We start from the raw sequence: 288358 nt of genomic DNA, 5'->3' as shown, positions 1-288358 counted from the left end.
ACAACAGGTCTGTCCCTTTCTTAGCGCTTGGAAATGTATGAAGTTTCCCTCTGGGGAGATGAAGCCCACTATCACTTTGTCATATCAGCTTAGCAATAGAGAGCTAAAGTCCTGATGCCACTTCCATGCTAGCCTCTATTTTTCACTCGAAGAGTAAAATGTATCGTTTTGGTTGATTGTCAGTTGCAGTGTTTCCTACACACTGATAACATTGTTTTTTGTTTTACTAATAAAAATGAGTAATATTTTGTAGGAGTCTTAGAGACTGTCTAGGAGTGTAAGCTTTTAGCCAGGGACAGTTGGTGAGAGTCACACAGCAAACATTACCAAATGGTTATTGGGGGTTAAACAACAGAGTTGGGCCTATTCAGTGTCAGTGTGACTTTGTTGGGACGTTTGAAAGCTGCTGCTGTGTTAGCTTGAGCTAACCAGGCAGATATTAAATGACCATTTGCTGGAAGGAGAGCAGCTCCGGAGACAATCCTTTAGCATTGTGTCGCCCACACGCATCAAACCAAACCATCACTAAAGAACTAGTGGTGATGAAGGCCGGCTGTTGTGTTGGCCGAAAAGTTGCACTTCCTACTCTCCATTTCTCTTCTCGTGCACAAAGCTGAACTGCCAATCAGAGCATTTTCTCTTAACAACAGACTCCACTGGCTCAGACGCCGATTCAACAGATGACGATTCAACAGATGACGATTCAACAAAGGTCGTCTAGTGCCAGTGGTGCAAGACACCGCCAAAACTAGGGCTACAGTTGCTCACCGACAGTCAGATATCGACAGCCAACTGTCTCCTCCGTGTGTCAGGGCCCTAACTTGTGTAACAGCAGCAACAGAAAGTTTTCTTATCCGTCAAGGGGGAGTACAATGAGCAAGAACATCAGCTGAGCAGGCGGTACTAATGTGGCCCTGGTGTGCCGAAAAATGTGGCTGTGTGCAGCCCAGACCACCTGCAGATGAGGTCTAGGCGATGAGGTCTCAAGATGCATTGGGTTCTTTTACTTGGAGCTGTCCACTTGTGATCCAATCGCCCAAGACACATGTCCATATCAGGTGTAAACAGGGACAAATTGTTCAGCAAGGTCAAGCTATTACAAACGTTGTGCTTTTAGTTTTCCTAATTCTGCACACAACTTACAACTTACAAGTTCCATTTTCAGTTCAGCTCTTAATAGTGGGGGAAAACCCTCTGTAGAAGAGGTGAAACCCTACTAGTCCCCCATGTGATGTAAAAAACTAAAAGAGGTGGCAAAGGGGGGGGGGTTACAGTACATAAAAGGTTAGCTATAAGGGTGAGCTGAGGGGAAACCCTACGCTTCAAATGCCGATCTTTTTGTTTAGCAGCTGCCCACCCCCTCACCCCTTACACTGTCCCGCATATCTTCATCCCCCAACGGATGGGTATTTTAAGCTTGTGTGGGTGACCCCACTGCTGCTGTGAAAAAAAAAAGAAAAAGAAAAGAAATCACATGTTGAGTTGTGTAACGATTTCACCTTTTGGGTGCAGCCAAAAGCGCAGACTCTTTATTCACACAGTTTCAACTAGGTACACACACAGACGTATTCCATTCTTCACTGCGAAGATGTTGATAAATACATCTGACAGCACGGTAAACAACCAAACTGTCAAACTATCAATTGCCATACTTGGTTGGCTCTGCTGTTGACTGCTTCCATATTTCTCCCCACTTTACTCTCCGTGTTGCCAGAAAAGAGGTCCATTTCTATGGCTCCCTGGAAATATGTCAGCCATGGTTATTTGTGGGGGGATTTTGTGTGCTTCTTTTTGTGCTGTGTGTACCAACAGTCAGAAGAGAGAGAAGGAAAGAGAGACAGAGAGCTTGAAAGGCTTTTGTGAGCACCCTCATATGAATGACTTTCTCTGAGCCCTCAACAGTCACATATGTTCACAAATATCGCAACAAACAGGCAGACGTGTGGTGGATGAAAGGTCAGTGTGTTGGTGTGCTCATAAGGGAGAGGCTTGTAGAAATTGGTAAGCACAGGTGTTTCTTAAATCTAACTAGAATTACAACCTGGCAATTGTATGCAACTCTGTGCACCACTCAAGTTGCACATTTACATCCAGGTTTGTAAAAATGTGGACGCTTCACACACATCTTCAGAGGAATGGGACGGTCTGACAAACCAAAAACATAATTTTCCATTATTTCCATCAAAATTAATATCAAAGCAATGTGAAATGTGTTTTAATTGCATTTGGTGGTCAGAATGAGATCGGTCTCAGTCCAGCAAGTTGTTCATTTGTCCAAGCCGGTGTAATAGGGGTCTCTGTTGGTATCAGAGTAAATGAGAGAACTGTCATCTATTGTACAGCCTAATTGAAATGAAGTCTGTCTCAAGCAAATCCTAAGTGAAACTGGACTGGTTTTCCAAGGCTGGCAGCCAACACAATTCCTGCTTCATGGTGCACACTCACAGTTCTAAGCTGAATAACAATGACACCATTCACAAGACAGTCATGTGTGCTACTGCAATGAAAAATTCATTATTTGCTTTCATGCTTCAAGGATTTATCAAATATTTGAGTTTTTAAGCTTTATGGAGGAATCTATTCATGAGTGCATCACAGCTGACACGCCTATGCCATATTATCAAACACCATTGTTGAATCCCAGTTCCATATGTACTAATTCTCAGCAGGTTTTGAAAAATGTGTTGTGTAGTGGTTCCCAAATATCTTTAGACCACAGCACCCATTAAAATTCCTTTAAAGGGGTGTTGTGGTAAAAAAATCATGCATGCATGTACACAGATGTTTATTGGTTTGAACAATTTAAGTGTGATGATTTTTTTGGTATGCAATTGCAAAACCATACTATAGGCATAGTGTATGGTAAATACTGTGGTAGGGAATTGGGACGCACTTCAAGTATTACTAAAATTAATATGTTGCAAGAACAAGTGGCATACTCAGAGACTGAAAAATGAAGCCAACACCAAAGTGTCAAAACTGCAGTTCGATGAACCGCCACTCGAAGCTGGTTCCTAAAGCAAGCAGTCACCATAGACCACTATGCTAAAATGCCCATCCTAACAGGAGAAATAGATGTGTTTACAACCTGTTACAAAAAAAACACAACAAAAAAAAGTTGTTGTTTTAAGCTAGATTTTTTGTCTTTTTTGCTAATTTTCCTGGTCATGACAATTGTAGGGAGTGAATTTTTTTTATAACTCGATCGTTTGAATTGGGTTAAGGTGTAAAGTTATGCATAATTAAGGGCACTAAGTAGCCGCAGATGTTACTATTTCAGTGTGTTTTAAATTTTTGTTTTAATGGTTTTAAGCCTGTTTTTCATGAGCAAATATTAGCATTACCATAATCACAGACAAAGACAGTAAATGCACTGTACTTACCGAGTTTGCAGCCAGCATTAAGGTTAGCTCCACCCTCTGGTAAAAGTATGGTCACTTCTTGTTACAAAAATCCAAGATGGCGATGGCCAAAATGCCCATCTTCAAGCCTAAAATGGGAGACCACAAACCAATGAGTGAGGTCACAGTGGCCACATCAATGTTTTGGGGGTGTTTGTGGTTTTTAGACCTTTTTGAGATCAGTTTTAAACAGATTTAAGACAGAAAATCATTATTGTCTTATTTAAGCAATACAGGAAAGTAAAAAGGTATGCAATATATACGTGGTCCTATGCAGTGGTAGGTTTAATGTATTTTTTGTGTCAACAGGTAGGTGCAAGTACAATGTAAAAAGAAAGTATTAGGTACAGTGGTAGGTTTACAGATTTGTTACATCAGAAATGAGGACTTACACACAGAGATTCATTCTCACAAGAGGAAATAAAAAGCTGAATAAATGAAATTAGATCAAATGTTTGTAGCAATTTAGACCTCACCAATTCAAACTGAAGATTATTAACTGACTTCTAAGGCCTAATATCGCTAGAAATTTAAATTAAGACATGTTAAGGACCTGCAGACACCTTGTACACAGTCTTTGGCAAGACCACAATTTGTGCCATTGTAAAAAATATTTTATATCCTGTCTTGAGATCCAACCCAATGCATGGGTGATTATTATGATCTATGCTGACTAACTCTACTGTCCTAATACATGTTATTTGGGTTAAAGATCATCCCTGTCATTTCACAAATCCCCCCTCCCCCATCCTCTTCCAAACTCCTAAACTCTTAATAACCACTGTTGTGCATTTTTTAAGTCTTTCAGGAGGTAAAGAGAAGCTCAAACTGGGTCCAACAGGGTGCGAAATGACTCCTTAGTAAAAAACTGATGAATGTTTAGGTGGCAGGAGTTCACATATTAATACTTCAAAAGAAGATTGCTGTGAATAGACTGAAGAGTTCTTAAGGGAGTAAGTGGCCAGAGGTGTGAATGACTGAAGAGGTCATAGATCCTTTAACGCTCCAGATCAGTTTCTACACACGCACAGGCACAGGCACACACACACAAACTTTTGCATTGCTATTAGTGTGTGTACCAAAATATTATTCTGCACTGCCCTGCTAAAAAGAAACTCGACGAATACACTCTCCATACATATGCAAATCTGCAACGCTATAAATATCTACGCACTGATCACAGAAAAAGCATAGAGAATGAATATGCAGAATGCACACACACATAACAATGCTTTATTTATTCATGTGATCGCAGAGGAACCTACACTGAGTGCTTTTCACATATAATCTAAATGAAATAAATTGGGGCTCAGACTGGGTAGATCATATAGGAGATTCCCCAAAAGGCAATTTCACCATCCAATTTACAAGCCACAATAGCTCAAGTGAAAGCTGGGTAGGTAATGTCTTGCTGGTGTTAGCGCTGCAAGCAATTATTCCAGAGGCTACAGGGTATGATTGCATAGGCTTGAAGAATGAGAGATGCTGCAGAGTGACTAGATTCTGATGCAGTGGAGGTAAAAGTGTGTGTTTGCTCAGTGATTGCTAAACTTAATGGCTTGTGTTTGGTAAAACTAATGGAGTGTGTGCATGCCTACAACAGAGGGGTCGCTCTGTCTCCCCGCTCTCCCGTTGTCCAACTCCTCAGCCATGACTCAAGCAGTTCAAGCTTGCTAAAAAAAGCACCACACAACTTCTTCTCAACGCCGTCTTGCTCAAACGGGGTTTATATTCAGCCGGCAGGAATCCAGGGAACTCACACAGGAGATAAACCTGCTCCTAACCTTTGACCCTCACACTCCTTCGCCTCCTCTCTGACCTACATTAAAACTCTGCAGTCGCTTATCTCTCTGAAATGGCCGCCACCATAGTGAGGCATGAGTGTGTGCAGACCGACAGCATTTAGGAAATGATAAAAGAAGTCAGCAGGCATAAATCAAAAAGACTGATAACCCTATTTATGGGTTTATTATGTACAGAGTACGATCTAAGTTTGGCAGCCAGTCTGTTGTGTTGTAAGTTGGAGACAGAATTTTCTATCAAGCGCAGTTCATGACCCATATCCCACCTGCGCATTAGTCATCTTTTCACAGGACACTGTGGATAAAAGAAAGAAAACAAAGATGCATGGGGACAAAAAGACAAAGCTTAGTCACTGCCTGCTCACACGGACTCAGTAAATCACTGTTTCTGGGAATCAGCACTGTGACCTTTTGCATGTCTAACGTTTATATGAAAAGGCTACTTTCAGTATATTAAAGGCGGTAGTACATGCTCTGGGAGGTGACGAGTGACAGTGGCATGTCTTTGTGGTAAAATTTACCTTTGGTTTATCATTCACTGCACTGTATTACTCCATCCAGAAGGACATTTCAGTAGCTGTGTCAATAAAGCTGTTCTTGTCTCAGTTCTCAGTCCTGATAATTGTGCCATTATAGTACATAAAGTTAGTGGTTTGCAGGTCAGATTCGGGTGGTTGATTAATGCATATGTTGGCAGGTCATGCTGTGTGGTTTTGCTCTCATAACAGACTGGGTTTTTGCGGGTTTTTAAAAAAAAAAACCCTGACCTGCGCACCACTACCACTTATTTATTATAACCACATGGCTAGTGATTATTTATCAAAAATATTGTTGTGTTGATACCTTTCGAAAACAAAATAGTCAATGACAATATTGTCACAATATAGATATAAAGGTATTTGGTCAAAGATATCAGATTAGATTTTTTTTTTCATATCGCCCTTACTGGGTATCATCCAAAGTTACAGTCAAGCAAAAATCAAACTCTTAAACTTTGAAGAGCACTTACAGAGAATACAAGAGAAAAGTCTTTTCATCATGTATTCAGTTCAGATGAAAAATAATAAAATGTTCTCAAAGTTAAACAACACAATTTAACTTATAAGTGCTTGCAAAAGAGGTCAGCACAGACTGAGCCTCTTCTCAACATTTACCCATCAATGAAACAACCATTAATTAATTCTACCTTTGCGCCTGAGGTATCTGAATGCAGACATTAGTTGTCAAGTAGAACACATTCTGCTTTGATATTCAAAATGATGCCAAATATGAAGGGGCCCTATTTTCGATAATTTTATACTTAAGAGGGAAAAGTCAGCAGAAAATTATTAAAGATGCTTTTGAAGTATTTTTGGTACCATGTTGTTAGGCAAAACTAAATGAAAATAAAACCTCACATTATCTCAAGAGAGAAGCCAACATCTTGTACAAACAAGAACCCATGAATAAAAAATGGAAATTGATTAACTTGCTGTAAATGGATATTTCAGACAGTGAATATAATAATAGTGAATTGTGGGTTTTTTTATGTATCTGCCTTTACTTTCCCCATCACTGATGCACATACAGTATTAACAAGGATGCCTTAATGATAGTACCATATTTTTTACTCTACTAGAAATTGACTTGGAATCCTCCTACTGTATTTGTTATAATATACTGATAAATATTACACAAGATAATATGTGTATTGGAAAATGCATCTCAAATTCCAGACTTTTCATTGATAATCTGACAATAATGTTATCTACAAAAAGTTGTGTGTTCAAGGTCTTAATGAAGATAAAAGGAATACCAAGATTTACTTCCGATTTATGTTAATGTATGTTTTATGGTGTTAATAATATAGGTCAAAATATACTGGGAAAATTGGAATATTGTACGCGCACACGCACGCGCACACACACACACACACAAATACCTCTTTAAACGTGTGTGTTTGCGTATGTGTCTGGCAGAGCGGGGGAAATAACAAATCATCTGGGTTTAAGAGAGATTAAACTGCATTAGGAACAATGGGATAGAAGAGGACACACGCACAGGCGTACACATTCATTCATACACGCAGCCTACTGAGGTAGCTACTCTCACTTCACACTCAGAGACTATTAAAGTCACATAGTGTGCTCACACGTCAACACACACACACGTCCGTTTCCTAGACTGAGACCATTTCTCGGCTGGCGACAGCTCAGCACCGGCCTTTTGGTCATTGTGGCATCTCGCTCTGATTGGTCGGCACTGCAGCAGCCTCTGGGGACCCGCGGGGTTGTGAAGATGAGGTGGCTGCTAAGAGACTGAGTCACAACATGCAATGCTCTCCGCTCACAACATCACCCATGCACACTGGTGACAGTTACATTAAGACAAGCAGACAGACTCAAGACAAACACTTTGCTCTCATTTCCAATCGAGTTCAGTCTTTTTATCTTTCTGCTGCATTGCTCTAAAACATCACGCTCTATATGTGTTTCACTTTTGTAAGCCCTTGCAGCTCTTTTGCTCTGCAATTAACTGTTTTTGCACAATTTAACCGTTCGGCTAAAACATTATACTGAAGCATGAAATGAGCAGTAGCAAATCCATTCAAAATCGACAGCGCTGGATCAATCATCTCTTAGCTAAACACATATCATTACTGCAACTGTGTGCAATAATCAGCTGTGGAGACTGACGGTTCATGCTTGACCTTGGAAACAATAGATGTCAAAACAATCTCACCATGAGGTTTAGTTGCTGTTTTAAGGTTTTCGTATCACACGACCTTCCTCAGTAGATATATTGTAGATATTAAAATTTCCTTTTTTTTGAGCACTTGAAAGCATTTGAAGAGAATCTCTCACACCTGAATGTGTCACAGGTGAGAGAAACTCCTACACACTGTCCCGTTTACTGTTGATATATCTATTGAATGAATCACACTACGTTTTGGTCTAGCAGACCTTCATCGTGTATGAAGGCAGCATCAGAACATTTCTACATATATACAGTTAGAGACTGCCTCAAGTTTTAAACATCCAATCAGAGGACTGCTGAGACTAATAATCACCTGAAACTGCTTTGCACAATAAGCCAGTCAAAACATAATAAATATCATCATTCATCATCATGAACATCATCCTACAATAAATACCTGAAAGTTCCTTAAGTGGTCACAAAACATAAGAATCTGAATAAATGGCGCACTGAAAACAAATCTTTATTGACCTATATCACAATGTTGTTTTAATTTAAAGGCACAAGTATATTTAAGTCATCCTATTAATTTTCATAGTTTTTTATTATTTTACTTTTTTCTGTATTTGTTTAATTATTTTTTCCTTTCTTTTTTGTTAGTGATATTACATTGTTGTCATCTGTGTTATTATTCACCTGAAATATAATTAAAAAAAAAAAGAGACCTGTGTGACACCTGGCCATCTTGGCTTTCAGAGACTCTAACAGGCTTAGTTTTAAAGCTAGAGTGAAGATACTGGTGTCATATGAAACCAATAAAATATATGAGATATGAGATATTTGAATGAAAATGGGTTGTATGGTTACCCAGGAGTCTTTCTTTTATAGAAATACCAACTTTGTACTGGTGCCATGCAGTTTTGGGCAAAATACATAAAGTTCTTTGTATGCACTAGAGATCTGTTATTTTAACCTATTGTATTTGACTTTTTCTGCTTATGGGGTCCCTAAACAGTCTTGAAATAGCATAAATTGGGTCTGACTGGAAAGCTGAGACTCTAGTGGATTCAATGAGCCCAGTTTTATTTATGTGCGATGATGTTAAGCCCCATAGGAGCCATTATGTTGGACCACTTTTTGAAAATGACCTCACAGTATAAAATGAGCTATTGTGATCTCTCGGGTAATCACAGCATCATGAAACTTTACAAGAATGAACTAAAGACCTCCAGAGCAGAAGTCGCTGTAAATGCAATTCTTACACAAATCTCTAAATATCCAACATTTTTTATACTAAATCACGGCATTGTGACCATTTTTATTAAATCATCAAGTGGTCGAAAAAAGCTCAAATTTAGCAGAAAATCAGTGTATCAAATGGTATTAAACACAAAAATAACTGACACAATTTCACTGAGCGTGGGAATGGCCATTGTATACTTCCGTCATAATTCTCTCAGCCCCTATAAACTCCAAACATTCAACGTTTGAATAGGCACCTAAGCAAAACAATGTTTATTACATAGATATGACTAGAATTAATTAATCTTCAGATTTCCAGCTTTCAGATGATGATTCATCCCTCAACTCAAAAGAACTAGCAGGATCACAAATGGACAAATTATAATTTACCTTGTACCTTATGTATGCCACTTCTATGCAGCATTTAGCTGCTGTCTCCCCATAAAGTTCCCCTGTCCCCTTTAAAAAAAACGACAAAAATGGGTCTGTAGTGGGTCTTAGAAGGTTAAGGACATCTTATCAATAAAGTTTTATGAGTTATATTTTTAATAAATACATAAGAGAAAATGTTCCTCATACCTGACTTGACATATGTGACTCCCCTCAGTTATTATTTGAACCACAAAGTGTAGATCTCAGTAACTGTGCAACCACACTACCAAGGCCATGGAAAAAAGTGGTAGGGACAGACTTTTTAATTTCTTGGCTCAGTGCTCTTATTCATGTGGATGTGAAGTGAGACGACCAGACTGTCAACTTCACTTAGAGGGTATGTTCATCCACTTTGGCGGAATAGGTAAAGGGACAGTCGCTTTGTGTTTGGGCATCAGTTTTGACAACACACAGATAAATCACTGCTGTCATTCATATAATCTCTACCTGCCCAAATAAGTTTGGCTTCCTGAAGATAGTGTCGTTTCCAAAAAGACTGCTTTCAGACTTCTCAAACGCTGGTTTAAGGGATATGGGTATATTGGTTAGAGAATACTGACATTTCTCTCATGTCTGTACAGAAAATATGACATCATCACCACCAGATGGTTATCTCAGCTTAGTATGAACGTAGAAAAGAGGGAGAAACAGCTAGCCTGGCACCGTCCAAAAGTCATAAAAAGTCTAACTAGAGCTGCAAAGATTACTGGCCTACTGATTAGCTTATGGACAGAAAAATAACTGACAACTATTTTAATGACTGATCAAGCATTAAGGTCATTTTTCATGCAAAAATGGCAGACAATGCCTCTCGAATATAGTGATTTTCCTGCTTTCTTCGGAGGACATCACATTGGGGAAACTGGGATGGACATTTTTCATTATTTCCTAACATTTTAATAGACTAGACTATTAATCAAATAATCTAAAAAAATAATGGGCAGATTAATTGCTGATGAAAATAACCATCAGTTTCAGCCCTAAAATGTCGTTTACCAAAAGAAACTTTTAAAAAAAATGTATTGAAGCATTTTCTTCAGTAAAAAAGTGCAATCTAGTACATCAAAATCATTGATATTCATGAAATTTTGAATATTTCTCTTGAATAGTTGAATTTTTGTCCGCCACTGCATGATGAGGCACTCTTTCTGGTGACAAAATGTGCTTGAATCTTGACCACAGAATTCAGAAAAATTAAAATGAAAAAAGAAATTTGAAAAATTAAATTGAAAAATCTGGAAAAAAAAAAAACATATTTTATAAGGCCCTACAACAGTGACCAAGGAGGGAAGGGCTTAGCAAAGGATCAATTCCCAATATTTAAGTTAGAGCAGCCAGTCAGTATGTATGCTTCTTGACAGGAAGAGCACTGTACTAAAACTTAACCAGTTTAGAGTCTAAATTACAAACCCATGGTCATGTTATTATTAAACTAATTATAGCATAGAGACAAAGCATCAAACTCTGTTGCCACTGACCAAGACACAGCTCAACTTATAAGGGCTATAGAAACTCAGCTTATAAAAAACAGCTTGTTCATGCTTTTGTGAGAGAGACACTTCACTTGAACAGTATTCAAGTGTTGAATACCGTCAGAATACTCTGTTTTTATACAAGGTCACTTTATAGTTTGTCCAAAATGAGATTATCTTTAATTGGCCTTTAATGTGAAATGAGGGGAATAAACAGGCACACACACATGCACACACACACACACACACACACACACACACACTGTGGCACAGACAAAAAAGAAGGCACACTCTTTCTTTCTCTCTGGCATTTCCTATTTCTCCTTCCATCCAAACAAGCCTGTCGGAGCTGCAATTATGGGAAGGAAACTATGTATTTATAGCCAGGCGAGGATCAACGGCAGAACAACTAGTTGTGTGGCACGGGAGACAGTTATATTTAACATGCTGTGATGTCAACACGTGGCTGGTACGTTTCCATGGTTTCTCCTCCGAGACAGGGCGGGCACTTTCTTATCAGCGCAGCACAGAGACAGATGAGGCGGCGAAGGAGAGAGAGACGGAGACACACAGACAGATGCGTAGACAGATAGATCGACAGCCAGACTGAAAGGGCACGAGTAAGAGAAAATAAAGACAGGAACGTGAGGGTTTAAAAAAGGAAACACAAACAACATTTCTACGTCATGGACAGGCTGTATAGGACATTGTTCGGCTCACACTATACACTATATGCTATTCAGTCACCTTGAACTGAGTACATATGCAAGCTTTCCATCACCTTAAGGCCATAACAACCCCCCACTGAATGGCGTGTCAAAACAGCCACCCCTATTATTTTCTTTGCACAAACCCACACTGTGTCATGGCTACGCCGCCCTACACCTTCACGCAAATGTCCTGTTTCCAGCCCGAAAAAAATGCATTTTCCCCCCTACTTGCTTCCTGCATTTACATCCTTACTACCATTGCAGCTCTTTTTCTCTGCTTGCATCCAGTGTTGCTTGATGTCTGAGCTGACACTGGACAAGGACCGGTATGTAGTGAGGTGACATTTGCGTCATTTTCTTCTTGCCCTTCATGCAATAATCGTACTGCTTTTTTAGTGTTTTTTTCAAGTGGCTGAACAAGTTAGTCGTGCTGCTTTGCAGCGCAGACACAGAATTCGAAATACTTCCAAACAACGGACGATTATTTTCATAGAGGGACACACTTTTCATCTTGTGCTCCAGATATTTGATTTTTGTGTTGCCATTCTGCTGCCTGTTATATATTACTCCTCTACTCTGCACTGCAAACAGAACAATGAGGAAAGTTTTTAACAGGCTGTCACTCCAAGGTGCACGTACAGTAGCATTATAGCTGTTTAGGAAGCACTTGATATGTTGCAGAGTTTTTTATCAAATTTTAATTGTCCACATTGCAGTCGATCACATTCACCGCACTGTGGGAAGCCAAAACTGGGGTCAAGATTAATATTCAAGTAACAGAACAGCCCTAGTAATGTTGGGAAATTGATGCAAAAGTGTTTCTTAAGCTTAAGAGAGAAAAAAATGTCCTTTTTATATAGAGATGGCTCTATAGGGTTACCACAAAGTCCAAAGTTCTTTACGCCGCCTTTGCATTTTTACACAGACCCAAACAACGGCAGCATCATGCCACCCAATGTCTGCATCACGTAAACAAAAGAGGCATGACAGGCAGGATATTTAAAACAACAACGTCTACCTCTAGTGTGACAATTAACATGTATGGTATGTTGTGCTTGTTGTTGGGGTGTGTGAGCTGTATACACACTGATTTTTTACAATTTAAATTACTAATGGATAAATAAAGTTATTTGAATTTGAACAAACCCATTGGCAGTGTTCTCTAAACAATAATAAAAACGGCATAACAAAGCATTAACAATAGCTGACCCTCCCTGTTATGTGCAGCCATTCTCATCCTCTGTTCGAAGCGCAGGGTTCCCCGAACCTTATTGTGTCCCAATTTGTGGACATTTATGACCACTGTTGTTCTTCTTTGAATTAGCTGCTAACTAGCTGCTATTTAAATATCCTGCGGTGGGTCACACACACATAACTCATCAAAACGTTACAAACACTGGTGCTGTTATTACCTCCAATGTTGGATCAAAGTTGAGAAAATTCTGTCCCTCTATTCTGCAGATGTACCTTTTGTACAGAACAGTGTAATATTCCCGACGTGAACAGAATGTGTAAAAGGGGCTATTGTGTAACAAACTCCTTCCTACTGTCTTTCCTTTCTTTCTCACTCCTGCTTAGTCCTCTTTCCTTCCCTCCCACTTGCTTCTACTCTTTCCCTCCCTCTATCATTTAAGGTTATTTGCGATGCTATCTGCAGCCTGATAAAGGTTAAAGAGGCTTCTGGCTGGCAGCACCTTCAGTCTCCAGCTTGCTCGGCATCTCACAGTCTCCGCTGTGATAATCCCTTGCCTCGCCGCTGCACTGTGGATAAGTCATGGAAACGCTCGAAAACTTGACTCATGGTGCCTGCTGCTGCTTCTCCTGCCTCTCCTCAAAAAGCTAAAACACACACCATCTCTGCAAAGTAAATATGATGATGGGAGCAGGCAGTGTTGATACACACCACAAAGCTGACTACAGTAATGAACCTGAGCCATTAGCTCCTTTTATCAACACACAGCTAACAAACTATTTTATATTTGCCTCGGGTGAAATGACTGTGTGTGTAACTTGCACTTTTAATAGGCCTACAGTAGGTGTCAGGGCTCATGTCATGCCAGCACATTATGTATTCTATAAGGCTGCAGTGACAGATCCCCGAGACTCCAAGGCAAGGCTGTGTTATCTACAATAGCACAGAGGGTTGTGTGGATTTAGCTGGAATGGGCAATAAACTGAGCATGGGAATCGGAGTGAGAGCTAGGGAGAGAGAGCTCCGGGGAGACGGAGAGAGGACTAAAACCTAAAAAATGCAGCGATTAGCTAAAGCTCCTTAACCTAACTGGTTTCATTAGCAAGACGCTACAGAGGATGAGAGGTGTCATGGCTGAGGATGCTCGGGCTGGAGGAGGTGCTACAGTTGCTAGCAGACAAGAGGCAACAGTTAAAGAAGCAGGGGGAGGCTCGGGCTAGAAAAAGAGGAGGCAGACACATATGGAGCATCACAATATCGATTTCTGATATTTTATCCATCTCTATTTACATAAATGGGGTAATAACATTGTGAAAGCATTTTTAATTCATCCCACACACTGTGTTATTGATTAGAAAAGTACTGTAGGTATGAGTCAAACCCTCTCAGTCTCAAACCTGGATAACTTTCACAAAGTGGGTCTTTATTGCACCACTTTTATGCTGGATTGCATTACATGTAACACTGCCTGTTTTGTAATTCAGAGTGTATATTTTATTCACTCTGAGCAGACAGGTGCACGAACAGGCACTTTCATAAAGCGCTGCATGAAAATCAGAGAGTGTGGCAGCTTTGCAGAATTTTGTTGTTTTATATAATATATAGATATATATAGATTTTATTGTTTTCAATTGTCTGCATGTTTTTTATTGTTTGTTTTGTATGTTTTTAAATTAGCTTTATAGCTAACTCTGGCTCAACAGCTGTGTTGTGCACGGTCCCTGTCAAATAAATGAACAAAATAAAAGGCAGCAAAAGACACGGTGCAACCATGATCTTCTTTTATTATTATTATTATTAATATTTATGATATGATTATAATAATGTAATCATATAATAAATCAAAAGGTATGTCAGATAGCACTCTTTTCTCTGTACTAGGGATGTTAATTTAGAATATTTTGGTGATCGATAGCTGACCCATGTTAACCAGCCGTTAACTAACTGTTAACTGTGTTAAATTGACTCCATGCTCCGCTGTCTGTCCCTCTCTCTCTCTCTCTCTCTCTCTCTCTCTCTCTCTCTCTCTCTCACACACACTGTTCGTCCTGACAATAGGCTACTGCTCTGGGAGTGTATGCTTCACACTGGGGACGTTCAGAGTCTGCTGCACACACACACACACACACTTACTGTTAGCATCACATGACGAAAGTTACCTACTGGGTTTAATGATTTTTGACATTTATGACATTTATTTTGACCGTACTGCGTGATTAATAAAATCTTATCTTATCTTATGATAGAGCTGAGTTGTTTTGGTGTCAGTGTGAATTTTGTTGGGACCATTAAACAGCTTGGTTTTGGATGCTTTCTACAAGCAGATGTTTAACTGACTGTTCTGAGTTAACAGTCAACAGTTAATTAATAACATTCTTTGTACGCGACCTATGAAGCTGCAGCCAGAAGCTGAATAGCTTAGTTTAGCATAAAGACTGGAAACATGAGGAACATGGCTCTGTCCAAAACCAACTTAATCCAACTACCAGCATCTCAAAAGCTCACTTTTGGATTAGCACTGAAGTGAACATTCTGTATTTGCAACTGGTTGTGCATTTCCCAAAATGTCAAACTACTTCTTTATAAGGGCTCACTATCATAGTGGTGTGACCTGGATCAAATGCAGCCTTTTGTGACACAAGTCCTGCAGTGACAGCGCACATACAGGTTTCACAGATACTCATGATTTATAATGACAACCAGATTTGAGAAGTGATGTAAAGGGGATGACAACAAATTCTAAAAACATTAGAGGAGATAGTGAGAACCCTTTGCCTTGCCCACACTTTCCTGTCGACACTGCGCTCCATTTCTATCTATAATCTCCTGCTCAGCCCCGGTGACATGACTCTCATACACAATTACATCACACAGGCTACTCAGGGTGCCCTCGAGGAGGAGAGGACAGTGAGGGCGGGAGGAAAGGTATTTGGAAGCATGTGAAGTTATACACAGAGTTGAATAACGCTCGGAATCAAAAAGTACACCGATGGTACACGGCAAGTTTTGTTGTAAGAGTAGTGAGGAAAAAGGGTGAGGTTTGAAAGAAATCAAAAGGTGAAATAAGGAGATGAAAAGATGCAGCAAAGGAGGAGAGTCACAATGACTGAATGACAGAGTGACAGAGTAAATCAGGACAGAAGAACAGAGAGTGTAGAGTGAATGGATGCTGGAGAGCAGCCATGGTGAGTGATTCACATCTATTTTCCACCAGCAGGCAAATGAATCGCACAGTCAAAAAGAGAGAAAAAAAGTCATCTCAAAATAGTTTCCCTCTCGATTATGTATGTATGTGTGGCTTTTTCTCCCTCTGTAAGACAAAGGGCACACATCAAGGGCGTTTTATTACCAGGCACGTGAGTCCCATGTGCTGCTGCTGCTGCACAAAAATAGATCACAAGTCTCCTCCAGCGGAGCTTTGCCTCATCAAAGTAAAGCTATTCTCCGTAAATGCTGATCCATAAATAAACCACTTGGTGGAGAAGTGGAAATAAAGAGAGTCGGGAAAATCTGAATGAAAATGGTTGAGTGACAGGACCCTGAAGCATCTATTTGAGGAAGTTCATGAATAAGCCAATTATGTATTCACAGGAATGATTCAGTTATTGATTGACCTTTGGATTGACAATGCGTGCACACAAAGAGGCTCTAAGTAAACAAATACAAACAGGCTCAATAAAAGTAGATCCCCTAGAGCAGCAATGCTTAGGGGCCACCCATACATGTTTCTAGGATTTAAGGACATTTCTAGGATTTAGTGCGTTTCTAGGATTTTAGGACCTTTCACGGATTTTATGATGTCTCTCGGATTTTAGCACATTTCTAGGAAATTAGGATATTTGTAAGATTTCAGGATGTTTCTAGGACTTTAAAAACTTACTTGGATTTTTGGATGTTTGTAGGATTTTAGAATATTTTTAGGATTTTAGGACATTACAGGCTCTGCTAGTATCTCTGCCAGGGGGTGCAGGGGATCTTCCACTGACACTAATTTTTGTTAAACAATCTGAATTTTGATGCTGTTTTATGAACTCTGTTGGCTTTTGTATATTAAAAGTACAAAAGTAATTCCCAGTTCACTTTATTCTTTTTGTGAAATACAGAATGGTTGGGGGCCAGCCAGCACCGTATCAAGGGCCAGAATTGGCCCGCAGGCTGTAAGTTAAGTATCACTGCTCTAATTCATCTTTAAGAGGAGGTTATGATGCACATCTTAAGCAGAGTGGAAGTAGATAAGCCCATGGCTAAAGTGTATGTATTTAATGTAACACCGTCTGGTTATAATGGCCCTTCCTCGCAGGTGAGTAAAGGTAGAAACAATAATTTAGCAGTGGAAGTTTGTCATCTGCAAGCTGTCAGACAGCACAGCACTAAATGGGTTATGTAAGGATGTTGTTAAAGTCAGTGGATAATTGAGCTGATGAGGCTGACATTTGGAGCCTGGAGACGAGGGTATGGTGTGTGCGAGGGAGGGGTGTGTAGTGGAAAGAGATGTAATTACTTTGTATGTTACAGAGGAGAAGGAGCCAGGCTGAGGGACTCAGATTCTGATGTTCACATTGGCGACATCTAACTCTGGCTGGTGTTGGAGTATATATATACAAAATAGAGACACTCACACTTTATTTGTAGCTCAAAGTATCCTGCATATTTTGGAAAATTTTGTATTTCTGTCAAGCATAAAAATGGATAATAGCAGGTCTGCATATAATGAGTATTTTCATTTTAGTATTCAATCTTACTGGTTACAATGGTACCGAATGTCCACCACAAGTCTTCTTATAACTTGCTTATCCAATATTGGGTTAACTTGAGTAACCGCGTCATGATTTCTAGAGAGAGATATTGCTGTTGAGGTTTTTGAATGTTTTTTTTTTTTTGGTGCTTCGAGCAAACATCTCTATAGCTGATATCTCACTCTGCAACTCACACCAAAACAACCTAGACTGATAGATAGCACTTCAGGTAAGGGGAAAAATATGTGTTTTTGATTTGGGGGTAAACGGTCCCTTTAAGCATTTTTAGTCATGCTAGCAGTGTGGCTCTTGGGATTGCAATGCCTGTTGGCTCTGCTTTCTCTACTCTCCTTTTACTCATTCTTTTTCAATGGTCTTTAGATAATTCATCAGTAGCTTTTGTCAATGACAGCACTGAAAATCAAAACAACACACAAATTTGGGCAACAGATTTCCTGCTGACTTCAAGTCTTATGTTGCCTGCAGTTGTGCAGCACTGCTGCCTGAACAGCCTGACTGCACTGAATTTCATCGTGATACTGAGGATTTAATGAAATTAAAGCCATGCAGACTGTCAATTTGTGCAGCAATGAGGATGTGCACACATGTGCACACATTCAAAATGTAATGACAGCTCTGCAGGGGATAAGGTGTGACAGGTGTCCTTTATGGGAGCAAAGATGACCCATTACAGCCTCTTCTCACTCAGCTAACCGTGCACGTGAAGGAGGCTGCATGTCTGATATGGCGGCAGATATATAAATGTGAAATATGCAAATTAATCTGCATATGCACACACAGGCTCACATTTGCACACATGATATGCATTTATCAATTATGCATGCAGTGTGGTATGTGCATTATAACACAAAGCAACTGAGGCACGTGAATATGCTTGTGCAGCTTTGTTTGCATAACCCCAACACACACACAGACACACACACGCATGGATACGTACACTGTTACAAAACACACATTTATTTTCCTGCAAGCCTTCAAACTGATTCATCCATTTGATGCTCTGTGAAGTGTGAACTCTTGAGCCCTCACTGCTCTTGGCCAAACATGCACACGCATCCCATCTCACGCACAAGAACACACTTATAACAGAGTATTAATTAAAATATAGCCAGGAGGAGACATATTGTATAGCTTTTGGTCAAACTGGTCTCATCAGTGAACAAAACATGCTTATGCTAAGCCTCAATATGAACACAGAATAGACAACTGAATTTATACACTCTTAGCCACTAGAAAAGATGGTGACTGCAACAGCCTGTAGTGTTTTAAATGTAATGGAGCAATCAAAGACACAAAAGGAACAGATTTTTTCAGTCTGTTCAAATTCAATAGTTCATTAATTACTGCTCGAGTTTTGGCTTTTAAGCATAGCACTTACAGTACAGTAACTGTTTGAATAGACTATTATTATTAGCACAGAAATAAGGAATGGCAGCATTTACCTGGCTGTGTGAGTATAGCCACAGAGAGAAATACAGAGTGAGAGAATAAGAGGAAGAGGAATCCTCCATCACAAAACATTCCTCAGCTACATCCTTTAGTCAGACTTCCTACATGAGTTATCATACAGATGACAGCGGAAAAAGGGTTTTGGGATAAATGGGAGTTTTTTTTCATTAGGCGTATTTTATATTTGCAATTTCAGTTTGCGCAATTTGAGGGTTAATGGAAAGCGGCCTACTATTGCTGCTCTAGAAACAACATTTAGCTATAAAATATTAAATTCCAATCCTGTTCTGAATATATTATTTTTTAAAATAATTGTACAGTTTACAGCATTAGTTATCTGAGAATCTCTTTCAAATTCAAGCAAAACTGATAAATTATACTAGCAGATGTACCAGAACAGTAAGTGATATTAGCATCTTTTTTTGTTTGTATTGTTTGTTAACTTGTAGGCTAGCTGGCAGTGGTTAACATGATTTTGTACCAGAGGTCTCAAAGTTTTCATAAAGATAGTTCACTCCAAGCTGAGTTGTTCATATTACATGTAATTAGTTCACTCCATGCTGGAGGTTTCAGATTTCTTTGTCGATGCTGTTTTAAAGTCTGTTCCCATGTTGATGTGTGGATCCCATATTAGACAGTTAATGGTTTTTATATTAGTGACATAGCTAATCTAGCTTTGCCGAGGTGTATTTGAACCTCAGATTTTAGGGAAGTGCATACACATCACCCCAATCAGTCGAGGAAGGTGAAAATACCTCTCTAGTGACAAATTTTGCAGATACAAGTCAGGATAGTAAGTTAGACATTTTAGGGGACATAAACATACAAAACAGAGAAGGGGGTTGGTGTCTTTGATGAACTTACACTACCTCTGTTAGCGTGTGTTTGTGTGTGCGTGACTGTCAGCATGTGTGTATGAACAAAAGAGGGGGAGATGCAGAGCAAGTATTACCCTTGAAGGGGCAGTATGACGTGACTGTAATCAAATGTGAAAACCGCATTAAGTCACAAACCGCCCACAATCTTTGCAAACCTGCATTAACATCACGAAAGAAGACCATAGAAACAACACTCGTGTATACATGCGTGGACAAACTTACAAATGCATTCAGACATGCGGCCCAATCTGCCTTCTGCGGCGATATTTCTGAGGTAGCAACCTTTCATGAACTATGCGTGTTCACTGAAATTAATGACAGAGTGGCAGAATGCTGTCTGCAAAATAACTGCATGAAATACTTCTTTTCCTGCATGTTAACTGATGTTCTTATTCTTCCCTGAGGGTGCACATACTGTACTGCTTCTTCCTCTTAATTTGCATCCATCAATGTGCAGTTACAGTCAATTTAAAGTGGTAGGCAGTGGGGCCTCATTTTCTCATTTGTCACTGAGGAAAGGATTATTTCTACTGAGCCATTTGGTGACACAGCTGCAGAAAACTGTCATATTAGAAAATGGATGAGACGCAAAAATCGTCCACGTAGGGACGATGGTGCACACTGTCAGACAGTCTCTCAAAGGCATTCATGACGTTGCACTCATTTGTACATCCAAAAAAAAGGAAAAAAGACAGAAATAGTTTTGTGTCCTGCAGACTCTCTCTCAGCTAAACACCTGGCCGATTGCTGCAAAAAGTGATTCTCAAATTGTTGGTTTCATAAAGGTACAAAAATTGTTGTTGCAACTGCCCCTCCAACTGCAAAGCTGGAAAGAAATGGAGGCAGGGGCTTTACTAACCAGTTGGTGATTGGACAATTCAAAGCCTACTGACAAAAATGTTTTAGCTTTCCAATCACTTTTTTTTGTGTTAATAGTTTTCCCCTCTTTTTGTGAAAAAAATCTTTGTGATATGTAACTGTGAGCATCAGATGCAGCCTGGCAACCACATTTAAAAGTTAGTGTTAAGCCCGGCTCTGTGTTAACTTAACTGTAGATAAAATATGTATGTTTGGGTTTTAAACTGTTGATAAAAAAACAAGCTATTTAAAGTCCTTGAGTTCTGAAAAGTGACTGACTTGTGGTGCTTTTTACTTACTATTTCATAACATTTTATCAAAAATAAGCTGATTTATCGCTAATAAAAAACTTTTGCCCCATGCGAGATGATTCACTGTTAATGTTGGTTTGTCCTCAAAACAGAGAGCGTTTCTTTTTAACATCCACCTAAATATTCTCCTTACAATAAATGTAAAGATAGAGCTTAAATCACCATTTATTATGCTTTACTAAAAGGCTTCAAACTCTTGATTTTTTGTCTTTCTCACACCCAGTTTGTCTCCATCGCTCACTCTGCTCTGCTCTGGCTGTGTCCTACCTGCACACTCATCATGATCAAGTAGCTGCAGACACTGGGCAGGAGGTGGATGTGAGAACTGAGCGCAGTCAGAAACAATTTTTATCATGCAGTCCCACTGACATGGCTCTCATTTCCAAACCGTTTCCAATCTCCACCACACATCCACCCGCGCATGGTACAGGCTCCTTTTAAAATGTAATCTGTTACGGATTACTGAGCACCCGCTCGAGATTTGACCCAGCAATATAATCCTTTGTGTTGATCTAACATAATCTGATTTCACTCAATTACTTTGTCTCCAAAATACATGGAATATGACGCTAAATGAACAATATACTCTGGTTATAGACTCATTTGAATAGCATAGTTACCATCTAAAATTATCACAGAATATAACATGATAATCTTCCAGTCAAATGTGTCTCTGTAAACCAATTTTTTTACGTTTTCATACAAATACTGACATATTAAAGTGACCAATTCAATATACTCAGATTACTGTAATCCTGGTACATGCTTTGTGTTATTCATCTGAACACAGACACACACTCACACCATAGCCACCTACTGTCTCTCCTCTGCAGTGACGTTTTATCATACCTCCTGCACACCAGGAGTTGCCTTGAATTCGTTCTCCACCACGGTTCCTATCTGGCAGCCTGATGATTTGAATCGCTGCTCTTTATCTCCCCGGCTTCGAGCTGAATCAGAGAAAGACAGAGCACTTCAATGTTATCGCGATAACTTTGGAGACCTGTACAAAAACTCAAGGACATTTAAGATATTTTCTCCAGATAGATTCAAGGGAGTAAATGTCATTTGGTCTTATCTGAGACAATGATATAAATGAGAGTTGGTATGATGCTCCATATGTGTGCCAGACTTAAAAATACTCACATCCCACACTGCAACAAGTTTGTATCTCAAGTTATTCCACATCAACTGACTCACGCAGATGTTATTGTGGTAAAACATCAAGTCCGTTTTATATTATCACAAAGCCTGAAGGCAACACAGCATGTGTTTTTACTGATTGTGTCACTTTACCTTCCTCAAAGGAAAATGAATTATGACAGCTGTGCAACCATCACAGAAACCACTTCAGATTATAAACTGGAGTTACTCGACAAACCATGATCCTTTTGGTTATATATTGGCATAGAAAAGCAAGCAGGTTATTTCATGGTGGATTTCTGAGTTCTGAATTCAAGATGTGGTGCAGATGCTGCTGCAAGCTGCTCTGATGGTGACACTAATAAGGGTCAAAGCACACAGACACAGTTTCAGATTGCAGATACAGACAGTGACGCCTAATAGTTTTTCATTTTCAAAGCCTTCACAAACATCAACTATATTTGTCATTCACTATGTACATGCGTGCAATAACTATTTATACAGTGTGCTAACTGCAGTAATTGGTGCAATAATTCAGCTACAGCAATCCTCTGTGCAATTATTCAAATGTGCAATATTCTTTTAACCACTGAATGTAGACTATATTCAACATGTTAAATAAATCGTGTATATTGTATGTATTCCTTTTGTTCTCCTTACTCATTTATCTGTTGTTGCATTGTAGCATTACACACATATTTTATTTTTTTGACTTTACATGCTAGTTTTATTCATTGCATTGTAACGTAAGGCACATAGTTTTACATTTTTACACACTGCATACACTCGGCACATGGTACATTATTGTAATTTTAAATATTCACATACTAGTGCAAATTCTTTCTTATTATTACTGTGTTTCTATTTCACATTTTTAGACACTTTAGACACTATGCACATTATATTTATATATTTTGTTAATATTCAAATATGAGTGCTAATTGTTTCTTAATATTATTGTATTTCTATTTTAAATTTTTCCATACTTTGTACTCTGTACTACACTGAATTCAAATATGATTGCTTATAGGGATGCCGTGATGGTAATTTTTTGGTTTGTTTTTGTTTGCTGTATGGTTTATTGTTGTTGATTTCTCCAGATTTTTAATAACAATTACCATTAATCATAATTTTTTTTCTCCTGATTTTTAATGAAATTTCATGTCTCCACACCAAAACTGTGTGTCATGCTGGTCAAGGCAGTGATCGCTGACAATATTTTAAATCCAATAATCACTAAGATTTTTGAGTCATTGATGTTTTTTTACCCAACTTTAACCAAACTCATGCATCTATGCTGATGGAAAATTACAACAAGAAGAAATAGTGGCGGAGACAAAAAAATGGTCAGAAGCGTGGAAGCACAAACATGCTAAACATCTTTCTCCGCGAAAGTGCCACTGCTTCCCAAATAAACTGCAGCACATCTGCTGCCCAGGGTAAATATCCTGTTATAATAACATTAGTGCAACACACATTGGCTTTACAGATTTTTTTCTGTGACTCAGAAAAGCTAAATGAACCTGTATAAATATTATTTATATTTAAATATTTTACTTGCAATTAAGTTTTTTACATTTTGGTACATGCACAACGCACTATGTTAACACAAAATATGTTTTGATTGTCTTGCACAACTCTACGAACACAAAACACTTCACCGGAGCAGCATTCATTCACCGTCCTGAGGTTGGAGAGGAATATAAGCAGAATATCTTTAGCTTGTCCAACAGTGGAAATAATATTTCACACACACATACTAAATACACACACACTATTTGACTGCAACGTGTGTCTCGTCGCCGGAGGCACATCATTTAGCAGTGACTGTGAATAAGCTGACCTAAATATGGCATCAAAGCATGTTTTAAACATATTTTGAAGAATTTATATTTTTTACCTTGGTATTCTGAAGTGTGGCGCCTTTCACATGTAATGAAGTGAATTACAGTGGCCCATAAGAAGCATAGATATTGCGTCAGCAGACATGAGGCGGACAAATCCTATTGGGCACTAAAGCTACAGCTAACATCCAAGAATGACTAATGCACCAGAGCTTTATAGGATCATCATTGTTTGATTGTAATGATATTGATGACCTTCCCAGGTCCACAATCTATTGATCTGATCTTCAAACCAATTTCAGGCCAGAGAGGAGTCTATAACAGTGCCCTCGTAATGCAATATGGGATGCATGTCCCTCATTTGTCATGGTAACCAGACTTAGATGAGTTAAATATAGAGGCTTCCGGTTTAGCAGAGGAGGGTTTTAAGGTCTATTCTTAGACTTTAGAGCTGGTTTATGTACAGCAGCATGCAAGCTGCCCTCTGTATCACAGCAGATGATGACATTTCTGGAAATCACAATACATTTTTTTTCTTTGAAATGGAAAACACAGAAAATTAAACTATCATGCTGCATCAATCTAAAGAGACAGTTTCAAAATCCACACTCTAATTATTGATAAGTATATGAAATTATCATGTCATGTCACAGTTACTATCATACCATCAAATGTGATTTGAAATATTCTGTATGAGGGTTATATTAAATATTGCAACTAATAGTTTATGAATTCTTGTGTTAATTACACTCAGGATAATTTATGCTGCATATGAACTTGGTAAACATGAAATGAGCCTAAACAATGAACCCTTTATGAATAAGATAATATTAGAATAATAAATAGATAAAAAAAAAAAAGCTTTTTCATTAGGATGCCACAACGAACCACTAGGATGTAAACTTATGTATACATACATTTACCGTGTCCAGGGTTTCCTTCATATTTGTTTATTTGTGGTGGCCCGCCATGATTTAAACATCTGCCATCACAAATAGATTTTCTATTTTTGGAGCTGGACCGTTTCATTAGGAGCACTGTTGGAATATATATGCCGTTCACAGCAGCTGACAAGAAAAAAAGGAAAACGAAAAGAAAGTTTGCTGTCATTAAACCTGTAACACTTTTAATTTAATGGATGATGATGGATAATGAATGGACGATTCTTGTTTTGCTTGTCTGCAGTTGCAACACTCTGGCAAATATTTCAAAGGCTGCAGTTGCAGCTGTGGCATGACAGCTCTTCAAAAATGGGGGCTGGCTGTTAGTTTAGAAAGCGCTTGATTTGACACGCAGCAGAATTTTCTATGTGTGGAGCACGCATTTTAAATGTTACTATCCCAGTCGATCATGTTCATTAAACTGTGGGTAGCCAAAATCGCGATCGTGATTAAAATGCGACTAATGTTTTAGCCCTTCTGCATAGACCAAACAATTAATTAACTTTTGGACAAAATAATCAGCATGGAAATCAATAATAAAAACAGCTGTTAGTTGCAGCTATAATATATCCTGTGCTAGGTGATTTCATTCACATTGCCCACGCTCAATAGCCATTAACTTCCATGCCATGAATGGATTACCATTCAGCTGGGATAAAGCCCCTGTGTTTTTACAGCTGTAGGAAACTAGGTAATTACGTAAGAAGATCAAACTTAATGGATGCTGGACCAAATTATAACAAACCGCAGAACTGGAGCAGAAAGAAACAGATGTACAAGAGTTGTGTGATGACCAGCAAAACCAGCAAACAGAGAGATTTCTATGGAGGATTTCCTATAGAATCAACTGACAGTATACTAATGACCAATTAGAGTGAAGCTGGTAAGAATAGCAGGATCGACCATCAACGCCCAGTGACAGGTGCTGCAGCGAGGAGCTCATCCTTCAACAAGGGAACCCACCTACACACGCACTCATACACACACGCAAACACGGGCTCAGGTGTTTCTGGGACTTGCTTACACACTTGCCATGTGCCATGTGTCTGGCTGTCTCCCCTGCCAACAGCACACAACACACACATACACACTCATGCAGCCTGGAGGCAGCTTTAGAGTGCACACGAACCCATACGCACGCATGCAAACCTTACACACAGTGACACTATTATCCCCTGGCCTTGGATGCCAAAATGAGTACAGAGAAGCGGTACGTGTACGTGTGTGTGTGTGTGTGTGTGTGTGTGTGTGTGTGTGTGTGTGTGTGTGTGTCTGCAGCATGTGCATGTTGACAGATGATATGCTTAAAACTGACACCACCCACACTCTCCCACTGACAGCAGGTTTCATCACACGGCCCAGACCTTTGTGAACTTGGATGGTACACAGTAGATTGGGAACAAAACAATTTGTCATGGTCACCTTTTCACACATAAAGCCATAGAGCAGCATCTGTAATGGAAATTTACTTTTTTTTCCATGTCGTAAATAATTCATCAACTGGAAAATTACAAACAGGCGGGATGTGATGTTACTCTCTCAATGATTACATTTGCAAATCCTCCTTGTTTGTATAAAAATAGAAGAATTCTTGATTTAAAACAACAGAAAAACTACACTGTGTTTAGCACCAATGTGCAGACACGCTTGGTTTCATGTATGATCATCAAGTACATAAAGAGAAAACTACTTCTAATTCAGTTATGTAGCCACAGAAATACAGCTGTCAAAAGCAATGATGAACTGATGAACAAATAATCTATGTATAACATGTTCAACAGCTCACCTTGCAAATATAACTAAGTATTTCCAATCCATACAATTCTTGTAATTCCAGCAGACATGCCATATCACGTTTCAGGAGCTAATAAAAACACACACCTCGTCTACTTTTGATGGCGCTGTGACATAACTGAACTTTGAATGGTATTAACTTTGTCCGTACGCCACAGCACAATGAAGTAGGAAACGACAACAATAAACACAAAATAGACCAAAACAGAAACCATTTAACTGGCTATTTACTTATGGTAAAATGAACAAATATTGAGACCAAATATCATGACCAAATCTACAAACTCAGGAAGGCAAAATGTTCCACTTCTGAAGCCTTCCTGGTGTGGTATAACACTTTGATGTGGACGAAACAAAACCAGGATGCAGCCGCATCTCAGAGCTTCGCCCAGTGGAGTTGTCCCTCCCAGCTCCTTTACAATGAAGATGAAGTCGAAGATAACAAAAATGGGAATAATTCATGTCGTATCGTATCTTACTTTAGGGGCTCATAACGTATCTGGCATGGCATTAATCTGCAGACGCTCCAGTTCAAACCAAGTTGAAACTTTTCTATGGATGTCAGTTTTTTGAGCCATGACAAAGGCAAAAATTTGGCATGATAAGTCTGTTGTTATTAGCCAAATCGATTTCTGGGAAACTTGTGGCCCCTACTGGCTGGTTAAGAGGAGTGAGGAGTCAGCAGTCAATGACAGTACAAAACAATAACACAGGTTTTTCAGCAATTATGAATTACTGCAACCACAAGTGGTACTTGAGCATACAGGCATAAATGTGCACACAAAATATTAGGCTGATTGGTACAGTACTTTGCAAGATGAGCAACGGGTGGACAGATACGCAAAGTCACTCACACACTCAGCTTATGCCTGGCGAAGACAATAAAGTTTAGAAAAGACATTTTAAACAATCTGTCAAGCCACTGACATCAATAAAAGGAAAACTACTGCATGAAAGAATAACTAAAATGAAGCCAAACAGGGGCATTTCAATCTCTAGGTTTGTGGCTCAATATTACTGAGGCACCTAGATGTATTGTATGTGCGTGCGTGTATGGCCTTTGTGGTGTGTGTGTGTGTGTGTGTGTGTGTGTGTGTGTGTGTGTGTGTGTACACAATGGCCTTTGCTGTGGATTAAATAATTTAGTGAATCAAAACAGCATTATGAGTGTCCCCTGTTTCATTTGATGAAATTGCATTTCATAATCACAGGTGGCGAGATAGTAAATTTAACCTCAAAGCAGCAACGTGAGTCAGCGACCCCTTTTACCTTGGCATTTTATCTCTCACAGAGAGAGAGAGGGAAAGAGAGAGAGACTGTTACTTGTTTCATACACATCCGTTTCAGTATTACATAATAAAACAATCTCTTCACTCTCTTCTTTCAGGATGTCAGTCAGGAATGGTGGCGAACAAAGGGCTGAAAGCACAAGTTTGACTGAATAAAATGTCACACTGTTAAACTGAAATTTCCCTCCAAGCTGTGTCTGAATGAGCACGATAGGAAATGCTTTCCTTTCACACGTGTGTTCTGCCAGGATGTGACATGTCTCCTGCATTGTTGTGCAGCGAAGGCAGGGTGTTACATTAGCCAAGGCAGTGGCTGTTTCTGGGCTGGAGATCTGACGTGCTGGTAATTAGTTTTCCTTGGCATAGTGGAGGCAGGTGGGGAAGGGTGTCTCCAAGTTGACAATACCAGCTGTCAGAGTGCCAAGCACTTCAGCTTCAACTCTGTCCCCATCCTCTCGCTTTTCATGCCTCTCTATTGAGACACTTTTCTCTTTCATTCTCTTGTCTCTCTACTTCTCCTTGAGAAGGATATTAAACACATTTCAAAACCTCACATGGGTTTAATATTGAAGCGCCTTGGTGGACCAGTGGTCTAAGACGTATACCATGTAATCAGTGTCCTTGATGACTTTGGCCAGGGTTCTTTTTTGCTAAATAGCCAGAGAAAAAAAAAATTAAAATGTGTTTTTCTAAAAGAGCAAATCAAACTTCCATCAACAGCATGTGGCTTGTTAGCTTTTAGGTTGCCTAGTTTGAAATTAACAAAAGGTTTGGTTTATAACTGATCTATGAAGCACCCTTAAGTTTCTGTTTCATTATAAAGATAAAAAAATACATTAAAGGCTCATATCTCTAAAAACACTTTATTTAACATGCTGTATCTATGCACTATAAGAGGCATAACTAGTGTGGAGTATCTGTGGATCGGATATAATGGGCCAGTCGGGGTCAAATTTACAGTGCTGTTCCTTTCATCCCTCTCAGTCTTGTCCCCACAGACTAGCAATATTTAATCCTTAGAAGACATAAGACGGTTGTGACCTTTGATACAAATCCATAATTCCACACAATCTTACCCAGGATTGGTGTAATCCATCTTATTTGATAGCAAAAACACTGAGTGAGAGACAGTAAGACAGTGAGACAGATACAGCAGATAAATGGGAATGATGAAGGGGTGATGGGGGAGAGAAATACAAAAAGGTTGATCTATTTCAGGACTGGTAATCTGTCTAGAACACACAACGTCAGCTACGCCGCATGTGTCTTTACATGTCACCATGACACTGTGAAGGAAATAGCGGTGCACTCAGTGGTGGGGATGAGCTAGAAAGGAAAATAGATCGGAGCAATCAATGGATGTAGGAGCTTTTCTTAGCATGGACTCACTTCACAGACCTGCAGCGCATATCATGGGGCGGCCTCAAGTGTGTGTGTGTTATTTGTATGAGGAAAGCAGAGCGGGGACTGATGATGTAGTCACTTGGTTTCTGTCCATGCCTAGCTATACTGTAGAACATGTACAGCCAACATGCGTCTGTACATTGGGGTATTTGGAGTCCAATGACATTAAAAAGAGCGGTAGGGGATACGCGGTGGGTGGTTGGAGGTCGATGTGTGTGACAGATGAACCGTGAACCTTTGGTATTCTCACATCAAGAACATCATCGGTGGGGCCTGGAGAGAATAAATGCTAAGAATAAAATGTGGAGCAACTCCTCTGGTGGATGGTCTGTGTAGAAAATGGAGCAAATGAACACAGACGGTGACATTCAACTGAGTGTGACTTTGACAGGGTTATGATCGCCATAACTCAGCCACTCTCTCTCGATTTAGACGATTTAACTGTTGAAAGTGATGAGAATGTCTATAAGTATCATTTGTACTACTTATCCAGTTGTATGCTCAGTATTTCCCAAACTGACAGCCCTTTCTGACAGGGAACTAAAGGGTTAGGACTAAGACTCCACTGACAAAAACAGTGATTTTTTTTTTATCTCATTGGAAATAGGAACTGCTGGTTTACCGCTGCTGTGATCGGTATTTTCTATGTTTTATTTTGTGACATTGGTAAATCCAAGCTAACCCTTTAAAACACCAAAGTCACACAACAACACAAAAAAAACTAACTGACTGATCCAGCAATAGACCAGCAGCTTCTGTGTTCAGCAAGGTTTAATTACTATTTTGGCCAATGGAGTCTAGTTTAGAAGGGAGCATATGCAAAGTTTCACTTCTGGTTCAGTTCCACATCAAAAAAGGGCTGTCTGTTTGAGAAGGACTTGGCATACAACTGGATAAATGAGACTTGCGAGATTAAGAACAAGATTTTTCTCAGTTTTTGGATTCTTCACTCATCAGTGGCAGTGGTCAAGTTTTCCTCATGAATTCAATCAAATACAGGATGTGTAATTTATATACAAATGGTCATTTGGGGAGTGAAGTTTTCCTTTGAGTCTTTGCTTCTAACAGGAAAGAAAATATATAAAGATTGGTCAGAGTTTTCTGAAGTTATTGTAAAAAATGCAGGCAAACAAATGTTACAGGTCAAGCTCCTCTCATTCATAACAGACAGTAGCTTAAAAGAAGATTTCGAGGATGAGAAGCAGCTTTGGGAAGACTTTTTATACACCGCAGGCTCCATTGGGCTGAGTAGACTCATCCGTATTGGCTGAGCTCAGACATGCAAATTTCTGTGCTTAGATTCACAAAAATGAATGCCGAAAGCTGCTTACAATTATCTGCCAGAAATGCAAGGTACGTCAACAATAGATGTTTTGAATGGTCTTCAAGTGCTGAGTCTTGTCATTTAAAGGACTGAAATGCCACATTAGACTCAGTTGCCCTGCAAACCTTTCTGCCCTGAATAAAAGAAATCAATTCTGAGCCAAAGTATAGCTCATACTTTATTACGATTCTCTCATTGGTAAAATGAGGAATAAATACACCAGCGTTGAAGGTTTTAGCTGATCCATGCATTAATTGAGAAATCTTATGCCATAAAATTACTAGACGATTACACAATCGTTTATGTCATTAATCAGGCAGATATATCAAAATGCTGCTCATTCCAGCTTCCCAAATGTGAGTACTTTTTGATTCTCTCTGTTACATTGTCATAAACTGTAATGTGTGACATTTGCTGCTTGGACCGTACCAACAGCATAGGCTCTGGGGAATGGTTTCGGGCATTTGTTACTATTACCTGAACATTTTATAGCTTAAACAAAACAAAAATAATGAAAATATAAACTCAATAATAATTAATCAAAACAAAAAGGGTTCATCCATGCCAGCGGCCAACTAGCTAAGCACAAAGCAGAGCTAAGGCTGATGGTAAATGGCAGCTTTTATCCAAATCATTTGAATAGACAAATTCTAAGGATAAAGCTTCGTATTTAAACAGCTTGTCATATTTCACACTCTAGTACCGTTTCTATAACAGTAAAAAAATAAATAAATAAATAAAAGTATTATCTGCTGTGATATCTGCACCATCTTAAATGTATGTTAGCAGAGATTCGGTTATATGTTTAAAGAAAATAGTGTTCCAAATAGAGCATCATGTCCTTTGTATGCCATATTTTAGGAATCGCAATCAATTATTTCTTCATATATTCAATCAATTTGATATCCAAAAGCAACAATGGTATCAACCATTGTGAACATTGTACTGTTGACAAAGATGTACAAAAATGCCCAGTAACCCTTTGAAACCTGAGCAAATTGGATTGATTTCTATTAAAATCATAGGAAGGAAGCAAAGAGCAATGGAAGAAGAAATTACCCCAAAATTAAAGAAAATAAGACACTTTGTGTCAAGAAAAAAAGCCAAGCCATTATATCAGAGGAATTTAAAAAATCCACAATAATATTGTGGCGAGGCATAGATCAGGGAATAGTATAAACAAAGTAACACTTCTAGGCTGTGACTAATTCTGATAAATGAATGACAACAAATAATAATCTTCATGCAGCATTTTTTTTTTGTTTGTTTTTCGTAAAGTCGCTGCCATAGATTGTGGATACAGCTAATCCAGTTAATGCAGTAATAGCATCCCCCAGCTTAGCCAATCAATCTATTGGCTATGGTGCCGAGACAGTTTACTAGCGAGAACAACAGTGTAAGAGAGATGATAGCATGAAGCATGAAGGAATTGACCCAGCTACCTTTTAGCTACACACTGTGTCTCAGACTCTTTTCACAGGTCAAACTAAAGAAGCGAAACACATCTTGACCATGTTTGCTACCCATTGCAGCTGTGAGTCAGCTTTCTCTGTCACAAGCATGACTAAAACCAAGTATCAATAAGCATCTATACAAGTGTATAAGTATGGCACTAACTCCATTCAACTCATACTAAAGTTATCCTTCTTATGCATCAATTATGACCCACTCGAAGAGTGCATTTTTCTGCCTGTATCTCTTTATTTTCTGTGCTCGGAGCATTCAGGTGAGGTTGGGGCTTTAGAATAAGGTAGCGACCAGGTGCCAGTCCAAGCAGCAGGCATCTAAAAGACAGCACGGAAAAAAATATGCAAGTATAGCAAGGAGAAATGCCTTGGAATCTGGGATTGACTTATGCGTATACCAACAGTAAACGACAATCCTGCATGTTATACCTTTAACAAATGTTCACTTTTAGGACAAAAAGAAGTCATTCCGACCGCAGACAGTATTCGTCTATTTGTCAGAGCCCTCAATAAGACTGCTATAAAAAAAGAGACATGCTGCTTAACACCAAGGACTGATTCCGATACCCAAATCTGTTTAAGCTGATCCAATCCTGACTGGCTTTCATTGCGGATGAGTGCAATATGATTAAGTCATTCACTACACCCCATTTCTCTGCTGGGTGTTGCAAAAAGTAGTACGAGAAAATTATCATGCTCATCCAGAACTGAAATCCATCTTTTCCGACAATACTCCTCCTGGACTAGACTGACTGTCCCAGAGAACCACGAGCAAATGAAACACAGTGAACTCAATCCAAACCAATCATCCCAAACAGCCCAGTCATTAGCCACCCCAGATGTTAATACAGGGTTGTCATTTGCATATGGAAATTAGGAAGATTATTCAAAAGTGAAATAAGGGGTAAATGCTTGTTGCTGAGTGAATATTCATGTCAGGAGTGAGATTTTCTCCCTCCGAGCTGAAACTACTGTATTGTCTTTTGTGTTCTTTAATAAGAGTGGATCTCCCTCAGGAGGCGAGCCTCCAGACTACACATGCAATCTCAAAAGATTAATGCCACTGTGTGTGTGTGTGTGTTTCTAGTATATGCACTGTATTTGCACACATGATAATGCCTTGAGAGACAAATCGGGTTGTTTCCTGAGAGAGGCATTTTGTTTCCCACAGATAACGTGGAAAATTCAACGAAGCCAACATTGAATCACATGGTAGACAGCATTAAATTGATTTGGGAACTGGCTGATGAACAGAAAGCTGTTTTTGTTTTAGCTGCATTATGCCATCAAGCACAATGTCCATTGATTTTACCCTTCCATGTCACAGTTACGCCATATCAGCGCGGAGACAGAAAGCAGCAGAAAAGTGATGCTGTTTTTGTGTGCGAGTGGCCTTCTGCGGGGTTACATGAGTTTAACATAATTCCTAAAAGAGGCCAAAAACTTCCTGCAGCAAAAAATAATGCCAAAATGGGCTGATGAGCAGAAGGCGTTTTGTGCTTTTTCAAAAGTACCATATGCCTGAATATGGGACAGTAAATCAAGCTTGTTGAACTTATTCAAACAGCTCTTTATCGTGACCCAGGCATTCAGAGAATGAATGAAAGCCATCTTCCTAATAAAGACAGAGCAGTGCATTGTTCCCGACTCTCTGGAGGGCATGTTGCTCCTCCTGCCTTGATGAAAAGATGCTACCTTGGCAAATAACGAAGTGAGCTTCTTTTTTAGACTCTGCTGCCGTCACTCAATTATGCACTACCTTTTCAATAGAGGTCTTTGTAAGCTCCAGCCCTGATGCAACACATTCATCCTGCTTTGCTTTGAAGGGAACACAGTAATTTCTGTGTGTTCGTTGTGTTTTTTTATTTTATTTTAAATAATCTGTCATGGTGGATCCAGGTAATTGTTGACTTCTATCTCTTTCAAGGACATACAGTCAGCTATCATTGTTGAGCTTCAGCAATCACGTCTCCCCAGGGAATTATTTTTTCAAAGTGGTTGTCCTCCATATAGGAAATTCATAAGTGGATATGCTGAAGGACGTGACATGTTATACAAACATGGCAGTTTAGAGAAAAAAAGCCCGCCACTTTGAGTCAACATTTATTGAAAGAGTCAGCTGTTGTGTTGTGTGATCCATTTTTATTGATGTTTTATACTGATACACTGGCTTGTTTACTTGCAGATGAAGACAAAGTAAACTGTCCTTCCTGACAAACAGGATTGTCATTGGTTAATATGTATAGTCATGTTATGTTTGATTTAACTACTGCTGACACCCTGTTTTTCCACATGATTTGTAATAATAAATGCAATCAAATACATTTTGTGAGCAGAGCAAAGGAAGGTCACTCACAAGGACTGCAATCTTTTAAAAGTATTTCTTTCTCATTGAGTTCAAAGTCAGGTCAGGTTAATCTTTGAATTCTCTGTGATTATAATTGAAAATGACTGGGAGTCAATTTGGTGACATCAGAACCCTGACGCCACTGAAAAATCACGGATACCAAGCAACAAAATAAAAATAGAAATATTGCATTACAAGAAATTGCTGGAGTGGGCCGTTCAAGTACGTGTACTGTTACCATGGTGAAAGCACAGCTCTCTGCTGCGTGGCATTGACTGACAGCTGCACACGCCCGCGACGTGATGAAGTATCATTTAAGAAGCTGTATTTTCTGCCTTCGTCCTACTTTCTAGTAAACACAAATTGATCTGCGATTATATGCTGCCATTATTGTTTCTCATCGTGCAAACAATGAATCAGACAAGCACCCACACAACAGCCTCGTACGGCAGTTTGTTGTGCTCCTGCATCTAAGTGTGCTGGTGGTTTTATCTATAGCAAAGTGTGCGATGATTACAGCTCTAAACACTCATTTAGACACTCAGTCAGGAGACTGAGCCTCACATGGGGCACTCAGATGGACCATCAGCCCCCTACTGATGACCACATGGTGACTTCAGACTCTGAGGAAGGCTCACATTCAAAACATCAGCCTCTCTGTTGTAGCAATAAATACTAACTTGAAGTGCAGGCTTCAAGGATTTCTTCAAACACAAAATGACCACTGCATATTAATGACTTTGTGAAAAAAAACTTTGTTTTTCTTGTATGCCCCCACAGGGAATGAAGAATCCAAAAATGGGGAAAATTCTTAACAAATTGAAGTCACAGGCGATCACAATTAACAACAGCAAAACTATATCCAAACATCAATTTAAAAACTCACACAACTCCTACAGTATAACACAAGTCTCATTTATATACAGTCATATGCTCAGTACTTCCCGAACACGTGCATTTTTGCTAAAACCTTACAATTCAAAACACTTCAGCATATCAGTAGTTGGGCTGGACTGAAATATTCAGCCAGCCAAGTATTCATTAATTGGGTAGGTATCCAGTTTTCAATTTTGGCATTCAAATATTCTTCTTTTTTTTTTCAGCGGCAAATGCCATTTCAGTGTTTGTGATCCTACTGCTGCACACAGTGACAGGAATTATCATTTTACCCAAGAGTTATTAACAGGTTTATTGACTGAGTCAAGCCATTTCTTTGTCGTGTGTGCAGCACCAGAATGCAATCATGTGAGCCCCCCCTCAGCTCACCCCGAGTGCAGCTCTGTCCTGCAGCACAGAGGAGGAGCATTTCAACATCTTCCACAAAATAAGGACACTTACCATTTCAGACACACAACGAAATTTAACAGAGTGATTTGGAACACTGAACACATATTCTGGTACCGATAACTATCAGTGTTTTTAACTTTACAAACAATTAAGTGTCACAAAGCTCTCAAGCAGTCAGAGGCACACCAGGCTCTCTCTCACATAACACTGAAGCTCCGTGGAGCACGGTCTCTCTCTCTCTGACGGTGAAGCTCTGGTCCGCAAGGTGTTGGCACAGTGTCTATCACCCCCCCCCCCAACAACCAAAGCCCCATTTATTCGCTGTTAATTAATGTCGAACCTCCGCAGCCCAGAAAATGGTATTCGGGACAGCCCTAATGAGTAGGCACATGGGCAAGCACTTGCTTTTGAGCACTTGCTTTTGAACTCTGCTCATGTTCCTGTGACTCATCTGCGTGGCAGACTGTTTATGCAGAGGAGTTTCAAATATTAAGGCTTTTAGCGAAAATGCATGTGTTTGGGATGTACTGAGCAAACGACTAGATAAATGAAACTTAGTTTATACTGCTGAGTTGTGTGAGAGTTTGTAACTGGATGTTTTGATATAATTTTCCTGTTGCAGTCTCTAATCATTCAATTCATCAATAATTTTCTCTGGTTTTGGATTCTTCATCCACCATGGAGCCATTAAGGTTTCTACACAAATTCACATTAACACAGAATGAAAAACTGATATACAAATACTCATTTTCGGGGGGAGTGGGGGGAGTATCATCAGCAGAAAGTAAATACCAAAATGTCTTTGCATTCATAATTTGACCTGCCTTATTTTAAGGTTGTCATGTCATTTCTGAAACAGCAAGTCTTCAGTCTGGAGGTGAAAACATGATATACTTTTGCTGTGGTTATTTTACTTTAATTCATCAAGAATGAACTGATAAACTATCAAATGCAGCAGTGGGCCTAAAAGTGCATGTATTAGGGCTTTTCTCAATTGCAAAAAACTTTAAGTTTGATGGTCTTTCCATGATCTTAACCAAGCCCTGTGACTGCATTTAGCAAATATTTTCAGTATTAATAAGGCTGCAACTTATTGTTACTTTTATAGTTAATTAATCTGCCATTTTTTCCCTGATTATGCTATTAACATTCCCAATCTGTCAACAAAATCTTTAGATGTTTAACTTACTGTCCATGTCCTTCACTATTTTTTGCTGTTTTGCTTCAACTTTCAAAAAATATTTACACAGTGAGATTTTTTTAAATAAATAATAATGAGGATAAAATGACTAAGTTTAAGCAGTCTGGCAAGTTCAGAAAATTAAAACACTTTACTGTAATGCACCCTGTAACACCAGGAAAAGACAACACTTAAGATATCTGAAATTTTAGACTATATCTAGTCTCATATCATGAAATTGATATAATTGGCCAGCCCTAGTTTGGTATTTATTTCAATAAATGTAATTAGCAATTATTTGCTGACTTGCTCCTTATTTATTCCTTAAATCCATAGGAGTTTGCAATATTGTTGTAAAGTCTTACCATTAAAACTGTAGCTGACTCCCTCAGATTAACTTTATGTACTTCTGTGGTGTTTTACACATCTATTGCACATATAAAGCAAATAAGTACTCTGTGTATGCATGTTTTCAGTGCAGTAATGAATCATTCAGTGAGCGTAACACATAAATAACACACTGATTACAACTAAGCCTACATCACAAGCATAAGTCTGTCAGGTGAGCTCTTTTTAATAGTACTTTTTACTCTCCAGGCTTAATCACAGATGCATAATACCTGCTATTTATAATGCATCTATTTCTGTCAATTAGCGATAATCACACACTATGAGGTAAAATTATGTGGAGCCAACAGAGCGTAATGTTTATCTCACGACTGAGATAAGGGAGAAGCATTTCTGTGGAAAACGTGACAAGTCAAAGACGAAACAGTGATGGGAAAGAGTCATGGTTGGAATAACACTTGTGAGAAAAGTTTAGCTGGCTTTGCTGACTGCAGACAGAGCGCTGATCCAGTGGGCAACATTGCTTCTCTGTTGTAACAGAATTCTCATGTTTATTCATTTTGGCATCATGGCCAAGAGGTCAACAGAGGTGTGTTTACAGAAATTCCCCAATTCCCATAATGGTATGCGGGCAAAAGACACTATCATAACACAAGGAGACAGCCAAGTTCAAGCCCTTAGAGGTCTCCTAATCTAAAAGCTAATTTGCCAGAATGAGCATAAAAACATATCATCTGCAGTGCCTTTGAAACACTGTGTTTGCGTGGCTGAGATGCTCCATTAAAATGCATTGTTTAAACCAGTGATACTCAACTTACAGCCTGCATGACAAATCTGGCCAGGTAGGGTGCCAGGTGCCCCCCCCCCCAAACACTTTCTAATTTACAATAAAAATCTCTTTCACTCTGGGATTTTTTTTTTTTAAATGCCAGTGGAGAATCCTGCACACCCCGACAGAGGTCCTAGCTAAGCCCCTAACATCCTAAAATCCTAGAAACGTCCTGAAATCCTGGAAATGTGCTAAAATACAAAAGAAAAAAGCCTAAAATCTGAGAATTGTCCTAAAATCCTAGAAACATGCTAAAATCCTAGAAATGTCCTAAAATCCTAGAAACATGCTAAAATCCTAGAAATGTCCTAAAGTCCAAGAAACATCCTAAAATCTTAGAAATGTCCTAAAATCTGAGAAAAGTCCCAAACTTTCAAGAAATGTCCTTAAATCCTAGAAACATGTATGGGGCTGCTACAACGGGCTCCTGCCATTTTGCAAAAGTGGCCCCCGAGCCAAGCAGTTGTTGAGTATCCCTGGTTTAAACACTCACAGGACCTTTGGCTGACCTCAAACATTCAGCCTCTAACAACTGCTGATGTGACCTTTGAGCTTTTAGTTGACAAGGGTAGATCTGAAGCGGCTTCACCTGGCTACACCCCCCTCAGCACAGTCGGAGCACAATAGCCATTGGTTATTTTGGACAAAATGTCACCCTCCCTGCAGCCAACCGTGTCAACCTTCCCCCAGACAGTCGGAAAACGCGAGTTCACCGTGAGGTACCCGCATCTCTCTGATTCTCTTCCTGAACCCTGCAGCATCCACCACCTCACACCTTGCTGCATGTTTAGCTTCACACTTAGTAAATACAGTAATTAGCACACACGCAGTCAACCCTTTAAGCCACACATCCCTCTAAAAACAACATAGGAGCATACACACACACACACACACACACACACACACACACACACACACACACACACACACACACACACACACACACACAAAACAGCATCTCTGATATCTACACCGACACAGGCCGCCCTCATGCGACACCATCTTTCTTCAAATGTCATATGTGAAGTTCTCGCGTCCCGGGGACAATGAGGGGTATAGAGTTTCCTGGCAAGACTTAGCAGCACCCAAACTTAGAATTGACTCCCTAAGGATGCTGGTATGTGTGCGTGCGTGTGTGTGTGTGTTGATAGGTGGGAGATATACACACAACAGTAAAATTAGCTTCCTGCCAACAGCCTTTGACAGTATGTTCCAGTTATATCCTTCATGTGTCATGGAGGTTAGGATACCAGACCACAACACCCACAGACACTACATTTGATGTCAAGATATACGTTCTGTATGATATGCTGTTGAGTAACAAATTTTTGCAATGAGTGAATAAGGATATTTTTAGTTCTGCTGATGGCAATTCCATTTCAAAGTCCAGGTAAAGTAAAATTAGAATTTTTTGTCTAAATACATTATACACATTAGAAAATAATTGTTGCAAACACGTGAAAAGAATGTGAACTATACAGTTCTGCATTGTTGAGTAAGACTGTTGTTTTTCCACTGTTTTTGTGTTGAGGATTTTCGGGGCAGGCCTTGAATCATAGCTTTATGAAGCACCGGAGCCATCTGTATCATAACCTCTCCCTCATAATATAAATGCTAACGTCAGAGCGCATAGCCTCAGTTTTGTGTCATCCCCTGTGTGTGAGCATCAATTTTGCTACATTCAACAAGCTCTCTTCACTCTTTCAGTCAATAAAAACAAAAATATACAACGCTGTTAAATGTCACAATCACATAACCACAAGCAGAATATTTGTCAGTAATATACTTTATCTGTTGGTGTTTCTGGCAGAATCAGTTACCAAGCCACCGACCATTGCTGCTCACTGCTGCGGGTGTGTGCTCTTTGCTAACATCAAGTCGCTTTTCGATTTGGGATATATTTGTGCTTTGTGCTATCGAGTTAGCTGCTAGAGAGGGGAAAGCACTGCTAATTTTTTCACAATTTTGAAACCTCATTTCAATATATGTCATTTTTTTTCTTCTCTTAGGGCTCTACTGTGAACTACGACTCAACCATTTGTCGCCATTTTTCGATTTGTCGTTCACCGTGGAGGCACGCAAAAAACAATCTGCTCGCAAATTCAGCAACCAATAACTTTATCTGAATGAAGCTCAGCAAAAGTTCAATCAGGAAAACCTTCTCTGTTCTTCTTTCACTCACAATCCTCTCCCACCATTTCACTCCTCACGCTTCTTCCAATCAGCTGAGCGTTCCCTCTTCCAATTAAACCAATCAAAATTCTGCCACGATATCTATCAGCTCATCATGTTGCTGCTGTCAACCCTGAAGTCTGTTATCCTCTCTGCTGCTGTCAGCTGTCATTTTATGTGGAACTATTGCGCCCCCCTCTACCCCATTCACCTGCAGTTATCACATCCTGTGCCGAGATCGAGCTCATCAAAGGTCCACTCCTCGTCACATACGCGTCTTTGGCACCTTCTTGATCACCATCATCATCATCTTAACTCTATAGGGGAGGTTCCCTCATCTACTACAGCTTCACCACTCACCTTAACATACATGACATCCCTATGGGGTTGAATCACCAAAGACTATTCACATTCACCATACTTTTGTGCACTTGTAAATAAATATTATTTTATTCAGAATGAGTATCTCCTGATTGAAATGGTATACAAACACCTTATTTAGATTAGATTAGAACACCCTTAAAATCCAAATCAAATCTTTTATTTGGAATAAATCAAGACTCTTATTATAGTTTAATCACACAAGTTAGGCTCAGTCAATTCAATTTGGGAAAGATTTCAAATACATAAAAAAACATGCAGAGGCAAAGCAGAAAAAGAAGCATAAATAAAAGACCGGGTTTCCAAGTGCGTTTATTCTCACCACAGATAAATACTTTACACCTAAGATTATTTGAGACCAAAACATTCATTCATGTGGTGATAATAATGACCTCTGGGGGAATCATGACAGTGTGTGGTATAAGCTTTAAGTAGCAAACTCAACTATCCGTTACATGACAGCCAAGGTTTTTTGGGCAATAACACCATCTTCCTCTCAAATACACTCATTTACTTAATCTTTAAATCACACTCATCTATCAGTCTCACTCTGATGCTGGTTAAGCACCACGACACCAAGAGCTTACCACATGAACCCTGCAAAAACACAAACTCTAAAAGGCTTCAGTGTTAATGGCAACACAACAACTGAGGTGATGCTATCGTGTCTCGCTGAAGTCCCTGCTGTTTACAGTGGCACTAATGACAAATGAAAGGAAATGACAAGTTCTACTCATCCTCACGCAGCGCCATCAATCACATCAACCTTCGCTGGAGAATACCTTGGCTATAATACAACAGCGAAGAGTGTGGAGAATATCAAGAGTGGGAAAAACAAAGAACTGTTCGGCAGATGGAATAAAAATATACATAGTGACTTGTATTAGTTCTGGTCCAGTTCATGTTCACACTGGCTTTTTGCAAACAAACCAAGGCCTCCTGTATCATTTGGTCAACATGGGGAAATTTTTCGATGCCAAAAAGATGTAGCAGAATTTAGGGTCAACTTAAATTTCATTTCTTCTTAAACAATGTTTAAGAAAAATGACAAATAAATCTGTCTTGTACCTTGTACCTTATACACACTGATACACACAGCTTGGGGACAAAGGATGTACACTGTCAGTGACCTCAAAATGAGCCAGACTGTAAGACATTATTGACAACATGAGCAGGTGTTTGCAGTTTGCAGCCACACCAAAGTAAAACAGACACATAGTCCGGCAGAGTAGATCAGGTTACCGCACCGCAACATGACAGAATTTAAACATTGTCACTACCACTTAAAGTACAGCCTAAAATGATTCTTTACTGATTTTCAACCAGATTTGTATCATACCAACAGGGGTAGTATGTAAACTGCAGTAAACTTCTCTCCCTCTCACCAGCACCCATATCTCACTGCTTTTCTCTCAACTCAACCCTGGAGCTGTTGCTCAAAGTACAGTTTGTACTTTGCATTTCCTATGCCCGCTACCACAAACACCAAGAGTACAGTGGCTGATCGAAGAGGACCCTCTTCTCTCTCTTTCTCTCTCAAACTCAGACCAAACTCAGATCAAGCTGTAAAACTAGGAAGTGCTGATAAAATATAAACAAAGATTCTGTTACTTTAAGACTAAAATGTCTTTAGAAACACATCTTAGTGCACTGTAATCTTAGTGCAATATGAGAATTTGTGAACCTGAAGAGGACACCATGCATTATTATTATTGTAAAAATGGAGGCTGAAAAAACAAAGACTCTGTTGCTGCGTTGCCTATTTCTGTCCTCATTCTGGTAGTTGTAGGACTTCTACCTTTTAAACAAAAGCAAATGCAACAGCCCTTTTCCTCTATTTTCTTTGATCATGTAGCACCATTTTAAAAAGTAGTTGTGTCTTTCTCCTGCATAGACAGACAAGTTTTATGAAAAGACCATCTTTCCAGCAGTGAAATACTTATTTTAGCAAATTAAAGCACAAAGAATAGTAACAGCTTTGCTCATACGAATGCCAAAGTCAGTTTTGCCAATTTTGTGAGCTTGTCAAGCAAATTAATTGCAACATTGTGTTCCCTAAGGTTATAAACATGAAGCAGAATTCTTAACAAAACAAAGATATGCATTTAAAGCTTTTCCCTCTTTAAGCTGGTGAGCTCTGAAAACTACCATTTCAGAAACAGTACAGCCCGCAACACACATTTTACAGCCTAATGCAGCCCTGCAGGTAAAGTGGCACTCATGTGATAAAAGCTACTCTTCAAAGTGATGTGGTATTCCATAAGAAGATGTTAAAAACATATCAGCTTAAATATAGCACACTTATAATCGCTAAAATTGAAACCCAGTGGCACTCACCTGAGACCCTGTTGCCGCTGTGCTCTTGTCTCTGCCCTGCTACTGGTATGTGGTTTTCTGCACCTAATAGATTAATATAATGTATAAATAACCCAAAAACAGCAGAAGGGCTAAAACTCTTCTTATTATCTTTATGCAGCCATAGGCTATTACAGTACATACAGTGCAGTAACATAACAATTAGGCTCCTATAATAAAAAAAAACACATTTAAAACTGCTGTTAAATATGTGAACTTAATGAAAACTATATACCAATTTGGGGGGAAAACGACACTAAAGTTAGCCTCTGATTCTTGGCTTCCAATTCCATTAAGGTAACCTACATTGCTCAAAACAGATTCCCAGCTTTTTACGTTTAATAAGCATTTAAGGCTACTTTTTAATAGGCGAACGTCTTGGAAAATTGCATTAAAAAAATTCGGGGAGAAAATCCACCTAATAGTCTCACCTGAAAGTCTGCAGCTCCACCTGTCGCCTCCGCTGCTGGTTTCTGGAATCTGCTAACATGTAGCACAAAAGTATGCTAACGAGCTAGCGTCAACTAGCTCCTGTTAGCATGTCGAGTCGTTATCCTTTACAGTTCCTGCTAACACGACTTTCTCCGTGGACAAGAAAATAAAGTTTCGCTCCATCCATTTGAGTATCTTCGTTGTGACTATTACTGCGACTATACGTTCAAGGCTGAAGCGGTAGCTTACTAAGTATCAGAACATGGACAGCTAACTTAATGTGCACAGCTAACTGGCTAAATAGAAGCTAAGCTAATTAAATATTGGCACACCTATTGTTACCTAGGCAACTGATGCCAGTTCACCTGGAGGCTAATGTTTCCAGAGTCCAGACAGATCATTTTAACACACACACCTACGCAGGTGGAGAAGGAGGGTGGGGGGGCAATTACCTGAGTTATAAATCCACCAGGAGGCAGAGTGAGAGTTTTCCAGTTAACCCTTTGTGGAGCTCATAAAATTAAACTTACGAGAAACAACATTTGAGATGCAAAAATGATGTGTGCAGGTTGGGACATTGACTAGGCATTGAAGGTGTTTTTAATTATTTTTGTTTTTTTATTATTATTATTAGCCTAAGTAATTTCTTAATTTACTTTGATCCCCATTGGCTACCAGGAAAGCATCTAGGTTACTCTTCCTAGGGTCCACACAGGTAAAGATTACATCATAAAATAAAACAAATGTATAAGGAATGGAAAACAACAGGAAAACTACATAAAACCAACAATTAACAAAAGAAAAACAAAAGGATAGAATAATAACAATAGAAAATGTTATTAAATTAAATATCAGTCACATTTTGTTTTTGTTGGTTTGTGCATTGGTTCAGTTAATATGATATGGACAACTGAGTCACATTACACTTGTACATCTATGCATGAGTGCCCTGATTTTAGTGTTTGTAGCAAAATTTTAATTTGCAATAGGCAGTAAGCTTTTTAAAAATCAATCAAAATAGTATCCTAAAAAGAAAAGAAAATGCATCCGCAAGTAGCTTGCACACAAATATACATCCACAAATAGCTCAAATTTATGCACAAGGATAAGGTGTATCCACAAATAAACACACATTACATGCTCAAATACATACACAAAAATACATCCACACAAGTATAAATAGGTATAAATGAATGTCTCCTGTGGTAATACGTTTGAGGACAATGGTTCCCTCATCCCACCCTCCCCAAAGGCAGCATGAAAAAAAGTGTTTCACATTGGAAATTGTTTTCATACTTTTAGTATACATAAGGTGCCAGAGTGCATTTAATGGCATCAATATAGAGCTTGTTTATCAAATACTTGCCAGTGGAGACCCCCCACAACCCCTGACAGAGGTCCTAGCTAAGCCACAAATGTCCTAAAATCCTGGAAACGTCCTAAAATCCAAAGTCCAACCCAAGTCATACAACATAGTGCTACTGTTAAATTCATAACAATCTGTTGTATAAGTACTAATGTGATTCAGAGCAGAGTGGCTCCTCAAAGTAATTTCTAATTAATGTTATATAATTTTAATGATTTAATTGCTCTCACACTGTTATTAACTCAATGTCCTGTCCCTTTATTATAAGTCTTATATCCTCTAACCATATTATCTCACAATTTTATACCTCGTTCCTGTATTATTTGCATTTTGCTGAATTAAACATGGTTTAGTTGTGTTTTAAAGCAGGGCTGTAGTAGGACGGAGTGGCAGTATATATCAGCACTGCAGTGTGACTGTGACAAATGGTTTATATAAGTCAGACAGAATGGATGACGGTTTCTTTGTGCCCCAGGGAAGCTGTCCCTGGCACTACATACACTTACCCTACATGTATATTTGCATGTGCTGGACCACGTGACGAGTGAGATGTAAGATGAAGTCGTCGATAAAGCTGCGGTACCAGTTAATTTTAGCAATACTGAGGCATAAATCAATGGGGGCACAAAAACATATTGATCGCAGCGACATGTCGGGATGAAATTCTTATCGATAATGTACATCATGTTACATGAGGAAAGTGAGGGTATGACCGAAATAGAAATTGCCTCATTTACTGCACAAACAGGATCACCCTCCAGGGGATTTTCAGTGAGGTCGATCAATACTGTGCAAGGTAAAATTATTGAGATATTATGTGTGAATAACAGAATGACAACTGAGTGCCAAAATCTGTAAAACTAAGGGAAGAATGTCACAGAGAGTGATATATATCTGCTGGCTGTGCTGTGAGAAAACAGGTCTGTGATTGATTATACTGGGACATTAATGGTCACTGTTCAATAACCATGTTCACAACAATGAGCGGCGCTTTGGAAGACACACACATATCAATATCTTAGAGTGTCAGAGTCAGTACAGAGGAGGGATAATGGGACCAAGAGAAGGGTACATGTCAGAGTGAAATGATTGATTTTCATCTCCTCCATCTCACTCCATTTCCTAATCTTTATGAACTTGCCTCCCTGTTCCCCTGTTGTCTCTTTCGAACACCTCACTCCTGCGGTGATTTAAAAAAGCAGCAGAAAGAAGACATTTGTCCAAAAATCCTGATGAATTGCTGTCCTTCTCATCACTGTGCAGAGAAAGGAAAGGGGGGTCTGTGCCGAGAGAGACAGAGCACAGGGGTTGGGTGAAGAGTGCGACAGTGGCTAAAAATAACCCAGTGTGTAGGCTATGTGTGTGTGTGTGTGTGTGTTTGCAATGCAGAGTCTAATCAGAGCCAATCTACATTCCTTCTCTTCTAACTGCACACACACACATCCAAATCACATACACAAACACAAGCAAACACATTTGAATACCCTTATTAAAATCCCCCGCCCCTGACATGGGCATGTGAGCGCTGATCACACCAACTTTCCTTTGGTTGCTGCCCATGCGTCTCCTCCACAGGGCATTTCACTGCGCTCTCTGGAACTAGAAGAGACAAGCCCCCATGTTCTGACTGGGGGCCGAGGCTTCCAGCTCAGACAGAATTAACTGACTCTTGCTCTCGTTTTCTTTTTCTCTCTCTCCACCCCCGTCCTCTTCCCTCCATCAGCTTGGCAAAATGCAAATCATTCTCTGCTCAGAGTTCAAATTAGAAGATTCACCCAACTCATAGGTGTGTGTAGCCCTGAGGGTCAAAAACATGACATTTCAGTAAGCACGATATTTCACAAAACACAAAAACATTTCACAAAACATAATATTTTACTTAACACGACATTTCCAAAGCACAAGAAAATTTTAATGTAATGTGACACTAAACAAAACACGTCAGATTAACAAAGATTTCAGAAAACGTTAAAAAAAAAACATTTCAGAAAATGCAATTTTACAAACAACAGTTCACAAGCATGACTTGTTAGAAAACAAAACACAACAAAGCATGACAACATTTCACAAAACCAGCAACATTTCACAAAATACCACACTACACAAAAGACAAAATTTCATACACAAACAAAAAAAAAATCTGAAAAAAATACATTTCAGAAAACCTTTCAAAAAACACAACATTTCAGGAAACAACATTTTAGGAAACACAACATTTATCAAAACATGACATTTCAGACAATATGACGCCATTTCACAAAATACAGTATTTCACAAAACACTACATTTTCCTCACACATTAAAGTTTCTACGTTTTGTAAAATGTTGTGTTTTGACCCCCATGACCACCATACATATGCTCCTATACCCTGTTTTTTGTTGGGGGTTTTTTCATACGTGTGCAAGCACAGTCAAACCAGGCCAGGCCGCAATCTATGCCAGGAGCAGCGCTGATAAAAACATTCCCCCCTCACAGACTCTAACACAGAAACATGGCATGGCAGATGGTGTGACATTCAGCCTTTGTCAACAGAAAACAAGAGAGAAGCACAAGTGGACATAAGTGATGAAGGCAGTGATGGACAGAGAAGTGGAAGACAATCAGGTGAGAACAGGAGCAAGTGTCAGGGACATTAAAGAGACATTTGACATTGACTCAGAGCGCCACCATGTGGACCGCCTCTGGGCCCCAGCAAAGCAAGACACATGTCACAGATTTTCCACACAGTCAACAAAACGATTTTTCTGCCATGCAGGGTAAATACACAGCCTCCCATAGTAATTTCTCCAAAATACACACATACATACACACTCACACACTCATAACCAAATCCCTCCAGAGCTCTACCTGGCAACGGCATACAAACATGATTTTTTCCCCCCTCTGTCTCACACAAAACAACATGCATGCCTGACTCTGATTGGCTGTGTGTTTATTTGTTTGCAAAATTAAAAAAACAAATGCCTAAAAATGGAATTTGATATGTGCCGTTAACGATCCTGCTGTTTAGCAAAGCAGTGAGCACTGGGAGGAATGTGTTTATGAGCCGCACAGATTAATCAGCATAAATTAAGTCAGCCACACAACCCCAGCCATGTTGAACTACATTTTTGGTGTCTCCACATCTAACATTTTTTTTCAAGAATAATCCCTGTGTGGGTGGCTCGGCTGGCTAAAGGCGTCCATCATGTGGCTGTGACGTCCTTGGTTTGGTTCCAGACTGGGACCTTTGTCACATGTAATTTGCCTTCCTCTGTATGCGTGTCGCTAAACTACCTAAAATGCAAGAACTTAAAAAAAGGGGGGGCTATGATAACAAGCTTTACATGGTGTCAGGAGAGTTGGAACTGTAGTTAGAAGTAGCAAAATTACTCTTTTTTTCCAGTGGTGGAATGTAACTTGACTTGAGTCCCAATTCACTTGTACTTTGAGTATTTTATTTTCATGCAACCTTATACATTTACCACAATACATGTCTGAGGGAAATAGTGCATTTTTTTATTCCACCATATTTATCTGAATGTTTTAGTTACTTCACAAATTAAGAGTTCATAAGATATGTTTCGTAATAAATAAAATTAAAGTTATACAAGTACAGCTGCAACAATTAGTTGATTAATCAGTCAGTTGATATACAGAAAATTAATTGCCAGCTACTTTGATAAAAAGAAATTATTGTTGTTTTTGTTGTCAATTGGTTGATTGACAATTGATTGAAAAATGTTTTTCCTTTTTTTAGAATAATTTTGAGGTTGCTCTGGTGTTTTTTCTATTTTATTTTTAAATAATTCTGAGGTTTTATTTCTTAATTTTTTAATCATTTTGAAGGTTTTGGGCATTTTCCTTTTTTTTTTAATTTAATATAATCTGTTATGGAGTTTGTGTATTTTTCTGTCTTTTTTTTATAAATTAAAATAAAATGTAAAGTTTATTGGTTGTTATGTTTGTTTCCAAAATGTTTCTGCATTGGGTACTTTTAATTTTAATACTTTTACTTGTAACATAGTATTTTCACAGTGTGGTATTAGTACTTCTACTTACAAGGACCTGAATACTTCTTCCACCCAGCTTTTTCCAGAGGCTGAAGGTACTTTGCAGTTTGGGATCGATTGGTCTGGGTTTGTTAAAAAATAAAATACAAATGAATGCAAAGATAGTCAGAAAAAGAAAAGGCCACAAAGTGAAATAGAGCATTGCATTTGCATAAAGAGAGTTGAATCACTTTCAAGTCTTTCTTCTCAGCAGTACAATGTATGAGCCAGCTGCCTCAGTTCATCTCATAATGCACCATAGATAAGAAATGCCACTATATTTCACTGGAGTTTTTTAATTGGGCCCAAAAGAGATGTACTTTTTCAGCTTTTCTCTTCTTTGTCATAAAACAAGACCTGAGTCGACAACCATGCTAGCTACTCTGGGGTCATTCCTCAGTTATATTACCAAGATTTTTATGGCACATAAGGGATCATTCTAAAAATGTAATGAATGAATGAAGAAAAGAAATTTGTAAAAAAAAAAAAAATGAAAATAAATATATATATATATATATATATATATATATATATATATATATATATATATATATATATATATATATATATATATATATATATATATATATATATATATATATATATATATATATATAATTACCTGAAAATACATAGGAAAAAAATTGAAGTAGCAATCAAACAAGGGAATTACCTGAAAAAAGTACTTAAGATTATATTTTTTGATATAATAATACACTTTTTTTCTCATCGTTTTTAGAGAGATTGCCCTAATTTGATTCAAAAGTTTACATACTTCTGAAGGGTGCCTGAATGCAGCACAAGAAAAGTAATGTTGCTGCAGGTTTTCAGGGGTTAAAGGAGTTGGTCTTTTCCTCCATATGGTTCCCTTGACACTATTGAACAGCTGACCAAATGCTCTTAGTTGTATAGAATTGGACTAAAAAGATATCCTAGATTAATATACACCAAAACTGAGGTCTGTTCATCAGTTTAAGTCAGACACAGCACGGGTTTGTTATAGGCCCCCTATCGGGTGGCAGAGAGAGAGAGAGGTGTGTGTTTTTGCGTTTGTGTGTTTTCTGTAATTACAGTGCACGGGTCTCATTAGCATTTTAGCAGCAAGCCTGGCGGGGAGGCAGAGTCACAAGATTGGCTAATGACAGAGATGAGATAATTTACAGAGAGGGTGAGGATGAAGGCTTCTTTCCTTCACACACACAGGCTTACGCAATGTGTGTGATCTTCATGTCACTACCCGCTGCCCTCCAAACACACACACTGTACACTGAAATTTAATAGGGACATTGCAGGTGAATGCCAACCCGAGGCAATTAGTGTAAACAGCAGAGATTGACTCTGACTGGTGCCAAATTGGACCATATTATCCATCCAATATTTTTACATCACTTAGTGTTAAAAAGTTTTTGGGCTGTGAGAGAAATGCTGCATTGCCTCAAGTGCAGTGGCTGTAAAGCTCACTGAAAGACCAAATATATGCCAATATATTCACCTAAATCCTACACACTAGACCTTTAAGTGAAGCTTTTCAGCAAAACACACATATCTCCCTCTCTCTTTCGACCTTTTGAAAAACATGGGATGGATGAGTGACATTACAGACAACAGTGAAGGAAAATGAGAAAGAAAGTGAACAATAGGGTCCAGGCATTGAATGAGGACAAAGCAAGCAGAGAGAAGCAACAGACTGAAAAACACTTTCAAGGCTGCTTCTACTGTCGAGTGAGGTGTCCTTGTTGCAGCTTAAAAAACGCTTTTAGAAGATACATTAAAGCAACTGAATTTCAGAACAAAAGCTGAGCGAGAGAAAAGAAACAACTGCTCGGACGTAATTAGAGTGAGTCAGAGCTGTCTACACGTCAGAGAGGACGAAACAAACCACTTATTTTCCCACTTGAGCAAGCTGGTTAAGTTTACAGTATTATATACCAAACAGGGACTGAGCTTGCACAGTTTTTAGTGTTCAGTCTGTTTATCAACCTTGATTGTTTTGTTGTGAGTTAATGAGTTTGGAGATGTCAGTCATAATGATGCCTTTAATGGCAGCTGCAATTTCTCTGTCCAGAAATCAGAATTTGCTTACTCAAGATAATCCAGAGACCTTGTTGGAGGCAGTTTCATGTAGGAACTATTCTTCTTCTCAATACTGAACTACAACTGCAAACCGTATCACCCAATATGAGGAAGTGTGCATCTACTCATGGACGAGAAGCTCCTGACCAGATATAAACCAAAATAGCATCCTCCTTGACTGAGCTATAACTAGTTCAGAGGTGAGCTGGCAGTTGATGCACGCTTCCTTGTGCACAGAGATACAGTTGATTAGTGTAGTTCAGTAGACAGAAAATAGTTTCTAAATGAAATGGCTCACAACAAGGTCTGTGGGTTATTTTGCATCCCCTCATCAGTGCAGCAGTGTGATCACACAAACAGTGCTGTCACAGTGTTATATTGTGATGCCGTACATTTTATTTCCTCTGGGTTTTTACAGCTTGCTCATAAAAAGACAACCAATCACATCTGTTAAAAGAATGTGTCATACCTAGCAATGGTGCCAAACACACTTCCTCACTGAGATAAAAGTATATGTCCATACCTTGCTCAGAGCTGCTCTAGAAATTTCCCTAATCACTCCTGAAGTAGGACTCTTTGCTCGATTTTTCAGGCTAAGTTAAGAGCTTTTTGGGAGTATTCCCAAAATGTTTGTGAATTCCGCCCCAGACGTTCACAAGGTTTTTACCAGAAGCCAAATTATTTGCACAGGTCTTCCTCTTCAGAACAAAAAGACCAATCAAGATCAAGACCCGCTCCCTATCTAGATATGAACGCAACAATTCTTATTTTCAGGTGGTCAAAAAGAAAGAAAGCATACTTATACTATTATATTCCATTTCTGACAATTTATCCCCTAAAATCCTACACGCTGGACCTTTAGTACATGTCAAATCATATAACTATTAAATATATATATATATATATATATATATATATATATATATATATATATATAGATATGTGTGTGTGTGTGTGTGTGTGCGTGTGTGTGTGTGTAAAATAAACTATATTCAAGTCCCAATAAAACATACTAAAATGGAAAAAATCATCTCTTATTTGTGCAGGAAAATATGTTGTGTAATTTGACATGAATAATTCAGCTGCTGATTCATAAAAACTAGCTCCTCATGGTGAGTTCAAGTCTAGAAAAAGAAACTGAGGTGACTCAACCGAGGTGTGAGCAACTTCACAAACTGTTCATGAACAACCTGAAACTCTGGAGTGTTTGAATAGTCTCCTGGCGGATGCTTAAAACACCGGCTCCTTGACAGGACTGTGGCAGCTCCTTTCTATTCCTGGAAAGAGTGCAATTACACTGATGGACGAATGAGGGAAAAAATGGAAGGAAAGAAAGGACTGTTTGTTCTGCCTGGAAATGGAAGCGGGAGTGGAAAAAGAACCGGTTTGGGTGGTTGGTTGATATAAAGTATTAGCACTGACTGAGCAGAAATGACTTCACTGACCGTAGACGTGACAGAAATAGACGCGACGGGAGTCCAAATGTGTGGTAAAGGAAAGTACCAAAATGTCAATCTTTGTCCATTTCTTGAGCAGTAGGAGGCTTGAATCTAAAAGAGGAATTATGTACCCACGTGTCCTTGTGTCCGGTTGTGTTCATTTTAAAACTGACCTTTTGCAAATATGGAAAAAGAAATGACTTGTGACATTCAATTAAACTCACGCCTCCGCCTCCAACGGTAATCATAGCCACTTAAGATACACAAACAGAGGGATGGTTGAAGGGGTTGGTTGTTTATGAGCATCTATTTGGCTCACAGATCCATATCATTTGCATAATTATGAACAGTAGATATGGTTGTCAAGGGAAACAGACTGGTGGGATGTGAAAGCAGAGAGTGCTGCAATGCTGAGCATTATCTGAACAATGTTTTCTAAAAGAGGTGGGAAAACCCTCTTGTCAAATCATGTATAAATGATCCAAATAAATTGTAGATTAAACCCAAACATCAAGTTGTGAGTCTGTTAACTATCATCACATTTCTTAATGTGTTTAGACGTCAGTCGTGTAGCTGATTAAAGCTGCGCGGTGCTGAACGTGAGGACATTATAAGTAAATGAATAAGCTGTCTCTCACTGACATAACATTCCGGCGCTCACAACAATGAACACTGTCTGAACCTAACTGGACCAAATGGGAGAGGAAACACAAAATGTAAACAGCTGAAATCTACTCAACGTAACTCCCTGAGCCAGAAAACCTGCTCCTGATTACAGCAGGCAGCACGCCAAGTCATAAAAATAAGTACTGAAGCCTGCCACAAAACTTCATGACTTTATTGCACAAGCTGTGAATTTTCATCGTTTAATGTGTTAGAGCACCACAAACTACATGACATGCTTAAAACCGTAAAGCAGAACAATCACTACCTGCTCTTATGCGTCCATCTAATGGACATACGTACATAAAAGTAAATTATACAGAAGCCCTGAGAAGCAAGTGAAAAAAAAAGGTCACTCATTGTCCAGATCTGATCTAATTTGTGATCTCTCCTTTGTTTGTGACTTTAGAACAGGTGAAAAGGTCTTTTGCAAGGATACTTTAAATTACTTAATTTTTCAAGTTTATAAGTGGGAAAAAAGTTTTGCCTGGTGAATTTTCTTGTGTGTTTATTTGTTGTTTTTTTTTTTTTATTTTTAATTATTATTATTTTAGGATGCCTCTTAACATCAGGCAAGGGACTGCCAATGAAAATTAGCTTCCCAGCTAACTCAGGTGCATTTAGATTTGTTTGTTTGTAGATGTGAATTGATGTACACTGTCCCTTTTTAACTAAATAAATTCAAAATTACAAATAATAGTCATTTCGGGCAACATGGGGCTAAAGTGCACCACTAACCAAGCAACTACAAGAGTAACTCACAAGAGAGAGAAATACTCAAATCAAACTTGGAAATGGAATATTGTTTTTCTCTCACTTGCCTCTCAGGGCTTCCATAGAATCATGACTTAAGACTAATTAAAATGTTTCCAGGGTATCCTCCTGTGACACTGCTTCTTCAATAGCTGGCTGCTAGAAAATTAATTACTGGCCAAATCAAAGGAATCACACACGTTAACACGAGGGCAGCGCAGCCAAAAAGACATGAAATGCTTCCCAGTGCTTTAAAACCCACTTGTTGTGTCATTAATTGGGGGCAAGTTTAGTCTGACAGCCTACGCAGATAATGTGACTCGTGGGTCTCCTTACATAGAATCAGCGAAATGTGATTGCTGTACATGTTAAAGGTCCAAAACACAATGTATTAAACCACAAACAAATAGTATTAAAGATAAAAAATAACCTAATTAAACCATATTTTCTGTTTATCTCAGCTTCCTTGACTCACATCTCTTCCCTCTCCAACAACCAAAGCTCAGATTTCCCTTTAACCAAACTTTTTCACTTACCTTCACTGTCCGTCCCTCAATCACTCCAAAAAAGATTTAAAATCTGCTGCCACTTTTACCTATATTAGCCTAAATGTTTAGTGTTATGCACCTTTCTCTCCTTCTTTGTTTCAGGAAACTACAAATCAACCAACTCCTATCTAATCAATAGCACCTGATCTACTACAAAAGGCCCCTCCTCCACCCCATGCCCGGATTATGAGATTCTGGCCTCCTGGGCACAGATATGCAAAGGGCCCCACCACCTCTCCTACAGAGGAGCAAGACACGGCGACTTTGCGGTGGTTTTGCATCTTTTCTGAGTCTTTATGCATCTTTTGGTAGTCATTCTGTGTGTCCTTGTGGCTGATTGTATGTCTCTCTGAGGTAATTTTGTGTCTTTTTTGGTCATTTTATATCTCCTTTTTGGCCATTTTGTGTCGACTTGTGATTGTTTTATGTCTTTTTGTCATTGTTAGGGTCTTTTGAAGTAATTTAGTGTCTTTGTCAGTTGTTTTATGTCTCTTTTTATGGTTGTTTTCTGTCTTTTTGTATACTTTTGGCTCTCTTTGAGATCATTTTGGTTCTTTTTGTGTCACTTTTTATGTCTCCCTGTTGTTGTTCTGTGACTTTTTCCACTGTATTATTGTGTTGTAACTCTGGATGACCCTGTCTCTCTGAATCATGGGCTATTTCTCTCACAGTTGCTGACAATGCTCCAATATATCTTCCTGCCTGTGTGGACTGACAATTTGTTACATACATACTGTAAAGTTGCATTTGTGGTGACAGAGTATCTGGACTTTGGAGGCATTTATGACTGACTTTGATTCAGATCCAGAACGACAAGTTGACACATTTCTTCTGGGAGAGCTCACACAGAACCACAAAAGTCTCAGGATAGAACAGAACAAATTTAGATCCGGCCGTCCAGACGGAGTGTGGACAGTTTTTGACAGGAGACAGGAACGGCACCGAGGGCGAAAGTACCACCGAGGGTTAAGATGTACAGCGTCTAATAAACAGCTGCAGGCCTGCTGATGGACACAGCACGAATAAATGAACCCTTTTCTCATATAATGGCTTTAAATCAAAAGGTGATGATGGTCTGTCTTCATCCACAACGTGCAGGAGGATCGTTTGTGTGCTGCTCTTCTGTCACTTTTTCATTTTTTCTTACACATCATCTTAAGATGGCGAGACGGTGTGAGTCATCCTTCACCACAGAGAATTCAGCAAAAATCAATTTTCTTCTTTTATTTCCAGCACTGGCGAGGCAGAGTAAGTGTGATCGATTCCACAGCTTTTGTCTTCAGCTTCTTCAATACATGTGATGTGTTTGTCAATCTGTTTGGATAATTAGGATGTTTATGGTTGCATTTATGATCATATGTGGCCCATATATATAAGTGGCCCCACACATTTTATGCAGGGACATTTCCATGTACCATATGCATGTGCACGCCTGTTCACTGTATGTGCTTTGAAACAAAAGTAAGCTGTGTAGACTGACTGTATGTGTGTGTGTGTGTGTGTGTGAGACATTGTGTCTATGTGATTGCAACTCTCTGCATGTGTGCCTCGGGTGACAAATAGCTGACAGGCAGCGTGTCCAGCAGCAGGCGATGAGGTGGGGTGGAGCAGGCTCATATCGTCCTCGCCTCCCTCATCATATCGATCCCCCTCCATCTTATTTAGCTCCTGCCAAAACTCACAGCTCTGTATTGACTCAAGCTTATTACACCTCATTTTTACCCAGACGCACAACAAAGTCAGAGCAAAGCGGCCACTGGCAGGTGGAGTCGACTCAAATGCCTCCAAAACAAATGTTTTCATCATAAGTTACTCAGTGATCTCTTGAGAATAGTGATCTTTTTTTTTTAAGTGGCTTTAAGCTTTTAGGCCAAACTCTCAAGGTAATTCATTCACTGAGAAAAAACACATTAGTTTTAGTGACAGCTACTGTGGCTTTTGTTAAATTTGAGGATTAAACCTATATAAAAAAAATATCTGAACCTCAGCATGCATTAAAAACAAGAAAGCTTTTGTTACTTTTTTAAGTAAAGTTAGACTTCACATAACTAATTGCTAATGTGAGAATTTGCAATTGCCCATTATCAAGTAATATTTTGAATGCTGCCTTATAGCAGCCAAGTTGACAGAATAAACATCGCCTGCTGTGTTTGTAGTGACCCAAACTGGTACTTTTTAAAAGAGAGTTTGGCACATGTAAAGTAGTATTTGTCGTAACCAAATCAGGTACTTATTTGCAAAGTTTTGGACATTTCCAGTTGTATCTGTAGTGACCAAACCACATATTTTGTAACAAGAGTTTGGGATTGTTTTAGGCATATTTGTAATGAAAAAAAATAGTTTTTTTGAACTAGTGTGTGGGACATGTCTGGCAGTGTTTGTGGCAACAAAAGTGAGTATATTTTGATAGTTTGGGACATTTCATGCTGTGTTTGTAGTGACCAAATGGGGTATTTTGCAACCAGAGTTCAGGACTTTTTAGGCATATTTGAAGTGACCACATTGGATAGTTTTTAGGGAGAGTGACCAAACCAGATATTTTTACTGTAAGGACTGACTCATTTGAGTTTTTTGTAGAACTGTAAAGTATTCAATAAATACTGCCAAACCTTTGCTTTGCTCGCTTTGAGGGTCAAACGTTAGTTGGCGATTTATATATTGTGTCAAAATTTAAATTTGAATCATTTGTTTCACTTCCAATAGCTCTTGTAAAACGTTATTTAGGGATATGACAGAGCCAACATATAGTCTTCATATGTCACAGCACCGTAAGTGTGTCATTTTCTGCAAATAGGTGACTCCAGTCGGAATAACTTCTTGCTCTTCCAGAATTGTCACCAATCTGTAACTACTGAGCTCCACAGATGTGCCATTTGAAGCCCACTGGGATGTCAGTGTTGCTCTATAAAGGAAGATATTTGTGCCATAAAGGCTGTCTTTACGTTACTGAAGATGATGTTAGAAGGCATTTCTTCCTTATTGGATGTCACAGTGAAGGTTGGAGCAGCACAGAGGTCTAACACAAACCATAATCCATACACCAACCCATAAAATCATGAGCCCACCGAGAAGCAGAGGTTATTTCATACTTGGCTTCTCAGACGCAGACAGTACCTACAGGCTGAGCTGAGCGTTGAATGGTTTGACTTGACATGCTGTTCAGGTAGTAACTCAACCATCTGTTGTTTACACTCTGCTGCCCTCAACAATATCTGACAATGACACAGTTGCCCCTGCCTCTGCAGTGACAGGGACACCGAGACTCACAGAACGTTGTCACTGATATCTCCTACACTTTTTCTCAGCTGCATTGGACAAAAAAGCCAACATCTAGAAATGTGCTGAAATGATGATGGTATTGCTGTTAAAGATTGATTTGTTATTTTTATAAACAAATGAACACAGCTGCAAGAAATTATATTTTCATTATTACCCTTAAATTTGTATTTCTTAATGCAATATTACCTCTACACTACATGTTTTCTTGCTCTTGACTACTTTACCTTTCCATATCACAGGGTTGTGTAGTAACATATTACAGGTAATCAGAATTACATTTGAAGCTCCACAAAAATAAATAGCTGTTATCAGCACAGCTTACAGTAAAAAGTGTAATTAAATTTAAGTTATGATGCCATGGACTGCTTTATCAAAATTCTAGATTCACCTATGTGCATATTCTTTTTGTGAGGTTCCTCAAGGCTCCATTTTAGGCCCTATGCTCTTCTCATTGTAGCTATATGATGCTCTTGGAGTCTATTTTGAGTAAACATTACTTTTCATTGCTTTGCTGATGATGCACAAATCAATTTATCTCTAAAAACAAGTACCAAAGAGAGTGTTTATATGTCTGTCTGTGAACAGATTTTGTCAACACAATATAGTCACAAACATGCAAGATGCATTCCCAAAACATTACAGGTGTGTGGCTGAGATCAAAATAAAACAGAATTGGCACCATAGAGATGTTACATAGTCCCCTTTTTATGTTGTCTTTGCATGTTTTACACAAAACCAAAACAACATCGGCATCATCATTCATTGTGTACAGGTCTATTCTAGTCGTCCTTCCTGTTCAAAAGCCTTGGGATACCCGAGCATCTGCATCGTTGTTTTTTAGAACTGGATTTTTAAAAAACGTTTCTTTGTCAAGGGTAGGTGTTTGCTTGGCACTAATGCACCTTGAGGCATACTCGCACACTAACACACTTCACACCTTGAAAGTACCTAGTACAACCATTGTGTGGTCAGTTAACCATTGAGTGGAGCAGTTGAAGGTTAAAGGTCATGCTCAAAGGCACCAGAGTGGTGGTAATGAAGAAGGGGAAAGTATTGCTCTTTTTGTTTGCCTCCCAGATTCATCCATGTTTCCAGTTTCCTGTCTCTACTGTGATATTGAAGGTTATTAATACAAGACAGAGTGCTGGTCCAAGACCCACTTTAGCCTCCATTAGAGGTTTCTATTGTGACCCAAATAGAAAAAGCCAGCCGTGCCCAGCCCAGGGTGAGCGCTTCATGTCAACCGCACACATTAAAACATGCTCCGACACACTTGCTCCAAAAGAAAAAATAGGGCAAGGAGAAGGGGGCATTGACGCTACCCTGTGCACCCTTTGGGAATTAACCCCTATGCTATACTGGCTCATTAGTCAAAACAGTCTGAGGCAAGGAACTGAGGGATGTTTGTGCTACATCTATTTCCGTCCTCATCTCCCCATTTGCTCCTCTGCAGAGACCGAGCAGGGGATGTTAATGGCCGTTGACCCAGCAGTTTCAGGGAAATGGGCAGGTAGAGAAGTGTGTGTGTGTGATACTAACACTCTGTCCAGGGGAGGAATGTGCAGCGTGCGGTGACAGTAACTATGTCAAGGACATGAGCAGACGAAAATGGCAAATCCAGAGAGTGAGAGAGGAGACCTGATTCAGTCATACACACCAGAGTGCAAACATTACTCTCAAAAAGTAAATAATCTTTTTGCTGTTCCGCAGAGCACCAGCAGACGTCTGGCCTCCTTAATTTGCCCTCCTTTCAGAGCTTCTTCACAGCGTTTTAGTGTATATTAAGTTGCACTGTAGACAGAGAGTAGACAAGATTAACAAAAGCTCTTACATTACCATTTAAATCACGTTTTCTTGCTACGACATGACAGTACGTACAAATACACACAAATCTTCCCTCAATTCGATCAGTCCTGTGTTAATTTGTTAGCACAGCACAAATGGCAAGTGTGACTCATCCACTCTCACACCCCCGCACACACACACATACACACACACCCTGGACTGTCAATCTTACTCGAAAGTTTTACGACTGCATTGTAGCCTGAGTGCCGGATTCTCGTGTCAGACCTCCTTTCATAACAGTTCGGCGGGGGGTCAGAGGCACAGACTGTCGGTCACAGCTGCTGATTGGTGGATGAAGGTGAGGAGGAGCAGAGTTCAGACACGCCATTGTCCATGTCAGCCTTCATCATTTTTCGGTTTCTACACCTGAGTGTGGAGAAACACATTTAAAAAGTGTGATTTCCTTCTCAGGAAAACAAGCATGTTTTCTGAAAACTCATTTCCTGACACAGTGAGTGTCAAATAACTATGGGCCCCCACACAATGCTGACAGTTGTTACTTTTATGCTTTAAAAGTAATTCTAAGTTTGATTTTCAATGTGACATGCTGTCAAAATACACAACGTTTTGAAACCCAGTCTCACACTGTAAAAATAGTTGGTTGAGTCTGCACTCTGAAACTTTTAGGTCTGTAATGACTTCATTTCTTTTCACTTCCCACTTCTGACATAGAAATGAATGTAGCATAGGTTAACTATGATGTTTATTAACCTTTATCAGCACATGATAAAATGTAAGAACTGCAACAGGTGACTGGCACAACCTTTGTGCTCTGAAACAAAGGATAAAGTTGTGTATTGGGTCAAATTACTTTGACAAGCAGTGAGTTACTGAATACAAATTACACCAAATTATTAGTAACATAAGCCATTAGATAAAAAAATCTAATCTGAATGCTTTTGGATTACTTCAAAAGCAAACATCAAAAATGCACTTTAAGGTATGTCGCCTATGTTTTGGCCAAAAAGTTGCACATGAACATGCTGCAATATCTACCAACACCTATGTTCAGCGTTTGCGTGAGAGGAAATAACTCTCTATACCAACAGGCGCCGGTAATCTGAATTCGTCATCAAAAAAAAAAAAAAAAGCTGGGACACTGTCTTGACACTAGTTAGCCAGTTAGCACTTTAACAACACAATCCAATGTTGGAAGAACAAACCATATCTACTGTGTGGCAGTGAATGATAACACAAACCATCGGGAAATGTTTCTGCTAAGCAGCGATTCAACACTGCCGATAAATATGTGGAAAAAAGGCCAACGAGGGCCAACGGTACAGGACACAGAGCGACTGGGGCAACAGACGGTCGCTGACAGTCCAACACTGACCGATGGCTGACCATCAGCTTGGTGTGTCAGAGCTTTTACACACACAAAAAATGGATGCAGGTAGAAAAATTTTAACCAAACAAATGTCATTTTCTTCTCTTCGAAGGTCCAATGTTCAGGATTTAGTGGCATCTAGCACTGAGGTTGCAAAACTGCAACTTCTATGGTGTGCTAAGCTTGTGGGAAAACTATGGTCGCCTATGCAGAGCCGGTGTTTGGTTTGTCCATTCTGGGCTACTGTAGAACAACATGGCAGACTCAGTGGAAGAAGACCCACTCTGTATGTAGATATAAACGGCTTCTTCTACAGGCTCATTTTCACTGCACCATGTGAACAACCAGCATGCACACCCAGGTAAAATGACTTCCACTGTTTACCTGTTTGCCAGTCCGCGTGTGATGTTAAATGACACACCAAAAAAAAAAAAGAAAAAGAAAAGAAAAACACCTACAGAGAAGCATACGCATCTGCTGCAGAGCCATGTACACAGCTCTTCTCTACTAGCATTGGGAAAGCAGTCAACAGGCTATTTTTAGCAGGTATACTCGTGGTTAAAAAGGGGTATTTGGTAAAGGAAACACAACTATTCGTATTTTCAGGTGATTTTACACTAAAGAAAACATAGTTAAGAATATTATACACCATTTCTACCATTAAATGCCTCCAGTTTGTATAAGCTGGACTTGAACATTTTCAACATTTTCAAAGCATTAAAATTAATTTTGCACATTCAGCTTTATTACAGTTCAAATCAAATACACACAGTACTCACACAAACTAAAGCTGTGCTGTGTGTACTCGACAACATGTGGGATGCTGTTTCTTTTGTGTTAGTTTTGTCTTTGCTGCTGATTTTTAATTGAAGGCCACATGGATTATTTTTCTCTTGTTACGCAAGATCAAAATGTTCATCTTCCACGTTCAATGTTAAAATGGTGGGAGGACCGTGTGTGAGATGATGACAACTCAACCAGAAAGATTCAGACACACATCATTCAGATCCTGTCTGCCTGTTAACCACAAGATGGCTGCTATGATAATCTTTCTGCTGCCACCTGCTGTACAGGAAAATGTCCAAACACACAATTTTAGTTTCACCCAAGGGAGCTTTTCAAGGGATTAAAATTCTTCCACTACAGGTAAATCTGTAATTTTAAATTATAAATAGTTTTAATAGTGTTTAGATAGTCATCTTATTTCCCTCAGTGTCCCAGGATATTGTGGAAAGCATCTCTTCCAAAGCCAAAGATATTTAAATTGGGTTGCTTAAAGCCAGGGTTTTAAGCCTATTGACGCCCATTTTAACATGACAAGGATATGCTCTTAATGCTAATCATTCAGCATAGTGATTACTCACCTACATCCCACCCTCCAACAACTCCCCATTTTCCAGTCAGAAATCACTTTGAAGTTCCACCCATGAGTGGAAAAATGCTGAAATATTTACACTTTAGTTAGTCACTTCTCTCAACAAAGGATCTCTGCCAGAACTCCTTCTCGTGGGAGCTTAAATTGCCGCTGCTTCCTCTGTTTTGATTCATGTGAAGAACTCTTCTAATCTGATTTCTCCCGGGTGCGTCCTGAAGTTCACACCGAAAACACGCGTCAGCACAGACAGATAGTCATCGGTTATTGTCGGTTCGTTTTTTTTGCCTTCATGTGGGGTGTAGAGAAGGACTTGAGGACGAAGATTACCCCTTAATTCCCTCCACACATAACTGCAGCCTGACATTTATCCTTGATGTGTTTTCACACTCTAAGTAGGCCTCGAACTCACACCAACACAAACACATTCACTCGCACACCAGATTCTTTTAACAGCTCCAATTAAAAGGAGGCTGTGTCCAAAAGTCCCGTCACAGCCAAATCCCAACTCTTGGCCGTTCGCCCTCTCTCCTCATGTGGAGCCAAGTGCCCAAACTTCCTCCCATGACTAACTGTACTGAGGTGGGGAAAGACAACCGCTGAAAATGACTCTTTCTGGGAAGAAAATAAGACGTATAATAATCTCTGTGGAGAAGTTTCTTTTTCAGTCAAAGGTCAGTGTGCACTGGAGATGGTAGAGATTACAAAACAACAATCTGTATTAATTATTGGGAGAATACTGTGTGTAAAATATTAGATCATCTGATCTTTTTGGGACTCAAACAGCTATGGAAATGAAAACAAGGGCGTTATTATTTTGTGTCTCTTTGAGGTAATTTTGTGTTTTTTTGTGAGTTGTTATTTGTAGTCGTTTTTGTATCTCTGTATCTCTTTGAGGTAAATTTGCGCCTTTTTGGTCATTTTATGTCTCTTTGTGTTCATTTTGTGTCTTTGCAGTGTATGTCTTTTTGCGGTCATTTTGTTCGTAGATAGCCATTTTTGTGTCGCTTAGTTTTGTGTATTTTTTGGTTGTTTTGCATGTCTTTGTGTCTCTTTGGTTATATGTCTCTTTGAGGTTACTTTGTGGGTTTGTTGGGTAGTTTTGTGGTTGTCTTGTGTCTCTGAGATTGTTGTGTCTCTTTGAGTTCATTTTTATGTATATATATTTTTTAAGTAGTCTTGTGTTGGTTTTCTTTGGTAGTTTGTGTCTTTAAGTTAATTTTGTGTGCAGACTCACAGTTCTGTGATAATGATCTCAATAATTAAAAAAAATACTTGAAACTTTCCCCCATAATTCTGAGATAACAATCTCCTTAATTCAGAAAAAAAACACAGGATTTTTTCAATGAAAACTTTTCCTCGTATTCTAAGATAATAATATCATTAATTCAGAAAAAGAGCAGATTTCTTCATGGAAACTTGTCTAATAATTGAGATGAGAATGTAATTAATTCAGAAAGAAAGGACAATTTTTTTCTCAATGAATGCATAACACTTTCTGAGATTGAGAGACAATAATCTATTGTTTCGAATGTCCACATGGACATGGCAGTGAGACGAACTGATCCCTGGACCTGTACAAAGCACTGCACCAATCACAGGTGGATCGATGCCGTGGCAGGCCACAGGAGTATCCATTAATCAGCCAGCAGCAGTCCTGTCCTGTCTCTGCCCACACACACAAACACAGCGCACCCTCAGGTGTAATTGCTGACCATCACACTTGGCAGCTGGACCACAGGGTGAGCTTTTTAGATTGACAGGCGCTGAATCCAGGCAGCAAATGGTGGACCTGGGCCCAACAGCAATAAGAGAAGGTGAAGCTGATACGTCACTCGGCAGCAACAACTGTGGCCATTTCTCAGAGGAATAAGCCTCTGAATGAGACAGGCTGGGAAAGGGAATCAAGATAACTGCACTGCGGACGTTTCCTCGCAGAGTTTTCTCCTTTAAAAAACATGCAACTTTTAGTGTAACCCTTTGAAACCTGAGCAAATGGGCTTGATTTCCTTCAAAAACATAGAAAAAGGGTAATTAGCAAGCCCCACCCTCCAACAAATTACTTGAAAGATACAAGAAAATCACCTAAAATTAGAAAAAAAGAAGAAAAAAACCCTGAATGGTAGAACAAAACAGGGGGAAAAAGTGTTAAAAAAACATAAATATGAATCGCAATGCCATTATTCTGTAACCTACTTTTAAATATATTATTATAATAATTATGAATCTAGTTTTCTTGATAGTTTTCCTAAGTTATTTGATACTTTTCCAATGATTCCCTCTCTCTTTTTTAAAGCTATCATTTTCTCGTGCCCTTCTACTATTTTTTTTAAGCTGTTTTTGGGACATTTCATGCCAAGTCGCTGATTGCTTTTTTCCTGTGTTTGTATTTTTTTTTTAAGAAACCAAACCAATTTGCTCCAATTTCAAATGTTTAAATGCTTGTGAAAGACTTCTGAGTGCAGCACAAGAAAACTAACAAAGATGCAGATTTACAAGGCTTAAAAGCCACTGAAAGACGCCACAACAATTTCTCTATTAACCCCCCCGTATCAGATTAACCCAGCTTCATACTGTAAATCACAACCATGTAAGCAGGGCTCGTCTTTGAACCATGGAAGGTTTTAATCCTGTTCAGTTGTCACACTGGTAACCTGAGACGTTTGTCCTGGCCGGCCTGCTGCCACAAGACTTCATCTAAAAAGTGCCGCAGCGTGCCCCTCGCTGAAACAAATGCCACACAACACGATCTAAATGTGGACCACCAATAATCAACACCTCTCCCTCTGGCAGCATCTCCGCGTGACCTGCAGGAGCTCTGCGGGTTTGTTTTACACTACTGCCACCATGTGGTAGCTTTACTCTGACAGTATGGCTGAACACCGAAAAAGAGCATGCAACTCTCTAAAGCAGAGATACTCAACTTACTTTGCATGGGGGGGCCACTTTTGGAAAATGACAGGCCAGGGGCCAGCTGCAGCAGCCCCATACATGTGTCTAGGACTTAAGGACATTTCTAGGATATATGGATATTTCTTAGAATTTCAGGATGTTTCTAGGGTTTTAGGATGTTTCTAGGGTTTTAGGATATTTCTAGGATTTTAGACAGTGTCTGGGATTTTAGGACGTCTCAGATTTTAAGAGGTTTCTAGGATTTAAGGATGTTTCCAGGATTTTAACACTCCTTGGATTTTAGGATATTTCTGTTATGGAATGTTTCTAAAATTTTAAGAGTGTTTGCGGGATTTTTTGACCTTTCTGTTATTTAGGACATTCCTATGGTTTTAGGATATTTCTTGGATTTTAAGATGTTTCTAGGATTTTAGGGGCATTGGGGGTTTAGCTGGGACCTCTGTCTGGGGTCGGGTGGCATCCTCCACTCGTACTTTAGAAAAAAACAAAAGGAAAAATAAGGTCTTTTGATTTCTATTTTATTTTTTAAACTGTTTTATGCTGTTGGCACCATATGTATACTGAAAGAACAAAAACAATTGCCAGTGTAAATCACTTATTTTTTTTTTTTATTGTGAAAGAGAAATTGGTTAGGGGACCAACCAGCACCCTATTAGGAGCCAGATTTGGCTGGGGGAGGAGGAAGCTGAGTAACGCTGCTGTAACTTCCTTTAAATTGTGTCACTCATAGCTTAATGGTTCTCACCCGCCACTCATTGTTATTGAATAAATAAAACTTTGGCAGTAATGAAATGGCCACCAACTATTTCTGAGGAATAAGAGGTACGTAACCACTTTTTGCTCTGTGGAAATTCACATGAAGCTGCACGTAGTTTCTTTCGAAAGCCCCGGTCGATTACATTTCAGAGTAATTTCAGGAAATACCTTTAGTGTTTCCAAATGCCCAAGAACACGTCCTCAAATGTCGTTCTACAAGCCAAAGATAATCAGTAGGCTTTCATAGAGGAGCAAAGAAACCAGACAACATCGACATTTGAGAGGCTGTTTTTTTTTTTGCTCCTTCAAAAACATGGCAAAAAGGGCAATGAGCAACATGCTTAATATGTTACACAAATTACAAAAAAATTTTGTAGATTTAGAACATTTTTTTAAAAAAAACAAAAAACTGGGGAAAACTTAAAAAAAAACAGCTTGGGAAAAACTATAGTTATCAAAATAACATATTTTATTTAAGTATTATAGATTTTAAAGCACTTTTCTCCAAGTCTTGTTTGCTTTATTTTTCTCTTTGAACTAATTCTCTGGTAATTTTCTTGTACTTTTTACTAGTTTCTTGCTGAATAATTGGGTCATTTTTCTTTTGTTGCTCATTGCCTTCTTTGTATGTTTTTGAGAGAAACCAAGACATGTTTCGCATGTCTTAAGTCTTAAATTACTTAAGCCTAGTAGCTGGTTGGCGAATTAGATTAGATTATTAGATTAAATTTTACACTTGGCAACTAAATGACTGTCGTTGCAGCTCTAGAGATCATATGTGCAGATTTATGCCTGGTCTCAGCTTCCTTGACATGAGCCTTGGAAACGTTGGTCTACTATACTACAAATACTTAAACACATAGCCGATAATAGTCATAAGCACCTTAGATCAATTAAAAATAAAAAAACAAGTCAATTATTTCTCATAACAAAGCACATTTATTGAACACTGTTATCCTTTAAACTCAACACTCAGGATCAAACATTTTTCATATTTTTTGAAATACAATTTCACACTACATTTAGTAGTCAATAGAACAAATTTTGCCGGCATTATCACACACTACAACATCTGAACTTTAATCTTCTTGGAAACAGTCAAAGACAACCAGTGGGCAATAAATGTCACCTTGTGCCAGTCACGTGAAGACCGACCTCCGTTGTCTCGTGCTCCCCTCTCCGCAGCAGCAGAGCCGCGTGTCCCAGCAGAGGTGACCTGGAAAACGCTCAGACAACAGTAACTGTGGAAAGCACTTTCCGCCCCAACATCGCATCACACTGTACAACTGTTGTCATCAATGACAATGCAGTGCAACACAATACCTGCCCGGGTTTACCTGGATTTCACAATCCCGAGGTGTGTTTGATGCGTTCCTCTGGGTGGCGTCAGGCAGGGTGTTCAGGAGCGCTCCCTTACTGGGCGGGCACCATCCAAGTGCGCCGCTGTGGGAATAATAAAGCCCAACCATGAATCATGCGACATGGAAATCACAACATGGGCTACAAATATCAACATTTACAACAGGGATGTCCCGGTTGCACCAAAGGTAAAAAAAAAAAAAAAAAAAAAGTCTTATGGAGCTATTTGGTTTCAGAATTTTTTCTTGAATTTCACTGAAGAAATATTAAACTATCAAGCATATACACTAATTTGATTTTAATAACGTTAACTTACTTTAAGGTTAATACAAGTATCGCATCGGGAATCGATATCGGCAGATACTCGGTATCAAATGAATCAGAGGCCAAAAACCTAATCGGGACATCCCTACATTACAGGAAAATACAACTCTGTTAAACATTTACGATGCAATGTCACACCTTTTCATTTGACCTTGTCGGACAGTCACTTATGGATATGGGTCCAGACCAGTTTCACAAGTTCATTCCAGTCTCCACCACTGGTCGTACATTTCCTCAAAGTCCCTCTGCTGAAAGTCGAGACAGTTCTCATCAGAGTCCAGAGCAGCGGACACGCTCCTGGGTGAGAGACACTCACTGTACAGATGTGCATTTGTTGCATGTGCAGCTGGAAGTGTCTCACGTGTCTTCATGTCTTCGTAAGCGTTTCCCATCAGGTACTGGGTGGTGTTTTCCGGCGCCATTGCTCCCGGTGGCTGACGGTACAAACAGGCCGCAGCGGGGCTTTCCTCACACACGGTGTCTCTCTGGTCTGTCTCTCGGATGTCTCCCAGCACTTTGGACAGTTTAACCAGCTGTAGCCGTCTCTTTTCCCGGCGGAGGTGTCTGCGGATGGTCGCCTTCACCGAAACGGCTCCACACCGCTTCAGGGCCTCGGTGTCCTCCGGAGAGACCCGGAACAGATTCAGACTTGATCCAAACTTCATGGTTTTACGAAGATAGTCGGTTTTAACGTGCATCTTTTTGGCATCCATTGCTTCTAAACACATTTCCGACCAAAAAACAACAGAAGTATAAAAAAAAAAAAAAAAGTCGGATGAGTGACTTTGCAGTTTTTGCTTCTTGACAGCGGAGATCAAATTTAAATGTCTTCTTCTCAGTTTAAGAGGTAAAAACTGGCAGATAAAACCGTCTCTGACAAACTGTCTGTCTGGATCTAAAAAAACCCAAGAAAATACAACAATTATCGACTAAATATTCGGAGCTCGGGCAGCAGATCCTCTTCGATGCTAATCCTTGTTAGATGTCCGGTAAAAACGGAGGACCGACGTTAAAATGTGTTACAAAATACACCCACAATCCTTTGTGTTCCGGAACTAACGGTGGTGCAGCATGGCGGTGCTGCCACCTACCGGAGCGGAGGGAAACTCCCACTGATACTGTAAACAAAGACACGAAGAGTGCTGGAAAGTAATGAATAAACAAGACATAACGAAATATAAAATATGGAAACAAAATACATCATAGATTAAGATGGGAGAAGATATCTCCCGAGTAGGCTATTATTTATTTAGGATATGTATACACACACACACACACACACACACACACACACACACATTGAATAAAATATTTAAAGAAACGGCCCGCATATACCACTTTGAAAAAAGTCAGGTCTAGATACTTATTCTTAAAATATTCTTAAAAACAACAACTCATAATCACCACAAACCCATCACGATAAGCTGCCTGGGGTAAACGGTAAAACTACTAAAATATTGCAATCAAATTAGGAAGAAAATGCCATTTAGGGAACCATATAATCTTATATTACAATGATATAATTGAGGATACAGCCTAATTAGATCACAGTAAGTGCGGTTATGTTTTACAGGAATATTAAAGTCATTTTCTGCTGTTGACAGGATCTCTGGGGAAATTTAAAGGTTGTGTCGCACTGGTTCCACTGGAGGGCAGACTCCAACATGAAATGCATTTTTTACACACTATGCAGGTATTTTTAAGTACCACCAGATGGCAGTATTTAATTTACAGAATGACCACACACATCCTGGAGAGAAATTGATAGGCACTGAGTGGTGATTTTTTTTTTCTTTATTCATTTTGCACTTCAAGGATTTTTTTTTTTAGACATCTGAAGATTCATATTTTATTATTATTATTATTATTATTATTATTAGGATCAGGATCAGGATGATAATTGAATGCTTGTGTCGCACTGGTTCCACTGGAGGGCAGACTCCAACATGAAATGCATTTTTTACACACTATGCAGGTATTTTTAAGTACCACCAGATGGCAGTATTTAATTTACAGAATGACCACACACATCCTGGAGAGAAATTGATAGGCACTGAGTGGTGATTTTTTTTTTTCTTTATTCATTTTGCACTTCAAGGATTTTTTTAGACATCTGAAGATTCATATTTTATTATTATTATTATTATTATTATTATTATTATTATTATTATTATTATTAGGATCAGGATCAGGATCAGGATGATAATTGAATGCTTGTGTCGCACTGGTTCCACTGGAGGGCAGACTCCAACATGAAATGCATCTTTTACACACTATGCAGGTATTTTTAAGTACCACCAGATGGCAGTATTTAATTTACAGAATGATCACACACATCCTGGAGAGAAACTGATAGGCACTGAGTGGTGATTTTTTTTTTTGTCTTTATTCATTTTGCACTTCAAGGATTTTTTTAGACATCTGAAGATTCATATTTTATTATTATTATTATTATTATTATTATTATTATTATTATTATTATTATTATTATTATTATTATTAGGATCAGGATCAGGATGATAATTGAATGCTTGTGTCGCACTGGTTCCACTGGAGGGCAGACTCCAACATGAAATGCATTTTTACACACTATGCGGGTATTTTTAAGTACCACCAGATGGCAGTATTTAATTTACAGAATGACCACACACATCCTGGAGAGAAACTGATAGGCACTGAGTGGTGATTTTTTTTGTCTTTATTCATTTTGCACTTCAAGGATTTTTTAGACATCTGAAGATTCATATTTTATTATTATTATTATTATTATTATTATTATTAGGATCAGGATGATAATTGAATGCTTGTGTCGCACTGGTTCCACTGGAGGGCAGACTCCAACATGAAATGCATTTTTACACACTATGCAGGTATTTTTAAGTACCACCAGATGGCAGTATTTAATTTACAGAATGACCACACACATCCTGGAGAGAAATTGATAGGCACTGAGTGGTGATTTTTTTGTCTTTATTCATTTTGCACTTCAAGGATTTTTTAGACATCTGAAGATTCATATTTTATTATTATTATTATTATTATTATTATTATTATTATTATTATTAGGATCAGGATCAGGATGATAATTGAATGCTTGTGTCGCACTGGTTCCACTGGAGGGCAGACTCCAACATGAAATGCATTTTTTACACACTATGCAGGTATTTTTAAGTACCACCAGATGGCAGTATTTGATTTACAGAATGACCACACACATCCTGGAGAGAAACTGATAGGCACTGAGTGGTGATTTTTTTTTTCTTTATTCATTTTGCACTTCAAGGATTTTTTTAGACATCTGTAGATTCTTATTTTATTATTATTATTATTATTATTATTATTATTATTATTATTATTATTATTATTATTATTATTATTATTAGGATCAGGATCAGGATGATAATTGAATGCTTGTGTCGCACTGGTTCCACTGGAGGGCAGACTCAACTTGAAATGCATTTTTACACACTATGCAGGTATTTTTAAGTACCACCAGATGGCAGTATTTAATTTACAGAATGACCACACACATCCTGGAGAGAAATTGATAGGCACTGAGTGGTGATTTTTTTTTGTCTTTATTCATTTTGCACTTCAAGGATTTTTTAGACATCTGAAGATTCATATTTTATTATTATTATTATTATTATTATTATTATTATTATTATTATTATTAGGATCAGGATCAGGATGATAATTGAATGCTTGTATCGCACTGGTTCCACTGGAGGGCAGACTCCAACATGAAATGCATTTTTACACACTATGCAGGTATTTTTAAGTACCACCATATGGCAGTATTTAATTTACAGAATGACCACACACATCCTGGAGAGAAACTGATAGGCACTGAGTGGTGATTTTTTTTTGTCTTTATTCATTTTGCACTTCAAGGATTTTTTTTAGACATCTGAAGATTCATATTTTATTATTATTATTATTATTATTATTATTATTATTATTATTATTATTATTATTATTATTATTATTATTATTATTATTATAATTGTTGTTGTTTTTCTTTCTTTTAGTTTTTTTAAACTTTATTTTGTTTAACTTCTATACTATACTTTAAGTACACTTCCGACTGATAATGCTTACTGAGTACTTTCACAGTGTGGTATTAGTACTTTTACTTTATTCAATAGACTTTAGTAAAGGATCTGCATACCTCTTCCAACACTGAATATAACTTAATGTATTTCAGCTGTCCGTGACATTTTAAGGCCACATACTCCATGGGGTTTCTGTGTTTAATAACTCTACTATAATATTGCAATCAAATTAGGAAAAAAAGGCATTAGGAGAACCATATTATCTTACATTACAATGATATAATTGAGGATACAGCCTAATTAGATCACAGTAAGTGTAGGTATGTTTTACAGGAATATTAAAGTAATTTTCCACTGTTCACAGGATCAGGATCAGGATGATAATTGAATGCTTGTGTCGCACTGGTTCCACTGGAGGGCAGACTCCAACAAGAAATGCATCTTTTACACCCTATGCAGGTATTTTTAAGTACCACCAGATGGCAGTATTTGATTTACAGAATGATCACTGTGTTTTAAGTAGTACAGATACTCTTTTATTCTCTTATGCATGTCTGTTTCCCTCATGCTCCCCTCATGGCTTCGAGTGTCTTTGAACAGATGATACCCTCATCCTGCATGTGTGTGTGTGTGTGTGTGTGTGTGTGTGTGTGTGGCTTTCTGTGTATGGACTGTAATTGTAATTTTTCAGTGTGTACATGTGACTGGTGACTACTGATTTCCAGGAATGAACAGTATATAATTAATTTGCTATCTATCTGTCTATCTATCTATCTATCTATCTATCTATCTATCTATTTTTTTAAATGCCCTGATATACCAATCTCAGATCTAGATACATATCTTAGAACAATATCAACATTTTGATGCGTTTTTATTTCCCGATGTATTTATTTAGATATATTTTATTTTGAAACCTTTTGTTTTGTTTTTTTTAATGAGTTTTTGGTTAGATACCTGAAATACAGCAAACTGCAAAACATTAGTATAAAGTGACACAGAAATGATCTTAAAATCAGAAAGAGGGATTATTAGATATGATCGAAACATGCTTGAAAAATATGTGGAAAACTACATTTATAAGTCTCTTAATTATTTATTTAAAATCTTTTTGTAGTAGTTTCTTGAAATTATTTTATTTTATTTTATTTTTTGTGCATATTTTTAGGTAATTTTCTCATAACTTCTAACTAATTTCATGCTACTTTTTTGTCCATTTCTTGTTAAGTTACTTGTCGCCTTTCCGTGTTTTTGAAAGAAATCAAGCCAACTTGCTCCAGTTTTAAAGGGTTAGCACTTGGAAGTTGAAGAAGTTGCTAAAGCTATTATTTAACCACTGCTTTTCATGGTAGGGGTTTACCGAAGGTTCAACTGCTGATCATATCTTGAGCAAGATGCTGAATACTTATCACTTAAACTGACCCTGTTTTCAGTGGTGGGCAAACAGCCAAAAGATGAATATCTCTTGTGGGATTTACAGAGGATCAGAGTATACCGTTTCTCTGAGCACCCCCAACACAACACTGCCTGCTGCACACTCACTCCTATTTCTGCTCTGGACATACTTTGGTGTTTTTCTCAGTACATCACATATTTCAGCCAAGACAGCTTTTCTTCCGATCTTAAGTTTCACACATCTCCTGACCTCAAACTGCGCCGCAAGGTTCAACTGTTTTGTTGTCAAGTTTTGTCTTTGAGTAAAAAAAACATCTTTCTAGTAACTTTCAAAGAAATCTATTCTACTTCTTGCCCCACTTCCACCTCCTCACCTGCTTTCATTTCTCAGCTCCTCCCTTTGGCCAGTGGTGGAATGTGGCTAAGTACATTTACTCAAATACTGTATTTAAGTATGAATTGAGGTACTTTTTCTTTACTTGAGTGTTTTCTTGTCATGTTACATTATAGTTTTACTCAACTACACTTCAGAGGGAGATATTGTACTTTTCACTTCACTACGCTGGTCTCTCAGCTTTGGTTACTTTACAAATTGCATAAAAACATAAGAAGAGTTAATACAATATTATGTTTTGTTGCTAATTAAATGACCAAAAGTTTATACAAGTACAACTTTGACAAACATTTAATTGGGTATTTTTAGGATTTAAAAAAAAGCTTTCTTCATTTTTCAAAATAATCTGGAGTTTTGGGGTGTTTTTTATATTTCTTTTAAATCTTTTTTTAAACATTAAAAAAATAATTTAGAGTTTTGGAAGTGTGCTTTTTCTATTTCAAAAAAAAATATTCCTAGTTTTTGGGAGCATTTTCTTTTTCTATTTAATACATAATTTAATAATTTGAGTTTTGGGGTTTGAATTTATTTTTATTTGGAAGTTTTACTGTACTGGGTACTTTTGCTTTTAATACTTTAAGTATATTTTCCTGAAATACTTACTTTTACTGAAGTACTTTTACTTGTCACAGAGTATTTTCACAGTGTGGTATTAGTACTTTTACTATAGTAAAGGATCTGAATATTTCTTCCACCACTGATTGTGGCTTTGAAGATTCTCTGCCACAGATTTCATCGTAATCCAAACAGTGTTGCATAAGAATCTGGAAGCATGCTGAATAATACATCCAGTGAAACTTGCCCTCATAAACAGCCTCAGTTTCATAGAGATATAATGACAGCTCCAGTTTCTCTGGACTTTGTGTGAACCATTTGTACGCTGAATTAGCACCTCTGTTGTTGGCAAGAATTAGCTGAATTAATAAAGATAATAATAATATATTAAATGATTTCAAATAGAATATGAAAACCTGGAGCCTTGATAAAATGATGCAGTTAAGTTAGCCTACTTCAACCTGCATATTGTCGTTTTTGACCACAGGGGATTGAAAATTATTTAATGCAGCAATATTCTTACAAAATATATTCCTGATATACTGTCTGCATATCAACTTAATACAGCTAATTGTCAGATTTAAATAAATCTACCTTGTACCTTGTACCTGACATATTTGTTGGTCTTTTAGCTCTGGTCCATGATGGTCCATAACATGTTTTAACCCTTTGAAACCTGAGCACCTGAGCGTTTTCTTTTGTAGAAAAGGACATGTTAACACAAAATATGACAGAGAAATGCATTTATAGGAATTTAAAAATGCTTCTGCTAAAACATGCCATAACTTGTTATAGAGCTCTGATTTCTTTTTAATGAAGCAATTTTTTTGATGTGCGTCTTTGCAAGAATGAAATCAGATAGCGTGCTGTTTTTGGACAGTGTTTGCATGATGCATGCAGGTCTGTGTGTGTCTGTGGTGTGCATTGGCTGGTTAATGTGCGGTTAATAGGCTACAGAGCTATGTGTACCATATTCAAAGGTGCTGGGCACAGCTCAAGTTTCAACTGCAGTGCAGTGGCTCTGTAGAGACAGAGGGAGAGAGAGAAGGAAGGACATGCAGGCCGAGAGAAAGAGGGAGGATGCTTAGTTAAATCACCCATCCACATGCCCTAAAAACACATCTCTCACTGTACATACACACACACACACACACACACATGCAAACCACCAGCTGCTTTATCATGTATCATTTGATGTGACTTTGCATATGTGTGCTCCAGATATGGGGCTGACTGTTGATGCCCTTAATTAAACTGGACGTTTTGCATCTTACTTGATGTACATGCAATGTGACCCAGACCCACATGATAAAAAATGCCAAAAAATAATCTGATCTCCCAGTTTCTTGTGTACAAGCAGCCTCATTTTGTTAATTTCTCTGTTTGCAAGCCTGCTTCATGCAAATGTCACTTTCTCCCCACAGGACAGATCCCCTCACTTGTCTCAGATAGCCCACAGCTGTCCTGCTTATCTACAGACTATAGAAAGGTCATCTGAATATCAAAATGAATGATTTATAAGATATGCTAGACTCAAAGTCTGGACCAGCAATTTTCATCTCTGGTGGTGGCAACTGACTGAATGATATGTGGTGACTTTTCTGTTCCGGCACAAACACTTCTAATGGAATTACACAGAGACAGAGAGTGAGAGTTGACTTGGCTTTATGTCTGTGTTTATGGATCAGGCAGAAGAATTATTGTAAAAAGCTTTATCATTAAAATGATCGTGCAGGAAGGTCCCATGAACAAGCACCAAGTTCAATTCATAGTCACTATCTGATTGGCATCAATCCCCACATTTTGGTTTGTAATAAGGATTTGGAAGGCAGTTGTGAAATTGTAAAAAAAAAAAAAAACAAACAAACAATAAAACCCCTCCAAATATCTGGCTATGAACCCACCTCTGTAGGCACATTTTACTCTACACTTATGAAGAATAGCTGTTTTTCTTTGTCTTGTGAAATGATCATTTGAATACATTTGGGATTTTTGATTGTTGGTTGGAAAAAACAATGAATATGAAGCCATTTTAGGGTTTGATAGACTAAATACTTGAAGAGAAGAGATAAGTGTCTGATTAATCTTTGATTTGATTACAGTTTATTGTGCCAGAATGAACAAGTATCCAATAAAAAAGCAGTTCTGCAGGAGTCGGTATCTGTTGCCATGCCAACAGAATAATCAGCACAGCAAAATATCTCCATCCGTCAGTGTGGACGCAGAGGGACATCATCAGCACCCTTTGTGTTTGATTTACTCCAACGCCTCACGTGTGGGTGTGTATGTGTGCACAATGCAGTTTTGTTTCATTCACTCCACCATGTCTCTTTTTGGCTGCAACAGACTCCCCAACTCCCTACACCCACTGACCACCTGCTGCACCAAATGCATGCTGGGATCTCTCAACCAGACAGATTGAACAGATGATCAGCTCAGACAGTGCGTTCATGTGTGCATCTGCTTGTGCGCCAAAATGGGCTTAAAATATGGGTTGGGAGGAAGCTTCAGGTTCTGCGAATTGGAATTCTGGGTAAAAGTGTCGTATTGTACATTCTGTTCCTGTGCCATGTACAAATGTGTGTGTGTGTGTGTGTGTGTGTGCGTGTGCGTGTGTGTGTGTTTTGCTGGTGTGAGACGAATGTAGCCTCTCTCACTGTTCAGCTCGCTCTGTTGTGACCCTGGCTCTAGCGGGATGTGTCTAATGAGAGCTATAAATATCTTGGAACAGACCTGGCTGGCGTTCACAAGACTGCAACCTCTGCACACACACACACACACACACACGCATACAACGCATACACTCCCATCGTTCTTCCCACTGAGGACGACAAGAAAGAGAAGGGGGGAAGAAAGAGTGAGAAACAAATAAATTATGAACAAAGCTCCTCCGCTCAGTCAGACGCAGGCCCCCGCCTGCTCTCCCACCTACCCGTCTTTCCACCCACTTGCCATTATTCTCAAAACTCTGACCGCATGCCCTCCAGCTCCGACATGAGTCATGGCAAAATGTGTGGGAGTCTAACTACCCGTCAAAAACTGTGATCAAGAGAGGGAGGAGGTAGCTTCCAGAAAATGATGGTGTGTTGAAGAATTAATCAATCAAAACTGTTTATATACATAGTTTGCACCCAAACACATGCATGCACGCCCTCTGTCTCCTCTAAAATGGTACTTTGACTTTAGTGCACTATAGCAAAGGCTACAGAGGAATAGCAAGGGGAAAGTAACTGCAAGAGGTCTTTACTGACTGCTAATACATATGAAAATGGCAGTTTAACCATGATGATAAGTTCAAAGACCAGGGAAATGTCACAGCTTCGAAAGGTGTGTCAAAATAATTCAGCAAGGTTGAATTTTCCGATGATGACAGACACAGAACTCATCATTAAAAAAATCATTCATCAGACTGGTTGTGTTGAGTTGTCCTTGTGGGTTCTTGAATCAGGGTGAGTTTCAAAGTCCAACAAAACTAATTCTGGTAAACAGACAAGATCAAAACCAAGTAATCGATCAGGGACGGCAAATTTACCACCAAGGATTATTGAGGGAATCAGAGTCAATTAAATGAAAGGTAAGTGAAAACAAAAATAATGCTGGGAAACTGATATAATGCAATCTGGCATCTGACTCCCGGAAGTGCACCAATATATAAACTACTGAGGTAATCAGCATAACTGGAAACAGGTGAGCTAAGGGGAGGAGCAGGTCAGGTGGTGTGGTTGGTAGGAAAGGGATTATCAGATGACAAATAGGTGTGGTCAGGTCTGAACTGAGAAGACAGTTAGACCTTGCTCATCGTAGTAAATGATTACTGCATGACACAGAGAGGACTCACAACACATGCATAACTATGACTGCATGTCCAGCCTCTAAGTCACAAGATAGCACGTGATGGGATCATTCCTGTGGTGGCGAATTTGGATTCACCTCACACTCCTACACATTGAAAAGAAACTTAATTGATTGCATGGGACTATGCTTCAAAGACAGATTAAAACCAAGTATAATGTGTTTAAATGCTGATTACATAGCACATTCCATTCTCAGATGGTTCATTAGATGCACTTTTAGCCCAGTCAGGCCTTTACTTGCACTGATGATATTTGAAGAAAGAACTTTTGGTACGTGTCAAATTATGTCAGAGAGAATATCACGGTCTCACGTGAGGCGAACACGCAGGGCAGACTTCCACTTGACACAACCTAATTTATTTCATAATATACTTAAAGTAATTTTATATTATCATGAAAAGCATCTGCCACAGTTTTTTCCCCTAACACCAAATTTGAGCAGTAAAGTGCTTTGTTGTGGTTTTTTTTTATGGACATGTCGTAGGTTGCATAAACTTGCCTAAAAACAGGTCTAATTTAATGTATTGCTTTAATAAGAGCAATAGTCTCTATCTACAGTGTTTGGAGGGTGTTGTCTTATTGTATCACCTTTCCAAAACCAAAAGCACAACACCAGTATGGGAATTTATACTTTATACTATACTGTACTTTTTATGCTGTAGCGCAACATGCACATCTCCAGAAATGTAACTATACATCACATCAGTGCTAACCTCCTGTGTATTTGAAGCAGACCTCAGTGAACTTCATGGAGCCATAATTGAGCTGAATTTTGTAACATTACCTTCGTTAAATGTTGCTGTCATTTCTGGCTTCATATGAGTAGAGAAAATTTGTTGCCGCTAGGCTAATTTAGACAATGTAAAATGCAATAGGCTTGTGCTAATCATGTTAGCATGTTCTATTTGTCATCTGTAAAAGTAAATTACACTGATTGAAAACACAAACATTAAAGCGAAAATCTAATCAGCGTGTTGCTTGTCGCAGTTTTTTCTTTTTGTATAGAGGGCACATAAACCATCCAACATATGAAAAAAAAGCACAATAAACCACGAGCATTATATTATGAATATAACTACCCTGGGCAAATTTAAGACCCTTTTACATACTTTAGAGAATTAGCTGGAAACACTGAAAAAATAATAGTGTTGATCATTAACTGATTACCCTGCAAATGAAAGGAAACCCGTAGCCAATTTCCTTTCTCCCTCTCTCTGACTTATATTACTGCTGCTCATTGATTTGCCAGTTAGGATCTAAGACAGATGGTTGGATTTGTATCAGCAGCTGCATTTTGTCATCTTCCTTCCAATCACCAATGCTTTTAACCACATTGATTTTTTTCTCTGTTCGCCTCGAGGAAGTTCATACAGTACCTCAATTGAATTAACAAATTCATTCCCAATGTCTAATGTCTGCCAACAGCTGGCGTCAGGGGCGTAAATATAGACTTTGCAGGCAATATGACTGCAGTGGGGCCCTTGATGGTTTTTCAGATTACACTTGTGCTCAAGAAGAACACTAAAAATGCACTCAAAAATGCACTCATCTACATCCTAGTTTTCTTTTTTCTTCTTTGTAATAATATCTAGAAATTGTAAAGCTATAATAAAACCTTATCATGATCCCACAGGAGGAGTTAGAAAGTGTTTCTGGGGAGAGGGATGTCTGGAGTACTTTGCTCAGCCTCTGGATGAAAATGGATGGATAAAAATGGATGGATAAAACAATATGTGTTTTATGGCGTGCAGTGGGGCCTGTTGAAACTTCCTTACGTCACCGGCTGGAGCCAAACCACAATGTTTACTCAGACACAGGGAGTACTGGAATCAGAGAGTCTCACTGGTCCAGAGAGCAGGACAACTTGATTGGTCCAGACGACAACCTCACAGCTGCCACTTTGTTATCTCCAACTCCTCAATTTGCTTCTGCCTGTTTGACTCATCTCGCTCTTTTGCCAGCTGGCTTGTACTTGCTGAGGCAGCGGTAAGAGGACAAACTGTCCAGACATTTTGATCTCCTTAGACAGATTGTAGACGGAGATAATTGTTCAACTGACGCTTAGCAGAGTAACAGAAACCGTTGAAAAGGAATATAAAAAAAAAGAGGAACATTAGAAAGTTTTGAGTTTACTATTTTGAGACTTTTTGAGGCATGTATAGAATCAAACTAATTTTGTTGTCATGAATGAACATAAAAATAACTGAGCTGCTGTGAAGTTTGCCCAGATGACCATTAAAGATAACATCAATAACTAAGGTATGGATTTCACTGATTACGCAAATGAATTTAATCCATTATCAACATAAAGATATTGATTATAGCAGCTTTAACTGACTTATTATTGTGTTTTCTGTGTGCATAGGTCACTTATTAGCCCACTCATGGTTTGAATGATTACCCGAGAACCATTTGCTAAATCAGCTCCTTTCCAAAGTGACCAAAGTCGTACTGCAGCCCCCAAATCTCATCTCCTTCCAGTTAATTCAAATGGACCACATGGGCCGTCTCCAAATTACCCTCCATTCTTTGGAAATCATCCCAGAGGCTTTCTGCTCCCCCCCTGTTGGCTATGTGATACATTATGGATTGGATGGAGGGGAACATGGCAAACCACCAGAGAGAGAGCTTGGCGACAGAGCTCTTCCCATTCTCTCTAATCACACTCTTTTTTTTGTTGAGAGGAAACAGCATAAATTCATTTCACCGAAAGCTCCTCGTCTGTCATGCAGAGACACAGAAGACATTAGCCTGTGACCCATCCGCAATTAAACGCACACTGGGAAGAGACAAGTATAATGAAGTGAGTCTGTTGTTGTTTGCTTCACAATTGTGTAACCCCAGCACGAACCATACATGTATTTGTTTGTCAGTATTTATACAACACGTAGATCCGACCAGCCAATGTGATTGGTCAATAGGACATTTAGAACGTGATCACATCAGCTCAACAGCACACCGTGCTCATCATTTGCCGTTTCCCTGGCAACACTGTAACATTCAGAGCTGACTGGAAAATCAGTGGGCAGCAATATCACTACAAAATGGATTGTTGTGTGTCATATCTCTTAATGAATACAATTTATGATGCTGTCAGATTACTGCGAGACCACCCTGTTAACCAGAGGAATTACAGCTGCCAGGCCCCTAAATACTTTTTTTTCCTACACTAACACTGGGAAAGAAATGTCTATAAATCAGAGGGCATGCACTTTTTGAGCATCGCAGACCCTGCGAAATGACTCATTTTACTAAAGGAATTTGAATAATTTGATCCGATAACATTTCAAAAGTCTAGGAGAGCTGCATAATTGAATCACTTTATCCCCATTCAAGTTAGCAGAGTGCTAAACCAGAAGTTAGCAAAAGTCTGTAGCATGCTTGCTCTGTGGGCCAGTGATGTGGATAGTTTTATACCCTAGTAGTTTTTTGGCTTTATACGCAACTGAGCAACTTCCATAGGAATGAATTTGCTGCCAATGTTGTATCCAGTTCTCTTCATACATCCATGGGCTGGCCCTGCATACTGCGGTTCAGCCAAATTGAGGCACTCCCTCTGTCCGATTTCTTCAACACGCCTCAACTGTTTCTGCCCTGTGCCCCACTTTACGCCTGCATGGAGGCAAAAATTCAAAATATGAGCTCAGTGATGCTAGTGAAAAGTGCACATGGATGAACAGAGTTGCTCTAGATGCCCGTTTCAGTACCTTTAACTCTCTACTGTTCACTAATTGAAACATTCCTGCGCACTGCCGACCTCCCACAAGTCTCCCTGATTATTCCTCCATAATGTCAACATTAGGGAGGAGGTTACCAGTGACAGGCCAATCCCATAGCTTTAAGCAGAGCAGCCCTGCACCCTAATTGGCCCAGTAGGCCTGCTGCTGAATGTAATGAGAGCCGACATCGGGCACCAGTGGGGAAACATGTTTGCGTTTGCGTGTCCCTGTAGCCTCTCCTTGGGTTTGTGTCTCCCCCTCTGCCTCCCCCTGTGCGTTTAGAGAGCTCTGGCAAGGCCGTGGTGCATGTGTGTGAGGGTACATGTGTGCGCACACGAAGAGCGCGAAAGCATTGCCCCAGGTCAACAGAGAAAATTAAATATAGATGAAGGAGCATGAAAAATGGAAAGACAGAGAAGTCATTTAAAAGAAAGTATTTATATGATTCCTTACAGTATATTCTGACAATACAACAGACAATCTTTCTCTCATCAACTCCGTAAAATGAGTTTCTGTTTCACAAATGAAGCATACAACAGGAGATTATTTGTGTCAAATGCGTTCTCACCTACTAGAAATCTAGTTTTAGCGAATGGTGGCGCCTGAGTAAAGTGTACAGGAGTCAGGACATGATGCAGATACCATTGTTATGATGGTTTGGAATTTGGCCATAAACAACCAAGTCTCCTGCCGTTTCTTGAATTTGTCTGATGATTTCGGCTTCAGTTCTTAACAGCTAAAGTTCCTGAATCTTGTCATCTCTCAGTTTTGACATTTTTGTTGCCGTTTTTGTATAAACGCCCTACCTTCTTTGTTCTTTTATGTTTGTTTTCTTACAGTTTACAGTTTGCGCTCTTACACACGGCTCCCCGAGTTATGTCTAGAAATTTCAGGTGTGAAGAGCATGTTTGAGATTGGCTAGGGAATCTACCAAAACATACAACAGCAACATGTGTTTGTATGCCTCTGTCTCTGTTTTTGGGTTGTCTGTCTCTTGTGAATGCAATTTCTTAAGAAAGCCATGAAGGATTGATTTTCCAAATTTGGAACAAACATCCAGTGTGAGTCACTGATAAACTTATTAGAATTTGGTGGTCAAAGGCCACTGAGACCTTACAAGGCAAGTTTTTGGCCATAACTAGCAAATACACACGCTAATCATGACAAAAATTCAAACATGTGAATGAAATGATAAAGGGATGACATTTTATAACCAAAAGGTCAAAGGTCAACCTTACTGTGACATAAAGTTTTACAAAATAACTTTTCTAGCCGCTACTAAACCTCATAACTCAGAAAACAGAAGGGGAGACATCTGGTCAGATTCTGAATTGGTTAAGTTTATCTTGAGTGCCCATCTTAAAACTGAACTGATTGTATAAATCTGTGCTCGTGTGATGAAGATGTGTGTGAAGCGTTCATGTTTTCACAGACTTGGATGTAAACTTGGAAAGTGCAACTTGATGGGTTTGCGGAGGCATACAACTACGAGGCGGTAATTTGAGTTTACAGTGTTTCTAAATATGCTCATGTACTGTGACATGGTCTTTCATGTCACATCATGAATAAACAAAATGTGTTGAGTGATAGTTGAATAGCCATTTGTATGTTATGCCCCTTTGGAAAACCATTTGTCACACTTCTGGTTTAAATAGTAAGCTGTCAGCTGTACTGCGTTGCTGCTGCCAAATGTATGCACATTTCAGGACGAACCTAATAAAACATGCCATGTAGACGCTTTTTTGCTGGCAGGCTCAAGGAACAACCTTAGAAAATTACAATGAGGGTTATACTGAAGAACCCAGTTGTTTTTTTTTTTTTTTTTTTTTAGAAATCTACATTTTCAAAGGCACAAAAAGCTTTTGGCACCCTATTGCAAATCTTGACAAAGCTGGTTTGCTTGTGAGATTGGTTCCCATTGGGTGATGAATTTACATAAGCTGAGAACACTGAGGTGGCACAGAAGAGATGCTGCTTTCATTTGTTTTCCGTGTGCCAACCCTATCATCTTCTCTAAATATTGCTTGCATTCAAAAGGCAGGAAGGACATCGGGGGAGGGAAACCATTGTCAGTTGTACAGCGTGTGCTGATGTGTAAATGCATACAGTATAAATATAGAATGAATGTATTCTGCAGTACATCTATATTTATGAACATAGATGATGACTTGGAGCTGATTGATAAAGTGTTTACCATCAATCAGAAACATCCAGCAGCTGAATGGCATAGATATCATAAATGCATACAGACCTCTTCCTTTTCATCTGCTGATGTATGTTAAAGACCATGCACCTCAGCCACATACTTGAGACATCTGTTGGTCAAAGCAGGTTAGAGACACACACCAATGTCAGTGCAGCAGGGAAAAGAGGAGAAACTGCAGGATGTTGAGTTTGAGAGTCTGGAGTGGATTAGAAGGAAGTGGAGAAGTGGAATTTAGGGGAAATCCACAGGCTCACATCCAAACCCCAATGTTTTAATAGTGAAATCTCTGTGTGGGCAGTTGGAGAAATGGGGTATGTGTGTCTCTGTGCGCTTGCAACAGAATACTATGCAGCACCATGTGAGTGGGCACTTTAAAGTGGCATTATATTATTGATCCAGAGATGTCCTTCAGCCCGTGCTGAGCTGCTGATACCTAATAGCACTGCAGCACATCTGACCATAAGGCCCAGTCCATATTCGGCTTTATAATATACTGATTTGGTGACAATGGAGAGTATCAAATCAAAGCATTTACTAGTTTGGTGTACTCGTCAGTACATTTCTGTATCTTAAATGTAATGAATTTTTATGACTTTTAGCCAGCTGTGGCAATGACGTCGGTTCCGGGTCAGATATCGCCAACATTTGTGTGGATTGCCATGAAATTTGGCACAGATATTCATGTCCCCTCAAGATGAATGGTGATAACTTCTGTAAAACCATAGTCTTTCCTCTAGCAGCATCATCAGACTGAAATATCTCCAAAAACTTGGAACCAAATACTTGCAAAACTTATGACATTCAGCCACCGTGGTGCTTTGGGTATTGCTTATTAGTAAAAATGGTGTGTTTATTCAGCCAATGAAATAGATCTCTCATAATTAATATATGTATCATGTGAAACAACTTGCCTTAAATGAGGAAATTTTTCTTTAACTCTTTAAACATCCCATGACTTCATATTTATCTGTTTTTCCTGTGTTCTGCTCTTTATCTGCTTTTGTTTTTCTGCTTAGCGTCCCTATAATGTAAAAAAAAATGTCCATTGATAAAAAAATGTAAAAAAAAAAAAAGTAAAACATTTCATAATATAATTCTTTATGACTCTCAAATTCAAATAATCAATTTAAGGAAACCTCCACCTGCTGCCCACTAAGAGCACCAGTGATGCTCTGGTAAGCGGATAAAAACAAGTCTAAGCCAGACAGCTGGTTAGTCTTTCATTATAGACTTAACGGAGGTGATCTGGACATCCAAAATAGTGTTTAGGCTTGGTTCACTGTCCAGTCACCTCACACAGAAGAGCATGAGTCTCCTTTAGACTTGAGCTCTATATTTGTGATGTTCCATATAAAATATAAACAAGAATCTGTGACAATAATAAGCAAGAAAATTCAAATCTCAGCGAGTGGAATAAAATGAGATTCTTAGATTTATGGCTGAAATAGCTATTCAGGATTTGAGTGTAACTATTACACACATTCATTCTAGATTATAAAATGTAAATATGAGTGAGTTTTCATTCAGTGAGTTTTGGTTGCACACTGAGGAAAGCTAAAAACACTCATTCATGTACAGAGTTGCTATTATAAGCTTTAATCATGCAGGCAGTGTGCAGGCGAGAGAGATGGGGAGATTCTTAATCCTACTCAAGTTTTAACATTTGCTACTTTCTATGGGCAGCTTGCTTCAGTGCCAGAAATAGAAATAAGATTTGGCAAGTGGAGAAAATGTGAGGCACGTCTGCTCATAGACTGCTACACTTATTTGCCTTGCATTTAAAATAAGTGAGAAATGACTTTACAGAAAATTATTAGCTGTTGTTGGAAAAAAAGCACCCATTTGACAAATCTCAAGGTTTTATTCCAGTTGAAGAAGTATGTGTAAAAATGTCTTTTGGCAACAGGTAAACTGGTTTCTTTACCTTCTGGCATGGCCTCCAAATACTTGACAAGTTTTCATCCAAAGTAACATCTGAAATAAATGAACCATGTACAATTCATTAACATGAATGTCATGAAACATTAAAGTGGATTTACAGCCCAACATTTCCATCTGTAGAAACCATGTTAATATTTCTTTAATGGAACATAGTTTAGTTGAGATTTTACTTTTTCTACAGATAATGTTACACAAGTTCATCTCACCTCTCATCACGCTATCAAACTGCATACCATTAAGGTCTGCACTTGTGCTCGTCTAACTCAAATCTCATGGCCCAACTTGTTTGTTACACAGTACCAGATTTTTATGTGTTTTGGCAAGAACCCAGCTGCCAGGTGAGGTAAGTCTTATGCTGCATTCATATGCAGACAGTAGCCTGCAGACAGAAAACACATTACGGATGGCAGTAAAACAAAACAGGAAATAAAAGAATGACAAAACGAAACACACTACAACAGGGCTTCCCCCTGAAAGTTGGAGATTTGAATTGAGCAAGTTGAGCAGTGGTTCAGATTTTGCCTGTCAGTGTGCTGCGCAGTGTATTTTTAGGGACGTTTTGGTCCTCAGATTTTGGAGCGGAGCGATCGCTGTTGAATTCTTTGGCACAGGATGCTGTGTAGACACAGGCAGCACACAAAAGAAGAGAGAAGAGAGCAAGGTGTGGAGACTGTCAAGGAGTGAGATTGGAGGAGGACCCAAATGCAGAACAAAACAGGCAGACAAGTGTGCGAACAAAAAGTGATCTTAGGAAGATAAAAGATTAGATTAAAAAAACAGGTGACCAAAAACATAAAGAGACAGGAGCAAGACACAGTGGAAAACACAAAGAGGATTACCAGGCAGGATCACAGCAAGGGTAACAGCTGTGTGAACAGACAAACTGATACTGGACAAAGGGAAGCACACAGGTACATACACATGGGGAACGAATCAAGACAATGACACACAGCCGAGGTAGGGGAACACAGGACACACAGGGATTGGCTAACTAATGAAGGTGTGGCTTGGAACACTTGGGTGGAAAAAAACGAGAATAAAACAGACACAGATTTGCAGGGAAGACTAACAAGGAGGGACAAACAGAACTAATACAAGACAGCTAAAATAAAATAGGGAAACACACAAAAACAGGCGGTAAAACCAGACATGACACAGGAGGAGTGAAAATACAAAATAAAAGAGGAAACAGAACAAAAGTAGCAAGAAACAAGGAAAGGAAGAAACATGAAACACAACAGGAAACCCCCAGACAGTCCATAATATTCTCAAAACCTCAAATCAGCAAAGTTATCTTGTTTCTTCTGCTGAGAAGAAGTGGATTTGCAGCTTGCAGCAACTTAATACGAAAGACTCTCTGGCTTTCGCTTGATGTGTGTTATCAAAAAATTACTCTGAATGTCCCGTTGAGCCTGTTCAAACTTTAAATATTTTTATTAAAAAAAAAAACCCAAACAAACCTGAAACATCAAAGAATCATATTGAACAGTCAAATCGGATTCATCTGGCAAATTTGAGTCCAGTACAGCCCTGCATGACAATATGTTACTATGGTGATGTTTTTTTTTTTTTGTTTACAAAGAATGGAATATTAAATTAAATTAATATTAATGTCCAGTAATTGTCCAGATCATTCATGTTTTTCTTTGATGTATAAAGAGAACTGGATACAGTGTTGCAGACAGGGCCCCATTCATTCCCATGAAAGTTTGACTTCCTGTGAGTAAAGTTAACCAGATGTTCTGCATCGTTGGGTCCAAACAGCAGCCCACTGCAGATGTTAACAAGCTGGAGTACCGACTTGGATTTAGTGCTCTGCAAACATGAATACGGATAAAATAATTCAGCTGCACGGCTCCTCTAGACTTCACCTCTAGACACTCAAAGAAATGTATCTGCTGATTTGCAGATGTCTCTTTCACAAAGCAAGTCCATAGGAAAAAGTCTAAATTCAAATGTCCATCATCTGGACTTGCATGCTGAGACATTGTGGACTTGTCAAATGTACTATGACGTGTTCTCTGTCATCACGTAAAGTTTGCAGAAACCGCAGGCTGCTGATAAACAGGCTTTGAGTCTGTTTCACTCGTTGCCGTGGAAACGTGTGATTAACGACATTCATGTCCATGGTGATTGCTACTATCCATCTGATTATTTTGATTCTGTGCGTCATTTCATGCTGCATTTCTGTTGGGTGGTTTATAGACGCAGGGCGTAACAGCAGTTGCACAGTGAGATGGTTGTTCCAAATTTCTGAAACTGTCAGAATTTTATCCCAATAATTTTTGATTGCAAGACTGTGACAACAGCTGTCCTTGAACCTCTGTTACTGTGCGACTCCATAGAGCTGCGACCAAAAATATCACCACGTGTCTTTCACGTTGGTCATCTTTCTTCTGACCAACAGCCCAAAATCACACAGTGTATACCACGCTCACCTGAGCTTTAACTTTAGCTCAACTTCACCGTGCATGTAAACGTACTGAGTGTAACCCTGAGTTAAACTAAAAATATATATTCGTTCCCCAAAGGTGGATCTGTCCCTTTACTGCACACACACACACACACACACACACTCTCTCATCCATTTCCCCCAAACCTTTATCATTAAATCTCTTTTATCGTTAATATGCTCCATCCTCTTAGCCATCTCACCGCACCAGATATACAAATTAGGGCCTTGATGCTGAACGGTCCAGCGGGGGCCGGCGGGCCTGGGAGACAGCTGTGTAGCTTCTGCTGACACATCTTTAAAAATTCATGGCCCAGAAAACAGGCCATGCAGACAGGGCTGTGGCAAGCAGAGGGTTTCACTGAAACCATTCTCCGGGAGCAGACATATTCATAACCACTAAACAAACTATGTGGGCTGCAAAATTCCTGTGCGCCCACACAAAGGGAAAGCACAGGAATGCAGTGATTTCCAGTAAAACAAGCAACGCACATATTCACGAGAGCTTAGATGGTGACAGAAGCTGAGTGTTTTTTTCTTAAATTGAAGCACATCTACTGTACATTGTCTTCTGTTTACATTAAAATGTGGTTAAAAAATCTGCAGAACAATGACAACATGTAACATCTGACACTGCAGCAGGAAACACACAACTGAAAGCATTTTTTTCCCCAGTTTTCCTTTTTTATTGGATACCAGTGTTCGCCTTGTATATGGATATGGTTGTTTTCATTTTTTTTAATCCTTCACAGTTTAATCCAGGTGGTACATACAATTGGTTTAGTCCATTTTGAACTGCAGTTCCGGTTTATTTTTAACATGCTCAGGCAGGGTTGTTCACGTCGGATGACATGAAAGAGCAAAGGAAGTGACAGTCGGGGTGGCACAAAGAGCAATGCCTCCAAAAAGGTTTTTTTTTGTAACAATTCAGTCAGTCATGGCAAATAAAGCACGTATACTACATCTGTTGTTTAAAATAACAAAGCTTGGCATAAATATCAAATATTTAAAGGTATACTATGCAGGAATTGTAGGTTCCTCACTGCAAATAAATACACCACCACACACTTCAAGTGCATCATAACAGATGACTGAGAGGGATTATTTTTGCCCACTTTTGCCTTGTTTTTTTTTTTTTTTTTTTAACATTTTTTTTTTTAAAATCCAGCAAAGTACACCTTTAAATATCTAAGAAAGTCGCGCCCTCTGGTCGGGTATTGATAATAAAATAAAATAAATTAATAAATTAATTTTTAAAAAAATGTAAAATTCTTAATTAGTGAGTCAAAGTACATTGTAACTTAAATATACTTAAAGCAATACTTCACTGCCCAAATGATGATTTTTATATCAGTTACTTACATGGTGTTATGTTGAATTTTATGTTTTCTCCATAAAAACTGAATGGTTTTCTCCTTGTTTTAGGGAGCTACGTAACATCTAATTGTACAGGTTTCTTTTTGAATTTAAGGTAACATTGGTTGATTTCAGGAGTGAAATGTTTCTTTAATTTTTAACTTAAATTTTGGATTTAATTAAGGTTTTTTTAAAGCCACCATGTGTAGAATTAGAAAATTCCTGACTTTGGTGCCCCAGGTGGGGTCGAATTAAAAGACACCAATGTGCACCAGTGATGATGGTCTGCAAGCAACACATAGGCTGAACTAATCACAATTTCATCAATATAATAAAAACAATAAAATTAAAATTCCTCCCAGCGTCCTTAACCCTATAACCCCTTACTCAACATCTGTTTTGTTGTGCTGCATTCAGGTGTCTTTCGCAAGCATTAAAACCTCTCAAACACAAGAAAACTGGTTTGATTTTTTCCAAAAACACAGGAAAACGTAAAACAAACATGATGAGCAACTTGGCAAGAAATGTCCTGCAAACTGCAAAAAATAAATAGTAAAAGGTGAACTAAAAAATTAGCTGAGGAGATTATAAGATATTATGAAAAGAAAACGAGAGAAAATGTCTATTTAGAATTCTCTTACTTATATATTTATTATAAACTAAAATTATATTACAGAAAAACTAATAAAATAAAAAAAATATTTTTGACACTTCCTTGTGGTCATTTTTTCTTTTCTTTTCTTTACTAGTTTTTTGCAAATTATTTGGTCCATTTCTTATGAAGTTGCTCCTCATCTTCTTCCCAAGTGTTATGAAAGAAAACAAACCATTTCTCACTATAAAGCTCACTATTTGATCCACTTTATATTAAGGTTGTCACTTTATTTGTGCCACGACACGTCTTCACTCTGTCGTTGAAGACATGACAAAAAAGCTCTGTTAAACCATCAGCATGGATGACTTTTTCCCACCAAACAGTAGAAAACCTTCTCATCGTGAGGTGAAAGACAGCTGCAGAACTAATCGTTTGACACAAACACAGCGGCAGCTTTCATACTGATCATTACGCAACAGCATCTTACTTAAGGGACACTGCAGCCGTTAATATGTCTGCTACGGGGATCAAACATGTGACCTTTTCGTGTCTCTAACCAATTAGTCACCCTGTGGCCTCACATACTTCAGCTTGATAAATGGGACCAGTTTGCTTAAGACAGAATAGAAAAATGGACAACAGTGCTGCACATTGTGTTGCTGCCATGCTCTGTTTCGTTCTGTCCTCTCACACATTTTTTTTCACAGTCTCATTTTAACACCGTAAGATTTAAAGAAATAGTTTGACATTAAGGTTTCCATATCAGTGTGTGAAATATGAAAAGAAAAGGAAGCCGCCAGTGAGGGGTAAGGATTGATCAAGGTTCCCAGTGTGGCTGTGAGCTTACTGGTTTTACTCCACGTAGATTACACAGCTGAAATTAAACCAGTAAAATAAATAAATCAATAAAAAATGATTTTTTTTTCCCATGGAGCCTACATAAAAAGTATTTTTATTCAGTAACTTTCTACTGTAATCTCGCTTTGAATATGAATTCCATAGAAAACTACTGATTTAACACAAGAAATATGACTTTATTAACAGTAGGTTTTGAAGGCTTGCTGTTCCCGTTTCCAACCACACAGACGTAAGTGTGGTATTAATCTTCACATTTAAGGCCCCGATCACACCTAAATGCAACGCTAGAAACATGTCGCAAGCAAAATCATTGTTTTTTTCTATGGTACCGTGTACATGGCATGTGCTCCTCTCTTGCACTGTGCATCTCTAGCAGTTTTTAGCAGCTTCTCAACTTTCAGCGCAAGGTGCGGAGTTGCACCACATGTCAGTGACACAGTTGGCCAGGCAGCCAAGCAAATCAAACAAAAGGCGGCTTTACTTTTGTTCTGATGATGGCAGAAGTCATAGGAACAGTGGATTAATGGCAAATACAGACAAAAGCGGTATTTAATTACGATGAAGGTCATTGCATCATTGAGATACAAATTGGAGACTAGTTTAAGGTTTTCTGTTGGTCACATTTGATCGCCCTCCTTTACACGTGCACCACACTGTTTTGCAGACATGTTTTGCAATGGTGATTTTGACTGTAATGACACGCATCAGTTAGGGGTGTCGTGATACATTGATCGATATCAATTCAATGAACGACGATGCAATAGCGTTCATGCCAAAGTGAAAATACGGACACATAGCCTCATCTTTAGGATTTGCTCTTATTTTGAAATTCCAAAAGCATGTCCATACATGCACATATCCTTCCTAAATATTGCATATTTACCGATAACGATTGCAGGCCCCTGAATTTAATCGAAATTGTTTTGTGGCAGACTTTGTGATATCGGCAAATAAAGCATTATTGTCTGTAAAGAAACTTGTGATTTACATCCCTAGTTTTGGTGTGATCTATGCCTAACTTCCAGCAAGAAAGCATACAAGGGCATTTCCCAAAATGTCAAACTATTGCTATAAATCTTCAGAAATTAAATGCTTACAATATGTGATAAAACACAAGCATGATTATGAAACTGCAGAGCACACCTTGTCCAAACACTTGATATGAAACCTGTGACTGGAATGTAAAATAATTATCGATGGGATGTTGCCCTAACTGGTGATGATATTGCTCTGACATGTTCTTCCACGCTAGATTGATCCGAGAAACTGTTAACAACAGACGACGATAGACTGTATATAAGAAGTGGAAGAAGCCACGGTGATGTCACTTGTTGTTTCGTGGACTGCTGATTTGCATTTTGGCTAATGCCATGGTGGTTTTTAGGCGTGACAATATTTGGACATGAGGGTGCAGCTGGGCACGATACGCAGCACCACGCCCTGAAGCAGACGCTGCTTTATTGTCTATTTTACTCAAATTGGGATCATAATTTTTTAAAAAAGAACATCATGCTGTGTTGAAGAAGACTTGAAAGTAGCCACTGAGACTGTTAACTCATTAGGAAAATGTTAACTGAGGTATTAAAACAAGTGAGAAGTCATTTTCTCATAGAATTTGATACAATAGGACTTCTTTAACCAGTGTAGTCGTCCCAGTTTAAGGCACTTCCACATTTGCTTCACTTTTCAAGCCTGGAGGCTTCGTCTACTTGTTTTATACAGTCTATGATATCGACTTACGAGTTGCACACAACGTGCAACCTGTGTAGGTTGGTAGCAGGAAGAGCTAGGGGTCAAAGATTCAGATGTTTTCTGTTGGCAACAACTGCACTTTATTTGGAACAGAAGTAGCTTTTGAACAACTACACTTATGACGAATGCTTGTAGATCTACAACTATTTGGCCAAGGCAGCAAAAGACCAATATTTACATGATTCATCTCCCTTTTGATAAGAAATCTCAGCTTCTTTAATCGCTCAGATAGGATGGAATGAGGGCATGAATCTGAAATGAATGGAAAGAGATTCAAAACAAAATCAAATCTGTGCACCAAAAAGCACATACACATTTTTAAAAAATCCCCATGCTTACTCAAAATTCACACTATGTCACATCTCAGTCATTCACAATACTGGGCAGGAGAGAAAAAAAAATAAAGGTGCAAATAAGAAACATCACATTAAGTAAAACAAATTGGTCAGAGTGTTCATTGAGTTCAAGTCTCGGAGAGCCACATGTGCATTTGGACTTGATTTAGACTTCACTCCATTAACTTGGTCCAGCAGTTTGCAGGGTCACAATCACACACTGATTGATTCGCAGCGTGGCCAAGAAAATCAAAACACACTAAAAAGCATGGTCACTAATACAAATATCCCTCGTTTGAACAATTCTTTGTGCCTTAATACATCTGAAAAAGGCACTGGACCTTATTCAGCTGAACAGACAAGGAGTAAAAAATGAAAGCATAAAGCACTAGACTTATTCTGTACCTTTTTTTTTTCAAGGTTTGTGGTACACTCCATGCACTTTTCATGCAGAGTCATCCTTTGTTGCGGTATCAACAATATGGCACGGTCTCATTTTTTACTCTTAAATAACTATTTTTTTTAAAGAAATAACTTCAAATCAAGTGTCCCATCTGCAAGGCCTGCAAAAAACAAACAAAAAACAACTGTCGTGTCTGTTGTGTTGGCTTCTACATGAGCGAGTTGTTTTTCCCTTGTACACACAAAAATCACAATTTTAAAACAAACACAGGACAGAGGCTCAGTTCTTCCTGTACTAAGACGCCAAAATGATAATAACTGCATGAATGAAACACAATTTACCCTATAAGGTGTCTATCTAAAGACAAAAATTCAGACATTAAAATGCCACTTTGTGACACTGAGTCCTTGAGTCTTTCTCTGTCACTACCTCTCTTTAAATCAGTGTCTCGCCATTTGAGAGCACAAGGACAGCGTGAGAGCGTGTATCAAAGAGACCACTGTTCCCTTGGCTTGGCACTTGGCAAGTTTAGTGCAGCTACCAACAGATGACCTGGTAACTGCCCCTCTAAAGAAGTAGGTTTTGTTTTTCCTAAGGAGTCTGCTTGGGAGTGAATAATACCACTTATCACTAATTGCACAATGTAGTGTGACGTATACCCGTTACGCGAAGTTAATGTCTGTCTTCGACTTCCTGTTAAATCTACAATAATGTTACTTTGCTTCAGACCTTTGTGATCAAGCTGTTTTTTATTCCTTACATTAGCTACTTCCCTTTCAACAGTTAGCTTATTGCTGATAGTGTTTACTGTTCATTTTTGTATTCAAAAACATTTTTGTCACTAGATATCAACAAAAGCCATAGACTGTATCTTAATAAGTTGCTCGCAGCTGTAAATTCACCACTTCTAAGAAGAAGGTCTCTCGTCTCTCCACCTCTTTGCTGCTGCCTGCACGTCTGCAGCTCCTTGTATCAAAGAGTAGCGTGATAGTCAAGAGCACTCACTCCACAGCAAAATCTGGGGACCAAAATGTCCCCAGAAGTACACTGCACAGAAAAAAGCACTGCTAGACTGGAAGCAATCTCAGTCAATCGAGGGTCTCTGACTGATGATTCGAATCTCCATCTTTGAAGGTGAAGCCCCACAGTTAAGCTAGCTGACTGGCTAACCTCGCTGTTTAGACTCTTATTAAAATGATCAATAACGCTATTCACAAACATTACCGGTAAATACTATCTACAGTATGAACAAGCTAACTAAAAAGTGAAGTATCTAATGGAAGAATGAAACAGCACTACGATCACTAAGGTCAGAGGCGACGGTGACGTTACCGTAGAGCTGACAGAAAGTAAACATAAAGCGGATCTAAGTCACATTACATTGTGCAACAGGAGAAAAGTCAGTCAGCGATGATGTCAACTTCAAGGTGAGGTACCTATGTGTGAGTTTTTTTTTGCAGCAAATGTTCATTTCTGATGACATGCATGTCGATAATGCTTTCTCCCTTATTTTCATAGCCTCTGATGAACCTAAAAAAGAATTAACATTAATTCCGAAAATCACATTTGGCAAAAACAATATGTGGATGCCAGCGTTTACTCATTTTCCCTTTTCAGTGAAGGGTTCAAATGCAACTTGGCTAAACATTCTTGGCTATGTAGTCCTTAAGTCTCCATCTCTAATGGCTCCTGCTTTGAGCTGAAGCTCCGTTTGGCACCAGAGAATGCCAATCAAGCGCTCCGTTGAAGAAAAGCAGAGAGAGAGAAATCCTTTCATACCAGCCAGCTTTCACTCTCGTCTCCCCCCCGCCAGTCTTTTTTTTTTCTCCCTCCATTAAATTTCAGCCCTATTCAAGCTACTAGGTACTAGGATACCATTATCTCTCCCTTGTTCCTCCTGTTTCGCCACTCTTTCAGTGCCTTTTATTATTCCCCCTGGTCCTCCACTCCTTCTGTCTCTGCTTGACAAAGACCCAGAGGGGGGTTTGGTCCAGCTGCCCCATATGTCAGTCAGATACAGTAGTCAGCATACAAAAAACCCCATCCAACCCCACACACTTTCACCCTTTTTAGTCCCAGCTGAGGTTTTCGACATATAAACATCCATGCACACACAATTTCAGAAACAAGGAGAGGAGATATGGCAAGTTTTGGGAATGTGTGTCGGTTCTGTCCCTGATGCTGCTGGTCTGGGTGGAGGACATTCTTATGATAATTAGGGATTAGCTTTGGGGGGCAGCAGGAGTGTGTATGGACACAGATGCAGTGCTCCTCAGAGGAAATATACGCTGCCATTTTTGTCACGTCGACAACTTCCTGCCGCTTCTCAATCTTCATCTGCTTCCTGCGGCCCACTCGACTGACTGCCATCTCATCAGGAAGCTCTAACTCCCTCCTTCCGGAGGGGGGCAGTGTCCCACTCTCATGCGTAGTGTGCCACTTTTGTGCAGGTGCCAAAGCTGGACAAACTCCTCCGGCATGGCGTGGAACCATTTGTACGGCAGGATGTTGTCGTAGTAATGGTGGCTGACCGGCTGCTCGTCCAGGCCGACAGAAAATGGCCAGAAGCCATAGGCCGTCACTTCCTCGCAAAGCCCCAAGGCCAAGCTGATCAGGAAGAGCCCTGTGGAGAGGCGCTTGGCATGCACATCACGGGCCTTCCAGAATTTCCCCACTGTGCGCAGGAACTCCGGGTTGGCAAAGAGCATGGTGAGGTTGGAGGAGGTGTCCGCCAGGGCGTAATACGCCCGCAGCGACGGGTCGGTGCCAGGCTTCATGGAGAATGCTGGCATGTAGATGTAGCTGGAGCCGTAGACCTTCATACTGTCAACAAAAGCCTTTCTCGACCAGAGAAGGTTCTGAAATCTGTGATAAAGAGAAAGAGTGGGAGTTGAAACACTCACGACTTGATGACTCGTTGACTCATCTGTAGAGCTGTCTACTCCCTCTTCCTTTTTTGCCCATCCACTGAGGAAATGAGTATCCTGTATTGTCACATGCAGCACTAGCAACACAATGGGTGATGCTGACACTCTACGCCCTGGCCCAGGACTAAATAAAGCATTAAATGATTTACTAAAACAGATGTTTTTCAGTTTAGAGTTAACGGGCAGAGAGGACAGTCTCCTGTTTCATTTGCTCTATTCAATTCCGTATGTTTTTCTTTATGTTTTCTTGGTATTATTTGGCCTATTAACATGCTATGCCTTTGCAATGTTCTTATATAGGCTGTTATGTCACTAGTTTTGAAGCATAATATGCACTTTTTTGGCTGCAGTGGTATATAAGTGCTAAGTTTAAAGTAATTGCACAGGTAACTGAACAAATATATTCAGTTTTTGGATCTGTTAGGAGATGTGCAGCTGTGCAGGACATTTTGTGAAAAATGGAAAAGATTTGCACAAATAATGTAAAGTGTGTGGGTGCGTAAAGAAGTTTTGTACAGAGGTTTGCAGTTAGGTTTAGATTTAAAAATTAAATATATTTGTTCAAATCTTTCACACATTCAAACACTTCATTAAAAATGTTTTTACACATTTTACATTTGAATCTATTATAAAATGTTTTCACACATTCAGATATGGCGATAGACAGCTACAATACTTTTGACACTGATTTTGTTTCCATATTGTATTTTCACATTTCCTTGTGTTTCTTTTTTATCTGGCTTCAGTGCCTTTTTATGTCACATGTAAAACACTTTGAATTGTCTTCTTGCTGAAAGGTGCATGCCTTGCATAATATATATTTCAACTTCCATTAATGCCTTCCTGAAAAGCTATTTGTAACCTCTGCCTTGAATGCCATTTAAGTTTTAATAGTTTTTTTTTTAAATCAGTACCTCACAGTGCATCTCCTGACATGATCGTATTGATTCCACAACATAACCAAACATTAACTATGTATGCTAGCATCTTCAAATCTAATCTGTACAGTTTTAGCAACATCTCTGCACAAATGACTGAATTTCGATTGATCACCTTTTCTCTATGATGCTGGGGTTGGCTGTGACCAGGTGTGTTCTGGTTCCCACGTCCTCCACATATTCCTTTGACAACGGTGGAAGGTTGCACCTAAATGAACAAAACACACATGGTATGTTTTAGAAATTTAGAAGTTAGAAGGTAGATTTATTGGTCATTTTTTTAAACCAAGTTCAAAAAAACTAAATTACTTTGGTCCTCCATCCTGCTACATCTTTGGTATTTAAGGATGAGTTGACTGAAATCAGCAGCTACTATGAAAAGTCCATGCAGTTGATTGGGCATGTTGTAGGTGGTAGCATCATTGAATTCCTGCAGAGCGCTTTTTGAATATGCATCAGAGTTGTGTGTTCAAATGGCTCCCACAAGGTCAGTCCATCCAGTGCAACAGCTTAACCCGGGATGTTAGGGGTTAACCATGTCTCTGTGAAGATGTGTGCAGAGCAGTCTCTGATCTCCTGTTGCTGAGTGAGCATTGATTGCATCTCATCCACTCCAATCTCCTGCTATCTGATATTAGCCAGAAGAAGGTTTGTTAGAGGAACAGCTCTGGGTCCAAGTTGGGACAGCCTCGCCCTGATGCTGGCTCTCCTCTCTCTCTTTCTCCAGTGATTTCGGCTTTGTTTCTCCCCTCTGGTCTGTCTTGCCGTTCGGCACATGCCACCGGTGGAGATCCTCTTGCGGTCTGCTGCATTCAGTCCAAAACCCACAAAGCTTTTCCCTATGTGGATAAGTGCTTCTCTATGGTAGAAAAGTCGTGCTTCATCAGAAGGGGTCATGGTGTCGAAAAAAATAGAAAAATACAGCAAAAATGTAGCAAGGATTTGAGGAGCTACTGGCTGCCGCATTTATGTGCACTGCTGTTGTCATTGTATAAACAAACTCTGCGTGACGTAACTTGCTCCACAAGCACTTCAAGTATAAACTTGAGGGATTTATTTTTTTTTTTTATTACTTGCTAATTAGAACTGGTTATGACAGTTAGCAAAGAAACAGTATAACCTGCCCAGGTGGTTTGTGTGATTGTGTCTGCAGTAGAAACAGCATGTGCTTTAATTATATGTAAAAGAATAATAATTTTATTATAGGCAGCCATAGTACAAGAGCCATTAAAAGTGGCTGAGAAGTGGTTACACAAAGCTGAATGCTTCCCTTTATTCAAATCATTAATAATGGGAAAGAAAACGTTTCTTGATAATCACACCCTGTGTGATCAACGGTTAAGCACATTAACATATTTTCTTTGACAGGTGTCTGTTGTCTGTTTCTGAGGTGTGGCTGAAAACTAGACAGGACAGAGTGCTGGCAGTTAAGGCTCTGAAACGATCTGCCAAATGAAATCCGGTTGCCCAAGTCAGGGTTCTCTTGTAAGAGTCTTCTTATAACGTACTCTTATCGGTGCCTGTCTCTTTAAACCCGCTCCCAAAAAAGCCTGGTCTGCTCTGATTGGTCAGAATTTTCATATCTCAGCATTTCTGCACTCACTGCAGCAGGGGATTGACTGTAACATAAAGTAGGGATGCTTTATATTCTAAACAAACAAACAAATCAATAAAAGCTTCTAAACACAAATGGCATTATTCAAGCAGGAATTTGATCTGAAATCAGGGACATTTACAACATCGGTGGCCAGGATTACACATTTCCCTAATATTAGCATGTAGCTTCATGTAGCAGTGTAGGCTAACAAATGTAAACAATTGCATTAGTGTGCTTGGAGCAGATGACCATATAAAGAAATCCAGGATAATCTGATGTCATAATGTAGAAAAAACAAAGTATTCACAATTATCTAAAGCCTGAATTTTATGCTCACAGGGATTACTTTTACATACGGTTATCCCTTTTATATAAAACTATTTAAAAACTGGTTATGTTTAATACAAACATCCATCCCTGTTACACTATATATGAGACACAAAAGATGGAAAAGAATACAAGTTCCCATTTAAATTTAAATTTCTTGTTTGCAGGATAATATGTAATATGTTATGGAGTAAATTACAATAATAATGCAACAATTTCCTCTTGCATGTCTCTGTGGTTTATGACATCATGTTTATGAACAGCAGAAGGCAAAAATGTAGTAAAGCTGGAAAAGGGTACTTTGTTCTTATGAATGTGAAAAAATGGCATTGTGTCCTTTGCTGTATAGTGTTTCCTCCCTCTGGGTTTATCACCTCTGTTCTTCTTCAAAACTTGATAGGCTCCTGCTTTAGTTTAGGTTTGGCTATCTCAGTAACCGTTATGGTATCTTTTGGGTCATTCCCTGAAGCTGTGAGCTTACTCTCTCTCTCTCTTTAAAGTTTAATTTGTCTGGCTATTTTCAGTCAGTTTAATCTGGTTGCCAGAACTGCTAGATTTGACGGCACCGAAAATTGTTTAGTCACAGTTTATCAGAAGATCATATAAATGATGACAAGACGTTTTCTTATCTCCCTCAAGCGATGCTTACGGTGATGTGCACTGGCTGATAAAATTATGTTTTTCTAACAAACTGAACTTATCAAATATTTGTTCCCAAAATAGAACTTCATGTTACCAGAAGGGTTGGGACTTGTAGGACTTAATATTCAAATCATTGAAAATACGTATTTTTGTGCTATGTGTACATCCAGGCAATTTTAAGATGCTTATTTTGCCAACGAAGTGAACATGAGGACATGCTCACATTTCTTGTGCCAAAGACGTGCTTGGGCCCAGTTATTAAAAAAATCATCATCACAAAAGTAAGATCAGCAAACTGGTCTTACTTTTGTGCTGTTATTTCAAGCAATATTGGATTGGATCACCCTGATCCAGACACAAACTGCTCAAGACTGCCAAATTTGGATAGTCAGTGGTAGAAAAGCCAGTGTAGGGTCACTTCAGGCCTTTCAACCCTGAGCAAATTGTTTTTAAAAATGAGAAAATGGCAACAAGCAACTTTGTAAATGTCCTGCAAGATTGCAAGAAATTAGTAGATTAAGAATTTTTTTTTTTAAAGGCAGAGAAAAAATGTGGAGAAAATGGTATTTATAATCATCAAAATGATGTATTTTTTAAAAAGAAATATTTTACAGAATTATTAGATTTTTTTGCAGCACTTATCTGGGTAAATTCCTTCTTTTTGTTTTTTCTTTCACATTGTCTTTTGTGTGCTAATATTCAGGTAAGGTTTTGTATAGGTACAGGAAAAGACAGCAAAGAAGTTTCAGCAGGGACTAGAGAACAGAATTTCTGCCTGATAATATCTGCTAACATGACATCTGCATTACACAGAGGAAAGATCAGAGTGTCCTGGGTGTAAAAATGACAGAAAATACTGAAGAATGAGAAATTCTTTCCACAGTCTTTTGACTTTTGAGTAACCCGTTTACAAGGTTTGATCCAATTACTTCTGAACAACTGGGCCCCGCTGCTTGGAAACTGGGTCGATGAATCTGTTGTAACTTGATTAGTGGTTTTGCTGAGGGCTGGTAGCAATCATGCTCAATCACATCTGCTCTTCTGACGTGCTGATATTATGGTAATGGCGCAGAGAGTCTGAATGTGGAGAGTGCAATGTGCTGCTGTAGGCAGATGGGGTCCTTCCAGTTAAATTCACATTAGTGGACATATTTTAAGTCTGCAGTGTCATGGAGTTTTTGCAACAATATCAACAAACAAAACTTTATTTTAAGGGTAACTTTGATAGTTTTCAATCTGAACCCTATTTTCCCATGTATTTAATGGTCAGACACAAACTGAAACAATGTTGTTTTGAATTGGTCTGGTATTGATGGAGAGGAATCGGCTGCAGTGCAATCCCCAGTGACAATTCAGCATTGCGTCCACTAAAACAGCTTGTTTTCGCCAATGACAGGCTCAGATTATTATTTTAAGCGTCTGACAACATTATGGAAAGGATCCTTACAGAGATAGACCTTTTGGTCAAAGAGTTAGAGAGCTTGTTTGACCAGAAAATGTCCCAAAAATTGCAATCTCCAAAACTCCCAGACTATTTTCATATTATTGGAGTAGTATTTTGCATTTTATGGCTTGTGACTGAGACTGCTGTGGTATAAAACATAACTTAATAACAGAACATATTATTCCAGCCATCTGCTGCAACATATTATCCCTTCCTTCTTCCTACTTTAGGTTCATAGTAGAATCGCACAAAGTAACGCTGCCTTTCACTCTTTTTAGTCAACATTAAGTGCCATTACATGGACCCTAATATCACACTAAGGCGCCATTTGCAACGGTTCTTGCATGAAGCAGACTTTTGTTGTGGGTTGGTCTTTCGTTAACGCAGAATGGTGTTTTGGGGACCTGCGGATCCTGTAAGTACGGTGAAGTCATAGTGGCACTTTGCATCAGTGAACACAAGGATCGTACCTCTCGCAGAAGCGATAAGGCTAAGTGGAGAAATAAGGGGTATCACGATGGGCAGTCAGGAAAATACAATGTTAAATTTTGCGGATGACGTTTTCATCCTGCTGTAAGACCTAGAGAGGTCCGTCCCTCCCATGCTGGGTCTGATTAATTCTCTCTCAGGCATATCTGGGTACAAAATAAACTAAAAGTGAGGGGATGCTGAACATTTGAGTATCCTTCTGAACCCTGGACTTGAAAACATTATGTCTGAAAACTTTGACCCAGCCTTGAATACGATACAACTCCTTCTAAAGAGATGGGATAAATTACAGATTTAATTATGGGGGAGAGTACAAATAATAATAATGGTTATCGCTCCTAAACTAAATACCTTCTAGGCATCTTGCCACTGAATGTCCCAGCAACTATATTTAAAACTTTAGATAAAATGATAACTCACACTTACACAGAATTATGGGAACCCTTACTAACACAGATGGCTGACCCCAGTTCCACCCCACCCAGCCAGTCTGGGTTGGGGAGAAAATATAAAATAGTTTCCTTCAAGACTAAACACTCAACTTGCTAATCGTTATTCTTATTCTTCAAGTCCTACCTTTTTTTTTTCCCCCCACCCACACACACACACACACACACACACACACACACTTCTCACTTTTTTTTATTTCCTTCTCGCTTATTTCCTCTTTTATTATTTCTGCACATGATCTTGTGTGTAACTGTCCTGTTCATTACGTACTATCTGTTGCCTGGATTGAGTTAATGTTTCCACCTGTTATTCTTCAGAGCAAGTCAGTGATTTATCTAAAATTATGAATGTTGCTGCTTCTTCTGTCTGAAGGAATCAATAACAATTAAAAATTAAAAAAAAAAAAAAAAGGATCATTCTCACAATGTTATCATATGAACACGGATGAATAAATGGATTCTTTGACGTTTAAACAGTAAGCTTACGTAACGTGCTGTTTCAGGTTGCAATGCAGAGTTGCTGGTCATAAGATTGTATATTGCTAATGTATCAACACAGAGATCGTATAAAAAATGGACAGAGCTGCCGTGAAGTCACCTATTGGTTTGTAGACTGTTGTTTTGAAGCCTTGAGTTCGGCATTTCATGTTAACCCAATTCAAGACTTTTTTCCCTGCCCCTGACCAAGAAATCCCCTTCTGGTAGAAGGCCTCCGAGGAAAACTTGTCCCAACTGCTCAGCAGTCACCAGTCAACGCTCAATGTCCATTTAACCCCTGTTAGACCCCGTTTATGCTTCAGCTTTCACTGTTAGAGACTTCAGTCTGCATCATTCACTCACATGACTGTGACGGCATGAAATTTAAACTTGCACACTCAATAAAAACTAATCTTTTCTTATAATCTAATCTAATCTTATAATCTTTTCATTTATTTATGCATTTTGTTCATGGTCTGGAGCCCTGGCTTTGCAAAAAGAACAAAACCCACTGGTTGCATGCTTCTAGTTGTGGAAATGGGGACAGACTGTTAAAAAAGCATTAAAAAAACTCACACTGTCTGCCCAGTTAAACGAGAAGGGCATGCAGCTCGAACAGCACGCAAGCTGCTGAAAAAAGATGCTGCTTTGCTGCCATTTTTGCCAATCTGAAATAAACTGTACTTTGTTTAAGATCCCTTAAGCTTAAAGAAAGTTAGATTTGAGAGTATTTAGATGCCACTTAGAATTTAATTTGAGACTTATTATGAAATAACAAAAATTGAAGAAGGAAAACAAGAACTAACAGAAATTTCTCGGTTTTAAAAACAGATTTGCCCAAATGTTTTTTGTAACATAAAATATGACTTTTTCTCACTCTTGCGGGGGAGACAAAGATAGAACAGAACTGGGAAGCCAAAATGTGCGTGTTGTTAGTTCTGCTATTCTGATTTTGTGTGCGGCATTTAGTAAAAATATATAGCCCAAGTGTATAAAAAAGTTACAGATTATTTTGAGAATTTATGATGCAACTTCAGAAAAAGACGATTCATAAAAACTCACCTCCCACGTCTTAGCTTTTTCAAGACATTTTAAAGACTAATTTAAGACATTTTTTAAATACAATTTAAGGTCTTTTATTGGATGAATAAACCGAAGAATCTGCAGGAGCTCTGCTTGCTGTGCGTTTAGATGTGTCTGCAGGTTAAAGACCCTTCACAAACAAAACACTGGCTGTTCTGTTTGCTCCCATGCAGATCTGATCTGTCCGTTACATTTTTTTCTATGTAAACCCATATGGCTGTTTATCGATGGCATCTCTTTCCTGGTACTCTCAAAGAAGTCTTCTATTTATGTTTAAAATTCAATGTCAATCACCAATTCAAACGCAGCTCTTTAATATGGAAATGATTCTCTCTGAGTGATTCCACCAAAGTCCTCATCACCTGCTCTCTTTTTTATGTAGCCCCACCAGATGATTTTATTCTGCTTCATGTCTTTCTGCTCATCTCCTCTTCCTCCCTCATCGTCCTTTTTTGCTTACTCATGCCGACCCCCTTTTTTTTCTCTTGCCCTCGCTGTGGCCTATTTTTCTGTCTGTCTCCCTCTTGGCTACAGTCGACACCAGCTCTCATTATCACTCAAGGCTGATGGTGTTTGGCGACTCTCTCGGGCACGGCCGATTCACATTTGAAAGAGCAGTGAAGCATGCATATACAATGCACACACTTGCACTCACAGCCCCACAGAGAGCCTCATTTCTCACCGCATGATGAAGTCGGCCTGGTCGATGTCCCGTCCACATTTGCTGTGCCGGAGGATGCCGCCATTGCCGACCACAGCACACTTCTTCAGGGGCAGCTGCAGAGGGTTGTCCTGAGCGGAAGGAAACAGGCAATTCTGTTAGCACGAGCATCTGCACGTAAACACACATGCGCAAAAACAGATATTCACTTTCTCTCAAAATAAATCCCCAAAATTGAGGCAGGTGCATGAGTCACCTTTTGTTCAGTAAACCGCAGGACCTTGGCTTCCTGCTAATATCCTTTCACAGTCTCAAGCGCTGACAGACAAACCAGCGTGGAGATATAAAGCGAGGAAGTGGACAAAAGTAAGTCGAGGTCATACAGCTTATGAATCAGATTCTGTTGCTGGCATTTGGTGCAAAAGCAAAGTCTCTATTGTGCATTATTTGATGAAAAATACCAAGCACATGAGGGCTGGGCGCAGAAAAATCCAGTATCATACTGTATTTCTGATAAAATTTCCCAATTTCGATATTAAGACACTGTAGGATTGACTATTGGTGCTTTCACCAAGAATTTACACAATGAGATTTTTGATAATCATAAGTAATGTAGACATAATGAGTAAGTGGGTAAAGGCAAATAATAAATAAAAGTATATCATGGTTCTGTAAAGCAGCCTTTGAAACAAGGAAATGAAATGTTTAAGTCAGCATTCGTACTACTATTAAGTGTCAGCGCTGAAATTTGAACTGTTTATCCATTAAATTTGGCTAAATATTTTAGCTGTTTCCAATTATTTTATATTATTTTCGAATTGTGATTATTTTAAATATTATTGCAACATGTGCGATATGATTTTCGATCCTAGATGGAATTATAATTTTATGGTTTTAAATTATGGTGTGATTAATTTTCAGGGATCTGTACCAAACAAACTTTTTTTTCTAAAGTGTGAAAAAAAAAGACGGCATTTTGCTTTGTTTTGGTAGGTACTACTCTTGCCTGAGGAGGAGGAGAGGAGGAGAACCCCACCTTTTCTGCAAGTTTTCTTCTCAGTTATTTGAATTAATTCAAATAAATCAATTAATTTGAGTTATTTATTTAAACTTAAAGTGTCATCATGAAGTTTGAGCAGCCTGTCAATCATCATATTTAAGTGCTCTTGTTCCCATCTTCATTGTCACTGCCAAAATGGCACATTTTCGGCAGTTATTTTGAATTTAGGACAGACTGTGCCATCCTGAGTAAGGATTCTTAACTATGGAAATCCCAAAGTTAGGATTCTTTGGTAATAACTAAATTGTTTTCATGAATGCAGTTACGAAACGTGCTCCTCTAATGCCAAAAATCCTTAATGTGTTTCTTAAATGAGATAAGACAGAATTTTACTTTCTGTGAGGCGGCTCCATCTCTGCAGCACAGTATTTAATTAAAATGATATTTTTTGGCTTTAGCAAAAATTTCACCTCTGGTAGTTTGGAAGTTACAGTTCAGCCCTACTTTTAGCTAATAACTTGAACTGTATTCATTATTTTTAATATGTTAGTTAACAACAATCTGTCCACATACAGCGCTGGTGACTGCAGAGGTAAAAGTAACCCCTGGGGTGGAGATCACTGCCCTATCATCGTCTCAATTAAAGCCTTGTGTAGGACAGTAGACGGAAATATCACGCTTCATGAGGCAAGAGCCAAAAATGTCCTCTCTTTTTGCCTCAGCTGCATTTAAGTTGGAGGCATGGATTAAGTGAGACGGCGGAAACAATTGTGCTCATTATTCCCCTTGGACTGCCCACACGAGAATACTCACACACACACACACACACACACACACACACACACACACACACACACACACACAAATACACACATCTCATTGCCTTAGGGTCTCTTTTAGAGCATGACAGGGGGTTGAGTCAGAGGACAATACCCGGCTAACAGCACAGAAAACATAGAGAGAGACCAGCAAGTTGGACTAAAAATTTTGGGGGGGGGGGGGTCACTTCTTACAGTAGCACATGGTTTATCTTTTTCTGTTACAGTTTTAATACAATAGTTTGGTTTTTGGTTTTGGGCTGCAGCTAAAGATCATTTTCAGTATATTTCAATATGAGGATTAATATTTTAAATTCATGTTTTAGTCTATAAATTGTCAGAAATTTGTGAAACAGGACCCATTACAACATATATTCAAGATAAAGCAAGCATTTTGCCTTGTTGTCTGCCATCGTCCAATCGGCACATAGGATGATATTCACTGACGGCTGTGGCTGATGCTTTTTCTGTTGTGTAACAACAGCAAATAACAACAAAAACAAAATTAACAGCCAAAAAAAAACATTCATATAAGCTATCAGCCATATGTTTTTTTTTTTTAAACATTAGTCATCAACCTACAATTTCACAGTCAGTGCGTCCCTAGAAACAGTTAATAGAGTTGTTGAGATGCTCAAAAGAAAAGAACATGTGAATCTACTGTGCAGTCTGGTGAACTGAAAGTATGGATGCTCTGTTTGAGCCACTGAACTAACCAGCAATTAACTGTCAAAGCCCTAATTGGCACATTCCCTGGCAGATGCCCAGATACTGTAGCTGTTCCCAGCTTGGTGTAGTGTGGCTGACTGTCTGTGTTCAAACCTGCAATCACAACACTGGTGGTTGAGAAGGCAGAGAATATAGTACGTGTACGTGAGCTTGTGATTCCTCCTCCCCAAAGAACCACTACTTATCCGCCTTCTGAGAAACACACGTACAACCGACCACAGTAGATGCTTGCAGAGGCAGTGCAACCACACGACTAAGAATAGGGCATGCAAGCGTTAGATGGGAGCACAAAGTTGAACAATGCAGCAGCGTGTCACCATAACCTTGGGCTGAGTGATGCAGCAGAGTCTGACACTGAGAAAAATAACCAGCAGCTAACTCACAGTGACATGGAGAAGTGACGGCTGCGACATTAAAAAGACCTGAAATGTGTGACGCTGTTAATAAAATAGGTTAACTTGTTATAATGTATTTAAGAGGCCCAGTTCACTCTAATTACAATAGGTGTTTTTAGACTGCAGATACTTTTTCATAGTTCTAGGAACTCATAACCCAAAAAAAAAGAGGAAAAAAACTGTGACAAATGTGACAGTGAAGTCCAGGTTTGAACATATATGCGACAGGGCAAAATTTATGATTTTGACTTATTGAACCAAAAATGATGTCGCTATAATATCCACCAACCAGCTAATTTTACTTCAGCAATCCTTTTGGCAAATGCAAACAGAAAAAAAGCCCTCAAAGTTACATAGTCCTCGAGGGAACTCCCCAGAACTGTTTGGTCCAAAATCACCTTGGTAATAAAATACCTTGTCATACTTCTTTTCACTTGTGGGGTTCTAGTCATGCTATAGAGTCACAAAAATATCCTAGTCCAAAATATTTAATTTACACATAAAACAGAAATAAGCAAATATTCAGGTTTAAAGAAGCTGAAAACAGCAAATTTTTGGCTTTGATGCTCAAAAATATGACTGAAATAGTTGCATATCAGTTTCCTCTTTGATTGCATGGACATGAATAATCCATTTATGAGGCTGAACCCGGTTATCATCATATTCAAAATATGGTGTTTACTCGACAATATAGAAATCCGTTTTTTTTCATGTTCCCGTATACATCCCGTTTTTTTTCCCTGAGTACTCAAGCCAGCATATTCAGGTTTCTTGTAAACAGGAAATGGTGTTTACATGCTCAAACACATAAACGGGATACACCAAAAACCCCATTTTGAATGAGTTATTCATTTTCATGTAAATGCACTCATTGAGTAAGAACTGAATTAACCCATTTTTTTTAGCTCATACATATTCCGAATTTAGAACATAAGCGCCTGTTAGTTATAAAAGTGTGAACAAACATTACACTCTCGATTTAAAAAAAAAAGGCACTGCTGTATGTTCATGCGCACACACTGTGGTTCAACTCAGCGTCTCTCGCTTTATATTCTCATTACTTCATTTATTCACCTTCCTCATGAATGCACATGCACGGCTCGCGCCTGCAAATTAGGGTCACATAATATTCATTGCATTTACAAACCAGGATATTAGGCTGCAAATCTGCAGCATCAGTAATAAGGATCCAAGCGTCATTATTAGTGAGATGTATTGCCCCTGGATACAAAAACCACAGCAACAGCGCTCGCACCAGAGGTTCTCATTTTGTCCCGTTTCCAGGCATAAACACCCTCATCCACATGCACACCCACACACAGGCATTTAGATTCTACTCATCTGCACCTCTGTTGTGGTAACACATCTTGTTGCTGTAGAAAAAAAAGAAGTGAAAGATGCAAAGTGAGGGTCTCGTTGCTCTAACAGGCCTCCGCGTCTTAATATTGACTCCTCTCACTCCTCACACTGCAGAACAATATACCAGTAATCCTCTCTCCTTCAGTCTGCCTGCTCCGCTGCCCCCCCCCCGATCCCCGCCTCCATTATGGATCAACGAGGATCCGAGTTAAAACCCACAGTCCCCACAACAGTGTCAAATTGCGCTGAGTTTGGGGAAAAAACACTCGCCATCATCTGGTCTTTCCGAGCACAGCTGCCCGTCTCAAAGTCATGAAGTAGGAAGTTTGTGTGGGAGTGGGGGGGTGTAATCTAGCTTTTAAGCCACCGCTGAAGGTGGTAATAGTGCCAAAATAGTGTATGTAGAACAGGACAGGACCATGGACGTGACAGGTGTGGTGTTTTGATGACGTGTCATGTGCGTGACCCACCGCCGGAGGGTTAAAAAGCAGCTAGTAACAGTTAGCAGCTCACTCAAAGAACAAGAACAGTGGCCGTAAATGTCTGCAAATTGGGGGAAAAAAAACAGATTCAGGAGTGTCTTACCCACCGAGCAGATGAAGAGATCAGCCGCCATATAAATGCCCCTTTCCAAGTGCATAAAAAACCTGCTGAAACCTGCTAAAATCTGACTTTTTAATTGGCATTCACATCTGTGCCCAATGACTCTGCAGTAGTCATGGGTATTTATCACCTCTGGCTCTGATCAGCACTGATGGAAACACAACACTCGGGTCAGCCCTATTTTAGCCTCTTAGCGGGAGAGACGCAATGATGCGCGACCACTAAATACTGTCTGTTTCTTTCTAAGCAGCATCAAACATCGACCCAAATTAGTCAGCTCCAAGTTTGAAAGAGAGACTAAATAACTAAGAGATATACAAAAATAAGTAACCACTGTAAAAGACTTCCATGGATGCTGCTTTTGACAGTTTCCCTGCGTTACACGCAGACAGACACCACCTGAAGGAGAGAGGATCACTGGTGTCCCCCACATTTGGAAAGTTTGTGTAAAGTTCACTAAGTTGTTAATAAATAACCTCCTTTGTTTCACTTCAACTCTAACTCTAACACTAATTAACTCAAGTTAATTGATTGTTGCGTTTGTCTTTTTCTGCTATTTAAGTTAAAGATCTGTCTGTGACGGTCCTCTTAGGTTAAATCATATTTGAACAAAATGGCTATAGATGTACACAGAAGTATGCAGAAGTACACATTATGGGCTGAGTAGTCTGTGTGTATTCTGCCCCAAACATTCGCAGAACACAAATTTATGTAGAAAAATAGGATGAGTCAGGAGCTTCGGAAATAACAAGAATCTTACAAAAGTCCAACTATAATCCAAATATTGCTACCGATTGGCAAAAACCAGACAATTGCCCAACAGCGACGCGGCAAAATAATTTTATAGACAGTCATAAAGCGTTATCAGCACAGACCATAAAGAAGGGACTTTGTAGTGCACTCTCGATGTAGAAGTGCTTTTGGTTATTCCTGTGTTTGCATACCTGTACAAAGAGCGAGTAGGTCTCATTGTTGACAGTGTGCGAGTGGTAAAACTCGCCATCGTACCACAGGACCTTGCCGATGGGGGAGTTCTCCTTGGTCACTGCAAACATCCTCCGTGGATCGCAGCATTCTGTCAGCAGCTTCCTGTGCAGAGAAGTGAATGGAAAATAAGATTTCTGGACACAAGTGTGTTCAACAGGACAGCTGGGATTCTGGCAGTGTTTTTCAGTGTTTTTATAAGGCGGCCAAATGGGCGCACTGAAAAAAACTTGGGGTGACACACCAAAACCAAGTCTTAAGTTGGAATGACCATCTGAAAAGGATACTTTGCCAGTTTTCAACCTGCTTTGTATCAAAACAATGTAGGTCGTATGTGTAGATGAAGTTTGGTAAACTTTGAGAAACAAAAATTGCGTCATTCGACAGTTTTGCTGGCTCACCAAAAATGTTCTTTTTGAAATACAGGAGTGCCCCATATAGCCGTAATAGCGAGAAAACTAAGATTAAACAGTAAAAGTAAGCAGCGCTGCTCAAATATAAACCAAGATTCTGTAACTTTCTCACCTCAAATGTTTTCAGAAACACGTTTTACCTTGTCGATTAATACAAAATCACATGGACGAGAGTGCATGACATCACCCACTGACGGGAGCGTTTATTGGTCTAGTGTTGCGCTGTGCATTCTGGTAGTTGTAGGTTTTGTACCTCTTGGGAAAAAGCGAATGCCACAGACCTTTTCCTTTGTTTTCTCAGGTCATGTAGCACCAGTTTCAAAAGAATTTGCATCTTTCTACTGCATAGACACTTTGTTTTATGAAAAGACGACATTTCCAGTGGTGAAATACCTCCTCGACAGTTAACTGTTGACATCCTTTGGCATTTTTTGGCCTTTTTTTGTGTCTAATTTCATTAGATTTCACTACCTTCACACAAGCTTACATCAATTGTATTAGGGGGGCCATGGCCCCCTCTTGGATGTGCTACTTGATTCTGGTAAAAACACAGGCTATAATAGAGCCAGATTGTATGTACTGTATCTATGACAGGACAAAGTCCAACTGTGTACTCTCACAGGCTGTACATCAAAAGAAAATTATCACATATTTTAGGTTATATTAATACGTGGATATTCAGTGGTTTGGGTCTGTCCTTAGCATTTTCACTCACTATTAAATCCTAATAATCTATTGGACAAAATCTGACAGAGGTCTTTAAAAGCTCTATGACTTTAAATCCACAGTTTCAAAGTGAGCAACACCTCTTCCCTGTCGGCTCCCTGCAGGTGTCACCTTCTCTGATTATCCTAATCGGCTTTGCCTCTGAGAATTGTCTGCACATATTCTCAACTAAATAAGATTGAACCGAGGCTGGCCACAATGTGACTAACATGTCCTTCTGATCTGGTTTGCTGTTAAAAATTGTGAATGAAAGACCCTTACAGTGTCTGTGGAAGTTAATGAGTGTTTATGTTCGTATGTGCTGTGGTATTACTGTAATGCTACTGCAAATCCAATTGGGTATCCATTACAATCTCATCATAATGACATTATAGCCATATGTTCTGGTACTCCAGACACAGACAAAGGAGGCCACAGGCTCCACCACTGAGTGTCCTGTGCTCTGTAGCAGTGGCTCCCAACTGATGAGTCGCTGTACAAAAGTGGCTCACAGATCAGTTTCTGTTTATACAGTTTCTGATTGTGATAAAGGGCAATTTTGGCAATTTTTATTTTGATGAGCCTGGTTTGTATGGTATGTTTTATTTAAAAATCGCCAGAAATTAAAAAAAAAAAATACTTGAAGCTTTTAGAAAAAAAAAAAATGAGATAAAAATAATTTTTAATATTAATAAAAATCAAAGACAAAAAGTGAAAAAAACAAACAAAAAAAAAAAAACAATTACAGATTTTTTTCTAAAGAAAACATGCCTTCCAAACACATAGGCCTGCGGGTTTTACAGGCATGTTTCCTTTGAAATGTTGGACATTTTTTTCTTCCAGAGGCCAAGGCTAAGCCCCCAATGTCTTCAAATCATAGAAACGCCCCACACTTTTTTCTTGCAATATGTTGTTGCACGTGTTATTTACATTGTGTCAAATAAAAATGAATATATGGCAATTTCTTCTCTGTTCAGACCCAGTCTGACCCAGTGGCTGGACCAGTTGGGAACCAGTGCTCTATGGGGTACGCAGGTTGAAACAATAACAAACATATAGGGACATTTTTGCATATTTTCTTGCTGCATTGTGTAAATGGCAGCATTTTTCAGCCGGAGACCTGCAGAAGCACACTTGTGCACAGCTGGCTGCACCGGGCCGCACTTTGGGAATCACTGCCTTACATCAATGCACAGAAATCTGAGACCTGACACGAACCTGTACAAATCGATCCCCGTCTGGTTCTTGTGCCACACTTCTCCCTGCCTCAGCACCTCCTCCACTATCTCCTTATCGCGGGGGAGTCTGTAAATGGGGAAAACGTAGAACCAGCAGAGCACCAGCACGCACAGAGCGGCCCACACCGACAGCTTGCAACGGTAACATCGCACCAACATCTTCCCCCCCTCTCTGGTCCGTTGGCTCAGAACAGCCAGTGCATGCACATCAAACCCGGTGCAGGAAAACGCAGGCTCGGTTCACAGCAGCTCTGCAAACCCCCGTCTCATCCCGCAGCCGGGGTGGAGTATGAATGGAGCTCGCGAGATAAGCTGTTACCCGGTTGTTTGGGTCAAGCTTCGGTGTGGAAATCCGGGTTTGTGTCGGTGAGGCTCTGATGGAGAGACGCGTCTGACCATGCAGCAGCAGCTCGCTCTCGGTTGCGGGCTCTTGGTGCAGTGTGTCTGCAGGAATCCGCCGCGCTGCTCCCGGTGCATCACCACCATCATTACAGCCGGACAGTGAGGAATCATGCGGGCCCCCCCTCCCCGCCCGGTGTCCCTCTGGATCCAAAAATTACCCCCCCAAAAAAAGGTGTCTCCGTGGATCACCGATCCGGTCCACGTTGATCCCGTTTCTCCCGCCCTCCGGGGCTCTCCTCGGGCCTCCGCTGTGCTCGTGCTGCTGCGGGGTCTGCGGTGCGAGAGATCACCGGGCCAGTTCAATTCAGTGTCCCTCCACCTCCCCCTCTTCCTCCTGTCAACACCCCCTCCGCCGAGACAAAGTGCTGCTTGTGCTGCTGGAAACGCGTCAATCGTCACAGGAACGGCGTGAGTGACAACGGAAGTACACTTTCACAATAAAGGATGCCTAATACCATCAGGCAAGGGACTACTGATGAAAACTAACTCACCAGCTCCCTCCAGTGCAATTATATTTGTTTAAATGCGGATTAATGTACATTGTCCCTTCATACATACATACATACCTAAATAAAATAAAAATAGATTAAAAAAAAACATAAAAACATGCACACATTCTTCCACATGTAACCAATTGATGCCTCAGTAAATATGCCACTTGTGAATTCTGAAGCTTTGTGTTCATTTTTGAAAAATATCTTTCTGAACAACATGTGTAAGACTTTTTTTGTTTGCCTTTATCTTGATGCTTATTGAGCTGCTTCTTTCTTTCTTTCCATAAACCTTCCATAGTAAAAGGAACCCTAGAGACAGCTATACCTTATGGCATTGGTTCACCTTTTATTTTTTGTAAGCTATTTTGATGTCTTTTAGCTCACTGGCTCATAGTCCAATAGTCCACGTTGACAATTTATATAGTGCCTTAATCAAAATTTCCTTTTTTGGGATTCATCCCTCAGACATAGTTTTCACATGTATATTTTCCCATTTGTATGGATACAAACTTCCTTTTTTCTCACCTTGGAGCCCAATGTCAATCTGCTGTAATGTCACAATTTTTTTAACATGGTCTTTTATTTTGAAAGTCCTGCTTCACAGTCCTGTATTGATTTCCGCTGTCTTGACACAAGCTGCTGCAAATAAAAGTGTCTCGCCTCGGCTCCCTGCTGAGCTCTGTGATCAGACTCTGCCGCCTCCTGCAGGACTTAATCTGCACTGAATGAAAAACGCTTTAAGATTGATTCTCGTCTGCAGCTGTCAGCCTCAGCACCACACCCCAACTCCTCCTGAAGCCACCCCTTTCTTCTTATTTTCATCCAAACATATTCTTAAAAAAATTCTCCACTAAGAGCAAACTCACATTCTGCTCTAAAATACATTTTTTTCTATTTCATTTTGATTTTCCTGCAAAACAGCAGCTACAGTGCTGTTGAAATTTAATCTCTGCTGCCCTCATGTGGACAAAGTTAGTATGCAGGCTTAATAATAGTTGCTTTATTACTTTATTAAATTTCTCATGTAGGTGGAGGCATTTTTAGTAACTTTTTAACATGGTTACCAGCTGTGCTTTGTCTGATGTGTCTGTAAGAGAGAAGTTGATGTCTTTAATGCTGTGTTTGTTTAGAAGTCCCAAAACAGTTAATAATGTCCAGAAACCACAAGAACCTTCACTATAAAATCCCTGTACCAAGGCACTCTCAATGTAAAACGTCAAAAATCTAAAGTTAGACTGTAGAAATACTACAGATACACACCTTAGGGTAAGATACCTAAGGGTAAAAAGGATTAGGTTAGGGACTAAATGAGACATGAACGTAGATGTCCTATAAGGCTGTTTGTGCGCATTCATTTCTGTGTATAGTAAAATACTAAAAATGATTAAAATCCAGTTGCAAATAATATTCAAATTCCTAAAGTTTACCAACATGTGTGCAGTTTCAGAATAATTTAAAGTCAAACCTAAAAACCTAAAAAGATCAAGAGAATTAGGGAAGAACGGGGTTGGTCGTCACACTTTTTACTTTCATTTGGACCCCTTAAAAACTATATCCTTAACAAATTCCCTTTTAATGTGTATCAGAAGCCCCAAAATGCAGCTACGAATGGAGCAAGTTTACCTCATTAAGCTCTAACACAATGGGGCTGTTTGTCACTATATGTTATTTAAATGGAGAAAAATAAAAAAAACTGTTTCCTTACCCCTCTTGGCTGATATACGTCTGATGAAAGAGCAGGTAGCTGAGAAATGTGAGTGACTCAGGGCACCCGCTGTTTCCCCTGCTGAGACTCTTCGAGGGCAGCGTCAAGGTCAGAGCGGCGGGCAGCAGGATGTCATAACGGGCCACTTGGCTGAAGTCATGTGTCAGCTGCTCTCTGTGTCCTGAGTCCAAACAACGGAGCCACTGTGGACGTCTGTCCAAGATCCAGGAAGTGTGAGGAGACAGGCAGGCGTACAGAGGTAAAGCCTGATGGAAAGAAACACCTGCAGCTTGTTAGATATTCATATCAACAAAGGATGATTAGATACGAGGAGGAATTAAAGTTGTGCTGGAAGAAGTATTTATATCCTTTACTTTAGTTGAAGTAGTGCATTGGAATAGTCAGTTAATTAAAGGTTCTTATTGAGAAAATGTACTTAAAAAAGTATCAATCGTACAAGTAACAGCAACTATGATTAATATACTATATTAATGGATTACCTGGGTGTTTTTTGAGGCGTTATTGCCACCAAACTTGGGTGTTTTGTAGAGACACGTCACAGTATTTCCAGTTATGTTCGTGCCACCAAATGTGGGTGTTTTTTTTAGGGACACTACGGTGTTTCCAGCAGCATTTATGCCACCAAACATAGGTGTTTTTTAGCGACACATCACCATGTTTCCAGCTGTGCTTGTGCCATCAGACATGGGTGTTTTTGGGGCACACAGCAGCTAAAAAACAAAAACTGGCTCATTTTTTGCTAAGATGCGTTTTCATTTCCAGCATTATTTGTGTCACCAGACAAGACCACAAGCCTGGTGTTTTTTAGAGAGATATTACAGCATTCCCTGCAGTAATTGTGTGGGTATTTTAAGCCAAAACATTATCTTTTCCAAATCCTAAACAAGCGTTTTTGTGTCTAAACCTCATGTTAACAACATCCATTTGTTGAGATGTAAAGATTCACCATATCTGCAACAAAATAACATACAAATGTAACATATTCGTTGTTCGCAGAAACACACAGTGCCAACATTAATTCTGGTGATTGGGTTGGGGGGCTAGATAGAGCGACTAAAACACACAAAAACAAAAGCCATAACTGAATTTCAGTAAATCTGTGATGCTGAAAACTATGTCGACAACTATGTTAAAACAATGTCGACATGAGAGTGAAGGAATCGCATACTGATATACTTTGGTCTCCTATTTTACAGTTAATTTCACTAATTATCTGTTGTGTATATAATATATTGGATACAATACTCTTGAACATTGTTTGACTCATGTTATATAAAATACACAGTGGTTTCAAACGATACCACGGACCTCAAAGTCAACATCTCACGTCTGAGCAGGCCGGGTCATCCATTCATATGGATTACACAGCAAACAACTGACAAAACAAATAAGTGTTCAAAGAGCAGGTGAGGACGGACTGAAGATCACACTTCAACAGCCTGCCTCACATAATAACGCGGCTGTAGCAGATGTTTCGTTTTCTTTATTTCCACCCTAAAGGTTCAAAACGAGTTCAAAGCTTTAGATATACGACCACATAAGGAAAACTATGGAGTCACACATTGAGCTGTCACCTGCCTATTTATGAAAGCAGCGACAGCAGAAAGTGCATCACAAGCACTTCTCTGATACCACGGCCTCCCTGTGTTTCTCTGTTCGTGTGTGTGTGTGTGTGTGTGGTGGCAGAGGGGAGTTGGGTTGCAGCAGAAATAGCACTCCCACCTGCTGAGGATCATGGGAAAAAAAATGATGACAGAACATTTGTTGTCCCCCGCGTCTTCCTCATTTTATTGCCTCTCATTGCTGGCTGAGGCATTGTCTCCTCAGCTCCTGTTCCCACTCGGTGGTATGAGCGGCAGGACTCTGTAGCGCTAATTTAACAGAGCTATGATGGCATATGTCAAAAAGATTATGTATCCGGTAGCCTGGAAGACAAGGGAAATTAATTTAGACTGATAATGTTCTGAGACTTGAAGTGGAAGAATTTATTAATGCTGTCAAATGTTCGTACAATACAAATATTATGAGAGAGTTATCTTGGGGGACAAGGCTATTTTTAAGGCATTATCATTTAGTGAAAGTTTTCGGTATAAATAAAAAAAGTAAACTGTTACTTGGTTTTTTGTGGATTTATTAAATGTAAATTTATTGATCATAATAATGTCAATATTTGACCTTATGTGTAAAATATATAGAATGTATTATTACTACTATATATTTTGAAGCCTGGTGTATTAAAGACAAAAAATCATGTTTGGGATATATGTTTGGTTAATATCATGAGAGAAATATATATATGATTTTTAATATAGTCTACAATAAATAATTCTATAAAGACAATCCAATCCTTATTTATTTATAAAGCATATTTAAAAAAACAAATAAAAACTAAAATAAAACATTAATATTATAATGTAAAGGCATATATGATTTTCCCCTCATTTAAAACATGTATTTTATATAAATCACATATTTGTTTTGGCGCTGTACAATCAAAAAGAAAGAAAAAGAAAAACAATATTAAAAAACTATGTTCATCTGGTGTTGTGAAATAAAAAAGACAATAAAAATGATAATATTAATATATATTTGTAAAGAAAAAATAAAAAACTGCAATTTTTCTACAAAAACTAGTATATCAATATATATCACATTTATGTTTTGGAGCTGTACATTAAAAATAGCAAAAACTACAAAGAACAACAAAAGAGAATAATATTTTTTTCCTTTCCTTTGGATGTATGTCACAAACATCACATTATATATGTAATTCAAACATATAACCATATATTATTGTTATATGGGGAATGACATGAGAAATATGATATTCAAGGTCACAATCGCAGATCAATCGTACACAAGACATCACTTCAACCAAGTTGAAACCTGCTATTCCTGCACACAAATCTCTGAAAAATGTATTTTCACTCTTTCTAATCTCTGAGAAGCCCTCACAACTTACTGAGATCAGAGGTTCAACAGAGACTCTTCCCTGTTTCATGTGACTTTTCTGGAGTCCTTATAGCTAATGCTCTGTTTACCAAAAACACCTTAGCGCTGGCATCAGCTCTGTTCCAGTGTAAGCCGGTGGAAAGAAGAGAAACTTGATGCTTCGGGGTTAAGTGATTTGCAAGAAGCGTTGCAGCTCAGGACAAGATTAGCACCTGTGCTCTGAAATCTTTGATACAGGCAGGCCAAGATACTGTTGACAGCAGGCGTAAATACAAAAACAAACATGTCGGAGGACAAAGAGTAACACACAGTAGTAGAAATGCAAATTAATGTAAACTTTCATACAGGCCTATAAACTAGGCTCATGTAATAATTGCATTTACCAAGGAGTTGCATTCACCACGTTAACCATCTTAAGTTTAGCATGTCCATGTGCTAGTGTTAGGTAATTAGCAGGAAAAACAAAGTACATCTTGGGGTGAGCTTTTTAATCTTTTCACTTTGTTAATTTTGTGCTTTTGTTGTTTTCATTGCTCTATGATTTGAACAGGTGTGTGTGTGTCTGGGATATTTTGTAAAACTACTTTTTTACAAGTTAAAGTCCTTCATTCAAAATCAAATAAAAGTACAAAAGTATAAGCATCAAAATATACTTAAAGAACAACAAAAAAAAAGTCATTATGCAGAGGTGTCCATTTCAGATTCAGTATTATATTATATTACCGATAATCAGAGATACATATTTGTGTTTGTCACTAAAAAAGTTGCAGCTGGTAAAGTTGGAGCTCATTTTAATTACTTAGTTGTTAGTAGAGGTACTTTAATCTATAAAAACACATCATCATTGATTAGTTTATTGTAGTAGTAATAATCTGAATCTGCAAAGTAACTAGTAACTAAAGTTATCTCAGAAATTTAGTTGAGTAAAAACTACAAGAGCATATGTTTAAAGTAGCATCCAATGGAAATACTCAAGTAAAGAAGGAGTGCTGTGCTTGATTTAATTCCATTACTGCTCGGGTGTTGGCAAAACTGAGGAAGTAAGCTGCAGAAAACAAGTATTTTCAGCATTAACGTACAATTCTCACCAAGAAAATAAGGCAGACGTTTGTATCAGTAATTACTTTTTCGAACTATTCAAACTGCAGCTGACTCTGGGATGTGCCGGGACCAAATAAAACACTTCTCAGAGATCAACTCTGGCACATAAATTTGAGCTTTCTGCACATTTTTTCCCTAGAGGACATTTATTTAAGTTTTTAAGTTTATTTATGTTTATTAGTCACTGCAGGACATCTGGAAAACATCAGCCTTTACAGTGGAGAAACAATTAGAGCAATAAACAGATGAAAAACGGTTTCATTTTTTTCCCGTCTTTGTAACGAGACTGCTGAGACAATAAATTAGATATCTTCACTACAGCAGCAAATTAGACCTGCTGCTCCACCCACTACTCTTCCAACGAACTCTGAGCCAATGTGGCAAAAATGGAACAACCTCCTGTTATTTTGGGACACCGTGTAATCACACCAACCAGTATTTTTGTCATAATAACTGTGATTAGAATAGATCAAATGTCACAGGAACAGCTAATTCCTGTTATTTAACCTTGATAATGTCACTCTGCGCTCGCCCCTCGGATAAATCAGAGCGGCACTGACATGAGCTAACAGTCTCTGCATGGCTGCCGTGCAGACGCACATGTATGACCTGCATAATTATCCTTTGGACTTGATGACATGTTTGACTACAGACACAGAAACAGTCAGACAACAAACAATAAATAATTTGAGGGAATTGTTTCTTTAAATCTGATGTCATATTTTAATATTTAAAAGCGTCCTCTGATGAGAGAGCTTATTGTTAGAATATTTTTGCTTGCCTTAACTATTCGGACGACCTTTGGGTGTATGTATTACTCATCAAAGACATTATTAACTACAGTTTCAACTCTTAGCTTTGTTTGGCTCATTATTTTTCTTACCCTAATTCATGAATGTAATTTATCAGATTACATATTTAGCTCACTGTACAGTGTGCAATTATATTATATATATGTATAGTTTATTCGCTTTCTTTTCAAGAGGTAGATGTTTTAAGCATAGCGAGCAGCCAGCTACTTTGGCATAACATTGGTTCTAAAGTCTGAAAATGGGCACGCGGCTCAGTCCAAAAGCTAACAAAATCCACTGACCACCACCTGCACAATGTCAGATTTTTTGCCAATTTCTGATATGCCGATATATAACAACTAATTTGGCTGATAACCAATACTGATAGATATATCCTCTATTTCTCCCCCTGATTTTAGTTATCATCAAGTTTCCTCTGTAGTGGAATCAATATCATATTATACATTCTCTTATTGGGAAAGTCCAGAGTTTGTTTGACTCATCCACCTCCGCTCTCACCCGGTTAAACCAACTTTCTGGATCTTTTCCTGGTTAGTCACCGGTGTCGTCACATACCGCTGCCACAAATGCTGTATCATACCGCAATAAACGATGCCTCTGTGTGGGGAGGATTCATAACTCAACAGTAACTAAAGGCATAGATATGTAGTTTTGTTTGCTGCAGTTACGTCATAATGGTGCATGCCCACTATACACGACCATTTCACCTCAATTTGAGTCCGACCTGCCCCAGTGATCACCCTCCCCCACCCCGTTCTCTACCAGAGAAAGATTCACTTAAGTATTTTCTGGATTTATACGGAGCTGTTCGAAAAATCACAGGAACTGCATCTTGAGCAGCTGTGCTGATATGGGCTATGATTGAATTTTGCAAATTGTCATTCCCTCTCCTCGTGTCGCCAGCTTGGTCCACATCGCAGGTATCCCAGCATGCTTTGTACAAGGAATCAGTCACCTGCAATACATAATGAATGGGAGTGGATTTCTGGTTGCATGTAGTCACTATAGTGGGCATGCACCGTCAGAGCAGACAAAATCATTTAAAAGTAACCAAAGATGAGACGTAGATGAACTTCCACAAATCTGCTTCAGCTGGCAGTTGCTCAGATAAAGTCGGATTGCTGTGAGACTTGACAGCCCGTCCAGCATCTCCACAAAGTGTACAGACTCCTGCTGACCGCATGGTGCTCCTGATCTCTGAAAAAAGCAACTAGAGGTAACGACCCTCTGTTTTCTTGTGATAACGGATTGATTGTCTCAAGATAACAAAGCTTATTTTACAGAGATAAGGAAATCATTAACCTGAGATTTTGAGATAGCGGCCGCTCCTTTCATCAATACTTTGGATTTTCAACTCACGATCATTACTTGACTTTTAAAGGGTCCAGATTTTATTAGCTTTGGACAGAGCCAGGCTAGCTGTTTCCTCCTGCTTCCAGTCTTTATACTGAGCTAAGCTAACCTGCCTCTCGCTCAAGCTACATATTCATCAGCAAATAGCAAAACAGAAAATAAGATTCCAAGATTTTAGATATGACACTAAATGTGAAAGACGAAGAAATATTTGTGACCATTATATGCGTTTTGATTTTTTTCCTGCTGTTCACAAAAAGATTATTTCACACAACGAAGAGCGATATTGAAACAATACCATTAAGGTAATGCTCATGATTTATTATTACCCTCCCCTGGTGTTGTCTCAGCGTCCGGGGAGGTGATATTTAATGCTTGGTCCCGTGCCAGCAAATTCTTGGGACCAGACGTTATATCTGCTGTCCGTGCGCCACATGGCTCACATAAAAGGCTGCCCATTGTGTCCAGCAGCCACTGTTTGACTCTACATCTTTATCGGCACCCATTCACAGGTAAAACAACCATGGATTGATTTTCTTTCTAAGGCTTTCAGTAATTTTCTGACATTTTATTTAGTATGACATTTAAAAAGAAAAGTTGTTTTTTCTTTGTGTGTTCTGGTTCATGTATATGAAAGTATTTCAGTATAGCTGTTATGACAGTCAAGAGCACAATGTTTTACCAGTTTTGCAAAACCTTACATGTAATTAATCACTAGATCAATGTAAAATGTGTCAGCCGAATGATAATATTTGATCTGCCAAATACTCTACTTGTGACTTCTGCTGTCACGGTTCTGTTGTATTTGTCAGATCAAGAGCATATAAACAAATCTGTCGAGGTGTCAGTCGTCATATTGAAAAGAAAAAATCAGAGATGATGCTGAATATAGTGGAGGGATTTGTTCTTGTCACGTCCTTGCTTTAATCCTCTTGTCAAGGGATGTTGAGGGCTGTTTGCTATGTGGCGCCTTGATGGATAAAATTACATTGTGGTTCTTTGGGATGACTCATTACCCCTAAACTGTACTAACGCACACTTCTGTTCCTTCCATGTGTTTGTTTGTGTGATTACAGCTGAAGTGAGGTAAGAAAATTAATCCTCTATCCCTGAATGCTGCTTTCATGGTTTTTTATTTGTGTAACCGACAGCTGTATTTACTTCTTAAAAAGATAGAGCACTCTGTCTTTTTTCTATATAAACCGAACTGCCTGCGGCATCATCTCCCTCATTTGTCGCTGTTTTGGGTTTCAGGGGCCCGACAGACCAAGAGCGATGAATCCCAGGGATAAGGTGAGACAGCTATATTCCACAGTGTTAATCCCCTGTGCGCCGAGAGGGGACACAGTGTCCTGATGCACATGGCAAAGATCTGGCAGGGGTTATCTGGCAGGAGTCGTTATCAGCATCACTGAGAGCTTTCCCCTTGACTTCGTCCTAATAATAAAGCATTATCTTTTCACATGCGGCTGCAGCACGCAGCAGTGAGTTTGGCGCTCAGACGTCTTTACATACATATTTTTACTGTATATGGAGCAGTGTATGGACTTTGTCATGTATCACAACTGTTGGTGAGCTAAGTAGGAATATCTCTGAGTGATTTCATAAAAAACTTTTTCTATAGTGCAAGCTTATTTGTAATTTTGTGGATCTCTTTGCAAACCTAAATAATTTCAGTGCCATTTGATTCATTATCATTGAAATATGACGAAAGCCTTTTTCTGCTGCGGTTTTGAAAAATAGACCATAAGATACTTTCTCTAAATGAGCGTCTTATCTCAAAATAATGACTTAATATCTCAAAAAAAGAGACAAAAATAAAATAATGAAAATTATTAACATAATTTCTTAAAATAATGAAAAGAGATAATAAGTCATTATTTTGAAAAATAGAATTTATTTGAGATACTACCTTATTATTTTAAGACACTAACTCATTATTTTAAGAAAGCCTCTACTTATTCTTGAGACACAAAATTATTATTTTTAGATACTCATTATTTTTAAGATAACTCATTTTGAGATAAGTCATGATTTTATCATACATATTTGACATATAATTTTTATTTTTACTGTCATTAATTCATTATTTTGAGATGAGCAACTCAACTTGACATATTGAGTTATCAGTTTGAGATACTACATCACATTTTCAAAACAAATATCTATTTCCACAGCCGAAGTCGAAGATTTCGGCTTCTCGCAAGCTTTCCCTCAAGGTGAGTAATACCTTTTTTTCCGACACACACTAATCACTGCTATACATTATATAAAATATTGTGATACTGTATGTAGAAAAGACATCTTTTGCCATATAATGATGTAAAGTCACTATATGGCAACTTGGTGTCTGTTGGGCACTTGAACATAAATAGATCATAGTGGTTTTCCTCCCAATTCTTCACTGAATTTTGCTGGGTATCTGTTTCGTCCAATCAGATGCTTCTCCTCCAAAGAGCCTGTGACGATTTGGAGAAGGAGAGGCAGGAGAGGGAGGAAGAGAAAGTGCGCTATCTAGGAGACAAGATGCCTCCTTTGCAGCTGTCTGGATTATCACTAGAAGAGCTACAAGTAAGGGTCATAAACCACAAAAAATAACAGCTTTTCCTACAGCAGAAAATATATGAGCACGCTTGAGTAATAAGTTGAAACCTCTCTGTTTCCCCTCAGAATATGTGCAAGAAGCTACATTCACAAATTGATGTTGTGGATGAGGAGAGATATGACTGTGAATACAAAGTCAGCAAACACAACAAAGATGTAAGTCTTCTAAATCAACGCTTCAGACTTTGCACAATCAAACAATGTTAGATTTGTTTCTATTAATGTTCTGTCCTATTTTTTTTAGATCCATGAGCTGAAGCTGAAGATACAAGACCTTGGAGGAAAGTTCAAGAAGCCGGCCCTGAGGAAGGTGAGGGTGTCGGCAGATGAGATGATGAGAGCTCTCCTGGGCTCCAAACACAAGGGCTCCATGGACCTCAGAGCCAACCTCAAGTCTGTGAAGAAGGAGGACGTAAAACAGGACAAGGTGCTGTTTCAAACATTTAACCTGAGGTTTTCCCAAAATGCTTTGTCTCAGAGAGATTATGTGCTTTAATTTCTCATTTCTGTTTAACAACAGGTGCTCACTAGTGAGGTGGGCGACTGGCGTAAGAACGTGGAGGCCATGTCAGGCATGGAGGGCCGCAAGAAGATGTTCGACACAGGCGGCGGAGCACAGTGAGAAACTCTGTGAGGAGTCCTGCAAATGATGAAGATGTAGAGCAGGGATGAGGAAGTCGTCTAGACAGAAATATGGAATAGTTATGTGAAGGCTAAGTGACTTTAAAAGTGTAGGAGTTGAGATCAAAAGCGTGTCTAACCCCGAATCTGTCAGCTGTGCCTCAATTTGCCAAATGGACATTTTCTGTGCAATGACTCAGAGCACTTAAAGTAGAGAACCAATGTTTTTTTGTTACCAACAAATTGTTTTGTTATGATATCTTTAGGCAATTACAGTGGATATGAATAAAGCAGCAGTCTTTGATGTTCCATATCCGTACTTGACTTTATCATGTTTCATTTTACTGGCACCCATCGGTTTATGTGCGGCACGTTAAGAGGATGGAAAGCAGCTTAACTCATAACGGATTAAAAAAGAGGGATGAAAATTCAAGGAAGGGGGGTGCAACAGGTGTTATCTACCTAAATTCGACCTCATAATGTTTAAATAGATCTTAAAGACATAAGAAAAGAGGAGAAAGAATGTATTTAAGGTCAAGTATGTAAGATTTAGGTGGATATATTGGCAGAAATGGTATATAATACTCATAATTGTGCTTTCATTGGTTTAGAATCACCTGGCAATTATGGTTTTGTTTAGAAGACACTAAATCCTACACACTCGACCATTAAGGACTCAAATTTAAATGACAATTGCAAAATACTGGAAAAAGTTTCACATTTTGAAAAAAAAGACCTCCAATCTGATAATAATTAATGAAAAAAGTGTTTCAGCCATCATCACAATTATGTTTGTCAATTTTTAGCCGTAAATCATTTCAGAAATAACAAATAAAAGCTATTTTACTTTGAAAGAACTACTTCTTACTCCTTGATAAGTTACATTTTTAGAGCTTGATGACAGAAATAAACTACAGGACAGCTTCATAACTCCTAGCCTTGGACAGCAAAACCCACAGGCATTGTTGTCCTACACATTGCATGCATACATGTGCTTCTTCTGGCTGTTGTCACCCATCCATTGTTATTTAAAGTGTGACGGCAACACCAACAATAGCTTCAGTTGTTGTATTGTATACTTTTATGGGCTGCTTATGGACAGCTGATGCGCATCTCTCAGGCATGCCAAAGTCCACTTGCAATGTCTGATGATTGGGTGAAATCTGGAAGGTGAAAAGTCACATCCTGATATACGAAAAGCTGATATGTGACCTCCTGCACTCAAGCTGATAATGAAAGCCAACCCAGGTCTCGATGCAAACTCTGTGTCTATAAATAGGCAGTGATGAGAGCAACCTTCACATAGAACAAATGTTCCAGATGTGCTATCCAGAGTCCATTCGTGCCAACGCCGCATGGTGACAGTGAAATGCAAAAAGGTCACGATGCTGGAGTCTTGGGGAGATGACAAACACATTAAAGTGTGGCTTGATGTGCCAAAACTCAGCCAGGGTTGCTCATGTGCTTATGGGATGCAACACACTGTGCTTCAGTGTCAGTGCCACTTGGTGGCAGTCCACATTCAAGAGTAATACAGTGCATCTGCTGTTATTAAATATATTAAAAATTTAGCTGACAAAAGTGTATTGAGCTGTGGAAAGTTAGATCATTTTTGTGGATTTATACTAACAAATTGCTTTAGCTTTAAAATTCTACTTATCATTCTCTGGCATGCAACTTCTATATCTTTAATAATAAAACTTAATGTCTGAAAAGAAGTTCTTTTCTTTAGCTTTTAAGTTTAGAATGGCAAACAGTTGTAGATATCAAAAGAACAATTCAAAAGATTTTGATTTTTTTGTAGATAAAGTTGCACAAGTTAAGAAACTTTTGTATAACATTTTATCTTTAAGATTTAGTTTGATCACAAAGATGCAAAAACACAGAAAAAGAGAGATAAAATGACCAAAAAGTACACAAAAAGACCATAAAGAGACAAAAAAGCCGCTATGTTGCACAAGTTTAGGAACTTATGTATCACAATTCATCTTATGAACAGAAAGATTTCAAGATTTAGCTTGTCACTTTCTCGTGTATATTCATACATAAAAAATAACAGATAAGCTGTTTCTTCCTGCTCACAGCAGTGCAGCAGAAAAGGAAATAATATATATCTACAATTTCCCTTAAAAACAATTAATCTAAAAACATAAATACAGAAAAAAGGAACGTCAGCAAATTGCATTAGAGTGCATTTTGACAAAAAAGTGCAAGTTTAAGTAATTAATGTTTACTTTCTCTCAAACTGAAACATGCAACAGTGTAAAAACCTGAACTCAACTAATATAAAATGTTTATAGGAAGAAAGATGAGTCAATTATTGGCTGCTTGAAAACAAAACACAGATATCTGAACTTGCTCTGAACCATGATTTTAAGCTATATGAATAAAATTGACTTGACTTAACTCTCCTCCTCTATTCCTTCATGTTTAAAAACTGTGACTCTTCTGTCTTGGAGGAGACAAGAAACCATCATTTCTACAAGTTGTAAGATGGAAGAATTGGAGCCTGACAACAAATAATTACCGCTGAGGCTGTAAGCAGAGCCAGTTCATTTCACTCATGGAATAACCCAAAGGAAAAGAAAAATGAGAGTTAGTCTGCGAAGAAAACACTGAAGCAGATTACAATGTTTGCCACATGTACGTGTGTGTGGGCCTTGATGAGGAAGTGTGATTGATGCCATTAATCTTCAACATACACGAGAGCAGTGTGTTTATTGCTGCAGGGACTGGGGGGGTCGACAATATTGGAATAAATTTGACAGTACAGAGGGTGGGCCTGATGATTAGATGGGCTCAGTTTATGCAGCTGCTAATTTTGTTGTCACGTTTCTTGTCAAAATGTCCTTCAGCGAGGTAAGTTTGCCAGAGTCAAAATTAGTTTGAGTGATACTGAGCCAAATTCATAAAGGTACAAAATAGTAGACACAAATATTAGATCTAATTTTTCTTTTTCTTAACTGCTGTTTCTGTCTGTATGCATCCCCCGAAAAAAAAAAAAAAGACAAAGTTGCTTCAGAGACATCTTTTTCAAGTGTCTCTCACTCCCACGGTCTCCTCCTTCTACAACAGAGTACAAATAAGTTTGTACGCAAATGCAGTTTATCTTTTCAGATTATATTGATGCCGAATTGACAAGAATACTGTCAACATATGATGGCTTTTATCTTGTTTTGCTATAACTTTGTGTTTTTGCAGACATATAAGAAATTGTTAAAATTTCATATTTCTTGAAGGGAGTTTGGTTTAATATTTTCCACCAGGAGCAGGAAATAACCTCCAAAAGGAAATCCAGTTGCAGTCTTGCAAATAGTGACCTTGCAATATCCCCACACTTTGCAAAATCTTACATCTTTGTTACTACAAACTGAAATTGTGTTTAGATGTGAGAAGTATCAGGCTTTAGTCTCATAAAAGTATTTTCAAAGTCTGCAAGTGTATGGTAGGCATGAAGAGCAGGCAGGCCGGTCACAGACAAGCAGCTTTTAAAAACTCTGGTACTAATACTAAACAGTTTAAAGAGTTGAGTTTAAGTAGGTAGAAATGGCTGGAGCTCTACAGCAGGTGAGCAACATGGAGGATCTAGAAACTGGAAGTGGGGAGGTATATATAAACTTGGCTAATGAAAGAATGAGGAACAGATGTGCAGCCAGGTGGATCATCAGCTGATTGGCAAGGACATGGATGGATAACTGAAGACAAAAAAATCAAAACATAACACAAAGTGAGACAAAATGACCACAAAAAGACTATAAAAAGACAAAATATATGCAAACAAACAAAAATGAATACAATGAGACAAAAAAAAACCCTGCAAAAAAACACCCAAAAACACAAAATGACCACAAAAGACACAAAAAGACAAAGAGAAACAAAATAAACACAGAGACAATATGAAAGAGACACAAAAGACCATAGAGAGACATGGAAAAGACTAAAAAATACATAAATGAACACAGAGACACACAACACAATGACACACAAAATTAGAGATATACAAAACCCCAAAAAGATGCATGACAACTGCAAAGAGATGCAAAAATTTAAAACCATCAACAAAACAGGTGGTGGATCCTTTTGCATATATATGCCATGCAACACATTATCTCTTAATCTGCCCGTGGACAAGTGCCTGCTGTCACTACAACATATCCAAATAAGTATGGATAAGAGTCACATACCGGTAATTCATATCATATTTTTACTTCTTATACATATTTGCTCTCTAACAACAGCCCTTGTTATTTGCGCCTTTTTAAAAACCTTTTTGTTGAGAATTAAAATATTATTAAAGCTCAGATTCCAGGTAAGAACCAAATAAAATAGTCTTTTTTTATTATTGTAGTTTAAGGAGAAGGGGTGTAGTGGTTTACCTAAACCTCCAGGCACACGCATAACCACTTCAAACACATTGTTTTTTTTCCAAGAAAGTAAGGCAGAAATGTATTAATTTACTTCTCCACTTTCACATTCCCTTGTTGGTTTGAGGCTGCAAACCGGCGACCTTCCAATAACAAGCCTGTGACCTCTGGGCTTGTGTCGCACTAACTAGCTAATGTATGTGTCTACAGCTCTCTGTGGTGATGCGACAAATAAGCAGCTTGAGGCAAATCCTGTTTCTTTTCTAAATGTTAGTCTATATTTGGAGGTAATGACACAGAAAAGGAGCTTTAAAAAAAGCATTAGACTGGTGGATTCTGGGGTTTAAACGGTAGGAGACACACATACACACACACACACCACATTCCCCCTTCGGTCACAAAGTGTTAATTGTATTCAGAGCGAGAGGTAAATCTCTTTTCAACCTCAATGAAACATTCACAAGCAGCAGATGGAAACAAAATGATGAAGACACATATTTGTTATTCATCGCTAATCCATTTGACCCAGCAAAAAAGTTGATAGCTAACTTCGCCTCACTTGAACTGAAACTGCAAGTTGTCTAATGAGCCAGACTTATTTCATATTTTGGGTTCTGAGATTTCTTTGTCATTGTAGTAGGCAGTCATGCACCCCTAATGTTTAAATATCCATATTATAATGGTTTCTGAGGTTCAGTTGAGTGTGAAGAGACAGCAGACTGAGCACAGGAAATGAAAAATTTAAATAATAGCTGAGGAGAATATTATGTTACCTCAATGATATTTATCTTCAACAGTATTCATTAATTGATTTTTTGGACAGTGTAAAAAGTTGTAAACTCAACATTAACATATGAACCCTCTGTAAAGTTGGTTATGGCAAGCAAAACTGTACACACACATTATTAGGTTAGCATTCTTTTGGAGTCATGTTTACGTCCACCTGATCATGTAAATCCAATACTCACTCCCCTTTTAGCTCTATTTTTGTTCTCCACCAACTGCTGAGGGTGCTGTGCTATCAGTCTGACAGTGCAGACTTACGAAGCCACATTAGTTCAAAAAACGTCCCACTGGAAAGTCCATTTTTCCAAAACTAACATGCAATGCCAATGCCAAGTCCAGTTTCTTCAGTAATATACACTCCCTACAGTTAGTTTCAGTTTTTCAGCGGTATTTGAGCCAGCAATCCCAGCTGTTTTGACTAACCCTTTGCAGTGTTTCCCAGCTGTGTTTAAACCATCAGACCCAGTGTTTTCATCGACCCATCCATGCTTTTTCAGCAACCTTTATGACGCCAGACACCAAGCGCGCTTTGCTCCTAGACATAACCACACTTTGGAGCAACAGGCTGTCAGAAAAATGGGCCGCCCATTCTCAATCCGAAGTCATTAACAATAGTCATAACATTAAAAAGCCCTTACATAATGTTTATTATGTCAAAATGTGGAAAAGGAGAACAGCTGGAGCAGCTTGTCATTTTGTTTCTTTGCATCAAAATAGAATTTTTTCACAGCTTCCTACCGGTGGCCGACTTGTTGGATTCTCTCTTTCTTTCCTTCACCTTCTTGAACAGGTTGGTGCTACAATATTTGTGAATATCCAAAAACCTGCTGATATCTAAGTCTTTTATACAGCGTGTTTCTCCTTCCGACCAGATATGTGGTATTTTCTTTTGGGCATGCATCTCTACCCCAGCCTGCAAACTGTTGACGAGTTGTTTTTTGTACAACATTCATGACAATGCACAGAGCTGACCGTGAACAGACAAGAGACAAACTGCAGTAAAATCCCTCGTTGAGATGCATATTCTTTATTGCAGGTATTCAAGTGCAAATAATGCTCCTAAAACCTGAAGCACACCGACATATCCCACATGTCAGAAAACGGCCTAATTCAAGACATTTAAACAGAATATGCTGTTCATATGACCTGCATCAAAGTGAGAATATTGTCATATTAGGGATAATAGGGGAATTTTGGTATGCATGTAACTGTAGCCAGTGTCTGGACTTCATGGGGTTTTATCTTGCTACTGCCGAGATGATGCTTGATAATGAAATCTCTCTCTGAAGTCAAAGCACCAAAGTCAAATGCCAAATTTTAATCATCACACCATTTGTTACTCCGCCAACTTGTAATTGCCATAAACAATTATCTTTACTTCATTCACCTGTCTCTCCTGATTGAACCGTACTTTCATGCGGTCAAGCTTTATCTGATTGCAGTCTGATCACCGAAAATGCATTTTAATGCAAGGTATAAATGGGTGCATGAGTTGTAAGAGGTGACAGTTAAGTGAGAAATCTCTTTCTACATTTCAGTCTTTTCTGTGTTTTTCGTGTCTTTCTCTAAAAGCTCTTTCAGGGCTGTTTCATCAGCTTCAGCGGTGGTTCACAGCAGGTCAGGTCTCACCCCACCCACCTGTGATGGGCTTTGGTCTGTCTTTGTTCCCCTTATACCATATATCCACCTTCCTGAACAATGTTGGAGGGAATTTATAAAACACACCGGGAAGTAGGTCGATATGGAAGTGAGTCAAAAAATATTGGCAGATTTTGATTTTCTAAGTTGCAACATAAAGTATTGGCACACCTTTTAATGGACTGTTTGAATTGCTCAGAATTATCTGAGACTTATTCATAGGTGTATATTATATAAGGTGGTAAAAGTCCAGTGGTTTTTGTGGTCTTGCAAATATTGACCCTATAAGATCCCTAGTCCTTGCAAAATCTGACTGAAAAGTCACATTGTCTTTATGTTAGAGGTTGTCAAACTTCCGTCTTTAAAGAGCCTTTAAAAGCATTCAAGTGCATTTAAGGCATAAGAAGGGCTGGGAAGGTCAGTCACAGACAAGGAGCAGTTTCTAAAAAGTCAGGTTGATAATATTATGAGAGTCGCTTATGGCTGGAGCACTATGTCAGGTGAACAACATGGAGGTTGTGAAAACTGAAAGTGGGGAGGTAAATACAAACTTGGGTTACGGGGGAATGAGGACCAGGTGTTCAGCCAGGTGGATCATCAGGTGATTGGCAAGGGCATGAATGGTTACACAAAATGACCAGAAAGAGACACAAAAAGTTCACAAAGAGACGCAAACCCTCCAGATGCTTAATAATACCAAGTTGTCAATGTGCATCTTAATTCCAGCACTGCACCATCCACACTTTCCCACCCATCACCTCTAATGCTTTAAGTTAATCTACAATAGGTGCCCGTGGCCTTGCTCCCTTCTCATTATTGATCTCCTCTGAGCCAATAGGGAAGGAGAGGGGGCTGATGGGTATTGGTTTTGGACACCAAAGCTGACCAGGGGTCAATGAGATGCAGCCATTAAAGATTCTCCATGCTTTAATCAGGTGGAAGCTTTAAGAGCTAGAAACACATTGGGAGGAGAAGTAAGATCTTATATCCCTTTCCCAACAAAATTAGCGCGTGCATGCAGAGTTTTAAATAATGGGTAACCTTGCAAAAAATAGGCTATAGACCGCAGTCCCATTGCCAGTAGAGCAGTAGACCTGTACACGGCTCTGCAGCAGACTAGTGTGCCTTGTGTGTGTGTGTGTGTGTGTGTGTGTGTGTGTGTGTGTGTGTGTGTGTGTGTGTGTGCAGCAGGGGGTAAACAATAAAAAGCAACATGGACAGAGGTCTCAGAAAATGTTACTTTTGGTTTTATATGTCTCTTACTTATCCAGTATTTAAATTTGGGGTAGACTAATTTGTGGGAGTGAGGCTTTACATTCAACTTAACAAAAATACAGCTCATTTAAACTTTTGCAGGAACAACTGAAAGACATTTGGGGGGCATTCTCCTTCCCTCTTTTTCTAAATCTGTGCAGTATGATTTAAAGACTTCTGGAAACAATGTATTTCTCCAAATTGGGATAAGATACAAATATTTCCCAAAGTCTGCGTGTTATGGACAAGATGGCAAACCAATGGGAATTTCTGGGAAAAATCTCAGAGTTATAATTTGACACTGGGACCAAAACACAGAGAGAAACTTGCTCAGCTGATCCTGTGTTGCCTCAGGTGTCCCCTGAGTGACTGTGTGAACAGCCTGTCTTTATTAATATTTAATGATGATGCTGGAATTAATGACCAGGGAAGATGTTGTTAAAGTGCAACCATGGTGGTACAGGTTTACACAAACAGCTATTTTACATTCAAATCTTTAAGACTTATTTGTGGTTTTGACTAACTTTACTAAACTGAATGTATAAAATATAAAGCGAATCTTTATTTACAGCCCCTTTTCATAACCCACATCAAGCTTTTATCAAAGCTTAACACTCCTTCTGTTACTCATCTGCTTCTCTTTTATCTCTATCTCCTCCTTGGTGTAGAGTTACTGGGGAAAATCAATGAAGAATAATGGCTTTTACCTGAATTCACCTCAGCAGTGTACTTCTTGAATTGTGTTTGTGCAGTATTTCAAACACTTAGTGTGGGCTTCACTTACTCCTACTGGATTAAACTTTTCAATTGAAATTAGAAATCTTGAAGGACATCTTATACATATATTTTAGGAAGGTTGACATTTGTGGTTTTGAGTCAAATTGCTTGACAATATTGGATGTATTGGTATTAAATTTAGTGCAGACATTCATGTTCCCCTCATGATTGATGAGGAACATTTTGGAAACCTTTGACTTTTCATTGAACGTCACCGACAAGAAAGAGTTTTCACTTATCTGGTGAAATATTATAACATCTACTAGATGGATTGACACAAATTTTGGTATGGACATTAATGGCCCCCAGAGTAAAATATCCTCTTCTGTACCGAGTTTATTTGGCATCCTAAGAGAGCTTCCACTGGTGCCCAATACTTTGGTTTATAACCAATATTTATAAAACTGATGACATCCCCACGAGCACTAGTTTTTTTCCCATATTTTTTTTCAAATGAAATCCATTAGTAAAAAGCAGTGACAGTAAGAGTGCTGATAATAATAAACTAAAGGGTTAATTATGATTTTTTAAAGTTTGGCTGTATCAGGCTTAGTCTGTAATATTTTTACTGCCTCACGTTGCTGTCAGACAGTACTTTCCAACAAGGAACTAAAGCCATCCTATCACTCTCTTCAAAGCCAGCTGACCCCTTGGACAAAAACAGTAATTTTAACTCACAGAAAATGGGAACTGCTGATCTACAGCTGCCTTGATTGGTAAGTTTGTTTGTGTTATTGTATAATTTTCAGAACCAAACTAATGTGGCCTTCATACATTTCCTTAGCTTCCATGCCCAACGCTTTCTCATACCTAAACAAGAGGGTCGTCCATTTTCACTGTTGACCAAAACAACTTACATGACCACAAAACATAATTTATTACCATTCTAACATTTGCCGTTTAAGCATGTCCTTGATATCATGAAACAATTGCAGTTCAGCACCAAAACTATTTGGTTGGGTTTGGAAAAACATCATGGTTTGGCAAAAGGTTAAGTACTTCTGTCACTAACGAAATATTTTGTATACCAAGTAACATATGCCACAAGAGTTAACCATACTAGCATACTTTTCCTACGCTGTTATTAAAAGGAACAAATGTTGATTTTAGGACACGAACGCCAGTCTTCTGGGGTGAAAGCCCTGCGTTTGTTTGACCCATCCAGCAAACATATCAATATTTGTACAACATTTTGCAGGCTTTGTGGGTTTTTACACTACGCCACCTCACTTCGTCCTCTGCTCCTGTAATAATCACTTTGGTCACTGAAAGACGCCACTTTACAATAAACAAAAGTTTGGATCGTAAGAAGGTGCTGGCACAATCGTATTTACATTATAAGCTTGGTGACATTTACATTAAGCTCTGCAGCCCAGCCTCACAGAGCTGCTTCACTCTTAGTCTTGTTTATAATAAAAAGATGACCTTCAGTTCATGTTGGAATTTAAAAAAACAAAACAAAACATTATATTAAGACAGCTGCATGCTGTGCAAATAGTAAACAATCCTTGTTGCCACTTGACTGAATCATTTAAAGTGCTGTTTTCACCAGATGCTTGTCGTGTCAATGACTCGCTGACTTGCTCGTCTCAACTGGCACTGCTGTGGAGTGTCACTAATGAAGTGTAGCGTTTCAAGTAATTAATCTCTACCTGACATTAATTGCTTTATCGTGTCGTCTGCTCTTATCACTTCTGTTAATGTCATTAATGCTCCAAAGTCCTTGGAAAAATGTTAAATTTCTTTCCCCTCTCCATCAGCTTTTTTACTACGAGAACTTGCTTGACTTCTTTGGCATCATTCATGAGCAAAAGACGACAATGACAGCTTTATTTTGATAAATCTTTCCTTTTTCATTGTGCTTTTTTCCCTAAAACTTTTCTTGCCAAAGGGATAGTGATGACACATAAAACATCCATAACCAATGAGTCATCTTAGGGCATAAAATCTCTCAAATTCTGAGTCAAGTCGGGTGCATGCAACAAGCCATTTATCAATATTAATGAGAAACGCTGCCCCAAAAAGAGTCAAAGAATAGAGCAGTTTTCTTTTATGACGGAGTTTGAAGATCGGGGAAAAGCGAGAAATCACTGTAAATGCTTTAGTGATACAGCGAATGAGAGCTATCACTTCAAAGGAAAACTTTTTCAAAAATATACGTAGGTGTTGAGTGCCATGGCTATTCAAAACAAAGGCAGGAGTCCTTGTTTGTTCCAGACAGTCTTTGTCTTGAAAGGCATCTTTCTTTTTCTCCGAATGATGCTTTGGGTTCACAACAGTGCACTCAGTGTGTGCGTGTGTGTGTGTGTGTGTGTGTGTGTGTGTGTGTGTGTGTGTCTGTGTGTGTGTATGTGTGTTAGAGTCTGCATCAAACACTACTGAATAATGAGAGAGAATACAGCTGGTCTACTTTCAACTTAGCAACAAACCCAAGACACAACAGGACTCTGGGGAGTAAGCCTATATTGATATAACACAGTAGTTTTGAAATTAAAAGTTCCGGAGGAGGATCCGAAGACGGGGCAAAACTTTAACACTGCTGGCAAACTTCCAAACTTCTCTCTTTCAGGAGGGAGGAATTTGAATATCAATGATCTCTCTGAAGTTGTACAGGTTTTAAATGGAATGAAATTCGAAGGTTTTACCTGAGGTTTTATCTGCCTCTGAAGGCATGTTAGCTGCACTGCCGGTAATCTCAGTCAGCTGGTCAGTCCACCACATTTGCCTAGACTAAAATATCTCAACAACTGGATTGCCATGGATTTTTGTGCAGACATTCACGGTTCCCAGAGGATACACTGGAGTAACTTTTGTGATCGACTGGCCTTTGCTGTAGAATCACCATAGACTGTATGACACAGGTGGTTGTCGCCATGTTGCCCATTGGTTTGCAGACTACCGTTTCGAAGCCTCGATTTTTGCATTTGGCTGTCACATCTAGTTTTTTTGGAACCAGAAGTGACCAGCGACTAGGAGCATGCACAAAATGCCTGGGCCAGTTCAAGTCCGACTGAGAGTTTACATGGAGTAGCTCCATTTTTTACCGAATTATCTAGGTATGTTAGTCTAACTTTGAGAAATCTGTTTTAGTACAATTTCAGTCAGACTAACATGTTTACTTGTGTTTTAAAAATCCAGTTTTAGTTGGAAGTACACAATAATTCGACACTTTCTAACGTCATGTAAATGTACTGACTCGTGAAGTAGAGCCTCACAAAGCTACTAGTGTGGCTGTACACTCTAGTCTTATTCAAAGTTTTCTCATCTGCAGATGCATGGCACTGAGGCAAGAGACTTGATTATTTGTATCACACTTTGTTACCTGTCCTCTTCAGTTCAAGGATGTGTGGCCCTTTCAGGACTCAAACTCTTCTGGAAGGTAATTGGTGTTAAAGGTGGGATGCACCTCTTCCAGAGGAAGGGCCGTAATAAAAAAGGCTGGACCTTGCAGATGTCACCCAACAGCAAAGTCAGTACTTGGCTACATTTCCATTTTTACAATCTCACTGCAAAACTAATTTTTGTCTCCGTCCAGCCAGTCGGGCGTGCAAGCCATTTTTCACTCCATGCAGCTTGTAAAGCAGCCATATGGAAGGAGGGACCTGGCTGCACCCACACTGGCTCACCACTGAGGTCCTAATGCTTCACTGTCTCAAGGTCATATGATATTTATATTTCCTCTGAGCTATCTTAAACAAGTTTTATTAAAGTTTTAACATTGTATATATACACATCTATATATATTTCCCTTTGTTCTCATAAAAAATAGCATTAATCACAGCATGTTGTTAACATCACTTGTGTTACTTCATTACACTGTGACATTAATTAACCACAATTTCAGGGTTACCATGATCAAGGAATTCCTGTTTTCCAGGCCTGGAAAATGGTTTGGAATTATCAGAATGTTTTGGCTACACACTAATTTGGCTTTTGTGTTAAATATGTTCATCAAAGTCCAAAAAGTGTTTAATGTTAGTGTGGAGGAGCATCGGACGGATAGCCATAGAGTTTAAAACTTGTACTGGGCAGTACACGTTTATTTCTGCTGTAAGGTTGGGCGTTTTAACATGGAGGTCAATGGGGATATACTCTCAGCCCCAAGTGGCCATTAGAGGAACTGCAGATTTTGGCATGTTTGCTCTGGCTTCATTTTTCATCCTCAGAGGTTGTTGCTTGGGTAAAATATTACAGAAAAGTTATTGATTTTTTTTTTTTTTTAATTTATTCGGTAAAATGTTTGGGAACCCTGTAATTTACTCATGCTGAATGTGGGCACCCCTTCCAAAAGACAGATAATTATAATTTTAACAAAACTGACATATGTTTTTCCTTTATAATCCTGTCGGTGTACTGTATTCTATTGCCAACAAACACAATTACTGTTATACATAAAAAACACAATTCACTGCACAATAGACCGACCAGTATACATTTCTGCATGTTTGCAATGCAATGACTGAATGGAAGTGCACATCTGAAAAACATCAAACTGCAGCAACCAGAGGAGCCGAGCACTCTCTCAGTGAGATATCACTTCAGTGTGTATCAGGAGGGATCATCTCTGCAAACCTAAAACCCATTTCCTTTCCTTGCTCTGCCTGCATGCTATCTGTCTGGTTGACTTGTTTTTTATTTCCCTTTTGGTAAATTCAGAGATACCGAGGCACAAACTGAAAAGCAGCCTGATCCAATTTGCAAAAATTCATAGTGCTATCTCAAACTAGCAGGAGCAAAGTAGAGTTTTTCCCCTCAAACGATGATTTGTTTGCATACTGGTGAATGTGCTCAAGAGAACCTGTAAAAAAAATGATCCACGTTTCATCAAATCATTTTCATACTGTGCTGCTAAGTGAGCAGCATTAGGAGGAAGCTATTACATTCTCCACCATGCCATTCTTTCATATCCCTGCAGGGCAACATCCCTCCCAAAAAAAAACTACCACCCAACACACAGTCACTGCTGTGTGACAAAAAGAGCACCACAAGCGATACTAATCACATCACACATTCACATGGAGAACAGGGACGTCCCGAGCTCGTTTAATTCACATGCTTACCAGATTTTGTAAAAGACCACATCAAATATGTCTATATCCCCTCGCTTTTACTGTGATAACATCATGCTTAAAGTAGAGGAGAAGTGGAGCGGTAAAAGCAAAGCAATGACTACATTTACATGCACACTAATATTCCACTGCTATTCTAAATATGACCGTTCTACTTGACCGTTATTTGGGGTTTTGGAGGATTCTTTCCACATGTATCACAGTGCATTCAGAATATGTGTCTCAACTGTTTTTAAGACAGTTTGTGTCACACTGCCTCTCACCTGTTTTCGGACAGCTCTGTGCATTGAACACACACCAACTTGCAAACAGTTTTTCTCAACTTCAGTATAGCAAGTGTGCTATATATCTGTATTATACTGGTGATAAATTCAATCATATTTGCATATTCTTTAACATGCTGAGAAAACAGAACAACCTGAACTCCATCACACTCTTTGTGACGATCAAATTAAGTCAGACTATCTTTTTTTACTGAAATTGCTAACACTCAGAAAGAAAAAGGTAATTTCATTTGCCATTTTAAAATAGCAGAAACTTCACAAAATCAAGTAAATGTGGCTATATTTTAAGTAAATGTAAAATTTAGACATAAAGACAACATAAATTAAGATGAATTGTTGTAATTACCTTTCTTTTTCAAGGCAATCCGTTTCCAAGATTATTTTAAGATCAACTTGTAAGATTTTACAATGTGCAGGGGAGGAGACTGGCCAAGACACATGTGTGCTATGAGATGCAAAAACTGGATTTACGTGTGAAACGTGCATCACTGTTTCCTCTGCGTGTTGACATCACCGGTCCACTACGGCCCCGCCTCCGCACTCCGGTGATGTTGATCCCCCCCTTGCATCAGCACCATTTCTGGTATTGAGAGAGAGAGAGAGAGAGAGAGAGAGAGAGAGAGAGAGAGAGAGAGAGAGAGAGACTACCCAGCCCCAGCCGAGCGTACAGGCGTCAGACGGCCGCCAGAGCATCCCGGTTACGCACCGTTCAGAGGCCCCATCGACGGTTCGCAGCGCCAGAAAACAGCTGAAGAAGAAGTCAACACAGCCGGGCACACGGCCACATTCACCCTCAGTAATGGAGAGCCTGCTGGATAATCCAATGAAAGCCGTTCTCTACCTGAAGGAGCTCACCACCATCGTGCAGAACCAACAAAGCTTGATCCAGACGCAGCGCCAACGCATCGACGAACTCGAGCGAAAGGTGGAAGACCTGATCGGAGAGAACCGACAGTTGCGGGACCCCCATCACTACGTCCAGCAGCCCGCTCAACCACATCACCACCACCACCACCACCATCCGACGACTCACCGCAGCGCCAGTCCCCAGGCGCCGGCCCACCTCCACCAGCACCCGGGGAGCAACAAAGCTGCGGCTCATCTCGGCCAGCAGGCGCAGCAGCAGCAGCAGCCGCCGCCGCCGCCGCAGCAGCAGCAGCAGCAGCAGCAGCAGCAGCTTCCCGGTCTCTCGGCCCAGCCTCAGCAGCATCCCACCCCTCCTGCGCCGTCCTCCCACCACCCGCAGCAGCTGCAGCTCGTCCCCACCTCGCCGCAGTCACCCAAAGCGAGCCAAGCCAGCCCAGACTCCGGCGAGGAGGATAAGAGGAGCCCCTGCTGCAAGTCCCTGGTTCCGCAGACTCCCACCACTCTCTGCCGCTCGGTTGGACTGGCCAGAAAAGCGGAGTAAGTCATGCATCTCCATCTTAACGAGACTGTGAATTATGAGATCTCTTTGAATTTGATTTCCCTCACAAACAAACAAAATATTCATGTAAATAAATGCAAATCACCCTCAGTTTGCTGGATTTGAAATTCCATCAAACAAGCATCATCTCCTGTCTAACAGGCACACATTACAGACTCAACGGGCCTCATACAACAAACATACACCAACACATTTTTTCTTATTTTTCCTTATTCACGATTTGTTCTGATTTTATTAGTATCCACTGATTTTTTGGATTCACCAGTGTTTCCTTATTTTTGCTCTTCTCTTAGGTAAGAGAACATTTTATGACCGGTTGAGAGAACTCTTACCAAGATAAGAGAAAAACATCTTGTTTTCACAGTTCACAAATTGTTGCCCAGCGAAAGAAAATAAAGTTATACATTTTAGGAACATAAAAAAAACGCATGAATATAATTTAATAGAATTTACATTACATTTCAGAGTAATTATAATGGCCAGATTATTAATTTCAGGGCTAAAGAAATACTAGCATACTTGGTACACTGATCCCAGAAATTACTGTAATTTCACTTTCATGTTACTTAAGTATTATAATCTCATGCCACATTCCCCTACCACTCCCTTACTATTATTACATTACATGAAATCAGTGGTCGATTAATTAAAAAATTAATTGGCAACTATTTTAATAATCATGCAAGTTATTTTTTCATGCAAAACATTCAATAGTTCCAGCATCACATATAAACTGTATGTATGAGGACTTGCTGCTTTTAATCATTTTTGATTTATTCAATTTATTTAAACCTTTTTGCATGCATACTTATACTTCAACACCAAAATACATTTCCCTGATATCACACGTATTTTGTTTAAGTGTATTTAACATTAGGCCTACATCGTTTTCACGACTGCAGAAGTTGTCCTTTTTACAACCTTTTTTGTGTCAGAGTCATTGCACATGGCACAAAATCTGCTCTTATATAGAGTTCAGGGAGCATTACCTATGCTAAAAGGTGACTTAAGATCAAATTAAGAGAACATATAGGAGAAATTTAAGATAACGTTGCTGCATGAGGTCCGATATCACATTCAGTGGCCCTGGTAAGATGGATATTTTTGAGTGTGCTCTGCAAATTTGTCTAAATATAGCACGTGTTTGGCCAGAAAACCCTGCGATACCCTCCAGGGCCATCACATATAATGCCACAGCCTGTTATCACCCACGTAAGGGTGTCAGCTGAGATTTTGGAAAACATGGATAGCAGCAATAATACAGTGAGATTTTAAGAGGCTTTAAAGGGAGATACTGTGAAATCATAGCCACTGTGTGCGGCCTGTGCTGGATTTGCCTTTGATTAACTTCACATCCTCCCGACAAGTGAGAGCTTAATTTCCTGACAGGTAATTCAAGCTCCTCCTGTATTTTCACATTATTCACTCAGTTGTTGCCCTGTGAAATCAATTGAATGCTTAATGGATATTGATTTTGAGGACCCAGCTTGCATTTTAGCAGTGGTGGTTTGTTACTTCACTACTGGGTGGGGACTGAGTGTTTTTTGGTGGCTTGTAACTGAGCAGAAGTTTGGTTAAATAATGCACTCAAAATTTTGGTCGTCTTTACTTTAGATTTGTTGCCCGTTCCGCTGAGGTTCCCGTGCCCCCTCATGTTTCCAAACTTTGCCTTTAAAAAAGAAAAAAGAACCTCATTTCACATTCATTTAGGGCTCAGCTGAGGCAGCGATTTCACAGGTGCCGGGAGAGCGTGGTGACATTGTAAACATTTTAAAACAAGCAAAGCGCCAACTCCTGAAGGCACATCACTGACTTAGAGACAAATGTCAGCACTTTCACATTTAAAAAAAAAAAGATGAACACCTACGTTCGAGGTTTGATTGTACAGACTGGAGCTTGTTAAGCTGCTGACGGATGTCACACTGGGAGGAACATATCCCGCAGGAATGTAATCAAAGACATAAAGACATTAGTGGTTGTTTATAAATCACCTTACAGGCCCTGGAGAGTTTCTAATAAGCCTTGAGAAGTTTGAAGCTACTTGCTTGTAGATATGACATTTTTCATGCAGACTCAATGCTATCAAAATTCTTTTTTATCAGTCTTATTGAGGATTTGTTTCCTTTTTCTATGTTATGTGATTGTAAACGGACTGAATTGTCGAGTTTGGGGTTGGACTACAGATATTTTTAGCACTTTTCTGATCATTTAGACCAAAATTCATTAATAGAGAAAATAATCGGCAGGTAAATCAGTAAGGAAAACAGTTGTTAATTACAGCCGGTGAGGACTTTTTTGGCAGTGGTAAAGGTAAATTTAACTGTATGTACATCCTGCATATCTCCAATATCAGGACCAAACGTCACTTTATATGCTTGTGATTTTGTGAGTCGAGGTGGTTCATCACATCACAGAACACATATTTCTGTGAAATGAGGATAAGCCTTTTATGTTGTATAACATATCCTCAGTGACTCTCTTAATTTAACATCGGCCCAGTCGCCAGAGGAAAATATAGGCATCTTACAACCCACAAACCACAAATTGGTTGCATTTGCATGGTTTATACATATCATATCAATGTTTCTAAAGTGATGTAGTATATCTGTTATCAGGAGGTGGAGGGGATGCTATGTCACCTAGATGGGATAACTGTCAAGCTGCAGACCGCTATTTGAGAACAATAAACAACAAAACCCGCTGGGAAAAGTGAGTCATGGTTGTTTCCAACAGCTTTTTAGGCTTTAAACATCTGTATTTTGTAGCACAGCATTTTGTTTTTCCAGCAGTTTTTTAGGCTCCCGAGGTGAGTGTTTTTTAGCGACCCATCGATGGTTTCCAGCGGCTTACTTAGCTCCAATCATGGATGTTTTGTAGTGATCTGTCTGTGTTTTGCCACCAAGGATAGTACCATAAGGGGCTTATTTTTAACTGAGGCATTCTTGCTTTTCCTGCTGGGATTGTGCCCCTAAAACCAGGTATTTGAAACCAAAATGTGATCTTTTCCTAACTATAAGCAAGTGGTTTCATTGTTGAAACACAATTTCAACTTGCAAATGTAACATATCCATAGTTTGCAGAAATGTATAATGCCAACTCATTTTTGTGGCGATTGGGTTGTGTTTTTAGTTAAAAATTAATTTCCGCATTGGTGATGTCTGCTGGTTGTTTGTATACATGAACTATATGCATGAAAACTGTGCCTTTAAAGAAGTATTTCATTGCCTGAAAGATTGTCTTTTTATAATATTGGACTGTCTGTGCAGTAAAAAGACCCAAATACTTTTGGATTTGATGCTACATGATCAGATAAAAACAGAGGAAAAGTGCATTTGCTTTTGCTCAAGAGGTAGCAAACCTACATTTACCAGAATGCACTGCACTGCTTCAGACCAAAAAAACCCTCCTGCTGGTGGGTGATGTAATGCTAGTCCCCTGACTTGAAACAATAGGGCAGCAAGCTTGTAACATTACAGTTAAACAATACATTAAAATGGGTTTCTGAAAACATTTTAGGTAATAAATAGACACTACAGTAACAGAATTTTGTTTTACATTTGATCTGCACTGCCCAGTTTGTGATCTAAGTTTGGTCTGAGTTTGAAAGAGAGAGAGAGAGTCTGTCTTTATCCACGTCTATACTCTTTGTGTCCTTGGTGGGGAGTGTACAAAAATGTAAAAGAAGGATCTTTAGTTCGAGCAGCAGTATTGACCCCTTTAAATTTGTCATATTTTAGTGTCTTACAACACTGAATCAAAGCAAATTCAATGACAACAATCAACAGTAAGGAATAACCTTTAACGTCAGAGCAAAAACAGATCCCTACAAGGTGATCTGAATCAACCAGAAATATGATACTTAATACTTATTTGCACATTCCACATTAAAACTGCAAATCCAGTCATAAATTCTCAAATGGATTGAGGTCTGGACTCTGCCACTGGATTTGGTCACTGCAGAGCATTAATGTTGTTATTTGAAGTCATTGCTGTGTAGCTTTGGGTTTAAGCTTGTCTAGCTGGAAAACAAATCTTTTTTTTCCCAACATCTCCTTGTTGTTTGCTGCATTCATTTGCCCTCAGAAGCCTTCTGCAAAGAGGCATCCGCACACTATTTTTGATTAGTGTCAAAAAACATATTAAATCCCCTTTGATTCAATGTAGTAAAACATTAAACATGAAATCTTACATGCACATTTGGTGGTTCAGAACGATCCGTGGTGCTGATGTTCTTTGCTTGCCACTATCAAGGTCACATGAACAGCCTCTGCCAGATACACCGCACACACACTCACACACACACACTTTTGCACACAGCAACACACTCAACGTGCTGCGCTGAGCCCCATCTGTTCCACAGGACTGCATTTGCATTGTTTCTGTTAATCCAGATTGATTTATCGTGCCATTAAGACATAATTCCTAAAGAGTGCAGGTCAGGCATAGTATACATTAGAATGAATACTAGAAAAAAATGCTCTGACGTGGACTCACAGAAACATGGACAAACACATATGCAAGATATCTGTTGTACAAAATAAATGTTGGGGGGGGATTCATTAAGTGGATTCACTGGTGATTTACCAACCATGCCCCCTGACAGTTCTGCAGGATGATGAACAATGAGAGGGAGATGAAGAGAGAACTCAAGACAGAGCGTACTGTACACTGTATCTTATTTCCTTAATGTAAAAGCAGTGACACATGAAAAGCAGCAGACGTGAAGCAGCATTGTAATTTCCATTTAGAGCATTGATCCTGGTCAGACAAGATGGTGTATCGCTGTGCTGTCAGTGCCGCAGGAGGAGTAATACATTTCCATTAACAGGAGGATGACAGGGACATGGCACAAAGTTTCTAATAAGGGTTGTGTGTATATTTGTTTGTTTATTTATCTGTGTTATTCCCCCTTCTGGGTACTCCTTTTACTGAACTGGCATCTGCGAGAGTTTGTGCTACACTACAGGTGTCTTCACTTTTTTTTCGTCTTTGAGATTTTTGTTGTGGGAACACAGTCTGTCTCACCTTAAAGGAAAGTGCAACATTTTGTGTTATTTTCAGTTATGCTGCCATAAAATGGGGTTGTGTGGTAAAATTTTAATTTAGGGAAGTTTTTCTCCAGATTTTTTTGTCAAGGAAAATATTGATATTACCAGCCCGTTCTCATTCCGAAGTCATCAATTACCGCCGCTTTTGCGTTGAATTCAGCGTAACATCCTGACGCCCAAAGCAACCTTTCAGAGCTGTATGATACGTCGTCGGGTGGGGTCAGCTGAGAACAAAGCCAAACAGAAGCATTCACAGTGTTTTGATATGCTGCGAGACGTCCAGATGACACCTGCTGTGGCAGCATGATATGCGGACGGGCGTTTTAAGTTGAGAATGTGGCTGAAAGGAGCCTGTTGCATTTGCATGATATGCTGCTGGACGGTGCCAGGTTTAAACCACTACTGGTAACAATGTGATATAAGGGGCACAAAGGTCCCTATAGGGCGGGCAGGAGAGGCAGTATATGGATCGAACTCCAGATTTTGTCCGATCCCTGTCTGAATGTGATGTTTTTTTTCTACACCTTACCATGTGCCTGGTGTTGGTTACCATTTGCTTTTGTGGCCTAAACATAACCAGCTGTATCATAATCCCACCATGTGTTTTAGTTGACATCACGTTAGCAATATCCCGGAACGGCGATAGCAGACATAGAAGGATACCTCGTACGTGATATGTAGATGCAGACGTCCACTGTAAAATGGCAATATGTGACGACTTGGGAAGAGAACTTGCTGATATTACCAACTGCCTCATTTTTGAAATTGTCATTATGCCTCTGCATTTCCTGCTTTACATGACCCGCTTGCTGGTTTACTAAATTGTTAGCCTTGGTGGCTTCTAGATGCCAAAAGGAGCATCTAGAAGGCATATTTCACTAAATATTGAACTTTATTTAAAAAATGGGATAAACCTACCTTATCATTAGCTAACAGATGTGGTGAAGTGGGACTCTGAGGCTCTGACTTGGCTTAGTGTCTGCTTTGAGATTAGTCTGACTTATCAAATGTAGACTGTGGCTATAAACCTGCCCTTAGCTGGCTACTTAGTCCAGCATTCTTCCTCCCTTTGGATATCGGCCTGTTACTATTTTCAGAATCCCTACTGATACGGGGAACAGTAATAATCTCTGAGCTACTAACTTTGGATCATGCAATAAGGTTCGCCTGCTTTGTTCTTTCAATGAATTGTTGTACAGATTTATGGAAAAGGGCTGGCTGTGTTCCCACATCATTTATTTTCCCCAAAATCTCTAAGAAAAATGAAGACACAAGTCACAGACTGCTTATACTTGCAGGAACTGAAATAACCAAAGGTCACGCCCATAAGTCATGCAAAGTATCATGATTCATGGGGCTAGGGAAAATAACATGGACAGGTTCTTTTGTTAATTAGTCAAGTGAGGAAACAAGGATTCCAATAAGGAAATAAATAATCCTGGATGTACTGGATTTCAAACATAACCACCGTTTTCCCAGCTCATCTGCATTTTTTCTTGATTGAAAGGAAGCAGAAAATCCATTTGCAAAGCTTTCAATGAAGAATTAAATGCTCGCTCACTCACATCATGCGTTCCTCATCTCTTCCAGTGGCATAATTTGAAGAATGCAAATCAAGGCTGCCTTTGGCCTTCGAACAGCGGATGTGGTTGAAAAGTTGATTCCATCCTGAGCTGACTTCTGCTCTGGTGTGAGCTCAAACTTCTCAGACGGAGAGAGTCTGAAGTGTTGCAATTGTGTTACTCAGTCTGAGATAGATTCTTAAGGGGCTTGTGTGACCTGAGGGAAGCCTTCAGCAATCCTGTCTAGTCTTCTCTCTTCCTCTCGTCTCTGTCAGCTGTACCTCCCACTCTCTCAGCTTCCATTGTTCATGTTTTCTCCCAATCTTTGACTCCTTGCTCCCAGCCTACAAATGCTACCATTTTCCACCCACCTCATTACTCCTTCTTCCTCCTTCACCATCCTCGTCTCTTCCCCCCCTTATCTACACTCAAAATTTAAAAATGTCGTCCTCTTCACCAGTCCATCCACACCTCAGTGCTCATTTATACTCCCTTATGGTATGAAAATATATGCCTTCATTTCAAACGATGTAAACGTCACTGCCCAAACACTATAATACATTTTCCCACACATTCATGTAATTGTGACAGCCTGTAATGATCAGCTAGAGTATCTATATCGTTCGGTTATGCATTGCACTGCAGTTTCGGCGTGCAGAGCGTACTTTGGGCACAGATGGAGCAGCAGAACGTCAGGTGCAGTAAAAGTTTTTTTGGTCTAAAAGTTTGCATTACAGCTGCTGCTCTCATCTACCGATCTGATCTTATCAGCTCTGATTGGATCAAAAGATCAATTATCCAATGTATGACTCAAACTCCATAAACTGCTGCTGAGGAAAAAAAGAACTCATGAAGAGCCCCTTTTGTGCTGTGTTCACGGACCCCCAGAATCTTCCAAATTTTGATTGATAAAAATAAGGGACACATACGCACAATTATACATTAAAAAAAACAAAACAAAACAAACAAAACAAAAATAAGGACGCTTTCACAGCGGAAAGTCTTCAGCCAATATATGGCACTATAGGGTAAAGTCAAAGGTTTCTGACAGCAGGTTTCTGGTGGTGACGGTGGAGGAGGTCATGATAATGCACCTTTTAATGGAGGCAATGATGTAGATGCCAATGCTTTTTGAAGCGATTCAATACATTTGTTCCGTATTCCGTATCCCATTTTGTTAAATGTCTTTGTCATCTCCGACGTCATATCTCGCTTGAACTATACTATACTGACCCTCAGTTCCTGGTGGTGGTGCTCCATTCCATCCATAAGAAAACATACACTAATACAGATGCAACAGACGCAGAGTACGAACAAAAGGCTCCATCTGTGTCCATGTCGCTTCCAACATTGAGCATAAATGAGCCCTTATTCTTCCTTCCTGTAATTAGCATCTTACAACAGTTATCGCAGCAGTCTGGATCAGTATGCAGTCCCAATCTCTCACCATCAGGTGCTCCACCACTTAACCCGTCTCCTGGCTGGGCTGGAGCATACAGTCCAACCTGTCCTTTTGGTTCTGTCTACGCTTTGGGGGCCGCCGAGTGTGTTAAAATGAAAGAGTATGAAGGTTAGGAGTGAAGAAGAGTGACAATAAGCGTAGGCGAGGTTGGTGTGTTTATGTGCATAGAGGCGCGTGCGTGTCGGATAGGCAGCAATCCCGCTGCCTAAGGTGGAAATCCCAGGGTTCACATATAGCTCCAGGTGCTTCTCTGCTACTTCCCTGCCTCCCACACACTCTCAGAGATATTTTAAGCCCTTGCTCTTACACACAAAACACTCACTAAAGCACACAAACCCTAACATGCCACATGCCACCTGGCAGCCAGTGTGTTTTTTCCCGCATTGGCCGTGCCTTCCTTTGTGCCGGCCATGCCCTGGTTTTCCTCCTACTGGCCTCAGACCAGCTGGAGCGTAGAATGTATGCCATCTCATATGCTGGGATGTGCAGATAGCACTTAGAGGGTGGGGTGTTCAGCACACATGCACATAAATGGTAGCATACATTACAGCGTCGCCCTGCTGAGTGCCTGCTGGATGCTGCAGTCTCTCCCTGTTCTGATGCTCTTAGATCAATGAGCCTGCAGCTTTACCACCACAAGCTCCACCACCAACCCCGAAGAGCCACTCTGATCTCCAAATGCTATGTCCTTATCTAAAAACCAAGCTATATTTTATCTTGGGCTGTCAGTGTTAGCGCATTAATCGTGATGCTATTAAAGTCTGTACATAATGTGTAATTTCTCTGGGAGGAGGTTAAATAAAGCTCCACAGTTCGGCTAATTTTTGGCAAAAAACTGCACAGTCATTTCACAGGGGTCTCTTAACCTCTGACATGAGTCTCCCTCTACAGACATGCCCACTTTATGCTAAAGATAATCTGGTAAGAACTGCTTTACCTTGTCAACATGGACTTCAAAACTGTTTTGAAAAGCAAAATAAGAGAATTAAAAATATGTTATAAAAAGTGGTTTAACATGATTAACTATGGAAATTCTGGGATTAGTCACAATTTAATTAACTGTTTGACAGCCCTACTTACACAGCATTTAACTATGTGCTATGCGACACTGTCCTCATCAAGTTTTAATGTCCAAAAAATACATTTTTCCTCATAGTGTCTGACTGACAATAGCTGTAAGCAGCAACCTCCAGGGTTGAAAAATGAAGCCATTGTGGAAGTGCCAAAAACTGCAGTTCCTCTAATGGCCAACTGAGGCTTGAGGCTACCTCATTATCTGAAACTTTAGCCACATTTGATCTGAACATCTGGCACTGTAACACTATATATACAACAGGAAATGAGGAAAAGCATAATAGGATCCTTTTAAAAACAGAAATTATTGATGTTTTAGCCACTCAGTGAAGCTGGGAGACCCAACACAGAGTTATCACCACCATATAAAGTTGTTATGGGGAATTTATTTTGCAAATGTGTTACTACTTTGACATCAAGTAGACACAAAGCAACATACATATGGAGTTATGTTTCTCTCTGCTTGGTTTTGGTTCCCACCAACTCCTGAAGAAAATATGTGGCTTTTTAACTGCAAAAGGTTCCGCTATGTCCACCAGCTTATTGCTATCTTTGTGTGTCTGCCCATTGTTGCTGGGCAGGTTTTTCACAGTGGACTTATAAGAAGCTTTTGGCTAAAAACAGCTGCCAGCTCCTGGAAACAAGGTTCATAAGAGCCATGAGAGTTCAAAAAAGAAGTACAGCTGCAGCCCTAAAAAGCAAAACAACAAGAAAATATATTTTGTTTTGTGAATTGGATGAACTGACCCTACAAGAATAACAATTTCATGTCTCTGGAGTTTGAAGACAAGTAGAATCATTGCCTCTCTCCATGTTTGTCTCTCAAAGACAGCAGTGAGAGGGATTGAGGGAGCGATAGATGGGTGCATGATGGATGTAACGAGTTCAAATGGACATATTCCCTGTCTCTCTGTCCTCCTTTCTCTATTTCCCCTCCTGCCACCATTACTCGAGAGCTGGAACCACCTCTCCTGCAAACCTCTGCTCTTTACATTGCTTCCCCTCCCCTCAGTCTGAATGGGAATCACGTCTACTCGGTTATGACAGGGTGGCTTGGCTCGGCTGCCGCTGGAATCCAAATCATGAATATCACATTTGGTGCGTAGTGCTTTTAAATTGCTTCATTTCTCAGAGGATGTAGCTGCCGGGTGATTCCTGACTCTCTGGTAGAATATTAGCTGTTTTCATGCACAAGTCGAGCAAGGCGAAAGACAGTCCCAGTTGTCTGTAATCCAGCCGTGTGTGTGTTGATGTGTGTGTTAAAAGACTGTGTATGTGTGTTAAATGGACAAGGGAACAGCTGTTGTAAGGGATATATGGGATGATCTTCTGTCTTTTTCACTTATATATTTGGTGAAGGGTAATCAAGTGTATGACGTGCTAAGGCTTTGGCTTACTGGACACTTCTGTTAGTCTTAGGTGGTTGGTTTGATCCAATTTCATGAACATGTCACCATTAGCCTACTAAATGACTCTGTCTACGATTATTTGCACACCAATATTCCGCTGTTATTCCAAATATGACAATGACAATATTCTGAATTTCATATGTTTCATGCAAACAGCTTATTCCATTTGGTTATTCAGAATTAGGCCTTTTCCTGACTAAGGCATCCTCTGATGAAGGCGCTGGATGCCGGTATTATTCATGTTTTGGACATGTTTACAGAGCATTCCCAATATGCATCTTAACTGGGGTATTTACGGCATAATGCAACACATGGCCTCTTGCCCGTTTATGGTCAGCTCTGTTTGTTGTTTAGACTCCAACTCAACAGTTCGCAAGACTGTGTGATACAGATGTTTGACCAAACGAAAAGCTCACAATTGTGGTCAGAAAGAAAAAAAAAGCACCTACTTTATGAAAGACTTGGACATCAACATTTTTTGGCTATGTGCAAATATAATGCTGAGCTTTTCAAGAAGGTGGTTGAATAAATGAAAGGGGGAGGTTGTGTTCTTATGTTTGAACAATTTCACTCACTGGGGGAGAACTTTGAAAAATCAATTTTTGATGCAAAGAAGCAAATTGGCAAAAGCAGCAGTCATTCCACTTTCCATATCTTAAAGTGATAAATGACGTTAAGAATGTTAATCGGAGTATGCACAGCTGCATGTAAACGGAAACATCAATGGATTATTCTTCTTTCTTAGCCACGTTAACAGTTTTTTTTTATGGATATTGTCTTTTTTTAGAATAAGGACAAAAATAGGAATATTTTGTGCAGGGCTGTCAATTTTGGGGGCTTCAAAGCTTCAGTGATAATTACCCCTGAATATTTGAAACTTTGATGGGATACGATGGGGTGGTGGTGGTAATAGTAATCAATATCAATAATATTCACATACCCTAATCAACCACCTGAACCTTGACCTGACTTTGGTAGGACTCACTGTCGCAACATATGTGTGTGACAGAGAATGATAGAGAGGTGAAGAGAAGGTGGAAGGTGGACTATTGCATGCAGTGTTTCTGTAAGTTAAGTTGATGCAAGGCAAGCGCTTCACTACAGTTGAGGATTACTTTCTGCCATTAGTCCTACCTTTTCCTTGTCAGACAGCCGATTTGATTGCTTGAAGCTGGAATCAATGACTCCCTGACAATGCTGGCCTCATTCATGTCTCACACTGGCCACTGCCTTTCAATTTCCTCCGCTTAACTGCTGAAAAAAAAAAAGAAAATCAAGCATTAGAATACTGATTTAGATTTCAATAACCATGGCAAGCTTCAAAGCATTCGTGTCAGCCCAACTAGTAAACATAGTCATTTCTCGGCAAATGGTGTATATTTACAATAACCCCAATGAGGAAACTAATTCAACACAATCCTCTCTTTTAGGTCTCAATAAAAAAAAATACAAAGACAATAAAAAAGTGAATTTCTGTGGATCTACGTACTTATAATGCGTGTCAGTTCTGGCCGGCAGCTTTTCATTGATAGAGTATTTTGGCTAACTTGCTGCGCCTTTCAGGTGTCCAGAAATTTTCTTTAAAAGTAGAGGGGAAGATGATGTGAGAACATTATAAACAGGTATATACCTTAGATAGAAAAGCATCATGACAGACAGGATAAATAATTAGACAGGCTAAAAAATAGGGCTTGGACAAAACATACTGAAAAGCCCCCACAGGGCTGAAAAGTCCAAATGTTGTCCCACGTTTCTCAAAACTTGGCAAAAATGCAAACAGTTTCCTTCCAGTGTCCTCTACCTCTAATTTCCAATCAATCAAAATGACAAAGTTTGGCTCAACCATGTCTTTTTTTAAAAAAAAAACATGGCTCCCAATTGGCAGTCCTTTGTCACTTGGGCAGCTTGCCGACTCAGTGAAAGACAGAAGTGCCTTCGCCGTCCTTGACACTTCCAGATGCCTGGGATGACACCATCTTTTATATGTAAATATTGCACTCCCACATAACGGCTGTGCATAGAAATATGCTTTTGCTGTTAGTCATGTTACACTAGCTTCACAGTGACTCAACGCCTTCATGGTTGGAGGTAAATTATTCATATGTCTTACTGATGCATTTCATGTCTTCTTCATGCAAATGAACAGTAGCCGTAATGAGCAATCAGCAGAGAGTGTGTGTCATCCGTATGCAATTTACATATTTCAGATGGCTGCAGATGGAAACGATATCAGTGTTGTCATCTGCCGTCCCTCAATCTGATTGCAATTGCAGTGAAAATATAATGACATTATATTTTAAGGAGCCAGCCACTTAAGCAGCTGCTTACCAACAATACGGTTTAATAACTGCACAGTTTCTCATTGTAGGAGTGAGAAAAAAATGTGATAAGTGTAGCACTTGATAATACACCCCTCATTTCACACTCTTTTAATGGCTCTGCAATGCATTACAACCTGTTTAATCCTAGCTGGCAGTTAGCAGCTGCTAATGTATGTGGTGTTGCAATGAAGCAGATGTGTTGACCATAGAACAACACTTTCAGATGTCTTGAAAAATTATGCATAATTTAAAATGTGCTACTCCAGTGTTTGTTCTTCTAAGATGGTGGGATCCCTAATGGACAGATAATGCTGTGCCACAGTTCTCACTGGTCAGAGAGCTAATGACCTTTGTAGCTCAGGGAAAAAGGATCTTTGGACAGAGGAACAGTGTGCAGTTATGGAAAAATGTCCACCCATCTGTTGCAGAGATTTCACCCCCTGAGAGCTTAGCCCTGAAAATCCCTCAACAGACAATCCTAATTGTTTTGCACCATGTGCACCAGTGTGCATCTGTGTGTGTCCAACGAGGACTGAGCGAGCGGTTACATTATGGGCTCAAGTCGGGGGTGAACATTGGGAGAAAAATATCTATGCCTAGTTCTGACTCCTTTTTGTCCTTTTGTAAATTTCTCATGTTTTATCAATTAGATGGGACATATTATGCGTTTCCTCATTTTCTATTATATATAGTGAAACAATGTCAGATGTTCATCTTAAACATGCCTTAAGTTTCAAATAATGAGGTAAAAGTATGTGAATGTAATCCAGCTGTTTTTAAAACACTCACTCTAAACTCATTAAATACCGATGCTTGGTCAGTGGCCTTGCACATTAAAATATGTTGTGCAAAAACCCCCTCTGTGTCAATTTTGGACACCTTGAATGGCCTGTTGATTTACACTGGTTACATGGATTGTGTCTTTTCAAAATAAACTACCTATGTATTTACAACATAGGCAAAAAAAACTTGAGTTTAGGCAACAAAGGCAAGTGGTTAGGTTTAAAAAAAATATGATTTGGCCTCAAATAAGTACGGTTGTTGCAAACTTTTTGTGACGTCACGTCACATTTATCAGTAGCATAGAATGCTACACATACTAACACAGAACGTGGTTATATAAATATAACTCGATTAACTTTTAGTTTCACATGGGACAAGGACAGAGGGCTCCCAGGTCAAAGTAGGAAGTTCGTTTGTGCCATCCACCTCCCCTCCTGCCTGCCCTGTGCAGACTTTGTTGCTCTTTATACTATGGTAGCTACCTGCAATATCAACAACAGAGGAAGATTTTGATTTGGAAGCTTTTACTAGTGATTTGTCACAGTAAAAAGGATTGCTATGCGGTGCAGAGATGCACTAGATCTGCTAACGCTGTCCTATCAGGCCAGACTGAGCTTTTATGGTAGGGGGCCTAAAGAGACAGGTGTTTAGATGGACCATTTCAGACACGGGTTGAATACAGGTGTCACAGCACAGACAGTATGAGGAATATAAAGCTTTTTTCTTTTTTCAACATGAAAGCATGTAAAGATGTTCAAGTAAAAACCCCAAATACTACTATGGAGTATAAAAATAACATGAAGTCCATTTTAAACTACGTGTGTATTTGTAGTCTCTTGAACAGGAGACAGCTTCCACATAATTGGCACACTGGACATATTCTCAGAAATATTTAAATATAATCATGACCTTCAAAAGTGGCATTATACATTATATTATTATTTATTCACCAGCTGTAAAGTTGGCAAATTATGGTAATAATGGCAAACAGCTAGAAAAAGCACATTCTTATTTAGTTTACAGATTACATACTGTTTTTCATAAGTGATATTAAGTAAGTAATATACTATTATTGAGGTTCATTTGGCGGTCATTGCTCTCTACCAACATAATCTCCGTGTCCGCTGTTGCACTGTATACTAAAACAAACACACACACCCATACGCAGGCACACACTTGCCTAAGGAAATGTCAGGTATGGTTAACTTTACGACCCAGAGTAATGTTCAAAGCCATCCACCTAAGGCAGCGAGGCATTGCAGAACTGATCGGAACAGGCACAGCATGTCCAATCGGCTACCCTGGTCTTCTCAACACATCGCACAAAGCCTCAGCCGAGGCTCACCCATGATTTATTGTGCTTTGCATGAGAAAAAACAAGGGATACATCCATTTAGCTGCCAATTTCCCCACATATATACTTAATCATTCATTTGCATTCTTCTCACACCTGGAGACCCTAATTGCTTTTCTTTCACGTACATTACTTTTAAAATTTCTACTTGCTCATGCTCTTCTGCGTTTTTTGTTGCATAATATAATAGAGAGGGGTTTGTTACCTGGTATTAAATGCTTGGTTGGTTGCAGATTATATTTTTTTCTTGGAGGCCACAGGTAAAAATGTCTAACCTACACCTGTGTTTGTGTGTGTCGTTGGCAGTGGTGGAATATAACCAAGTACATTTATTCAACTACTGTACATAAATATGAATTTGAGGTACTTGTACTTTACTTGAGTATTTTCTCTTCATGCCACTTTATACTTTTACTCCACTACATGTCAGAGTGAAAAACTGTATTTTTTCCTTCACTACATTTATCTGACAGCGTTAGTTACTTTACAATTAAGATTTTTGAAAATAGACAAGCTGACACAAGATTAGTTAGTTAACTGGTGATTTGTCTTTTTATAATTTTGACTTTTTGGGTCTTTTGTTCATTTTTTTTTTTTATAATTTTGTGTTTTGATGTGTTTTTTTTCCACTTTTAAATAATTTTGAGTTCTTGGGGGTGTTTTTTTCTATATGTATGTTTATTTAATAATTTTTAGGGTTTTTTTTGGGTGTTTTTTTAAATTCTTATTTTTTTTTATTATTTTTTTTTAAGGGTGTGATGTTTTCTACATTGGGTACTTTTACTAAATAAATAACATTTTCAATACAGAACTTTTACTTGTAACAAAGTGTTTTCACGGTGTGGTATTAGTACTTTTACTTAAGTAAAGGATCTGATTACTTTGTCCACCACTGGTTGTTGGCTGTTATACCTGTGGCATTAAATAAGCATTTACCACATAGTCGATTGTCGTCACATTCAGATGATCATAAAAGCGTCTTGTCCTCACCCTCCACTGTGGTTATATCATAACGGCCCCGTCTGTCAACCCCTTGATGCCAGGATTACATCATCAGGTGCACAGTGCCAGGGGGAGGAGCTGATGACTCCTGCAGTGATGTCATTGTATCAACTAAAAGAAGCAAATGAGCTAAGCAGGACACGAAGTCTGAATGAGTCATACGTGTGGGAACTGGAGTAAGATATGATGTGGTGAAAAATATGCTCTTTTTTCCTTTTTGGTCATGTCTTCCCAATCATCTGCCGACTTTCCCCATTCTTTATTCTTTTACTTCCTTGTGCAGAAAACCCTTAATGTCTAAATGAAAATAATTTACTTCAGCACGAAATGACTACTGTTGCCGATCTGGTTGATGGGATTTTCCTCATCAGCCCAAACCCTGGCTGATATGACAACCATGTCAGTTTGATGGCTGTCAAGCATCAGCGTGAAGCATGGGAAATATCTGTGAAATTTGACCCACTGCCAAGTCTTCAGCAGATGGCCCTGCAGCAGCACAGTGTAGTGTTGATGCTCGATACGAGCTGCTGAAACTGCTCAATAGTGGAGGCACCAGCTGGAGAGAAAACACTGGGAAAAACTGCTGCTTTCATAAATTAGTGACAGCTATTGGGATCCCATTTATTCTTTGTTTTTCTTTCTCTCCTACTAGATAAAATCGATCCTAGAGTAAAGTTTTACAACATGGTGGCAAACTTTTTCACTGCTCCTCTGGTGATGTTATTGTAAAAATGTCTAACTGGTTTCAAGCTCAATGAATAAAGTTGGATAGTTTATGCAAGTTACTTTGCAGAATTGAGAGCCCTAAGGGGCTAACAAAGATCTAGAAACCAGGCTACAAATACGCTAACTATTGTATTACTGCAAAAAAAATGTGAACACATTTCTCGCTGTTAGTGTGAACCTAGTTGTTGATAATACTGTAAAATATTTCTGCTTATTCACATAATAAGGTTTTGCTAAAAGCTGGGTAGTTACTTGCTTGGTTACACCGAGTAATCAAACAGTTAACGTTAAATCAGTGTAAGAATAATTTTGTTTGTAAAAGCTAGCTAAATAAATAACATTGGCAACCAAGATAACATGATTTCCTGGTGTCAGCATGCTGCTACATGTAGCACTGTACTTGCAGCCAGGGAATGACATATATAGAAATTAGTTATGAGCCAATATTAGCTTGTCTCAAAAGTAGAAAATATTGTAAAAGAAAAAAAACCCCCCAAAAACCCATAACATTTGAAACTTTGGCCATTTTTAAGAACACTGTAACATTATAAGTTATATATATGTCAGAAAAAAAGCAAGGCATAAAAGGTCCCCTCTAAAGAAGAGCATACTTTTTATTTCTAACACAAACTTGTCCAGTAAAAGTAAATCCAGCTCAGTGTCACTCCTGAACCCCTTCAGCTGACGGAGCTTTCTCCAAGTGAGCGCCAGGAAGTGGTTCACTCCTGTTCTCCCTCCCAGGCTCAGCTCGCTCCCTCTCTGCTTGTTTTGCCTCCTCCGTCAAACACTTCTCTTTTAAGTTTTATTGAAGGGGGACCAACAGTTGGGAGCTGAGTTGAAGAAGAGTTTAAAATGTTGAAAGCCTGGAAAGAATTTTTTTCTTCTTTGATTTTTAGGGGCCTGACATCAAAACTTGACATTATCGTTGATATTTTAGATGATTTTTCTTCCGCAGAGCTCATGTAGCTCGTAAAATATCCCCCGATTGATGACACACTGATGATATTTGGCCTGGAAAACACTCAAATATGATATTCAAATGTGGCCGATGCTCTTAGACATTATCATCGCTCACATTTCCCTCCCTCTGAAGTCTAAGTTGCCACCAGCTTACATGTGAAACTGTGATCTCAAGAGGTGAAGGCTTCAGAGAGACACGATGCAGTAAAAGTGCAGAGCTTGATGGTGAAATGGTTTCATATTTACTGTCAAGTGCCGCGGTGGAATCAAGTAAGCCACAATGAGACAGAGAGTGTGTGAATAAAGCGCAAATGTTGCAGCTTTCCTGACACTGGCACTGTCAGGAGTTCTTTTTAAGGGATCGAATACAAGGACGAAATGGGTTTTTTTTCTCCTTCTTTTGTTCGCGTTCTCATGGGAAAAGTGCTCTCGCTCTCTTGGCCATCTCCAGCTCTCTCAGTTTCGCTGCAGAAGGCGAGCTAAGCCGCTTGGGACGGCCCGAGAGTCCGTGCTGACGTAAACCTTTCAAGGAGGCTTTTTTTAAATTCACTGTGTGTGTGTAAAGGAATTGAGGCTTTCATGACTGAATTTTGAGGATCTTTTTTTTTTCTTTTTTTGAGGTGTGTGTGTGTGTGTGTGTGTGTGTGTGTGTGTGTGTGTGTGTGTGTGTATAGGACTGGTGCATTGCTCCTACAAGAGTCCTCTGATCAGTTCAAGGTTTTTTTTCGGCTAATAATTCTCAGAACAATCACATTTAATACATGATTTTAACCTCACGGAGATATGCACACACCATCATGAAGCACCACGAGTGTTATGAATTTATTTCTCTCCAGAGCTTTACGTGCTTTTAGCCTGTAAAACATAGTGATAAACTGCTACTTATAGCAACTGCCAATTTGCCAAATGGAAGTGAAGTACTATGAAAACAGTATCTTTTTTTGATTTAACACGATCAAAGTGCTTCTACTAATTCTCCTGTCAGCTGATGTCATTCATATGCACTGCAAAACATTACAACAGGAAATACAAAAAGACCCATTTCACACTATTTATACTGTCAAGTTTGAAATGGTTTTTAGATTAAATTACAATGTTTGTTGTCAATAATACACAGATAGAAAATCCCTTCTTTATGTACGTTTGTTTTTTTTTTTTTTTTTTTAAATGAAAAATAATGCCCAAAACTTGTAGATATCCCACAAAATCATGAGCTAGTAGTTTGTTCACATTCTAAAAATTTAACAAAGGCTGCAATCATGTGACTAATGCACTGATGTAGCAGGTTGTGGTGGTGAAGGCCATGGATTTTACTTACTAAACGAAGCAATTTAAAACCAATTAAATATTTCAATCATGTGTGGTTAGGATTATACAACAAATGATGTTGACATTAGACGTTGTCCTGGCATTAAATTCTGAGAATCTGACTTTAGTTGCTGGTCTACCACTGCCTCTATCAGTTAGTTTGTAAGGTAAAAAAGTAAAAATATAACAAATATAATATATATAATATACTTGCACTGACTTTTTTGAGGTGCCTAAAATATGTTTTGCTGCAGCCCCCGTCCACAGCAGTATATTGCTTAGCTCCTCTGCCGGCAGATTTGGTTTATTATTCATTATTTACACTTGTAAAGCAACACTGTGCTGAAAAAAAGCACAGCAGAAACGTCATATAGGTTGCACCACTATGTTTAACTATCTTTAAATGTTACAGTTACAGCTGAAAATGACAACAGAAATGAACAAGTTTTGCTTATTTCACATATCTTCAATCGCCAGTTATTCACCCGAAAGTGATTGCTGTTGTTAGCGCAATGTGACCGTGACTCCGTCTATACGAGCCAATCTCAATTACTCGAGCATTGTGATAATCTCATTGCCAATGTAGAGTATTGTTCTCTTTTTACCTTTTCCAGGTGTTAAATTAGTTGTTTTATTTTGAACCCATTTTTTAAATAGAGGGATGCATTTTTAACTCACTTTACTATTTTAAATACACTGAAATGTTTTGCTTCCCCATACTTTTCTTGATTTGACTTTGACCTTGACTCTAAAATGCATTTATTCCAAAATGCTGCATCAAAACAAACATGGATATATCAGAAAATACAAAAAATCCTTTCTAAGTAAGCATCTATGCAACCTTCAAGACCTAAGCTGCACCACTTGTGTTAAATGTTTGCCTCCTCCAAGGTCAACTGTGTTTGTATTTACCCTGTTTGGCCTTCAGGGGCAGACTCTAATACTGCATATTATGTTATTTCCATGAGTGAACATGTTCTCAGCTATTTTTTTCCCTTGCTGCTAAGGAAATGGTCTGTGAAAACTAATCCGTCAATTATTGCGAGCTTTGACCCTCCTCTCTCTCTCTTTGTGTCCCCTGCTTCAAATTGTATCACTTCAGTGTGCACAGATCTTTTTCTGCCTTGAGCCGAGTTGAATCAGCCGGAGAGCTGTTGACACAGCAAAGCTGAATTCAACACAAGGAGGAGCGCATCGACAAACACATTAGACACGAGAAGTTAAAACAAAATACAATGAAACCATGGTGTGCAGATTACACTCTCCCTCAAACAGACCCAGTGTGTGGAAGAGCTTATAAAAGCTTATAGATTTTTTATAGGTGGTATTAGTGAGCTTAGGCCATGAGGGGAACTGAGTCAGTGGTGTGGAAGATCAGAAAGCAGGTCATGCAAGTTCAGTTTAATCTTCAGCGCCTGCATTGATCAAACAGTTCGAGGGAGGCGTGTGTGCTTCGAACCGGAGACAAGGGTTTGTAGTCTTGCATATTTTTAGGAGAATTCATGTTGATGTAGAAGTAATCCTGAACATGGGGATAGGCAGATTGACGTCACAATGATGCGGAGATTAATTAGGAAATGATAACTCCTCGTATTGCATGAGCTAACTCACATTATATGACATGAAGTGGTGGACAGAGTATTCAGATTCTTTACTTAATTAAAAGTAAAAATAAAACACAGTGAAAATACTCTGTTACAAGTAAAAGGCCTGCATTGACAATGTTACTTAAGTAAAAGTGAGTAAATATAATTATAAAAAAGTATTTAAGGTATTAAAAGTACCCAATGCAGAAAGAAGTTTTTAAAAGGGAAGAAGACAACATACCCTAAAAAAGAACCTCAGCATTATTTATAAACAAGAGAAAAAACATTCCCACAAAATGAATTTACAAAAAGACACCCCTAAACACAAAACCATAATAAAGAAGAAAAGAACACCCCAAAAACTCAAAATTATTACATTTAAAAAAAAAAAAAAACACACCCAAAATACAAAATTATTTTAAGAATAAAAAGCCCCAAACATATATAAAGCTCAAAATTATATATAAAAAAAGGGAAAAAAATAATAAATATAGTTACTTAATAAACCAAATAATTTATTTTCTGGGCCCTTACTGCAAACTGTTTGGAAATTTAATTTATATACATATATGTTAAATATCACGTTTTCTATGCAAAAAAACCCAAAAAACAATTAATTTTTAAAGTAACCAAAGCTGTCAGATACTTGTAGTGAAGTGAAAAGTACAATATTTCCTTCTGAGATGTAGTGGAGGTTAAGTGGTATGAAAAGAAAATATTCAAGTATAGTACAAGTACCTCAAATTTAGGTACAGTCCTTGAGTAAATGTACTTAGTTACATTCCACCACTGATAACATGATAGTTGCCTTTTTATGCACTTTTGGTCGTGCTATCTCTGTGGCGCAGCTGTGCCTTTTAAAAGGTCCCCTTATAAACCGAAATTGTTATAAAATGCTTGCAAGCTGTTTTTGAGGGGAAAGATATTAAAAGACGGCAAAAATAATGGAGGGAAAATTGTAAGAAGCCAGAGATCAAAGCAGAAAGAGACGGATGGTTGAGATGAATCAAAATGAAGGTGCTTTAAAAGATAAAAAGAGTTCATGCTCTTCCCATCCCATAATACTTCCCTGAGAGGTGTTTTTCTCAAGTATGGTGAAATCAATCACTCAGATGTGGCCGAACAATTTTTTATTGACGCAGTTTGGCCGAGAGTGGATATATATCAGTTTCGTCTGTGCATCTGTCTCATCATCGGAGGCAACTAACCCCGCTGCACGCTTCACCTCCTCCCCAATAATACCCATTGATTAAATTCAAATGAGCTCTGCATCTTTTTCCAATGCCGTTGTCAAGAAAAGGACAACTCAGCAGGTTTGGAGTGTTTGAGATTATGCCGTCTTTATTCATACATATGTATATCGGTCAGCACAGAAAATCAGAGGCATGTGCAAGTGGGAGGCAAACGTTTGAAACCGCAGTGGGAAGATGTTGCATAACTAGCATTAGGATCATCTCAGAAGTATACCATGGAGGATTTAATAGGTGTAAAGTCTTCATATATACTTGTTTAAGTTCAGGTAAGGGCTTATTTATGCTTAATGTTAGATGCATATACGAACACAGACAAAGCCTACAGTCCACACTCTGCATTCATTTTGTCGGCGATTGTGCACGTTTGCTGAAAACTTACAGGTACAGATGATATTGAGCAGGACCATCGGAAATCATGGGGGCCGATTAGTATAGTTCAAGCACGAAGTGATTGATAAATGGTACGTACTTTAGCTATGCTTCTGAGGTTGAAAAATAATGTTTTCATCACCATGACCTCCAAGATCCCATGACGGTGCTATCGATCTTCTCCAATGTGAATAAGCGTGTTTCCCGCCAGGGTGCTGACAAAATGAGCGCAATGCACATACATTATTACAGGGACTCAAGCTGCTTTGCTTGGTGGACACTTTTGCAAAATGACAGGAGGCCAGGGGCCAGTCACAGCAGCCCTATACGTGTTTCTGGGACTTAAGGACATTGGTAGGATTTTATGAAATTTCTAGAACTTTAGGACATTTCTCAAATTTTAGGACATTTCTTGGATTTTAGGACATTTCTTCGGTTTTAGGACATTTATAGGATTTTGAGACATTTTTCGTATTTTAAGACGATTCTAGGATTTAAGAACATTTCTAAGATTTTAGAGGCTTAGCTAGGACCTCTGTGGGAGGTTTTTTGCTGTTTAATGCACTCTGGCACTTTATGTTTAATTAAAGTAAAAAAAAAAAAACAATTTCCAGGGTGGATTACTTTATTTTTATCATGAATGAGAAAATGGTTGGGGGGCCACCTGGCACCCTTTCGGGGTCCAGATTTGTCCAGTGGGCCATAAATTGAGTATCACTGCTTTATCATTTTTGCATTTTTCTCAGAAGGTAAATAAAATAACAGCATTAATGCAACACAAATGATTAGTCCATCAGCTTAGCTGTTTTTTTTTCCTTGTACTGCAGAATATACACCCTTTATCTGCGTGAACAAGTGGCTCTGCTGTTTCCAACGCTCCCACTAATCTGTGTCCCCTTCGAGACCGCCTGTGTTCTCGGCCTATTAAAAACGGCACAGCGGTGTCATGGTCGTTAAGGCGAACACAATTAGAGGAGCCATTAACAATGGGAATTAATTTGCTGTCATACCCTCCTTGTACTGTCTGCTGTTGTCGTTGTCAAATATCGCCAACCTCCCTTTCAGGCTTGTTTCTGCCTCAGTCTGTACAAAGAGGCCTTTAGGATCAACCTTTAGAGTTTGGCTAGCCTAAAAATTTTTACTTTTTAGAGGTCCTGGTGTACTGTGTGATAAATTATCGCACTTCACAGCAGAAAACAGACTGAAGTGTTCTTGAGGCCGGGCAGCAGCCGTGCTCTTGAAGGAGGTATATAAGAAGATATAGAGGTCTCTTTGTTTTCTCTGTCCTCTCCCAGGGGACGGACAGAAGGGGAAGCAGAAAGAGATGAGGGCAGGGAGATCGCCTACAAGGCTGAAGATCAAAAGGCAACAGAAGGGCGATAAGGGATTGAGAGGTGGTTGCTGCTGGGACTATGGGCTTTGCTTTCTCATCTTTGTGTCTCACCTCTTTCCTCTCTGTCCTTCTCCATGTCCCGTGTCCAGGGATAAGGACACGGCATATGGAAAGCTCTTTTTACTGGCTACATCCTCTGGCAGCAAGAGTAATTGAGCAAATAGCTCTCCTGCACAACGCACCGTGCCTACAGGAGCTGAAATAGGGGGGGATGGGAAGTCTTGGAGAGTGATGGAAAATCAGTGTAAAAGGAAAGAAGGAGAGGAGAGGAGCGGGGGGAAGGGATGATACCGAGGAGCAAGATGGATGAAGCCAGAAAATGAAGAATGTGAGGCAGCGTCCAGGTTGAGAGAGAGGGCACACTGATGAAGGGAGGAAAGTAAAGGCACTCATGGCTTTCTCACATGCGCATTAAAATTTTATATCCTTGCTCTTTCCTCGCTACATTTCAGTATCACCCTCACTTGTGACTCTATCTCCACTACGTTCCAGCAGAACAGCCGAATGTGTTTAAAATAAAATGCTTTGAAGCAGCCATGCTTCCTGTAAATCTCCTTATAAAGAAATGAGAGGATGTGTTTCAAAATATTGCCAATATTAGTTTTGCAGCAACGTCGTGGTGAGTTGTGGGGTGAAACTTTTATTTCAAGGATTTTTACGCCTTTGCTGGAAGGATGGAAACACTGAGGTTAAGGCCTGTCACAATAATTGCGTTATTGACGTATGACCTTGATCATTTTGCTGACCTTGATGTCGCCTGTTGTGTTTACATGCACGTTTGTTTCCATAGGAATGTCACCAACGATTTAGCCAGCATGATGTAAGAAAAAACAGCAAGGTTCTGCAGCAATTCACCCACTCTCTATCATCGCCTACCTGCGCAATCCTCAACAACAGCAGAACCTACATTTTCCTAGCAGAAGAGACAAATCCTGACAGTTTTTAGCTTACCAACCCCTAGCAACAAGCAACAAAAAGTCTGTCGTTTGTAGTTTACTCTCTAACTACTCTACCATCAACAAAAAGCTGGGCTCCCAGGCCGTTCTTCCCTCAATAGCATCACAACAGGCAAATCATGTAGGCAACTTTGGTGTTTCCGGAGGTTCGCTAAGCTTGTCGATAAGTCTCAAAGGCCAAATTTAACGTCTTAAACTTGGTAATTCTGGGCTGCTCCTATGAAGGTACTATAATTCTATCTTGTTCATACCAAGAGTTGTGAATTAGTTTAAAAAATACGTTGAATATATTTTTCATATTTCAATAATGAATAGTCTTAAGAATTAAAGGTTAATTGCTTGTTGAAAGGATAAACTTGCATTATTATGTGATTATTTTATGTTATTATCTTTTATTGGTCTCAATGTGACTGTTACATTGTTTTTGCAGAAATTTCTGGGGCATTTATCATTAATAAAAAGTAGTTTTTACTATATTACTCATCATCGCCCATTGCTTAACAGCTAAAACTGGTCAACTGAGAGCTATCTTTACTGATTCATTGTTTAAGTCATTAACCAAACAAAAATGACAAAGATTCTTTGGTTTCAGCTTCTCAAATGAGGATCTTCTGCTTTTTATTGTTATATATCTTAGTGACTTCAAAATATTTAAGCTGATGGTTGAACAAGGACAGTTTTCACTATATTATATCATTCCATAGACAAAACGATTATGCCCTATTGCTTTATAAAAAAAAAAAAAAACTGGAACCGAATTTTACTTTGTTTGGGATTTATTTCCTTGATTCAAGGGAATGAACTTTCTCTGTGCAAGCCTTTTTTTTTTTTAACCAGAGCTCTTTTCTTTCTCTGCCGCTGTCCGTGGTGCTGACACATTCAGTCTGTGTCTCTCTCCATGGTGCTGAAACCACAAAACCTCGTCTCTTTGTGTCTGTCTATCTCCATGGTGATGAAACACTCAAACTGTCGAACTCCTCGTCTCTGTCTATCCCCTTTATATCATCTTCAGATCAAGTGAACACGGACAAACGCATCAAAAGCAGAGCGATTCACATTAAATGTGGCCTTTCACTTCATCTGCATCTTTTGTTCATTTATTTCCCCAAATTCCTTCCGGCAGAATATGAGACACTGCTCACTCTATGAACACCGCAAACACACTGCACTTCACATTGATATTATCTAGTTAAAGGTGACCTGAAGAGTTTTCTGGTAAACATGTTTTTTTTCACGTTTTGGTTCTTATCAAAACATACTGGGCCTCATGCAAGATTTTTTGTATTCTTATCCTAAATCCCTACAAAAAATGATTGTTTCAGCCTGATGAATCCCACTGGTTCATGAGGACATTATTATTGTGTAAGATTTAATCGATGCCCTTGGAGTTGCCACATAACACTGCCTGTCCTGCTTCTCGTGGCCGGAATTCATTCATAATAACGTTACCAAAGAGTAAAAATGAGCACATTGGCCTGTGGTAAAACAACCAAGGCAAACAAGACATGGACTAAGTGCTCAAAAAAAATCTGCAACATAATTCTAAACATTTAATTATGATAATTATAAATATATTTTTTCCTCTACCTTTTCCCCTGTATATTTTCCCTGTTTTTTTTTCTAAATCTACTAATTTCTTGCATTATATGGAACATTTCTTACCAAGTTGTTTATTTCTGTACTAAATCCGTTGCTCTAAGCAGCAACTAATAATGGGGGTGCCCACGCAACGTATTTTGCCGCTTTATGAGTGAGACCAGACTTAAAAAAACAGTAGAAAGATCTCAAGTTTTAGTACATTATGCCATCCATTTTGCTAATTTCTATTTATTCTGTTTCTTCTCTTTTTCACACAGCAACCAAACGGTGCTTCACCAGTTCTGCTGCCCTGCCCCTGAGGCCCCTGAGGGGGAGACCTCCACTGCCTGTGTCCCCAGGTAAGATGACTGCATCCTTGTAACATCTGCACAAATATTGTTTTTGTTTTTACTTATTTACTTTGAACTATTTTAAGTTTTATTTTCTGTAAATTTGAATTGCAGCCACTTATCATGCATCCTGTTAAATAGCGGTGCTGCAGTAGCTACTTTAGGCAACACAACTACCCCAGCAGTGTTTCCTAAGTTGAAGTGGTTGTAAATGCTTCGGTCTCTCACAGACAAAAAACGGAATTTCTGCCCCCCCCCTTGACCACAGTGAGCCAAGACTCGGTCATATCAGCTTGGGTTTTGGGTCTTGTTGATCTAAGACACGCTGGATTTGTTATTTCCACAGGGCTTGTTAATATTTGTCACACTACGGAGATAAATCTACACAGTGGTAACAGCCAAATCAATCATATCAAGATCCCATTTTCTGGACAATGGTCAAGTCCTTGGTGAAACTGCTCGTATGAAAATTGAATAATTGGAATAATATTACATTGAGTTTAGCAAGCAAAGCAGCATGATTACACTGTTATCTTTTTATTTCAGACTGGCACACGACAGGGATAGAGCTAAAGCTGCCAGTTGGAAATCCGACACTTGCATATGAATTCCAAAAAGTCTATTTTATTTCAATAAAAGTTTTTAAAGTCAAACAATTTACTAGCTCTGTCCTGGGGAATGGGAAAAACAGACCAACTTATAATTAGCGGCTGTAATACCTCTACCTTTGTATGACAGCTTTGAGGGGGTATGATAATTAATATTTAGTGTTGAATGGGCAGTCTGGAAAATATAGAATTAGATAAGCAAGTACAAAAAGAAAATAATAATTGCCTTTGACAAGTTGTTATCTCGCCCATTTCAAGCAGCATTGACAACACAAAAAATTTGTATGCCTCCTGCTTTTATTTAACGAAGTGCACTCTGCCACCAGAGTTTCACTGGAAATTAAGGCATTCATCTGGCCGAGGCATCAGTAGCAATTAAGCCATCCGCCTGAAAATGGTTTGTTTTTTGTGGACTGCCAGTTTCACAGGACTGCATTGTATGAGCTTGGCAGAAAATAGCAGATAAGCAAACGCATATTGATGGGGAATCATAGCCCCCACGGTGCTGGAAATTATAAGTGGCTGAAGGCTGTAGTCCAACAAGCACGGGCAAAATCACACTTTAAACACTTCAGCGCAGTGTGCTGTATTGAATCTGACACATGGATAGACTTAAGGTTAGAGAAACGTAGGAGGGGAGAGCAGTGAAAAGTTTAAAGGATCTGTATGTAACTATTTACCAGCATTAATAGTTTTTTATTGCATATTGTAATGTGACTTAAAAACTGAGACTTTCTCCAATTTTCACAGTTGCTTTGAACAGCCTGTGGACTGACTTATATGTAAAGAAATCGGGCAAACTTTTTCCCATAAAGTCCAAAGAATGAGATGTTATGCATGTTCCCGGGTGCCTTGCCTCTCTTCAGCTCAGATAGCTAAGAAATAGAGTCCGCTAACATCAACAAACGACTGACACCCACCACAACTCAGACTCCTACATTTTGCTGCAGCAACCCGGCAGAGACAGACCTTCACTTAGCGCCCTGTAGCATCTTGAATTCAGCCAAACCACAGCCAAGCACAGAGCGCCGGGGATTCGATTCTGACCGCCCCGAGTCCCAGAGAGCTGTGCTAGCTGAGAGATGTGCTAGCTAGCTAATTCATGTTGTGGTCTGATAAACATTAAATCCATCAAATTCAGTGCTTCCCAGTACAGATTATTATTATTTTTTTGCTTTTGAGGAAGCGCTGGCATGTAAAATGTATTGTACTATTGTGGGTTTAACTAGCTAAACCTACAACAGTGACAACAGTGACGTTTGTCACTGTTTGGACTGATGCCCAGATGGGGGCCACTGACTTACATGAGGATAGACACATCTATAAATAAGTCACAACCACTGAAAAATGACTTGTTCCACCATCAGGATTTTATCCAATTGGTCTGATAACATTTGGAAAGTCTAGAAGAACCCCGAGTTTAAATAATTTATTCTCCCTCAAGTTAGTGAAGCACGACGCCAGAAATAGCCGGTGGTCTCTAGTGCGCTTGCTCTATGGACCCAATGATGCTAAAGTAGCACTGATAATGTACATGGTAGATAATTTACAGTGAAAATAGAGCTTTTTTTGGCTCCATGTGCCCCTGAGCAACTTTCATAGGAAGGACCAGGGCCCTACCACAAATGCTGTATCCAGGTCTCTTAATACATCCATGTACGAGAACTGGAATGCAAGCAACAGGATGCCAACTGAAATATCACTTAACAGTGTCAGTGTGACTAATACGTTTTTTCTGAGTTACATACCGAACCTTTAAAAGCAGAAAAAATGCTTCGTAAATCCATTCATCAGATAACTTGTCAAACACTGACTCAAAACCCAAGTTTCTTACAGTATAAGTTGTCACTTCATGCCTCCGTTAAATGCACAAGATATCAGAGGTGGTGGTTAAAACTGACTGAAAGTGACTTTCATAAAATCAAAGCTGGAGGGGAAATTGAAAAGGCAGAAAGACAAGAATCGATCGAGTTCAGCAGCTTGAACTCTGCTTGATAGAAGCCGTTTGGCGCTCTTGTGTTTTGTGATTGCTTTGTGCTCAGGGACCATTAGCTAAAGGTACAAACAAAGTGCACAACACAAGGTCTTTGCTAACTTGTCAATCCCTCCAACTCCTCAAAAACAACCCCCACCCCCGACCGCCGATCTCTGAGGCAAACCACTTCAAAGCAGGACTCTCTGGGGCCGAGACAGAAAGCGGCTTGTGGTTTTGTCTTTTTTTGTTGTTGTTCTTGTTGCGTCTTATCTCTTTTTCGAAAGCTGTATTCTGTTGATTTCTGTATTTCCGCATTGTTGTCAGTGATTTGTTGGTCATCTACTCACGTGGCATCACCACATCACATCACAGCGACATAACTCCACATGGCACCCACACCTCATTGCATCCATCGTCACTCATGTTCACTTCATTCGGGCTTGTCTCTCCACTGTGGTCACGTTAAGTTTGAAAGAGTCATGTATGAATATTACCATGTAACAAAAAAGTGTAAATATGCAATGTAAAAAAAAACAAAAAAACAACCATAATGCATTGATGTGTGTACTGTAGGGTCTTTCCCATGTTGGAAACTGGTGAGCCTTCTTGTTGACACATGTAATGCATCTGTGTTCATGTGAAAAAAAAAGTTCTTATCATGTTGCATGCTTTGGCTTGGCAGTGATCAGAACACAGCTCCCTGTCTATCTGTGTGTGTGTGCGTGTGTGTGCGTGTGTGTGTGTGTGTTAATGTACATGTGTGTTTGCCAGTGTGTCATGAAGGTACACACAGCATACGTTAGATAATATACATACTCCAGTAAAACACACAACACTGTGCACACCACCAGATCAGCAGGGAAATCCATAATGATAAACTGGCCAAAGAGTCGCATCACTAAAACACTCTGAATCAGTTATTTATTTAGTTATTTTTTGTTTCTTGCTAGCTTTGAATGAGTGGAAGAGGGGGGATGTGTGTTTCAGGAATATAAATACAGTGTTGATGGGACATTTTGAGCCTTAGTAAAGTAAACACACACACATGCACACGCACACACACACACATACACTCACAGATGTGATATTGCTATTTTGATTTGTTTTACTACTAAAACAGAAGGTTGAATGCCCCCATGGATTCAGTGAGCTGACTGTGGGCTACAACTTCAGTACCTTTTTTTTAAGCAAGTATTTGTTTATATTTTGGCAAATTGGCAATGTTAAACGTATGCCACATTAGCTATTGGCAGTTCATGTTTGCAATGTATCAATGGATGGATGACAAAATAAGGAAAAGCATAAAAGTTGCCCTTAAAAGTGTGATTATTCTCAGGCAAATGTTGGCAGCAGAGAAACCGATACCCTCAGAAAATGTAGTTGAGACTGAATCTAAAAATGTGTATGTTTTTAGATTGTATGGAGTTAAAACTCCTTGAAAAGGACTGCAATTTTTGATTAACTGCTGCAGTTGGGCACAAATTACCGAGTCCATGATAAAAATCAGCAACATATAGAAATAAAAAGTGAGTGAATTTTGTTGTCTTGCATGATTGAGGGGATCGACTCCCCACCAAACACGGCCTGATTAACATATAAAAAGGACAACTCATTGCCTCTTTGTGCCCAGCCTCCACTTCAGGATATAATGAAACCTTATTGCACACACTGATCGTGACAGACAAAGTGCAATCACTGATATTTCATTTGCGCTGCTCTTTCTACTGAGAGTCATTCAAGCCTCTGAGTCAGAGGGGTCAGCTCAGAAAAGGGCACCAGCGTGAGCTTCTACAAGAACTCATTGTGCTAATTTGAAGCCATACTTGCTCTTAGTTTGTGTCTGTCTGCACCTGGGGAGCTTTACCTGATCAGTTAGAAAGCCGAAAACAAGCAGGTAATGACTCGGCGTATGTGGGATCATTTAAATGAGGAGGAAGGAGAAAGTGGTGGGCTGAAGAGAGAATTGAGGATCCCACTGTCACATATAATGAGGACCCGACGGAGATTCGGAAACTCACCCTGACAGTCTGGTCACTCTTGCCAAGCTTTAAGGAGGCACCAGAGGTTTTAGGGACTGTTGGGGATTTGTATCCGGGTCACCAAGTCAGATCTATAATCACTCATGGAAGGGGCTGATTGGGCGGGGCGGCCACCGCCTTTCAATTAGCAGTGTGAGCCATCTTCTGCTGCAGTGTGCTAAAAGCGCACACAGGAGTTTTGTCGTTACTTTTACAGTTCCATAGGGGAACTTCGGTTCAACTTTCTGCTTTGCAGCAAAACTGAGAACTGCTGTGGTCAACATACAAGGCCCCGGAAACCTAATAAATGGAGGGAAAGCATTTTTGAATATTCTAGCATGGAGAATGGCACAGCAGAAGAACTATAAATAATGACACTCAGGAAGATGCCTGGTGGACAAGCTGCAGGTAGAAATCTTACTTTTTAAAATCGCTGCCGTGTGTTTTTTTGTGTGTTTGCAGAGTCCACTTTTAGAATGAAACAAAGCTGCTCCAGAAATTAAGGTGAACAAGAGCACTGAGTATTTCAATCTTAAAACCGGATCACTGAGACGTCCCGCTTGAATTGCGGAGATATGTGCGGCAAACTTGTGTATCACGGTTATCATTTTTAGCTGTAACTGAAACATTTTCAAATATATAATAAATCATAGTGGTCTGACCCGTCTGAGGTTTCTGTTGAGCTTATTATAAATGCTGTGTTACTTGCTTGTGTTTTTTATGAACCAAATCTACTGCCTCAGAACCTAAGCAACCCAACTGGCACCAGATGTCAATGTGACATCAAAAGGACGTCAGATTTTTTAGATCAGACAGATGTTAAATGTTTGGGATATAAATCAGGTTGACAATATTTTAAATGTCTAATAACATTAAAAATGTTGCATAGACGTTAACTGAAGAACACAACTTAAAAACAACAAAATATCAACGTCATCTGTCATCAGTATTCTAAATCAAACTGACATTGACATTAGACATTGTCCTGACTTTAAACGTTGGTCAGATAGTGTCACAACCTATATTCAACCAAATATCAGCATCTAACAATGATGGTGGCCAGCTGGGGATTTTCAGAGCAAAACCTAATTTACGCTATATTTTTTTGCTCCGTTTTACCTTACAAACTAGCTGATCGAGGAAGAGGAAGACCAGCAACTCCAGTGTTCTGCTAAGTAAAATTACTGTTGAGATAACGGTTTTAGTTCCTCAGAAATGGCTGTTTGATGGCCAAGGTTACCTGGTGACAATACTCTTAATAAATCGTACACTTAAACTGATAATGAGTTTTCTTGGTGGCTAAAAACTAACTAAAGCCAAATTTGCTCAGCTCCATTTCATTTCATCTATGTCATGCGAGGGTTATTGTAAACAAACAATGTGAACTGGTCAACAAATTAACAATTACAAATGCTCATTCATACACATTCATTCATGAACTCTCTACATTCGACTGCCAGTAACAAACTGCACTGAAGGAAGAGGAAAACACTGCAAGAAGTAGTATCTGCTCGCTCTTGATAACACTTCCAATGCACAAATTTATGTTCTCAGTTTGATGCCGCTGTGTGAAGTTTACTCAAGTGTTTGGGATCACATCCAAATGATTTCTCAAGTGTTACAGAGAAACTGTCGCCTCTGATCTCCCACTTGGGAAACATAGTTTTTTGCAAATGGTGATAACTGCAGTGTTGTTCTGTCAACAAAAACTGATGTGTACAGTAAACAAGTGCAAGTGTCAGTTTACACAGTGTGAGGGGGAGCTTGTTTCAGCAGATCAGTGAGAGTGCAGCTGCTTTCTCAGCCATCTTGTCCAGTAAAGTAGCCAATAAACTGTTGGCTGGGGTTGGTTAGGGTTGTCACTTAAAACTTACAAGGTCCCTGGTACAATGTCTGGCTCTGATAGAGCACGATACAGCAGAAACGCCCCAGACAAAGGTCACAGAAATGCCATATGAACTGAATATAAAATATTAGTGATGCTAACCTTTCAGGTAGAGCAAATATAAAGTAAATGCAGGCAAATCCAAATGTGTAGATGCGAGGGGCACCTCCCTGATTAAGTGATTTTATTTGGGGGGACTTTTTGACAAAACCTAAGACATTTACACCATAAATTGATGTAGAAAAGGCAAAAAATAGTGCAGAAAAACTCACCAGAATTCAGGATATTAAGTGTTTGATGCTCAAAATATTTTGGCAGAAGAACCTCAAACCCCCTGTTTCATATGTGTCCCCACCAAAGGTAAAGCAAAATGTATGCCCTTGGATTAATGCAAATTAGCATCTGAGCAAGAAAAAAAAAGGAAAAAAAACTGTGAACAAACAAAAAAAGGGTGCCGTTTGCAGTTTTATTCTATATATCCCACAAAATGTCAAGCTAACTTCGCCATAATAAGTTTTAACTTGTCTAGTCTTGATCTTGTTTTTCCATTCTAATTATTTATTCTGCCCATATTTCATCCTGTCTGAAAATAAAACGAGCATACGCTGATGCCAAGGACCAAAACCAAGTTAATATCATCCAACAACCGTGCTCCAGCACAGATCTGCAGTTCTGAACGCAAATTTCCAGTCAAACCTGCGCCACCTTCAAAGCCCGGTCACACCAGCATTTTAAATTTATTCCAATATAATTGCTGCAATTAGTGGATTCGCCCTCCGGGGGCAAAGTACCAACAGCAAGCTGTCCTGACAGTGCTGACCTTTTAGAGTTGAAAATGGAGGAAACGGTTGTAGCTTATTAGCAAGTGCTGCACCAGTCACTTTAATTTTATTTAGTTATTTGAGTGTTAGCAAGCTTGTTAGATTGGACAGTTTTATTTCCCTTCTCTCATTTTTAAATAAACAAAACATTGTACATGGTGAACTAATATCAGAGGGTCTGATGATGCAAACTTGAACCGAGTAAAAGAAAGGTTCTTGAAAACTACACGCAAACGTATCCACACAGGGGTCAGGGAGGAAAAGGGCTGAAAAGTGAGTGAGGGTCCAAATTAGACAATCTGTCAATGTGTGAATAGAAAACTGCAGGTATATATGCTGCAGGCCTAATGAGGGAAATACAGAACAGGTGAGTAGGTGGGTGGGGAAGGCGTTACTGCAGGGCAGGAGGGAGCGTCAGGATCTGCACTGACATGAGAGTTAGATGCAGGCATAAAAAAAACATAGCGCAGACAACAGAATGAGTACTGAGAGCTGGTGGAAGTTGTGACAGGGGGAGTAAACACATGGAGTGAGAGAAAATAGAAAATCTCAGCAAGTTGGTGGCAAGCTCACCAGACAGCAGTTCACCAACAAACTTTGTCACGAAAAACAAATCATTTGCAAAGTGGATTGATTTTGTTGTACCACTGCTAGGGCTGGCACAAAATCAGATTTTCACCACGCGATTGTCATGGCTAAAGAGCCCACGATAACAATATTATCACAATATCTACAGAAAAAAATGCTATCAGTCAAATTCATCTTTAACTTGGTTTATTATGCAACATCTATTATCATCTTATTATCAAATTATTTACTATTTAAGGGACCAGTGTGGCACACAGTAGTAGTGAGCATTTTAAATAAATTGAAAACTCTGTTTACCACTCACTTTCCAAGCGTGTATAAGAACTAACAGTAGCCTTCGGGTGATGCAGAAGGCCCTTTCTAGAGTCTGTGTGAAGTTTTCTGTTCTGGGCTACTGTAAAACATAGTGATGCAATATAGGCAGTAAAAGGCAGTACAAGCTCTGTGGAAAAGGACATGCTCCCGATATCAAAGGCTCACTGTAAGCCAAAAAACACTTAATAATAATCATTTTTAGGTAATTAATGTAAACAGTTATGAATTTTTCTTCCATTTTGGCCATTAGACTGCCCTGTCTCCTAAAAATTCTGTTTATACATCCTTTTTAATAACATCATAATCAGTGCCTGGGGATTCCCCAGGAGGAGCTGTAAAGCGTTGTCGGAAAGAGGGACATCTGCAGTACTTTGGTCAGCCTACTGTTCCGCGTCCCGGCCTTGAATAAGCAAATGAAAATGGATGAATGAATAGATGATTTATCCCTTATCTTAACCAAAGTATGCATTTGTCATCGATATATAAGACAAGAGTCCGAATGTGAACCAAAAGTCATGTTTTCATGGTCCTGCACTTTGTACGGCCGCTATCTACTCCAACAAACTACTTGCAAAACTTAAGCAGTACATAATGTGGGGTTTCGTTACTTTAAAGAAACCAGGAAGTGAGTAAGTTGCCACAAAAATGTAATAAAACGGCAGTTTACAACATAAAAATGTAATTTCAAGGAAACAGGCAAGGAAATAGATCCCTCTAAATTCTGCACACTTGACCTTTAATTACTTGCAACTTGTCATGTGTGCAACTAGTATTACAACAACTAAACAGCTCCCCTCATGCATGCTGCAAATTTAAATAAACTGGTGTTTGAGCGTGTCAATGAGCTGTATATCCATTAAATGCTTCACAATTAGACACAAATAAAGCAGAAAACATTGTGTAAACAACCACAACAGACACCCTCTCCAAAGGAGCACATTTCTGGAATAGCCACCCAGACACACAGAATAATGTCTTGCAAAACATTGTTTTTAATCAAAGACTTTTCTGTCTCAAGCGAGTGCCAGTATGTATTGCAATACATCACTATTTGCATAAACAACTGCAGTAAGTCTTCTTGTTTGCATTTTAAATTTGCCTTAGCATAGCAAAACTTTTTAGCAGAAAAACTAACACAAACACAGAAAGTTTGATGCTGGGTTTACATGCTTTCACAATACTTAATGAAATAAATTCAAGTAAATAGTTAAAGAAAGTAACACATTCTCTTCATGGGTGACTCATCCACACAATGATGGAGCTGACAGGACAGTAAACACTCACTTTTTTGGTCACAGAGTTAAATATAAAGTGACCAGCCAGCCTTTGGCAGGGGACAGCACATATTTTTGGCATGATACTCGAGCCTGTCGGCGATTCAGCTGCCAAACCGACTGCTTTCCCCACCAGCTCGCCGTGTGCACAGAAAGACAGACATCTTGCTCACCATCTAAAACCCTTTTTAATTTAGTCCTCCCGCTGCGTTCCTGACAAATGACTCTCACACGTACATACGCACCAACACCCTAATGAGGTATGCTATGCTAATTAGCTCACGCAATCTGTCACAATGATTTACCTTGTCAGAGAGGAAATTAGTTATCAGGTTCATGAACCTCCTTTTTTGTCAGAGAATCTTAATGAACACATGACAATCAAATGAAATTTATGAGGTTCAGTAATGGATTGTAAAACCAGTTAAAAGTAGGATTTGGAGGCAAATGTAGACTTGTCTAATCAGAATAAATTAGTGGCGAGCTGCACTTTTTAACCCTCAGTGTAATGAAAATTTACCACCTTGCCTTTTATGATAGGCTATAAAGAATGCTAAAGTAGAAGAAAGGCAGGATTACTGCATCTAGGGAAGCATATGACTTTAATGTGATATAAAAAGAAGGACAACACATTTGGGTCATTGACAGTTAGGCTCATGTTACAATTTTTATCTGCTGCTAAAAAATGTCCTTGATCAAAACATCCAAAGCCCTAAAATATGCTAAAAATGCCCCCCCCCACCATAAAAAATATAAATGAATAAAAACTTGCTTCATAGGCAACCATGCACTGCTCTCTGACATAACCATTAGCAAATGCACTCATAAAACATGAATAAACTTAACAAATTTTCATTAGTTAATTATAGTATTTTGATGTACTGCAGTTCTGAGTAGGGTTTGTCCAGGTGGTATTGCCATATGCCAGCGGAAGCAGTTGCTCTACTACTGTGGTTAGGTACAAATTATGTCAAACCATGGATGTACAAAGAGAACTGGATACAACATTGGAAGAGGGCCCTGCACATGAAGCACATGAAGCTAAAAAAGCTACATTTCCGCAGAATGAAATTCCGCAAATCTTCTCCATTGTAGTGCCGATAGAGCAAGTGCACTCGAGACTTATGGCAGCCGAGTGCAACCGAGCGCCTAACTTCCACTGGCCAAACAGCTAACTACCAGTTTTGCACTCTGCTCACTTGAATGTGGATAAAATGATTAAATTGTGCAGCTGTTCTAGAAATTTCAAACATTATAAGACCCAATGGATCAAAGTCTGACTGTGAAACCAGACATTCAGCAGGGACTGTGACGCTCAAAAAGATGGTTGCTAACATGTGATTTAATGAGACTAGTGTCATCGCGCGGAACCACACCAAACATAGCTTTACAGCCTCATACCAGTGGCTACGCAACCGTAGTGTAATTCGTTTCATCTTAGCAACAGCTTTTTACTTCTGGCGATTGCATTTAAGCTTAAAAAATCCTGAAAGTGGTGTTCCTTTTTGAAGATTATCTTACTGAACAAATGTGTAAATAACATAAATTTAAATAGATCTGTTTACCACAGAGCTTATTTTCTGCAATGATCCAAAGTCCAAATGATCCAAGATCCAAAGTCCAATAGAAAAATCCCACAGACTTTTTGACGAGAACACCAGGGCGACTTAGCTTACGGGTTGGCTTCCAGAAAAACATCCCTGGGGCACTCTGTAGCTGTACTTGCTTAAGATAAATAATCTAACAGGAAATAAGTTTTCATATTCAGAATATCTTTTTTGACTCCATGACTACAGCCTTGAAAACATCAATGCCACAAGTATTTAAGATGAAGCTGACACCTCGAGGAGATCACAGTAGGGAGAATGATGGTGTTTCTGCAGGAAATTAATTCACCTCTGCTCGTGGCACCAGTAGACAGCTGTGTCATCTCGCCAGGACACCTTTTTCTGGAATTAATCACTGGAATTAATAATAAAGTGCACTAATTAGTGGAATCACGCTGTCTGCCAAATGGAAAGGTGACGTGGGATGAATAAGGACACAGCTGGAAATGCTCTGTCACTTTGGGCAGCGACCGAGACAAATAGAGGTTCTGTCTTCTGGGGGGGAACTACAGGAACCATGATGCATTGAGACAGACGGAGGAACTGATGGGCTGATTGATCCATTCTGTTGGAGGACGTTCAGGGGCATGTTGGGAAAGTGTGCCTGGAGCTTTTTTTTAGTCAGGACTTGCCTTTGAGAACTGTAGCAGCCACACTCACACTGTACACTTAAAGTGCAGGATCACGTCTGCCTTCCTCTTCACCTCCTGCATTAGTCTCACCTGTGCAGCAGCAAATTAAATTTCACACGTGCCATATCCTTAATCACAGTTCCCCATATTCCTCTCACCTCTTCACCCCCGTAATTTAATATTTGTCCTCATCTCCCTTTGTCTCTTTCGCTGTTGCATGCTATCATGCTGCCACAGCTGGACAAAGTGACCTTGCCGGCTTGCTGTTCTGTTGTCATGGGAACAGAGGACACAGCAGGAAGATACTGCAAAATATCCGGAGACAGTCTGTCAGTAGTTGGGCGTGTCCGAGTGTATGTGCATGTGTTCGTTTTTGTCCTTTGTTATTGTGAGAATCGCAGTACTCCTTGTATTTTATTTCCCCTGTTTTCCTGTTGTCGTCTTTCTATTGGCTCAAAGGGTTTGTCTCTCAGCCAATCAGAAGAGCACTCATGTGTCACTCTCCTAAGGGGTCTGTCCATTCAGCTGTTGGTTTTTGTTCAAGCTTTTTCCTCTTTAAAACGTATCCTCTGGGGTTATGTGGAGCCCAAATTCATCTGAAAATTGAAATCAGCACTCAGCAGCATTGTGAATGAATGAAATGAGCTTTTAAAGAGTGTGAGTGCTCGGAGTAATTTCTAATTAAAGTGATGCTCCGACTAATTTATTTTCACCCTAAGGCGTGCTTTGTGCAAGACGCTTCCTACAGAACAGTGATACCAAATAATCTCATGCTCTGCTGCATGATCATAGATGTCATTCACTGTTTTTGACGCATGTAGATGAGATGCTATACATAAAGAAGACCACCTAATGTATATGTTGCTGTGCAGCATTTCTGCACGGTCACGTCAGCCCGTTCTTTAGCAGAACAGTGGTACAGTGGCGAGCGTCAAATGTTCAGATCTGAGAGCTTCTCCTCCTCTCCTCTCTCCGTTCTGCAGCTTATCTCAGCATTGTGAAGCAAGCGGAGGGTTTTATTACGGAGGAGATTTAATAAAAGCACAACATTTTGATGACTTTGCTGCAGCATCTCTTGTGTGTCTCAGAATCAGCACTCTTTTAAGTTTCAGCCTCTGTAGAAATGTCAGGGCCTGGTACTTAGATCTTCTTTGACGCACACAAATTGCTTTTAAAAGCAGAATGAAAACTGTTGATAGTAATGTATGATAATAAGAAATTTAAAGGGGCACTCCACTGATTTTACATGGCAATGGGAGTTTGCTAGTCACAAGGAGTGCTACTCAACCTGAGTTTAGAGTGTTTTGTGGCTATGGAGGAGCTTTGTCAAGTCAAGAAAATAACCCCAAAGATGTCATAATCATCGGTGTCATCCTAGCCACAAACTTAAAACAGAGGCTGTGTTACAAACCACGTGTAATGTAAAAGACTTGTGGGGGGGGGGGGGTCTCTTCTGAGCCTTTATGAAATGGCGAGTTGCAGGTGTGCCACTAATATATGTCTCTTTGTAATTGTAGTTGGTAACATTGCTGCTATGCTATTGCTAGATTTTCCAGTAAGTCAGGCTGTTCTCATGCACTGTTTCTATGTAAACCTACAAAAAGTAATGCACCAGTAATTTATGTAAAACTTGCATAGCTGTGAAGGCTGCGATTATGTGACCAATGCGCTGATGGGTGCAAAGAAGGAAGTTGTATACAGAGCAAAAATCCACGTAAGGAGAGAGGTTTGAGTAGCAGATTGTTCAAACAAACACAGGATCAACCACCATGAGATCAGTGTTCAGGTCCTGCGAGAAACCAAGTGAATTTCCTATTAAGTATGTAACTTTACATTTAGTACGTAACATGACAACACACAACGGTGTTCCTTTTTCCAAACCCTGACTTACCTATGCAGCAATAAGTTTGTAACATGATGACACTCAACCATGTTCCTTTTTACTAAACATAACAGTTTTGCTTTTATAAAAAGAGCTATACAAATAAAGTCTGATTAATTGACTGATTAAGTATGTAACATAACGACGCCCAACCATGAATCTATTCTCAAATTTACCTAACCGGAAGGGGTGTTAATTCTTTGGGAGCTAATTTGTTAGCTGTCATACAAACCATTGTATGTACATTTTCTTAAAATATGAAACAACTGTTGTATGAGAATTCACTGAGTAAGTACAGCACAGTGATTTTTAATTCTTTGCAGGCACAAAATGCATGAAATGCCTCACGTATGCAGTTTTTCTGATAATTCACATTGCACTATGTTAAACAATGGTTTTGCTCATTTAACTGACTCGCTTGTCCCTGGAGGCATAGCGACTCCCATTATACCGGCTGCAATATGCTGCAGGAAGTAATGACAAAATCATAAATACAGCACAATGATTTTGATTCTGCAGAGGCAGGAGAGGTGTAAAAAAAAGGCCTAATACATGCAGTTTTCTGACTCTATTTGGGATTTCTGATTCTTTTTATCCCTTACTGCACCATGTTAAACAATGGTTTGGGTCATTTCTAGGGATCGACTCACTTGTCCCTGGAGGCACAGTGACTGCTGTAATATCCACCGTGATATGAAGGAAGGCTTACTGCGCAGTAATAACTATTATGTGCTAGCAGAGTCTCTGCAAGAAATAAAACAATAAATGTACTTTTTCCCGTAATGTTTTCCATTTTTCAGAGAAGAATGAGGTGATCATTACGAGCTGAAGTTCTTTTCTGATTATGGCGCTCTTTGTTCTCCGCCTGAATACAGATCTTTTGATTTGCCAGTGGCTCAGATGGATGTTCTGGATACAACCAGCTCATGTGATTTCAGATAATAAAGATTTCCGGCACAGTGTAATATATACAGTCGATGACCTACAATCCTTCTCTTTCTCGCCATCTCACTCATTCCCTCACACGCACGCCTGCAAGCTCACATGTGGCAAGGTAGTATTAATGCTCCCCTCCCCTCCATTGTTCCTTTCTCCGTCCATTTTTAATTCTCTGCCATCTTATTAGTCTCCATCATCTCATGGGTCCCAGAATACCCATAGTCCCATTCTGCAGGCCAGTCAATAGCTCAACTCCTGCCTGACCATGCTGCGATAAAACGTCCCCCGTGCAAGAGTGTTTGTGTATGCAGGAGAGAGTGTGAGCCAAGAAAAAAGAGCATAATGCCCTGGGATGAGTGTGTTTGTGTTTCCTTGTGTGTCCCTCTGTCTAAATCGCCTGCAGCTCCCACAAATGGACAAAATCACCTCCCTCTGGACAGCAGGGGGTGCTAATGAGAAACACAAGTCCTGGCAGTCAGAGACATCTGTCTGTCCACATGCAGGCTGCACATTTTGTCCTGACCTTTCTGCTTTTTGGCCGTCAGCCCATATTTTCATCCTCTGTCCTTCCACCTAGTCACTGCAAAAATGTCAATGACTGCAGTTTTCAAATTTGAGCCAAACAACCATCTCTTTCACCTACATAGTCCACATCACGTCAGCCAGCGCTAATGTGTTGCAGCATGCCTCATTGTGGAAAGGAAACTAAGAGCCAAAAGCCCCAAAAGGAGGCATCTGGTGGCCTCAGCTGCCCTGTGCATCAGCTCCAGAGGTGGCAGAGAGGGCAGAGTGTGAGTTGTAAATCTCCTGTGGGTTCAAACTGGGGTAGGAATTAATAATCTGCTTCATTCTGCAGTGAATAGCAGGTAAGAAGAGTTTGGAAATGTGAAGCTCTGGCTGACCTTTTAAAAACAAATTAACCACATCTTTATCATGAGTGAATAATTTTAAGCTGGAGTGCTGTTATTATTCAGGATTTCCAATCAGTTAATTTGTTAGCAGAAGTGGTAAGTGCTCTCACCTCCCTCAATTTGCAAAATGTTCTTTCAAATGCTGAATCTGAATCACAGAAAATGAGGTCTTCTCCCACACCAACAATCGTAAACAGGCAGTGATACACGTGATAACCTTTAAGGTAGCTTTAAAGATCGTCCCACTGGAGGATGGATTTTTTCACTGAAATGCTCCTGAGAGGGGTTTTCTTTTACCTCAATTCATGGACCATGAATCACATCTGAACAAGGGGGGCTATGATTTTAAATCACGCAGAGGAGGTGGGGGGCATATGCACAGACATAGACATAGGCATTTTAACTGGCAAAGCATTTACATTGCTAATTAAATGACGAAAAAACTCAATTACATTACAGTCAGGATTGATATGATATTTAAGTAAAACTTCATCCTAATTAGTTAGCCTTACACTGTATTTAATAAAAATGTTACTTTCTTTGAGTTTATCAGTCGAGTCAGGAAGCCTTCACTATAAACACAAAAAAAAAATCTGGGGTTGCATATTTTAAAACATAGAGAGTTCATGAAAGTTTTTCAGCTGGTGTGTCAAATCTCTGATGGCTGAATCTCAGAGCTCAGCTCAAACACAACCATGACTGCGTGTTGCCTTTGCACTGCTAGGTGCCATATTGTACATCTGGGTTTTCCTGTTGGTGCCAAATCATCCTTGTGTGTCTAACTTAATCTGCGCCTTCAGCAAGTGCAACAAAAATAAATAACTGGAGGAGAATGAGAGAATGAGATTCACAAACAGAGATGGATATTTGTAGAGAAAAAAACAAGGTTGCATGCTTCTTTCACATGTCTCAACGCCCAGTCATGCATGCTCTGAAACAGGTTGCAATCTAACAGGTACAGGTTGTTCCCTACTGTTCCCTGTGAAAGGACATTAGGTGTCCCAGGCGTGGGTGGGTGACACTGTCAGGTTAAGCGTACATCACTGGGTAGAGTCCTTGTCCTGACAGCTCGCCGACAGCCTTGTGACGGTAGATCAACAAGGAAATGAGTGGAGAGGAGGAGGTGGAGGAGGATACAAAAAACTGCTGACAAGGCAACCTGACGCTGCTGTCGCCTCGCTCACTTTAATAAGAGACAGAAATGACGAGGAGGGGAGTGAGGGGGAGTGAAGGGAGAAAGGAAGCAGCATAGTTGAGGTTTGGAGAGGGAAATTTAATGATGTGGATACTTGTATCCGTTGGGTAAAAGCCACTCTGTCTTCCTTAAAGGTCCAGTAGGATTCAGGGTGATGTAATGTCAGATATGGAATATAATATAATAAGTATGTATTCTTAGGTGTAAAATCACCTGAAAATAAAAATCTGTGTTTTAGTTGCCTTAAAATGAGCTGTTTATATCTACATGAGGAGCGTATCCTCATCTATAGAGACTGGTATGTTTTATGACCATGTTTCTACAGTAGCTTAAATTCGACAAACCAAACCCTGGCTCTATAGAGGACCATTTATATTTTTGTGTTTTTTCACGTTGGTAACCATAGTTAGCAGCACCTCTGCAACGGGTGTGTCAGAAAAAAAATTGAAAACTGCTTCTCAGCTGGTCATCGACTTCTTTAGATGTTGAGTGACCAAAGTTCAATGTCAGGATGTATAATGCCAACATCAGTTTGACGTGGAATACTGACATCAGATGATGTTGTCCAACATAAGCATCCACAGTCTTTCTAACATCATTTTGATGTCCAGCTGGTTTATTTAGTGTTTTTACTGGTTTAAATAACCAGGTTCATTTGTTTTGGAGAGGAGATTTCTGCGGATAATTTGGCTCCCGTTAAAACCCCTGAGTGTCTGAAATAAGGTGAAAACACCTTTTCAGGTGCTAGGCAAACAGCGTCAGATAAAGGAAAATTGGGTCTGCTTGATTTGAAGAGTAGGAGACCTCTGAAGATAATTTGGCGCATGCTAAAAACCTCTTGAACAACAAACACTGAAAGAGTACTAACCCAAAATTCATGCTTGGCACATTGAAGTTTCAGCTGGTTGTAATCTGCAATCTTGACTGCTAGATGCTACTAAATGGCCCTAAAACTTAGACACTGGACCTCTCAGTATATCTTTTCCTTTTTTTTATATCTTTTCGTTTCAAGTATGTGTAATCAGCATTAAAAATAAGGCGGATGTATCATAAGAATGACAATATATCAGCTGCTTTTCGTGTTTCCTCATTTCACGAAACTGAATGGTCCACCTTCAGACGACTGAATGCTGATGAAAGGAAACGTTCCAGAGAGCATCCCTTTTCACTCGGTCATGCTTTTGTGCACAGTGTGCAGCCGTTACCATGACTTCCACTGTGTGTGTGTGTGTGTGTGAGTCATCTTTGCAGTGTGCATGTTGGGCTGTGTCATCCCCTGTCAGCTCAAGCCTTGTTTTGAAGAGGTGATGGGTGGTCAAAATGAGTTACTTGTTAAAACAGACCCAGCGGTGCAAGTCTGATAAAAAAAAATAAAATTGCGCTTCAGTGCTGAACAGAAGCCATGCAGAAACCTTCAAGATGAAGACGCCTTGAGAAACCTTGAACAAAAAGTGTCAGCAACTGACGATCATTCAGAGTTAATGTAGCTTCTCATTGCAGGGTTTTGACCTTAAAAGGACATTGTTGTTGAAGTCAGACTTATGATTGAAGACCAGGTGTCCTTCTCTTTTTGATTTCCCTCTTTCACCCCATTTGGTAACTATAAAACGCACCATTAGTTTGCTCCTACAGAAACCCCGTGCTGTAAGCTCACTTTGAGATAGACGTGCTTCAACATTGCCAGCCAGTCTGGTCGCTCTCTAACGGCGCACATCACCTCCAAAGAGGACCAATGTCAGAGAAAAGATTAAACGTGAAGGTCCACACAGGCGTGGACGGGCCCTCACTCTGGAAGAAAAACCTTTCACATTTCACTGAGATGTAATTGAATTTTCTGCCGCTCTTATCAGGCCCGTGATGAGATAGCATGCCATCTCTCCACTTTCTAGTGGAGAGTCAATGGAAACACAATGCTGGCCACCTTCTGGCTTAACTTTATTTTTCGCCATAGAATGAACAGTGAAACGTTATTTATTTTTACCCTTCCTTTGAAAGCAATTTCACCGATGAGGGGAGACTGATTTGGAGTGTATGAGAGTGTGCATGTGTGTGTGTGCGAGCGGTGACAGTTAATGGAGAACGTGCCAAAGGGTGAATAGTGAGCACGATGCCAGACCATGCTTCTTCTGCCTCGGCTCCGGCCTTATAATAAACAACCTCCTGTCTCGATTTTTCCTTTTGTTGCGCCAAGTGCTGGTGACGAATAAACTCTGTAGGAAGGGAAATAAATGCCTTCACATTTGAGTCCGTGCAAACAATATGGAGACTGTCTTTTCTAGACAAATCCATAACATTAGCCGTTTGTTGTTCAAAATGACCTGTGTTTGCATTCAGTGCCAAAGCAGGAAGTTCTGTGATGTTCTTAGAGCACAGAGGAATACAAAGGTTAGAAAGTTTTCGGGGTAGCATCATGGCATTAAGGCCCTGACATACTGACATCAAAGCTGCGACTAAGGGCAACTGTTGCTTCACCTAACTTTACCTGTGTCTTGGTTAAAAAGTTGCACTTGTACACACCACAAAGATAGCCAACGGCCAACTAGCCCAAACGTTCTGCACCAGTATGAGAGAAAATAAATCTCTATACCAGCAGGCAGCAGTAGTCTGTTTTTGCTATTTAGATAGGAAAACCAGGAGACTGACAGGATACTGTAGGGTTCTCAAGGAAGGTAAAATGGACCAGAGGATGGACAGGCAGTCTAGTGGCACTGGACCATCATGGTGAAGGAGCTGAGCCGAAAGGCAAATGTCTTGATTTGCTGGTCCTTTTACGTCCCAAACCCTTACTTATGGTCATGAGTTATGGGTACTGACCAAAAGCATGAGATCGTAGATACAAGTGGCAGACATGAGTTTCCACCGAAGGGTCTTTGGGCTCAGTTTTAGAGATAGGGTGAGGAGTTTAGACATCCAGAGGGAGCTCTGAGGAGAGCTGCTGCTCCTTTGCATCGAAAGAGGCCACTTAAGGTGGTTCTGGCACTGGATTCAGATGCCTCCTGGGCATCTCTTGATAGAGGTGCTCCAGGCACATCCAACTGGTAGGAGGCTCTGGGATTAACCCAGAACATGCTGAAGGGTTTACATTTCTTATTTGGCTGGGGATCGCCTCAGGATCCCCCAGAAAGAGAAGCAAAGTGTTCATGAGGAGAGGGATGTATGGAGCACCTTGCTCATACTGGTGTCTCTGCAAACTGGTGCCTCTGCAACCTGGCCCCGGATAAGTGGATAAAAATAGATGCATGCATGGATAAATGGCAAACGCTAACACAAACCGTTGTTTCTGCTAAAGAGCTCAATGGCTAATTTTTTTTTCTTCACATGATATAACACTTTGTTTATCTTCTAATGTATTGTGCTAAACAATCGGTCTCTGGCACTCATTTACCATGCTGGATCTGACAAGAGAGCTGCTAATGGGGCGACAAGTGTCAACGGTGAGTGCATAGTGATGACCAAACACTGACTGGAGGCTGACCATCGGCTTTGTGTGTCGGTTTGCACCCTATCTCGTCTATTTGTCTACACTTAAAGGGAAAGATCTTCAATTTTCAAACAGCAAAATGATTAAAGTGTGCTTACAATGAAGCTTATTCAACAGTCTATACAATAAGCTTTGTGTTAATGCATTCTGTGTGCAGGTGAAAGGTGTTGGGCTTCCTTCCTTGCCACGAGTTTCTCAAACTCAACACTCATTTGCTGGCCAAGGTCCAACAAGTTTACAGGCATCACTTGGACTTTTGATGAGCGCTTATTTTATATACTGCCGAGTTAGCTTCCCTATAAGCTCAATTCAGTCTTTTCTTACATTGACAAAACAAACAAACAAAATTAAAGGTATATTAATGGTGTGGACTGGTAATACAGTGTAAGAAGAGGCTGCCTTGTTGGTGGTATCGCACAGTGAACAGCTGGTAGTATATTTATCAGATATGTGTGCATGCTTGACTCATGTTCCCCTGTATTAAGGTTTGACAAGCCCTGAGAAACTGCTGTTTTTGAGTACATTAAGTATCTGGCTACGCTGTGCTGAGTCTGTAAATGTGTGTGTGTGTGTGTTTACGGACGTCAAGGCCCACTCTGGTGTAATACGCTGAGGAGCTTACAGTGTGTTTTATCAGATGCCAAATGTGCTGTCTTGTCCTGTTATCTCTTCTTCTAACATGGATCAAACAGATCATTCTGTATGTACAGGATAGCTTTCACCCTGACAGCGTTAAGTATGCTTCCTTTACTGACAGAGACGTGTGTGTATGTGTGTGAGAGAGAGAGCGATCATCAGCGGGCTTTTAAGGTTGCTGAAGGTGAAATGCAGTGTAAGGAAGTGGATTGATGTGTTCCATTTCTGTTATATCGGCACTATTTTAACGTCACACACAAAACTGCAGAGTGCATCACATTTTACTGTAAATATCACAGCAGAGCATTTGTTTCATGAAGAATTGTAATTCAATTTATATCACGAACGCCTCAAACTCACATTTATTATCTATATCCATAAATATGGCAAGAAGGCAAGAGTATTGCATGAGAAATGTATTGTCAGCAGCCACTACCAAAATGAATGCCTTACATCCAATAGATATAATGCTTTATTGGTTGACTGTGCAGTATGATAAATAGGACAACAAGCCCACCTACAAAACAGAGAAATAGAGCAGAAAACTGCAATCAAAGGAAATATAATACACATGCAGTTGTTGACTGAGTTCACTGGTCAGTGTTTGCATTATAAGAAGTACGTCAAATGACTACATGTAATGGGAAAGGATTTGCTCATGGAAACGAACCCCCCAGAAAATTACCGGACTCTGCAGTTCTCCTCAGCTACGAGACATTTTCTACACACTTATAACTGCTGCTAACAGCCATTTAATGGCATGGTTAGGCTTCCTTAGCAGCTGACAATTAGTCACTCAATCCAGTATTTCAGAAAAAAAGATGGACTTACTATTACTTAAGTCAGGACCTTAGCTTTATGACAAAGTGTAAATTTGTTCCTTGCTTGTGTCTCACATTTACAGGATTTTTCCCACTGGTTGCCTGTCGAACGTGCTAGAATCTGTCCATAACCTCAAGTTGATCTTCCATTTCCATATCTCAGCCCACCTCCCATCATATCTGTCTAAATCATTCTGGAGATAAGTTATATGTCCATCCCCTCCACTTGTTTCTCTTCTGTTTGGGTATAATCTCTTAGACAATCAGTTTCAGTACTGTATTGATAATCCTTTGAGAACTCATACAGTCATCCAAAGTCATCCCTCAACACTCAAATTTCTCACCCGCAGCATCTGGTTCTGTGTTAGTATTTCGGGTGTCGCCGTCACCACACTGAGCAGTTTCATTTCCATTTTCCATGACTTGTCTGTGAACGTTTCTGTTGCATTTATGAATCGGTCTTTTCTGCTGCTGCGACAGCTTCATTCACTCACCATCCCATTTTCACAACATCGCAGTGAGTCCATGGATATTCTCAAGCAACTTCCAGCTTCCAACATGAATTTGTCCACTCATTCCCTCTCTCCTCTTAGATGTAAAGGCAATGGCCGTTCTGGCATGGGGTTTAACAAATAGTCAATTGAAGTCAGACTTCCCCACACCAATTTCTTCAGTCTTGATTGTTTAACAAGTTTTCAGTGGGAGTCAAATTATGTGCCGAGGTCTCTTTCTCTCCACAACGAACAGACCTGGTGATTTAAACTGGTAGAAACACAGAATGAAGCGGTTTCACACTAAAAGAATCTGTGTTTTTCTGACACTCTTCTTGCGGTAGGACTGCTAACTACAATAGCTGATGCAAAAACATGAATGGCCCTGTCTGGAGCCAGTGTTTGGTTTGTCTGTTCTGGGCTACTGTAGAAACATGGCAAGCTCCGTAGATGACAACCCGCTCCCTATGTAAATATATGCAGCTCATGCTAAGGATATGAAAACAATCTACAAGTTCTTATTTTCAGGTTTATTATACACTAAAGAAAACATGCTTATATTCACTTTCTGCCTGTATGTCCCCCTAAATCCCATACACTCAACCTCTAAAGCTCTTGAAAACTTGATTTCAAACCATATTTTTTTCTTCCAACTCATTCCTGAGAGATCTCAAATCGAAAGTTTCCCCATCATTTCGCAGCAGTGACTTCTTTAGCTCTTTTGTTTCACTTTCACGTCTCTTTTCCAGCCTTCTTGATCACGCAGCCAACATTTAACTGGGGTGACAATCTGCACTTTGATCATAACCACTGTGCAGTGAATTACAATGACTATAATACTGTACTAGCTGAATCATCTGACACTCATGATGTCGTATCATCACTCCTTAATATCTCTTTCTCTCTCTCTTAAGACCCACTGAGAAGTCTCCTTAGTAATTACAATTTGTTAGTTTCTCCTCATTTTCAGCCAATAACTTGATCTCTGTAATAAGCCAACTGCAGCAAGCTGCTGTAGAGCAGTTGAATCAATACGCTCATACACTGTGTGCACAGCAGTTTTGTTTAATATCTTTTATAATTAGAGAAAAAGTAAGACTGCATATATTTCTGAACTATCTCCAGTTCTTTCCACGCTCTTGTGATTCAGCATTATAAAGCTTCTGTCATGTGATGCTTGAAGTATTGAACTGTGTTGCTTAACAGATGCAAATTCAAACAAGACACTCGTGCATTGGGAAGCCGCCTGAGGATATTTTCAGATATGTGAAAAAGAAGTGAGCCAAAAAAGGAAAAAACTCAGTTATTTCCCCCTGACGGGCCACATAATAGGCAATTAGCTTGTGAAATCATCGGGGTGGGGGGACGGCTCAATTGTTTGTTCCACTCACAACGAGGCGAAGCAGCAGCCGAATCCTTTCTCCAGGCATTGTTGTTCTTGAACACATCCTTTTTCTTTCTGCATCTCTGTAAGGCATCCATAAAAAGCTGCCATTGCCACGAGGTATAAAAATAGCATTGTGATTCTTATGTGTACCAAGATGAGAGCAAGAAGAAGGGAAATGAGCATGAAAAAAAACAAAACGACAGTGACAATCTAAAGCAGGCTGTAAGTCCTGGACGCACTGTACATGGCATTGTAAGGTTTATGGAGGCTAGAAGTGCTCAAATAAGGAATGATGTCATTCTAACAACCGCTATTGCATATGCTTTACATGTTTTCAGTTTCACTGAATATATCTGAAAATGTTAAATAGTCATACTGGACAAATGAAGTAACTGTTTTACTATCACAGGCAGCTTAAAGCACTTGGATAAGATTAGCATGTTAGTAGTCAATACCTAAAAATATTAGACAAGACAGTACATTTGGCATCTGATAAAACCTTTTCCTTTAAATAACCAAAGAGGGGGGCGCTACACATTTTAACAGAAGGGAAACACTATTCAACTGGATAACACACTTTGACACAACATCTGCATGGGTAGCGCAACTGGCAATTCAGACAATTTTCATGTGATTTCATGATCAGGCAATTCTCTTATGAACTCATAAAATTGCAAGAATCTAGCTGCTGTGCGAGGTAATGGTTTATGATCAAAAACCTGAAAAACTATTTCCACTCCTATCACCCTCAGTTGTTTTTATTTACTTTTAAATGGCAATACTTTGGTGCATAACAACATGGACATGACAGACTTGTGACCCGTAAAACAATATCTTTGTCGCTCTACGGATTTCATACTTCCTCAATTAGTAACTCAGGCATGTCTCCAAAAGTGGAATAGAAGCATATTTTTGAGCAGATAGGGACGATATCCAACCAGCTTTATAAATGACATTCTGTGACATTGAATGATGCTATGAAGGTCTGTCATTCTCCATCCTTGAAGTCCTGCCCATGAGTACTGGGCTGTGTATATATATCTGTATACTCGCCATGTGTCAACCATAAATCTACGATGCAATTTTCCCCACTGCCGTCTCTCTCTTTCTCCCTCTTTCTCTTTCTATCTCTCCCTCCATTTTATCCACATCCCGGGGCATCGGCTTTTGAAGAGATTCAATTTGAAATCCTGTCTTGCATATTTCAAGAGCCCAACCTGTTTTTATACCCTGTGCTCTGTTGTTGCTGGAAAGATGTTTCATTGACATTGCATGGGACTGCCTGTGGTCATAATGGTCTGTGTGTGTATATACTTGCGTACTGTATGTGCAAGCAGTTTGTTCTTAAATCCTTCAGGGCGACTATCCTCGTTCGTCTTAAAATTCAACACGATAAGTAAAAGCCTACCCTTTTACAGCAGGAGGCAAGAAACCGAGTGTGCCGCAGCTTGTTTTTTAGCCTCACCTCAACCTGCTCACCCTGTGATACCGATCACCGGCTCACCATAAAAGAACTGAGCGCCTGCGTGGGATTTTAACAAGAGCTGAAGGCTGATTCTCTGCTTTTCAGAGGCATTAACTGGTCGACAGTGACCTCAGACAATGCTTAAAATGTATGGATTACATATAAAAATACAGAACAGCCTCTCTTTTATGCCTGTTTCCTTCTCATCTCTATGCCTCCTTCTTGCTAAATACTGATATTTATGAGCTGTGTTGTCTCGACCAAGTGAGCACACTATTGATTGGCATCTCCATAACCAATCCATCACTGCAGGATTGATCACATGAGGCGAACAGAGAGCGCAAAGAGGAAGCCACCTATCATTAATCACTGCATGTATGCTCAAGGTGAATTTCACAGGGTAAAGTTAGCTGTGTCTGGCATAGTTACTCCATGCATATTTTACGTTTATCCAACTATGAACTCTTGAACTCTGCAACAGGAATAGTCTGCCAGTGTCTATACTGGTATTTTTCATGTTTGTGATTTCTCAGAGAATATTTAGATGTTTCAACTGAAGCTATAAAGTCATGTAAGTCAATGACCTAAATAATTGATTAAAGTATTGAATTTGTGTCAGAAGAAAAAAAACTTGCACAGTTTCAAGTGGGCACCCAACATTAGTGTCACCAATTTGGTATCTGACCAAATGTCTCCCCTTCTGTTCCTGGTTTATGATGTTAATAATGGCCAGAAAAGGTTTTTTTTTTAAATAACATTATGATGTCACAGTGAAGTTGGATATAAAATGTAATAACTTTAATCCTCATATCTTATTAGACATTTGTGTGAAATTCTGTCATAGTTTGATATGAATTCTTAAGTTATGGCCAAAAACATGTTTTGTGAGCTAACAGTGACTTTGACATCTGATCTTCGACCACCAAATTTTAATAACTTCATACTTGAGTAATTATGGATGTTTGTGCCAAATTTGAGGAAACTCCACCAAGGCGTTCTTGAGATATTGTGTTCACGAGAATGAGGGGGATGCAAGGTCACAGTGACCTCTGACCACAAAAATGTGATTACTTTATAATAATACTGGTGTAACTAGGCGAAATATAACGTTTGCAGTGCACATAAGGTCATGAAGCGATGACACAGACGACAGAAGCTATAATTTTCTGCTGCAAAAAGATTGAGTGCTTTAAAAATATCTCCTGCAGATCTGCTGAGCATCAGTTTTAAAGGGAAAAACACTTCATTACCTCATTCTTCCAGTTTTCTACTGAGAGAGGAGTTCATTACATCATAGGCCATTTTCCAGTGTAAATCTGAATAGTGCTCTGGATAGGCTAATCCATTTCATAATTTAACATGACCTTTCCCCTATAGCATGCTTTTAGTCACGCACAAGTACAGAGGCTCTGACTTCATCTCCGCAGGGGAAAGAAAAAAAAAGCAAAGATACAGTTAACCATGTGACTCATCCAGTGTCTATCTCATGATTTAAACATGTCATGGCTATATTCGTTAGCCATTCGACACAAAAGCTTCTTCAGTCAACGTGTGGCCAAGAACATGCTGCTGGCTCTCTGGAGATTACACAATATGGAGAGAGCATGTGAAATGGCTCCTTAGTCCGTTTTTGGGACGTTTTTGTTGACTTTGAAACAAGATGGTGGTTTGTACAGGAGCCAGGGTGCTGCAGATGTGAGTGGGTAGCAGATGTATGTTTCTGTTTGACCTTGATCATGGATCAGAGACTCAAAGACAAGATGTATGTGGCTTTTCATCTCTTGATGAAAGGAGGCCCAGGTGGATGCGTTTGATTCCAGAGAGATACTGTTTCTGTTTATTGCCGGCCTTTATTCTCTAAAGCTTCTGTCCTCTTGTATTACACTCTCAAAAAACGTGCAATATCTCAACAACTATAGAATGGATTGCCATCAAATTTGGCACAGACATTTATGATGCCTACCGACTACTGATCCCCTGAGTTTTTTTGTCTAGTGCTTGCAGGAATTTGTTTTATGAAATTCACATCAGCTATTTTCCTTTGAAAGTCACAGAAACAAAAATGTAATATCAAAATTTCTGTCTTTCCTCAGGACTGCCCTGCCTTAATGTCCACTTCTTAAACTGTTAAACCACAGTGGTTCAACTCTACAACAGTGGTTCTCAACCATTTTTGGACCAGCGCCCCCCTATCTATTATCCAGGTCCCTTATCACTCCCCATCAGTTTAAATGTAGGCTAATTGTCTTCACTGAACATTAATGTCACTTATTATTCTGTTATATGATTTAAAAAGCAAGTCATTGAATGCCAAATTACATTTTATCAGAGTTATCAACTGGAATATAATTTTCATTAGTTTTTAAGAGAGCCCCAAAGCCATGTGAATAGAAGTTTTATTTTATATTGATGAGTCTTAAACAAATGCAAATCAGTGCGCTGTAATTTGGCAGTGGTGTCTACTGGAGGAAAAGCAGTAGTAGACTATCCTTCACATATGAAGCAGCACATTTTGGGTGTCCGGCATTCTGCTGAAATTTAAGCATCAATTTATAGTGAAAACGTATTAGTAATAAAGTAGTAATAAAGTAGTCTTTTGTTTGACTGAATAACCTCTTTAAATGCACTTCACCTGTCAGTTGCATGCTATTTAGTTATAATTCATTTATAAACCCCTGGACTTTAGTTCATGTGTGTTTAGCGAGATTGTTCAAAAACTTTTCTGTGTTCTTTGAGAAGCTGAGAATATGTGATATTTTAAGAAAAAACAAAAAGTCCTGTCCTATAGTCTGCTGTGCATCATCTTATCGCTCTGCGCCCTGGTTTCCCCTTCAGACTGTCTGACAGACACAGAGCTCCGTTTGGGACTCTGCTGCTCGTCATTTGAGATGTCCCCCTTTCTCTGTTTCTCCGTAGAGTACCATTGCTCGCGTTTCTCTAAGGTGGGATTGCTTCCCACTTTGATGCGTGCCGTTCCAAAGCAAACAATGAAAAGCTGCGTACATGCCTGGTCTTCATCTGATGGTGGTAAAAGCAAGTTATACAATTGTGAACATGTCCATCACTAAACTGCTATTACAAAGCAGAAACACACAAACGCCCCCCAAGAACATCTCAACACCCTTTTAAAAAACACTGCTTCCAGCGCCTCCCTACGTCCTCTGAACGTTACTCCAGAACCATAAAGCCAATACACAACTTATTTAACCAACGGTTCATACTCCCATGACCAGGAAACTGATCCTCATGAGTAAAATGTGCAGGAGATTTCCTTTAGCATCACAGATCTATGGTTCATCAATATTATTTGTAGTGATCAGACATTCACTGCAGAGCTGCAGAGCTTCATCTCTGTGTCGCTGTCATCCTCACACCCCCCCACCCCACCCCCACACAGACAGACACACACAAACACACACTTCTCCCACTGCAGCCCTGACCACTCACACCATTCTACATTTTAAAAGTGACACAAAATAAGTGAAAGTCAATGGTGTGTCCCTGTAAATACGTGTTCACATGGAGGTTAACGAGAGGTCACGCCATAGATTAATGAAGAGGGAGGAAATTATGTTATGTACTCTTTAACAGTGAAGAAAAATGACTCAACTTGACCTCGTGATTAGAGAGTACCGCAGTCTTTTTGATGCTAATTTGAAGCCCACAGTGTGCATATTAATAGTGTTTTATTTTATTTATTTATTTTTCAGTGGAGAGCTTCTAACATGAATAAAAAATATTTGCAGTCGAAAGAGAAATAGTGCCAAACAAGCACCCATATCTGTGCCTTTCTAGTGGCTTACTTTTGACTTTTTTGCCATGTGAATTCGCAGCTGTGCACGTGGCACTACGTCATGTTTTTCCTGCTTGTGATGAATTTTAAATACACTCGGGTGATGTATTCAGCAGATTTACCCCATACATTACCCTCTGCATGCATCGGAAGAAAGAAATATGCTTATTTATGCAGAGGCTTCTGCTCTCCGGTCTGCCCTTGTGTTCTGCCTGATGAACTGATTAATTCTCGATGAGTTGTGTGAGAATATAGGGGAAACGGGAACAAGACAGCAGATTCCTGCCTGGTTTTAACAAGGAATGTCTCTGACAGGCAGAAAATAGAAGGAAAGTACAATGAGCTCATGTTGGCTACAAATAAATCATTCTTCTATAAGGGAAAAACATAAAACCCATGTCTAAGATTGAAAGAAAACTACTTTCTCGAGCAAGAAATCATGGCAGCGAGCAGCTTCTTCTGGGATCTCATTTGCTATGACTTCTGCTGATGTGGTTTTCCTCACATAATGCCCTCTTCAGCAACTCTTTGGCTGAGGTCCACAAGAGGATAGACCCTTTGAACCCCCACTAGTCACACTGCGCGATATCTCGTCTCTACACCTCCATGGTGATGACGCGGCAAAAGCTGCGCGATCAAGGTGAATGAAAGTCGAAGGAGCCCACAGCGACTGAGTTCACGCTGAAGACATAATCAGCGGACCTCCTGCATAAAGACGGTGGTCTTCATGTCAGATGTCATCACCTCTACACATGGTCCAACAGATGCTCAGCGGCTGTAGTCAGCACTGGGGCTCAATATTATCAGTATTTTACCCATCCTCCCAGCGGAGCCGCTCGCCCTGGCTGTTGAATACATGATGAGATAAATGTAAAACAGTTCAAGTGTCTATTTAGCCATTTAGTTTTCATCCAGTGCATGAGGTACAGGCTAAGTCTCCATGCACTGTTGGTACCTTTTACAATAAAAAGCAATTCACCAAAATTTTAGACATTTCCGACATAATTTTGGGCCAGTAATTTGTGTATAGGTGAACAATGTTGTGATGACAGGAGGAAATAATAAAAATGATAAAAGAAGCTGTAAGGCAAGGTTGGAAGTTGGGCTGGTGGATGGGTTATGAAACACCAGGGCTGCCTTTTGGAAGTCGACTGAGATAGCTTCAAGTTGAGCAGTTGTTCTTTTTTGGTTTTGGCTAGTCGGCGTGCTGTGCAGTGTGCTTCTGGGGACGTTTTGGTCCCCAGAATTTTGCTGCGGAGTGAACGCTCTTAACTTTCACACTACTCTTCGTTACAAGCAGCTGTGTGCATGGTGCAGCGGCACCCAAGACCCTGCACGTTGGGTTAAGAGATAACATTATGTTTTTTTCTGCTTAGAAGTGTTGAACTTAAAGCTTACAGCAACATAATACAACCCGGTCTCTGACTTTTGCCTGATATCTAGCATTGGCAAAAAAATGTTGCATCTATCTGATCCACTGTTAGCTCCATTAGCTTGTGTACATGATTTCTGCTGTCACACTGGACCCATTCAAACTTTAATACTTTAAAGGCCAATGGAATAAAGACAAATCATCAAATTTCCGTATTGAACAGCCAAATCTGTTTTAACTGATATAACTCTGAGTCGAGTACAGCCCTACAAAACACAGGACTTTCCCCTATAAACTGTAGTGACAACAGTGTGAACTTTAAGTCATTTTTAACGCAAACGTAATGCCATTCATTGGGTGTAGGATATCATACAAACATTGTATGAGGATACGTGGAAAGAAAAAATCCCGCATCTGGCTGCTGGATACTAGCATCAAAGAAAACTTGAACACAGCAAATATTCTGGCTATACATGCAGTTTTTCTTAAAACAAACAAACAAACTAACAAACTACAACCGGCAATGCACTTAGCCAATCATGGTTAGCTGAAATATTTGTCCAATTGTTCTACTTTATTGACGAGCCATCAGGGTAGCTCTACTTCTTCGTCTTCTCATGTTGGATGACACCGCCATGACTCACTTTCACCTCTCAGGTAACAGTTGTATTACTGGACAGGACGGGCTGGGGCTAGCTAGTTAGTATGCTTATTTCAGTAGATATCTCTGCAACACAATATATGGTTGTCTTTAACTTAACATCAAAACATTTACTTCTTCACATTCCGTTGATAATATTAGTTCACTTTTTGAATGTTTTCATCTTAAATTCTGGCCATATCTTACAAATTGCACCTTTAATTTTGAGGACTTGTTGACTTTGTCTATAATTCCATGAAAATAAAAATCTTTTGTCTTCATTTCCTGAGAATGAGCTGTTTATGTCTACATAGGGAGCGGGTCCTTGTCCACAGTGTTGCACTGCCATGTTTCTACAGTAGCCCAGAATGGACAAACGTGACACTGGCTGTAGAAAGGGCCAGTCGTGTTTTCACATCAGCCACTGTAATCACCAGCCCCTCTATGACTTCAGAAAAGGTCTGATTGTTTTATCATGAAACCGCTTAATTTAGTGTCTTTACTGGCTTAAATTACTGGGTCAGTGTACTTGGGTGAGAAAGATAATTCAGCTCCCGGACAAAAAAAAAAAACTCCCATACAATAAACACTGAAGGAAATCTAACCTTTGACCTGACGTTTGGCACACAGAAGAAATTTCACCTGGTTGCAGTCTGCAATCCTCACCGCTAAATGCCACAAAATCCTACACATTTCTCCTTTTAAGTAATCAAAACTCACTACATCTTGATCAGCTACAACAGCGAAATGCTGCTGACACACAGATGCATCAGCAGTGAAAATCTAATGAGGTATATGATGTATCAATCAAATTTTTGTTTTGCAGAACAGGTACTTTTTTGATACATTATGCACATTTTGCTGGTAAGACTTATTTTTATAATTGAGTATTTTAACGTTGGGTTGGTCAGTTGCTACAGAAGATTTATTTTGTCAGTGCAAAAAAGGGCCTCTGCTCACACACCCACACACACACACACACCCACACCCACACCCACACCCACCCACACACACACACACACACACACACATTCATAGAAAGCAGATTATAAACTGCACATGCGAACACATTGTATAAATATAGTATGTTTCAAATCCCTGCAATGCTGCAAAATGACACACGTGATTCTTACAGCTGCAAAGGCTGCACATATGGAAAGTGTGTGCTGCCAGAAGCACAATAAAGCCTGCTCTCATGCTTCCCGTTTCAAATCAATGTTGTATTGCAAGTTAATACTCAGGCGAGACAGTACAACACAACACATGCCACTAAACACACAGACCTGAGCTCACATCAGACTACAGTACCAGCAGGTTAGCACTCATGGCAGAGTGAGCAGGAAACGTCAGCGCACCATAATTATATTCTGGGTGGAACGCACGGAGGCCGCCGCGCTCATCCGTCTTCAGTACTGACGTATGGAAAGATGAGAGGAAAGAGAGAGAGAGAGGTAGCATCTAGGGCTTGTCTCCGCCTCGTCAGTCACATTGACACCTGGAACTGCTCAATCTCCTTACCTGGTGGAGGACGGAGTGGCAGGGAGGCTGCGTGTGTGTGTGTGAGAGAGAGGGACCGTTGGACAGAGAGGATGACAGCACGCTTGACAAAATGGATGAAAGGAATGAGGGCGAGAGAAGTTGATATGCAGAAAGGAAGCGTGTGTGACAGACTCACAGGCTGGAGGAAAGTGAAGTTGTTTACAATAACTGCTTTACATAAATAAATACACATGCATATATTACGTTATCAGTCATTTCATATGGTGATTCTCTTTTTTTTTTTTCACTGTGTCCTCTCACAAATAATCCCCTTTGAGCACCTTTCCCACAGCGTGTGTAACTTCTTTTTGGTTCCCTTATCAGTATTTGACTTAAATCCAGCCGCACATAGCCTACTGGTTGTCAGATTATCTCTCACCAGAACAAGGGCTCCTGCAAAATGCAAATAGGGAACATTTAGATTCACAACAATGAAGCAGAAACATTTTGAGCGGAGACGGTCGGCTGCAGAACGACTCCTAAGAAGTTCTCTGTTTTTCCAGGCAGGTCTATTTTTTCGCGCAGGAAAAAAAAAAGCTCACCTGCAAGCTGAGTGTCAGAGCAGAAGACTTTATTTCTCTATTCATTATTCATACACTCATGCAAGCTCTATTTTAGAAGTTGCAGACCCAGCTATATCCCCGCTAAAGATACTTTCTCCTCAAGCTTATGTGCTGCCATGTGTGATGAAAATGAGAAGTGAGCCTCCTGTGCGGTAAGAGGAAGAAGACGGGATTTTGCTGCACACAAATCTGTTTTTCTGCAGATTTAAGGCTGCGTACACGCAAAACTCTGGACTAGAACAGGAAGTAAGCAGATGTACACACTGATACGCATTTCTGCTTTAAAAACAGCAGGTTTTTAGCCAAGAATACACACATACATTAGGTAGGTATGTAGAAGCTGCATTTCCTCCCCCGGTAAAGTCTTTTAACTTGTTCTTGAAACTTCTGCAAACGCACAGATTTCTGTTTAGACAAAAAAGTTTGTTGTTTCTCTGAAGTCCCCTCCCCCTCTGGGGAGAATCATGCTGATGTTTCTCTGCAGCTCTCTGCATATGGCAGCAGCCTGAGTGTCCTGATTTTATGCTCACTGACTCCAGTCTTATCACCGTATCCAATAAGAGGGGAGAAAAAGTCTTATCTTAATCTGGGTAATAACATGCCTTGCTGTTATCACACTGTCAACTAGTGTGTAAACCTGGCTCCAATTCAGAAGGATACTTCAGGAAAATCTGCTAATGCTTAAAGCTTGAGTGTGGGGCTTTTGCATCGAAATGACAGTCCATTACATTCAAGCCTTTGCCAAACAAGTTCACACAATGCTGATTAGGCCTATCATCATAACTATTTCTGCTAGATGATGTACTGTCTCATAAATAATTCAGATAATTGATATTATTATCATTTTGAGACTATTTTACTCCACTGGTATAATGATATTATTATTGCATAGAACAAATTAAACAAAATCCAAGTAAAATGCAAGATTACAAAAACTAAACCGGGAATGAACCAGGGTGACATGAGAAATGCTAGGGGAAGGAAAACAGTTGTGTATTGCGATACTTTTGGGAAATATTGCGATATACAATATATATCATGAGATTTTGAAAAATCTCTTCTAAATTAATGCAAAGTACTAAAGTAAAAGAACTACAGTCACAATAAAGTTAAACAAAAAAGCTACTGCCATATGACAAAGTTATATAAAATACTGTTATAATTAAGTTTAATAAAATTCTTTTCAAATGAATTAAAATAAAGTACTGTCATAAGTGAGATAAATGTAGTAGACTCATGTTATAATTAAATAATCAAAGCAGAACACATGGCACTTTGATTTTCAAGGGCTACACTAATACCGCCACGCTTTTAAACATGAGGATTCATTCACTGATAGCTCGAGATCAACTGACACGCTTGAGTTCATTTAACACACAGATTTGCAGGTCACACTGGTGCTTCGTGGTCACAAAATATGACTGAAAAGTTGCAATTGGAGCTCTGAAGATACAAAAACACACACCTCACCTGCTCACACTACTGCCACTACCACACATTAGACTCACTGTTACCGCAGCACCGTTAAACATGAAGAGTCTTAAGTCTTTGCATGCAAGTCCTGAGTCAAGACTGAAGAGTCATTAACTTTGAGTTTCGAGTCCTAAACAAATCAAAATGCAGCAGATTAATATTATATTATCTTTACAAAAATCATAAACGCTTTTTTAAAAATTGTACTTATTTGTTGGAAGTCTGTAATATTTCGATGAGGATTTCAAATGTATCTATGGTTTCATCTTTTTCAAACTGGTGCTCAGTAACGCCACGTTGGTTCTTTATGGTTCTCTCTTGCAACTTGACTGCATGCTGTCAGATTGAAGTGGATGATTTCAGTAATTAAGTGTCAGCTTGTTGGAAATTAATAGCGATAACAGTAGTTGATTCAGGAAATAAAGGGAAATTAACTGATTCGTGACATACTGTTAAAATCACACTTTTTCAAGTATTTTCAAGTGAAAAGTCAAGTACAAATGAAGTCACGAGTCACTGGTGTTAAAGTCCAAGTCTAGTTGTAAGTTATTTTTGATTCTGTCAAGTCTACAGTTAAATCAAATTTGTGCCTTGTGACTCAAGTTCAAGTCACGAGACTCGAGTCCAGACCTGTTGGTTTCAGACACCAACAGGTGAGACAAAGTAATGGTATTTGATGACTTCCAGACCAGGCTGGAAGAGCCTATACTGCAAAGCCAGACTTATATTTAATGCGTGCATGACACCATCCGCATAGAAACATTACAGCGAGTCATAGACTGACAGGAATGATTTAACTCAAGGCCATCATGTTAAAGGAGTAAAGACACAAAACAAAAAGACAGAGACAAAGAAAGTAAGAAAAGGGGTAACTCAGCTTTTTTACCACTAAAACTGCAACACAGAAATGAGATAGCTATAAAAAAAGAAACAGATCAATACAGATTCCTACCTTCCCTTTGTGTTTCACATTATTGTTTTATTACACCAGCTACCTCCCACACTAACACGCATACACGCAACTATTCACACATATACTAGGAGCACACATTGGGTCTAAAAGGCGTAGAGGCGTTTGTATTAGCTGCATGACTGTCCCCTCATGTCTGTGTGTGTGCTGGGTGTGTGTTTGTGTCACTATTGGCTGTCAACTTTCTTGTTTTTTCACATTTTCTCCTCTGAAGATTTTGCTGAAATAAATAATCGCTTTTGATCTTTTTTTCACTCTTGTACACTGTGGTTTTGTCAGCTGTTCTGTACACTTTTTTTTTTTACCTTGTTTCACTGTCTGTCAGTGTCTAGACAGACAAGACAAGCAGACAGAACAGAGCAGGTAGACAGATGAACTGGCCCTGCACACACTTGGTAGCAGAGTGAGAGAGGTCATACAGAGAAAAAAAAAGGGTCAACTTCTTACCACTAACCCAGGCAGCCTGGAGAAGAGGTCAGAGCTCACCACGGATGCAGCAGCAACCTCACTCTGCGTTTTCTCCTCCTTTCTGCAGCGATGACCTTTCTCCAGAATCGTCTATTGGGGAGGAAGGGAAGGGAGGAGAGGGGGAGCAGCAGAGTGAGGTCGAGTCACAACCACAGCCCGAGCAACAGCAGCAAGAGACACAGCCACAGACTCAACCGCCACAGCCCCAATCTGAGCCCCAACCACAGCCCGAAACCAAACCTGAGCCAGAACCCGAACCCGAACCCGAACCCACTCCGGAACCCGAGCCACAAGTGGAGCCTCCGAGCGAGGAAGCGCCACAGGACGCCCCTAAACCACCTTCGCCTTGCGGAGAGGAGCAGACAGTGGTGGAGCAAGAGAAGGAAACGCTGGAAGAAGTTGTGGAGGCGAAGACAAAGCAAGAGGGAGATGAGGCACAGGCCGAGCAGGGCGAGGCAGCACAGGAGGAAGAGGAGGAGGAAGGGGGAGGAGCTAAAGGAGGTGGGGCAGGGAGAAGAGCCAGCCTGCATCACACAGCCTCGCCCTTGAGGGTGCAGCGCAACGGGGCCGGCTCGCACTCCGCCACCTCCGACTATGAGCTCTCGCTTGACCTCAAAAATAAGCAGGTAGGGTTGTGTTGGGGACGGGGGAGGGGGTGAGGGGTTGGTGTGTTGTTTGGGTGAGGGGAGGAGCTTGGCTTATGTGTATTGTGCGTCTTGTGGTCTGACATGTTTGTGATGTTTCTGTCTGAGGAGGAAGATTTGTGGTCTCGGGATAAAAGCCGCTGTTTCATTCTTACTTTTCAATTCTTCGTCGTTTGTCGGATTGTTGGCACTTTTAGACTTTCCAAACTAATGATGAGCTTTTTTTTCTTCATTGTCATAAACCATCATTGTCATTTCCATGCCATCGTCTCATCAACATCCTCACACGGTTTCGTCTTTCACCAAATTTGGACTGTGAATGTGTTCTTTTGGTCTCTGGAGATATTTTACTGCTGTGTTGTTGAGTTTTTAGGGTTTTATACACTGTATTATATCAGCAACTATGCGTACACACATCGGGGTAAAATAAAGACAATGCGCACACAAGTTGTATCTGCATGAATGAAAAGCCTTTTGACTTCTCTGCTGCTATATGAGATCCTCTGGATGATGAAAAAGCCCCCATTTCCATGGAGAATAAAAAGCATGTGACCGTTATCTGTTCTCATCTTCCTGCGGTTAAACCGATTTTGTCCGAGACCGACGTGTCTATGAACTGTGTTTTAACATGCGTTTCCATGTTCTCATGTTTGTGTTCTTATCACCGTGTTCATCAGGGGCTTGGAAATCATTACATAACCATCTCCATTTCAAGAACCATCAAACATTCGCCATTCATAATCATCCATCTAACCGACATTCTCCAGTCCATGGATCTGCAACCAGGTAAGGCGGCAAGTTTGGGTGTAACTCCCAGTGTGCTCCTGAACATTTTTCTGTATCTTAGATGTTTAGCTAGGTGAATAATATCATTAGAGCTTAATTGTTGTTATAAATAATATTTCAAAGGGGCACTTTGTTGATTTTACACATGAAGTTAAGTTCACTCGTCTTAAATAGTACCACGTCACAGCCGTGACACAGCTGCAGTGTCTTCTGTGGCCTTACGGTGTTTTAAGACCCTGATGATGTCATAATGACATCATCAGGGTTATCTCAGCCTAGGCTTCAGTTGCAATGTGGGAAATGTAGGATCCAGTGTTTTGGCCTCCTGATGTATATTAGGGACTACGAGTTTGAATATCTTGGCCTGTCCTGCTTCAGTTTAGACCATTCTTTTTTGATCTGTCTTGCATATGTCCCCCAGCTTTGTGTAAGTGCAAAACTAGACTGTTGCAGTTCCTCTTTAAGTCCTTTCCAAGCAGAAATGCCAAGCTTTGCTAACTCCAGCTTTTTGATTTTATGGATTTGCAGCTTTTCTCTCTTTTATAACTTTCTGAATTGATTAGTTTTGGATTATGGACCATTGGTTGGGCAAAACAACTCATTTGAGAACGTCAACTTGAGGTCTAAGAAATTGCAATGGGTCTTTTGCAGTATTTTCAGACATTTGCTAAGCCAAACAGTGCTCGTTATTGATACTTTGCTAAACATGTTCTACAAAATAATAATAATAATAATAATAATAATAATAATAATAATAATAATAATAATAATGAAATAAATTTGGAACTGTTCATGATTAAAATGAGCTTGAAATTGTGTCTAAACTGTGAGATTCCCAGCCTTACAAGCAATTTGAATGGTGTCATCATGATAATCAGAGTAAATTCACAGTGCTTAAAGGCAGGGAGTAGGAAAGGGGCCATTGGCCAACCCCTGGTCCACATTTATTTGAAGTCTATTAATTTTAAGATCACTTAATTCGTGGAATTTTTGTTTTCAGCTTTAGATAATGAGACTGCCTCATCTCCCTAAAATGTATTTTTGTCAAATTGTCTACTAAAAAAAACACCCAGAACAATGTCCAATAAACGGCTTTAACTCATTATAGAATATGTGTATTTGCACCAAACTTCAGATGGAGCTCAAAAACACCCAAATCCAACTTTTCACATTGACAAAACAAAAATCTCCTGGTTGACTATAAAGATATTCAACAAAAGAAGCAAACAACGGCAACAAAAAAAGTTTGTTAAATATGGAAAGCAAACAAAATAGGTAATGTATGATGCTGACTTTGTCCAGGTGTGTCTCTGTTTATATAAAGTCGCAGCCATAACTATTGGGCATCATGCATGTTTTTGTCAGATTTTATAATGGTTATGCATTAATTGGCTTCTTTATGAGGCACGAAGGTTGCTGATCTCCTCCCTTAAGTGCTGACTTCAGTTACTGTCCCTGTAATTGTGGTGTGAAACATTCGACTGCACTTAAACAACCCACAACAATCGGTAAACACAGTCGCTCTTTTTAACCGTTTCTCAGCCTCAGGGCGCCATCCACAGACTATGAAGATAAATTTATTCAGAGGTGACTCTGTCTGCCTCATTTGGATTGTGTTCTTTTGTGTCAATGTTTGTTTAGATTCAGTGGGCGAGAAGAAAATATACCAAATTGCAAGATGAGTTCCCAAAGCATTATGATCAATGTTTACTAAAAATCTGTCTTCCAAGCGACTGGCAGCTGAAGCAAATGCATTTGTGAGCGAGATGGTTGCTTTCTTTCACTCTGTCAGCTCCGTTTTCACTCAGTTTTGACTTCATTTCCTCACTCAGCGCTTATTCGAGGCTAAAGCTTCTTTTAACCTCGGCTACTAACCTGTGTCTTGCTCTCACCTCCATTCTCACTCTTTTAATCTCACATCTCATCCTCTATGTCCCTGTCAACAATGCTGGGGATTCGTGATCAGCTAGATTGATCTTCTGCCTGCACAGCTGGGGGTGCAGGGGCTTGATGCATCTACAGATCAATGTCAGTGTAATTGAATCCGCAGGGCGATAGCTTGATTGCAGGGGAGGAACCTCATGACGAAGTATTTAAACGTTAACACTTCAACCTGGGTGTTCAACCTCTTGTTAAAGCTATTTTCTTTTTTTCAAACTGGTTTAAGTATAGAATCTCACTGAATTTTAAATGCTGGTAAATTAACGTTATTTTTAAACCATGGGCAGTTTTGTACACATGCATTTCTGTGAGTTTTCCTTCTTTTTTATTGAGATAAATGACCAAGCGCAAATTCCTTGCACCATATAAATAGCACAAAACAAGCACACACTATGATTTACAGAAGAAAATGCAACAACTTTAATAAAGACTGAAATATCGTTATTATAATCATGATTTTATAAGGCTATTATTAGAATTAATAGGAAAATAACTGGAGTCATATATTTCTGGAGTCATTTTTTTCATTTCAGTCGACTGCTTTAGCAACTGACTAGAAATTGAGCATGCAATGGATGTCATCTCTCTCTCTCCCTGACAGATATAACTACCTGTTCTGAGTGAGGGCCTCACTGTTATGACACATGCACTTTTCATCGATCATATCAAATTCCTCCAAATGTTAAATCCTGCCTGCCTTTCCTGTTTTATTCAAAAATACGTCACAATACTGAAACTCGACACTTTAAAAATGCTGTTTCATCTCGACTTTATCGATTAATTTCACCTTCTGACTCACTAGCAATAATGAGGAAGAAGTTGGGGGTAGCTTATTACTGCGAAAATTAGCAGTCCACAAACCGACCAGTTCAATGTTTGTTAATCTGAACATCAACTAGAAAGTTAAAGTTGATGTACAAAATAATTTTACATAAAAATAGCCTAAATGGCATCTTACACACTGTAACAAAGTGCTGTAAAAAATACTACCAAACTCAAACGGTCAGGAATCATTTTTCCAAACTGCAGTAAAACACCATAAATCTCTATGCTTGAGCCAAATAACAGTAATAACAACTGTTTGATTTAACATCATTATGCAGGGTTTCATTTTAACTAACTGAGGAGAAGCAGCTACATGCAACCATCACCAATAACCATATTATCTGTAGGTTAGCTACAGCATTACACTGTAAACATCACATTCTGCTGCAAAATACTGCAAATTTAACAGTAATATACTGTTAAAGTAAATGACTGTAATGACAACATAAAGTTATGGTAGGATGCTGTAGTTAACCATAATGCTGGAAGAAATTTGTTATTAAATTACTTTTAAAATATCTTTAAATGACCCCACGTTTCTCCGACTTGTTTGCTGCCTTCACTGCCATTTGATCTGAGTCTATTTAAACTCTTTCAGCCAAAGTCTTTCCTGCTTGTACAGCACTGACAAATTTACTTAAAAGTTGTTCATCAAACAGAGAGATCTTGGAGAAGTAAGTGATGCAGGTTGAGTCGTCGCCGACTTCAAAGCCTTTTGTTTCACGGGGTGATGAAGTGAGAGGTGATGAGAGACCCGACTTTAAACGACTGCCCCTGCTCTGTAATTGCTGCTAATCTCTGCTTGAGTAATTAAGTAGCCCATAAATCAAAAGGCATTTATCTCCATAAAGTGAAACATTCAGCAGTGAAAAGTTTGATGGCCTGTGTTCACTCATAATTACACTTAAATGCGCAAGTGGCATGCAAGAAATGTCAAACAGGGGCTAGTTCAATGTGTTTAGTAGCTTGTCTTAAAAGTGCTGATGCAAAAAGTGCACGGATAAGCAAATGGGATGACACTGTTCAATAGCTTGCTGCTAATGACACTCTATTTTTTTTGGGTGTTTGACTGAGAGGAGTCAGTATAATCCTTTTCTTCCATTCAGTCCTTTTCTCTGCGTCAGAATTAGTCATTCAGTAACCACTCATCTTTTTTCAGTGCTGACTTTGGTCAAGGATGTCTCATCTTAACGCATCACCCTCCTCTGATGACATCAAGTCTTTTTATTGTCATCCTCATTTTGTAATACAGTCAGCGTTAGTTGTGTCCCAGTTCTGCTGTTATATAATCATCTCATTAATCATGCAGATGTTTCTGTGCTGTAAGACAGTGTGCATGAGCATGAAGGCTAATAATCGTGGCTTTGCATTTTCCCCCTCATTCCTGCAGCATGTGAGATCTGATAAACGGCTGTTTTACTTATCCACATCAGTGTTTTCTCGCACATCTAAAAGTGAAATTCCTGAATTGTGGTGCTGGTAAATTTATAGCTAAAATCATAATTTAACAGAGAGGGCTGTTTTTAATGTTACAAAGAATGCAATTTGCTGACAATTTTACCTCTATTTTAAAGAGAAGCATATTTAAGTTGAGGCACAAAGCCACTCGCTTATGGTTAGTTAAAGATTATGTTTGGGCACAATTCTGACTGAAATACAGTGATGTCTCGGTAAAAAAAAAAATACTGCAGGAAAAACGATGAGTTGCTAACATGCACCCATTTTTTGGTTGCCAAAAAGCTGCTGGATAAAATAAGCAAGATATCAAGTGTTGATTAGTGAACTAAAGTGAGTCGGTGGATTTTTTTACATTTTAGACAGAATCCAGCTAAGCTAATTTAAACATGCTGCTGGGTTTAGCTTTATATTTATATTGGCCTGAGAGAAGAAATGAGCAAATTTCCCAAAATGTTGAGAAATTAATTTCATTCAATAGCAATTTGTTGCTGATTGCCTCAGTGACAAAGAACTAGTTCACCAAAAATTAGTATTTTAAATAATTTTAAGTATTTAATAAAAACCCTGTCTCATAACCTACTCACTGTGACTGCTACTGTGAATAGGGTAACATTCAAATGCTGAAAAATATCAAATCCTAAATTTTGCAGGTTAACACGCTTCTCAAAATTCCAAGCTTGCCCTTTATAAATTTAGTTTAATAAGTACAAATGTCAAGAGTAAAATGTGTCTGTCATGCAGTTTAAAGATTACTCAGCAGGATGGATGACGTAATGCCAAGTTAACTTAAGAAATTCTACTATAAAACTCCAAAAGAGGGAGAACATAATAATCATTGCACAATACTCTAAATAGCTAAATCTTCCTCTCAAAAACTGTACATTGTATTGTAGTTTCTGCAGACCTTTTGTTTTGAGACACATTTTCATTTGAAGCACAAACATGTCCAGACGAAAGCACATTTGTTTCTGGGCATTAATATTTCATATACAGGCAGAAAAAGTCCCATGTTTCAAGCCGAGACGTCCACCACCTCTATCTGATGCTCAGAATCAGCTTTAGCTCCTGCACACATTTCTATTAACCCTTTCAAACCTGGATCTACAACACTTTTCCTATGCTGCATTCATATTCCTTTCACAAGTATTAAAACCATTAAATCAAGAGCAAAGGCAATGAGCAACTTGACAAGAAATGTCCTGCTAATAGCAAGAAATGAGTAGCTTTAAAAATGTACTTTCTTAAATATCCCGATAACTATATATCATAATTATACATTTTAAAATTATATCACAGAATGACGATATTGTTTCGGTCATTTTTATTGTTTATTTCGGTTTATTTTATATTTTCCTGCTTTTGTTTTTTTTTCATTTGTATGATTTTTTCTCAGCTCATTTAGGTAATATTCATTCTTTCTTTTTATTTTATTATTTTTTTCTTTCTTCTGTTTGGGTCATTCATTCTGGTATTGCCCATTGCCTTTTCCCCATGTTTTTTAAACAAAACAAGCTTCAGGCTTCAAAGGGTTAAACCACCATTTTGTGTGGACACACAGCCTATTTTCCTTTTTTTTTTGTTTTAGAAATATACTGTACATACTCCCTAATTTTATGCAATTGCACAATCACAGTTTTCCATCCTTTACAAAAGAATTACACCTTTCCCTCTCAGTATATGTAGAACAGCACGCTGCAGCGTCGTACCACTTTGCACTAGTTTGTCTTCCACCTCCCCCCTCTCCTCGTTCAAAGGGGAACACGAGGTCAGCATGGTGCTGATCTGCCCGTCAAAATCGATTTAGAGACCCTGGTGGAACAGAGCAGTGCCATCACCGTGCTCTCAAACCACTGCGCCTCCGGAATAATCTCTCTCCATCAGCGCTTAGTGAAGTGATCAGAGGTAGAACTGACAGTCGGCTAATAGGGGGGATTTTCAGCGGTGCCACTCTTGGCGCAGTCATCTGTCTCGCCACCTCATTCTATATATCTCACCTTCTCAGCACCCCGAGTCACTTGTTTTCTTGTTCTGTCTGTGGTCTGTTCATCCATCTTTTTGCTATTTATTTGTCCTCCCCTTTTGTACATGTAGATCTGTGAACAACAGTTAAGTCCCAACTGGTGATATACAGGCATCTCCTTTTCATGCTGTGATTATTGTGGCCAGTCTGTATTAATATGATATTCATCAGGCTTTATAAAATCAACATTAAGGCCCTTCCTCCACCCCAGAGGCCAACTGTGGGCGAGTGTATCTATAATGTTTCTCGAAACCATAAACTTACAGTGAATGATCATCCAAATCTGAATCTCCCTTCGGCTGTATGGAGCTTTATAGTGACTTTCAGCTCATTGTTTAGCAGCTTTTATTTACTTTCAACCCCCACCTGGACTGCAAACGTCAATCCTCCTGAAAGAGCATTCACACCACCACTGAAGTGACTGTCTAGACGGGTTCTTCTTATTTCGCCGATCTGAAAGCATCTAGCAGTAAAGGAGCAGCCAAACTTTTAGGAAGTAAATGTACAGGGTTGGTTACAGTATGCCCATGAGTAAACACTACAGCTCCTCAATACCCAAGAAATTCCTGTGCTCTCGTGCCTCGCTTTTCAACTGCTGGACAAAAGTGAAGGCAAAGTAGGATTACGAACCGGAGCAGAGTGTGCTGCTCACGTTCCAAGACAACGCCTTCTGCTCACATGAGTTGCAAAAGTAGATAAATGTATTTATTCACTGCCTTTTTATTTAGCAACCTGCTGTTTACTCAAGTATTATCAAAAAAAGTTGAAGGGGTTTGACAAACCTGCATACACACGCTAATTTTGGTGGGAAAAAGGGTGATATAGCATTGTTTTAAGCCGTAGCTGTTTGGAGAGAAAAAGCACTAAAAGCCTGTTACTTGCTCGGCACCAAACGACAGAGAGTGACTAGCTGATAAAGATGGTGGAGCAGAACACACAAACTAAAGGGCCACATATTTCCCTCGGGAGTTAGTCGAGACCAAAAACCAAAAAAAGACCCCAAAAAAAGTGAATACTGGGCTTACATTCCTAAGTGACTGGCACATCTCTAGTCCCAACACAATCCTCACTAGACTGGAATGAAATCCTGTCCACTTTCCTCCTCCTCTCCATGTCTCATTCCTCCATCAGTGTCCCAGTTCGTCCTGGTGGCTACAATTCCATCTGAATGGCAAAGTGTTTCAGATACACACTCTGATAAAGAAAGCAGCGTGACCCAAATGCTTTATTCATCATCCCCGACCCTGCTTACGCAGAAGGCAAAACAAACAAGCTCGACTGCCACATTTAATCAAACGCAGCCGCACTGACGGCCCTCTCTCACAACCAAGGGCACCTCTGCAGTGGAACTCTTTGCACAATTTGTTTTGATGAGCGACACCTTTCTGAGTAATGAGGTCAATCATATTACCTCCGTGCCTGTCTTTAAAACCTACACAGGGTCTATTTTGGAGCGCCGTCATGGCGATAAGGCTAACATTGTCATTTAACTAGTGCACACGGCGCAGTCACTGAACAGTCCAGATTAAAAAGTGATGAATATTCAGGCTGAGTTCGACCAGTCTGCGAGAGTTGACAGAGAAGTCGCCATCAGCAGATACAGTACAGAAACCGGCGTCCTATTCAGGGAGCACCTTAATATTCTCGGCGCGTCTCACTTTGCTCGCAGAGGCTCTGCAGTGAAATGTAAATGGAGTAGATAAGATGGATTTTCAGTGTCATTCCACTTTTCTAAAGCGCTTTGTATGTGATTCCGTTCCTCCAGTGACAACGGCAGAGGCTGCATCTTGTTGAACTAACCACTTATCACAAATTGCAAACCCTCGAGGCATTACAGCCTATCAGGAGGTGGTTGGGTGACTTTGTCCAGGACTGAAGTGAGAGGAGATTAGCAGCTGAAAGTCACATTTTGATCCTTCGTGGCTGCGTAACCGTTGGTTCAATTGACTTTAGAGGAGGGATGTTTTACTTGGACTGCATTAATCCTCATGTACACATCACCCTGATACAAGACAACACCGATGGAGGGAACAGCAAGGATTTCTTTTTCCTAGAATTAAATGCCATGCTATTTTTAATGTGCACTTTCTATGCAGCATATTTAGAACGCGTCGATTTTTTTTGACAGATTGTGACACTGCTATTCTTTCAAAGCTGAATTCTCCCCCACACTCCTGCCCTTGATGCAGTTAGAACAGAAACAGAATTATATTCATTGATTTAGTCTGAATGAAAAGGATTTCAGAGTGACGGCAGAAGATAAGAGCGCTTTCTGGGCACTTCCAAAGATACCCACACCCTGATTGTTCTGGGAAACTCAAAGAGGTCTCATCTAGTGTTTGAGCTGCTGCCAGATGAGGATGGCTATATTACATCTCTATCCATTTCCCACAGCATTTGAGCAATTTTTCACAGGCAAGATTAATGGCTTGTTCAGTTTCAGACAATTTAAAGTTGCGTGGAGGACCTCTCTATGGGATTCGCGGAGATTATGAGTTCTATTTGCCGAGGAAATGAACAGTTTGTCCGAATGCCATGAGTCAGCCTTTACTGTGTGTTCTCTCTTTCAGACCAAACTGTATGTAGTGTCAGTGCACACATCACAAGGCCAGCCTCCAGAATAGATTTACTGAGCCATGTGAGGATCTGGAGGACTTTTATGTTTGAATTTTGCCTACTCGTTCCAAAAATTGGACTTTCAGCCCCTTTCACCTCCTGGGATTTTCATTTATTTTTCTTTTACCACTGCAATTATCCCCATTCCTCTTTTAATGTCCAGCTCAGTCATTTCCCACCCACACTCCACCTGCTATTCAGCTCACATACCATATTCATCTCCCATGCACCACAGCCAGAAGCAGGAGAATATGAAAAATGCTGAAACACTGGCAGTGACCTTTTCACAAATATTACATCCGTGATGCAGGGGATTATGGGAATCCTTGGCAATGTTTTGTCTTCTCCAGGGTCACTCATGGAAATTTTCGTTCAGTGTTTAGGCAATTTTATTTTATTTATTTTTTTTAGTTTTTACAAAGCCAGCAGCTAAGAAATGTCCCATAAAGCCTTAAATAAAAATTTCTGTAAATTTATTGTTTTTAGCACTTCATTTGGATTAAGATGTTTTACGTTTTTTATTAAAAATGATTTACAATAAAACTTTTAGTACTATCACTTAAAGAGGGTGTTTGATCGTAATAAATTTGGAAAAAAAAACTAAAATAAAATTGCCACTTTGCTAAACACTGAATGAAAATTTCTGTACCTTTATTGTTTTTGCACATTTTTAAATTAAGGTTCATAATTTAATTTTACAGGGTTTTTCAGTGTAAGCAATGATTGCCTGTTTCATGATATTATTATTATTATTATTATTATTATTTATTTTTATTTTTTTAAAACTTCTCTTGGAAATGTTAAGGATTTTTTTGGGTATGCAACCATTGCAAAAAAAAAGCCAACTACTTGACCTGACCTCTCTCTAACAATTTAGGCAACTTATCAGAAAAACAAGATTTTGTTATTAGTACCAGTGCAAGCCAAGTTAGCCATACTTAGCAATACTAATTGATAACAACGCATCACACCGTATGTTGCGCATAAAAACACTGTAGCGACAGAATAGTGTGTACCACTGTTTTAATATAGAAAAAATAAAACAAAAGGGCTAATAAAAAAGGATATTACAACAGCTTTCACTACTGTTAATGAAGTGCCAGTTAATGCCAGCTTAAATTTCTGACCGGAAACTTGGAAATTCCAACTTCTCAGTGCAAATGAAACACACCATAGGTCAATGAGATATGAAAAGGGCACATTCACTGGATGTTTCCAGTGGACCAACTATTTCTGTTCTCACCAATTTGTGTGCATCTTGTGTTTGTTCTGCGACTTCTAATCAATATGCAGCTATAATTGCAGATTGTCCTGACAGGTTGTTATCTTTGTCTTGTGAATTTCAAACTAGCCATTCATTATTTTCCTTCTGTATCTTTCTCTCTTCTCTTTCTCAGATCGAAATGTTAGAGCACAAATACGGTGGCCACCTCATCTCCCGCCGTGCTGCCTGCAAGATCCAGACCGCCTTCCGCCAGTACCAGCTCAGCAAGAACTTTGAGAAGATCCGCAATTCGCTGCTGGAGAGTCGTCTGCCTCGACGCATCTCCCTGCGCAAGGTCCGCGTGCAAAACACGGAAGGTTTCTCTGCTGAACGGGCCCTGGCAGAAGGCTGCAACTTGACAGGCATCCCTTTGGTGCGCTCGCCGTCCCTGCCCGCCACAGTCGGCGGCACCCTGACCGACCTGGAAGACTCATTCACTGAACAGGTCCAGTCACTGGCAAAGTCTATCGACGATGCACTCAGCAACTGGAGCCTGAAGACAATGTGCTCACTGCAAGAAGGCGGCACTTATCAGTTCAGCGCCGACTCCTTCAGTGCAGCAGCAGCAGCAGCAGCAGCAGCAGGAGTAGCAGGTGGAGGAGAAGGAGGTGGTGTGGGAGAGTCAACGATACATCAAGTCCCGGTGGACCCAAGTGACCTGTCGAGAAGCGCGAGCAAGCTGATGATGGCGTTCCGAGATGTGACGGTGCAGTTTGACAGCCAGAACTTCCGTGTTTCATCGTCTGTCATGGAATCGTCCACCGTCACCCTCGGCAGCTGCGAAGGAGCCCCCGCCTCTGTCACGACTACTTCCACAACAACAAACTCCACTCCAGCCTCCATCCCTCCTGGCCACTCACAAGAACCCCCTCCTCCCCCTGCAGAGCTCCCAGCTGAACCTATAGATCCGCCGCGCCCCACAAGAGCCCCCACCACCCCGAATCGCAGGAAGAAGACGAGCTAGATGTTGAATTCCCTGCACCTCCTCCAAGCGAAGAAGAGCTTGGGGAAGAGGAGCAGCCTCCCCTAACCCCTCTGGATAAGATGGCAGCTCCTCAAAACCCAGAGGAGGTTGTCATGGTGGTGCCACCACCCACAGAGCCCCCTCACGCCCCCCCACCCCTGCAGCGGAGCTCGCCCTTGGTAGAGCCGCTGGAAGTCAAGAGGTGTGGCTCGGAGACGGCAGATAACAGCTCAGAGCAGATGAGCAGCAGCAGCACGTCCACAGAGGCACGCTCCACGTCTGAAGCGTCATCCAAGGAGGCGCTACAGGCCATGATCCTCAGCCTGCCACGCTACCACTGTGAGAACCCCTCCAGCTGCAAATCGCCCACGCTGTCCACTGACGTCATGCGGAAACGCCTCTACCGCATCGGCCTCAATCTCTTCAATGTGTAAGTAGCCACTGCGTTTTTATTCCTTTGATGATTTTAAATCAGGCCTTTAGTGGAATCACTTATGAATCAGTGCCGACTGGTTCGTCATGATTAACTTACTGAAACATAAAATGAGCAGTGAGAGATACAGACATGACAGAAACGGTTCTTTTAGTCTGGTATTTTGAACTGAGCAACTTTTACGCACTTGATGTGACATTATACTCTTCTGCAAACCACAAATATGTTACATTTGCACATTTTATACATATGACACGTCAATATTTCTAAAGTGAAGATATATGAGCTGACTTTTGTCATCAGGTGGTGGTGGTGGTGGTGGTGGGGGGGGGGGGTGGATTAATATTGGAAAAAGATAAAGGACAGTGGATTTATCAGAAAAGAGACAATACTGTAAGTACAGTCTGTACCTCGGCACTGAGGTGTACATAAAGTTTGATAAGACCCTCTGGACTCAAAAGAGCAAAAAGAAGCACTTTTGCTCATAGATCCCCATTGTGCTTAAAGAACAAACAGAATGAGGCCCACATCCCACGCTAGATCTGAGGTGTCTTCTTTTGTTTCGGAAAAACACATCAGAGCGGGGACAAAAAGAGAGAGGATGAAATACTGAGACAGAGAGCTGTCTGAAGGTTGAATTGTAAGAGGAAAGGAATGAAGTGAAGGAAACGAAGTTAGAGGCACACCCAGACGTGGCAGAAATGGCAGTGGGATAAACACCTCAATCCTTAGATACTTTAAGAACTTGATGCAACGATTTATCTGACATATTTGTCAGGTATGATGTGCCAGTCTTAAAGTTCGCTGTAAATGCCAAGAGCCCATACCGATAGGTAACTCTTGCATCCTGCGACCCAACTCCCATTGCATTTTCCTCCGTGGCTTCACAGATTGTCAGCAGAAGAAAAACATGTCTGTCTTGAAAAGCTTGTTTCTGTTTGCAGGTTGCAGCTTTTCTGTCATTGTGAATTCAGCTCTCCCCCGCTGCCTAGTGAAGAGTGACAAAGTCAAAACCTGATAAGAACTTCCCAGGACGCACTCCAGACAGGTGCAAGATGGTTACATGGCAGCGAGAGATAGGAGGAAAAGGTGTTGCCATGGTGACAACAGTCCACAGGGCCAGAACAGACTGAATCTGTTGTGTTGATTTGTTGGGAGAAACACTGAAGCCTGGAGATGTGTGCCGAAATCACTGAGTTTTGGAGAAGAGAATAGAACGCAGGTGAATCATGACCTCTGGCTAGTTTACATAATTTAATAAACATATTACATATTCAGACAAGCACTAAGAAACATCTTTTTTTGTATATATTACCAACCAAATTTACAGAAAAAATGTTGGTATTTGTTCACACGTTACATTTGCAAGTATTATGTTGGGTATACATTAGAACTACCACTTTTTGTGTGACTGGCAGTAAATGCAGCTGTGTCTCACTTAAAACACTTCAACAATCCTTGCGCCAATATTACAGGGAAAGAAAAAACATGTACCGGCATGAACTGCATAAGTTACGAGGAAAATTTATTTTATTTTTCAAATATTTATTTTAATATAAAACATGACTCTTTGGGGATGTTGATGAAAAAATTATGTTTTTTAATATGCATTTACCATTATTATTTTGAGCTTTTGCAATGTCAGAAAAAAAATCATAAAAATCCCATCTCCAATATCTTAGCATTGATTTAAGACATTGTAATGCCAAGCAGGCCTTAATTTTAGATTGATGGATTTAGTGCCTTTTAAGACTTTTTAGGGATGTGTGGGAACCCTGTGGGTAAAAAAAATGCTTTTTGTGCCACTATCAAGGAAGAAAACAAGAACTGCTTTGCTAAAAAAAATAAAAATACATTTCTTGGCAGGAAATGCAGTAATGTCTTGATAAAAAACAATCGCTTCTCGTAGCACTGTCTCAGCAGGAAATGAAGCCATTTCCTGGAGAGAACTACTGCTTTTTGTGCCACTATCCTAGCAGGACAAGCAGCAGTTTCCCCACAAAACACTCACGTTTGGATCCTAAAAAGCAGCTGAAGGTAAAGCAATGACCTGCTAAAACTAGTTTTGTTTGCTGGTCTAAAACAGTTTTCTGCAGCTTGGCAGGCATCTCACCAAGGTGACATGATATGTATAAAACATGGAAATGTGACATATTTGGGGTTTACAGAAATGTAAAATGCTGACATTGTCTTCTGGTGACACGGCTGAAAATACATGCTGCATAAAGTAAATTTCTGTTAACATTTGCCATAAAGGCAGAACAAAACCTAAAATAATGATTTTTTTTAGCTTGATTTATCCCTAAAAACAGCCCTGATTTTATTTGTTCAACACTCAAAATGATTGTAACCACATGACGACTGACAATGTGCGAAGCGGCCAGCAGCACACTGGGAAGGAATCTTTAAATGAGGAGATTTACCACATGCTCTATTAGTTTTTCACCCGGAGCGAACCCTAAAGGACCTAAACACCCCACATACAGTCTTCAAATAAATGAACTGGACTCACTCACATATAAGATGAGCTCAACCACTGATGAGTTGCTGGGAAACAATTAGTTGGAAGAGCCTTCATGAGGGGTGAATCCGAAAAAAATAATGGCAGCAATCCACAAAGCCTAAAATTCTCATTAGTCATCCTGCAGAGAGTTGTGAATGTAATTAAAAGTTCCTTCAGCGCTGTGTGAACCGGCACCTTGGGAACAGGGATGAAAAAATTTGTTAACATTTCAATCCAAGGGGTTTATTTTGTCCCTGCTACCTCAACCCTTTCTGTAGAAGCTCTCCTTGCTTTCCAAAATATGTGGCTTTGTCTGAAAATACATAGTGTTCCCTTGGGTGCAAAATCACTACAAGATTTTGTTAAGATATTGCCCCAATTAAGCCATCTCATACAAATTTAGAAGATTGGAGCTCATAAACACACATTATCTTTTTTGCTCACTGCCAAGCTCTGCAACGCAATAAAAGTGCACAATAAAGCCGATTAACTTAGACTCAATGCCAGAGCGTGACACTGAAAACAAGAGAAGCAGGAACGAGCTGTGCAGCTACTGGAGGGGGAATAATAACCAGTGGAAGTGTGCAAAATACAGAAAATAAATAATATATTTACTTTTTCCATTTTCAAAGGCAAGGAGGAGGTTGTATTATCAAGAAGAAGCAATAAGGTACATTAATATTATTTCTTCAGGTAGCAAGATATCTGTTTGGGAGATCTTCTGAAGAGCATACAGAAATGTACTACCTACAATGGCAATGTTAAGACAGCAATGTGATTCAGTCAAACTACTTAAAGCACTGCTGTTATAGTTACCAAACCATAAAACTTTGTCCTTTAGGTTTAGGTCAGGATTTAGTCTTGCATAAATGTGGAAGATAATTGACCAGAAGAACTGAAATTTAAAATGATTAAAATGACCTAAAGTGAAAACAGAGTGGATAATCCAAGGTATGACCTTGAACACTAGCATTGACACTTGCTTCCAAACAATAATCAGTTTGTTTCTTCTGCGACAGACGACACAATGCTGCCTCTGTCGAGCATCTTAAACACAAGAATACATGTTGGCGTTGTACATTTCTGCAAACCATGAATATGTTACATTTGTACTTTGAAAAAAGGAGCATTATTAACCAATTCAAAATAAATACTTCAGTCTGAATGTTATCAAGTTTAGCACAACTGCTTTGAAATTTGAGCTGAGAAAACTTAACTCATTTATTTGTTACTGACTGAAGTAATTATTTAAGTTAGTTAACAATTCTACATTTTCAGTGAGCAGATGCAATGAAACTTTACATTTCAATAAAGGAACACATATTAATATCTATCATAATTACATGATTAAAATTAGGGTGAAGAATTATTATATTTTTAAGCACCTTTTCAGGCCATTTCCTTGTTTGTTTGTTTTGACTTTCTTTTTCTTTGTGCTGACTTTCAGGCAATTTCCTTAATACTAAACTAATTTCTTGATCATTTTTGGGTCGTTTATTCTTAAGTTGCCTTCTTCCCAATTTTTTTCTAAGAAATCAAGCCAATTTGGTAGAAATACAGTGATGAGTCTCTAAAAAGCAACCTGTTGTGTTTTTGTTGGTCTTGAGCAGCGGTCTGCACCCTGGCTTAAGTGCCACGCCATCCACCTTCCCCTTGTCCTCTCAATCTCAAAAGTCAGCTCATAAACTCTGTCACATAAAATATGTTGACATAAACGCATGAAACATATAAATGTAATGTTGCCATGTTTTGTAGAAACGCACAATGCCAATATAATATAATGCAGACTGGCCTGAGTCTGGCCTATGAATTTGACAAGTCTACCTACAAAATCCTGATTTGAAAGAAAAAAAAAGATCCAACTGTTTCATTTCTCTGTACTATTAGTCCTTCAGACATGTCCACTTTGAAAGTGTCACTATGAAAGGCAGCTGGAGTGACAGAGAAGGTTTGGCCATTGCCATTTTATCTGTTTGTTTAGATTTTATTTGAAACGCTCAACAGTTTTAATGACATATCTTCAGAGGGCAAGTGAGGACTGTACATATTTGTAATGAGTGTTTAATGAAAGCTCCCAGTTTTCAGAAAATGACAAGTTTCATAGCCCTTTCTATCTATTTGCAATCCCCTCTTCTCATTCCCCTGATCAAACACCTTGAAAGATAAGCTGACTTTTAATAAATTGGCTACAGGGGGAGAGAGAGACAGAATGAGGAAGGGAGAGCAAAGAAAAAAAAGTAGAGAGAGAGCGAGAGAGAGAGAGGGGGCAATCGAGCTTGAGGCTTATTAGTTCCACCAGTTCATATCCTCCCTCTAATACCTGCACTGTTGTATCCTTTGCATCTTAAACAGGGCTGTTTGCTTTGGGCTAAAACTTGGGTATTGCTTGATCATGCGGGTAAAAGAAGCTCACATATGCACACAGTTGGGTAATGCAATGTGTGTGTTTGTCTTTCAGCAGGTGGTCTATGCACCTGCTGCAAGACAGGTAGGGGAGGAAGTAAATTAAAGAGAAGTTTTGCGTGTATGTGTGCAGTCGGCCTGCATACAAACAATAAAAAAAGACACAAAGGGATGGAAATGGAGTGCTAAAGCAAGAGAAGGAACTGGAAGAGACACAAAAAGGTAGAGGGTGGGAAAGGTTGAGAGAGAGACCACTTGATAAAGTTTCCACCTTGAGTGTGTGCGGAATAATAATGACTCCATTATGTGAGAAAAGAGAGTGTCAAGGACACCGCCATCATCACACAAGGGAGCTGCTACCATACTTCCAACAGAGCGAGGGGAAGATGTGAGGTGGTGTGACATTAATGACATATTCCTGAGTAGATTTCTCTTTTTGTATGCATGGCTTTCCCATTTTATGCTTCTGGGTTAGACACAATAGACGTGTGCTGAAAGCATTTATTAGACGCCAGAGCAGCTCATGGAAGAATGAGATCGACTCTCGATCATGCATAATATGGAGCACCATCAGAGAGTAAAAGGTGGCGTATAAGAGATGTGTAGGTTATAGCGTAGGTGACGCTGAGTCAGAGGGAAAGGCAGATCTGAATACATATGTCAGAGAAGGCTAATTAACACAGCAAAGCCTGCACGACTCCTCGAGAGAGAGAGATAACCTGGCGCCGGCAGGAGAGAGCTCTGCAAAAAAAACCTCAAGTGTATGTACGAGTTTGTGCTTGTTTGTTTATGCATACACAAACCTCGCCTGTATTAACATTCTGCCCTCGGTGCTAAATGACCCAGCACATAATTACTAACTCTGAAATCCAGATGGCGAACAGAGAAAGCATTTCTAATCTCTCTTTTTTGTTCTGCAGGTGGTAGGTACACGGAAAGGCTGTAGAGTAGCTTAACTAAAACTAAAATTTAACAGTAATATTTATGTTGGGGAAAAAAAAAAGTTTCATGCTAAAGCTAACCCAGTTGGCCACCAACGTCATCAGGTATTAATTGAATTTGGGTAACCAAAATTTCAGGACAAGACAATGACTCAAGTCAATAACGATTTAACATGGAAGCCTGGCGACAGATGATGTTCTGATGGTTTTAAGTTGTGTTGTTAACCCTTTGAAATCTGGGCAAATTGGCTTGATTTCTTTGAAAAACACAGGATGAAGGCTGAGCAACTTAAAGAAATGGCCCAAAAGTTAGCAAGAAACTAGTCGACAGTACAACAAAGTATTTACATATGTACAACAGATTGGCCAAATTCCCCCGTCATGTGCTACAAGATCTACTTTTCTGTCAGACCACTTGAATTACAACATGCTCAAAATGTATGACTGTAAATTTTTGTCCTATGATCCCAAAATAAAACTGCCTTCCACAGCTATAAACAGACTGATTAGGAAAAATGGTGAAACAGTTAAAGTTAAAGATAAATGTTGAGCTCCTGCCACTCTACAGTAGAAATGCAAATTTGACTAAACTGACCTCATACAACTGAACTGTCAGTATTTAGATTTTTATGATACAATAATTTCATAATTCAACTGAACACATTTTGAACATGATGTGCAGATGAAGGGCTCTGGGGGTACCTAAATATGACAAGGTTTCAAACTGCAGCTAAAACACACAAAAAAATTCTAAAAAGGGAAAAGCATCAATGTCATGATATTCTCACCTCTTCAGCAAACGCATACTTGATGGACAAGGGCAGCGCTTCACAACAGCAAGTCCACATCAGTGTAATGATTCAGGGTTTTGAAGCGTTTACAGTCACACCGCACAACACAACCGTGTTATCACTCAGAAAAATGAACAGGGGAACTAACCAGCCATCAATCTGTCTGCGGTTAGTAATGAAACAGAAATGTGTGCATCTAGAGAAATAGGCAACATGCAGCACTGACAGTTAAGCACTTGTGAAGGCCATAAACACAGCACTGAGGTACGGCCAGTGTGCGCATCTGAAATAGATCTAAAATAGAGGGGCAATAAAAGTGGATATCAAGGTGGTGTGGGAAGCATGTATTTATGATGGGGGTGAGAGGCCACGATGAAAAAGTTTCTGCACAACGAGGAGGGAAACAAGAAAACTGTGTGAGGGAGAAAGATGTCTGGGCATGCAGCAGTTTGTTTGAGTAGTCATTTTAGCATGACATGTCGGTCCTGTCTGGCACTGTCTCTCACTTTCACTTCTGCTGTGTGTCTTTATGTTGCACTCTGTTGCCTTTTCACACTTTAGCCTTGTAAGATCCCAGTTTTCTTCACACGTACATGACATGAAGACGTCATCTGTCTGTCCTCCAAAATGACCCGCATGATCTTTACAGAACCATGTCATGTCTTCAGAAGTTAAACAAAAAAAAAAAAATGAAAGAAAACCTATTATGCTCATTTTTTAGGTCCATAATCAGGGTTTCCAGCACGTTTATTAATGTGTTGCGCACCGCCACAACATCAGCATCCGCCACCACATAAAAATGTAAGGATGCACGATATTGGATTTTTTTTTTACAGAGAATCAATATGCTGACATCAACTCAATTGCCCAATAATCAATACCAATATCGCTATATATACTTTTTCGACTAATTTTAGCAACCATCAAGTCTCTTCTGCAGTGGAATTAACATTATATCATGCATGCAAAATCTCACAGTGATGGCCAACCAGCAGATGGAGGCATGAAATACAATGTATGTAATATTCATTCATTGTGCATAATAAGAAAAAGCATGTCAGCTGCTTCCAATAATTCATTATAAGGCCAATATCAGCCAATACTGATGACTTGCCAATGTTATCGTTTATTCCTATCAAGATTTTCTAGTTTTGAAACTGCCTCTCTCTCTCTCTCTCTCTGTTTTGTGGCTGAGCACCAAACGCAGTGCAAAGTGCAACACAACCGTCATGAATTCATATACTTTTAGTGTTATCTATCATTTTTCAAATCTGCTTTGGATGAAACAGGCTGCATTTGGGTGGAAACCACACACACCACAGTCTAGCGCTCGGTCTAACCTGCGTAACAGCAGCAGAAGAAAGTCTGTTTTCATTCAACTCTGCAGCCCCTGCTCCTCTAATCTAGCAATGTTGTCTGATCAGCTTTGATCCATCAGACCATAAAGGGATCGAAAGAGAGTCTTGAGTGCGATAATCGAACTTTTTGTCTCTTAATTCACCCCGCAACTCAATGAAAAGTCATGAAAATGTATTGCGCTGCATACATGGACATGCTAAATGTTTAGAAAAGGGTACACACACATACACACACACACAAAATAAATGCCCCTGATGTTCCAGCAGGAACATGATCTGAAATATGGGAGATATTGACAATCTCAGACTCCAAAAGATAAAACTACATGTTAACATCATTAGCATGTAGCTAGATGCACTTGAGTAGTGTACTAGTATTGCTAGCCTGTGCTTTGGCTCAAAAACTTTATCATTGCACATCGCCCTCTCTTTTGAGTGCCCAATTGGTACTACATGTGTGCAGCTCTCATCAGAGAGGAGAGGAAAGTAAGATCCCTCACTCCTTAGCTACTTCCATCATCAGCTTCAGAAAAAGCGTGTCTTATTCTTATTTTACCAGTTGCTAGATTTAGGCCACTAACCCGACACAGCATTTTACTTGCCCTCAGCAATTGAGCAATTGGTTATTGCTGAGCCCTGACTGTCCTTCCACCTTTGCTTCTAAGAAAGGATAACCATCCTCTGCACAACTTCCATGTCATTGAAAACGTAAACAGGGTTGTTTTCAGCATTTGAACAAACATCCCGTGCTTGTGATTGTCTAATGAGGATAGTCTCGTTCCGCACCGCTCATCTGAATCTATCCATCCTTTATCTCCTGCATCATTTCCTCCCTCTCCTTCCCTATCTCCACCCGCCTCCTATCCACTTCTGATTACAAATAATAATCACCATGTGCGATCCATCTGTTGTTGGACAAACATCAAATGGGCGATATCTGCCAAATTCGTTTGGCGAGACATCACCTTCAGCTGGGAGGGTGAGCCAGAAGCAGAGAGTGTGCTGGGGCTGTCACAGCAGATGCTTTCAGGCAGTCCGGCCTGCACTCATCGTCCTCCCTCTCTGTCCTCGCATTCCCATTCCCGCACATCTGCTCTGTCTGGTCCTCTTCCAACCTCCTCCTTCTATCCTGCCCTTTATCCCCTCTCCCCTCCCCTCTGTCCCGCCCTCGCCTTATAAACCCATTAGCTGTGGCACACACACACACACACACACACACACACACACACAGCTCTGTTATGTAAAGGCCGTGGTTTAAACACTGTATAGAGACTGCAGAGGGAGAGCTGTGGCAATAATGCGGTTGCATCCCTAGAGCAACCTTCCTCTGAGTCTAATAGGGTTATAAATAGTTACGATATTACTCCCTTGTTCATACATAAGTAACTTCTGCCATGCAGTCAGCTGAAAACTAACAGCAAGACGACTGATGGGATCACAGGAGAGGAGTCGACTTTCAAAAACAAAAAAGATTCATGGAAACCAATGGGATGTTTGGAAAATGTTATGAAGGCATGAACATAAGGACACCTCATGGTCCAGCCAAATGTTTACATGGACTACTCATATAGACACATGCAACCTCATGTGTGCTTCTGTCTTTATAGACGATCCTGCCAATGGTTTTACATGTTTTTCATCCTCTTTGGCCCGCGCTATGCATGTAGGTTAACTGCTATGTATCAAACTAAACGCCCTTCATAAATTATTTAAAACCAAAATCATCACCTTGCAGTTGTAAGCGTCCGTGAACCAGGCAAGTTGCAGTTTACATCCATGTCTTTTTGTGTGACATGCTGACTTCATATGTGTATGAATTCTTGAGTTATGGTAAAAAACATGCTTCATGAGGTCATAGTGACCTTTAACCACCAAACTCTCATCAGTCCATCTTTATGTCCGAGTGGGCGTTTGAGCTAAATTTGAAGACATTCCCTAAAGGGGCTCTTGAGATATGGTATTCACAAGAATGAGACGGCCGGACGGACAGATGGACAACCCAAAAACATAACGCCTCTGGCCACGGCTATCGCCAGTGCAGAGGAAGTAAAAATGTTTCTATAATCAATAAAAACAAAATTTAATTTACAAGAGATAGTTGTAAACATTCTGGCCTCAGCCCAAATCTAGGTGGGTCTGGGGCATGCACCAGGAGTTTTTCTCCCCAAAGTTGTGCACTATTTTACAAGCCTTTTCAGATAACAGAAAGCCTAAAACAACTGCGCATCATTTGGGAAAAACACGATAGTTGCCAAAAAAAAAGTCATTCTGTATAGCCGACATCCAGTTGTGTTTCTAATTGTCTCTAACTGTCTTCATCATTCTGAAACCATAACACAGCAAATGTTGAGGATGGCTAAGCTTCACGTCTGCCACCTAAAAAGAGGATAAGTTGTGGATACTAAAATATAGTGTAACAAAAGGACCATAAGAGTCAGAGAAAGACTGTGATTCTTTCTATGGTCTTGCTTTTCGAAACACATTTTCAAAACAATGTCACATTATTTTTTAGGCTGATGTAGTGAAGAATTTGTCATAAAATTCATGAAAACAAAAGTCACAAACTTTGACTCAAGCTGATCTTAGACCTGCTTTGTTTCAACACCTCTGTGCATATAAACAGCGATTTAAAACTGAGTCCTGCATCAGCCATCATGATTCTGGCAGTATTCTCCGAATCTAGCAGACTGCCGAGCTGTTTAGTAGTTGTTAATGAATGTTGTAATTCAGCACGGGAATGAATACAGATGAGACTTTTTTTGCTCCGTTTGTTTTATCACTTTTAGCAGTCTCCACCTACCCCGTGCAGGTGTACACAGCAAGCTTCCTCCATACAGATTTTCAGAACCTCATTACAGCAATGCATCATTTCTTTTTTTTAATATGAAATGTGCCTAATGTTCTCTCAGCACTCATTACAATAAATAAATAAATAAATAAATAAATAATAAAAAATAAAGCTCCTCTTTGTGTTGGTGTGGATTACTGCTGCTAAGTGTGGTTAAGTATGTTAAAGAGCAAATCATCTGTCACAGTCACACTACCAATACCAGTGTGTGATATTAGTATTGCAGGTGTATAGGGTACTAATATCCCTTTGAAACTTCCCTAATACATCACTTACATTAAGACAATTATTCTTTATATTACAAGTTTTACATATAATCTGCAATTGAGGCATTATCTTCTTAAAAATGTGTTGGTTTGCAACAGAAATCTTAACATTGGTTAAAGCCCATTTTAAAACTTCAAATTTTGGACATCTCTTTTTATTATTTCATAAATAAGAAAATACTGTCATGTTTTTCAGGAATAAAATGTCTTTCTTTGACTGAAATGTTGGGTGTACGTTAGTTATGCTGCAGTGGGGATTTCTTTTCTTTCCTTTTCTTTTACCCATTTTGAGAAAATGGTCTTTAAAGAAAGCATTATAAAATCTTTTTTAGACCAATAATAAGAGAATAGGTAATAGTACAATTTTTTATATACAGATCGCTCATTTACACGAATTTGGACTAAACCCTATTTTTAAGGTTTTTTTCTTTCCTTTTTTTGCAGCTAAAAATGTAACGCTTTAAAGGTTTTTCTGGCACAACATGATTTGAATGAAACATTTCAAGTTGATTACTTCCTTCCTTGATTACTTCTTATTTGTTATGTTTAAATATGCAAATGACACATTTTCTAATTAAATATGCTCTTTTTGCATACATTTACAAAACAAAAATCTGAACTACAACAAACACCTAAATATGAATTTTGAACTTTTCCTTTGCTATGTGATGGAAGCAAAATAGCCCAACATCTTCATATTGACCAGTGCTTGAAAAATCTATGTTTTCACCTTGGAAGGGTCACCTTGAAACACTGACATTTCTTTTCACTCATTCAGTCCCTTCCTGTTCTCTTTTGTTTGTTACAGAAACCCAGACAAGGGCCTTCAGTTCTTGATCTCTCGAGGCTTCATCCCAGATACACCAATCGGCGTTGCCCACTTCCTGCTACAGAGAAAGGGCCTGAGTCGACAGATGATTGGAGAATTCCTTGGAAACAGCAAGAAGCCCTTCAACAGAGATGTCCTAGAGTGAGTAGTGCACTATATTGCCTAAAACTGCTTGTCATGAGGTGATTCTTCTCACTAATCCCTCCAATTGTTTGGAGATCAGGGGTCAGGGTCTACTACAGGACTGGATTCAATAGAGGATTTAACACAAGAAAAATCCTCACCTTTATTGGTCACAATACAGTGGTTGTAAGTCGTGTCAATACTTGAGCCAACAGACAGGGGGATTCATACATTTCTAACTATCTTGGGTCAAATGATTCCCTGAAACCTAAAAATGAAATGTCAATCATAAGTTCAGTCTCCACTTGTGTCAAAACTGATGTTTTTGCAGACGTTGACATTGCATTATATTTTCCATCATAGTAAACAAACTGAAAAGCTGAAATTAGAGTGTCATGATCTAACAAACAAGCCCTTCATATGACTCTTCAAATTGTAAATCTAAGATGATTTGCTAGACAGAATTCGTAGGAGGATGACAAGCCGATAAGACGGAAATAAAAATAAAACCCTTTCCTGCCCTTTTTTTGTGTCCCGGCTTCTTTTATCACATTGATGTGAAAATCAGTTGCTGCTGTTTTAAGCATTATTCTATCAGACAAGAAGTAAGAAAAAATACATTTAGCTGTCATCTGATAATGTAAACATTGTTTTTGAGATATCATAAACAACCTCATCAGAACAGGGAAAGTTTAGCTCCTGGTCTGGTCTGGTCTGTTTTTTTTTTCCCTGAGATTTTGGCCAGTGCAATCTTTTAATTAGATCTAAACCACAGTGTGGATCAAATGATATTCTCTATTTTCTTAAGTATAAAGTGCTACTGAGCGTGTGGTGTATGAGAATACAATCCAAGCATGTGAAGAAGTTGTGTGTGATGTTTGTGGATTTGTGCTAACTTGTGTGTATTCACATGTCTTGCTTTTATAAACTTGGAAGTTGATGGCAAAACATGAATGAGGGCAGCCGCTGTGCAGTACTAGTACATACTGTATCAACTTAAAGGCCCAAACTACAGTTGATGTACACTGCTCTCAAAGATCTAATTGGTTTAGTGGTGTCTAGTGACAGTCTACGGGTTGCAGATTATAACCAACTTAAACTTCTCCTATGTGCCAAGTGGAGTTGGACACTGAAACCAAGTTTTTTCCTATTCCCCAAAATCTAATCAGCTCATTGTTGAATCCAAATGGACATTGGTGCCAAATTTTAGGAAACTCCCTTAAGACCATCTTCAGATATTGCGTTCACAATAATTAGATAAAGTGGCAAGGTGGCCTTGACCTTTGACCACCAAAATCTGATGAGCTTATCCTTGAGTCTATTCGACCCTTTGTGCCAAATTTGAATAAAAAATTCCCTCGAGGTGTTCAAGATATATTGCATTCACAAGAGACAAATGAGGTCACAGGGACTTTCACCTTTGATCTTTGACCACCAAAACATAATCAGTTCATCCTTGAGTCCAAGTAAATATTTGGGCAAAATTTGAAATAATCCCCTCATGCTTTTTTTAAGATATTGCGTTCACAAGAATGAAAAAGACGAGATCACGGGGACCTTCACCTTTGAACCATGACCACCAAAATCTAATCACCTCATTTTTGAGTCCACGTGGGTTTTTGTTCTAAATTTGAAGAACTTCCCTTAAGGCAATCTTGAGATATCGCATTCACAAGAATGGCCGGCTGGACAGCTGAAGGGACGCACAGACAACCCAAAAACATAATGCCTTCGGCCTCAGCTATTGCCAATGCCAAGGTATAAAAATGGTAGCCCTTAAAATGACATCATAAACTACAGTTTCCGACGAGCAGACATTTAAAGAATAAAGTGTGTCGTGTTGAAGATGATGCAGTTTCAAGTGGCAGCCTTACGGCCATCAGCTCAGAATCCTGTCTACACTGAGGAGGTACTACTTAAAGTGGAAAACGAAAAAAGAGTGCAGAACCTGGTACAAAAAGAGTCGATCCAAACCATGCAGTGGGAATGAGGCATTAAACCACCAGCCTGAGGGCCAGAGCTGACCTTTTATCTATCCAGCGATATCCTGACTTTTAGTCCTTAGTATGGCACAAACATTAAAACTTTAGATCCTACAATCTCCAAAATGCAACTATCTTTTTCTACGACTGTCTAGTCCAAGCCCAGATGACCATGAAAACATCAAGTTTATATTCTCAGACTTTTAAAAACCAACAACAAAAAAACACTTCTTTATAGCCACAAAAGACAGTATAAAACTCTTTTCACAGGCTGAGTAACACTCCTCATTATAAGTAAACTGACTTTTATATAGAACATTGGTGTAGTTTTCCCTTTAACCTTCCCTTTGTTTTATGTGGAGTCATCATGCGGTACAATCTGTTCTTTACATCAGCATAAAAATAAAAAGCCAGAAGAAACAGATTTGTTTAGAGATGCCCCGTTCTTGTGTTACTCATCAAATAACTGTGAACACGCTACACACACTCACATGCACACATGACTCACTTCACCCCGTAAGTTTCTTTCCAGGTCATTAACCTGATGGCATTATTTGCTTTGAAGCTGCAGGTCTTTTTTTTTTTGCCTTTCTCTTTTCAATCTTTCAACAACTACCTTACTTTATCTCAGTAATTGTCTTTCTTTTTTATTCTGTCACATTCTCTCATTCACCAATTATCTCTAGATTTGCATATCAACCGGAGGAGGTACCGCAGATCTTTCTTTTATCCTCCCTTTTGTCCAAGTTATCAAACACGCTTTCAGTCTTTGCAAGGTCAGACATACAAGACACAGCACTCTACTCAAGTTGTTCACCTCAGGCTGCCCTCATCTAATATCCATATTTCCCTAAATGGACACCATCACGGCTCCAAATACTTTGTATTAACAGGATTATGCTTTTAGGGCTTCAAACTCTGATTCACAGCGCATATACACTTCAGCTCAGGTGACACTGGGATATACGGACATATATTTTCCTACAGGGCAGTCATACAGCCACACTGAGTGGAAGCGATGTTGAAGACGGACATGATAGAAGAGTGCGAAGTGTGCGTGAGAACACTTTCGATAAAGTGTAGTCACAGGAGAGCGGCTGAGGGATTGCAGTGTAATGTGAAAATCACTCATGTTGATTTACAGAGCCTGAACGTGTGTGTGTGTGTGTGTGTGTGTGTGTGCGAGACAGAGTGTGTGAGTAAAAGCATGCAACTTCTGTTTGTGTGTGTCATCTCCTGTATTCCTGAATCTTCCTCCTCTCCTTTTAAAGTTAACGGTACCTCGTTCTCTTCGCATTTCTTCCAGCATAAACAACAATAGTTAAAACGTCTCGAGTCAATTAAGCCAAATTGTGGTTATAGATTTGGGTTCCAAGAAATGTGGCACCCCGAGGACTCATTTACCGATAATGTAGTGTACTTGTTTAGCAGGAAAAATGGGATCTGTTTTCAGTGTGTCATCTACTCATTGGCTGCTCAAAATATGGTTCCATCTGACGTTCTTTTTTTTTTTTTTTTGCATTACCTGCCATCGCAGCTTTGTAAACACACAATTTAAGCCTCGCTATGCAAACAGATGAGTCTATCACCCTGCCGGGTACTGTATACAGATCGACAAAGTCTATGAATAAGAACAGCGCTTCTGTATATGCGCATGTGTGTTATGTTCGAGTGTGTATGAAGTGAAGGAGAGGGGCTGATGTACTTGGGCTAGAGAGCATCTCGTCTGACGTTACATAAACAAGGAGTGACAGCCGGGGAAGAGGGGAGAGGGAGAGGTGGTGGAGCGAGGAAGTGAGTCATGAGGAGGGCGATGAGAGAGGCTCGACAGTCGAGAGAGTTGATCAAGAGGAGGATCAAGTCAGAGTCTGTGTGCACTATAAGCTTTACCTTTATGGAGCCTTGCGTAGGCCTTTCTGCGACGCGGGCACGGTGCATGTGTTTTCCTGAGGGGATTCTGGTTTCCTCCCAGCAGAAATACGCAGCTGCAGCAATGATGATGCCTGTAACAGTAAAAGATGAAGTAGTAGCAGCACTGACAATTATAGAAGTAATTACAGAAAGTAAACATCTATCCAGCTAGAAATTTATACTAGTGGCAGTGTCTTTTAGTGCTGTATCGTAGGCACAGGGAATTGCCTAAGCTTCTTGAAGGCGTTTCACCTATCATCCAACTGGCTTCTTTAGTTCTGAGGAAGCTGAGCTGAGCTCCGACCCCCGCATCACACCACGCACCATAACCGAAAATGCAGCTTGAGACTGTTTTTTGTTATTTAGAGAAGTTATGACCACTCATTTCATTTCAGCTCAGACTTCTCGCAACTAAAGTGCACGGTGCTCGGAGAAGACAGCGGTGCCGAACTTACCTCAACAACGCCACTACAAGTGCATTAAAATCCCCACGTGTAAAAAGCCAACATGGCTAATTCTTTAACAAAATGCAATCCATGCAAAAGATATGCTAATGGAATAAGGTTCATTTAGGTGACTTTGATACAGGCTGCACCAAAGCAACAAACACTGGAGAATATTCTCTTAAAGCGACAGAGGCATTTCCTCAAGACAGCGACAAGGTCTAAATTATCAAAAAGATTAGAGACAGGTTTGTCATTTTATATTTTATTATTTTAAATAATGAATAAATAATAATATAATCACATTTTGTTAATGGTATTTTTTATTGTTCGCAGGCTCTGCCGTGGTTTTATAATGTAGTACCAGTGCATTAGCACTGTAGACTGACTCCGTTCTGCTGGGGCAGCATGTGTCACAGTCAAGTACTCACCTCATTAACTCGCTTTGTTCACAGTAATCCATCTTCATGTGGTGTGTGTGTACGTGCATGTACACCAGTGTTTCCTGTAGAACAACAAACAGATAAAAAGATCAGAAGTAGAAGGCGATGTCTTGACACCGCATCGTATATTAAGGATCACTGCATACTGTGTACATGTGCATACTATTGTTTTTTTTAAAGGATTTTCAGGATCAACAGCATTTTCTTTCTTTTAAAAGTGCTGTCCATAACCATCTATGTGCTCATAGTAACAGGAGATTATCTTGAACTAGTGTGGTTTGGAGTACCACATGAAAGCCGATCCCAGTGCTGAAAAAAAATGACTTTAATTTCATAGTTCGATTATCATTCCACTTTGTACCTCGACAGAAGACCTCACATCAAAGCGAGGAAAACTTTAAAACCTCCCAACTCGCTCCCAAAGTCACCTTTCACTTCAAAACCTCATTTCACCTTCAAATTGCCCATGTTGTATTTATCCCCCCTGAACTCATTGGACGGGATATTTTGCTTTTTTAATTAAAGTCATTAAGCTGGGGTTGTCAGGTAATAGGAGGATTTTCTGCTCTGAGGGATTGTATGCGTGTACGTGTGCAAGAGTGTGTGTGTCTTGGCAGCTGTGGCATGGAGGAGATAGCCAGGGCCCAGTCTTATCCCTGGTGTCCGTGCGTGGTTAATACCTGCAGTAAGCAGAGTGGTGGTGTGACTAGGAAGCGGATGAGTGGACTTTTATCTTGGGTGTCCATCCACAGATCCGCCACTGAAGGTGCAACCACTACCATTGTGTTGATATATTGCTATAAATTTTTATATATTTTGCACTAATACACACTTCCTGCAGCCTGAGAAAAGTTCAATTTCAGACTTTTTAATGCCATTTGAAATTAAGTCCAGTTTTACAAAACCCAAAATTTAGGGGGAAAAAAAACAAGAACCCACATCAATTACTTAGGGTTTGGAACAATTTTGTCCAAATATTTACTGTAACATAAAACTTTTTTGGTCAAGTTTAAAAGTTAGATGATCTGCTTAAATTGCTGGAGATAAAAAGACTGAAACCTTCTAAAGTGGAAAATATATATTATGATAAAAGTATCTATTTGGTTTGCATTGAAAAAAACATTTTAATTTGTCATTTGAATATGGTAAATGTGGTTCCTCTATCCTTACGAATATCCTCCATCCTTTGACTTTTTAAAGATCAGCAAGAACCCTGCAATATCTGATCCTCTTCTCACTGTGCTCAACAGCTGTGTGGTGGATGAAATGGACTTCTCAGGCATGGAGCTGGACGAAGCACTGAGGAAGTTTCAGGCCCACATTCGTGTCCAGGGAGAAGCCCAGAAAGTGGAACGTCTTATCGAGGCCTTCAGGTAATTATAAAAGTGGTAGATGCTGTGAGAGTCTGGTTTTATCTTGCAGTTTTCTCAGTGGTATTTATAAGGGGAGCGCATTAGCTGCCATTCACACAGATTTCTAACCGTCCCCTAAACATCTGTGATTGTCAAATTTTAGCTGAACCATCAAGCTTTGGATTTTGCTTTGAAGCAGTGTTCATGCTTATCATACTTACATACGTATACAAGGAATACTTACAGTAACTCGACGCTGCAATCCCAGTGCTGCTTTCTATTTTTTATACCATCTATGTTGATCATCAGCTGGTATGGACGCAAACATTTTGCTTGGGACACGTCAATCTTGCAGCACAGTGCCATGTAGCCATCTGCATATTAATGAATTGTTCTAAAACATGTTATCTGCTAGCCACAGTTTCATTTCTGCTGGCAAAAATCTGCAATACACTGACTGGCAATCCAAATACAGGGTCATCCGGAGTAGGCAGCCATCACTACGCCCCCTTTTGGGGGAAAACAAGCAAGACGGCAACAGCATACACAGAGGAAGTTATAACTCCAAATTTCTACTTTAAATATACATGTTTAAATGAATAATTCTGTGCCAAAGAATTGCTATGCTATTAGTTACAAACAATAAATACAAATGTGCTGAGAGATAATAATAAAATACTGAATATTCCCTGTCAGTGTGGTTAAGTGCTGAATGTTAATGCTTAATGTGGCGAAGTATCCATTTGTGTCAGGCTGCAGCATAAATGAGAAGTTTTTTTTGTTTTTACCTCTGTCTAGAAAAAAGGGCCTATAGTTTCAAAAATTAGTAACAAGTTTTGGTTTTTTTTTGACAGTATTAATACTCGGAAACATTTTTGTGCAGGGAGAACAGTTGCTTTAAAGGAGTTGGATATAAATATTTATCACCTTGTGGGTTATGCAAAACATCCCTCATTTGTCCTCCTGGTGTCATTTACCTTCTACTGTGATGTAAATCTGGCTGTGTTGATATTTGAGCGGACATAAAAAGCGAAATGAAATACTGTCACTCAAGCACTACCTCTGGGCCAAACTTGTCATGCAGTTTTTTGATCATGAAATGTGCCTACATCCACTTTTGAAGCCTTGCTGAGAGGTACAGATGTGAAATTTGTGATTCGTGAGATGTGAGCTCAGGCTTCTGTGTTGTTGTTTTTTTGGGTTTTTTTTTTTACCAGGGAGCGCTGCACAGCTACTCCGGACAAATACACAAAGAGGGAACATGACAATCGTGCACGCAAAAGAGACACATGAACAGCGCAACCACATTATTTCTGAACATGCCGAAATCTGGATAACAGCAGTCGAGTCACACTGCCTCTCTTCGCCAAACACACTCTTTCCTTTCTGCTTGGCTACAATGAAATGTTGACAATGCACCTCCCATCTGAATAGCCAGCAAGCGTGTAATTTCTTGCCACAATTTGCGACAGGGAGACAATTTGCGGTGCAGCTGTGGCTCTGTGTGTTAATGCTAACTGTTTGCCGTAGCCCCTCTGGAGTAACAACCACCTGTCACAGTTGTCGAGGTGCCCAATGAGGAGAAAAACGGCGGCATTGTCATAGTCAGTAGGCAGAGATGTTGGCACTGGTAATGTTTGGACATCAGGCCGGCTCTGCGTGTTATCGGGAGCTGGAGAGAGGAGGGGGAGGACGACGGGAGTGAGGAGGAGACGCAAACTGGGAAAAAGGAAGGAAGGAAGGGGAGAAAAGGAGAGAGGGAGGAAGGTTTATAAATAACTGGCGTTGCGTAACCGCCACTGCCTCTCTGTGCCTTCCTCCCCTGCTCTTGGGCTTTGATATGCCTCCAAACACACACACACACACACACACACACACACACACAGAAAGAGAGAAATCTCCCAAGTAAGTGAAGGGGATTTGAAGCAGCAGTGAAAAAGAGAGAGGGGAAAAGTGAAAAGCAGCCAGCAGCCTCGGTATCTGCTGCGTCAGTGTGCTAATGAATGGGCAAATATGAGCCAGCTCCCACTGCTGCAGATATATACAGTTTATATTCTCATGTCTGCATTACAGCGTCCTTATTTACTGCAGTCACACACACACACACACACACAAGTGCTGTATTTTCTATAATGGCTATTATAGATAAACATCATGCAACTTGTATAATCTTGCACCAAAATCCATCCTTGCAGAGTACATAATGACTCTTGGATTACACCATCTTTAGTGATCTGTAACAAAGCGATATTGGTTTGGAAGTCGGCTGCAAGTGCCAAATTTGAAGGCTGCCAAATCCACTCGGCGAGCAGCATCATGTGCTGTTTTACCCTCTTATTTTTTCCTTGTGTTCTTCTGTGCAGAGTAAGAGTACTTTTAGATAGACAACAGCATAAATGGAGGTTTTTCACTGCATGGTGCTATTAGGATTTACACATAAGAGTGTAATTGCCTGGTTCTGCGGAGTCACTGTTTTCAGACACTCAGAATGTGAATAGGCATCTGTGTGCTTATCTTATTATCTTGCTAAAAAATATTATGTGAGGGACACCACACTTGAAAGCACTGGGTTGCCCACATATTTATTTATTTGCAGCAGCCCTCCACAGTTTTAACATCTACCACCACATGATGATTTTCTGTTTTTTGTGCTGGTTCAGTTATTCATTGCATCACACTCTCGGAGCACATAACATATTCTGGGCACAGATTGAGCAGCAGAAAGTCAGATGCAGTGAAAGTGAAACTTGCTTACACAAGAAATGGAAAACTCTTCACTTTGCATTTTTAAAATAGATCTGTGTTCATTTGAGAGTGTTGTGAGAACGATCCTCGTGTACTCAGATCTGCAAAAACAACCAAAAATGCTGTGGTATGCATGCCAGGCCAGTAGTTAGCAGTGTCACTTCACGTGTTTTCAAAAAATTACAATCTAGCACCTGGTTCCAACAGTTTGCCCTTTTAGGCCCAAAAGATGCCACTGTTGTGTGAACAAAAGGCCAAATCGCAACTAAAGTTTAATATTTCTTGCAATAACTGTTGTCATGTAAACGGCCCCTGAAACATTCCTTGCACTGAGTCTAAATTAGATTAAATATCCACCCGCCTGTGCTGTTTTCACATACCGTCCTTTCTCATGAGCAACAAACAGTCCCTTGATTTAACAACTAAATGATTTCCTTTAAAAAATAAATAAATAAAAATGTTACTGCCTCAATTGCATGTAATAATTAGGATCCAACTGCTACTTGCACTACATAACCTGATATTTTGATTTTTGGGGTACTTTATGCATCAACATGAGGGGAATACTGAGGGAAATCAACAGAAAACAAAATGCAGTCAATTTGTGACAGCCTAATGAGGCTCCATGTGAATTTACACATTAAATAAGGATACTGACAATTTCAAAGTGCGATGTGACACCTGTGTGTGCAGTTTGTGCAGATGAACGCCGTTTAGCTTCCTTCCGTGTTGCCCGGAGCTCCTCGCTCATCCGCCGGCGGAGGTTCCGGTCATTCGGCGGACCTTTGCGGGGGGGTGAGCGGGGAGCTCCCGGTGCCGGCAGCCGGGAGGAGGCTAACGATAATGCTAATGTTAATTTTACCTTGTGTGGGGTCCGCTCCGTGCACTGGGCGCTTTCTGTTGAGATGTTTAACTATTTACTTCGTGCCGCTGTGGTTAACCAGTTTGGTTTTCCAGTAGACACACTGTAAAAAAGTTTTGTTTCAGCATGAAATTGTGCCAAACTTTGGACATTTGCTACCCTTTTACCTGGTCTGTCTCTTCACGCTCCGCTATTTTCAGCGTAGAGGCACTGTGCCACGATAATTATCATCCGTGCGAAACGGTGTGCTGCACGTTTTTATACCCGGTAATTGGTCTTCAACAGGGGGTCCGCGACCTCAGAGGTACTGAAGAGGACGCCAAATTATTGTTCGATTTTTTTTTTACGTTTTATTTTAAATGACAGTAAATTTAAAAATAAATAAATCTGAAAATAGGCATTAACCCTATGAAACCAGTTTCAGCAATGCTTTTCTTGTGCTGCTTTCAGATGCCATTCACAAGTATTTAACCCTTTGAATTCTGAGAAAATTGGTTTGATTTCTTTCAGCAATGTGGGGGAATTGTAATGAGCGACTTGGTAACAATTTATCCACAAATTGCAATTTAAAAAAATATTTTTTAAAAAGAAAATGTGGAAAATGTTAAGAGGAAAACAAGAAATTCTATATTTTTGATTATCATAATCACGTTTGAAATTATGTTACAGAATTATTATATTTTTCATTTTTCCTTTTTTATTTTATTTCCCTTTTTATTTTGTTTTTTTCTGATTTTTTTAAATTTATTTTTATTTTGACTAATTTCTGCTAATTTTGGGGTCACTTCTTTCATTGCTGATTGCCTCTTTTTTTTTTTTGTTTTTTTTTTGGGGTTTTTTTGTTACATGTTTTTGAAAGAAATCAAGCCAATCTGCTCAGGCTGCAAAGTGTTAAAATGAATCCAACATATTATTAGCAAGGATAAACAGTCCTGTTCTCAAACAAACAACCAAAAATCAACCCATTTTATTTTCAGTACACAACATTGATTACTGCCTGACTGTTACACATGAATCCTTGTGCAATGGATCCATAATGTGAAAATATATGCAACTGTCAATATATTTTTATTTTTTAAATTTTAATAGGGTACTATTCATGCACCAAATAAACGTTTGTTGATGTATGGCACCTAAGCCACTTTGTTTAAGCTGCACCACAGTTTAATGTAGGAGTGGGGTCCGTGCTCTGTCTGTCTTTCAGTTAAGGGGTCTTTGGCCTGAAAAATGCTGACGACCCCCTAGTTATATGAATTATATAAAACTTTGATGCACATCATTTATATCAATGATTTTCAGTAATCGAGTTATGAGAGTTTTTTGAGGAATCGTTTCAGCCTTAAACCCAATATTATTGCATTACATAAAAGAATAATAATTCAATCTACTTTTTGCAATGTCAAACAAAACTCTAAACTTAATTATTAATGTTTTATTTCTACTACAAAGAGCACTCTCTTTTACTCCATTATCTTTGATTGATGATCAGTCCTACCATCATTTTAGGAGAATTATCTGTAAAAGGAAAAAAACAAAACAAATAAAAAGCAAAATTATTATCTGTAACAGGCAGTACAAAAAAACCCAAGGTACATACTACACATGGGGGTAGACAGAAACAAATAGATATTATAGACAAAATTAGGCAAAACAAAACAACCAGTATATAATATATATTGGTTATATGTTACTTACTAAAGGTGCTTATCTAAGGCACCCCTGTGTATGTGAGCAAAGTGTATGATATAAATAGAAATAAAGGTTATAAATAATGCTTAACATACATATATATATAGTATTCATAATAAACACAGTAATAATAACAAAAAAATATGTAAAAAAGTAAATGAAAATAAATTTAAACGATAAAAGATAAAACAGTAACAGTAACCATAATGACAATTAAAAATAATAATGATGATTAATAATAATAATAGTAATAATATTAGTACTAATAATAATAAGTAAGATTTAGTGGCATCCAGTGGTGAGTTGCAGACTGCAGCAACTTTCAGGTGATCGTAAACTAATGAAAACATAGTTGTGAATATTATCCAATTTCTGCCAAGCTCCCCCATTAATCCTACACACTGCCCCTTTATACAGTGTTGGAAAGCACATTAAAAACTATGTGACAAGGTATGAACGTGTTGTATGCATACCAATAGGTGTGGCTTTACTCAGTTCCACAGAGACATTAGTTTCCAATCATGCGGCTCAGTGAGTCTGCAAAACGGTGCTGCAGCACCAATGTGGAAATGATGACCGATTAAACTAACGATTACAGTATACACGCCAGCACTGAGCACACAGGTCCCACACACACACACACACACTTTTTATTCTCCTGCTACTCTGTATATCGCCGTCTCTGATTACTCACACACAGTAGATGTTGTACTATTGTTTTATTCATCTCCTAACCAGGAAGCATCCATGCACTTCACAGAGACAGAGAAACAATTTATCACTCTCCTTTGGGCGCTGCTTTCGTAAACACACATGTATGCAAACACCCAAAGTAGGTGTCTACAAATCTGATATATTCATGGCTTCTATAACCACACGGCACAGTGGCTTCTCCATTCCCCACCTCTTATATTTAGAGGTGTTTTTTGGGAGCTACATCAAACTGAGCCTGGCCTTTGTCGCGTTCTTTTGCAGAAAAGTGCCTAGCTAAGGGGATTTCACATCTCAAACTTCATATTTCTTCTCTCCGGCACAATAACAACCTGCATAAATCCAGCAAGCAGGCCCATAAATTTTGGAGGATGTTTAAATATGGCTCAGTGGATGCACAATTGTATGTGGGTGCACGTGTCTGACATTACCTTGGGTAATGCACGATCCATGTAGCCGTCCTCTCCAGGGGGATAAATGTGTTTATAAAGAGGGACACAGTTAGAGCAAAGCACCCACTGCGAGGTTCATTGTTGCTGAGAGGCAGCGAATGGCTTCAGATGAAGCCACAAGCAAAATTAAAGTCATAAGTCTTCTTTCTGTGTGACACACTCATTCTCCGCTTGTGTCGAGGCTTTTGTGAGCATGTAGTGTGTTGAAGGATGCCTTTAGTGTCTAAGGATAACATTATCTCTTTCTCTTTGTCCTATCTTTCCTCTCATATTCTTTCTAACATATCTTCCTGTTCCCTGTCTCTACATCATTCCTCCATGTTTGTGTCCTCTGTCATGACCCACATGTATTACTAAACACCTTCATCCTTCTCCTTTCCACCTACTGATTTTTACCCCCTTCTTGTTCCAACAGTCAGCGCTACTGCATGTGTAACCCTGATGTGGTTCAGCAGTTTCACAACCCGGACACCATCTTCATCCTGGCCTTCGCCATCATTCTGCTCAACACTGACATGTACAGCCCAAACATCAAGCCCGACCGCAAAATGATGTTGGAGGACTTCATACGCAACCTACGAGGTAAGTGGCTCAGCATTTTTGCATGTGTGTACACCATTGATACTTAACTTACAGCACATGGGCCAAACATAATCTGGCCCCCTGTAGGGTGTTGGGTGGCCCCCTTACCATTTTCTAATTCACAATAAAAAATAAGGTCATTAACAGTGGGAATTATTTTTGGACTTATATATATAAGGTGTCAGAGTGCATAAAACAGCATCAAAGTCAAGCTTGTTTTCTAAACAAAAGTGCCAGTGGAGGATCCCCCACACTCCCGATAGAGGTCCTAGCTAAGCCCCTAATGTCCTAAAATCCTAGAAATGACCTAAAATTCTAGAAACCTATATGGGGTGCTGTGACAGGCCCCAGGCCCCCTGTAATGTTGCAAATGTGGCCCCAAGCAAAGCATGTTGAGTGTCCCTGGTGTAGAGACTCATTGAGAGATTTAAAAGGACAATAACTGACATAAGGTTAAGTGAGTTTTACAGTGTGTAAATGGGCATGTTTGTTGTATGTGGGAGTTTTCTGAGGAGTATGGTTTGGAGCTAATACAACCAAGATGATACTATTTATTTGTGGAGCACTGATCATACAAAGGCTGCAGCTTAAAGTGCTTTACAATGAAAAAAAATCAACACAAAAGCAAAAAGGACAAGAGGATTAGACAAAATAGTTAGACGAATTACATTAATTAAAAGCCAGACTGTATAAATAGGTTTTCAGCTGGCTTGTAAAAATGGCCACTGATCATGCTCATAGTTTGCTGGCTCAGAGAGCATCTGTCTCACTGAGGCGTGTTTGAGCACAAACCTAAATCAGCTCTAATGGTGCTGTACTGTGGCCAACCCTGACATCTGAACTCCTCTATAAAGGGATGAGGAAAACAAATTTAATGCACCAGATCAATAACAGGTCAGGCAAGAACCAAAGGAGGAAGAAAAGGTGAAAAGCACAGAGTTTAAACAAGACCAAGAGTCTACAGCCATGCTTATATGCTCACAACGACAATGCCAACATGCTCATGTTTAGCAGGTGTATTTACCATGTTTTTCATCTAAATCAACAAATTAATTTGTTGATTTATTGATGCCAACTGAATACCACCAAAAACTGGAATAAATTACCACAGATGACAATTGAAAGACCCATGGAATATCCCATAATAATAAAATATGGCTTTCAATTTCAGTTTACTCTTTGGGACAAGGTGCCAAAAAGTGCTCACCACTGACAAGTGCTGTTCCAGAAGTTACAGAAATGATTTTGTCACTTTCCCCCCAATTGTTCAGATTTTATTATAGTGTAGACAAGAAAATATATGATAAAAAAATTAATTACACCCACTAATCCTCCCAAAAAAAGGATAGGTGAAAAAGGGAAAGTGAGTCAGTGTCCAACAGTGTTTGGATCTGTGTTCAATCAAACCTCCTCACATAAACAGAGGTGATAAAAAATAACGGTACATCTCCATCCCTGCCCGCTTTGCTTTACACATTTACAACTCAGAGCGACACCGACAGAAAGCACCTGTAATTCTTGTCTCCCGCATGCAGACAGATGCTCATTCGCCAAGCGTTGACACAGGAGCATCGTAGTTTTGCTCTCCCTCTGCACAATCAATCAGTGAACGCCGAGGTCGATGCAGAACAGCTTTAATAGATTCATCCAGACTGTTCCCTACAATTAAATTAAGTTAGAAAATCAATTTCGGCATCTTATGCAAATTAAAATATGCCACTCTCTCTTGCCCTCTCTATTTGTCTTCTGCTCAGTTTACTGTGTTTTCTCCGTCCCTCTATCCATCCTCTTATCTTGTTTCGTCTCAGTCAGAATATCATTTTGTCTGTTTATTCATCTGTCTTTCCTTGTTTATATTCTCCCTGTTTCTCTCCTTACGCACGTCTCACACACACTGACAGCTCATTCAGCTAATAGGCTGAGGTGAAATGCAATTATGCGCCAGAAACCAATAGTAATGAAGAACCATAGAACATTTATTATCTCAATTAAAACAGACTGAAGCTATTCCAACAATGGGCCAACATAATATAAACCAGCTTACGCCATAAATGAATCCTTTATGTCTTTATGTCTCAGTTACTGGAGTTGAGAGGCTGGTCTCAGATCTAAAGAGAGCTCAGATCACTTTTTAAGTCCTTATAGTGGGCTACTGCTCATCAATGGGCTTTGTGACGAGCCAGCTTTACTCTCGAAATGATGAAAAACAGGAGACAGTGAAAGAGTGGATGCATAACCCAAGCTACAAAGGAAACATGGGTGAAACAAGTCTGTAACCATGCTAGAGGCTCTGTGGACTATACTTTGTGCCTCAATAGGCTTTTTTTCCACCATTGACATTTTGTCATAGCAACATAAGCACAGGTGCTGCTAATAACACAAATGAGGCTCTACGCTATTCAAATGGTCCAGTTAGAGTGACAGTGAGCCAGCATGTACAATATTATCCTGAAATCTAGGCAGCTAAATGGAATTCAGCCACTGGTGGAATGTAACAAAGTAAATTTACTCAAATACTGTATGTAAGTACAAATCTGAAGTACTTGTACATTAATCAAGTGTTTTCTTTATGTTACACTTTTTGTATTTACTTAAGTACATCTCAGAGGGAAAAGTACAGTAAAAACTGTACTTTTTACTTCACTAGATTTATGTGACACTTTAGTTAATTTAAAAATTAAGATTTTTGCATAAAACATAAGACCAGTTCATAAAATATGGTGTTTTGTAATAAATTAAAGACAGTTTACACAAGTACAGGTGCAAATATTTGTTGATGAATCAATCATCTGATCTAATTTTTTTTTCATTTTTTTTATTTTGGATTTTTAAAGTTTTTTTTAAGTTTTGAAAAGTTGGATGTTTTATAGAACCTTTTTTATTTTGAGATTTTTATTAATTTATTTATTCATTATTTACTTTTTTTTTTTTAACATAAATGAGTTTAGTGGTTGTTTTGTTTGGTTCTTTTGATTTTTCTGCATTGGGTACTGTTACTTTTAATACTTTTAATTCCAAGTTTTCAGTTACGAATCAAATCTAAGGGTGCAAATACCTCTGTCCCACATATGACGCCCCTTCCTGAATTGCCAATGGGAATGCTCTGATTAATATAATATTTAAATATCCAATGTGGAATATCATTTCACTATCCAGTCACAGAGCCAGGGGGGTGACCTGTTTGCATCTGTAACTGCAACCAAATATGACAGATACATTAGTTTGGAAAAGAAGCAAGACTTCTTGTTTTACTTCATGTTTATTTGGTGATACATAGCTACAATTTCTTGAAACTATTATGTTTCCATAGCGGTGGCGTTAGATGAAAAGTCAGGGCATCACTATAGCCATTATGTGAAGGATTTGAATGTCTGTTCAAAGTTTCACATCAGTCCATCAAATCCCTGTTGAAAAATCTTCATTTAGACCAAAATGGCTGTAAGCATGGCAAAAATGAAATCAGTGAAGTCATGAGGAGAAGGAAAGTGGGAGAACTGGCAGAAAATTTGAACTAAAGAGACATTTAGCAAAGAAAACGCAACATATTTATCTGACACTTTACACACATTTCCCCCTGGTCATCTCCTCCACTCCCTCTGACTCCATAATGTGTAGCGATGTCTCAGCGGTGTCCCAGGGTGCCTCGCTGTCACCGCCATCACTTGTGGCGGCTTCATTTTCTCCAAACACATCCTGCCCCATTGAAAACTCAATGTACCACACAGCGCTGTACAGCTGTGCCGATATAATAGGGAGCATCTCCAGGGCAACCTTTCAGCCTAAAGACATGCAGCTCTACCTGCGTCGAAATGCCACGGCCTTGAACTGCACCATGTGCCAGACAGGAAATCTTCTATGGGTGTTAACCTTTCACTCGCCAATTAACCTCCTCTCACATCGCCTTCTGTCATTACGTAATGGAGATAGTGAGAGACAGAAAGTCACAGAAGGACAGACGAGGGGAGAGAGAGCTCTCTTTCACTCTGAATATTGAATTTAGTTCTGCTCTTTGAAAGTCAACAAATTTGTGTCCGTATAATATGTATATAGCCATGTTGTATGTTGTACATTGTGTGTGTCTAATGTGTTCTCATCCCAGCTCGTCACAGGGTGCCGCTCTGTCAGGACTCATGACGCTTTAGGTATCCTTCTGCGTCAGCTGTTTACGCACCAGGATGCCGTTACAGTGACGTCAACAAAAAGTCCTGAGACAGCAGCACCATGTGATGAGTTGGGATGAGAACGTGCTGCTGTCCTTCGGCGTCTCATACACACACGACTGGTTCCATCTGGCTACATTCTCAAGTGACGTAGCGCGTTGCATGTGCCCTCTGCGCCCTCCAGAGTATTAGAACAACGCCACTGGTTCTGTTTGAGCGTGTTGTCATCCAGCCGCGTTCTGATTTGATGCAGAAGGTGGCTTTTGGCAACATGCTTGTACGCCAAAAGATTAGATATACCATAACTCCTTTACGACATAGCTTCCTTCTGGTAGACAGCAATGTCTGGTAAAATTAAAAAAAACAGCCACCCTGTGACGTGTGATTACTTGAGTGTAAATAGTTTATTTCCATCTCAGGTGTGGATGACGGAGCAGACATCCCCAGAGACATGGTGGTGGGAATCTATGAGAGAATACAACAGAGGGAGTTACGCTCCAACGAAGACCACGTCACCTACGTCTCCAAAGTTGAGCAGTCCATCGTAGGCATGAAAACGGTAAGCATGCAAAGACCACCTGTGAGGACCGTTGGTAACATATTGCATTCCTTAACCTACTACATCGCAAACTCTGATTCTTGCTTAACTTTGACTGAAACCGTACAAAACTTTAACCTGCATTAGTTGATGTTTTGGCTACTTAACACTGTAATAAAGTTAAAGTCCCCCTCCACTCAAAAATGTGTTTTTCTATGCTCCCTAAAATGTCTGACTATACTTGTATCTTCGCAAAGTTTTTTACTAAAGAGGTGTTTTCACATTTCTCCACAGAAGGGGGCTACATCTATGTACTTCCCTAGATTCATTGATTTAAAATGTATGCCAGGCCAATGAGATTAGTTTTTGAAAATCACTTTCCAAAAATGCTCTTTTTTCAAGGCCTAAAATTCTAATTTGCCCCGGCAAAGATAATCATAGTGCTTCACAGTATATACACACTCAGAAGTAACCGCTGAGTCCCAGATGGGGTTGAATTAATATTGTAGTAACAGTTTTCCTTATCAGACACCATAGAAACTTCACCAGCTGTTTGATGTGGATATAAAACACAGAGTCATCTTTTGCATTACACAAATAATTTATCGGACAGTTTTTACAACACATACCATAATATTCTTGCAAGAACAGCACGAATGATTACACACACACACACACACACACACTTTTCTAATGCCATGCCAAGTCACTCACTCATTATTCAAGGCCTTATCACTATCACCTAGCCTTAGCGGTGTTAGCAGAGCACATTTATTAGCCATTAAATGTCTCTTCAGCAGCACGATCATTACCTCAGGTCATTACTGGAGCTACATACGTCATTAACCAGCGATATCATTAGAGTCTTTTTTAACAGTTTAAGGTTAAAGGCTTGGTCAGTGCACATGAGTAACGCTATGTAAGTGGTGGAACCGAACACTTAGTTAAAAGTCAACTTCAGAGACATCGTGTTGTGGTTGTTTTATTCACCGTGCGAATATTTCTCTGGAAAGTTTTATGAGTTTACAAGTGTGAGACAGACACAGATGCACAAGTGTTTAGCTTTATAATTGAATGATTACACTGATTCATGTGGGAATGCGCCGTGTGTGCCCACTCACAACTCTGAAAAGCTTTTTGAAAATGACTCAACAGTTCAGGGAATTATTTTTGAATCTTATCAGTGCACCAAGGCCTTTCAATCCTTTATTCATGAAATATAGATATAAGTTTCTGATTTGTTTACCATACAGTGTGGAATTTAGAACTGTAAAAACAAATTATATCCCTACACAAGAGGTAGTTTGAAAACAAAACAAAGGATTTTCATTTTTCTCAAAATACAGTGAGTCCAATGCCTAGATCTTTATTTATGATACATAAGTCTCACAGTCTATACAGCAGCCTTTATATGTTAAAATGTATTGGAAATTCAGTGTTAATTTACATGTGCAATGCGGAATTGATGGCAGCTTGAAAAATAATAACCAATGATAAAGAGACAGAGACAGTTACATCTTTTGAAAAAAAATATTGGATAGGTTTGTCACAGATGTACAAATTAATGTGACGTAATCTAGCAACCCTTAAAGCAGGCTTTAGCTACTTTCCATCGAAAATAGTTGGCAACAGTGTAACTCAACACCTACATACATTCTCATCAGCCTCAGCTGCATTTTATCTTTATGCTAACTGGCAATTGTTGGCATGCTACTACACTAAACTAAGGAACTGTTTACATGGCTGTTGTGTGATCCAGCCTGTTCTTGTGCCGAACTCGTAAAATAGCGTCGCTTTGTCAGTGCATTTAGTCTAAGAGCACAATGCCAAAAGGCCCTTTTCATGTGCGCATACATGGCTGCCGGATGATGTCGGGTGTCAACGCAGCCAGAAAGAACTGGTTGCAATGTTATTAAACACAGGCGGATGGCTGAGAGGCACATGGGTAGAGTCACTTAAGAAAGCGCATGGAAGGAACCTGTTGCGTGTGCTTGAAATGCATCAGGGCAGCGTCAGGTTGGACTGCTGCTGGCAAAGACGTAATATAATGAGTGCAAGGGCGCTTTTAGGACACTTACAGGTCCCACACACCCAGACATCCCACCATGTGCATTTGTAGACATCAGCGGCATCCCAGAGGGTGAATAACAGGATGCAGAAGGATGCGTACCTTGTAAAATGTAGACGTGGAAGTCCACTGACAAAGCTGCAACATGTGACGAGTTGGGATGTCCTGCACTGTTTAACTTTAACTTTAGACTCAGACTTAGTCTTTATTGTTCCGGTCTATCCGCAATATGAACCAAAGTTTTCAGAATAAATTTACATGTAATTAGTTTAAAATTTAATCTCCGTTATTTCCTGTTACCTTTCAGAATGACATTGGAATGATGACATTGAAGACTGCCTCTGTCTTTTTTTTTTTTGGCTTGTGCCTTAAATTTCTCTCAGTGATGGATGAGTAGCCATAGGATGACAGAGGGACTGTTGTCATAGCCAAAACAGTGATGGATTGTTTTGACAGGAAGTGACTATTCCTGCTCATGGGAGCCGTCTGCCATAAAAAGACTTAGATAAAGTTTCTTCCTTAGATATACAATCATAGCAGCTGTCAAAGTCCCTGTATTGTGGATTTGAAACGAAAATGCTCAGAGAAGTTGCTCATATGAGGATGATTTACAGGAGTTTGCTCTCTGTAAACATTTGATGACTTTATGAAAGCCATAAAAACTCTTCTTGTATGTGATGAAGTATATTTGCATTCAAGTATTTACCCTAACCCTGCAAACCTAAGCAAATGAGCTTATTTTCTTCCAAAAACCACTGAAAAAAGGCACAAATTAAGAGTTACAGGAAATTCACCTGAAATTTATTAAAAAAAAATATACTAATGATAATAACAATAATAATTATTGTTGTTGTTTCTGTATTTTTTAAATTATGAATAATATCCTTTTATCTCTTTCGCTCTTTTTCTTTTTGTCTTGCAATTTGTGCGACATCTCTTGCCAAGGTGCTTAGGGAAGGACTATTACTTTTTTAACACACAAGAGGCATTTCACGCTAATGATGTCTTTACATTTGTCTGACATTAGTGTAATGAAAAAACAGGCTGACTGTGGCTGGCCGGGCAAGAGCCTGCAGTGATGACAGAGCGAGTGTGTGTGTACTCACTTCACTGCAAAAAGTCCACAGGGAGCACAGGGAATAAAAACTGGAAATGCACAGAGGGACAACCGAAGAGAGGCTGTGAATATTTCTATTTTATCATGAAGAAGGGATCAACTCCATGTCGACTGACATACTCAGCTGTTGTTTGGATTCCTGCAGTGATCCAACATGGAGACGAGTCAAAAAGACAAGAGTGTGAAGGGAGACGACATGATTAGATCAGTCGCTGCCTTTTTTGTAGTGTAATCTGCTTTAACAGGGAAAAGCACTAAAGTCCAAGAGGAGAAGCTTGGCCTCCAGCGACACAACCACAGCCTTTACAGTAGACCTCTGAGTGTAGAGCACCTTTGCTAATCTGATTCAGTCTGGTGTCAGAACCAGTGACTTCGCAGCAAGATGTATATTGCAAAAAAAAACCCAACAAAACCTCAAGGGCAAAGTCACAAAGAATGGATTGCGGTTACTGATAGTACCATGAATTGCACTTCACTTGCAATAGCTATCTGCCCCGTCTCAAGGTCTGACTCACAAAAGATATTGTGCAAATGATATAACAGCACAAACATGCTCATAAAGTCTTGAAGCTATGCACAATTTTTAAAGATATTTTTTTGCGTCTGATTGCAACTTTTCACGTGGCAAAGTATGAATGGTGCCTTTGCCCCTAGAAAACAGACTTGCATTTATGCTTGTTCTCCTTAGGGGGAGACAGATCATATTCAGATAACCTTGAGGTAGCAGGAAGTCTTATCTGGCGCTCTATTTAACTAATTAATGTTTTTAAGGTTCTCAGGTCAGTCTTTAAGTCACTAATTTGTCTCAGCAAACTGTGTTTAATGAGCTTTTTTTCCTGATACTTCACTCTAATGTGTAGCACTGCAGCCAAAAGTCATTTGTATTAAAAGTCTGCCTGTTTCACTTTGACACTTTCCCCCCAGTTTCTCCGGGGGTTTCGCTCTCTATCTCGTCATATAGAATGACTTTAAAGCCTCTCCGACACCTCATCCGAGTGATTGACGCTCTCCTTTCACCTCAATGTCTGCGTCTCTCTCTGCAGGTTCTTTCTGTCCCTCATCGAAGACTGGTGTGCTGCAGTCGACTCTTTGAGGTGACGGATGTCAACAAGGCCCAGAAACAGGCAGCACACCAGAGAGAAGTCTTCCTCTTCAATGATCTCATTGTGGTATGCATATAAAAACATTTCCTCTATATGTTGTTTACAGTGTCTTTTAACCCCCCCCCCCACACTCACACACACGCACACAAAAAATGGCTTTCTGCAGTCAATTTTTAAAGCTGCTTATTTTTGTTGTGACAGCTGCAATGCACCATCACCTACTCCGACTGTGAGCCCCCTCTCTTCTTTTATGTTGTTTCATAACTCTCTGGCTATTTCTTTTAATAATACATAGTGGCAAGCTCAGTTTTGCAGTGCACTCATAAGCAAAGATCTGTCCCATGCAGAGCAGCTTTAAGGGCCAGTAATAAAGTTTCACTTGGATCGCAGGACAGATAAGTTATTAATTTGGTCCAAAGTCATGTAGATTGGAAAATTATCAAAGGTTTGATGTTGGGCATGATTATCAGGAGCCATATAGGGGTTAGCTATCCAAAGTGTTAAACTACTCTCATAATTGTGTCAAAACAGCTAAAGAAAAAACAACATCCCTTTTCATTTTTCTGCTAAAGCATTAAAGTAATTGGTGACTGTAGAAAAAGGAGGTTAAAAAGCTGATTTTAAAGTAAGAGGTCAAAGAAGTCACCCTCCAACATCACAGTGGATTTCTGTTCATTTGGCACTAAAAGTTAGCGGTGCGATATATTCCAGCAAGAGGTTTTTTTTTTTTTTTCCTGACAGCTTTGAAAGCAGGACAGAAATGGTCTTTACGGCGAAATTAAAATAATGGGGGACTTTTCTTTTAATATGAACCCCCTCGTCAAGCAGCTTGAACATGTCAAATAGTGTTTAAGTGCCAATGTGATGTACTGGTTTAATACGGTTTGCCTGGTAATTTAGCCCCCCAGTTGCGCAGCAAAACAGATTTGCCTCTTTTTTCTCTATCTGTAAGGTCATTTAGTGAAAAAAGCTGTGTAACATCTGTGATTTAAGCTTGCCAGGGTGTTTGTTTTTCCCAATCTGAACACTTTGAAGCTTGTAGTGTACATTAATGTTGACTCGATCTGCTCTTTGAATATATTTTATATTGGCAGTTCTTTCTTTGAGATTTCTCTGTGATATGGAAATCAAAAAAAAAAAAAAAAAATCAAAAGGGTTCATAATAAAGGCATTTAATGCTCTCTCCCTGTCATTCAAACTTGCCACTGATTGTTCTTGTTGTCTGCAGATCTTGAAGCTTTGTCCAAAGAAGAAGAGTTCTGCAGCCTACACTTTCTGCAAAGCAATGGGCCTACTCGGCATGCAGTTTCACCTGTTTGAAAATGAATGTAAGTCACAATGTCTTCACTGCAGACCAGTGTTGTTCAAGTTACTGAATCAGTTACAGTTACATAGTTACTTGTCTGAAAAATATTTAAATTACTTTACCAATGACTGCATATTCTGTTTAACTGTATACTGTTTTACGAACAAATACCCTTGCACATAGCAAATCTTATCCTTACTACATTCTTAAAACTAAAACGTCAACAAACTTGCACATCTGTGTAATGTAGGCAAACGATAGTATGTTATTCTGTGGATATATTTTATGTTTATTATATATATTATAGTATATTCTTTATATAATGTTATCTGTCAGTCTTGCTTTAATTATCTTAAGGTCTACATAGCTACATTATTTTAATGTTGCTGTAGCACAGTGTGGGACAAGAAAACTGTCAAATTTTATCTTGGATTGTACCCATATTCAATATAATGCAAAGTAACTGGTGGACACATAAGTGATATGTTTTAATAGGCTTTTTTATTGTAGTCTCCAGCAACAAGTCAGTTTTAATACTCTTGGCAAAGTAAAATTAAATTAGAATTGCTTCTCAGATACGTGACAGTAGTTTTTCATCATGAGAGGAAATAAAGTGATAAAAATGATTCTCAAAAACATAAACACAAAGAGTTTTATCCTTTAATCATTACAGTAATCCAAGTCCTGCAACTCACCACTATAGGCCTAATTTGTCATTGATCTCAAGGAGGGGGGAATAATGTCCATATTTCCACAAAGGCAAGCTCAAATTGTCTGAACTGCTGGCCATTGTGTGCAGTGACAGTAATGGTGGATGATGAATCGCTCCACTGTAATTTCGGGTGACTAGTAATGTGCTGGTCAACCCCCGACAGTCCATATAAGGTTATTTATAACTTACATAAACATTTCATGCAATAGTCCACCTTCCACGTTCTCATCCCCTCTTTGTGTGTGTGTGAATGTGTGTCTCTTGCTCAAATACACACACAGACAAGATGAAGGGACTGAATGCCGCTTACCTGAGCCACGCATAGCTGCTGGTGACTGCAATTGTCTGCTATGATCTAGACAAAAGTAGCGAGTAATTGTAGTATTTATTTGAAAAAGTAATAAGTTACATAAGTAGTTACTGCAAAAAGTAGTGGGATTACAGAAACGCATTACTTTACAGCTGTAGACATAACACCCAAAGCTTTGGACCATGACAAACCAGGGAGAAGTCCGCCTAAGTTGAGGGGGTGTAGGAGTTATGGCTGTATTTGAAACAGCTTTAATATTAAACTTCTTTTATTGGTTCATTTTTTATGTTCATGATGGCCGAAATTCATCATCCTGGTTGTTCCCATAGAAAGTCTTCACATTAATCATGCCTTTGCTCTTACTAAAATGTAATTATCCCATCCCCCTTCAGTCCACATTGCATGCTAAGTAGATTGTCTTCATAAAAATATCTCAAACAAAATGAGCTCACAAATCTACTTTTTTTGAGGCATTTTGTTAGCATTTTCACACCAGTGGTGTTAAACTTTCTAATATCTTGCAAACAGTTCTTGCAAATGCCTTTGTTGCTCTTGTCTCAACAACTCAATGTGCTCTGTGCTCCCCAGACTACCCTCATGGCATCACCATCCTGTCACCTTTTGGCTCAGATAAGAAGCAGGTACTTAACTTCTGTGCCCCGAGTGCTGAAGAGCTCCTTAAGTTTGTAGAAGACTTGAAGGAATCAATTGCGGAGGTGTCGGAGATGGAGCAGATACGCATTGAGTGTAAGTGTCTGTCTTTTTATGGTTTTTCCCTTGGTAATACAATGAAAAACTGGAGGCTGCCAGAAATGGGGGGGGGGGTTAAAGGTGTATATAAAATAAATAAGGCCAAATGAATGTACAAGTGTGTAAGTGTGTGAGTGTGTGAATCTGTCTGTCAGCAGCTAATCTTACAAACTACTGGACGCTTTTCTGAAACATGTTAACAGTGCAGAACTCACAGATCTCCTAACTTCATCAGGGGCAAAATGTCTTCGTGATGATCAACTGAAGTTTACTGAAGCTGCTAATCCTTAGAAAGAACAAGGTGATTTTTATGGTCATTTCTGAGTTCAAACAACTTCACAAAGTTAAGTTAATACAGCTGAATTTTAATTAACTTAATTTAACAATTAGATATGAAGTAAGCATGAATTATTTTTTTTTATTCCTTTTTCAAGGCAGTTGGCTTCCAAGACTTTTTTATGTAAGATTAACTTGTCCCATTTGACAGTGTATGTGTTTGCTTGTGCCAATTATTTGAAATGTTTGTGTGTATTCCTCCCCTGGCAATGCAACCAGCATCAAATTTTGGACCAAATCAATAATCTCACATCTTGGAAAGTGGGAGCCCACAGTGAATTCTTTTATACTCTGTGTGGGAATCGATAGGTCCTCAGATAGTACACATGAGTCAGAAGCAGCCATCCTTTGTTTTTTATTATTTGCTAACTTGTGTAGGTGCAGAATGACTTTTGTATTGTGTTTCCTTTGGTGCACTGCAGCTCAAACAGACTGCAGGAGGGCAGTAAATTGGAGGTGAAAGGAGGCCAGTGTTCCTGAAAGCTGCCAGGCATCTGAGTTGTTTTGGGTCTGGGTACATATGAAATTCTCCAGACAATAAGACATGCACATACTTAGACCCACATGGAGAACCAGGGTATCCAGAGTCTAGCTCCTGCCAGTGGGCATCAAAGGGAGCATCCCTGCTGGGATTTGACGCAACTGCATTACCCTTCACAGAAAGGGAGGGCCAGCAGCCCAGGGAGAGCAGGCAGCAACATATGGAGACAGGCAGTGGTTGACAGACGGAAGCTATTTCTCTCACTGAGTGGAGTGAGGAGAGACAGCTACTGTGCACAAAAACATGTAAACCAAGCACAAATAACTCATGTTGAGACATATTTCTTTAAACAAACTTTCTCTCAAGACATAACATAGGAATAACATTTGGAACAAGAATGATTGCTGGCACTTGCACAAAAAAACACCACATCATCCTTTCTCCTCCAAGGGTTTGTATTGTTGGCACGTTAGCAAACATGCCTGCGGCTGGCTCACTTCTGTTTGGGCCTTTTTCTTTTTGGTCCCCTCTTACAGTTTCTGTTTTATATAGAGGTGCATTTTTATCCTGCATCTGGATCTTTATAATAAAGGAAATTCCTAATGGAATAGATCATTTTAATTCAGTTCAACGGTCACGCTAAAATATTTCACACATGGTGTTAGGTCTTTCTGTTCCCTTCTCTTAAGTCAGTATGCCTGCACTGTAGGCCTAATTGTAACAGTTAATACTTACAAGTGTTTCAATCAGGAGAGATTTCATTTTTCACTGAACAAACATTCATTAAAATGAACACAACCGTTTTCTAGAGAAGGGTATTTTATTATAAATACAAAATATTCTGCATTAATGCAGGCTTGCTGTTGGGTTTTATAACCCACTTCCACTCCCCGACAGCACTTTACGTGGAAACATAGTGGCAGTGCAGGAGAGGAAGTAATGGGTTGTTTGGAAAAAGCGAGATATTTGTGTATAAAGAAAGTTTTCTGACTGAACTTCCACCAAGCTTCATATATTAAATTGGAAAAATGTTCTAATTAAAGGAACAATAGGAATTTCCTTGAAAGAACAGCTCAATTTAAAACACTGTCTCTATTTTCTCCATGATTAGTACCAAAATGCATGCTCATTTCAAGGAAACTAGTAAATAATTTATTGGGAAAATGCTGACCTATAAAATTAAGCACTGCCACTGTTTATTTATAGCTTCATCTGACCTCCTTTTCCACAAGATAAACTACAAACAGGACATATTTTGTTTATTTTGTTACTTTTTTGTCAACAAAATGAATCAGAGGACATATTGCACTGCACGTTAAAGGTCGCACCTGGCAGATTTCAGCAGTTTGGCCTCAGAATTAGAATGCGGCGCATGTGTGGAGACAAAACAACATTTAGTCATCATGATTGGAAATGACATGCAATTACCATCAAGTGTGAAGTGTAATTAGAGAGATGGCGAGTTGTGTTTTGAGATTAGAGGAGAGAGTGGAGGAGAGGAAGGCAACAAAAAGCACGTGTGCTCAGCATCTGAGATAAAGAAAAATAGTTAGGCGGGTTAATATTGTGACTCTTTTCCATCAGTTTGTCTGTTTACCTATTTTTCTCTCTGTTGCGGTGGTTATATTTTGATGATTTATTTTATCTTCTGTTCTCTGCAGGGGAGCTGGAGAAACAGCAGGGAGCCAAGACACATGCAGTAAAGAACAACGGCACACAGCTAGAGCTGCGCGGCAAACAGGGCTCCCCATCAGGTGTGTGTGAGTGTGTGTGCACCGCTGCTTTTTAATTTTAAAATGCGCTGCAGGGACATTGCCCTCGATTACATTAATTTACCTGCAGCTGAAACAAAGTTAAACCACTGCTGTTTTTATGAATAGATTGATGAAACATTTTATACTTAAAAAAGGAGCCACTGCACTCTAACAAATCTTATATTCCTTATCTTTACTTTGGAATAAGTGGAGTAATATAAAGTGCCTGATTTATTTCTCCATCAAATACTTTAAAATGCAGTAAAAGACATTTTGCTGCCACTCCCCCCTTTTCCCTCTATTTTTCTCCTCTGTCCAGGAAACCAGGAGATAGATGAAAGAAGCGGACACAATGCAGTAGAGGTAAGTGCTTAATGATAGGGCCATGTCCCAAATAACAGGTAAGTCAGTGCAGTGTGTCATTATCTAGATAGGATGAGATAGAATGAAACCTGAGGACTAGTCATATCTGCAGGGCTAGAGGCGTCAAGCAGGAGTGGGTGAAGAGTGGATGAGAGAACGAGTGCTGCTGGGTAAAGCGCTGCGGGCATGTGAGGTATCCCAACCAAACTACACTGGACAAAAATTTCATTGCAACACTTTTGGTTTTGTTTCCAGTTTTCACAGGTTTAGGTTTAACATCTAAGACTAATTTCTCTCAAATGTTGGTGGGAAATTTGTTCAAATATGTGTTAGTGAACTTCTTTTACAAGATCTACATGACAGGAGTGGCATATCAGGATGCTGGTTAAGCATGGATGGCCACAATAAAAGGAAGCTTTAAAATCTGCAATTTGATTACACAACAGAATGCCACAGATGTCCCAAGTTTCAGGAAGCGTGCCATTGGCATGCTGACTGCAGGAATGTCCACCAGAGCTGTTGCCCGTGAACTGAATGTTCATTTCACTGCCATGAGATGCCTAAAATGGTGTTTATCGCATAAGCTATTTTCTATGTCATTTACATGAATTTGGCAGGACAGGTTATGTAAGTCAATAAAACATAATAATTGAAAAAGTACTGAAATAATGTCATTAAAAAATTGGATCTGTTTTTTCATCAGGTTTTACAAAGTAAACAAAACATATTGATAAAAAACCTAACTGCTATAACTAATGTTACAAAAATAATAATTTTTTCAGGTCATTTCCTTGTTTGATTGTTTTCTGTTTCTTTGTTTTTGCTTTCTTTTTTTTTCTTTTTGTGTCAATTTTAAAGTCATTTTTAAAATATCAACTTCCTCTGTATTTGTTGGGGTCATTTCTTAAGTTGTTCTTTTCCTTCTTCCCATGTTTTTGAAAGAAATTAAGCCATTTTGGCCAGGTTTGAAAGGGTTAATAAAATCATAGCAGTCAGAACAGGTTCTATTTACAGAAAATGCACCCGACTCAGAGGCTTTAATATTATCTGCAAGCCTAAAAAGGAATAGGTTGTAATTAGTTTCACAAGCTCAGGCAGAAATGGTGACTCTTTTAGGCGCTTTAAAGGAAAGAAGAAAAAACAGCTATTGCTAAAAGAGGAATACTGTGTGTGTGTGTGTGTGTGTGTGTGTGTGCGTGCGCGTGTGTGTGTGTACCCACACTGAGACCTTAATTAACACAGTAACATGCGGGCGGATAAATTTAACGCTCATTTGACCTGGAGACGTCACCTCACCACCCCTCTGCCAGATCTTCGGGGGAAACTTCTCGTGCAAACATGTGAGCAACAGAGCACGCTGAACTACAGTACCCATGGGGCCTTGCAATTACCATCCTAGTGGCATCCAGTGACCTTTCCATAGCCCTTTCTGTGGCTGTGGAGTTTAGGGGGCTGGAGTGAAAAGCCACAGGGTCAAGTTGACAGTCAGTGGCTGTTTAATTCCACACAGCTCACTGGTTTTATGTTTGGCTGTAAATCTTTACTTCGGTGCTGATTAGAGCAGAAATACTGTCATTTTCAAAACCATAAATGCTTGTAGAATGACAATGGTTTCTGCACAGCAAACATGCATTCATTGCTGCACAAGAAGCATTAAAATGAAATGATTTTTTTCTGTTGTGGTCTTCATGACAGTGAGCTATGATCAGGCCAGTGCTCATGGTTGTCTGAATTACCTTCAGCAACCGCCTTCCCCTCTACCGTGCAGCCTGCAGTAAATGTCAGAGGCTGGTGGGGAGCCATTTACTGTCAAAACACATTTATCTGAGAAACCAGGAGGGTCACACAGTGAATCCTGCTGCTTGTACCAGAGCAGGGATACGTAACTGGCTTTGCTTGGGTGCCACTTTTGCAAAATGTAAGGAGGCCAGGGGCCAGTCACAGGAGCCCCGTATATGTTTCCAGGATTTTAGGACATTTCTTGGATTTTAGGATGTTTCTAGGATTTTGGAACATTAGGGGCTTGGATAGGACCTTAATCTGAGGGTGCTGGGGATCCTCCATGTTCTATTTTGATTCTGTTTTATGGCACCCTTTGTATCCTAAAAGCACTTGGCACCCTTTTAGGTGCCAGATAAGTTGAGTATCATGGTACTAGACACATAAATACAGGGATAGTTGCACAGTAAGCTTTTAAAATCCGAAGGAGGGGAGAGTTTGATAGTAGTCACTTAGTAATGTCAGTGACATGTTGGAGCACAAGTTTGAGCAGATTTGTAGCTTGTTGCTTGTTGTGGGGTTTTTTTTGACATGAAAAGCAAAACCAAAGACAAAGAAAGCCATCATCATGGAGAGGACAGGCAAACAGAAGCTGTTGCAAGTAGTGGCCCTTTTAAAGCTTTGCCAGCTTCTCCTCAGGTGCAGCCAATCCAGCTAACGATCCTCCCACTCCTGGCCTCTTTAGAGCAGAGTGGTGTCAGATGGGTCCCACACAGTCCAAATCACATGTGTGTGATTTGTTACCAAAGTGACTAAAATGCACTTGAATAAAAAGATAAAAAAAAAAAAAATGAAGCCAGACTTAAATGCAAATCAGTAAAACTTTGCCAGTGATAATTTCTTTATTTGCTATCCTAACACAAAAATCTTATTGCTGTTATGTAGAGCTGTAGATTGTATTACTTTAACAGTTAAAGTCAACTTTTACTGCATAGTAAATTAAAAAGTTGAATTTTCATAGGGATAGCTATGGAAGCCCAAAGCTGCAAATGAGATTTTTTTTTTTGATGATCCATCCATTTGCTTGCCTGGTTTTACATACTAAGCAGACATGGAGTAGAAAAGTGAAAAAGAAAAAATGATCCTGGCCTATTTTTGTTTTGTTTTTTAACCCTACTAGTTTTGCCAATGAAAAAAATTAAAATGAAATAAATGAAAAGCTTAAAAAGATTATCCCTGGTAAAACCTGTTCTTTTAGTTATAAACACAGGATAGAAAACAATTTAGACCAGGCTTAGAGAAAATAGTAAAAGTCTAATATAGTGCATCTACTGACTATTTGTATGTACTTAGTAGTATTCCATTGTGGGACTTTTGGAGGGCACTATGTGTGGTGCATAAATCTCAAACTATATTTAAAATAAATAAATAAAAATAAATACACTAGGCCAAATAGGAAATAGGAAGTGATTTTGGACATGGTGTATTACTTTTCCTATATAGGTATATAAATGTCCTTTTTTTGCTTAATTTTAGTAACCTAACAGTCAAGTCTGTCAATGTAACAGTAAACTTATGACCAGTACAGAAATTCATTTGGTCATCGATAAGGAAAAAATACTCTTTCTACTCAAAAATCAAAGTTTTGAAAGGCACCAGAAAGTCAGCTAAATCCTTTATCTAAAGTGGTTCAGAGCTCATTGATACTGTACTCTTAAGTTTACGTGCCAAGACGTCAAGGAGAAATAGTGGTTGGCAGATTGAATGGGAGCAAATGTTAATGGAGTTCTCTCACACAAGAGTTATGTTGGCTCCTGTAAGAGAATAGAAGAGTTGTAAGCCCGTTCTTACCTTACATACTTCACATTAAAATTCTATTATACTGCAGATGAATTACTGTTGACCTTATTCGCACAGTTGCCATTTTGAAGAGTTTAGGTGGGAAACTATATTGACACATTAAAAGTTAATTCAAAATGAAGATCTTTAGTCAGAAATTTGACCGCATTAAAGTATGTAGTAAGTTACCAAACTTACAGTACATAGCAGAGCTGCGGACTTGAGACCTGGACTCAATTGACTGTTTTTACACATACGGATGCTTTGATTTATTACTTGCAATTTTTTGGTCACTGTGCTATTCATGCTGGCCTATCATGTGCATTACTGGACTTGAGATCTGGTGTGAATTAGCCCTCTAAAAACCTGTGATGTGACTTGGATTTGGTTCACAAGACTTAGAAACAGCCCATAAAGCCTTTAGCTACAGTAGCTTGTAGATTAACTAACAAGTTAGCTAAAAAAAAAAATTTTGCTTAATAGTGAGCTAAAGATTAACATTAAGACCCTGTCTGCATGGATACATACATTTTTAAAAATGGTTGTTTTCCTTTCCTTCCTTTGCGTTCTTTTTACAAAATATCTCCATACACACCTGGAATGCAGAAATGACTCAAAATGCTTGCTGGCGTTAGCTGTCTTTAGGTGTCTCCCTTGATTTCAAAGGTAGTTAAGTGCACAGGCTAACATAATCTTTTTCAAAAAGATGACGAGAGGCCAAATTACTAAATTATGACTCCTCTTCAGTATATGGACAAAATATATGATTATGTTTTGGAAATGCAAAAGTTTCCTTCCACTCTCAAAATTGTCCCAACATCTGCTAGTTCGACCTGGCCTGATTCAAAACTATTGTTTCTGGCTGATTTTGAACTTCAAATGCTGAGGAGGACCAAGTAACACTGAGCACAGCAGATTCCTCTAAATCACAGTAAAGTGGTGCAGCAGGTATCCTTCTGTGTACTATTGTTGTCAATCAGGTGTGCCGCTACCATGACGTCAACATGGCGGGATGATGATGCACATGTTTTTGTTTAGCCAGTAACAGCACATGGCAACCAATACTGGAATGTCAACAAACACACACGTTGGGTTAGGTTAGGTTTAGGGAAAGGAAGCACATGGTAAGGTGTAGTAAAAAACATCATTCTCCTAAAACACCAGACTCCAGGATTAGAGTCTGTAGTTTGCGGGACCCATCGATCAACTCTGCCGCCTGCTCAATAGACATCCTTGCACTCCTTATATTATGTTGTTACTGGCAGCGTTTCAACTTGATGCCATCCTGACACATTTGATGCGCACGCAACACGTTCCCTCTGGCATTGATGACACTGCCTGTACGCGTATCATGTGGACAGGGCAGGTGCTGTCTGGCTGCCTGCCAGCATATAATAACACCATGACCGGTTTTGTCCGGCTGCGTTCTCACCTGAAGCCATCTGGTGGCGTTCCATGCCCATGCGAAAGGTGGCTTTTGTCGTTACACACTTTTGCCAAAAGCACTGACAGAATGGCCCTCTTTGACAAGTTGGGAATGAGAACAGGCTGGTATATTCCTCGAATTTTGATGATTCCTTCTATATTTTTGTTTTGGCATATGCTTTCTGAGAAACACAGTGTAAGGTAACTTGGAAACGTGACTTGTTTCCAAAAAGCAGCAAAAGAAAAATGTATTTGGAGGAAAGGTGCGGGTAAAGGAAGACAGATAGTAGAAGGTACATTTTGAAAGAAGAGAAATAGAGAGTTGAAATAAATGTGACATATGGAGGTTTGCATTCTGATGAGTGTTGCCTGTGGACGTCTGTGGTTGTCAGTCTGCTCACCTCCTCTCCTTCCACCTCTCCCTCTTCTCCGTATGACCTCCGTCTATGTTCTGGTTCCCCCCCGACCCCTTTAAGTCTCCTCGTGTCACCATAGCGCCACACAGTGGTTTGGAAGGGAGACACAGGGGCCCTCAGTGTCCCCTTTGGAACCACCGGGCCCCTTCTGTAGCGTCGCACCAAATCTCTTATCCCCATTCCCCACCACTGTCCTCCTCCTGACCCCAGTCACACACTGCTGTTCCCAGCATCCAATCTACACTTTTCCCAGTACCTGCGGGGGTGGAGGGAGGGGAGTGTGCAGTATGATTTAACACCTCCACCGACCCCCCAAGCCCCCACGCATGCCCTGTGTGTGTGTGTGCTGTGCATTCACCACCCCCCAAAAAAAACAAAAAGAGGGCTTGACGGATTGTAGAGGAGGAACCAGTTTTATAACATTTGATGCTGTTCTCTTGGCTGTTTTCTAAACTAGGTGTCAATTCACAACAGGCTTCAGACGTACCAGCTCAGCAGCACGGCTCGGAGTCCCGAGAACGTGGCCCTTCTTAACCACCGGGGGGAGCTGCTTTTCCAGCAGGGTCCCCAGGGGCTAACCCACGGGCCGGCGCCTCCTCCTCAGCACCCACAGCTGCAGTCAGCGGCAAGCACCCCCGCCCACCACCTCCACCTCCAGCAGCACCACCCGGCGGCCGTCAGCATGGCTGATCTGAGGCCCGAGACACTCATCCAGTGTCAGCAGATCGTCAAGGTCATCATGCTTGACAACAGCGGCCACGGACGCATGGAGGCGTTCCTCAGCCAAACACCCACACACCACCATTACCAGCATCACCACCACAGCCACCACCAGCTCAGTCAGTCGGCCATGTCCACCCCGGTCCGCTCGCCGGACGGCTCCCATGGCAATGATGGCCACCAGCCCCCGCTGCCTCCCCCACCTCCGCCTTACAACCACCCACACCAGTACATCCCCCCTGACCCCCGCCTCAGTCTACACCGGACCCCAAGTGGCTCTCGGAGCATGGTGTAAATAAGTTAATTAGTATTCTTTCCCCAATCGCCCACACACACTCACCCTTCTATTTAAAAAGTACATAATGTACATATATACATACAGATGAAAGAGCTATAATAAAAAATAATGAAATCTCACTTATATGCATATATTTAAGGAAAAAAATAAACTAAAAGATCAAGGTTTTAAAAGAGAAATAAAGTGCATATATAAAGTTTTACTTGATTCCACATGTATTTTGAAATATTATGTAGTTTTAACAAATTTCTATAACTTTTTGTCAGTTTTAACTCTTGCTAGAGAAAATATTCTGGATGGGTTTCCTCCCGTTTCGGGTTTCACCGCCAACAACAACAGAAATGGGACTTCGATGGATGGACGGACTCCGAGGACCTTCTGTTTCGCTTCTATCATCCCAGACCTCATGCCTACTGTGCTGTATGTGCGCGTGCGTGCATTGTTGACACTTAACTGAAAAACATGTGCCAAAATACATAGCCTCCACTAGACTTCTTTGCACTTGACTAAATGCTAGGGCTAGGAGAAAAGAAAAAAAAAATCTTTTGCTTTGAGAAAATAGTCCTTTCACGCTTCTCCCTCAAGGAGCACAAAAAAATGAATAACAAAACTGATATTTCATAACAACAACAAAAAAAACAACCTGTTTTAGCTGTTGCTGATTTATTTACGTGATGGAGAGCTCTCTCTTCTTCTCTGCTCCCCTGGATAACAAAAAGAAAAAAAAAAACATCCTCCTATAAGCTGCGTTTGTCATCTGCTCCTCTGCTGTGTTGTGGCTCTCTATCATCAGAAAACACTCTCACTCAAATGTTGCTCTCCATAGATCACCCTACAGTGAAGTCTGACAGAAAACAACCAATCACATGGATTGCTGCCAAACCAAAAAGTCAGCCCGGGATGCTCCTGTTGATTGTTGTTTGTCTTTTACTCTTCATATTTATTCTTGCTTCCCAGGAGTTCTTTTTTTCATATTTTGAAATTGTTCAAGCTGCTCTCGGACTTTTCTAAACCAATTCACATGTAATATATGTACACTGTGCTGTAATCTGGTCATGCAACGCTTCTTTGCTTTTTCAGGAAACGAACTTCCGTGAAGATGCTACAAATGTCAAGATCTGTGTTATTTTGATTTGCACAAAGCATATTCAAACCTTTGTGTGTTTTTGTCGGCGTAGGAGAAATACCGGAAACATCCAGACGCTGTCTCTTTATGTCGGTACAACTCCCAGGTTTTTGTTTCGGCCCCCTCGTGACTATTTTTCTCTTCCCTCCTAACCTTTCCGTCTGACATTTTCAAAAAGGCAAAAAACTACAGAGGCGCTCACACAGCTTATATTGCAAATGCTGGCATTAATGGTATTGTTTGTGCTGTTGGCTAGCCTGCTTTAAATAAGAACGGGACAAAAAGAATGCATTATCTGATCTCTTTCTCTTTCACCCCAGCCTAGACTGTAAATACCACATTCAAGCAGTGGCGGAAAGGACAAGCAAGCTACCTTTAGCCCCTTCAAAATGCTATAGCCCTGTCACGCGTCCTTCATTCTGAAATAGGTCAGCGGCTGCCCCAGCCTGAATGCGTCCATCTTTTAAACATAAGCCCCACCAGGTACTGCGGAATGGATGTTCGGTTAACTCTGCTCCCATCTGACCCCGCCTGTCTGATTTGTTGATTTATAATCGCAGAGCCACAGCGGGGACGTTACTATCTCATCTTTCTGTCCTTTTCCACTCATGATTTCACCCAGTGGAAAGACAGAGGTTGCAGAAAAAACAGTCGAGAGAGAGATGATGAGTGCGTGTGTGTGTGTGTGTGTGCGTGTGTGTGTGTGACCTCTCAGTAGCATCCAAACTTTCCCGTAAACAAATCCGACCTCTCTCCCAATAATTGCTTTTGTTATTATTTCACAACACATTGAGAAAATTAGCGCTTTCAAAGTGATGAGCTATTATGGCAATTTTCATATTTTTACTGGTTATAAACAAACTTTTGAAGGTTATGTTAATATCAAAAGTTCTGATATTATTTTTACACTGATGGATCGTAATTGTTTGATTGCTCTTTTGTTTGTTTAAATCAACATTCAGATATAAATGTTATTCTTTTCTCATGCATGCCATCAGTTTGGAGGCCTATTGAACTCTGATTCCCAAAAGTTTGAGATTTTTGTGCATGACTGATTTGCTTGAGGGAGATGAAGAGGGCAGATTTTTTTTTGTGTGTGTGTGGTTGAACCTAAAAAAAAGAAAATAAACGTATGACAGCACAACCGAGTGTCACTTCCAACACGTCAAATACCAATGCTTTGTCAGTAGCCCATCAGTGTCACACATTGATGCACTCTTTAGTGGCGGTATGAGAAGACCCGCATGGCCATATTTGTGTATCCTCATGGTGGATGGGTCAAACAAACTGTGGACTTTCACCTGGAACCCTTCTGTCAATTGTCCTGCGTAAAACTAAAAGTCAATCAAGTTGTTTTGATAATAGAGCAGTGTGCTAGTATGTTTAGCATACTCTGCTAGAGATGTTTTAATCTTTTAATAACATAATTTTTTCAAAGCCATGATGTTCTCGAACCCAATGTGTGCTTTTGTTGCCTAAAGATAAGGAAGTAAACCGGAAGTGTTTCAGCTATGCTGTAAATTCATTTTTAAAAGAGACTGTATGCATTTAAAAAGCAGAGACTGAAGGTTATTTTCAAAAGAAACTTGTACTGACCGGAAATCGAAATGCCCTCCCCGAGCGTCCAAAACTGACGCATGAGGGATGTCTTGTGCATCATATTTTGACATGACAGACCACTGACCAAGCATTTGTATTTCACGAGTTGGTAATAAAAATGTGTTGGAAACCCCTTCAAACAGAAAATGGATTTACAATAGCAAATATGACGCCCTTTATTTGCCAAATAGCGGCCATTTTTGTCCCTGTCTTTCACCACCCTTTCTTTATGGTTGCATAGTTTTCCCTACTTGACAATGTGTTGTTGAAGCATTTTGGGAGATAGACAACCGTGTGCAATAAAGATGAATATGAGGCACACTGAAAACCATGAGTTTACGTTTGAAAGAAAACCTATGTAGCATTTTGGGACACATATGCTGGGAGTACAGCATATGATATGGAAGCGCAGTAGTGGCTAACTTTCCTAAAGAAACTGAAAAAAGGGCTCTGCCATACCAGTGCACCGCTTCATGAATGACATGTGGATCTTGTCTGGCTCTTCAACACTGTGTTTGCTCATACTAGTTAATAAAAAATGGACATATTTAGGGTAAAACAGGTGGAAACTGAGTAACAAATATGAACCATCACTTCCCTCAGTTGGCTTTGAACCCTCTCTACCTGTCTTTGCAGTATATCAACATGCTATTAAAGATGATTTAAGTCTATTCAACACAATTGTTTGGTTTCATTCTTCGATTTAATTGCTTAGCAGATTCGAAAGATCGCTTTTCTCAAGCAGCACTTTATTCTGGAGTTACCAGGTGAAGTTTAAATTGTATCACTGACATGTAAAAAATGGGGTGAAGTTTGATTTGACATATTTCCTGTACCGACAGAGCAGAGGGTTTTATTGTATTTTATTGTGAATGAATCAAATCTTAAAAAAAAACCAAACATAACATAGTGACGCAATGATATTTACAAATTTCCAACATTTTGATCAAAAAAGCTGCCATGAAGGCAAATACTTATAGAGATAGAGATAGAGATTATACAACACTTTCTAAAACTTATCTCAGAGTTAATTGAGAAACTGTCTATGTTAAACAGCCGTTACAACTTTAATGGCATTAGATACACATATATTTTGATTTTCTGAATCAGCAAAGACAACAAATATAACTGTTGGGCTCACATCTTTATTGTTGGTTGGTTGTTTAAGCTACCAAAAGCAAACCATCTTTGATGCATCACAGTTTTACACTTAGAATCAAGTTTCACCAGATTTTTTAAATGCCTCTGTACAACAACATTCAAGACATTTATGCTAAGCTTACAGAGAAATACAGTGATTTTTTTGAGTAGTAGAGAAAATTTACAAATAGGATGAAGATTTACAGTCATACATTAATGGTGTATATACAAAGGTTCGATGTTGATCTACAGTATAGCAATCAATCTGTGGTCAGGGCTCACTCTTTTACTGCACATGAAAATCCTCTATCCTCTAAATTTATCAAAAGCGCCTCCTCATCTTCATCCTCTCCTGATTTTTCAGCACAATATGAGATGGAGGGAACATAATAAAATGCTGTACAAGACTCCATCTGTCTCATTGTCAAATTTCAGAATCAACTACAGTAAGTCCTGGCAGACAGAGGAATTATTTCGACCTGAACAATCCTGGCTAGACAGGAGCATCGCCCACGCTCCCTGTGAGTGTAAATTCTTCATGCCCCGACGGCTTTTCATCCTCTCGGGAGGTTGTCATCTTCTGCCAACGCTGGTCAAGTAAAGACGGTTACATCAGTGTCACATTAGTATTAAATTCTTAATCATTATTTGTGAAGGTGAGTGCAGACGTGAAAAGTTAGGTGAACCAAAACGTATAAATAAATAGAGTCAAAAGTGAGCAAAATATGCTTTTTAGGTGCCCTGCTCATGTCTTTAATTTGACAAAGAGTAGGGAACACTAAATGTTTAGAATTAAGCAATAAAATTTTAAAAAGGTGAACAAACATCTGGCTTTGTAGGACACAAGCGCTAACAAATTAACTGCAACACATTGTGTTCACCTTCAAAATGTAGCTTCCTACCTAAGACCAGGATAATGATGTTGGCCTCCAGCCAAACCCATTTTTCTGCTCCTTCCTGCAGTCTAAATGCCGCCAACCTACCTGCGCCATATCTCTCAAATATCACCTGCACTGTTCATTTTGTTTACTTAAGTTTCCGTTATGCCATATGCACTGGATTTGCATAGCAGAATCCTACATAACATAACTCTATAACTGCAGAGACTTGGAAAATAGAGAAAACAATGAGACGTATAAGAGGTTTGTACCTGTTTGAAGCTGCCCTTGGTGATGCAGAACATGTAGATGACATAGCCTGGGATCAGTATCATGGAAGACAAAGCCATGAACCAACCAATCACTTGGCCCCACAGTGGGTACACGTACTTCCCCAAGGTCAGAGGGGTCATCTCAATGGCACTGAAGGTAAACACCCCCTACAATATACAATTATGTCAATTAATCCATGTCATTTGGCCACATTTGTATGTTTTCAGACATCTCGTTTAAAGTTGAGTCATTCAGTAGAAGAGTCAATGTTTTCTTATATTTTTAGGTTATGTAACATTGTTTTTCAACAGCTTTTATATTGCCATATTTTGTTTTGCAAGGACCTGTATAAGATTCATAGCAACAGTTATTTGTTATTTTATTTGAACATACAGTAAGTCCTTGAAAACATACAACCCTCTAAACATTGGACCTTAGAAACTTAAGACCCAGGGAACATGGGGCCTTGGGATCGTAAGACCCAAGGAACAAGGGACCATTATGACCTTGGAATTTTAGGACCCTTGGAACCTAGAAACTTAGGAGAATAAGGACCGTGGATTCACACAACCCTCTGAATGTAGGACCTTGGGAATTTAAGACCCTTAGTACATAGAACTTCAGGAAAATAGGGACTTGGGAAGTTAGGATATTGGGATCCTGGGAACACATATACGCACCCATGTTGAAACTATACTCTGACACAGTGGTGCTTTGAGCTAAATATTAATGTGAGCTCAGTAACACAGTCACAATAACAATGCTGACCACCTTAGTTTGGTGTGTTAGCATGCTTACAGCTTACATTTGCTAATTAGCACTAAAAGCAAAACACAGTTTTTTTTTCAGGTATTTGCACAGCGATTTGAAATTCTGACTTGATAATTAGGACATACTAAATGTGTACCAAATTATACGGCAGAGAGAGAAGGAGATTTCAGTCTAGACCAAAGTGGTGGCAAAAACATTAAATTTTCAATCAAAATTAGCCAAGTTGTAACTTATACGTCAAAGCTGTACTTATTCATTTTGACCCAGTACACTTATTTTTCCATTGATACAGCTTCCTTTAACATTATACTTCCTTTATCACCACAGTACTGAAGATAACTTTGTCTTGATTTCCCCGAGGGCTTTTACAGTGAAGCACAAATCACCACAAGGCAGAGGAAATCAATTCAGCAATGTCATCAGTTCTCTACATATTGACACCTGCTGCAGTTTGATAGACCTCCATGAGGGAGAGGGGAAGCACATGTTAGAGTTTGACTTCGAAAAATGTCTATTTTGGGGGGGTAAATCGATGCTCATTCTCCACCTACCAGGCAGATCAGCGGAGTGAAAAACATCCAACAGAGCTTCCACCAGCCACATGGCCTGTAGCCGATCATGTCCTCGATGTTCTTATAAAACCTTTCAGCTCCTGTGGCATGAAGAGAGAAGGGCAAAGAAGAAGTGTGTGTGTGTTAATGTGGAGATAATAAGTACAAGAACAAAGCCTCATGGGGTGAAAGAGAGGGAAAGCTGATTGGACTGAGAGGCTTATCACAGAAAGTGGAGCAGATAGATGTAATTTCCTGTTGGACAGTGTGTATAGGAAATCGACATGCTTGTTTCATTTGGTAACTTGGCACAATGTAGTCCTTTCTGTCCAGCTCTGTCTCAGCTTTGGGTACATTTGATTTCATTCTGCAGCAATGATATTCAACTTACGGCCTGCAAGCCAAATCTGGCCCCTGATAGGGTGCTGGGTGGCCCTCCAACCATTTTCGAATTCTCAACAAGAATTGTTTTTTCCTTGTAGTATATATAAGGGGCCAGAGTGCAGTATCAAAATAGAGATTGTTTATCAAAATTATATTGGAGGACCCCCACCCAACAGAAGTCCTAGCTATTCTATTAATGTGCAAAAATCCTACAAATGTCATGCAATCCTAGAAACATCCTAAAATCATAGAAATATTCTGAAATCCTGCGTCCTAAAGTACTACAAATGCCCCCAAATCCTAGAGATATCCTTAAATCCTAAACATGCTTAAATCCTAGAAATGTCTTAAAATTCTGAAAATGTCCTAAAATCCTAGAAATTATATATAATCCTATAAATGTCCTAAAATCTTAGAAACATGCATGGGGCTGCTGCAACTGGTCTCTGGCCTCCTGTTATTATGCAGAAGTGGCACCCAAGTATTTTTGCTCTACAGTGTTTGGTTTAGACTTCATAAAATAGATTTCCTACCATAAAACCAGGATATGGAGATGGTTTCGAAGAAGACGAGGTAGAGAAGACACATCCCACTGGCGGAATAGTAATCAAACAGCTTGAACACGTACAGACCACCCTGGATGATTTTAGCACACACAGACACATACAGATATTTGCTGAATATTAATACCCCCCTCTTTATTGAATAAAAAATGCATGATGAACGTACACCGCAGGTTGTTGTGAGATCGTTTTGTCATTATGTATAATGCAGGAGGGGGCTCTTCTCCCCAGTGTCAGAAAAATGTGTTAATGTTCAGGTGAGTACAGTATGTGTGTTGAGTTTTAACGACACCTGACTTACTCATATATTCACACATTCTGCAGCATAACTTCATTTTTTTAAAACCCCGGACAAAGATACACAATACACAGATATGTGGTGTACCTGTGTGATGTTGGAAAAGCCGATGATGAAGGAGATGAAGCAGACTATGAGGATGAAGACCTTCTTCCTCTTCCTCAGCAATAGCGGATATTCATCCATAAGAGCTGTGATGAAGCCCTCCACTGTGCAAAACTAATATGTGACATTATTAAAAGACATGGATCAACGTGAACTGTAGTTTTTCAATCAATATTTCAATCAATTTAATAGATCAAAAATGATTAAAATATTTAAAAGGAAAAGCAATACATCTCCATATTTGAGAGGCTGGAACCATGAAATATTTTTGGTTAAAAAATTTTTAAACAATTATCAAAATAGTTGCAAAATGAATTTTATCTATTTTTGGTTTGTGTGCAAAACTCTTAATTTGTAAGGGAAGTAGTAACTAACATTATCAGATAAATTTAGTGAAGTAAAAAGTACAATATTTCCTCTGGACTGTAGTGGAGTAAGTAGAAAGTGTCAGGAGATTAAAGGAAGTACCTCAAACTTGTAATCAAAGAGAGTGTTTGAAGAAATGTATTTAGTCACGTATCACTGAATTTGGGTGTCTCATGCCTACAATACTTGCTTCTGCTTGTTCAGCTCACTGCTCTTTAGATTTCACATCATGCAGTTTTGGTAGTGTCATGACAGAACGGCAGCGTGTTCAGTAAGCGTGTACTATTTGTACCTGACTGTCCAGGCCCAGCATCATGAGCATGGAGAAGAAGAGGATGGCCCAGAGAGAGGACATTGGCAGCTGGGTGACGGCCTGAGGATAAGCCAAAAACGCCAGACCTGGACCTAAATGTCACACAGAAGACACAACGTTTAAATTAAAAATGCTTCTCTGAATGGCATACTAGTTATTAAAGCCTAGTGAAATCTATAAGCACTGACAATATAGAAAAAGGAAAAAAACTGAAACACCATGCTATTTGTTGGTGCATTATTTGTAGGCTTTTTTTACTGAAAGGAATGGGGAAAAGATTTTAAAAAGTCTTGTGTTGCTCATTATGGCTCTCCCATGGTATTTCCTAATGGAGGAATGTTCAGGAATATATAGGTTAATGATGAGAACGTTACCTGTCTAGATCACCAACGTTGTGTCTCCTTCGGGACAAACTGCAGTGCGGCAGTTAGTAGATTTGCATTTTGAGTATTAATTACGGGCTTAAAAAAACTGTGCCTGGTTGATTTTAAGATGTTAGATAAAAAGTTTTCAACTCATACACTGAAAATGTGACAGTAGCAAATGATGAAAATAGTTGTTGGAAGATTGAACTGGAAAAATGACATAGTTAAAGTAAAATGGTAAAGCTTTAGTGGGTTTGTATTTCGAGAGCAACCTAACCTTGACAGGAATTGGATGGTTTGCTACAGTACATCTAGGATCGTTGCCATGCACACCAACTGTTGCCCATCACATTGTTACCAAATCACTTCCTTTCTTACAGCGATTCCTGTTTGGTTACCTGTGAGTTTTTTTGTTGTTGTTTGTTTGTTTTGTCACATTGATTTAATGGATATTATTTCCATAAAACTCAATAAAACTTTGAATTATGAAAAAAAAGAAGTCCTGTGCTGTTCTGCATTGCCAAACAAGTCAAAATAGTGCTTTACCTGATGCTGCTAATTCCTGGACAGGTTTCTTGGTGATATGGGACATGAAGCCTACAATGGAGAAGATGACGAAGCCTGCAAACATGCTGGTGCAGGAGTTAATGCAGCATACTATGATGGAGTCCCTGAAGAGACAGGAACAAAATGAACAGTGGGGATAACATAACAACTATCAGCTATCAGGACGTATAGAGCTGAATGTTCTTACTTGTATACATCGTTGTTGTACGTGTTGTAGCTCCCGAGTGCGATGAGCGAGCCAAGGCCCAGTCCATAGGAAAAAAAGATTTGAGTTGCTGCATCCAGCCACACCTGTCACAAAACACATATACCCTCATGAAACACAAGCATGTGTTTGGTATGCATTTTTAATTTATCTCAGCTGTTTAGGACCTTAAACACTAAGTTTAACATGAGGAGGTTTTTTTTATGAAAAAAAAAAAATGTCCTCATTTGTGGACATTGGGTTTATTTTTAATAGTATAAAATATAGTTTAAAGTTTAAAACTGTTTATTTCAATGCCTGAATATTGATGTGCAAAAACAAAATTGCAAAGAATGCAATGTTTGTTGAGTGTTTTGTAACTCCATGGATTAAGGGTCACAGTTAAGTCTATGTTCAAAACTGTTCATTTCAATGCCTGAACACTGTTTTGTGACAACAACATTGCAAATCATGCAACATATGTAAATGCCTAGCAGTTTATCTGTTTCATAACTAAATGAATATCCCTTGCGCCATACTCCAAGCTTAAAATGTCCTCTTTGTTTGTAGGAACAGTCTGCCAAACCTAATTTGCCTGAGTGAAATACTGCAATAATACAATGAAAAAGTTCCAATGTCCTCAAATGAGTTAATAATGAAGTCCTATTGTCCTCAAACGAGACGATAGTAAAGTCCCTATCTCTTTAAATGAGATGATATTAAGTCTCACTGTCCTCAAATGAGACAATAATAAAATCCCAATGTCCAAAATTAGACATCAATAAAATCCCAGTGTCCTAATATTAGACAATTATAAAGTTGTCAGATGAGTATTTCCTAATTAACAGCATTTTAGATTGTTTCCTGTTGCTAAAACTGGTCAAATCTGAATGACATATCAAACTACAAATGTTATATAGCATAAATGTACAATTATTAACCCTAAAAATTGATAAGGTTTTGCACCTTGTCCACTTTTGTGTTGGAATCAGCTGTAGACTGACTTCACAGAGATGTTATCTTGTTTGTATATGGATGAGTGTGTTGTGCTTTTGCTGTCACTCGATGGCACATAAAAGTGTCCAAGAGTGAGGACAACAGGTATACGTTCAGTAGAACAATGTGTTTGGTGCAGCAATCACAAAATGTAATGCTCATATTCATTAGTGTTTGTGTATGAACATGATTGTGTGTAAACTGTCTACCTCAGACCGGATGAGTTTATTGAAGTCTGGAGTGATGTAGAAGCGGATGCCGTCTATGGCTCCAGGCAGAGTGACCCCACGAAAGAACAGGATGAAAAGCATGACGTACGGATAGGTGGCAGAGAAATACACCACCTAAGAGAAAAAGAGAGAGAGAGAGAGAGAAAGACGTCTTTTAAGTTATTCATATTGACACTGATTTCTATTCTTCTGAAGCTAAAAACCCATATGAGGTTTGGATTTTGTTTTAGAGTTAATCCCAATTGTAAACACCTCAAAGCAATTTCTTTTAAATAATTAAAAGTCAACAAGAGATGCAAAATCCCTTGTTTTCAAAGTAGTGTAAAAAAAATTCTCATCTATTAAAAAATTTCAATGGCTACTCTTTGCCAAAAGACGATGCCGGAGCCTGTAGCATAATCATTATGCTTAATTGGTAATGTCCGTCAAGGCCGGGGCCTTGGGGGAATTAATTTTTCTCACAGCTCTCAGATGCCACACATTAAAATCCAATTATCCACTGGCAGTGAATGTGTAAATGTGTTTCGGCTTACATATATCGCTTGGACCTGCTGTAATTTGAAAATCCCAGGCAGGAGGCAGAGTAATATATATATATATATATATATATATATATACATACAGGCACAGACACACACACACACACATATTTATAAATATATATATATATATATATATAGATATATAGATATATATATATATATGTAGAGAGAGAGAGAGAGAGAGAGAAAGAGAGAGCTTTTGAGAGCATAGGAAAAAGGCAATGGCAAGAAATGTCCCACAAAACTCACAAGAAATCTAAGCTAAAATTCATCTTTAAAAGAGAAGGGAAGATTATTAGAAAATAACAATTTTTTTTTTTAAAAATGAAAATGTCCAGAAAACTATATTTATAATTATAAAGATTTTATATTTGAAATATCTCTTTTTTTCATAGTCATTTTCTGGTTGTTTTGGGGCTTTTTTGTGTGCTTATTCTCAGGTAATTTTCTTATTTTTGTTAATTTTTGGGCCATGTCTTGTTCAGTTGCTTGTTACCTCCCACATTTCTTTTTGAAAGTAATCAAACCAGTTTGCTTAGGTTTCAAAGTGTTAAAGAATTAAAGAGGACAGGGAAAGAACATAGAGAAACTGAAGCATTAAGTCTGACCTTCCCTGTCCACTCCACTCCTTTCCAGATTGAGAAATAGACGAGGACCCAGGCCAGTGCCAGAGTGCCCACCAGGGGCCAGCGAATCTCCCCCGGCTCCTCCAGACCACCGGTCATTTGGTGCATGTTACGCCTACAGGAACACACATACACTGCTGGATTCAGACACAGATGGGTACAAGTGACTTCCAGAATTAGCTTCAACATGTTCTTGTACACACACACACACACACACACACACACTGTATGTCAGGAACAAATCTTACTCCCAGAACTCGGTGACAGCACTGGTCAGGTTGGTGGTGTCTGTCAGACTATAGTTGCAGAAACATTTCTCTGTGTTCCAGGGGTTATCACAGCTTTGCCATGGCAGCTCCTGAAAACAACACAAATGCATGAATATGACAAAGTAATTCCTCTTTTCTTCACAGACAAACAAAAACTTCTATTGTGTGTCCCCTTGACTTCATACTGTTCCCTTGATTTGATAATCCAACCAAATAAAGAGCCTCATGCACGATTCCTGCATAGGCTTTCTTCCAACAGGCTTCTTTGAGCCTGGCGCTCATGCAGAGAAATTCAAAAGCAGCGTGACAAAGGCAGAGACAGAGAAAGACAGGCACTGTCGAGTTGATAAACATGAACTACGTCTCAAATCGTTTAGGTTTGTGTCATTCAGATAATAATAAGCTTTCCTATATGCTATTGCCTAAAAAAATCTAAAATAATTGAGTAAATATCCTTCTCTTGGCCTAATATTCAATTCAGAGTTTTAAAGTTCAAGTTTGACATTTTGGGGATTTTGTTTATATATATATATATATATATATATAATTTTTTTTTTCTAAATCATTTTTGTTGGCACACTGTAATTAGTAGGAAGGGATATTCATTTAGTTATGAAACAGATAAATTGCTAGGCGTTTATATATATATATATATATATATGTTGCATTATTTGCTTATACTTATCTTATCTTAAATGCCCTTAATAATTATTTTCAGAACTGATTGTTGATTATGTAGCCAAATAATCAATTAATCCGTTGTCAGAAAAAGTGAAAGATGTATAAAATCTCAAATTATTGTTGCCAGTTAATCTGAACACTAAACACTCTGCTCTGCTTAAGATATACAAATCCTGTTGCGAGATTACAAAACATACCGAACCAAAGGAGTTGAATAAGTAGTAGAGTGCCCAGGCGATGATGATAATGTAGTAGATGTTGAGCCAGAAGGACAGAACCACTGCAGCCAAACCGACACCTGAAGAAGGAAGAGGCTCAGACATCAGCATTTTACATCACAATGTGTTACAAATCAGCTAAACTCTAATGAGTAACATGCAGGATTATATCTGAGTACAACAGAGCAGATTTCTCCTGAAAGAAAAAAAAAAACAAAAACGGCGTGACTCGGCGTGTTAGTTATAATCTTCATCATCCTCATCACTGTTATTTTGCTATTTCTAATGTTTACTCGCCCTTGGCTTCGAGTATCAGTTGGCACAGCAGCACGCTCGCTATCACTGTAGCTGTCTGTGCTGGCAGGAGATAAAATGTGCTTCACTCGAGCTCTTTGAGCTTGAAGGCAGAGGAATAATTGCTACCACCAAGAACCGGCTGCAGAAGATTCTTAAATGAGAAAAAAAAAAAAGTTGTTTAAAAAAGTTCTTTTGTGTTTCTGCACCTCTCTGCCAGCTTCATGCCCTTGTCATTTTTACAGCAAGTGCAATGGCACGCAGACAAAGGCTGATGTCAAGTGTAAATATTGAGCAAAAAAGTCAAGTGGAGTATAAAAGTGTTTTTAAAAAGAGGCTAATTACAGAATCTTTAAAGAGGCTTAATCACCAAAACAGAATTAGAGCTCAAATCTTGGTGGTAAGTGCATATTCCTGGTGACATATTGGCCCGGTTGGGATGCTCAGAATGCTTATCTATACTCAGGAGGATCATGTGAGAAAGTTATATGTGTAAATCTAAATTATGCAACACTCTCATTAATATCCAAATCATACCTTTCATCATAGGGATGAGCTTCCACACCCCCAGCCCTCCCACTGAGGTGAACTGTCCCAGAGACGTCTCCAGGAAGAAGAGAGGAATCCCAGCAAACACCAGGGTCATAAAGTACGGGATCAGAAATGCCCCTGATAGATCAGAGGGGAGATAAACACACCAGGTTTGGTGAGTTCATGGTCAGCAGAGGTGTGGACTTGAGTCACAAATTTAAAGACTTTAGCCTCGAATCAGCAAAAATGTAAAAAGACTTATTACTTGTTTTTAACAGCAGTGACTTGAAATTTCACTTAAGCATTTTGACTTAAAAAAAATACTGAAAATTTGCCATGAATTAATTTATTTCCTTCAGTCCCTGAATAAACTAATGTTATTTGTTATATTTCCTTCAGGCATAAAGCATGCAATAACAAACAGCACACACACACACATTAAGAAAAGTCTCAAAAAACACAAATTTGGGAATAGAAAGTTATAAACATTTTTCCAATATGCGCTGAGGCAAATGCAAGAAAACAGGTCATAAACATACAAAATACATTCTGTTGTGGTTAATGGTGTTATATGCTATGAATGTGTACTGTCAGCACTAATTTTTAATGATTAAATTAAGTCGCATTTGTTTTAAAACATTTGTTTCAGCAATTCAATACTAAATTGAAAAAGGATTCATGATTTTTGTAAATTTAAATTTTTAATGCCTTCTTCTACAAATGCAATGCCATTTTTATGAAGTAGTATAAAAAATAATATCATAAAAAATATATAATTACAATCAAAAGAAGAAGAAGATGAAGAATAGTATTTTTTTATGTATTTTTGTTCACATATTTGTTTTTCTTATGAATATAATGTTTAATAATAATAATTATTCTAAAGGTTATCTGTTGTATGAACATATTTATGTAGCTTATAAATAAAATGTTTAACAGTAATTGTTATTGTTATTATTATTATTATCATTATTATTTGTAGTAGTAGCACATTACTCTGTTGTAAAAAAAAAAAAAAAGGGAGAAAAAAAAGAAAAAGGCATTACAGTCGATGAAGACCAAATTATGGCTTCTTACTCAAAGACTTGAAACTCAAAGTTTAGGACTTGGGATTTGACGTGGAACTTCAGCTCAAAGACTTGAGATTTACGCTTAATTTGCAAACAATGACTTGGTCCAACATGTGGAACATAGTAATTAGAATAACTTTATGTGTAAAATGATTGGTTTTCAGCAATCAGGAATATCACAAAGATGTCAAAGTAATATCCATAATGCATCATCACACTGATGTAACTGAGATCTCATTACAGTTTAATAAAAACGAGACTGTGTGTGAAACCTAAATATTCAATTTGAACAAATTAAGTGTCCTTTTCTTCAATTTGGATCGACAGAGAAATTAAATATCGCTGTAATATTGTGGTAAGAGTGACACACGCCTCTCTCCAATTTGTTAAAGCACAGCTCCTGCTTGAAGATCTCCTTTATTATTAAATTATTAGCATTTTATGAGAAACGCCAGAAGACAGTGTAATTTAAAATATGCATGCAGATGGCAGACATCTTCCAGAGAACACACAGAAAAGTTCAATAAAAGTTTTACAGCTGATTAAAAAAGTTTCTGTAAAGGTTAATGGGTAGCTGAGGACCTCGTTCTTACATAGTGTATTCTTAAAGGGCAACTTCTGTCAAATAACCTATGAAACATGGTTAATCATTAGTTTTATGATTAATTGAATAATCGCTGATCAGCATTTCTTAACAAGTCAATGAATCGGCCTATGGCTAAAGAGAGGGGCATATCGGTAACTGTTAATTTAGATTTGATAGGTGCACTGGAAGGAGGAAAAGGAGCTGGGAGATCTAAGTTATGAGTAAGGTTTTGGGTTTGTGACAGGAAGTAAAAAGGATACACATATGGTTTTTAGAAAATGCATTTGGTCCTGTTCCACAAAGTCGACCGTGGGAAGAATCCAAGTACTTCAAAGTAGATATAGACAAGGGGCTAGTGAGGGAATATTTTCAGAAAATTCATGTATGTATCACGGCTGCAGAGTTTAATACAGCGTGGCAGCAGTTGGAGATATGCATCGTGGCACCGAGCACAATTTCACAGTTAGTTTTGACCATGGCGGTGGTTATCATTAGGGCATCAGGTAGGCTGTAGGGGACACAGGCTTCAGGGAGGGCAGTGCTGACCACCCATAAAGGCATCAACCCTCGCTACAGCACCAACTATCAGAAAGATGCAGGATCAGTTAAACGCAAATGGTTTTTTTCACTTTCTTTCTTAAAAAAAATATTTTCAGGTAATTTTCTTATATTATTTTTTTCTCTCTAAATGTCTTGGTTATATCTTTTTTCATTGGTCATTGCCTTCTTCACATGTTTTGAAAGAAATCAAGGAAATTTGTTCAGGTTTCAAAAGGTTAATAAGGCATGGTCTAGGGTACGGTTAGGGGACTAAAATCACTGAATTGCAAAAATTGCACTGGACTCTGCCTTAATGGTACATGATCTATCTCACTGTATAGTTGCTCTGTTTGTATGGAACAAACAACTCTCAAACATAATTCAACATATTGCCATCTCCAAATAGGTAAAAATTAGAAGAGAGGTCTCGGGTCAGGTTAGCTAATCAATAAAATAATTTGAAGGTCAATGATTTAGTGGCATCTTGCATTGAAGATGCATATCCGAAACTTCTCCTGTGTGCCGAGTATGTCGGAGAATTATCATGTTCAACTTGAAAATGTTAATCTAGGGTCAGTGTTTGAGGTGGCTGAGGCTGATTATTTGGCTGTTGGTGGCATTAGCAGCATTCCTGGCTATTTTAATACAGTGTTAGCTGACTGTATTTGGCAGGCATGTTGTTTGCTGGTGATATCGTAGAATAAAAGTAAATAAAACCTGCTATGAGGGGTTGTGTTAAGTGTGTGGGTGCAGGTAAAGAGCTAGGTTAGGACTAGAGAAACCATCACCTGCCTCAGTAGAGGGTCATTGCATGGCAAAGTAATGTGTCAAAACATCATTTAAATAAATACTACATTTTTTTGTGTATTTACAGTAAAACTGTTGTGGCTTTAGGGTAAAATATCTAGCAAATCTCAACACAATAAACAACAAAATACTGTTTTTTTTCTAACATAGTAAGTATAATGTCATCAGAATCAACTTGAAACTGACTGAAGATCTTTTGGTTCAGTCACTTTCATTAAATCTCTTACCTCCACCATTCTTGCCACACAGGTAAGGAAACCTCCACACATTTCCAAGGCCAATGGCGTAACCCACACATGACAGCAGGAAATCAAACTTTCCCTTCCAGCTCCCCCTGTCAGGCGGCTCTTCTTTTTTCTTCTTTTCATCTGCAGGGGGCGCCACAGGGTCCAGCTCCTCGAAGGGAACCGCTTGTTTGACCTCTGTTGGGGAGTTTAAGTCCACTGTGCTCTGTCCAGTCTTCCCCATGGTGGGACCACTACAGACCAGTGGGGTCAGTAAGTCACTCCGTCCTCACGGCCTGTAATGGTGACGAGTTAGAGTCTCTGTTCCTGTCCAGCTGAGCTTCACACTCTGAGTTTAGTTCGTGGCTGGACAGATTTAGGTTGATGTGCAGACTCTGAATGTGCAGAAAAGCTGAGAACAGAAGAAGAATACAACTGTTTTTACCAAGGATTTATTCCACTTATATAAGAGCAACAGTATTTTCGTGGAGGGGAATACTACTTAGATATAATTTACTGATGTTGAGGCATTTTTATGGTCTTTTACAGCCCTTTTATTAACTTGGGCAAGTGTGTCTAATTACATGCAATAAAGGTTATTTGATTTAAGGTGGTCTATGCCAACACAAGCCACATAATAGCACAGAACAAGCACTACTGGCCTGATATGAGCAGACTGGTGGCACAATCATACAGGTCATACTTGACTGATGCACTTGACTGTGCATCTTAATCATTACTGACATGCCCCCTACTTTACCATTCTCTTCAGTCCACCACAGAACACTTCCTGGTGAGTAACCACAAAACCAAATGAAACGAACATAGTGGATAAAAAATACCCACCCCTTTTGCCAGAGGAAAAAAATATATGTTTCTTTGAAGCATTAATATATGTTACATTTACATGTTTCAAACGTATCCTTTCAATTTTCTCTGAAGTGACATAACATATGAGCTGAAATTGGGAGGTGGAAGGAAAAGTGGATGCTGTGTCACCTTGGTGAGGCACCTGCTGAGCAGCACAATACTGTAGACTGCTGTTCAAGACCAATAAATAACAAAAGTAATTCCGTTTTAGCAAGTCATTGCTGTTTCCAGCAGCTTTTTACGTTCCAATCGTGGGTGTTTTGTAGCAACCTGTTGGCGGGGGTGCTGCCACGAAAAGCTGTTGGCTGTTACCAGGACATTGGTGCTTTTCCAGCAGGAAAAGCAGTATTTTTTTTGTGAGAAATAGTGTTTTTCCAGGCAGAGTTAAAGTCTGCAAAACCCTTTTTTTCACAGAGAAATTACTGCTTGTCCTGCAAGTACTGTGGTCTAAAAAACAGATGCTTTCTGGTAAGAAAGAGTGCTTTTCCAACCGGGATTATCACATTATCAAAAGCAGGTGTATTTACTAGGACGTTGCTACTTTTCTAGTGGGAATTTTGGCCTGAAAGACTGGTTGCTTTTACTGAAATATCTGCTATTTCAGTTGGGATTGTGGCCTAGCAGTTTTTTGGGGGGTTTTTTTTGTGGGAAAAATGCTTTTCCAACGAGGATTGTGGCTTGAAAAACAGTTGTTTTTTTAGTGAGAATCAGTGCTTTTTTAGTCGGAATTATAGCCTGAAAAATGATTGTTTTTACATCGAGACATCCCAGAATTTTCAGCTGGGACTGTGCAGGCCGTTAACCACATGTCAACATAGCATTGCTAAATGTGTCTTCTACATAACAGCATGCAAATGTAACATAACCATGGATTGCAGAAACAATGCCGATTTTTTTTTCTGGCAGCTGGATTGAAGTACCTCTAAGGTTCCATCATGTGCTTTCCTCAAAAGAGGATTTAAAGTCTGTACTGCTTACACATGTGAGGGTTAATCACGCTGTAGTGTAAATTTAACTGCTGAGTCAAGTTTTTAGTAACAGTTATTATATTATTCATTTACCATAATCCCTCTTCTCATGTCTGGATGACATCACACAGTCATGAAGTTCAATTGGAGGAAGTTGATGCTGATTACAAATATTGATTGAGCCAGAAATCGTCCAAATCACTTCTGTGCCATTGCTCGAAAACCACATGCTGATACATTTCCTAAAAGAACAAATATCAAGGAAATTTCGTTGCTCATTTTCAAACACAGGCGAGCTGTAGAACAGCAGCATCCCGCTGAGCTTTTTCATTGTGATACTCTTCTGCATACTTAATCATAAACCATATTAGACTGACTCAAAAAGCCTGCTGTGCTCAATTTTGTGTGCTCTTTTCTGCCCCATTCATTGTGCTCACTGATTATTTCAAAGTAGTCAAATGTATATTCATGTTCAATTCTTTTTTTCTCATCATGAAAAGCCTTTGCATCATTTAACAGATGCATCATTTATGCCTTATAACCTTTGATGATGTTGATTAAAACCAGGCAAATCGTTCTGTAGATATGCAATGGACAGAGTTAATTCAAAATACAAAAAAAATGCAATGTATTCGAAAGTATGATACATTTAAAACAGTGATTGTGAGGTTTACTCTAATCAGCGCTGCTCAAAAATATTCTCTCCTGCTGTGGAGCGAGTTATGTTCCACACTGTGTTAAAAGTAATCAACTTCAATCGGGCGTAACTCTGTGAAATGATCAAAACTGTGCTTTCATATAATTGTCGAGGTGAGTCTGCTTCAAAAGCACACCAATAATATGAAACACATCCCAGATTCCCTTTGAGGGTGTCATCTATTTCGATTCAAAGTAAACCCTGCTGTCTTTTGATTGTGGAGACTTATAAAATGCCATTTTTTATTTTGCCTTTCAGTGGCAGAGAAGTTTTGTCTCTCTGGTTTATGAATTCATATTGATTAACTCTTTGAAACCTGAGCAAATTGGCCTGATTTCTTTCAGGAACATAAGAAGGCAATGATGCGCAACTTTGTAAGGCATAACCCTCCAAAAAAAGCAGGACATTAGTAAAAGTTAGAGGAATATTTTTGAAAAAAATAGCAAAAAAAAGTTCAAATAAATGAATAAAAGCAAACAAGGAAATGACCTGAAATGTTCTAAAGTAATATCTAAAAAAATTCTGTAACATATTTCTTTTTACATTTTTCCTTGATTTTTTTTCACTCTCTTTTTTGGCACATTCTTCTTGTAACTTAAATTCTTATTGTTTAATTTTACTTGTAATTTTTTGGGGTAATTTCTTGCCAAGATTCACTTTGCCGTTTATCCATGTTTTCAAGAAAAATCATACCAATTTTCTCAGGTTTAAATGCTTGCAAAAGGTGTCTGAATGCTGCCCAAAAAACTGATGTCAATCCAGATTTCAAGGGGTTAATATATTTATTTTCATGGTCTGCAGCACTCAACTGAGCCAAAACCAACACTGTTAACTCTGCTTACTCAATGACAGACAGTATTTAAGCAGAGGATGGGGGACGGGGAATGAATAAACCTACCTATTAGAAGTCCTTCGTCAGGTCATCAGCTTCAGTTCTCTGCAGCAGCACCACAAAAGTCCAGAAACTTCACATCCAAAGGAAAAAATATCATCTTTAAGTCAACTGCAAAAGCTTCCAGGCCCAAGGGAAGCCGCGATGTATCTGCAGCCTGAAAAGCCGTTCTTGATTTTGCAACTCTTTCCTGTATACTGTATATTGGCGGGCCTGTGGCTCTTCCTGCAGCTGCTATCGAGTGCTTGATAATAAAGTTCGACCTGTGCGTTTGCTTTGATTACTGCTCAGTTCTGACTGGTGAGGCCCCGGGGCCATGGGGGATATGTCAATCGTCCAGCTCTGGTGGGGAACTCTAGCTTCAACAGCAGCAGTGTGTGTTTGTCCTTTTTGCATATGTGTTTGTTGCGATTGTCGAGGTCAACTCTTGCCAGCGCCGTTGCCATGGTATTTCCCAACAGAGAAGGGCCTGATCAGTGAAAGAGCTCGTGGAGTTTTGGAAAATGAAACGAGCGATGGCTGCTGGCAGAGACCCTGGAAATGTATGACCACAAATGCCGTCATGCCAGTATCAGACTATGCAATCAGCACCCTCAGTGTCCTCACTCAAATGATAGGAAGTGCAAAATAATCCTATTTTTTTAACTTTAAATATAATCAATATATTTGCATGTGCCTGTGTATGCAAGTGGTATGCAGTATATGACTGTATCCATGCCTTGTTTCTGCACGCGCATCTTCCGTCAAACATCAATACCTTCTGCTCCACAAACAGCTTCCACTCCGGACATCGTGCACAGCACATACTGCACACCAACACACATAAACACAGACAGAAAAAAAGAAAATTCAAAGATCTTGATGCAGACAGCCTGCTGCAATGTGCCGTTCAAACTATCTGCAATGTTCTGCCTCTGAAACTGCCACCTCAATTCAATGAACTTGCAATTAGGCACAAAATAGCTCCAGCTTGTGCTTCACTTTGCTTTTGTTGCTTTACCTTTGCTGAATGGTGGCCACTGTGGTTACAAGTGGTAGCACACTGAATTTCCCAAAGATTGAGCCAGTTGAGAAAAATTCAATATGGACAACAAGCGGGAAATAAGTGAGGTATAGTGGGTTTCACTATTTATTATAAACCATTAAAATGTTCAATGTGTTTACCATGTAGCACAAGTAAAGATGAGTCATAAAGGCAGCAAGGTGCTTCAGTAATCTCAGTTACAAAGTAATGTCTAGTGCTAGTCTAGCCTTATCCACTAAAACCTTTCTGGGTTATGGTTATTTTATTTCTTCTTTCAAGTTACAGGCTCTTTGGAAATCAATGTGGTGCCTGAAGAATTACTTGAGTAGCAGCAATATCACAGTGCAGAAATACTCAGAAAATACTACTAAAATGCTAGCATTTGAAATTTTACTTGAGTAAAAACCTTGGATTGAGGATCAAAATACAATTAAAGTAACAAAAGTAGGGGTATTCAGTATGTTATGTCTTACATTATTGCATCATAATTATTGATACATTAATGTGTACATCACTAAGTATGCAGATAGTAAAGGTGGATCTAATTTTAACTACTTAAAGTAGCAATCAGTCAATCCAATTTTCAGAAAAAATGTGTCATTTTACATTTTTGCAAACCACTGATATTTTACTCTGGAAGGTTCCATTTGTAGTGGACATGTTGAAACATTATGTTTCAGTTTTTTGTAGTGATAACACTTTGGTTAATGTGTGATTACATTTTGGCATAAAACCTCTTGGTTAGGGTTCCAAAAAGATCATGTTTTCTGCTTAAATTACCCGATTTGGAAACAGCTGGAAATATCTCTACCTCTGATAAAAAACAAACAAACAAAAAAAAAAACCAACAGTTTGGTCACAGCAAACACGACCAGTAATGTCCAGATTTCTCATTTAAAAAGTACTCAATTTGATTGTTATAAACATGTCTTGAAAAATACCCTGTTTGGGTGTGACAAGTCATTTCGGGCGCATTCAGTTTCACTTTTTTGCCTGTTTAGGCTCTTTTGTCACCGGTTAATTAAGACACCAAGAAAGCATGTTTTTAACATAGCAACAACTGCACTCGTGTTCTGGAAGTGAATACAGTGACGTTGCGTATATTGTCTTTTTAATTACTCTAGTGACAGTAGAATAATGCCTTCGTTAATATTAATAGAATAACATACAAGGCCTGAATCTTTCTTGTTTTTTCTGGCAGGTAACATAACATTGATATCTGATCCAGATATTCTATCATCAGCCAATTAGAAAGACTAATGAACATTCCCACAATGCCGCTGGCAGCACTGTACTCGGTGCCCGTTGCCGTGCTGGTGGGTGGGGACAGTTGGAAGATACGGGGTTACAAAAGTGAGAGATTTAATCATATTAGAAGCTTAATTACACCCGTAGCGAGCCGCTCCTATCAAGAACAGATTTAATGTGATCTCTGGTGAGGTTTATTGTCCACGTGGACCCATATGATGATAGCTAGCTGGATTGGAGGTGTCAAAGCTGGTTTTCATCAATCTGTTTACAGCCTCCCCCCGATCAATGCAGCCTAATTATGATTCCAGGGCGTCCACAGCCGAGAATAATAGAGAGCGATTATGTAGGTGACAGAGACAGAATGACAGAGAGACAGAATGTCATGGAAGAAAAGTTAGTTTGTCAGAGTTTTGAGACTCTGAATTTGATGGGTCATATTTCTTCATATTTAAGTTACGATGATGATTAAAAATGGAAAAAATAACACAGATTATGAAGAAAAGGGCATAGGGAGAGAAAAGCAAGAGAGGAAATATACCAATATAAAGCTAAACTTTCACAGAGATTATCATGCTCTGTCCAAAGTTCTATTTAACAGCATTAAATTCATGCTGTGATGCTTGTAGCCTTTCTGAAAATAGAGTCAGAATTTAAGATTTGTTATAGATTTAGGCCTCCCGCAGGTTTCTTAAATGCAGAAGATGGCGAGACCAAATGAAAATGTAGTGTGAAATAAAAGATACACCAGTATAGGCAAGCCCATAATGTTTATCACACAAAAGCTTTGCTTTGATTTGATAGTTATTTCATAAACCCACTGCATACAGACCTTTGATGCTCCATTTAGGAGGTATGCATGGATGGATGACTAAACTGGCCTACTAGGCACAGGCCCAGGGGCCCAAAGTGTCACGGGGCTCCCTGGCCTTCACTTGCAAAATGTCAATGGTCAAAATTAACACATACTGAGCAGGAAGATACTCAAAATGACCACAAAGAGATGCAAAGAAACTACAGAAATGGGCGTAAAAACCACAGAGGCACAAATGTCTACACTGTGACACAAAACAACCAAAAACCAAAATAAAATCAGAAAGACCTCAAACTATTTTTTAAAGAGACCCAAATGACTACAAAAAGACACAAAATAACCACAAGGATATGCAAAATCAGTACAAAATGACACAAAACAACAAAAAAATACACAAAAGTTCCTCAAAGAGACACGAAACAACCACAAGGAGTCATAAGTGTGGGAGACAAAACCACCAAAAGTGACACAAATAAGCTCACGGAGAGCTACAAAAAGAAGCCTCTGTTGAAGGCTTCTGAAGCCTCTGTTACAGCCATTGTGACGTCTATTTTTCTTTACTTTGTAAGAGCAACTTAACTTGGTTTTGATACTTCTGAGATTTGCTGAGTCGGCATGCTCAGAGGTAAAGCAGCGGCAGCCATTTGTATGCATGAGCTCTGGTGCTGTCACTGCGTAATGAGTGCCTGTCGCAGCATCCAAACAATGTCTCAAAAAAAGCAGAGTAATGGCTCACAACACCATATTCAAAATAAATCATGTGGGCAGTTTTTTAGAATTCTGCGAATTTTTGGTATTTCTTTGGACCAATGGACAGAATTTGCCGTAGATTTATTGTATCTGACAAATAAGGAGATTCTGATATATTCTGTTTTTTGTCAGCAATACATAAATGCTGGAAATTGATGTTGCCAGTGAGGAATACTACATATTTGATTCATTTGCCTCCTTGCATTAGTTAGAGAGCTGCACTGCATTGTGATATTAAATGACTCTGCAAATACATATGTTTTTTTTGCAAAAACAGTGGAAATACAATGCTATTTTGATCAAATCAAAGTGAAAGTGGCAGTGTTATACAGGCCATTTCCATTTCGAAGGCGTCAAACATTGCGGCCTGCTGTTGTTGCCTTATCCTAACCATGTGCTTTTGTTGACATCCCAGTTGTGGCATCCCAGAATGTCAACAGCAGATGCCGGAGGAACAGATGCAAAAGTCCACTGACAAAGAAGCCAACCAGAATACAGTATGTCATTTGAGCATTTCCATTGGCAGCGTGAATGCAAACAGAAAAAAAGCCTTTAACCTTATGAAGCTCTTGGAGGAGCTCTTAAATAGGCAACTGCTCTTGGGGAGTCCCCAGAACTATTAGATCCTAAAACGACTATTGTGAGCATGCTTGCACAATGATATAAGCATTTAAGTCCAATCTCACAGAGCCACTAGCATGGCTACTCTTAGTGTAGTTCACAGTGCCACAAAGCTGCAATTAAATTGCTAAATATAGAAGTGATAAGACAATCTAAGCAGACAAAAACTTGCAAATGTTATATTTTTGGTGGATGGAAAGTGCAAGCAGTCAGTACATCATTAAAGTAGCATATTTGCACTCAGTTTGAATTCAGTTTATTACTGTTTTTTTTAAAAAAAAAATCTTAATAATGAAAATGGGCAACTGTTGAGAAAAGAAGCTGATGCCTTTGAGGCCTCCTCTTGAGCTGCCTTTAATTCACAGCAGTGTGTCGTGGTCTCTGAATTGATGCGGGGGTTATTATAAAGCGAGGAACACCCAGAGGCGATTGGCATGCGTAGATAGGAGGCTAATATTACCAACATTTTCATCCTGTAATGCAGCAGGACGATGCGCACTGCATAAATTTCCACAGGTTAAGGACAAACGCAGGGCGAGGTGCTCATTCGAGAGAGCATGATTGTGTTAATGAGAGAGAAAGAGTGAAAAGATGAAAGATGATGATGGAGGCAGGGGCAGGGGCAGATGAATCTCTGCAAAGAATGAGGGAAAAGGTATAGACATGAGACGGGAGGCAGCATGAAAAGATAGTGAGATAAAAATGGGAAAAGTTGAGCCTGGGTAGATAAGAGAGGAATGAGATGAAAAGATACAAAGAAACTGAAAAATGACGCCGAGGAAGATTGTTCCATCGCTGGAGATCGAATAAAAAACTGAAAGAGATAAAAGAAGTGACAGAGGGCATTGAAATGTCTTCATCTACAGTTTGTCTGATCCATGAGTCCGCTAGAGTTTCACTGGCGTCACTGCAGAGAGTGCTATTCCTCCCCAGAGATCTATCAACCACCTCATTTTCT

At 39.4% G+C, this 288358-nt stretch overlaps 5 protein-coding genes and 2 long non-coding RNA genes across 7 annotated transcripts in view; 2 read left to right on the top strand and 5 right to left on the bottom strand.

Annotated features, from left to right (window-relative positions):
* The window catches only part of LOC148185870 (uncharacterized), a 102912-nt gene extending 58783 nt beyond the window's left edge, over positions 1-44129 (bottom strand). The window contains exons 1-4 of the long non-coding RNA XR_015775581.1: positions 43716-44129; positions 43267-43329; positions 22030-22130; positions 3384-3490 (exon numbers count right to left, since the gene is read on the bottom strand). This is a non-coding gene — a long non-coding RNA (uncharacterized LOC148185870). The remainder of the gene's footprint in view (positions 1-3383; positions 3491-22029; positions 22131-43266; positions 43330-43715) is intronic.
* A 22869-nt stretch (positions 44130-66998) lies between these two features.
* LOC148185869 (uncharacterized) lies at positions 66999-68766 on the bottom strand. The gene is made up of 2 exons (XM_088072938.1): positions 67904-68766; positions 66999-67525 (listed from the first exon to the last, which is right to left on the bottom strand). Exon 1 carries the CDS (start codon positions 68491-68493, stop codon positions 67966-67968), a length of 528 nt encoding a protein of 175 aa, XP_087929064.1. The 5' UTR covers positions 68494-68766; the 3' UTR covers positions 66999-67525; positions 67904-67965.
* Positions 68767-92953: 24187 nt separating this feature from the next.
* Positions 92954-113646, bottom strand: st8sia1 (ST8 alpha-N-acetyl-neuraminide alpha-2,8-sialyltransferase 1). The gene is made up of 5 exons (XM_042511506.2): positions 112894-113646; positions 110518-110662; positions 104691-104800; positions 97616-97708; positions 92954-96500 (listed from the first exon to the last, which is right to left on the bottom strand). The coding sequence occupies exons 1-5, from the start codon at positions 113070-113072 to the stop codon at positions 96020-96022; spliced, it is 1008 nt and encodes a 335-aa protein (XP_042367440.1). The 5' UTR covers positions 113073-113646; the 3' UTR covers positions 92954-96019.
* An 8562-nt stretch (positions 113647-122208) lies between these two features.
* Positions 122209-125291, top strand: LOC121961481 (troponin I, slow skeletal muscle-like). The gene is made up of 8 exons (XM_042511480.2): positions 122209-122265; positions 122830-122839; positions 123008-123046; positions 123931-123972; positions 124193-124324; positions 124424-124513; positions 124602-124784; positions 124878-125291. The coding sequence occupies exons 3-8, from the start codon at positions 123029-123031 to the stop codon at positions 124977-124979; spliced, it is 567 nt and encodes a 188-aa protein (XP_042367414.1). The 5' UTR covers positions 122209-122265; positions 122830-122839; positions 123008-123028; the 3' UTR covers positions 124980-125291.
* A 14486-nt stretch (positions 125292-139777) lies between these two features.
* Positions 139778-265815, top strand: LOC121961330 (IQ motif and SEC7 domain-containing protein 3-like). The gene is given in 15 exon segments (XM_088072630.1): positions 139778-140554; positions 166999-167079; positions 202887-203445; positions 214507-215284; positions 215287-215767; positions 227689-227850; positions 233862-233984; positions 240838-241004; positions 245584-245723; positions 249931-250056; positions 251219-251318; positions 252907-253065; positions 255547-255639; positions 255959-256002; positions 261859-265815. Coding segments are annotated over 15 exon segments (4176 nt in total). The 5' UTR covers positions 139778-139949; the 3' UTR covers positions 262417-265815.
* LOC148185868 (uncharacterized) lies at positions 231596-237800 on the bottom strand. The gene is made up of 3 exons (XR_015775497.1): positions 237571-237800; positions 232600-232673; positions 231596-231817 (listed from the first exon to the last, which is right to left on the bottom strand). It is a non-coding gene; the product is annotated as an uncharacterized LOC148185868 (long non-coding RNA).
* A 175-nt stretch (positions 265816-265990) lies between the features above and the next one.
* Positions 265991-283613, bottom strand: slc6a1l (solute carrier family 6 member 1, like). Its single transcript, XM_088072631.1, has 15 exons — positions 282950-283613; positions 279520-279928; positions 276296-276427; positions 275444-275544; positions 274545-274654; positions 274279-274411; positions 273108-273242; positions 271906-272009; positions 271698-271822; positions 270766-270878; positions 270090-270221; positions 269675-269777; positions 268758-268858; positions 267435-267602; positions 265991-266873 (listed from the first exon to the last, which is right to left on the bottom strand). The coding sequence occupies exons 2-15, from the start codon at positions 279758-279760 to the stop codon at positions 266778-266780; spliced, it is 1794 nt and encodes a 597-aa protein (XP_087928757.1). The 5' UTR covers positions 279761-279928; positions 282950-283613; the 3' UTR covers positions 265991-266777.
* Positions 283614-288358: the final 4745 nt, after the last annotated feature.

This window comes from Plectropomus leopardus, chromosome 22, assembly GCF_026936395.1.
Source record: "Plectropomus leopardus strain MGB_pleo_1.0 chromosome 22, ASM2693639v1, whole genome shotgun sequence".
NCBI classification, from domain to species: domain Eukaryota; kingdom Metazoa; phylum Chordata; class Actinopteri; order Perciformes; family Serranidae; genus Plectropomus; species Plectropomus leopardus.
The sequence above is the reverse complement of the archived record's forward strand: the minus strand, read 5'-3'. Positions and strand labels throughout refer to the sequence as shown.

Bases quoted from the DNA above. Each gene is read 5' to 3' on its own strand.
- slc6a1l (XM_088072631.1), bottom strand. From the start codon at position 279,760: ATGGGGAAGACTGGACAGAGCACAGTGGACTTAAACTCCCCAACAGAG. The intron at 272,010-273,107 runs GTAGACAGTTTA...GTTTTGTGACAG, and splicing joins ATAAACTCATCCGGTCTGAG to GTGTGGCTGGATGCAGCAAC. The intron at 270,879-271,697 runs GTAAAGCACTAT...TGTGACATTTAG, and splicing joins CCAGGAATTAGCAGCATCAG to GTCCAGGTCTGGCGTTTTTG.
- LOC121961481 (XM_042511480.2), top strand. The intron at 124,325-124,423 runs GTAAGGGTCATA...GTTTCCCCTCAG, and splicing joins TATCACTAGAAGAGCTACAA to AATATGTGCAAGAAGCTACA. The intron at 124,785-124,877 runs GTGCTGTTTCAA...GTTTAACAACAG, and splicing joins AGGACGTAAAACAGGACAAG to GTGCTCACTAGTGAGGTGGG.
- LOC148185869 (XM_088072938.1), bottom strand. From the start codon at position 68,493: ATGTGTTTAGAAGCAATGGATGCCAAAAAGATGCACGTTAAAACCGAC.
- st8sia1 (XM_042511506.2), bottom strand. From the start codon at position 113,072: ATGTTGGTGCGATGTTACCGTTGCAAGCTGTCGGTGTGGGCCGCTCTG. The intron at 110,663-112,893 runs GTTCGTGTCAGG...TTCTCTGCACAG, and splicing joins ACGGGGATCGATTTGTACAG to GAAGCTGCTGACAGAATGCT. The intron at 97,709-104,690 runs GTGAGAAATGAG...TTGTTCATTTAG, and splicing joins CAGGCCGACTTCATCATGCG to GTGCAACCTTCCACCGTTGT.